The sequence below is a fragment of the Trichosurus vulpecula genome, chromosome 1 (genome assembly GCF_011100635.1).
Source record: "Trichosurus vulpecula isolate mTriVul1 chromosome 1, mTriVul1.pri, whole genome shotgun sequence".
Classification (NCBI taxonomy): Eukaryota; Metazoa; Chordata; class Mammalia; order Diprotodontia; family Phalangeridae; genus Trichosurus; species Trichosurus vulpecula.
In genome coordinates this window covers 286079093-286367450 of record NC_050573.1, presented here as the reverse complement: position 1 = coordinate 286367450, position 288358 = coordinate 286079093, and the positions used below count along the sequence as shown (strand labels likewise).

General features: G+C 38.4%; 2 protein-coding genes and 1 pseudogene across 2 annotated transcripts; all 3 read left to right on the top strand.

Moving 5' to 3' along the window:
* The first annotated feature begins 48296 nt into the window (after positions 1-48296).
* Positions 48297-50249, top strand: LOC118849133 (annotated as a pseudogene).
* Positions 50250-90901: 40652 nt separating this feature from the next.
* Positions 90902-275692, top strand: SLCO5A1 (solute carrier organic anion transporter family member 5A1). Its single transcript, XM_036758213.1, has 9 exons — positions 90902-91907; positions 155924-156056; positions 172454-172665; positions 194207-194371; positions 241398-241596; positions 260117-260276; positions 265678-265919; positions 271721-271785; positions 275062-275692. Exons 1-9 carry the CDS (start codon positions 90902-90904, stop codon positions 275517-275519), a joined length of 2640 nt encoding a protein of 879 aa, XP_036614108.1. The 3' UTR covers positions 275520-275692.
* Positions 176316-182800, top strand: LOC118856188 (ubiquitin-conjugating enzyme E2 N-like). Its single transcript, XM_036766328.1, has 2 exons — positions 176316-176740; positions 182758-182800. The coding sequence occupies exons 1-2, from the start codon at positions 176316-176318 to the stop codon at positions 182798-182800; spliced, it is 468 nt and encodes a 155-aa protein (XP_036622223.1).
* Positions 275693-288358: the final 12666 nt, after the last annotated feature.

Below are 288358 nucleotides of genomic sequence, written 5' to 3'. Positions count from 1 at the left end.
GTCTATGTCTAAGGTAGGATTTGAACTCAGGTCTTTCTAGATCCCAGTCTAACATTCTAGCTGCTGTACTCACCTAGCTACCTTAATAAAAACTTGTGGGATTGATTTGGATATAGGCATAGGAAAATATAACTAATTGTATAAGAAAATCAGGGGTAAATGCCAAATGAATGGCATAGATTAAGAGATTTCAGAGGAGGGATTTCAGAGGAGACTGTTCCTATACAGAATGATCAGAGACTGTTTTGGAAAGGAAGGAAGAAAACAAACATTTATTAAGTTACTACTATGTGCTAGGCACTAGACTAAGTGCTTTACGAATATTAACTCCTTTGATACTCACAACAACTGTGGGAGGTAGGTACTGTAATTAATCCTAATTTTACAATTGAGAAAACTAAGGCAAACAGAATGACTTATCCAGGGTCACAAGGCAATAAATGTCTGAGGCTTGATTTTTTTTCCTGATTATCATCATTTCTTTTTTTTAGGAGAGGTTGAGAAAGGATTCCTTTATTTTTTTTAGATAACCAAGTTCTTTAAATTTATGTTTAGTTTTCAACATTCACCAAATTTTCTCCCCATCTCTACCTCCCCCCCGACCCACATCTCAAGGTGGCATGTATTCTGATTGCCGCTTTCCCCAGTCTGTCCTCTCTTCTATCATCCCCTCCCCCCCATCCCCTTTCCCCTTACTTTCTTGTAGGGCAAGATAGATTTCTATACCCCATTGCCTGTATATTTTATTTCCCAATTGCATGTAAAAATAATTTTTTTTAACATTTGTTTTTAGAACTTTGAGTTCCAAATTTTCTCCCTTCTTCCTTCCCCACCCACCCTCCTTGAGAAGGCAAGCAATTCAATATAGGTTATACATATATTGGTATAAAAAACACTGCCATAATAATCATGTTGTAAAAGACTATATTTCCCTCCATCCTATCCTGTCCTCCTTTATTCAGTTTTCTCCTTTGACCCTGTCCCTTTTCAAGTGTTTGCTTTTGACTACCTCCTCCCCCAATCTGCCCTCTCTTCTATCATCTCCCCTCTCTTATTGCCTTCCCTTCTACTTTCCTGTAGGGTAAAATACCCAATTCAGTGTGTATGTTATTCCCTCGTTAAGCCAAATCTGAAGAGAGCAAGATTCACTCATTCCCTTTCATCTATTCCCTCTTCCCTTCCATTATTAACAAACAGCTTTTTCTATCCACTTTTATGTGAGATAATTTACCCCATTGAGGCTTGATTAGAGCTCAGATCTTCCTGACTCCGTGCCCAGTGCTCTATCCACTGTACCACCTAGCTACGCATGAGTAGGTAGGGTTCTAGCCAGGTCTTGAAGGAAAGGTAGGAATAGGTGCAGTGGGAGTGTTATTCCAGGTGCAGGTAAGCAGAGGTGTAGAGGTGGGATATCTTAAGGACTGTTTGGAGGGTGAGTTTGGCTGGAATTAAGAGCTCCTATGGGGAACAAGGGAATATGAGGCTGTAAAGTTAGGTTGGGGACAGATTGTACAGGGCCAATGAGCAGATCTGTTGTTTTCCATTTTTACATCCCAGCTATTCATAAATACATAAAAGCAATATAAAACCTCCAGCCACGCAGTTTCTCTACCTGAATTTCAGTCAATAAATTACAGCATGTCCTCCTCTGGAAAGTGTTTTGGGAAATTAAGATCTGTTGATCAAATAAATGTCTTTTAGGGTAGCATTTGGCCTCTTTAGTTTCCTGAACTGCTTTTCAGCACATTTCAAGTCTTCCAAGGGCACAATTTCTCTCAACTTGCTTTACCCACACCCACACAGTTTAGTGAGGGGGAGAAAGAGGAAGAATGAGTGGAAACAAGACCTCCCCCTGTCCTCCCCGCCCCGCACCAATGTCAGCAGCCACCTGCTGCAGCAGCCTCTCAGGAGGCTTGCCTGGCTCAGCCTTCCTTTCCTTGGATAGAGCACAGGGAGCTCTACTTCCATTACTTTGGTTAGGGACATCAAGCTGGCATTAGCAACAAACATTTCCCGTTAAACAGTAAAGCAAAACCAATATCCTTAATGGCCTAATTGGAAAGGGTTTATCCACTGTTTCCATGGCTGCCTGGCCATTAGATTGAAAAAGTCAGATTCTGATGACTGAGTGAACAACTGCACAGTGTATGAGATTATAATAAACGGGTAGGGGTGGGGGAGGGATGAAATCTAGAGATTTATCTTCTCCTTCTATGAAAAAAAGAGTTTGCCCAAAGTAACTATCTAAAAATCTAAATTTTCTGAAAGGGTATATGAGTTTTTTATTTGTCCTAACCATAAGCTTTTGTTTTATTCCAAGCTGTGGTGGTCCTCTACTGTCCTATTCTAAAAGCCCAACATGTGCAGGGCAGCTGAAAGTACGCATTTCCTTACGTGGCTGCGTGTCTCTTAGTTGAAACAGGCTCCACTCCTTAGGATTGTCTCAATAGAATTGCACTTGTAGTGATTCATTTCTTGATGGAAATAAAGAAGCCTTGATTCTCTTGGAGTATCAGTTCACTTCTTTTGGATTTGTTTTGGTTGAACAGTTTCATTGCTCATGTCAGTCATCTCCAAGAGCCACATTTTTCTCAGACATTTGAATTCCTTAATCATTTTTTCTAAGGTGGCTGATAATGCCAAAAATGTGACAGCTTCTTTGGGGGTCCACATAAAATCTGAAAAACAAAGGATATCAAATGGAATGTAAGCCCAGGATATGGCATGACCTTTTGAATATTCCTAAAATGACTGGAATTTTCAAAAGGGATCTGATTTTAGGTTTGTCAGAAAATAATAGGACAGAGTGTTAATTGAAATGTTTCAGTTCAGATTCTTATTGAGAATTGTAGGATTACTTTATTTTCTCCTGCACCATAGGATGGTACCTAAAAATCAACTAACAATTTTTTTAAAAAGATGTAGTTTGTATTTACAATGCCTTAATTTTCTTCTTTTTTGTTGTTGTTAATTTGTTTTTAGTTTTCAACATTCACTTCCACAAGATTTCTATTTCTAAATTTTCTCCCCGTCTCTCTCCTCTCCCCACTCCAAGACTACATGCATTCTGATTTCCCCTTCCCCCAATCTGCCTTTCCTTCTATCACCACCCCTCCTTCTCTTATTCCTTTCCCCTCTATTTTCCTGTAGGCAGTGCCTTCATTTTCAAATGTCTCTTCCCTCTCCTTTACCTAGTTTGCCATATTTTATATGAAATGGAGAAATAGAATATTAAGAAATGAAAGATCGAATAAGCATTTCATCAAAACTCACCAACACCTTAACTGCATTTAACAATATTTGCAGTGTTCCATACCCAGAGTCATCCACATCTGCAAGGAAGAGAGTGGGGCATCATGTTTATTTCATTGTGTATATTCTTGTTTCTCTTTCTGACATCTTGCTGCTCACCTAAATTTGCTTAAATATCTCAGTTATCCACCTAATGGCATTCCTAAAAGTGAAAATATTACTTTTCTCTCTTTTTCTTACCTATTTTGTTCATATTTTAAACTTTTCTTTTAAAAGGGAGACTGGAGTCTCTTAGGGTTGTTGTGAAGAAAACACTTTTCACACCTTTAAAATTTGCAACCCTATAAACACAAACTTTGTAAATATAAGCTAGTATTATACTGCTACTGAATAGAATAAAAAGCAATAATAATATTTGACATTTCTGCAGTGCTTAAAATTTGCCAAAGGCCTTTACATACATTACCTCCTTTGAGCCTAAGAGCCCTTATGAACAGCCAAGTAGTTATCTGAAACCAACATGCCCCCTCTGGAATGCAAATGTATTCCAAAAAAAGGATTTCCTTTTGGCTTCCAAATGTCAATATGTTAAATATGGATGCTTGGAAATTGATTTGAAACCCAGCTCTTAATCTTTCTGACCAGGGAGGAAAGAAAGGGCCACAGCTGTGACCTCCACCTCAACTTATTGTTTTAGACACAGGGGTCCATTAGCAGCCTCCATAGCTGCCTCTGCCCCATCCTCATGGAATCACTACAGCCTAACGTACAGTACTAAGTGCATTCCAAATGAAAAAAAAAACCAATTTCAGAACAGATCATTTTCCTTCTGCACCTCCTGAAAGAACATGGGTTAGTGAACTGTGGGAAAGATTCAACCAAAATAAGTCTTCAGTCTTTGTCAGCCTTTCAGGTGGTTGTTAACAGCCATCAAGATCAGAAACATCTGTGTGAGGTATCTTGACTGTGTCCATTGAAGAGGCTTATTGTGGGCTGTTTGCTGAGAGGACAGAACATGCAAAGATAATTATAGTCTCTTTCTTCATGCTTGTCATTATCTCTCCTCATTTGCTTGCCCACTTTAGCTATGGCCATAAATGCTTATTTACTTAACTTATCTCCAAGTCTCTCCAAAGCAAAAAAAAAAATCAAATTCTATTGTGAAAAAGGACAGAAAATCATAGATGATCCAAATAACTGGAATATAACAATGATAACAATACCATCAGCCTAAAGACTGGTCACCCATCCTGTGTGTTCAATAAGCCCTGCATGTTAATATTTAAAATAATACACTCTGCCTCCAGCCATATTTGCTGGAGAAAGGAATTCAGGTCCAGCTTCCCCTTGTTTTCTTAGTCATGCTGCCAGAAGCTTGGGGGATGGGGGCAGGGAATAGGGCAGAAGAGCTCCAGACAAATCAATTGAGGATATTGAATGTGAGAAACAATTTCACAGCCTTCCGTCGATAGACTAGGAAATGCCCAGTTCATCTGTCAAGATAAGTTGGTTGAAAATTTAAGGAACTGTTTTGTAAGTTCTTTTCTCTGTCTAAACATTTTTCTTATTTGTTGGTTGAAGGCCAAGTTGCATCATGATACTCATCTCACTGTTAGGAACACTGACAACACTGAGGAACAGAAATCATGTTGTTGATAATTGTTGGGACATATATTTTATGACTTTTATGAGCATTCACAATAATACACATATTAATGAAATAGTAATAAACATTATATAATTAAATAACAAAGAGATAATAAAATAAATAATATAATAAATGAACAAAATTAATTGTTGAATGTTAGAGTTGAAAGAGACCTTCGATGTAATCTAATCTAATCCCATTCTCAGTACACCAATCCCCTTCATCTCTTAATAGTAATTATACAGTTTCTGCTTGAACACTTTCAGGAATGAGAAACTCACTATCTCACAAGGCAGCCTACTCTGTTTTTGCATAACTCTAAATATCAGGAGGGAAGCTAGTTGGCACAGCGGATAGAGGGCTGGGCTTGGAGTCAAGAAAACTCATCTTCCTGAGTTCAGGTCTGACCTCAGACACTTCCTATCTGTGTGACCCTGGGTTGTCACTTAACCCCATTTGCCTCAGTTTCTTCATCTGTAAAATGAGCTGCAGAAGGAAATGGCAAACCATTCCAGTATCTTTGCTAGAAAACTCTAAAATGTGGTCATGAAGAGTAGGACATGACTGAAAATGACTAAACAACAACAAAAATTATCAATAAGTTCTTATGAAATAAAATCTCCCTCTTTGTAACTTGTGGGCATTGTTCCTAGATCATCTCTCTGGAATTAGATAGAATAAATGCATATTCTGCTTCTATAGGAGTACCTTATATAGAACCTCTGTTTAACAAAGGGGATCACCACAATCTTCTCCCCCATTTCTTGCCAGCTACCCTTCTTTGGACTTCTTTGGAACTCTCCCATCGTGTTCTCTTTAGCCAGATAGCTTTGACCCCTCACCCGTATTTCTACCCAGGCTTTTCAACTTTCTTTTGTATATTGTCTTTTCCTATTAGATAGTAAGCTCCTGGAAGGCAAGGGTAATTTTTTTTTAAAACTTGTATTTGTATCCCCAGGGCTATCCCTAACACCTAGCACAGTGCCTGGTACAGAGTAGGTCCTTAATAAATGCTGGTTGAATTGAATTATCTGAACATATTTAGAACTGATTTAGAACTTTAAAAAGATCTTCAGCAAATAGTGAAATAGTTTTATGAGTTCTTCCCTCCTTGAGAATAGTTAGCTGTACCTCCTTCTATTATTTGTCAATTCATTTTTGTATTTGTTTTCCTTTTGTTTTGTTGTAATAAACATATATTTATCTAGTTCTGCTTTTTAAATTTCATGTTATTATGTAAACTTTAATGTGTTTCTTTAGATTTCTCTTACTTTTTAATTGCATTGTAATGTTCCTTTACATTGATGTATCTGTTTGTTCAGCTGTTGCTCAATTGTTTGACATTTAGGTTGTTTCCAGTTTTTCAAAATTACAAACAAGGGTGATATAATTATCTTGGGCCAATAGTCTTTTTTTCCTAAATTTATTTTTTATATCTGGCTCATCAGGTTCATGACATCTTGCCTTTCTTTCCATAGGCTAAAATCTATCTAAGAGATGCCAACAGAGGCATACAGTCAAGAACATATTTTTCCTTTTATATAGTTTGTCATCTGCACACAGAATAGTTGTACTTTATAAATGAAAGTTAAGCTATTTATTTAAAAAAATCACTAAATATTTTGAAAAAAATGAAAAACTCAGGAAAGCAAATCAGAAAATGACATTAAGACTATTGCCTCATAATTATATAGTCTTTCTCTTTTATTTTAATTTATGAAAAATCAGTTAAAAAGCCACAACCTTGCTGGCCAGTACAATTCAGTTACTGATTCCTTGTCCCTTTTCACCTTTCTGATGGGCCACCGACAAAATTTAACAAATCAGTTAGGTTCGTTGATGCTTAACTTTCCTCTTAGCCAAGTTAAGGTTTTGTTGTTTTCGTTTTTAGCTTGGCTCAATTAAATATATCACTGAAGGTTTTTTTTAAAACTTAATTGATTTTTTTTTCAATCAGCAAAAATCTATTTTTTCTTCTTACCCTTACCCACTGGAGAAGGACAAAAAGAAAGGTAAAACCCTTGTAACAAATAAATATTCATAATCAAGAAAAGCAAATTCCTTCATTGGTTGTTTCCAAATATAGAAAATACATGTGTGTGTGTGTGTGTATGTATACATACACACACATACATGTATGTGTGTCTCAACCTGCATCCTAAATCTATCACTTCTCTGTCAGGAGGTGGGTAGCATGTTTCATCATATGTTCCCTGGAATTGTGGTTGGTCATTGTTTTGATTAGAATTCCCAAGTGTTTGAAAGTTGTTTGACTTTACAATATTGTTATTGTACAAATTGTCCTCCTACTTCTGCTTGTTTCACTTTGCATCACTTCATACAAGTCTTCCAAGATTTCTCTGGCACTATTCCTTTCATCATTTCTTATAGCACAATAGTATTCTTTCACATACCATAACTTATGGCATAATAGTATTCCATCATATACCATAACTTTTTCAGCTATTTCCTAATTGATGGATCCCCCCTCAGTTTCCAATTCTTTGCCAGCATGAAAAAAGCTGCTGTAAATATTTTCATACATATGGGTTTTTTCCTGTTTCTTTGAATTCTTTTGGAGGTATAAACCTAGTAGTGATATTACCTGTTCAAAGGGTATGCACAGCTTAATAGCTTTTTAGCCATAGTTCCAAATTGCTTTTCAGAAGGGCTGGACCAGTTCATAGCTCCACTGAACAGTAAATTAATGTACTTGTTTTCTCACAGTCCTGCCAGCATTTTCATTTTTCTTCTTTGTCAGCTTTGTTGATCTAAAGCGTATGGGATGAAACCTCAGAGTTGCCTTAAAAATTTGCATTTCTCCAATTATTAGCATTTAGAGCATTGTTTCATCTGGTTATTGATAATTTAGATTGCTTCCTCTGGGAACTGGCTGTCCCGGATAGCCCTGAAATTACAATTAACATTCATCCCAGCATTGCCTTGACCCTTCTGGATTTCCTGCAATCTTCCTCACAGACCCTTTGTCAAATTGCTCCCTTATTTGCCACATGGTCCTCAACAAACTCCAGTGGCTACTTGTTTTTTCTATAATTATGTATAAACACCTCTATTTGATATTTTAAAACTCTTTACAGTCTGGCTCTAACCTACCTTTTCAGCCTTATTACGTACCACTCCCCCTCATGCATGCTACAGTCTAAGCAAACTAGCCTGCTTTTTGTTCCTCCCACACCACATTCCATCTCCAATCTCCATGCATTTGCTTGAGTTGTCCCTCATGCCTAGAATGAACTCTTTCTTCATCTCTGTCTCTTAGAATCCTAATTTCCTTCAAAGCTTCACTAAAATGTTACCATCTACATAAGACCTTTATGGATCCCTAAGGTGCTAATGCCTTCCCCTGCCAAGATTACTGTGCATTTTGTATATCTTTATGTGTGTACTTGTATTTCCCAACAGAACACAAGCCCTTTGAGGGCAGGGATAACATTCATTTTCTCTTTGTGTCCCTAACTCTTAATACAGTTCCTGGCATGTAGTTATACATGCTTATTGACTAATTTAAAGAGTCTAAATGAACAGATTCTTTAGAAGTCCCTGACCATACATCTTCAACTGCTTTTCAGACATCTTGAAGTAGATATCTAGTAGACATCTTAAATACAGTATGTCCAAAACATAAGTTATTGCCTTTTCCCCTAAACATTCCCCCCACCCCACCCCACCTTCCCTGTCTCTTAGGTTTGCACCTAGGAGTCATCCTGGATTCCTTGTTATCTCACCCCCAAAATCCAGCCTGTTGCCAAGGCCTGCCAATTTCACTTTTGCAAAGATATCTTCTGACTACTTCTCCTTCTTTCCTCTGACACTGCCACCACTGTAGTACAGGCCCTCATCACCTCATACTGAATTATTGCAATAACCTGCTGGTGGGTCTGCCTGCTTCACATCTCTCCCAATTCCAATGCATTCTCCATTCGGCCACTAAAGTCATTTTCTTAAAGCCCAGTTCTGGTCATGTCACTTCTCTACTCAGTAAACTCCAGTGGCTTCCTATTGCCTCCTGGAGCAAATGCCAAATGTGCCCTTTGGCATTCAAAGCCTTTAATAACCTAGCCCTTTTCTAGCTTTCCAGTCTTCTTATATGTTGCTGCTTGGCAGTTACTCTTTGATCCAGTGACACTGGCCTCCTAGCTGTTCCATAGACACAACACTCCATCTCTCAGCTCCAGGCATTTTCTCTGGCTGTCCCTCATGTGTGAAAGGCTCTCACTCCTTTACCCTGACTACTGACCTCTGTGGCTTCCTGTAAGTTCCAACTAAAATCCCACCTTTTTCAGGAAGCCTTCCCTAACACCTCTTAATTCTAAAGCTTTTCTCTCTTAATTAAATGTCCTATTTATCCTGCATATAACTTGCTTTGTATATTGGTTTGCATGTTGTCTCCGACATTCAATTGTGAGCTCCTTGAGGGCAGGGACTGTCTTTTGCCTCTTTTTCTATCCCCAAATGCTTAGCACAGTACTTGGCATATGCTAGGTACTTAATAAATGTGTACTCAGAGGTGTGCTGGAGCCAGTGTGAACATTTACACCTCAGAAATCAGGGCTTGTTTATTATTTTGTTTATTGTCTAAGCTAAAGAAATTGACAATAATGCAGATTAAACGTAAAAAACTACGTGAATACATTCTTTTAGAGCCTGGTTGTTAACTATTTACCAGTATATCCCTGATGATACTCTTTAGTTCACATATACAACATACCTTAATATAAGATTATCGTAATACAATAACACAATATTAACTTTTTTCAATTAAAATTCACACAAAACCATGTTTATATAACAAGAGCAAAAATCCTGGAGAAGCTATTCACTAGCCATGAGTCATGAGAATCATGGAATCTTCGAGTTGGAACAGACCTGAGAACTCTACTAGACTATCCAATATCTGACCAAAAATTTCCTCTTTATTGGTCCAAATCTATCTAACAGTTCTATAAACTAGCCCATGATGCTTCTTTTCTCCCAGAACATCAGGAGAGGCTTTGTCAAAGGCTTTACCAATGACAGAGTAGACTATATCTTTGGTACTGTATGGGACAGCAACTTCACCCAAAATTAAACTCAGAGACTTCTCAAGTAGAAAGTAGAAATGAATTTTATTAAGATCCCGTGGGAAAGGGAGGTCTCCTAACCGATAGACAATCGGTAGGGAGAGGCGGTGCCCAGAGGGCAGAACTTTAGCTTTATCCCCTAACACAAACCATCCCCACCCCACCACTGGCCTTTTATTCTCATTGGTGGAGTTCAGGTTTACAATCTAAATGTGGAAATCTACTACCTTAGGTACAATTTAGCCAATGCCAAACTCTTAAAAACACTTTTATCTTTATTTGGCAATGTTTGTGCTGGGGGGGTTCAGCCTGCTCTAAGTTTTGGATTCCTATGGGTCAGGTGATTCAAAACTTAGGCCTAGCTGACAATCAGAAGCCCTGAGCCATGCTGAAAAGTCCCCACCCCCATTTATTCCACTCAACTCACAGAAAAGCCAAGATCCAGATTCCATGAGAGGGTTTCACCATCCCACTCAGTATTTTACCAATTTAGTCACCCTGATATAAAACCTAAATTCCACAATAGCAAAGGCAAGTTTAATATAAAATAAGACATCAGAGAGGGGAGGTACCAGGTTCTCATCTAGGTTTTCCTTGAAAGCCATAGGCAGAGACAGTCTTTTTGCAAAGGAATATTTTATTCTGAAATAGCTATATAGCAAGTGTCATGGGGTCATTATGGTAAGAGGAAATGATAAAAGCACTAGACTTGGAGGTCAAGGAAGACATTTTAAGGGGAAGGGGGGACACAATGGAGGAAAGAGCAAGCATGGCAGGTGTGTAAGAGAGGCAGGATATTATTCTGACTGGAATGGAGGCTTTGTGTTTATGAGTATTGGGAAATTACATTGGATAGAGTAGAGCTAGATTTTAGAGGATTATGAAAATCAGGCAGTGTTTATCTTGGATGTTGTAGGCAATTAGGGAGCCTGTGAGAGTTTTTGAATAGGGGAAATCAGTGTTTTAAGAAGATTAAGCTAGAAATGTATAAAAAAAATCATTTCAATAGAGGGCAGACTGGAATTCTGGAAGCTAGTTAAGAATTTCTTTTTTTAAAATTCTAATTTAGTATTTTATTTTCCCCAGTTGTGTGTAAAAACAATTTTAATATTCATTTTTAAAACTTTGAGTTCCAAATTCTCTCTCTTCCTCCCTCCCCATCCTTCCTCATAGAGAAGGCAAGCAATTCCATATAGGTTATACATGTGTAGTCATGCAAAATATATGCACAATAGTCATGTTGTGAAAGAAAACATTGACAAAAAAAACCTCAAGAAGAATGAAGAAAATAAAAAAAATAGTCTTCAATCTGTATTCGGACACCATCAGTTATTTCTCTGGGGATGGAAAGCATCCATCATCCTAAATCCTTCAGAATTGCCTCATATTGTTGTATTGCTGAAATAGCATTCTCAGCTGATCATCTTACAATATTGCTGTTACTTTGTGCACAGTACATTTCACTTTGTATCAGCCCATGTCAGTCTTTACAGGGTTCTATGAGAGCATCCTGCTCATCATTTCTTATAGTACAACAGTATTTCATCATACCACAACTTGTTCATCCATTCCACAATTGATAGGCCTCCCCTTATTTTCTAATTCTTTGCCCCAAGAAAAGAGATGTTATAAATATTTTTCCACATATAGGTCTGTTTCCTTTTTGCTTTTTATCTCTTTTGGGATACAGACTTAGCAGTAGTATTATTACTAGGGTTTTATAGTCCTTTGGGCATAGTTCCAAATTGCCCTACAGAATGGCTGAATCAGTTCACAACTCCACTAACAGTGCATTAAAGTTTCATTTTTCCCCTATCCCCTCCAACATTTGTCATCTACCCTTTTTGTCCTATTAGCCAATCTAATAGTGTAATATCAGTTCAGTTGGGACTTTCTTACTATTTTACAATGATTAATTAAGTGGCTTTGATTGAGTCTTACTAAGGTGCTAAGCCCCAAGCCCAAATCCCTATTAGGTGCTAAACCTATGTGGGTGTGAATTGGTAACTAAGGTAGGGCTTCAGGTGGGGCCAATGAAGGAAGGTCTGATTGTATCTTGGCTCCCAAGTAGGCCCAAAACCCCTAGCTATTAGGTGCTAAGTCGATGTGGGCTTGAAGCCTTCGAGGTCCTAGGGGGAGGGGCTAACTCCAGAGCCAATAGTAACAGCTTAAGTTCTGGTCACTCAGATGACTTGATGATGGCTAAAGAGTGCATAAAAAGGGAAGACAGAGCTATTTGCTTGGGGCTCTCACTCTTGGTGGTGTACTGATGTGGAGACTCTGGGAAGCTATAGTTAAGAGCCCTCCAGCTTGCCGGGATATTTGGACTTGGCTAAACTCTGGTAACTATGAATTGGGATTTGAATCAGACAAGGTCTCTTTGTTGATATTTGTAATTTGTTTGTATTTGCTCTGAAGTTCAGGGTGCTGATTTTTTCCCCTGAACTAAGTGAATGGTGTTTGTATGCTGGATTAAAGTAAGATTGTTAACCCGTTATCATTGCTTTTCTTAGTAAAGCAGATCACAAGAATCTGGGCTTGCATTGTTCTGTAAGCTGGTTGTTGTTGTTTTTACACCCCCACAGCAGCTGCTAGCCGAATTGTTAGAACAAATAGGTATGAGGCAGTACAAAAATATGGCTATAGATAGCTTTGATTACTTCACCTGATATATCTTTTGATCATTTGTCAATTGGGGAATGGCTCTTCTTTTCATAAATTTGATTCGGTTCTCAATATGTTTGAGAAATGAGGCCTTTATCGGAGAAACTTGCTTCGAATTTTTTTTCAGAGTTACTTGTGCTAACTATATTTTCCTCCATCCTCTTCCCCCCATTTATTCTATTCTCTTTCTCCTTTCACCCAGTCCCTCCTCAAAAGTGTTTTGCTTCTGACTACCCCCTCCCCCAATCTGCCCTCCCTTCTATCACTCCCCCTTCTCTTATCCCCTTTCCCTCCTACTTTCAAGAATTTCTCAAAATAATGTACAAGAAGGTGTGGGGTGTTCAGGGAGGACTAGCACCTCTGGTATGAAGGTTTGTGGAGCTCTTTTCAGGGCTGCTCATCTACCTGTGATATTCACCCATCACCTAGCTCTCACTCATGGCTCCAAGAAGCTGTAGCATGTACTTCAGTCACACCCTGATAAAACTATCTTGGCATACAGGCTAAACCATGTTTGAGGGTAACTGACAGACCTCAAACGAGTCAGTGAGTTAGGGGAATGTCTACCCCAAGCATGTGAAGACTTTCCCTGGTGGAATGGACAGGCTAGAATGATTTATTCTAAGGGCCATGAAGGGAGGTAGCTAAATTAGGCACTACGGAGCTCCTAGAGCTTGGTTACACATCAAAGAAGCCAAGGCCATCCACTGTATCTCAGGCCATCAATAGTTTTGGTTTTTGTCTTGCCACTGGACTTCAATAATTTAGGAAGAAAGGAGTCTGATGACTTTATGTGACTCTGCCTCACTTAAATCCAGTTCGTGTGCCATTCAAGATGTTCTTCTTGAAAAAGAAGGTAGAATCACAACAACAAAGTAAGTCCGAATCAGAGTAGTGACATTGGGATTGTAAAGAAGGGGCATTAAAAAAGAGTGGATAGAACATGAAGATTAAGGGATGAAAGAGGTACTTGAGTCATGTAAATGAGAGTCACTTAAGCCTGAAAGACTGGCTAGTTCCATGTTCCCAGCTCTTGAATCTACTCCTTTGTCTGAGGCAGTTATAGTGTAATGGAAAGACCTTGGAACCTGAGACCATGAGTTCTAATCTTGATTGTACCAACCATGGGCAAGTCACTTACCCTCTTTGGGCCTCAATTTCCTTATCTGTATAAAATTTTTTTGGCACTGAATGATCTCTAAGGTCCCTTACAACTCTAAATCTTTAATACAATGATCTCGAGCATTTGCCTAATATCATAGAGGAGCTAATTTGACCATTTTGTTGAAGCAAATCCATTGCATCTTCTGTATTATAAAAATACGGTTGTATTTGTCATTGGCCTCTATGAAATAATACAGCGTATTTGAAGATAGTCTATTAACTGTGAATTTCTTCCTTTAGGCCAAATAATCTCCTCCTAACCATTTTTCAAGCTCTTATTTCCAGCTTTTTAATCATGATTGTGTCTCTTTTGTGTCCTCTCCCAGTTTCAAATGGGGAAGTAAGAGTCTTAAGGATAGAATGAGTTCTTCATCTAGAGATTTCCAGGAAAGGAGCTAAATTTGTCCTCAAATGATCTGTTCCATATGATCTATTTATTGACTAGAAAGTGGTAAGAATAATATAATTTTCTCTGCCATTACCCTGTGGAGGTTCATTGCCCTGTCCCCCAAGCATTCTTCCTTCTCCTAAGCAGAAAGTCTTTCACCAAAAAGACTGGACCATGAATTTAGGATCTGCCAAGATGTAATTTAAAGCAAAAAACTTCAGGAAAGCAACTCTAAAACTGCAATTGTAGCAAAGAGACACCAGGAAATTGAAAATGCAAAAATTTTCCTCCCTAGATTGACTTACCCACATGACTTTTTTTTTTCAATATTGGATTTTAGTTGGGTGATTCTATGTCTTTGTTCATATAGCACATATATACACTATAAACTACAAATTCTAATTCTTAACAGAAGTAGAAGAGATTAAGAAGAGGTGGCAAGAATGCACAAAAGACTAAAAAAGGAAGATCTTAACTGACCATGATGATGTGGTTACTGATCAAGAACCAGACATCCTAGAGAATGAAGTCAAGTGGGTCTTAGAAAGCATTGCTAACAATAAGGCTAGTGCCGGTGACAGAATCCCAGCTGAGCTATTTAAAATCCTAAAAGATAGTGCTGTTAAAGTGCTATACTCAACGTGCCAACAAATTTGGGAAATTCAACGGTGGTCACTGGATTGGAAAAGACCAGTTTATGTCCCAATCCTAAAGAAGGGCAACGCCAAAGAACATTTAAATTACCAAACAATTGCTTTCATTACCCTCATTTCACACTCCAGCAAGGTTATGCTCAAGATTTTGCAAGCTAGGCATCAGCAATGTGTAGACCAAGAATTACCAGAGGAGCTGGCTGGGTTTTGGAGAGGCAGAGGAACTAGAGACCAAATTGCCAACATTTGCCGGATTATGGAGAAAGCAAGGGAGTTTCAGAAAAAATATCTACCGCTGCTTCGTTAACTACACTGAAGCCTTTGACTGTGTGGATCACAACAAAATGTGGCAAATCCCCAAAGAAATGGGAGTACCAGATCATCTTTCTTGTCTTCTGAGGAACCTGTGTTCAGGCCAAGAAGCAACAGTTAGAAATGAACATGGAAAAGCTGATTGGTTTAAAATTGGGAAAGGAGTAGGACAAGGCCATGTATTGTTACCTTATTTATTTAACTTACATGCAGGGTAGATCATGCAAAATGCCAGGCTGGATGAATCAAAAGCTGGGACTAGCGTTGCTGGGAGAAAGACCAACAATCTTAGATATGCAGAAGATACCACTCTAATAGCAGAAAGTGAAGAGGAATTAAGAAACCTCTTGATGAGGGTAAAAAGAGGAGAGTGTAAAAGGTGGCTTGACACTTAACATCAGAAAAAACTAATGTCTTGACAACTGGTTCCATCACTTCCTTGCAAGTAGAGGGAGAAGAAATGGAAGTAGTGTCAGATTTTATAGTCTTGGCCTCAAAGATCACTGCAGATGTTGACTGGAGCCGTGAAATTAAAAGATGTTTGCTCCTTGGAAGGAAAGCTATGGCAAATCTGGACAACACAATTAAAAGCAGAAACATCACCTTGCTGACAAAGGTCAGTATCATCAAAGCTATCGTGTTTCCAGTAGCAATTTATAACTGTGAAAGTTGGACCATAAGTTAAGCTGAGTGCTGTAGAATTGACACTTTCATATTGTGGCGCTGGAGAAGATTTTGGAGTGTCCCTTGGACAGCAAGGAGATCAAATCAGTCAATACTTAAAGAAATTAATTCAGCCTATTGACTGGAACATCAAATACTGAAGGCAAGTACTTTGGCCATATAATGAGAAGACAGGATTCGTTGGAAAAGACCCTGATGTTGGGAAAGATTGAAGGCAAAAGAGGAAGGGGACAACAGAGATTGGATGGATAGATATTGTCATGGAAACAATGAACGTGATCTTGGACAGACTTTGGGAGATAGTAGAGGAAAGAATGACCTGGGATGCTATGGTCCATGGGGTCACAAAGAGTCAGACATGACTGAATGACTAGTGAGCAACAACAAAAATGAATTCTAAGTAGACCTATTGCTTTTTAACTATTAGTTCAATTACCTTCATTCTACTTTTTCCTTTAGAGAACTATGAACTCACACCTACTAAACCAAGTCAAATGGGCATTTCCATCTACACTGTAGAGTAGAAGAAGATTGTAGATGAAACTGCACATTTCTATTCTGAAGAGCTTGCTTTTCTTTTTAAGTATATAATAAATTCATCATGTAGCCATTTTCAAAAGTTGGACCATTGTTTTAAGGAGGAGCACAAAGAAGAGAATCTCTAGGATTCATAGGTTCGTAGGATTCATACACTTCTGTCCTAACTGTGGGCTCCAATGCAAGGAACTGCATCTGGAAAATTCCTGCTGAAAAGCTGTTTGAATGGCATCTCAAGTCCAAGTTTCCAACAATTATCTGCCTGTGACTGTGAGGGTTTTTCTAGGATGTCGGCCAGCCCTGTCAGGGGTTAAACTAGGCAACCAGAAGCCCCACAGCTGCTGCCAGCTATTAGGGTTGTCAACATTCCTTCCAACTCTGGCTGTCTTATCTTTGCTAATTATAAGCTGAAATCAGATTTCTTCTGTGAGCAGGGATGGAATGTTAATTTGTATTTTGTGATTCTATGTTGCCTTTCGTCAAGGGATCTCAAAGCACTGTGGTAACTTTTTAAAAAGGTGTGAGTCCATGCTTGTGGTCTTATGAAAAGTCATTGGTTGAGTTGGGAAAAAGCTGTGCCTCCTGACTCACCACCTTTACATAATGATTTAGACTAATTAAGAATTTTAGTGATGGAGAGGGTTTTATAATCATTTGATCACATACCTCATTTTTTTTTTTTTTAGTATAAAGGAAACAGAAGACCAGAGAAGAATAAGTGACTTGCCCAATGTCACACAGTTAGTGGCAGAGGCCAGACACAAATACAGTTGTTCTGACAGTTAGTCTAGTGGTTTTATCATGGTGCCTCTAGACTGTAGCTTTCATTTATTCATTTGACAAATACTTATTAATTATCACCTATGTCCAAGGCACAGTGTTTGTTATGGGGATAGAAAGTCTTACAAGAGAAAGTTCCTGCCCTCATAGAGTTTGCAATTCTAGTAAGGAAGAGAAAAAAATACATCAAAAAATGAAACTCTTAACATATGTGTGGTAAGTGTCATACAAGTGCTACAAAATGTAAGAATTCAGAGGAAAAGAGATTGCTTTTAGCTGGAGTGATCTGGTGCAGGGAGAGGCAATGTGTTTTAGTGGAGAGAGCCCTAGATTTGGAGTCAGAGAAACTTAGCTTCCCAATCATCTTTTTGTTGTACTATGTTATGGAAATGCTTATTTTATTTTATAAATTAAAAATAAAACAAATTAAAAAAAAAAGAAACTAGCTTCTGAGTCCTGGCTCTGCCATTTACTTGCTATGTGACCTTGGACGAGTCATTTAACCTTTGTTTCTCTGTTGTTCTTGTTTCTTTAGCTGTGCATTGCCTCTCTCAAAGAGTTATTTGCAGCAAGCATGTTGTAAACATTAAAGTGTGATATAAATGTGAGTTGATGTGATTTTTGAGATGAACCTTGAAAGATGAGTAGGATTTTTATGAGCTGGAAGCTGAGATTGGGCTGAGAGGAGGGCATTACAGGTAAGGGAACAATATTTTTAAAAATGGTACAGGAGGGGAAAAGCATAAGGCATATTTCCACATATATGTAATATGCACATACATGTGTATGTACATGTGTGCATGTATATACATGTATATCTGAGCTGGAAAGGACCTAATTGTCCCCTACATATTTTAAAAGCCTATATGATAAGATTTCTTTTATAATAGAAAGGAGGAAAACTGAATGAAAATAGAATAGATTTGGCAGAATATATCCTAAGGCAAATGGAGTAGATTTCATGGCAAAGATTAACTGAAAAATATTGATAAAATTTAGTGCAGTTGGAGAAAAGAATTTGTATTTAAAGTCTAATTACAAGTCCTCTTGGATTGAGCTAAACACACGAATTGAACTGAACATTCATGATTTTTTTTTAAAAAAAGGTCAGTACATTTTATTCCAATGTACATAAATTCTATCCTTCCTCCAGAATATTTTAGTATTTTTTATTTTCTTAGTATTTTCTAGTAATATAACACATATGGATTTATTTAAAACATTTGAAATTAAGATATTTAAATAATTTGAAACAGATGACAAGAAAATAAAACATTTATCTCTATGTCTTTTCACATATATTTTGAACTGGTTTATAACTGCGCAGTAGCTAAGTTGTGAGAAATTCTAATCACATAGAAATACTGACTCACAGCCAGGTTGTTTAAGGCTGGCCAAATTGGCCTTTTCTTTATTTCTCACACATGGTACTTCTTCATTCTCCCCACTTACCCATCTCACGTCATTCAAACATCTTAATCTATGTTTCAGATGATGACGTATCCCTTCTTCTTGCCAAAGTGACCCCTCCACATGTACCCTGGAATCTCACCTCTTCCCATCTTCTTCAGTAGGTTGCCTACACTATCATTTCTACTTTCTCTCTTATTTTTAGTCTTCCCCAATTATTAATTCCTTCCCCTGCTGCCTATAACCATTCCCATATTTTCTTCATCCTTTAAAAAATCTTTACTTGATCTCACCATCCCTGCTTTTTGTTGTCATTTGGTTGTTTTTTAGTCATGTCCTATTCTTTGTGACCCCGTTTGGGGTTTTCTTGGCAGAGATACTGGAGTGGTTTGCCATTTCCTCCTTCAGCTCATTTTGTAGATGAAGAATTGAGGCAAACAAGGTTAAGTGACATGCCCACGGTCACACAGATAATAAGTGTCTGAGGCCATATTTGAACTCAGGAAGATGAATCTTCTTGACTCCAGCTCCAGGACTCTATTCATTGTGCCCCCTAGCTACCCATCATCCCTGCTAGCAATGACTTGAGAAAGCTAACACTCTGTGCCTCTATCCTTCTACAATCTGATTTCTGACTCATTATTCATTTGACACTGCTCTCTTCAAAGATATCAGAGATCTCTTTATTACCAAATTTAGTGGGCTTTTCTTTTCTTTTCTTTTTTTTTTTTGGAGGCAATGGGAGTTAAGTGACTTGTCCAAGATCACACAGCTAGTATCTGAAGCTGGATTTGAACTCAGGTCCTCCTGACTCCAGGGCCAGTACTCTATCTGTATAGCTGCCCCACCAGTGGCCTTTTCTCAATCCTGATCTGTCTTGACCTCTCTTAAATATCTTACATTATTGGACATCTCTACCTGGATAATCCATCTTTTCTCTCTTGGTTTTATCTTTTATGCCAGATCTTTATATGTGGTCCTAGTTTCTGCTGGGCTACAGTAATGTATCATCACCTGTCTTTAGGATACCTCATATAGGATATCCTATAGGTATGTCATATGTGACCTATACAAAACAGAACTTATCTTTCCCCCCCAAACCCTACTGTCTATTAGACTTTCTTATTACCATCAAGGGAGTTACAATCCTTTCAGTCACCCAGGCTTGAAAACTTACTGTTATAATCGACCCTTCACCGTCACCTCACATATCCAATCCATTGCCAGATCTTGTCGGTTTTTTTTTTACCTTTAACATCTCCTATATATGTCGCCTTTTCTCTATTTATGTAAATACCACCCTAGCTCAGGCCCTTATCACCTCTCACCTAGACTATTGCAATGGTCTTTTTTTAAAAATATTTTTTTTCCAATTACACAATAATTTTTAACATTTTTTAAAAAATCGGGTTCTAAATTCTTTTTCTCCCTTTTTCCCTCCCCCCTCCTTGAGATGGCAAATGATTTGATATATATTATACATATTTCCATTTTAGTCATGTTGTGAAAGAAAACACAGATTAAAAAAAACATGAAAAGAAATAAAGCAAGTAAAAAAAATAGTATGCTTTGATCTGCATTCAGACTCCATCAGTTGTTTCTATGCAAGTAAATAGCATTCTTCATCCTAAGTCTTTCGGAATTGTCTTGGATCTTTGTATGCAATAGTCTTCTAACTAGCCTTTGTTTCAAGTTATTCCCTATTCCGATCCATCTTCGTGTAAGCGGCTAACACAGTTTTTCTGAAGCATAGGTCTGATGGTGTCATCCCCTTCTTTAATAAGCTTCATTGTTACCCCCTGGATAAAAACCTAAACTCGCTGTTTGACGTTTAAAGCCTTTCATACCCTGGACCCTTCCTACTCTTTCAGCCTTCTTACATTCGTCTCCCCTCCATTCACTCTATGATCCATCAATGCCGACTATTTGCTGCTACTTACATATGAGATTCCATCTCCAGGCTTTTGCCCAGCCTGGTCCCCATACCTAGAATGCTCTGTCGCCTTACAAGTCCTTCCTATTTTTCCTGGTTTCTTTCAAGATTTAGCTCAAATCTCATCCTCTACAGGAGACTTTTCCTGGTGTCCCTCTTGGCAAGGTTCTTCCCTTCTCAGATTGACTCTCATATTATATTGTTATATTGTATGCAGGGGTGTACTCAAATCAGCTTGTACTAGTGAGGGAGAGCCAGTTGTTAAATTTTCAATGTGAGCATTAAACCTTAGCTATTAGAAAATGCTACAAAAAATTAGGTCTGATTTATTGTTCTGTGGTTACTAAACTTAAGAAAGTGATGGAGAAAATGTTAGTAATGTATATTAAACTTATTGTGTTAGGGATACATCCCCCCCCCCCAAAAGCCAGTTGTTAAACATTTACCAGTACATCCCTGCTTGTTTATACCTATTTATTAATGTTATCACCTCCATTTTAAAGCAGACTCCTTAACGTCATGTATTCTTTGACTTAACTTGTATCCCCAATGTTTAGCATAGTGCCAGGCACATAGTAGGTGCTTAATAAATTTTTGTTGGCTGACTGATTGTCCATGTGCCTTTGCACTGGCCATTCTCTATGCCTGTAATTCACTTCCTCATCACTTCCCCCTCATGGAATCCCTTTCTTCCTTCAGGACATAGCTCAAGCATTAGATTCTCAGTAGAGCCTTTCCTGATATCTCCCAACCATTAGCACTTGCTCTCCCTACCTACCTTGTATTTACTTATTGGACTTCATTCTCTTTTTATTTGTCCTATATATTCTTATATGAGTGCTTGTCATCTCTGTCAGAATGCAGTGATTACTTGAACATAGGGATTAATTCATTCTTTTTATTTGGGTCCTCAGTGCCTATCATAGTTTCTTGCACATAATAGGCATTTCATTTTACAGACGAGGAAAACAAGGTCAGGCTTACACGGAATATAGGGTTAATGTTGGGGAGTTGTGAGAGTTGAGGCCAATAGAATAATTTGGAGTCAGAATATAGGGGGCTTTGAATGCCGTGATGAAGAGTTTGGATGTTATTTGGCAGATTGTGAGAAATCATTGAAGATTTTAGAGCAGGAGAGGAACATGACCCAAGCTATGAATCAGGAAGGTTAATATAGCAATGTGCTGTAATTCCTATTTTGATACTTTAGTGTATCTTTGATCTCATCAGTGTATATATTCCTAGTAATGGCACAGATCAGAACACATAAACAGCTCCTCTTGTCTATGTCCTCCCATAAATCCACCATAGTGGATTACAAAATCACAGAATTTAACCCAACATTCTGGAAACTTCCTTTACATCACTTGACATTTCATGGAAACCAAGGAGTATATAGGCTGCTCATTGGTTAAAACCTTCTTTATTGTTTGTTTTAAAAATGTCACTAGCCCATCTCCTTTCTGATAATATCCTTTAAGCCACTTTTCCTGTGTAATTCTCCATTGGTAAAGTATTGAAGTCTTCTTACCCATGCCTATAAGTTCCTTTCCACTGACCTTTGGGTGACCTGCCTCTTTAATTCTTTGTAGTCTGTGCCTTTGGTAATCGGACTCACAGCATTGTGGGGGAGAATACTGATGTTAAAAGCTTGGGCCCTTTTTCTTAGGGGGAAGCTTGAGGTTATTAAAAGAATTGCAATTTCCCAAAGGCAATCTGGTATACTCTCTTCTATTATTCAATTCTCTGTCCAATTCATTGACCGCTTGCAGTCTTTGTCTAAGATATGTGTGCTCCTGGCCCAGCTCTATGGGCTATCCATCCACTTCACATGATAGTCAGGCAACAACTTCGCTTTCCAGCCTCACTGTACAACTCACTTTCTGGGCTCCAGCCAAACTGGCTTTCTCTGTTTCTCACCTATGATACTTCATGTCCCACCTTTCTCCAGACATTTGCACTGGCTATCCCCTGGGCCTGGAATATACTCTCATCTCTTTCACTTCATAGAATCCCTCTCTTCTTTTAAGGTTGTGAGAAACATGGTTTTGGGGATTGCTGGACTTCCTAGGCAGGCTCCAAAGTCCTGAGGAAGAACCCTGTGATAATCCCTAGGGAAGGCTGTACAGACTACAGGACTCCCAGAGGAAGACCAAATGGTAGCCATCCCTTAACCTGCGGGGATCACAGGGCCTCCTAGGGGTCAGACCCTAAGGAAAACCCAAGTGATGGCCCCTTAGGATGGCGATAAGATCACAAGGCTCCCGAGACAGGGCCGGAAGTCCCAAGTGATGTCCCCTTAAGAAGGCCATGCAGACCACAGGGTTCCCCAAGGGAATCCAGAGTGGTAGCCCTCTTAACACCGCAGTGGGGACCACAGGACACCCCAAGATAAGATCCAGGAGTAAGCCCAGCAAGCTTCCGCTGCCTGTTGCTTCCCGTCACTTGACCCTAGGAAAATCCATGTGATTTGCCCATTCACACCCAAAGAACTCGGGACTAGAGTGGGCAGAGGAAGGCATTTTACTACGCTACCCGAGAGAGCGGGTGTAGCGCTCACGGGAACACTCACACTGACACAGATGCAGGAGCAGGGGTAACCATTCCCTCCACTCCTGCTAGAGTCATGGTTAGTTTACAGTCTTTGTTTTTTACATAGTTTTTGTAGGTTATACAGTTTATATAAATAGGATAATAAGGATACAGAAGCAAAAGTGAAGTTAATTAGATTTTCCTTGTCTTAGTTTAGTTATTTAGTTATTCTTTTACTTCCCCTACTTTCCCTCTTTAACCTATGTAAATTATGCAAATCAGTAGGCCTGGATTCTTGACCAGAGACCAGACCCTAGATAAGCTTGAACTGGTTCAAGTGGGTTTGGCCTCTCTAATTCCCCAGACTGCCTTCTCAAAAAGCATGCACATGCTTACAAGGCCTCTGACCTCTCACCTGACCGACCTTGAGGCCTGGTCTCTGCTAAAGTTGGGGTGGGGGAGGATGGGGAAGCACACCTTTGGTTCTGTGGAAACAAAACTCCTCCTCCCATTTCTTACAAGGTGAAACTCAAGCACTGCATTCTACATGGAGCCCGTCCTGTTCCCTCCAGTTGCTAGTATGTCCATCCTCTCTTCCTAACTACCCCAAATTTTGTTCTTATTCAGTTGTGTCTGTTTCTTCATGATCCCATTTGGGGTTTTCTTGGCAAAGATACTAGCGTGGTTTGCCATTTCCTTCTCCAGTTCATTTTACAGATGAGGAAACTGAGGCAGACAGGGTTAAGTGACTTGCCTAAGGTCATGCAGTAAGTGTCTGAGGCTGAATTGGAACTAATGAAGATGAGTCTTCCTGACTGCGGGCCCAGAGCTTTATCCACTGCGCCACCTAGCTGCCCTATCTAAAATTTGTTTGTATTTAATTCTCTTTATGTTTAATTTATGTATACTTATATCTGTACTTGTAATTTTAGCTCGTAGGCAGATTCTTAGTATTAGATTCTTAGTTCCTTAAGAGTAGAGATTGTTTGAGTCTCTTTATTTGTGTTCTCAGTGCCTGGCACATATTAAGCACTTAACAAACACTGTTCATTGATTAAGAGGCAATCTTCTATTTGTTTTTTTTTCCTATGTGGATAGTTAGACTAAATTCTCTTGAGTGTTTATGGCTCTACAATGTTTTAGGACTTCATAAATATGCGTATGATGAGCACTATTCTATGAGATGATTAAGCATATCATGAAACAATGCTTTTTGCCTTCGGATGCATGATAAATCTTACTCCCCCAACTCCTTCAGCAGAACCTGTAAGGTCCCCTTTCAGCTCTTACTTCCTTTTGCCTTCTGGTTTAACGTACAGTCAGATTGATATCAATCCAGATTAATATGATTCAGATACTTTAGTAGTATGTACATTTGTTGGTGACTGGACAAGGATACACTACCCAAAGCTAAGTTAATGTTCATCGATGGTCTAAAAATGATTTAGCACCTTCTATGCCTTTTCCTCTACTTTGCCACTTGCTATAGAAGCAAAGAGGACCACATAGGACTAAGGATCACTTTATAATTTTCTTTTTTTCATGAGTTGCCTTGGTCAAGGAAAATATATCATCCACTGGGTAGCTTACTGGTGGTGAGCCAAGATTAGTCTCAAAAATTAATAAATGAAAATTGCAAGACATTCAACTGGACAAAGAAATCTATAAAGATGTGAAATGTAGAAAATCCATTTTGCAGTAATACCCAAGATAATTATAGTTTTTAATCAATGCCTATCTTAATTGAGGCCTAAATTCATTGCTAGTTCAGGAAGCTAGGTCCAGGTATTCATGATGTGACCAGTAGTATAAGCGAGGTATATGCGGTGTTCAGGGATGAGTGCCTCTGGTGCGAGGGCTTGCCAAGCCCCTTTCAGGGCTGCCTGAAAAGTGGTGTCTACCTGGCCCTCAACTCTTACCTGTGTGTAGCATGTGTATCAGCTACACCTGGTACACTGTCTCAGCAGCCAGGCTAAATCGTTTTGAGAGTGACTGATGGACCTCAGACCTGTCTGTGAGTTAGGGGGGGTGTTTACCCCCACCATATGAAGACTTCCCCAAGCAGAATGGGCAGATGAGAACAGTTTGTTTCAATGATCATGAAGGTGGTTGAAGCATGTGCTGTTGAGCTCTTAGAGATTGTTAGGCATTGAAGACACCAAGGTCATCCACTGTATCCCAGGCCATCGTCAGTTGTCTTCACTTTTGTCATTGGTCTTCAGTGACTCTGGAAAAAGAATGAGAGACTGATGACTTTGTACAACTCTGTCTCACTTAAATCCAATTCATGCACGAGTCAAGACATCACTCTTGTGATGCCATTGGTCCTCTTTGAAAACAAAGGATAACCAACAATAGTATATGCCATATGCCAATAGGCCAGTTGGCCAGTGCACCAAAAAGTAGAGAAGCTAGAGGGGAGAAAGCTTCACAGATTAACTCCTAGGGAAGGGGGAAGATCCCCTATCTCTCCCAACCAGGGCTGACACCAGAGTTCTACACAAAGAATGTGGGAAAGTTGAATGCCAGTTGAGGTATCACCGATTATACATCTCCCAGTTAGGACATCCCCTCCCATACAGCTATGATGAAATTAGACAGGGAATAAACAAAACCACTTATGATCTAGGAAAGCCATCCTTCCTGTGCAAGAGTGCTTTGCCAGAGGGACCATCAAGTATGCTGGTATGGAGAATACAAATGTATAGGCATAGGCACAGGACAGAAGAAGCTAAGCAGTGCTGCAGTCCTCTAATTGGGACAGGTCCTCATCAGCTTAGGTCTTCTTTTCCACTCTACTCTGCTTCATGCTATAAGGCAGCGAACATATTAGAACCAGTGGCAGGTCTGCTCTGATACTGTTGATCTGACCTGGCTATTGAATGTCCGTTTAATAGAGCATGTTATCATTGAGAGAAATGTCGTCATACTACACAGTTGTAGTGCTCTCAGGACTATATAAACCAGGAATCTCCACCCTCACTGTACTGGATGCCTGTGTTAGTACATAGCACTTAAAACTTGACCCTTCAAGTCCAGGTCCAGGGAACACTGTCTTATCTCTATGTTTCTAGGAAACATACAAACCCTGGGAAGGTGACTTGTGGGTCTGTGTCCCTTAGTGATCAATAAGGAAGGAACTAGAGAGTTATCTTGTTCCTGAGGTGGTCAGATTATCTCTGTTGCTTAGACAGGTGGCAGACTAGGTGATATCAACCTCCTGTTTGAGTGTCTAGCTCTGACATGACTATTTATACTCTTTGTACAGTACATAGGACAGCTAGGTGGTGCAAGGGATAGAGTACGTGGCGTGGAATCAAGAAGACTCATCTTCCTGAGTTGAAATTTGGCTTCAGACACTTACAAGCTGTGTGACTCTGGGCAAGTAACTTAACCCTGTTTGCCTCAGTTTTCCCATCTGTAAAATGAACCGGAGAAGGAAATGGCAAACCACTCCATTATTGTTGCCAAGAAAAGCCCAGATAGGGTCACAAAGAGTCAGACATGACTGAAAATGACTGAACAACAACTCATAGTACATAACATCTGGGGAAGATCCTTGTAACTAGTTCACCTACAACCTTGTTAAGAAAATAGCTTTGGGCGGGGGTGGGGAACGCATGGCCTTAAGGCCACATGTGGCTCTCTAGGTCCTCAAGTGCCACCCTTTGATTGAATCCAAACTTTACAGAACAAATCCCCTTAACAAAAGGATTTGTTCTGTAAAATGTGGACTCAGCCAAAAGGTCACACCCAAGGACCTAGAAGGCCACATGTGGCCTTGAGACCATAGATTCCACACCCCTGGCTTTAGGAATTAGGAATTTAGGAATTTTTCTAGAAGATATAAATGTTGGCTTCCCCTTCACTTTACATGTACTGCTCAAAATTGGGGTTTCCTATATTTTATTAAAAATTTCAGTGATCCTAGAAATAATTTTTAGATACAATAACTTTCTCTTTTTTTGTACCAATAGTATTTTATTGTCTCCAATTATGTGTAAATATAATTTCAACATTCATTTTTGTAGGATTTTGAGTTCCAAATTTTTCTCCCTCTTTTTCTTCCCTCTCCAAGACAGCAAGTAATCTGATATAGGTTATACATGTACAGTCATGTTAAACATATTTTCACATTAGTCGTATTGTGAGAAAAGAATCAGAACAAAAGGGAAAAACCACAAGAAATAAAAAACAGATAAAAAGTGAAAATAGTATGCTTTCGTCTGCATTCAGACTCCATATTTCTTTCTCTGCACCTGGATAGCATTTTCTATCATGATTCTTTTGGAATTGTCCTGGACCGTTGTATTGCTGAGGAGAGTTAAGTCTATCATAGCTGACCATTGCATAATGTTGCTGTTACTGTGGACAGTGTTCCGCTGGCTCTGTTCATGTAAGTCCAGGTTTTTCTGAAGTCTGCCTGTTTATCATTTCTTATGGAACAGTAATATTCCATCACATTTCGTATACCACAACTTGTTCAGCCATTCCCCAGCTGATGGGTATCCCCTCAGTTTTCCACTTCTTTGCCTCCACAAAAAGAGCTGCTATAAACATTTTTGTACATGTTGGTTCTTTCTCCTTTTTTATGATCTCTTTGGGATACAGCCTTAGTAGTGATATTGCTGGATCACAGGGCATGCACAGTTTTATAGCCCTTTGGACATAGTTCCAAATTGCTCTCCAGAATGGTTGGATCAGTTTACAACCCTACCAACAATGTATTAGTGTTCCAATTTTCCCACATCTTCTCCAATATTTATGATTTTCCTTTTTTGTCATATTAGCCAATCTGATAGGTGTGAGGTGGCATATCAGTTTTAATTTGCATTTCTCAAATCAATAATTATTTAGAACGTTTTTTCATATTGACTATAGATAGCTTTAATTTCTTCATCTAAAAACTGCCTGCTTATATTCTTTGACCATTTATCAATTGGAGGATGCTGTGTATTCTTTTAAATTTGATTCAGTTTTCTCTATATTTGAGAAATGAGGCCTTTATCAGAGATACTTGCTGCAATAAATTCCCCCTCTCCCATTTTCTGCTTTCCTTCTAATTTTGGTTGCATTGATTTTGTTTGTGCAAAAACTTTTTAATTTTTATGGTCAAAATTATCTATTTTCTATTTTGTAATGCTCTCTATATCTTAGTTGGTCCTAAATTCTTCCCTTATCCATAAATCTAACAGGTCAACTATTCTATGCTCTCCTCTTAATTTGCTTATGATATTATCTTTTATGTGTAAATTATGTACCCATTTTGACCTTATCTTGTTATATGGTGTGAAATGTTGGTCTATACCTAATTTCTGCCATGCTGTTTTCCAGTTTTTCCAGCAATTTTTATCAAACAATGAGTTTTTGTTCCCAAAGTTTGGATCTTTGGGTTTATCATATACTAGATTACTATGGTCATTTACTAAAATGTATTATATACCTAATCTATTCTCCTGATCTACCACTATATTTCAAGCATTAAATTTAAAACCTGGCCCTTATGCTTGCTTTCCTTCATGATAGTCCTGGGTAAGCCATCCCTTCTTTCTGAGCTCTAGATCCTCCCTTTGTCTCCTTGGGGATAATAATGCTTGTATGGAACATTGAAGGGCTGATCCAGAGATTTCACTTAACTGAATTGTACAAGATGAAAACCTCAGGCAGGATAGGAACTAGCCAGCATAAAATACCAAAACCTACTTTTTGTCTTTTGCTTTTCTTTGTATCCCCAGAGCTTAGCACAGTACCTGGCACATACCAGGCATTTAATAAATATTTATTGACTGAGTGTTTATTGACTGACCAATACTTTATGAGTCCATAAGGATTTTTTTTCCCTACTGAAAAGTTGAGAACAAAGATTTTGTTTTCAGATTCACAAAAATCATAGAATCTCAGGGTGGAAAAGGACCTCAGAGTCCATCTTGTTCCACCCATACCCCAGAAAGAATCCCTGCTAGATATATCTGACAAGTAAGTGGTCATCTAGTTTTTGCTTTAAGACTTCTAATGAGGTGACCTCTCACTGCAGCCCATCCATCCTATCGAGAGTTGTTAGGAAGTTTTCTCTATCAAACCTAAATTTAATTCTCTACAAATTCCACACATTACTACTGGTTCTGTCTTCTGGCTCAATAGACAAGTCTAATCTGTCTTCCATATGAGAGATCTTCAAATACTTCAAGGCATGGTGCTTTCCTCTGAGACTTCTCTTTTCCATGCTAAACATCCCAATGTATGTCCATGATGCATTTACACATCTTGGCACAGAGAAGGACAAACAAAACCCCAATATTGGTTTTACTTCTTTAATACTCTCCTCTGACACTTCCCTTTCCCTTTTTCTTCCTTAGAGCCACACCTCTTTTCTTCTCTCCTCTGCAATGACCTGCCCTTCTATGCCCCACCCCTCTGTCCCTGCTCCCTCCCCTTCTACACCCCGCCCCCCCCACCCATGCACACACTGCAGGTTTTATAGGAATTACACTACTGTATCTGAAACATGAGCTACAAGTGAATGATTAAAATCTAGTTGGAGATAGTGCTAGTACTTTTGTGATGCTCTGATCTCCTGGTGCTTCAGTAATATGGTAGCGCCCTTTTGGCCACTCTGAATGCTGATTGCACTGTTAAGTCTAAATGGTAGGTGCAAACTAAACATAATTCACTTGCACTAATATTGACTAATATTCTTGATGGTTCCTAATGACCTTCCTGGCTTCCAAGGTCCTTGATTTGGGGCAGAGAAATAATTTGGGTATAAATAAAGAAAAGCCTGCAAAGTTTTCTAATTGGTGTGCTTAGCCCCATCCAGCTTTGACAGCTGTCATTCTTGCAAGCATGTTGAATCCTTGACTCTCCCTCAGTAGCTGCCATAAATAGTTTCCAGGCAATGTGCGTGCAGTGCTGTGCACATATCCTGATATCCCCAGAGGGATTTATGTGTTATTTTCCATGTCTCATGCTGGAAATGCCTTTGAGGTTTCAACGGTAATATTGCAGTATGATGTTTCCTCCCCTCCCCCTCCCCCTAACCCCTCCCCAAGGCTTTGGTAGGATTAAATGGAGTCCTTTATTTTAAAATGGATACCCCTCTGGATTTAAACCAATATTCATTAAATGGATAAAGCTCGGCCTTCTCAGTGATCACCACATGCACTCATAAATGGGCTAATCTCTGTCAGCTGAATCATTTTCTGGGCATCCTTTGACAAAAGTGTTCAGGCCCAAATGTACAGTGGACCTAAGGTCCTTTATCCTCTAAGTTGGTTTGGAGTCTATAATATAAAATATAAAACTTTGATGACAATCAAGAATTTTTCAAGTATGCCATTTAAGGTGAACATGATTTTTTCTTTTGCCCTCAAGTACAGCACATCATCCCTCACCATATGATACCTCCCTTAGTTCAAATAAATCCAAGCCTTTTGCTAAATTCACCTTAAATCGATGTGTTTGGAGGGGAAATATTTGGGGCCATCATTTATTGTTTATTAGGTTTAGACCTACTTTCATTAAATGGAAAGACCTTTGTTCTACCACTTTGTGGCAAACACAGTGCATTCATAAATGACTAAAGTTCTTTGCCAGTAGAATATATGCCCTGGGAATTGTCTCTTTGTCTTTTTCTTGTTTTCAATTTTCATCAGCCTGTGTAAATCTTTGGCCATAAATCATGTCAGCTCCCAGGTTAAAGGTGTGGGAATTGGATAGAGAGAGTATATTCAGTTCCTATATGCTTATTCTATGTCAATGTCCCTGTTAGATTCAATCACAGTAGTACTATGCATTCTGCAAAATGGCTAATGCCTTTAGGAAGGCTGGTTTTCCAGTGCATTTAAAAAATACTAATCAAAAAGGGTGATTAGTCTTCATCTGCTTATAATTTTAAAAATGAGGGATGACTCATGAAAAATCAGCTATGTATAAAATTTCATTTTTAGAAATGCTATCTGTTTCTTTTTTTAAAGCAGGATTTATAGCTTAATGCAATGGATTCAAATGTTACCAGCCATCTGGACACCTCTTATTATGATTAAGCAGAAAAAGAATATTGAGTTAACCACAGCAATGGCTGTTTGATTTTTTCCAAGTCATAAAGATCAGCTTGTAAAACATTTTCCAATTTAGTTGACACAAGGGGCCAATTCCACAGACTCAATTTGAAATTACAATATGTACAACTGGGTCCCTCTAGCTGTTCTGGTTTTAATTGTTTCTAGCTCCTACAGTCTCTGCCAAGCTTTGGGGAGCCTTGGACTTAGGGCCTCAGAAAGTCTTCCAGGGTGTTGTTCAGGGGCATGAAGGGAAGGAAATTTTTATATGGCTTAGACCTACTAGAGGTACATCCGCAACCTGTTATAACTTTTCTGTATCTCAGGAAGGTCATGAGATGGAGGTGAGAATAGGAATCTTTTTGTTGTCTCCCTTCCTCAAATGAGGTTCATCATTTTTCTAGGGAGTCCTGTCATCAAAATATTTATAATTATTAACAATGTGAGAATAATTTAGCAGATATTAGTTACTCTTTTTTACTTTTTAATCTTACACCAAAGCTTTTTCTTTGACAAATGCAAAAGAGTAGGTATATCCCTAGTTCTAAGTAAATCAACTGATTAATTTTTAATTTTTTTCTCTTTAACTGAAAGTCTTTTTAGGATAATAATATAAACATCTTGGATGTCCAAATAATTAGTACAAAATACTCTGAACTTATTTTTAGAACGTGTTACATAACAATTCTAACATCTTTGTATGAATGTGTTTCTATTGACCTATTTTCTTCCTTATTGACTAGAAGCACTCTTTTTATAGGGTTTTTTTGAGGGAAAAAGTATTATTTACATTCTTTAAAGGTGACTCTAAAGGAAACACCTGTTTTTCCCCAGGTGATAAATCTCACCTGGATCCTTAATTGCCTGGATAATTTCTCTTTATCTGAAGAACAATGCGATTAAATAAAGATTATGCAACTCCAAAGACCCCTAGGATGTGTATCATCTTTGTTGTAAGGGAGGTGGGGATTTGATTTCCTGCCATCCCTGCCCCTTTCCCTCTATCTCAGTTCATGTAGTCATAGGATATAGTAACATACGATGAAGTGCATTGTGCAGAGAAGACAAAATTCTTGTGCAGGCCCATGGAACCTTGTAGCAGAATTCCTGTGCGTGTAACTGAGAGGAAGAGTTTTCTAGAGGGAGGAGACAGAAGGATTCAGTACCTATATGTGTGCATCATCCTCACAACTTTAGTCCTTTGCCTATTCAGTCAGTCAACAATGACTATTAAGCACCTACTGTGTGCCAGGTAGAGCTAGTAGGCACTAGGGGTACAAAGACCAAAGCAAAACAAAATGAAAAAAGAAGCAATCCTCAACCCCTGTACTCAAGGAGCTTATATTCTATAGGTGAGACAACACGTAGATTTAAAAGTATACGTAGGAAAAAAAATAAAAGTATACGTAGGATAAATATGTACAGGATAAATACATAGTAGAGGGAGAGGAAATGAACTGAGAAAGTCTTCCTATAAAAGGTGGTGCTTGAGCTGAGTCCTGAAGGAAGTAATGAATTCTGAAGCAGAGATGAGGTGGGAGTGTATTCTAGATGTGGTGGTGGGGGGGGCGGGGATGGCCAGAACAAAAACAGACACAGAAGATGGAGGGCTATGCATGAGGAACAGAGAGAAAACCAGTGGCTGAAGAGTCTAGTACAAAATATAGTGAGGTTGGAAAACTACATTGGGGCCAAGTTGGGAAGGTCTTTAAAAGTCAAACTGAGGGGGATATGATAGAAGGGAGGGCAGACGGGGGTGGGGGGGGTTGGGGGTGGTGGTGGTGGGGGAGGTAGTCAAAAACAAACACTTTTGAAAAGGGACAGGGTCAAGGGAGAAAATTCAATAAAGGGGGATAGGTTAGGAAGGAGCAAAACATAGTTAATCTTTCACAACATGAGTATTGTGGAAGGGTTTTACATAATGATACGCATGTGGTCTATGTTGAATTGCTTGCCTTCTTAGGGAGGGTGGGCAGGGAGGGAAGAGGGGAGAGAATTTGGAACTCAAAGTTTTAAAAAACAGATGTTCAAAAACAACAACAACAACAAAAGAGTTTTTGCATGCAACTAGGAAATAAGATACACAGGCAATGGGGCATAGAAATTTATCTTGCCCTACAAAAGAAGGGAAAGGGGAACGGGAGGGCCGACTGGGGAACGGGGCAACCAGAATATATGCCATCTTGGAGTGGGGGGAGGGTAGAAACGGGGAAAAAATTTGTAATTGAAACTTTTGTGAAAATCAATGCTGAAAACTAAATATATTAAATAAATTAAAAAAAAGTCAAACCGAGAAATATATATATTTGATTCTTGAGGCAACAGAGAGCAACTATTCTCTTATAATATAGAATGTGGTAGGATTAACATCCTAAAACCCTTCTTTGCAGGCTAGGTTAGTTTTTACTTTATAAAGGCATTGAGAATGTCCTTGAGAATTGATCCAGGGGACTAAGGCTTAAAATAAAACCAACAAGTATTTATTAATTAAATTAATCATTACCACCAAGTATCAATTAATTAATTCTAGGTGCCAATCACTGTGCAAAGCGTGAAGGATACAACAAAAGTTAAAAAAAAATTGTCCCTTCTCTTAAGAAGCTCAGATCTAATGGGGTAGACTAGATGCAAACAGCTATGTACATACAAGATATATACCAGGAGACAATTGGAGAATGTTGATGGCAATCTTAGAAGGAAGGTCCAAGCATTTAGGGAGATTGGCAAGGGCTTCTTGCATAAAATGGGACTTCAGCTGAGACTTGAAGAAAGCCAATGAAGTCAGGAGGTGGAGATGAAGAGGGACAGAGTTTAAGGCATGGGGGAAAGCTACTGAAAAGGCATGGATTTGGGATGACCCCAGGAAGATTGAGGGGCAGAACTAGGAGGAGGAAGAAGCTGCTTCTTGCTCTTCATCCTGGGGACCTAAGAACAATGGGATTCTATATAAGATTACTGCAAGCTTTTCAAGAATGTGGAGATTGAAGAGAAATCTGATTTAGAGAAGAAGGTATGAACTGATTATTCAAGTGGATGGAAAATATATGCTTTCATTGGGTGCTTTGGTGCTTGACATTGGAAATGGAAATATGATTTTTTTCATTAAATTGGCAAAATTGAATTCCTCTAATATTACTGTAGTCAATTGCTTTCCTTTGGCAATACAGCTTTTGGATGTATAAGAAAAAAAGGTTTATCCAACATTAAGCTACATGATTTGAAATTCCGGAGGAGGTGACAACATGCAGGTTTACTTTGGAGGGAAATCTGGAAAGAGCATAACAGTGTTAGTTTAAAAAAAAGTGGGCCTTTTTGGGGGGCAAATTAAATATTTTCTTTTAAAAAATCTTTTAAGATTATTATTTATTTTTAACATTCTTTTTTTAAATTTTGAGTTCTAAATTCTCTCCCTCCTTCTAACCACTCCCCAAACCATTTAGAAGGCAAGCAATATGATATCAATTATACATGTGAAATCATGCATGTTGCAAAACAGCAAGAAATAAAGAAAGTGAAAAAATTACATTTCAATTTGCACTCAGAGTTCATCAGTTCTCTCTCTGGAGGTAGATAGTATTTATCATCATGAGGTTTTTTAGAATTGACTTGCATCATTGTATTGATCAGAGTAGCTAAGTCTTTCACAGATGATTATCATTGAAATGTTGCTGTTACTATGTACAATGATCTCCTAGTTTTGCTCACTTCTCTCTGCATCAATTAATATGTGTCTTCGGAGCTTTTTGGAAACCATCCTGTGTTCATCATTTCTTATAGCACAGTAGTATTCCATCAGAGTCATATACCTCAACTTGTTCAGCCATTCCCCAATTGATGGGCATCCCTTCAGTTTCCAATTCTTTGTCAGCACACAAAGAGCTGCTATAAATATTTTTGTGCACATAGGTACTTTTCCTTCTTCTTCAATATCTTTGGGATACAGATCTAGTAGTGCTATTGCTGGGTCAAAGGGTATACACAGTTTTAGAACCCTTTGGGCATAATTCCAAATTGTTCTCCAGAATGGCTAGTCCAGTTTACAACTCCATCAACAATTCATTATTGTCCCTATTTTTCCACATCCCCTCCAACATTTGTCATTTTCCTTTTCTGTCATATTAGCCAATCTGATAAGTGTGAGGTGGTATCTCAGAGTTGTTTTAATTTGCATTTCTCAAATCAATAGTGATTTAGAGCATTTTTTTCATATGACTTCTTCATGTGAAAACTTCTTGTTCATATCCTTTGATCATTTAGCAATTGGAGAATGGGTCTTATTTGTATAGATTTGACACACTTCCTTATATATTTGAGAAATGAGGCCTTTTTCAGAGAAATGTGCTGCAAAAATTTTGGATGTTACTCCATTGTGTATTGTACCTTTTATCAAAATGTAGTTTCCCTGAATATCTCTTCTAATTAAATCTATTTTTGCTTTTGTTTTGTTTGAGATCATGATTGCTACCCCTGCCTTTTTTTTTTTAAACCTTAGCTGAAACATAATAGATTCAGCTTCAGCCCTTCATTTAACTCTGGATAACTTTCTGTTTCAAGTATGTCTCTAGTAAACAACATATTGTTGGATTTGGGTTTCTAACCATTCTGCAATCCCTTTCCATTTTATGGATGAGTTCATTCCTTTCCCATTCACAGTAATGATTACTAACTGTGTATTTACCTACATCCTATTTTCTTCTATTCATCCTCCTCTTTCTCGTTTTATTCTGTCCCTCCTCAAAAGTCTATTTTGCTTGTGACTACTACCGCTCTTAATCTGCCCTTCCTTTTATCATCCCTTCTTTTTTTAAAAAAATATTTTATTATTTATTTAATATTTTAGTTTTCAACATTGATTTTCACAAGATTTTGAGTTACAAATTTTCTCCCCCCCACTCCAAGATGGCATATATTCTGATTGCCCCATTCCCAGTCAGCCCTCTCTTCTGTCACCCCATCCCCCATACCAATCCCCTTTCCCCTTACTTTCTAGTAGGGCAGGACAGATTTCTATGCCCCATTCCCTATATATCTTATTTCTTAGTTGCATGCAAAAACAACTTTTTCTTTTGAGCATCTGATTTTAAAACTTTGAGTTCCAAATTCTCTTCCCTCTTCCCTTCCTACCCACCCTCCCTAAGAAGGCAAGCAATTCAACATAGGCCACACATGAATCATTATGTAAAACACTTCCACAATACTCATGTGGTGAAAGACTAATTATATTTCCCTCCATCCTATCCTGTCCCCCTTTATTCAGTTTTCTCCCTTGACCCTGTCCCTTTTCAAAAGTGTTTGCTTTTGATTACCTCCTCCCCCATCTGCCTTCCCTTCTATCATCCCCCCATTTTTTATCCCTTTTCCCCTACTTTCCTGTGGGGTAAGATGCCCAATTGAGTATGTATGTTATTCCCTCCTCAAGTCAAATCTGATGAGAGCAAGATTCACTCATTCCCCCTCACCTGCCCCTTCTTCCCATGCAACAGAACTGCTTTTCATTGCCACATTTATGTGAGATAATTTACCCCATTCTATTTCTCCCTTTCTCCCTCTCTCAATATATTCCTCTCTTATCCCTTAATTTGATTTTTTTAGATATCATCCCTTCATATTCAACTCACCCTATGCCCTCTATGTGTGTGTGTGTGTGTGTATATATATATATATATGTGTGTGTGTGTGTGTGTGTGTGTGTGTGTACATACATATGTATATGTTTCTATATTCCCTTCAGCTACCCTAATACTGAGGTCTCATGAATTACACATATCATCTTTCCATGTAGGAATGTAAACAAAACAGTTCAACTTTATCCCTTATGCTTTCTCTTTCTTGTTTACCTTTTCATGCTTCTCTTGATTCTTATGTTTGAAAGTCAAATTTTCTATTCAGCTCTGGTCTTTTCACTGGGAAAGCTTGAAAGTCCTCCATTTTATTGAAAATCCATATTTTTGCCTTGGAGCATTATACTCAGTTTTTCTGGGTAGGTGATTCTTGGTTTTAATCCTAGCTCCTTTGACCTCCAAAATATTATATTCCAAGCCCTTCAATCCCTTAATGTGGGAGCTGCTGGATCTTGTGTTATCCTGATTGTGTTTCCATAATACTCAAATTGTTTCTTTCTGGCTCCTTGCGGTATTTTCTCCTTGACCCGGGAACTCTGGAATTTGGTGACAATATTCCTAGGAGTTTTCTTTTTGGGATCTTTTTCAGGAGGCTATTGGTGGATTCTTTCAATTTCTATTTAACCCTCTGGTTCTAGAATATCAGGGCAGTTTTCCTTGATAATTTCTTGAAAGATGATATCTAGGCTCTTTTTTTGATCATGGCTTTCAGGTAGTCCAATAATTTTTAAATTATCTCTCCTGGATCTATTTTCCAGGTCAGTGGTTTTTCTAATGAGATATTTCACATTGTCTTCCATTTTTTCTTTCCTTTGGTTCTGTTTTTATAATATCTTGATTTCTCATCAAGTCACTAGCTTCCACTTGCTCCAATCTAATTTTTAAGGTAGTATTTTCTTCAGTGGTCTTTTGGACCTCCTTTTCCATTTGGCTAATTCTGCCTTCTAAGGCATTCTTCTCCCCATTGGCTTTCTGGAGTTCTTTTGCCATTGGGTTAGTCTATTTTTTTAAGGTGTTATTTTCTTCAGTATTTTTTTGGGTCTCCTTTAGCAAGTCATTGACTTGTTTTTCATGATTTTCTTGCATCTCTCTCATTTCTCTTCCCAATTTTCCCTCTACTTCTCTTACTTGCTTTTCCAAATCCTTTTTGAGCTCTTCCATGACCTGAGACCAATTCATATTTTCTTGGAGGCTTTTGACTTTGTTGATTTCTTCTGGCTGTATGTTTTGATCTTCTTCATCACCAAAAAAAAGATTCTAGAGTCTGAGTCTGAGTCTGCATCCTTTTTCACTGCCTGTTCATGTTCCCAGCCAATTACTTGACCTTTGAGCTTTTTGTCAGGGTATGACTGCTTGTAGAGTAGAGAGTACTTTGTTCCAAGCTTTAGGGGCTGTGCTGCTATTTTCAGAGCTACTTCTACTCCACTGGCACCACAAGGTCTGCCACAGCAGTGCTCCTCCTCCGCTAAGAACCACCAACCATGATTGCAACCCAGATCCAAGCAGGACAAAGTGCTCCTTACATTCCCACTCTGGTCTGCCACTTGATTCCTCCCATTGTGTGAGCTGCAGACTCCAGGAGCAGGTGATGCTGGAGCTGTGGAAGCAGCCACAGGAGTTTCCTGCTGTTGCTGGCTCCACCATGCACCATGTCTGCTGCCCCCAAGGTTGGGAATGGACCCCTTTCTAACCTGATCTAGCAGTTTTCCCACTAACCTGCTTCATGGTCTTTGGTGTTTGTGGGTTGAGAAGTCTGATAACTGCCACAAATCAATGATTCATGGCCCTAAGGCCTGCTCTGGGCCGACTCCCGGTCTGGTCTGTCCTGGCGTGGCCCATGCTGGGCTGAGCTCTGCTCCCAGCAGATAGACCCTTCCCAGTGACCATCCAGGCCGTTTTGGGCTGAAAACCTGCTTCCCTCTGCTATTTCGTGGGTTCTGCAGCTCTAGAATTTGTTCATAGCCATTTTTACAGGTGTTTGGAGGGATTTGGGGGAGAACTTAAGCAAGTCCCTGCTTTCCAGCTGCCATCTTGGCTCTGCCCTCCCACCCCTCTTATCCTCTTCTCCTCCTATTTCTCTGTTGGGTAAGATAGATTTCTATACCATCTGTGCATGTATATATGTTCTCCCCTCTTTGAACCAATTCTGTTGAGAGTGTCTTTCAAGAGTTGCCTGCCATCACCCATTTCCTCTCCATTTTAAAAGCTTTTTCTTGTGTGTCTCTTTTATATGAGATAATTTTTCCCATTCTTCTTCTCCCTTCCCTCTTCTCCCAGTGTATCCCTCTTTAGTGCTCCTTCATTTTTTTGAGGTCTTCCCAATATAACTGCACACCCATGCCCTCTGTCTATGTAGACTCCTTCTAACTGCCCTAATAATTTTAAAGTTCTTAGGAGTTATATATGTCATCTTCCTACATAGGAATGTAAACAGTTTAACCTTATTAAATTCCTTAAGATTTTTCTTGTTTACCTTTTCATGTTTCTCTTGAGTCTTGTGTTTGAATGTCAGATTTTCTATTCAGCTCTGGTCTTTTCATCAGGAATACTTGAAAGTCCTCTATTTAATTAAATGTCTATCCCCCATGCTGCCTCCCCATCCATGGATTAAATTCAGTTTTGCTTGGTAGATTTTCTTGATTGCAATTCCAGCCCCCTTGCCTTCTATAATATTATATTCTAAGCCTTCTATTCCTTTAATGTGTAAGCTGCTAAATCTTGTGTCATCCTGACTGTGGCTCCATGATATTTGAATGGTTTCTTTCTGGCTGCTTGCAATATTTTTTCCTTGACCCATGAGCTCTGGAATTTGGTTATAATATTTCTAGGAAATTTCATTTTGGGATCTCTTTCAGGAAGTGATTGGTAGATTCTTTCAGTTTTTATTTCAACCTCTGGATCTAAGATATCAAGGGCAGTTTCCCTTGATAATTTCTTGAAATATGATTTCTAAACTTTTTTTTGATTGTGGCTTTCACATAGTCCAAAGTTTCTTAAATCATCTCTCCTTGATCTATTTTTCACGTCCGTTGTATTTCTGACGAGATAGTTCACATTTTCTTCTATTTCTTTTATGTTCTTTTGAGTTTGTTTTATTGTTTCTTGGTGTCTCAGGGAGTCATTGATATTCATTTGCACTCCTGATTTGTTCTCTGGTCTTCATTCAGGAATGGCGCTTGTTTCCCTGCAGCTGCAAGCAATAGTGTTTTGTTTTTTTTTTTTGCACTGGAACTATGACCAGGGTCACTGCTCCCTTACAACTGACTGCAAGCACTCCCTGGCATTGTGACCTAAAACTATGTATGGGCCATGGAATGGCCATACAGCACCTGGTCTTGTACCCAGTATCAGCTCAGGGTCTCCTGTAATCTCTTTCTGACCAATCCCATTATTATCTCTGGGTTTAGAGCTCCTGAAGCTATTGTTCCCACTGGTGGTATTGCAACCACTTCTAAGGTCCACTGCTAGTGTTGCCAACACTTATATTCCACCTCTGTGTCACAGAATAACTCATTTCATTACAATTCTGAACCTAAAATACTAGATTGGCCTTAGTCAGGCCCAGCCTGTGATATAGGATATTGTGATAGACCTAAATATATTAGGTGATGGCGTGGGCACTCCCTTCATTGATGCATATTGTAAACCCATTGGAACTTAGTAAGAGACATAATTGCATAGTTGAGAGCCAGTGAAGTTGGAGTCAAGAAGACCTGAATTTGAACTTATCTCAGACATCTGCTAGCTGTGACCCTGAGCAAATCTTTTATTTTCTGTCAGCCTCATCTCAGTTTCCCCATTCATGAAATAGGAATATAATTGTAATAACCCCACAGATTGCTATGGAGATTAAATGAGATAATATATTGTATAACCCTTTATAGCTAGATGGTATAGTGGTTAGCATTTCAGGCCTGAAGTTAGGAAGCCCTGAGTTTAAATTTGGCCTCAGACACTTACCTGCTGTGTGGCCCTGGGCAAGTCACTTAACCCTGTCTGCCTCATTTTCCTCATCTGTAAAAATGAGCTGGAGAAGGAAAAGGCAAATTTCATTATCTTTGCCAAGAAAACCCCAAATGGAGTCAGGAAGAGTTGGACATGACTGAAGTGGTTTAACAAAAACAACAAAAAAGCACCTTGCAAATTTAAAAAAGCTAGATAAATGTTAATTATTATTATAATTATATAATTGTTATTGTTATTATTATTATGGGTGGATAGTATTTGAGAGTTGCTTTGGTTTAAAAATTAACCACCTTGAAATTAAGCAGATGATGACGTTCCTAGGCCAGATGACAGGTATGCAGCTCCAACTTTAGTATTTCATCACTATTTTAGTCATTATTTTATATTTAGGATTAATATTCAGTCACTATTTTAAAAATATTCATAAAATTGATTCCTTTTTAACATGGACTTTGGAAATTCCAGCATATTTTAGTTTTGCATTCCATTTTGTTAAAAAATTAATTGAGAAATTAACACTATACAAGAAGTATCTCTACTTCTAGAAAATCAGTTAATAACTTGCTAGTTTATTTTTTAAAAATATGTTTTTAAATAATTGTTGGATAAAATGATCCATAAAGTGTTTGTGGGATATTTCAATCCACATAAAGTTCCATTCTTGTGGTATCCTTAAAGAACTTTTTCTTTTGAAATTGGGAGGGTCTACTCTGATGATTTGTTAAGGTATAAGTTGACTTGTTTCTCCACAGTCTTAGCTTCTGAACTATTTTTATAATCTGACTTCATGAATTTTTTTGTCTTCAATGCTCTTACTTGAGCCATTCTTTTTGTTTGTTAGAGCCAACATTTCACCAATAGGCTATTTTCGTCCCTTGCAGAACAATTAATACTAATAAGAACAAGAAAGTGGGCTCTTTTTGTCTTGAGTAGTTCAGTTGTTCTCATGAGTGTATAACTTATGGAACTCAACAAAACAGGAGAACAATGGAGAACCTGGTGAGCTCTTGTTAAAGATTATTGGCCTTTAGAGTTGTTTTCTGACATGTTTCCCTCACCAAGTTCCATTTTATACTTCATGAACAGTCAATGACCAATTCTGTGTGAATTGTTGGATGAATAGGTAACTTTGAGGTCACTAATAATGCCATTGCTCAGTGGTATATTTTTAAAAATATCTTTTTCTGGGAAAAGGCTTGGTTATCATAATTATAGAGCACTCAGTTCTTTTTCTTTTTATGTTTCTTCCTTTTACAAAGTTAGGATCATTTTGCATATAATTTTTCTGGTTCTTTTTACTTCACTTTGCATACATTCATACATTTCCCCATGTTTCTCTGTGTTCATTATGTTCATCATTTTTTTTATAGCAGAGTAATACCTTTTTAAAGATTTTTTAAAATTCTGAACTTAACAAACAAAATAAAATAAGCATTTCCATGTATGCAAGTAGAACAGAAAAAACAGGATTGTACATAAGATTGCAAATGTTACATACAGATTGATTTTCTTTTAAAACATAATATATAACTTTAAAAACTGTCCAGCATGTTTCTGATTCTTTATGGCCTTCCTTCTGTTCTCTTCTATGTGTTAAAAATGCTTTAACGACATCCTTTTCTCAAGACAGTAATATTCCATCCCATTCCATTCGGTACACATCTATCCAGTTCTCAATCAATAAAGGGTCTACTTTGCTTCAAATTCTTTGTCAATAGTCAATAACCAACAAGCACTTATGAAGCATCCATTATGTACCAGGCACTGTGCCAAGAGCTAGGGATACAAATATGAAAAAGCCCCCTTGCCCTCAAGGATCTTCTGATCTAATGGAGTAAGTAACAAACAAAAGACTGAAAAACTCAGGTGGGAGGGTTAGAGGGAGAAGTATTTCATAAAGGGGGCAGGGTTGAAAAGTCAGAGAAATCCAGGAGTAATGCAACCAAGTGAGAAATGAGAAAAATGTCTGAGCTGAGGTCCCTTCTTAAATGGAAGCCTTGGAGTTCTTGGCTTCACTCTTCAGTCGGAGGGGTTGAGGGTAGCAATGAGGTGGGTCAGCAGGGCTGATGTGATCTTGCAGGGTGATGAGGTTTTTCCAAAAATGAACTTCCCTTTCTTCGCTATTAGAAAAAGTTTTGCTGTAAATATTTTGGTGCATATGGGAGCTTTCTTTCTGTTTGACCTCTTTGGGGCATATGCTTGGGCAATGAAATCCCTGGTCAAAAGATTACTATTTTAATAAAGCTACTAATAAGTAGCAATATTTAGTAATTTAAGTTTAGCTCCTTTTTCTTCCTCTACCCAACTTTCTGAAGAACATTGAAATGTACAGAAGATGAACAACATACAAATATGTCTAGATCCTTAAGAAGCCAATAATTTCATTTTCACGGTTTAGCATCACCTTTTTTTCTTTCTTCTCATTCTCATTTATTTGTTCATTTAACATGCTTTCTTTTTTGAACAGGCATGGCACTATGCCTTACTAAATTGGTTATTTCTTAATAGTCAACTTCTGTGCCCTACTCAGTCTAGGGTCCATACCCCCTTTCTCTCTGAATCCTTAATGACTATACTAAAATCACAAGAGATATACCTCATTGTCAAATTTAAAGGACACAAAATTTTATTGATGCATTTTCTTTGGATTGTGAGTTATTTCCCAATAAATACACCTTGGAGACAATGGAAATAGTGCTATGCCTAGAATTTGTTGTTCAGTCATTTCAGTTTTGTCCAACTTCGTGACTCCATTTAGAGTTTTCTTGGCCTTAGAGATACTGAAATAGTTTACCATTTTCTTCTCCAGCTCGTTTTACAGATGAGAAAACTGGGGCAAACAGGGTTAAGTGACTTGCCCAGGGTTAACACAACTAGTGTCTGAGGCCAAATTTGAACTTAAGTCTTCCTGACTCCAGGCCTGGCATTCTGTCTATTGCGCCACCTAGCTGCCCTAGAATCAGAGGACCTGCGTTCAAATTTCACCTCTGCCACTTGCCGTCTCTGTGATCATTTGACTTCCTTTGGCCTTTGATTCCTCCCCTATACAATGAAGATGTTGGAATAAATAATCTTTAAGGTTCCTACCGCATCTAAGTATACGATCCTATGATCTCTGCTCCTCCTACCACATTCTAATAAAAACAGTTAAAATCATCCCCAATAGCCATCCTGATTGGCGTTGTACATCACTTTCCACTCATATAGTCTGCCCTGTGTTTGTTAATAGTGTCATAAGAGAATTTTTCTGGCTTGGCATTATTAGCACCATTTGCTTAGGATAGCAAGTCACATAATTAGCCAGCATCTGCAAAATCAAGCTGAGACATCAAACTGTAGTTCTAGTGATTAACTGGTTAGTGATACAAGAATTTCTGGCTCAGCTCTATTACCTCTATTTACTTAAGATGGGCAAGTCAAATAACTGGCTACATCTCTTTTGTTAATAGTTAGTCTACAAATTCCAACTATATTCCCTGGTGTTTACTTACCAACTTTAACATGATAAACGTTGTCCCCTTGTATTTATTCCTTGATATGTAAATCTTTACCTTCCCCTTCTGCCTTCTGTAAAATTCCATTATATCCATCCTGCCTATATAACCCAAACCTGTGTAATGTAGCTTAAGACTGATGCTCAGGGCCCCACTAGTTTTTAGTAGACCATGGATCTATGCTCCAGGTATACAATAAACTGTTTTTTAAAATGTTTCTGCATGTTCACAAGTATGATTGGCAGTTGAACCTATCAATGAAAATTCATAGATAATTCTTATATTAATAGTTAACCTCAGTAACCTGAAACTAACATTGTCCATTGTATTTAATTTGAGTTCTATTGTCATATAGTGTTGTATTCCTTTAGAGTTTTGTAGTGATGGCATATATTCTTCTTTTAGTTCTGCTTTCTTCACTGTACCTTAGTTCTTGCAAATCTTCCTGTTGTTCAGCGAACTCTTGATATTTATTATTCCAAAAACTGGTTGCAGCTTTCTAGCTGTCTTTCCTTAGGAAAGTCACTTGACCTGACTAGTCTGAGAAACTGAGGAAACTGAGTTCCTCATCTGAAAAATGAGGCGATTGGACACAGGGGTGGGGAACCTGGGGTCTTGAGGCCACGTGTGGCCTTGTAGGTCCTCAATTGTGGTCCTTTGACTGAATCCAAACAAATCCACCCCTGGGCTGGAAGATTTCTAAGGTCTCTTTCAACTCCAAACCCATGATCCTATGATCCTCAGCTGTATCTTTGACTTAGAACCCTAGGAGGTATTTCTAAACTAATTTGCCTTTTACTTCTCTGTTGGTTCCAATGGTCTAACCCTGCAGTAACAGCCCTCCTTGATAGTTCAGTATTGCTCAATGTTCTGGGCAATGTGATCCCTTTCCATAAGTTTCATCATTGTCAGTCCAAAAAGAATAATGAAATCTGTGTAGTCACTTGTGTGTCTGTCCCACCACTGTGTCTTTCTGACTGAAGCAGCACGTCCTTCCTCTGAGCCCTCCCCATGGTCATTGTGCTGCCCCTTGGTTACCTCTTCCCTCTCCATGGCTCCCCATGTAGACATTCATTGTTCTTTTTCAGATCTTTACTTTCTCCTTAGGGTACATCAAACCTAATCTAAAATGGTCCCAATTCTATTAAGGCCTTGATCTCTGTTAGCAAATCTGATAAGTGATTTCATGTTAAGATGTTAATGGCCAATAATGGCTTTAATGAAGTACTCTATCTCAGGTGAGATTTTCCTTCAAGTATCAAAAGAGGGAACTTAATAATGCTCACTTCTGTAACTCAGGAAGGCTGATAGGGCCTGTGGCTATTACAGTCCATAGGTGACCGTTCTATTTTACTGGGGATTAGACTGGCCTTATTTTAAATGATGTAAATAGTGTATCTTATTTCTAGTTTGTATATGACATTGATTTTTTTTAATTTTTATTTTTTCCAGTTACATGTAAAAACAATTTTTAACATTTATTTAAAAAAATTTTGAGTTGCAAATTCTCTCCCTCTTTCCCTTCCTTGCTCCTTGAGAAGGCAAGCAATTTGATGTAGATTATACATGTGCAATGTGACATTGATTTTGGAATTTATTCTATTATTTATTTTCCTAAAGAATAGAGGTCTTACTTTACTTTCTACAGAAGTATGTTCTTAGAGTGTTGTGTATATAGAAGTTAATTTTTGTATGCTAAACGATTTGCCCCACTATTTGTTGTTAGTCATTTTCAGTTGTGTCTGAATCTTTGTGGCGCCATTTGGGGTTTTCTTGGCAAAGATACTGGAGTAGTTTGCCATTTCATTCTCCAGTCCATTTTACAGATGATGAAACTGAAGCAAACAGGGCTAAGTGACTTTCCCAGGGTCACACAGTAAATATCTGAGGTCAGATTTGAATTCAGGAAGAGGAGTCTTCCTGACTCAGCATTCTATCTACTGCACCACCCAGTTTGGTAGTTAAATTATAACTGCAGAAAAGTTTTAGTTGGAGCCAGGAGATATGATTAAATTCTACATTAAGAGGCTGTCAACATTCATTATTTTTAAAAATTTTTTTCTCTCTAAGCCACTATCTCTCTCTACCTCTCCTCACTAAAATGAGGCCATTGGATTCCATGACTTCTTCCAGTTCTAACATTTCAGGTTCTGAGGTTCATCACCCACATCCTTTCCCCAACTCTGTATTTTGTGTTCCAAGCTGTTCATTCTGTGTTCTAAGGACCCTCCCAGTTCTGACAGTCTCTCCAGTCAACATTCTGTAAAAAAAGACAGTGCAATTTTCTGATAACACTATTCACATTGTGTTAAATATGAATGTTGCAACTAAAGCAGTATGATGAAACCAATTCAACTGACTAAATATTTAGGATGCATGTACAGTGTGCTAGTGGGAAGCTAGGTGGCTCAGTGCTTAAAGCAGTGGGCTTGGAATCAGGAAGACTCATCTTCATGAGTTCAAATCTGGCCTCAGATACTTACTCACTGTGTGACCCTGGGTAAGTCCCTTAACCCTGTTTGTTCCTCATTAGCTAGAGAAGGAAGTGGCCAACCACTCCAGTGTCTTTGCCAAGAAAACCCCAGAATGGGGTCACAAAGGTTTGGACATAACTGAAATGATTTCAACAACAAAAAATGTGTTTGTAGATACTGTACTAGGCTCTGAAAATACAAAAACAAAATGATAATCAGTCCTTGTCCTCAAGAAACTTATATTCCATTGGGGAAGGGGGGGAAGAAACAACTTTTACATAAAAAGTTAAATACAAAATAAATACAAAGTAATTTCTGGGTAAGGACAGTAATAAACAGGGGCATCCCATCAATTGGGGTATGGTTGAACAAGTTACCATATATGAATGCAATGGAGTCCTATTGTACTGCAAGAAATGATTCAGGGGATGGTTTCAGAAAAGCTGAGAAGACTTGTATGAACTGATACAAAGTAAAGTGAGCAGAACCAAGAGAATAATTTATACAGTAACAGCAATATTGTAAATATAATCAACTGTGAAAGACATGGTAACTGATCAACACAGTGACCAACGATGAATCCAAAAGACTCATGATGAAACACGTTATCTACTTCCTGATGGTCTCAGAGTGCAGAATGCAGCATATATTCTTCTGTTTTTTTCTTTTTTGAGACAGCTAAGGGTGGGAATTTGTTTTACATAATCATATGTATTTGTAATGGGTTTGATTTTTCTTGACTTCTCAATTGGTAGAGTCAGGGAAGGGGGAGAAAATTAGAAACACTTACAAAAGAAAAAGCAATCCAGGGCCATGCCAAAAATATTCTTGTAGAAAGCTTTGAAACAACTTGAAAACTGCAAAGGAAGCTTTCAGGAAATTTTTGGGGGGGTGGGTGAGCAAAGAACAGGGGAAGATGGGAAAAGAAAGGTTGTTTATCTCTAGGCTTATTTTGCTTTCTTAGGCAAGAAATTTAAGTATTAACATACTACAATAGCTTCCAATAAAATACCCTACATTTTCCCATTGAGTAAGTTGCCACATACCTATACTTCCTACACATTCTGTCAGGACTATTCCGTGAACTCAGTTACAGATAAAACAATGAAGATTCTTTGGCAAGATCTTCCTAGTAGTAAATTTAAACATTAACTCTAGCTTTAAAAATAAACTATGTTTTTATTTTTTTCCAGTCTTGTTGAACAAATGAAAAGAAGCCTGTTTTCAACATGACTAATGACTCTAAAATCTTTGATCTTCATTAATTGGAGTTTTTATGTATTGGATTTTCATACACACATAATCATGTGTTTACATATATATTTATAAATTAGTGTGTCTAACACATTTATACATGTATTTCCATATCAGTGTCTTGTCATATTGTAAATTCCTGACAAGAGGGGGTCAGTACTCTCTGGTGTTCTTTATACAAAGCATACAGTGTAGTGGCAGGTACTTAATGTTTTTTGATGACATTAAAGAAGTCAGGACATAGCTAATTCAGGAATGGAATAATTGAGAATCAAATTTCATCTTAAAAAAATATAAATGTTTCATTTAGTCTTTAAAAAATCAGTTATGGCTACTCAGCGCAGCAGCAGCCCTTCTTTCTCCACAGTGGTCGCCTACAACCCCCAACTCCCCAGCAACCATGTCGAAGGGACCCGCAGTTGGCATTGATCTTGGTACCACTTACTCCTGTGTGGGAGTCTTCCAACATGGGAAAGTGGAGATCATTGCTAATGACCAAGGAAACAGGACCTCCCCAAGCTATGTCGCCTTCACCGACACTGAACGTCTAATCGGTGATGCTGCAAAGAATCGAGTTGCAATGAACCCCACCAACACAGTTTTTGATGCCAAACGTCTGATTGGTCACAGATTTGATGATGCAGTTGTACAGTCAGATATGAAGCATTGGCCTTTCACGGTGGTGAATGACGCAGGCAGGCCTAAGGTCCAAGTGGAGTACAAAGGGGAGACCGAAAGTTTCTATCCAGAAGAAGTATCTTCTATGGTCTTGACCAAGATGAAAGAAATTGCTGAAGCTTACCTTGGGAAGACTGTCACAAATGCCATGGTCACAGTACCAGCCTATTTCAACGATTCCCAATGCCAGGCCACCAAAGATGCTGGAACCATCACTGGTCTCAATGTGCTCCAAATCATCAATGAGCCAACTGCTGCTGCTATTGCTTACGGCTTGGACGAAAAGGTTGGTGCTGAGAGAAATGTGTTGATCTTTGACCTTGGAGGTGGTACTTTCGATGTCTCCATTCTTACCATTGAAGATGGCGTCTTTGAGGTCAAGTCCACAGCTGGGGACAGCCATTTGGGGGGAGAGGACTTTGACAACAGAATGGTCAACCATTTCATTGCCGAGTTCAAGCGAAAACACAAGAAGGACATCAGTGAGAACAAGAGGGCTGTTCGCTGACTTCGCACCGCTTATGAACGTGCTAAGCGTACCCTCTCTTCCAGTACTCAGGCCAGTATTGAGATTGACTCCCTCTATGAAGGTATCGACTTCTACACATCAATCACCCGAGCCCGTTTCGAAGAGCTGAATGCTGATCTCTTCTGTGGCACACTGGACCCTGTGGAAAAGGTCTTGAGAGATGCCAAGCTAGATAAATCTCAGATTCATGACATTGTCCTGGTGGTTGTTCTACTTGAATCCCCAAAATCCAGAAGCTTCTGCAAGATTTCTTCAATGGCAAACAACTCAACAAGAGTATCAATCCTGATGAGGCTGTTGCTTATGGTGCAGCTGTCCAGGCTGCCATTTTGTCTGGAGATAAATCTGAGAATGTGCGAGACTTGCTGCTGTTGGATGTCACTCCTCTTTCCCTTGGAATTGAAACTGCTGGTGGAGTTATGACCGTTCTGATCGAACATAGTACCACCATCCCCACCAAGCAGACACAGACCTTTACCACCTATTCAGACAACCAGCCTGGTGTGCTTATTCAGGTTTATGAAGGTGAGAGAGCAATGACAAAGGACAACAACCTGCTTGGCAAATTTGAGCTCACAGGAATTCCTCCAGCACCCAGGGGTGTTCCTCAGATTGAAGTAACATTTGACATTGATGCTAACGGCATCCTCAATGTTTCAGCTGTGGATAAGAGCACAGGCAAGGAGAACAAGATCACCTTCACCAATGACAAAGGACGTCTGAGCAAAGAAGACATTGAGCGCATGGTCCAGGAGGCTGAGAAATACAAGGCTGAGGATGAGAAGCAGAGAGACAAGGTGTCCTCTAAGAATTCTCTGGAATCTTATGCTTTCAACATGAAGGCCACCGTAGAGGATGAGAAACTGCAAGGCAAGATTGGGGATGAAGACAAACAGAAGATCCTTGACAAATGTAATAAAATAATCAATCAACTGGCTGGATAAGAACCAGACTGCTGAGAAGGAAGAATTTGAGCATCAGCAAAAAGAATTGGAGAAGGTCTGTAACCCCATCATTACTAAGCTGTACCAGAGTGCAGGGGGCATGCCAGGAGGCATGCCTGGTGGGTTCCCAGGGGGTGGAGCAGCCCCATCTGGAGGTGCTTCTTCTGGACCCACCATTGAAGAGGTCGACTAAACACACCAGAAGAAAGAGCATTCCACGCAGCTTTCCAAAAATTGAAGGACTCAAATTTGTAGCCAAGGCAGTAGCAGTTTAAAAGTAACATTGAAGCTACTGTGTAAATCTGGGCATTCTGAATACTTGAATGTGTGCAGAGGGAGAGAAGTGAACAACACTGCACTTTATCAGTACTGTAAACAAGTGGAAATGCAATTCTTGTCCTGGAGAATAAAATCTATTCAAATTGGCACCATAACAAAAAAAAATATCAGTTATGTCCTATTGACTCCCTTCCCTAAAGAATCCTTCCATGGCTGATGGTAGCCATCTCTCAGGGAGGGAAGAAAAAAAAGGGGAAAAATTTACATGATGATTTTGTTATGTATTTAAAAGGAATAGCAAGTTGTACCTAATAGATTTGCAGTTTCATGTGCATTCATCTTTTTTATTATATTATTTTATGGAAATGCTTGGAAGTTATGGAAATTCCATAATTTAAAAATAAAATAAAAAAGACAGATGTGAGATGTCTCCTAAAAAAAAATCCTAGACAGTCCACCAAAGTGTGCTGCCTTAGAGTATTAATAAATTCCTTTTGTCTTTAAAATATATATATATATATATATTTAAGTAAAACCAATATATTGACCCTGTCTGATATCACGTGCTTCATACCCCATCTATAGTCTACTATTTCTCTTGCTAAGAGGTAAGATAGGTGTGTTCTGCCATTAATATTTCCACCTGATTTTCCTGGTCACTTCGGTGTCTGCTTGAATTATTACACTGCACAGTTTTCTATGTCAATTTCATGTTGTGTTATATTCCATCAATTTATATTTATTTATCACCTACTTTGTGCTCAGTTCTGTAGGTGAAGGTGTTGTATCAAATATCTGTCAAGTATGACTCAATAGTCATCAAAGTCCTCAAAGAGATTTCAATCTTGCAGCAAACAAGGTGAGACACAATATAAAATAATTGCACGAAGAAGCATGGGCTTATTAATTACCAAAATGAGCTGTATGACAAGAAGTCCTAAAAGAGTTCAGAGAAAGGACAGATCAATACAAACTTTCATTTTCATGTTTAAATTAGTAGTAAAGATCTATGTGAATACTAGTGTCTTTTCCTTCACTTAAACAACAGCGCTTTAAGAGTACCAGACAGTAAAAATATACATCATTTGAGATGAAACTGTGGCAGCCAAATGAACTCAAAATAGACTATCCAGATTTAAGAGCTTTTAGTAAAAAAATGACCGTGCATTTAAGTTAGCATGGTAGCTGTGAGTCAGGTTAAAAAGCTTTTTCCCCCCCTCAACTCTTTGTCTCTAAATTAGATGATGAACTTAGCTTCTCTAATATAGTGTTCTGAAAAATAAAAATAGATTTCCCATGAATGGGTAGTCAAAATACCTTATTTAGTTCCTTTTTCCCAGTACCAGCCATATCAGATTGTATGTACTCCTGGTACTTTGCAGTGGTATCAGTAACAGTTATAATAACATATCCAGAAATTCTGCTACTCATTGAAGCATAGAGGTGGCCCTGTGTTCTTAGAGGTTGTGCCAGCAAAGCATGAGCTCTGGTAGATTCTACCATACTGGAAAATCTTTGAATATAGATCCAGTTATAGACTGAATCTTCTTTCTAAGGACCATGCCAATGTAGTGCAGAGAGCTTGGTTCATCACCAAATGAACTGGATGCTTGGTGACAACCTCTTTGTCCATATCAAGAAACCCAAGAAACAAAGAAAAATGCATGATAGTCCTGCTTCTGCAGCGATGGTGGCAGGATAGTGAACAAGCAGCCTTGAGAAAGAGGGCTGTCTTTCTTTTCTCTTTGTATCTCTAGTTCCTAGCACTGAGCTTTGTACATTATAAGTGCTCAATAAATGCTTCATTCATTCACTCATTCATGCAGGGGGATGGATGAAATTATAGCTTTTAGGCCATCTATGAACTTTGATTTTGATATTCTAAATGTTAGAAACTTGGCCAATGACAAGTACGTGGATAAACTTGGAAAACCTGGATCATATCAATCATCAGTCTCCTAAAATGTTTTATTGGTCTCCTATTTAAAAACCTGTCTATTCTTGTGGAATGATTTCCTCCCAAATCCTGCTTCCTTGTAACAAAGAATTTACATTCTCAATATAAATGAAAAAAGGTGCAAGATAAAAGAAATTATAGCTAATTGGTGGAATAATTATAGCTTAATGGTGGAATAGGTTCACTGTTGATCCTTGAAGAGTCATTTAAGGAAGTCAGCAGAGTTAGTTTTATCATGTTTTCAAAGGAACGTCATTTCATAAGACATTTACTTATCTCACAAGGCTGTACTCATAATGAACACAAGCAAGAAGATTACTGATATGAAGATAGTTGCGGCTGATACATCAACCTCTCTTGCAGAGGATGGAAGTAAAGAAATTCTTACAAGAATTCAGTAGACTTTCCAAAATAAATCTGTCTGTCTTTCTATCCATCTATCTATCCATACATACGCACACACACACACACACACACATATACTCAGAGGCTTCACTGCAAAAGTGGGAATATGGGAAGATGGCAAATAATATACTGGAAAATCTGGATTAGGATCAAAGTAAGAGGGAAGTAGTCTGTAGGCTACAAAGAAAACTCTATGAACTGATAAATGGAAGTATTTATAGAATGATTTTACATATAGGGTATATACACACATATACATATTTGTACCTAATGGTAACCATGTCTAGGTTGAGGGGAAGGAAAAAAATAGAAAAAAAGAAATTTATATGATAACTTTATTATATATTTAAAAGGAATAGCAAGTTGTACACAATAGATTTGCAGTTTCATGTGTAATCTATTTTTGTTATATTATGGAAATGCTTGTTTTATTCTATAAATTAAAGATAAAATAAATTTAATTTTTTTTTAAATTCAGAAGGTAGTATGAGATGAAAACATTAATCAAAAGGAAAGTCGGGTGGTGCTGAATGTCATTCCACTGAAACTGCTATCTCAATGTTACCCATGACCTCTGAATTACCAAATCTAATGGCCTTTCTTCTGTTTTCATTTTCCTTGATCTCTCTGCAGCCTTCAACATTGTTGATCACTCTCTTCTCTTTGATGCTGTCTTTTCTTTTTAGGACACCTCTCTGTCCGGGTTCTTCTCCTACCTATCAGACTGTTCCTTCTCTACCTCTTTTGCTGTGTGCTCATCTAGGTCATGCTCTCTAACCGTAAGTATTGCCACAAGGTTCTGTCATGGACCCTCTTTTCTTCTCCCTTTATTTCACTTTTTGATCTCATCAGCTCCTGTGGATTTAATTATCATCACTATGCTGAAGATTCTCAAATCTATCTGTCTGCTAACCTATCTAACTAACCTTTCTGCTGACCTTCATTCTCACATCTCCAATTGTCTCTCAAACTTCTCAAACTGAATGTCCAGAAGACATCTTAAACTTAACATGTCTAAAACTGAACTCATATTTTCCCCCAAACTCTCCCCACTTCCCAACTTCTCTATTATTGTGGAGGGCACCATCATCCTCTTGCAACCTTGCTGACATCCTAGAGCTAGGGGAACCTGTGGCCTTGAGGCCACATGTGTCCCTCTAGGTCCTTGGGTATGGCCTTTTGACTGAGTCCAAGTTTTACAGAACAAATCCTTTTATTAGGGTGTTTTGTTCTGTGAAGTCTGGATTCAGTGAAAGGGCTTCACTTGAGAACCTAGAGGGCTGCATGTGGACTCCAGGCCTAGGTTCCCCACCTCTCTTATCTAGACTCCTCACTATCTTCCCCCTCCCCATATCCAATCTGTTGCCAAGGCTTGTTGATTTCATCTTTGCAATATCTCTTGAGTAGTACCCTTTTTTCTCCTCTGACACTGCCACCACCCTAGTGAAGGCCCTCATTACATCACACTTGGACTATTGTAATAATAGCCTGCTGGTAGGTCTGCCTGCTTCAAATCTCATCTCCCTCCAATCCAATCTCCAACTACCTGCCAAAGTAATTTTCCTAAATCACAGATCAGATCAAGTCACCACTCTACCCAATAAATTCCAGTGGCTTATTATCACCTCTAGAATCAAATACAAGGTGTTTGATGTTCAAAGCCCTTTATAAGTTAACTCACCTACTACTTTCCTAGTCTTCTCATACCCTGCATCTCAGCATATACTCTTCAGTCCAGTGGCACTGGCTTCCTTGTTATGCCATGAACAAGATGTTTCATCTCCAGGCATTTTCTCTGGCTGTCTTCCACGACTGGACTGCTCTTTCTTCATATCTCCATCTCCTGATTTCTCTGGCTCCCAACTAAAATCCCATCTTCTACAGGAAACCTTTCCCAAGCTCTGTTAATTCCAAGGCCTTCCCTCTGTTAATCATTTCCTACTTATCCTATATAAAACTTGTTTGTACAAAATTGTTTGCCTCCCATTAGATTGTGAGCTATTTGAGGTCAGGAACTATCTAGTTTCTTTTTGTACCCCTAGCACTTAGCACAATGCCTGGCACATAGTAAGCGGTCCATAAATGCTTATTGACTAGCTAACATCATAAAATATGAAATAGATTCTACCTTACAAATAGAAAATTGGTTATTGAGGTGGGAACACATTAAGAATCTGTATGCAGTTGGACTATTCACTTGTTAAATAAAAATACCAAATTGGAAGAATAAAAGTGAGGAGACATGATACACAAACAAAATAGCCCCTACCTAACGTATTCTAATAACCTATTGATACTGAAAAATGGAATATGAATTAAGGAATTGATATCCATAGAGTATTACTACCACAAAAGCTTAACTGACACAAACAAAATAATGTAATACAGTTTTTTTCTTTGAATATAATATTTTATTTAATTTTTCTTTCAATTACATGTAAAATAATTTTTAACATTTGGTTTTAAGTTTCAAATTCTAGTTTCCTCCCTCCCTGAAATGGTAAGCAATTTAATATAGGTTATACATGTGCAATCATGTAAAATCATGTAAAACATATCTCCGTGTTAGTCATTTTGTGGAAGGAAACTTGAACCAAAAGAAAAAGGAAAGAAAGTGAAAAATAATATGCTTTTGTCTGTATTCAGATGCCATCAGTTCTTTCTCTGGAGGTGAATAGCATTTTTCATCATGAGGCCTTTGGGATTGTCTTGGATTATTGTATTGCTGGTAATAGTTAAGTCACTCACAGTTGTTCATCATACAACATTCCTGTTACTGTATACAGTGTTCTCCTGGTTCTGCTCACTTCATTTGGCATCAGTTCATGTAAGTTTTTCTGGGCTTTTCTGAAATCATTCTGTTTGTCATTTTTTGTAGCACAATAGAATTTTATTACAATCATATACCACCACTTGTTCAGCCATTCCTCAGTTGATGGACATCTCCTCAACTTCTAATTTTTTGCCAGCACAAAAGAGCTGCTGCAAATATTTTTGTACAAATAGGTCCTTTCTCTCTTTTATGGATCTCTTTGGGATACAGACCAGTGGTTATATATTTTCAAATCTTAAAGCATTATATAGATTCCAGCAATAGCGATAGTAATGATAATTATGATTATTATATGTCCAGAATGAGAAAACCAAAAGACACTAAGAGCTACCTTGGCCAGTAAATACTGATTTCCTTAACATGACTCAGGGAAGTATCGTTTTAAAACAAAATCTTATGGGGGAGGATAATGAAAGATTTTTAAAAAATTAGAAGCAGCAGGGGGATAAAACTACACAAAGCTTGGTAAAAGAACCAATTAAGCCAGATCATTTGAAGCTTATTAAGAATTAAATTGTTTTGCTTGGCTATATTTTATTACAAGTACTTTTTTTAGGGGATGGTGGTGACAGGGTTTGGAAGGGTAATACTAGTGATGTGGAAAAAAGAAAAGAAAGAAAAGAGCACCAAAGAGACCATTAAAAATTCAAAGAATGGAGCAGAAGTAGGTTCAGAAGGGAACATAGACACTGGCCTACATGCTGTTCCTCACACATGACACTGCCCCCCACTCTGGGAATTTTCACTGGCAGTCTCCCATGCCTAGAATATTCTCCCTCCTCATCTCTGCCCCTGGCTTCCCTGGCTTCCTTCAAGTCTCAGGTAATGTCCCACCTTCTGCAAAAAGGCCTTCTCAGTCCTCTCTAATCTTTGTGCCTTTCCTCTTAGACTACCCCTAGTTTAACCTGTATATGTCTTGTATGCACATAACTGTTTGCATATTATCTCTCCTGTTAGACTAAGCAATTTGAGTGCAAGAACTGTTTTTTGCCTTTCCTAGTATTCTCCATACTTAGCACAGTGCCTGGTACATCGTAAGTATTTAATGAATACTAGTTGACTGACTAGCAAGGCAATATCATATCACATTTAACATGCTCTTTAAATACCCAAACATTTCATAAAAGAACTTTGAAATTTTGCATGCAATCTTAATTATCTGTTTTTTTTGCATATTGAAATATTTATGTTTCTTTGTTTTTCAAGATCATAATAAAAATTTTAATTTAAAAATAATGAAACTAGAAGGCAACAAAGAAAAAAATGGATAAGATCTCTTAGAGAATTCTAAACAAAATTTTTCTCTGTCAGTGAAAGTGGAACAACTACATTTAAAGTCATATTCCTTGATGTGCTGTGTGAGGAAGTAGAATGTCACTAAAGAAAAAAATGGGAAAAACAGTTGGACCAAACCAAGTCTGTACAGAGGATATCCATGCTGAAAGGAGCAAAAATTTGACATTGTTGAGGAATTCTCAAGGTATCTGAAAGAGGACAAAGCTTCTGAGTAATGGGGGAGAAAAGGTTTCTAGGAAAATTTCAATGCCTATTAATCCATATGCCTATTTTCTGATCTCTGTAAAAATCTTATGGTAATAGTTTACAAATGTATCTAGGACATCCTTGAAAAATGTGTGATAAAAGAATAGGAAGGTTTTCACAAATCGTATTTGGAGCAAGCCACATTTTTACAATCACACATATAACGGAAAGGTGCAAAGAATAAAAGACCACTGTGCTAATTATATGTTGATCATTAAAAAAATTTTTTTAAAGTTGATTTGGAGGAACAAATGTCAATCTTAAAGACAATTCTCCAACACAGTGTCTCCCCACGTGTATATTAAAATCATATGAGAATCGTTGATAGAGGCAATAACAGCAATAATTTATTTAATGATCCTCTAGTATTAATATCAAGTGAGGCACAAGTCTACTGCCCTAGAGGATGTCCAGATGGAAGGACTACCTATAGATAATGAATTCTTCCAGATGTTCCTATTTGAGAATGGCATTATGCTGATTTCTTCCATCAGTCCATTGCAGAGCCTCTTCAGTGAGATCTATAATTATGCAAAAGAGTAGTTTAAGTATCCACACAGGAAAACAACAACAAAACCAAGTGACTAAAGAAAGTTTTTTGCCCAGGCTATGATGTACTGTAGAATGGATAATACACAGAGCTAATCCATCACCACATACAGACAGACGTGGCACATGGCCAAAGAACTGATTCAGAGTTGAATAGTTGGAGAGTGGATTGAACTGTATTTGAGAAGTTACACAAAACTTTAACTGGTCCCAAGTCCTCCCTGAAACCAAATCTTATCTTTTTAACATTAATGTTCTTTGGCTAATTACATATGCATGTAAATCATGGAGTACAATAATCTCTAAGGAATTAAGCTTGTGTATCACCTGAAGAACCTGTTGTGGATAGGCAGCCACTCAATTTAAATGAGTAAAAGGCATCAGTAAAGAAATATATAACTAGAAGGGGATGTGGGTTGGTTATATATTGATAATGAGGATTAAACGATGGAGACCACTTATGGAGAATATGGAAGACTGACAGGGTTACACAGAATTCTGAAGAGCGGATAGGTTATAACATCCATCAGATGGAGACAGTATCCACATTAAAGTATAATGGGAAAAAAATCCCATGGTCCTGGTATTTCTTCAGGTTTGTTATTACAAACTCTTCCTTTTATTTTATTTTGTTTTTATATTACAATCATTTCTGGAAAACACTTCCTTCCCCTAACCTTTCCCATCACAGAATTAAATCCTTCCTTGCAACAACAACAGAAATTCACTTGAGACAGTGGCACCATCTTACAGCATATGCATCATTTTGCCCTGGCAATCCTCTATTTCTTTGCTAAGCAGAAAGTAGCATGTTTTGTCACCTGTCCTTCAGGACCAATATTCAATCCCCTCATTTTACAGATATGAAAACTGTAGCCCAGCACACTTAAATGGCTTGATTAAGGTCACATAGGTACTTAAGTGGCAGAGCCAGGATTTACCATGGGTTAATGGGTCACTATTATCCTTTACAAATGACTTTAGAAAATCATTTGTAGTGCTGCATGTCCATTAAATAGTACTTTTATTTAAGATCCCAAAGAATCCTTTTAAAAAAAACTGTCAGTTTGAGTTGAGAAAATGAAGACAATATTCAGTGATCAAAGAATTTAGCATTGTAGTGAAAACTGGAATTCACTTATCAGTATGAGCAGAGAGAGGGCAGTTTACCTTTCTTTTGAAACTAATCAATCAACAAACATTTATTAAGAACCTACTGTGTGCCAAGCACTGTGTCAAGCACAAAAAATACAAAAAGATTCACATGACAGTCCTTAATCTCAAAAAGTTTACAATCTAAATAGAGGAGACAACATGCAAACAAATATATGTAAAGCAAGTTATATACAGGATAAATAAGAAATAATTAAAAGAGGGAAGGGACTTGAATTAAGAGGGATTAGGGAAGGCTTTCTGTAGATACCGGGATTTTAGTTAGGACTTAAAAAAAGCCTGGGAGTTCAGTAGTCAGAACAGAGGAGGGAGAGTATTCCAGACATGGGAGATAGCCAGAGAAAATGCCTAGAGCTGAGAGATGGAGTTAGTGAGGATGAGAGGAACAAAGGAGGGTTTTTTTCAGAATGGAGGAGACATGGTCATATTTGTAGACAGTAGGGAATGAGTCAGTAGATAGAGATTGAAAAAACCCTCCCTTGAAATTACGTGTTATGCCAACAGAGTCCTTAGCGGGACTAACTTGTTGGGAACTTAAAATTAGTTCTGAAAACAGTTCCTAAAGAGGAGATTAAAAATATTTTGAGCAATGACAGCTTTGCTGTGATATGGATATCCTAAGTTGAAGGAAAATATTCATGTGGTACTAGTATTAAAAATATCAGTCTTCCTACTCTGTAGTTAGACTTTTATATTAGAAGTTGCCTCCTGTTTTAGGAATATTGTTTGGTGAGATTTCACCAACTCTGTGTGTGTGTGTGTGTGTGTGTAAAGGAAATTTAGGAGAAATGGATCTCAAGGCTTTTTGAAGATTTGGCAATAGTAAGTAACTAAGGTGTAGTAATGGTAGTAGTAGTAGCAGAAATAATAGTAAAAATAATATCTTTGAGAACTCACTCAATAAACTTTAGGGGGACTAGAGCATATCAGAAACAAAATTGTTCCCCAGATTGCCTAGACATGGCATTACTTCAGTGGAAATATCTAGGCTTTGTTCATACTTCAGACTAATGACTGATTCAGTGTAGGGAAATTTGGGCTCTCTATAATTGAAGTAAGGATATAAGATACCACTCTTACAAAAGGATATTTGATCAAAGATTTAGGAACCTTCTCTTTGTTCTGGTCCAGTTGCTTTTATTCTTTTCAGTGATGTTTCTGCTTCTTCTACAAGAACATCAAGGACTGTTTTATTAAAGTCCAAATGTAGTGGCTTCATAGTCTTTGGTGGAGAAGAGAGTTTATTAGAAAGATCTCTGAAGATCTTTTCCATTTTATGTTTACTGTTCTCCTTATAGTTTCATTTTTTCACTCATTCCCCCTCACCTGCCCCTTCTTCCCTCCCAATGAACTGCTTTTTCTTGCTACATTTATGTGAGATAATTTACCCCATTCTATCTCTCCCTTTCTCCCTCTCTCAATATATTCCTCTCTCATCCCTTCATTTTATTTTTTTAGATATCATCCCTTCATATTCAACTCACCCTGTGCCCTCTGTCTATATATATGTATATTCCCTTCAACTACCCTAATACTGAGAAAGGTCTCATGAATTACACACATCATCTTTCCATGTAGGAATGTAAGCAAAACAGTTCCATTTTAGCACATTCCATATGATTTCTCTTTCTTGTTTACCTTTTCATGCTTCTCTTGATTCTTGTGTTTGAAAGTCAAATTTTCTATTCAGCTCTGGTCTTTTCACTGAAAAAGCTTGAAAGTCCTCTATTTTATTGAAAATCCATATTTTGCCTTGGAGCATTATACTCAGTTTTGCTGGGTTGGTGATTCTTGGTTTTAATCCTAGCTCCTTTGACCTCCAGAATATCATATTCCAAGCCCTTCAGTCCCTTAATGTAGAGGCTGCTAGATCTTGTGTTATCCTGATTGTGTTTCTACAATACTCAAATTGTTTCTTTCTGGCTGCTTGGAGTATTTTCTCCTTGACCTGGCAATTCAGTAATTTAGTTACAACATTCCTAGGAGATTTCTTTTTGGGATCTTTTTCAGGAAGTGATCAGTGGATTCTTTCATGTCTATTTTATCCTCCGGCTCTAGAATATCAGGGCAATTTTCCTTGATAATTTCTTGAAAGATGATATCTACACTCTTTTTTTGATCATGGCTTTCAGATAGTCCAATAATTCTTAAATTATCTCTCCTGGATTTATTTTCCAGGTCAGTGGTTTTTCAAATGAGATATTTCACATCTTTTCATTCCTTTGGTTCTGTTTTTATAATATCTTGATTTCTCATCAAGTCACTAGCTTCCACTTGCTCCAATCTAATTTTTAAGGTGGTATTTTCTTCAGTGGTCTTTTGGACCTCCTTTTCCATTTGGCTAATTCTGCCTTCCAAGCCATTCTTTTCCTCATTGGCTTTTTGGAACTCTTTTGCCATTTGAGTTAGTATATTTTTTAAAGTGTTATTTTCTTCAGTATTTTTTGGGTCCCCTTTAGCAAGTCATTGACTTGTTTTTCATTGTTTTCTTGCATCACTCTCATTTCTCTTCCCATTTTTTCCTCTACTTCTCTTACTTGCTTTTCCAAATCCTTTTTGAGCTCTTCCATGACCTGAGACCAATTCATATTTTTCTTGGAGGCTTTTGATGTAGGCTTTTTGACTTTGTTGACTTCTTCTGGCTATGTGTTTTGGTCTTCTTTGTCACCAAAAAAAGATTACGAAGTCTGAGTTTGAATCTGAGTGTGTTTTCGCTGCCTGTTCATGTTCCCACCCAACTACTTGACCCTTTAGCTTTTTGTCATGATATGACTGCTTGTAGAGTAGAGAGTACTTTGTTCCAAGCTTTAGGGGCTGTGCTGCTGTTTTCAGAGCTACATCTACACAGCAAATGCTGCCACACCAGTTCTCCTCCTCCCCCAACTCAGACCATTAACCAGATTCCAGCAGGCTCTGGACTCCTGCTCTGATCCTCCATTTAATTCCTCCCACAGGGTGGGTCTGGGGCCAGAAGCAACTGCAGTTAGAGCTCTGGAAGTAGCCCCAGAGCTGCACCACTTCCGAGCCCCCGGGGCTAGGGCCAACCATGCACTCCTTTCACTCTAGCAGTTTTTCCACTAACTTTCTCTGTTGTCTTTGGCGTTTGTGGGTTGAGAAGTCTGGTAACTGCCACAGCTCAATGGTTCAGGGCCCTACCACCTGTTCCACCCAGCTCCCAGTCTGGTTGGTCCTGGTGCAGCCCACACTGGGCTGTGCTCCTCTCTGCTCCCAGCTCCGTGCGATAGACCCTTCCCAGCAACCATCCAGGCTGTCCTGGGCTGGAGCCCTGCTTCCCTCTGCTATTTTGTGGGTTCTGCAGCTCTAGTATTTGTTCAGAGCCATTTTTTACAGGCGTTTGGAGGGACCTGGAGGAGAGCTTAAGAAAGTCCCTGCTTTCCGGCCACCATCTTGGCTGCACCCCTTGTAGTTTCATTTTTAAATGACCTGAATGGCTTGGTTTAGTTGGCTTTCTTACTAAGTTTTCTTTAAACTTTTGTTTTCTCTTCCTTTTGTTTCTTCTTGTTATCCTATGAGATAGTACTGCTCATAATATTTCACCTCTTTCTTTGTAAGATTTTACAAACAAATTTATAATCTGAACCCAGTGTTGATTGCCCTTGGCTGCTTTATTATGATAATAGTAAGGTCACAGATTTTTTTTCTACATAGGATAGGAAAAACATGTTTCCCCCCTTTTTTATAGCTCTCTTTATATCTTGTCATTTCTCCTCAGAGCTCATTTCCATATCTTCTTAAGGTTTAAGATTTATCTCTGGGTCACACATTTATGAATATTATCTGCTATGTTTGGACTCTGGGCAACAGTTTATTTGAAAATATTGCTCCTTCTGCCCCAACGTGAGGCTTCATGAGCAAATAAGACCAAGGGAAGGAAAAAAGTCTCAGTTTTCAGGTGCTGTTTTTCTAGGGAAACCTATCTATTAGTTCAGACTTACATCAGTTGAAGTAAGCTTGATTTAGACTACAACAACTATAATTTTCAAAAAGTAAATGGCAGCTCAAAGAAATTGGTTGTAATTTAAATTCCAGTCCTAGACAACAGGTTTTGCCTCTCTTCAAATGGAACATTAAACTCTTTTGAATCCTGACTCTGGCCAGTCTAAGGGGCTTACTCTCATGTTCAGTCATCTTGCATTCATTAATGACAACAAAGGAATGAGAACAATTGTCAGTGTATCACTGACAACCAAGGACTCTGTTAGAGTGGTCCAGTCCTCATGCCAAGAGCATTAGCGCCTGCGCACACATGTGGAAGGCAGCAGCAGTAATAATTTAAAACAGTACATCTTTTCATCTTGGATAGTTGGAGTTTTTCTAAAACCAGGTAATTATCAACCAGAAGAGATAATGTAGTGGAGAGAAAGAAGCTTTGAGTAAATTCAGTACAAAGTAACTTCTGTAAGTTAACTTTTTTATTTTTGAGTGAGTGAGCGAGACTGTGTGTATGTGAGCTATTTAGAAAATTTGCCAGCTTCTTTGAGTAATTGTGTTCATTTTTACCCTGAACTCTCCCATTCCTTTGCTTAAAAAAAAGAGTTTTTGTGTAGCATTTGTGAAATGATAGCTCGGGAAACTAGGATTGAATTTTGTTTTCCTCTGCTTTGAGGGCCTATTTGCATCTCAGAGAATGAGGCCATATTTTTGCTATCATGAAGGATTAGCTAATTTAATTTTAGGATGAAGGAGTGGTTATCCAGTCTGGTTGGCCAGCCTGGATGTCTATAGGAATGAGACAATTTCTGAAGAAAGGAATTGATGTGAATTTAGTAAGTATTTATGCAGATTTCTAGCACAGGAGAGATTATTGACAAAACAGAATTGAATCATGAAATAAATGCCAAGATGGCATCACAATGGGAAGGTAACATGACCTAACTAATTCTGTTCATTACAGTGGCAGTGGTTGCATTTTGGGGTGACATTTTTTAGTAATTTTGCTAATTGTTTCGTATCGCTCACAGACTGTTTCTTCATTTAAATATTGGTACTGTATAGGTTTATCTCACTTTACTCAGTGGAATAAACTTTAAAAATTGTATGTGAATTGAGTTTTTATAAATCAACTCATTTAACATTCCTATTTTAAAGGAACCCTGGAGTAAATCTTTTTTTTTTTTTTAAGCAAAGCCACTGTCATTACTTGTGTGACTTTGGAAAAATTATGTAACCCCTCTAGGCCTCAGACTTCTCATCTGTAAAATGAGGGGCTTGGACTAGAGGGACTTGGTGATATCTTCCAGCTCTAAGTCTGTGATCCTCTAATGCTAAGTAATTTGCCCGTTATTTATTTATAATATTATGGGTCAAGGTTTTCCTAGACCTTGGATCCCTAGGAAGGTGTAGGGTCAGAGACAAACCATACCGGGAAGACTTCATCTCACTGCCCCTCCAGGGCAGCCTTGAATGGGAATATAAAACACATAATGAAAGCATGTGGCTTGAAGAGTATGTGAAGTGAGGGAGGTTGTTTTAGGGTAACCAGCCCCAGTTCTTTAGTGCCAGTGGAATCGATGGGCTGATGGCCAGAGACACCATCTTTTCTCCTGGCCTGACTCCCTGAATCATTGCCCAGACTCTTGGCTCTGGCAGCAGTGTGAAATCCCCCGAAGCTCAGGGCCCAGGGTAATTCTCCTAATTTGCCAAAACGTAAGGATGACTCTGCCTACAGATTTTACCCAGTTTGAGGTTTTTGCACAAATCAAGGAGACACAAACAGTTAAATTGTGTCCAAGGATGCTATTTAAAAATGCAGTTCATTCACTGAACTCAAGGTCATAAGGCCTAGGCTCTGACCCCTCCTGAGTGTGTGCTTCTGGGTAAATCCCTTAACCTTTCTGAGGCTCAGTTTTTTTTAATCTATAAACAGCATTAAAACTACTTGCACTGTCTATTCTACGGGGGTATTGGGGAAAAAGTCTCTAAACTTTAAAGGGCCACATCAGTGTGAGATTATTGAACAAACTGAGAATCATTGGTAGCTGGGGCAAGAATGAGTAATATTTAAAGCTCAAAAAATCATCTTAATTAGTTGCCTAATTCTTCTCCTCTGTGTGCGTGGCCATCAACAACAGTCTCTCTTGGCTGGAGAGTTTTCAAAAGGCTCTCTCCCTTCCACCCCATTGTCTACCTCCCTCTTTTTTAGAACTGGGATTACGCCCAGATGCTTTCATCAGCCATGCTGCTGGCTGTATACCAGGGACAGAAGAAGCCTTCTATGCACATTTTAAGTCTGCTCAACTTAAAGACCCTGAATCAGCCTCACAAAGAAGTTAGATTTAAAGAGATTCTGCTCTACCCTGCCCCTTTCCCAACCATATGGGGCCCTCCTTTAAAAGAAATAAAGGGTAGAGGTATATTGCCCCCCATCATGTAAAACAAGCCTTGGGGATCCCCACAATGACATGATCTCATACCCATGTGAGTTTTCAAGTCTGGGAGGGTTGAGCTGCCGGTGTGATGGACAAATTGAGCACTTTCTGGAGTTCTAACAATGAAAGAGAAAGCAGAAGGGGCCTTCTTTGTAAAGGGCCTGCCCCTTTGATCCCTAGGTGGGTAACTAATTGAATCTGTTATTCTGTCTACAAATCATGGCCTTTCTCTTTGTGATAATAGAGAATATAAGTTCTTAGACTGGAACCTAATTAGATTATTGTAATTGTTCATGAATAAACACAGTGTTCTTAGGGAGCGATTATTTGCCTTTGGGCAGGGAAGCCCTCTGCTGGTATTTGATAGAATGGATTGAATTGGGGATAGCAGCTGATTCTCTGAATCACCAGCCTAAACAAAAGAGATTTGGGCAGGGAGCGTGAAAGGATGTGTCTTGAGATAGATGCCTCGAAATTAGAAGGGTTCAAAAGAGCGGAGCACAGCTCTTTGTGCGCATGAAAGACTACTTAGCCCTTGTCACTCTGGTCTAGAAGGTATCAGCAATAGGGAAAACGGAGTTTCGTAGCATGACAACTGGGGCCATGCTGGGGAGCAAGAGGGGTGCTGAAAAAAAAAGAATGGTGCTGATTGTGAGCCTAGAGTTGATGGGGTAGACAGTGGTGATTCACGCTTGAGGATGGACTGCATGTGTTAGCGCTTGTGATGAGGTTGTGCTGATGATATCCTTAGCTTAACTCTCAAGCCCACACTAATAATATTTAGGTATCAATTAAACTCTGTGTATGTGTGAGCATGTGTGTGCTCAAGGGGTAACTGCGGAATAACGATGGGAAATTATACTCTTAAGAGTTAAATTGCCTTACAAATGTAAAGTACTGACAATATTTGGGGGTATGAGAAACATGCTGGTTTTTTTTTCCTGTATCTGGGCCCAGGGATACCTTGCTGCCTTCTTTGTTGTCTGCGCTAGAAGGGAGATTGCCCTGATGATGCATGCTTGCCTTTTTTTTTTTTTTGTTTTGAGGAAGGAGGGCAGGGCAATTGGGGTTATGTGACTTGAGTCACACAGTAGTAAGTGTGTCAAGTATCTGAGGCCAGATTTGAACTTAGGTCCTCCTGACTCGAGGGCCCATGCTCTACTCACTGCACCACCTAGTTGCCCCAGAATGCTTGTCTTTTGAGTAGCCCTCATCATAGATAGCTGGATAGAAGTCGACACAAAGACAGTCAGGGATCCTATGGCCCAATAATTATGGATTAATTACATCTTCTTCACCTCTCCCCCAGCAAAGGGGATCCTATCATTTTTTATCTTTGTATCCTTAGTACCTAGAATAATACCTGGTATATAGTAGGCACTTGATAAATCTTGTTGAATTAAGGTCTGGCCCAACCATGCTTGTAGGGAATAACACTTAAGAGTTGGCAAAGTCACTCAGGGTGGTAGTATTAGCTCTAAACAGATTCTCCATGTCCCAGAAGCCTGCTGAAGAGACTTAATGTCCTTGTTAGTGTCACCACTAACAGCTCTGAAGTCTCTCTACACAGACTGGGTTTAGGTTCTTGTCATTCATGTGACCTGACTGGTCTGTACCAAAATAGGTATTTTGTTGATAACTTTACTGTCCTGTTAATCCCAGGACTGAAACTTCACAATCATATTTCTCAAGTCAGTTGTCAAGTCCTTTTAATTCTACTTCTAATTCTCCTGTCTCAATTCTCTTCCTCTTTCTATTCTTCCTTCTCTCCTCTTCTCTCTTTCCTCCCCTCCCCCATTCTCTTCTCTAATTATATTGCCGCCACCTCTTTAATTTAGGTTCTTATTATTTCTCACTTAGACTTTGTAACAACCTCCTAGTTGGACTCAATGCCTCCACCATCTTCTCTTTTCCATTTATCTTCCAGACCACTGCCAAAGCAGTTTTCTTAATACAAGTACAAATTCCCTAGCTCGCCATTTAGAGCAATCTAAGTATCCAATCTATCTTTTACCATTCAGTCAATTAATCAACAAGCATTTATTAAGTGGTTACTATGTGCTAGGCACTATGCTAGGAATGAAAAGGCTCTGCCTTCAGTGAGCTTACAGTCTAGGTAGGAGAGACAAGATGTTTACACCTAGGTATATGCAAAATTTCTATGAAATGAATCCAAAGTAATTTGTGGGGAGCAGACACTAGCAGAAAAGGCTTTGGTATAGAAAGTGGCACTTGAGCCTTGAAGGCAGATCTTAAGAGGCAGAGAAGAGAAGGGAGTACTCTTGATGTCATCTTTTTTCCATCATGTTCTACAATGCAACTTATTTATTTTGTCCATATCCTGCCACCATTTGATTGTAAGTTCCTTGTCAGAAGAGCAGAGAGTATGATAATTTTCATTTTTGTATCCCCAGATCCTAGGACAATGCCCCAGCCATTTTAGCTGCTTAGTAAATGTGTATTAAATTGAAATGAAGTGTTTCCTCCCTACAGGAAATATATCAATTATAAAAAGTTTTATGTTTGCTTTTGAACTTCCCTCCTGCCTCCCTCTTTCCCCCTTTCTCTCTCCTTCCATCCTTCCTTCCTGTCTCCTTCTCTCCAACCCTCACTCTCTTTCCCTCCCTTCCTTCCTTCCTTCCATCCATCCATCCTTCCTTCCTTCCCTCCTTTCTTCTCTACTTCTTCTCTCCCTCATTTTATGTATTTTTCCTAGTTCTGCTTATGTTACTCTATATTAGTTCATACAAATCTTCCCCTATTTCTCCGAATTCTTCACCTTTATAATTTGTTACAGCACAATAACATTCCATTATATTCATATACCACAGTTTGTGTAGCCATTCCCTAATCAACAGTCACCCATTTTGTTTCCAGTTCTTTGCTAACATAAAAAAAAAATGCTACTACAAATATATTGGTAACAAGAGAGACTTTTCTTTTTGCCTTTGACTTCTTTGGGGTCTGTGTATGAGTATGAATCGTTCAGCCACTTCTCTCACATAATTCCAGATTGCTTTCCACAATGACTAGACCCAATCACAGTTCTGTCACAGCATACTATGTGCCTGTCTTCGCCATAACCTCTCTAATAGTGATTATTTCTATTTATTTGTTGTCTTGGTCATCCTCATCACTTTTCCAGGTGTGCGGTAAAACCTCAAAGCTGTTTTAAGTTGTATTTCTCTTAATATTAGCAATTTTGATCTTAGCCTGATTTTTGAGTTGTTATCATACGTGGTTACTTAGTTGCCATTATTGTTAAATATTAACAATGTTTGTTGAGAATAAGAGGATTTAGATCTGGAAGAGACTCTAGACACCATCGAATCCAATCCCTTCACTCCCTTTTCTGTATGAGAAAACTGACACCTCAGAAGGAACCTGTATAATTTTGTTTAAAACGTGCTCTGTTTGTCTGGTTTAAAACGTCCAGGGGAAGAAGTATCTTGGCCTCTTTATGAAGCCAGCTTGCACAAGAGAGGAATCCTGACCAAGAGGGGCAATGAGCCTGCTGGGGGATGGTAACTAGCTCCATTTTGAGAAGAACAGTTTTAGAATGTCTAAAGATGGCAGGGAGAAATTAAGAGCAGTTAGTACTGACAGAATAACAGAGAAGTGTTAAGGAGGTAATTAACACCTTTATTCTGAAAAGCAGCTGGGCCTGGGCCAGATAGACAAGGCCGAACTGAAGTCCTAGCAGGTCTTGGGACAGTTCAGATGTGAAGGCCTTCCTTGAGGCATGGAGGAAACAAATGTTTAGATAAACAGAAATGGGAAATGACGAAAAGAATGTGCTCTATTCCTTTCAAAGAGGACTAGCTAGGTTCTGATCATGCAAGGACTTTGTCTCCATCTTTGTGCATGCTATTCCCCCAGATTCTCTGCTCTTCACTTTCCCTGTTAAAATCTTACTCATCTTTTAAGACTTAATTCAAATGCCTCCTCCATGAAACCTTTTCTGCTATCTTTTCCCACTTTATTTTGGGGGTGTGCCCAGAGTCACACAGCTTGTAAGTGTCAAGTGTCTGAGGCCAGATTTGAATTCAGGTCCTCCCGATTCTCGGGCCAGTGCTCTGTCTACTGTATCACCTAGCTGCCCCCTTTCCCACTTTTAAAAAAATATTGGACGTGATTTCCCCCTCGTTTGAACTCTGATACTACTTTGATGTAGATGCTATCAAATAATGATGTCCTTCTGTAACATAGGTTTGACATTTCACTTGATCTTATAGTGATTTATGTCCACAAATTCTCTGTCCCACTAGCCTATAAATCTAGGAAAGGACCTTGGGCTTATGGTCTCCTATAGCACGGTGCGCCTTGCACAATGTAGATGCTCAGTGGAGTGAATTTGTTGAATAAATTTGTGAATGAATGATGAGTAACTTAGGCAGTTATATACTCTCGTGCCAGTAGGGGTGTTATGGTGCTTATACATAGATGCTAATTAACACGTATGCTATCTCAACAAAAATTCCATTTATTCATTTATTCATCTATTCATTCAACCACCCATTCATTCATTCATTCATTTGTGTATTAATTTGTAGGCACCTAGCTTTTTAGAGTTTTGGACATGGAACCATGTAAATGTGAGTTCAAATTTGGCCTCAGATACTTACTAGGCCATATGACCCTGAGCAAGTCATTTAATCTTTTCCTCAGTTTCCTCAACTGTAAAGTGGAGATAATAATAGCACCCACTTCCCAGGACTGTTGTGATGAACAAATGAGATATCTGTAAAGTGCTTTGAAAACTTTAAAATGCCTGACACATGTTTATATGCTTGTTTCTTTACTTCTTACATGAGTAATAAATGCTTCCTGGATTAGATTGGATTGAACCCATTTATAGATCAGAAGAAAGGCTCTGCCAATGTACAGAGAAGAGTTTTATTCAGAGCTTCAATAAGGTGAAGTGAATTTGAACTTTTTATTGAATTGAAAAAGAGCAAGTTTAAAAATATAACCCTGGGTTCAAGCCTGGAACATTGCATACTCTCCTCTTTGGTGGAGAGAAGGATAACTCAAGGCTGTGTATTTGCCTGAGGTTTTTTCTTTGCTGCTTTGAAAAAGGATAAGTGGTTCCAGACCCAATTTGGGAAGAAATAAGGAAAGAAAGAGAACAGAGACTCCTGTTCTTCTCCATGCTCTCCAAAGTCTATTCTTTTTCTTTCTGAATTTCTTCCCAGGAGGGCTTGGAAGGAAGCACATGTGTCTTCTTTTGAACGAAGAAGGAAGAAGGAAGAAGGTCTTGCCTCTGCTAAGAAGGAAGAAGATCTCTCCTCTCCTGAGCTCTGACACCAACTTTGTTCCTCTGGAAGGCACAGAGTCTCTCCACCAATGAAGACAGTCTTTACACGAATATTCTAGCCTTGCTTTCAGTGTTACAAAAAAGTTCATAAATCAGTCTCACTAAGAAAAACATGAACTGAACCAAAACAAAAACTCATTTAAAAATTTTAAAATGATTTCCATTCCTGGGAGCTCATAGTTAACTCTAAAAGAGTGTTTGTTTATGATTTTTTACAAGGACACTGATTTTAAATTTTACAGAAATAGTTTTTAATTGACTTAAAAAAAACAACAACTCCAAATCAGACTTTTCCTTACTTGTTCAACCTGCAGAAAGGTCAGATTTTTTTCAGAGGGTTTAATTTTCAGCTGTGGGATGTGGTATGACCTATACAATTTACCTCCTTCCTGCCTTCTGCAGACTATATGGCATGAACAAGGATCAATGGCTAACACACTATGTTTTGATTGCGTCATCAGCGTTATTGAAGAGGAGAACAAGACTGAGTCAGCCTGATTATTTCTGACATGCAGGAAGATACCAGTAGTGTTCCTACTGAGGTCATCAGGTGCTTCTAACAACATGACTCCTTAGAACTCTCACCCCAAATCAGGCTTATGTCTAACTTGTAACTTGAATCCAGGTGACTAGGCAGCGATTAATGAGATGCTTGTGTGTGAATGAGTGGGGAGAGGGAAAATGACATATTGCAAGACAACAGTGGTTCAGAAGAGGGATTGCCACACCTCTAAATTGTCTGTCCCACCTCTCAAGCTCTTGAGCCTTTTAGGAACAAGATGTACAATACTTCCTTTTTCATTTCTTTGTCCTACGGGGAAAAAAACCTTTGGAGCAGTAATATTAAGTATATGTATATAATTTTTCTGTTGTTTGGCCAAGACCATGTGTAGGATATGTCCTCATGCTACAGGATATTATCAAGTTGAGTAGGTAAATCTATGTGGAATATATTACTTCAATGGGGCAAAATGGTGGTTCTCTTTTTTCATATGAAGTCAGGACATGTTTGTGCCTAATATCTTTTTTTCCAAGAAAAAATTGTCTCATTTGATATTTATACTCTTTTTGTTGTTTTTTCAATGCATGGATCGATACATTTACTGTTTTTAAGTGTACATGTTTGTTCTATTTTCTATTTTTGTTTGTGAAATCTTGCTGCTTGACCATTATCTTCAAATGGAGGTTGATTTGTTAAGAACTGCAGTAATCCCAAGGATTTTGAAATGTGTTTCATGCAGAATGTTGGTGCACACATATGCATGATTGAACTCTATTTTAAACATGAACAGAAATAAAGTCAAATGTCTTGTTCTTATCATTGAAATCTACAGTGACCATTACCATTTTGTCAGTAAAGTTCTGTGCCCCTTGTATGCCTGTTTCTTCTCTGGGGCATTTATGTCTATTGTTTATTAGTATGTTTATTACCTGAATCCAGAAGCATTTAAAAAAAGAATCCAGTAGGAGAAATAAAAAAATTCAAATACTCCTGGTTTTTCATGATAATGTATACCTATCAGTATTCCAGAGAGGTTGGATCACATATTTTAATAACTGTAATGATGGACTATTATGTCTGATTTTATTAGGAATGTTCGTGAAGAATTTAGTCACAAGGTATTTGAGCAGACTACAATAATTAACTACAGGTATTAAATAATAACCAGGAAGCAACTCAGATACAGTGATTGTATAGAACAAATTGTCCCCTGTGTACAGGGAAACAACAAAATCAGCTTTACCATTTTTTCAGGTTCTGATGAATGAGCTGCACACAAATTTTTTTGGGGGGGTGTGTCTTTGGACATAGTTCAAATTCTCTTACAACCCTGAATTAATTGGTACCTAATTATGATGATCCCTTTAAAACCCATTTCTAGAATTTATTGAACCATTAAGATTAGGGATTATCTGTTCTATTATAGTAATATTACATCATGACTAGAGTGTTTAAGATATTGTGTTTGAAAAAAAAAGCTGATTTAGAGTACGTATTCTTACATTTATTTTTAAATGACATTTTGTTCTTTTGGTTAATAAGTATTTATTTTCTCTTTAACACCCTCCCCCACTAAAAAGAAAAAGAAAAGCCTTATAACAAATGTGCATAGGCAATCAAAACAAATTCCCACATTGGCCACCTCAAAAATATGTCTCATTCTGTATATTTAGTCCATCATTCCCAGTGGTAAGCATTCTTTATCATCAATCCTTTGGAATCATGGTTGGTCATTGTGTTGGTTGGAGTTCTTAAGTCTATCAAAGTTGTTTTTGTTATAGTATAAATTGTTCTCCTGGTTCTTCTAACTTCACTTTGCATCAGTTCACATAAGTCTTCCTAGGTTTCTTTGAAACCATCTATTTTAATAGTATTCCATTTTTTTAGACATTCCCCAAGTGATTGGCACCACTTTAGTTTCTAGTATGTTGCTACCATAGCAAAGCTTCTATAAATATTTTTGTACATATAAATCCTTTTCCTCTTTCTGTGATCTTCTTATTTCAATTTAAAGCACAAAATAGATGTAAATTTGTGCTGAATAAATGCCACCTTTGAAAAACTGCTTCATTTTGTAAGAAAGGTGAAAAGAATTTGTCTACCAACTGAAGACTAATAATTTCCCCAGGAAACTCCAGAGTGAAGATATATGTTTCAGTCCTAGCCAAGTGGCTACAAAATGGGTGGATACTGGAATGATTTTATGTCAATCAGTGGTTGTTGCAAACCTACTTTATACATACATATATATAGTGTGTATATATATATAAATATATATATATATATATATAAATACACACACATATATATTTATATTTGGCTATATTGACAGTACATTTGTGGTTGGTGCTGATGGAGGTTTAGATCAGTGTTCCACAGAATAACATAGTTAGCACTAAGATGGAAAGGCCTATATTAGGGTGGAATAGAAGATTATCCACAGATGTATCAGGGAAACATGATTTTTATATGTAGTAGTCTTGGTTTAAATCCAACTATTGCTATATTACATGTAGAAGTAATATAGAATTTCCTACTGAGGTCGTTTATTTTTATTCTTACAGTAGAACTAATATTCAAGCTAATTTTCAAGCTCTCACTATCTACTGGCTATACTCTTGCTTCCTGCAAACATACCCAGATCTCTTTTATCCTTAAGAAACCCTCACTTGATCCTACCTTCCATATTAGCATAGTCAGAAAGCACTATACTATTTGTATGGCTTCGTTATTTTCCCATACCTTTCCTCTAATGAGTTGATAAAAAATAAATTAAACTTCATAGCTTGTCAAGAAGGATGTGAAAAAGCTAAATCTTATTTCTTACCCTATGACATATGCTAAATGTATTGTTGACATTAACCTATGTTTGGTTGTGGGTCAAAAGAGCATGACTCAAGACCCTTTTTTTCTGTTGGTACTCAAGACTTTCCATGTCTTGTCAATTAAACTCCGTGAAAAAATAGTTTTTACTTGGTGCCTCCACTTCATCTCTTCTCACTCTCTTCTAAAGCCTCTCCAATCTGGTTCCTGATCTCATAACTAGATTGAAATTAGCCTCTCCAAAGTGACCAGTGTTCTTTCACTTACCAGACATTATGATCTTTTCCCAGTGCTCATGCTTCTCAACACTCCTGACTGACTACCTCCTCCTTTTGTGTGTTTTAATATCACTATCCTCTCTCTCCTAGTTATCTTCCCACCTCTCTGACTGTTACATCTCAGTCTTCTTTGCTGGCTTATCATCCATGTCACGTCTCCAGCTGTGGATATTCTTCAGCCTTCTGCCTTGAGCTCTCCTCTCGATTCTCTTCTTTCTTCTCTCTCTCTCTCTCTCTCTCTCTCTCTCTCTCTCTCTCTCTCTCTCCCCCCCCTCTTCCCTCCCTCTCTCCCTTTCTCTTTCCCTCTCTCTTCTCAGTGACCTAATCAGCTCTCAAAGGCTTAATTATCATCTCTATGCAGATGATTTGTTGCCGGGAGTGAATATCTAGCCTCACTATCTTCACTGAGCTTCTGTTCCTCGTCATCAAATGCCTATTGAACATTTCAAACTGGATATCTGGGACATCTCAAACTCAACAGGTTCAAAACAGAACTTATTATCTCTCCTTTTCCCCAGATCCTCCCCTCTTCCAACCTTCCTCATTACTGTCAAAGATATCGACATCCTCCTAGTCAAACAGGTTCACAACTTCGGTGCTTTCTTCAAATTCCCATTCTTACTCATCCCACATATCCAATCAGATGCTAAATCTTGTTTTTACCTTTGTAAGATCTCTTAAATATGTCCTGTTTTCTCCACTCACATAGATACTACCACAGTTCCTTTAGTGCCTCTTTACCTCTTACCTGGATTATTGTAACAACCATTTAAAATTTTATTTTCCCCCAATTACATGTAAAAACAATTTTTAATATTCTTTTAAAAAAGTTTTGAGTTCCAAATTCTATCCGTCCTTCCTTCCCTGCTTCCCTCCCTAAGGTGGTCAGCAATCTGATATAGGCTATATGTATGCAATCATGTAAAATATTTCCATATTAGTCATTTTGTTCAAGAAAACTCAAATAGAAAGAAAGAAGGAAGGAAGGAAAGAAGGAAGTGAAAAATAGTATGCTTCCATCTGTATTCAGATACATCATTTCTTTTAATTGATCTCTCCCTCCAGGTTCTTCTCACTGCAATCCATCTTCCATGCAACTGCCAGTGATTTTCCTAAAGGGCATGTCTGTTTTTGTTACCCCTTCTCCACTCAGTAAACTTTCAGTGGCTCCCATTTACCTCCAGAATTACATAAAAAGTCCATTCACATTTAAAACTCTCCACAATCTGGTCTCTATGCTTCCAGTATTCTTATACTTTACCCCCTTCTACTCACAATCCAGCATACAGTTATCCTCTTTGCAACTTTCCCCATCATGGTTTCCATACAAAGGTCAGCTTAGGAAATTAAACGGGAATTTTGGGGGAGTGTTGTGGAAGCCGCAGATGACACTCAAAGGCCAGTAGACAACACAGAAAAAGCTTAAAAACTCAGAAATGCATAATATATGTGTATAGTATTGTATAATATCAACCCAAATTTTACTCTAAGGTACTGTGAATATCCCATAAAAGAAAAAGGAAAAAAAAATAGACTGCTACTCTGGTATGAAGGGAGAGCCAAAAAACTTTACTCGGATTTTTCAGATCTTAGGAGTGCCATCCACCTAACCCATGCGATGTGGAAGAGATAACTGTATCATCCCATTTGCCATTTGCTGTTCCTTGGGCATAGCTGACTATTTCCCATCGCCATGCATTACACTTTTTGTCTCCCAGGCCTCTCTTCTTACCTCTACCCAGCTTTCTTCATGACTCAGCTCAAACACCACCTTTTACAAGAGAACTTTCCTTTCCCTAGCAGCTAGTGCCCTCCCCTCTAAGTTAACCTTTCATCTGCTTTGCATGTTTCTTGTAGGTACCTAATTGTCTACATATTTTATCCCTCTAGCATATAAACTTCTTGAGCACAGGGGCTGTTTTTGCCTTTATTTGTATCTCCAGAGCTTAGCTCAAAGCCTGGTGTATAGCAAATGCTTAAAAAATACTTGTTGACTGGTTGATTAATCAAGTATTCACCATTCTGGTTTATGAAGATCATGTTGCCATGGGAGAAGACTTTCTGCAAATAGTTTTTTCCAATGTTTTTCAGTGTAAATCAAGTTGCTTCATGGATAAGATTTCAGTTTAGTGCCAAGAAATGTGCATCTTTACTGATAGTCAAAGAAAGAGAGTACACAATCCGACACATGATACATGATACAGGAAAACACCTATGTCTACTTGGGAATTCCCATAGGAAGCTGTATTCCTGAATCAGTCAATAAATTATGCCATAGCTAAAATGACAGCAGTATGACAGTTGATTAAATGGTTAGGACTAGCACCCTGACAAAAAAATTTGATGTAACCCAACTCCCCTCACTCTTCCAGGTGTAAAAGTTCCTTATTCTTCTGAGTATCACATTTCATTTAAAGAATAGCAAATTTTCCAAGAGCACTTTTGGCACCCTAGATAGAGCTATTAGAAATGCAGACAAGAAATGGTTAAATCTCCCTCCAGAGAGCAGCTATAGAACCTATACCTATATCAAGTCAATTTGTTTACTGTTGACTGAAGATTCCATCATCATCTGGAGTGAGATTAATGGTATCTCTGGATTAGGGTTTATTCTCCCATCTCCTTCTTTGGGAACAGAGGGAGGTACGATCCCACCAGGTGAGCTTGTTGAATAACTTAATGACTAAACGAATTGTGATTTTGCTACCCAGACAGATTTTATCTAATATTTGATGTGCTTTCATGTGGCTACTTCCATTTATGAACAAAAATTAACACTGAATGGCGATCAAGCAATGAGACTACTGCATTATGACTCAGTAGATGTCCATTGGCAACTGAAAGAGTAGAACATTCATTGAATCTAATGATTTACTAATGCTACAGGCAAAAACTGATTCTTAGTAAATCCAACCAAACAAAAATAAAAGCAGTATCTACTGCTACCTTGGCTTCAATTTCTTCTAATTTGAAGATATTTTTATTTGTTTTGCTAAATGACTATGTGTCATTTCGCAAGACTATTTTGTACTTCTTTAAGTGGTGTGTGACTCTTTGGTTCTGGAATAAATTGCTGTAGGTATGGACATCATGTACTATACCAATGTCATTACTGTTTAAATAATGCCATAATGCATAGACATAATTCATTATTGGACTGATGGAAGGCCATCAAAATGCCTGATATCCCTGAGATCCATGCCAATCAGATACTTTTCAGATTTAGAAAATGTCTTTGTTCAGACTTGATGATTTTAGACCAAGACACTGCCAACCATAATCATAGACACTAGTTTCCTTCAAAAACTTTTGAAAATACCAGAGCTGGCAAAATTCTAGATACCAATTAGTTGTCCAACATTTGGTTCAAGAATATTTCAGAGTATATTATGATGCACTGATTGGGGGTGTTGGTGGCTCCTGATTGATCTTGGTAATGAACCCAAGCTGTCAAGTTTGAAATTAGAGTTGAGATGCTATCAATTAATATACAAAAAGATGGTTCATGATGCTATTAGATGGAGACGTTTATGTTGGACATATTACTGGAGTAAGACAGTCTGATAACTTAGTAGATAGAAAATATAAGGAATCAGGGTATGACTACATTTTATTAAAGAGCTTTAGTGTGACTTTCTATTATCATTATATTTACTTTATTTGATACTTATAAGTTTTTATTTTAAGGTTTCACATAAATATTTTAAATATCAAGATATGCTCATATCAATTTTTTAAAAATGGTGATGTATTATTGCCCTAGTTATATTTTACTTGGACTTATTTGTAGTATATTCAAATTGTATTTACTTATATACATATGTTTTCACTGTTATTATGTGTTTTGCACATTATATTGGTTTAAATATTCACTGAACAGTCATTATATCTGTTCTCATTATTGAAATAGTATATTATACCTCCTCTATCCAAGGACAACAAACTAAGTGGCATTTTGGAATAGGTCTTTCACCGATGCCTGATTTCAATTCTTCCTCATGGTCTGGAGGCATTCCTGTATTCTCAAAATCTATAACAAGGGAAGTGAAAGAAGCTAGAAAGGTTTCAGATCCAAGTCTGCTAATCACAGAATCACATTATTTGATGGTTGGAAAAGACCTCAGTGCCCATCTAGTACAATCCATATGTGAAAAAAATCCATACATTAATATACTGGATAAGTGGTCAGCCTCTGCTTGAAGATCTCTTTCTAAGGAAGGGGATAGTGTGGGTGGGGGAAGGTCGTATTTCGGCTTTGGCCAGCTCTAATTGTTAGGAAGTCAAAAAAAATTTTTTTTCACTGATAAGAAGCCTAAATCAACTTCTTTGCAATTTCCACTCATTGACCCTAACTCAAAAAGAAAAGAAAAGCAATCTAAGTATCACTACCCTCTGAGACCAAAGAGAACAAGTCTAACCTTTCCTCTGTGTGATAGCCCTTCAAATATAAGAAGACTGCTATCATGACCCCTCAAGTCATCTCTTTTCAAGGTTAAACTTGCCCATTTTCTTCAACTGATCGTTATATGACTTGAACTCAATGTCCTTTGCCATCCTGGTTATCTTTCTCTGGACAGTCCCCAACTTATCAATGTCTTTCCTAAACCGTGGCTCCCAGAACTGAAGATAATACTATAAATGTGGTTTGAACAGGATAGAGTACAATTGGGACTATGTCCTCCTATTCATAGAAACTGTGCCTCTCAATGCAGTCCATGGTACATTAACTTTTTTGGCTATCACATCATGCTGTTGACTCATATTGTGTAGTCCACAAATCCCCCAGATCTTTTTCAGAATGACTATGTCTCCTTCATTTTATACTTATGAAGTTGATTATTTTTGTAGGCAGGTGTATGAATTTCAACTTATTAGATTCAGCTTAGTACTCTAGTTTGTCAAAATCTTTTTGCTCCTGATTTTATCATCTGGTGTGTCAGTGATACTTCCCAGCTTTGTCATCTCCAAATTTGATGAATGTGTGGTCTATAATTTAAATACTTATCCAAGTTTATCTTTACAGACTACTCCTAGATTTCCTTTATTAGTTGGAGGTAAAACTACCCCATCTGCATTCCACCTTACATGAAATATTTGTTGGTCACCGCTCCCTTCTAAGGTGGAGAAGTCAATTTTGAATTGAGATCTTCCAGATGTTTTAACAACTGAAAGTAGCCTTCTTAGTCCAGTTAGATGGCCTTTGCTGCCTTCTTTTCCAAAACCTATTGTTGTGCCTAAACTTGAGTAAGAGCAGTAGTGGTGTGCCATACTGATCTGGAAACTCTCCAGCAGCAGCCAATCCTTCTGAAACATGGAAATCTCATGTCCTGGGACATGCTTCTTCCTGGCAACTATGTTCCAGGTATGCTTCCCTTGCCACAGGCAGAAAAAAAATTCCCAGTTACTGCTCTGGTGGTATGTATGAGTATTATGATGTTTCCTTTCCAAATAGCTTGAAGGCAATGAGGTATATTATTAATAATAAAAAAAGTAAAGTAGGAACCTCTTAACTCCAGCATTCCAATTCTTTGACTTAACCTAGCCTGGAATGGATAGCAGGTGAGTCTATTCAGCCATTTAGCCCAAGGCAGATTTGGGTTGGATTCCCTGTGCTAGGTCTGGCAGAATTCTCAGTCTCTTCCAGAGCCTGCTTCCTAGTCCTATTGCTTGGCTGTGGAGTCCTGGCACATCGCCACTGATCTGAGGTATTGCTATACTTCCATTCCACTGCTCTCCTACCACTCTAGATCTTGTCCTATTTCCTAGCTCTTTGGTTGGGGAAATTCTTGCCATAGGGCCCTCAAAGATGCCTCCTCTGGGATTTAGGCTATTTTTTACTAACTTGTTAATTTTTTTTCTCCTCCCTGTGGTTTCTATGGCTTTTGAAGTTCTATCTTCCCACTTTAGTTAATCCTCTTTTTTCCCCCTTGGCATGCCTGAGGCATGTTTACTAGTCATTAAAGCCCACTCTAGGGTGAACCAAAGCTCACCTTCTTTACCCAGTGCTCTAAACTAGCATTTGGACTAAGTGTATGATGTCTCTACTGGATATATCTATTTGACCTCAAATGCTACCACCCCACTCCCCAGATCTTGTCTGCACCACATTAACATCTTTCAACAGCCAGCAGCATGTCTATTTCCTTCAAGAATCCCCAAGTTTACTAACCTTGGATTGTAAACATCATTTATCTAGTCCAACTGTCCTTCACTTGGCAGATGGATGAGAAGACTGAAACGTAGAGAGGGTATTTGACTTGCCTATGGTCACACAGGGAATTAAATTAGATCCTGTTTCAGGGTTCTCACCCCTGTGTTAGTCCACACACTAAGTTCCTGTTTCCTGCCTGAGGAAAACCTGCAGTGCTCTTAGCCTGTTCAGAGCTGTGTGAAGCACAATGAGACTGAACATTCCTTCCTTGGCTTAGATTACCAGCTGTGCTCACTTCCCTTGTTGTTTTTTGATGATTCCCCTCTTAGGTATCCCATCTCTTTCCCCACCCAAAACGCCCAAGGTAAATTGAAAAAAAATTATTTTATTTTTAATCTATGGAATAAAACAAGCATTTCTATAACATAATATAGTTTAAATAAAGGTGACTGCACATGAAACTTCTAATATACTATGTACAACTTGCTCTTCCTTTTAAATATATAAAATATATAACATGCAAATATTATATAATACATAATATAAACAATATATAACTATATAATAAATTTATCATATACATTTCTTTTTTTCCTTTTTTCCCCTTTCCTCTTTTCAAAATTATGTCTAGTGACACAGAAAAGTTATGATATCTATGGTAACATTAGAAGCCAGTTTTTACCTACATTAGGAATTCAAATCCTTTCTTTCTACCTTTGTTACTTTGGGTAGGTCACAACTTCCCTGGGTTTCAATTTCCTCATATTTAAAATGAGGGAGTTAAATCAGATGACCTCTGAAGTCCTTTTCAGTTTTAAACCTATGATCCTATGTAGGTAGTCATTCTGTCATGTAGCTGTTTCCTTCCAAGTCGTTTTTTCCTTTCATAGCATGCTGGAGGTTGGTAAGATCATAGAATTGAAAGCCAGAAGGGACCATAGAAGTCATCTAGTCTAACCTTTTACAGATGAGAAAACCAAGGGCTTAGTGAGGGCACATGATTTGTCCAAGATTATGCAGGTATTAAGTAGAAGAGGTGGAATTTGAACCCAATTTCTCTCACACTGAATTTGGTGCTTCTTCCACTATGCCAAAATGTGAATGAATATAATCAATAACAATGTTCTTTTCTTTTGTTATGCGGTATCTGTCCCTCTAACACAGTCACATTATAAGGTGAGACATTGCCCTTCTCTATTCCAATGGCATTCTCTTATCCTCAAAGGTCTTTCAAATAGCAATGATGATGGCTATGTAACCATATCTTCCAGTTCTTTCAGTACCATGGGATTTGATTTTTCTAGGAATGGTGACTTCATCAAAGGCAGTTAGGTGCATCTTGTGATTTATCTTGGGTTTCGACTCCTTACTGGCCACTTTTGTCCTGTCCTTTCAGTCCAAAGAACATTCTCCTTAGCCAAGAAAAAAGAAGTAAAATAAAAATTTGAACTTCTTCCTGTTAGTGGCTATCATTATCTTGAATTATCTGTCCCTCCCTGCTCCACCAGTGGTGGTCCTATCTCTTCTTTAATCTTTTGTTGTCCTTAGCTTTCCATACCGGTCTCAGCTCATGATGCACTTTAGCATTGCCAGCACTATTCTTCCAGGAGCATGCCCTGCTTTTGTATTTATCCTCCATCCAATCTAGTCAAATCCAACAAGCATTTATTAAACACATATGTGTAGGTACTGAGGATACAAATTCAAGAAGAAAAACTCATTTCATTAAGCATACATTTGACTGTAGCTGATATTCTTCTTTACTTGACCTTGTTTCCATCTTCTTTCTTTTTTCCATTTAATTTTTTTAATAAACAAAAATCTGTCTTCTCATACTCTTCCATTCCTCCCCCACCAAACTATGAAAGAAAAAAACATAACCCATGTTACAAATATGTAGAGTCAAGCAAAACAAATTTCTACATGGTCTGAGTCTAAGAATAATGTTTTATTCTGTACATTGAGCCACTCATCTCTCTATTAGGAGGTGGGTAGCATGCTTCATCATCAATCCTCTGGAATCATGATGGATCACTATACTGATCAGAATTCACAAGTCTTTCAAAGTTGTTTGTCTATTCATTATATAAATCCTAGTTCTGCTTGCTGCACTTTGTATCAGTTTACACAAATCTTCCCAAATTTCTCTGAAACCATCTCCTTCATAATTTCCTATAGTACAATAATATTCCATCAAATTTATTTACTGTAACTTGTTTATCCATTCCCCAATTGATGGGGACCCCTTCAGTTTCCAATTCTTTGCCACCAGAAAAGAACCATATATATTTTTGTATATCCTTGGTTTGTTTTGCTTAAGAAAGACTAATCCCTTAATCTACACTCCCTCTGTTTACCTCTTTTCCCTTCTTTCCTTTCCCTCTTATTTTCCTGTTGAGTGAAGTCCATTTCTGTACCCAATTGTGTGTGTATATGTGTGTATTCTTTCCTCCTTTTACCAGTTTAAATGAGAGTGGGGTTCAAATGCTGGCTCCTCCCCACCTTTGTCTTTATTTGTATAGACTTTTACTTGTGCACTCTAATTATGTGAAATAATTTTCCCAAACCTTCCTTTCCCTTCTGCCCTCCAATGTATTCTCCTTTCCCTACCTTTCAAATCTTCTTCTAAGATCCTCAGGATATAACAGAATCACTCCCAGGCCCTCCATTCAATTAGACTCCCTTTATACGAGCCCTGATGATCATAGAGTTTAGAGGGGACACATTTATTGTCTTACCAAATTAGAATGTAAGCAGTTTATCCTTGTTTAGTTCTTTATTCATTTAGTTCATTCATGTTTACCTTTTTGTGTTTCTCTTGATTTGTATGCTTGCACTTCAAAATTTTTATCAAGTTCTGGTCTTTTCATCAGGAGTAGTTAGAAGTTCTCTATTTCTTTAAGGGCCCATTTCCCGCCCCCGTAGGAGCATGCTCAATTGTTTGCTGGCTAAGTTATTTTTGGTTGTAAGCCTAGGTATAATCTTTGCCTCCTGCAATATCATTTTCTAAACTCTTAGCTTCTTCATAGTGGTAGCTGCTAAATCATGTGTGATCCTGACTGTGACTCCTCAGTACTTGACATCTTTCTTTCCGGCTGCATGCACTATTTTTTCTCTGACCTGCAAGCTCTGAATTTTGGATATAATGTGGGCTGGGAGTTTTCATTTCAGAGTTTCTTTCAGAAATTCTTCTAGTTTTAAGGGATTTGGGCAGTTTTCTTTTATGATTTCTTACATATGATGTTTAGGCTCTCTATTTGGATCATGGCTTTCAGAAATTTTTCTCCTTGATTTGTTTTCTAGATCAGTTTTTTTACTATGAGATACTTTATTTCTTCCCCCTTTTTTCAGTTCTACTTTGTTTTTTTAATATTTCTTGTTGTCTTATGGAGTCATTATCTTCTATCTGGTCAACTCCAATTTTCAGGGAGTTTGTTGCTTGGGCAAAGTTTTGCACTTCTTAGATCAAGCTGTTGATTTCCTTTCCAATCTTCCATATCTCTCATTTATTTTTCATTCCAACCCCCCATCTTCTTCCATTACATTTAAAAAAACCCTTCTTTTTCCATTTCTTACAGGAATTCTAGTTGAATTTGTGCCCAAATTCTGTTTTCCTTTTGTTTGTGGACATTTCAAGTCATGCCTGTTCTGGGTTTGTGTCTTGAGTGTCCCTTTCATCACAATTGTTTTTTATGGTGAAATTCTTTTCCTATTTGTTCATTCTTCCAGCCTACTTTCTACTTCCTGGCTTCCAATTTTATGATAGGTCTTTGCTCTGCACACTTCTGTCGTGAAGGTCCAGGCTGGTTCTGCTGCTGATTTCTTGGGGGTATTAAGTGTTACATTATTCTAGGATCTCTGCGACAGCTCAGGCAGGGGACTTGCAAACTTTCAGTTCTCCCAAAACAAATCTGATTGCTGCTTACCTGGTCTGAGTTCTGTATACTCCTGACCTGGATTTGAGTCTGAACAAAAGGCCTGTGGGATTACCCCATTTGGATTTCTAGTAGATTGCAACTGAACACAGGTACTCAGTTAGCCAGTTGGAAAGCTCTGCTGATTCAGAATAACAGACTGTAGTTTTCCCTTTGGTCTATGGTTCTTGCCATGGTTATACCTTTACAAACTTTCTAATTGGGCTGAAAGCTGGAAGTGAGATCCCCAGTCCCCTTCTGGAGTTTGAGGCTCAGAAATTCTGCTTGCTTCTGAACTTGCTTCTTGCTCTGTGAACTTTGTCTAGGACTACTCTCTCTTGAATGGATGCCACCCATAGGTGCAGGTTTCCTCCTCAGCCATCTGGAGTCTATGACCTGAAGGTGGGTAGTGAGTGATAGCTGTCAGTTGGCACCTGTTCCTGCACCCTACAAAAGTTTAGGTTCCTAAATGCTGAGTCTAGAACCACCTTTTGCTCTCCCATTTTTTCTCTTTAAAAGAAATAAATTTCTGTCGATACCTTTTTTTTTTTAATATCATCTATTTTTTCCAGTAAATTTTCCTCTTCCTCTCCAGAGAGCAATCCCTTATAGAATTCTATACCACAATATCTTACCTGTCTTTCTCAGGTTCTTAGAATGTGTGACTGGGGAAAACTGGACATTATCTTCTTACATGCTTTTTAGATTTTTAGAAAGCTGATTTTAAGGATGGAGTGGTCACTTTCCCTAGGTTCTGCCATCATTCCTACTTCAAACAGTTCTTTGGTGAGAATTAGATCCAGAATAACAATTTCCCTGATTGGTTCCTCTATCTTTAGAAAGATGAAATTTTAATTAAAGTAGGCCAAGAATTTAGCTGATGTGCTTTTGGCATACGGAGAATTCTAGCAGATGTCCATATAATTTAAGTCCACCCCCACCCCCCCCATCATTACTATAGAATGCCTTTGTGCCCAGATTGTAATTTGTTTCCCAAACTTCTCATTCATTCACTCCTTCTGTCAAGGTATTCTATGATAAACATTGACAATACACCTCTTTCTGCATCCAATAATCTTTATTTAAATGTTCTATTATACCATGCTTTCCCCCTCTGGAGTTCCTCACATGAATGTGTCATCTCCATATAGATGCTACTCTACCATCCCTTTAATCTATTTTCTTTGGAGATGATTCTGTTGAAGAGTCATTTTCCAGTCCAAAGTCTCATCTTACCAAGTCTTAGTGAAACCTCAGAGGTCATTTGCCTCCTTGGGTTATGATATTAGGTCACCTTATTCTCAATATTTTGTGCATTTCTAAATAAACACATGAGATCATATTTTTTATTCCTGGTTCCTTTTTGGATTTTTTCTTCTATGGATTTCTAGGCATCTATACTGTTATCTTTCTTACATTGTAGCTATCATCTTTTGTAAGTAGTTTTGTGTATTTATGGAGCTAGTTTTCTCCTACTCTGTTCTTTTTTATTTTTTTAAAACATATTTTGTTTAGATTTGCAAGAGTCCAGGCAAATATATATCAACACTTATAAGAGACTTCTACCATTCCTATATTTTAAGCTGGGTTCCAGGAATCCAAAACTAGCTTTCAGATACCATCATCTTAAGCAGCTGTTCACTTCTGAAATTGTCCTTTCTCTTCTGAAGCCTTTATCTTCCATCAGCAGCAGTGAGGAAAATACCACCTGTGCTCTTAATGTTTTGATTTTATTGCTCAAGTCTTCATAATCCTTAATAATGCTTTCTGGAGTCTTTCTAATAGTATCATTTGTGTCCACATAAATCATCAGAAGTTGGTAATAGTCATTAGGTTACCGTATAGATTCTAGTTATGTTATTTACTAAACTATGACTTTGTAAATATTGATTTATTGTAGCAAAATAGGGAGCCAGGAAAGGCCATGCTAGTAATATGTTATGACTTTGAAGAAGATTATTTTCAAATATATTTCCCTTATCCAGGTATAACAATATTTGAAATTCTAACATTGGAGGTTCATTCCTCTTGGCTCAATAATTGCCCTGTCTCTGTGGGCCTCAATTAAAATAAAATATCCCTGGGTAACATGAATTCATGTATAAATTAGTTTATAATATTTTTCTTCAAGAGATGGTATTAGGTGCTGAGGAGTAGGAGTAGGAAAGCAGTGTGGGGAATCAAAACTTCTCTGTGTGTCTCAGGGAAGACTTGAAAATCATCTCCACTATGTTATTTTTCCCTGGAATTTACTGGAAACTGTGTGACTTGATATCACACAATAAATATCTAAGTGATATGTATGGTGACATTTTCTGGCATTGAAAGTTTGTATTTTTTTTGAAGCAGTATTTTAAAATGTCCATCATTATACTCTCCTGAGTGTTATGCCCTCATGTTACTGTCCACCTTATCTGCTCTTATTCCAGGGTATTATTGGAAGAGAGTTGACTTGATGATTTTTTTTTTTGGCAGAACCAATAGAAACTAATGGAAGCAGTTTTCTTTTTTAAAAACTATATGGAGAAATATCTTCTTAGTAAAGATGGAAAAATTGATTGCGGGGAAGAAAGGCCACTGGAAAATGATTATAATTATGCAACAAAATCACTTTATTGATGAATGGGAACTTCATAGGTTAGACAAAAACTGGGCTTTGCAAATAGCTGTTGGAAAAGAGATTTCTCAAGGCTGTGCGACCAAAGTCCTGCTTCAGGTTTAGCATCTTTTCTCTTTTTCCCCTTGTTGATTGCTCTGGAGAACTTTTCTATCATGCCCATCTGCAGGTGACATGATAGTGTCACACATTGATTACTTTGAGAAGGTCAGAGCTGGGAAATCTAGATGCAGTGGATAGGACACTGGACTTGGAACCAAGAAGACTTGAGTGCAAATGCAGCTGCAGGTTTTTTTTTTAAGCTGTGTGACCCTGAACAAGGAACTTAACTTCTCTGGGCCTCAGTTTCCTTATCTTTAAAATGAAGGGGTTAGAATCCATGGCTTCTAGGCCCCTTTCTGTTCTAAATTTATGATCCTGTGAATACACGAAAAGCATCTATTCCTAAATGGAAGGAAGGACTTGGAAGCTGTTCACCTGTCGAATTATTGATGGTATAAAACCGAGAACAATTTGTTAATTTGGTTTATTTTCATACACAAATACTGCAAATGAAATACAGTCAAAGTACTCAATATGTTTTTATTTAACTAAATTATTTATTTAACTAAATGATTTTTTGATCTTTAATAGCACCTTTTGAAGTCTGAATCACTCTCTGCTCAATCCACTTTCATACTCAATTTTTACTACATTAAAAATTTTTTAAAAAGACAGTTAATTCTGTAAAGTTCCAAATTCTAAACAATGTCAGGAGTGTGTAAGTGAATGGGAACAGGTATACTTATATCTATATCTGTGTCACCGGGAATGAAAATTATCTTTAACATTCACTTTAAATTATGGCATATTTTCCTTAATGTCTCCACCAGGGCCATTCTAATGAAACTTTTTAAAAAAATTCTAATTAAACTTAAAAAGACCTTCCGCCTACATGTAATAATAACAACTTATCAATTACCCTCTATTCCTTTGTTCTCTTCCATTTTGTTTCCCCTAGGATTTTTCCCCCTCTGATTACAAATAATGGGTACATGCCATACAGCAGAAATACATCGTGGTTCAGTGGAAAGAGCAATGAATTTGGAGTAAGATCTGGGAATTAAATCTGGGCTCTGACTCTAAAATGCTAGCTCTGAAGTCTTAAGGACTTGGCTTCGAATTCTGACACTCTCTGTATGATCCTTAGACCTCACTTTCATCTGGAAAATTGAGGGTTTGGACTAGCTGACTTCTGAAGCCCCTTCCATCTTCTGATACATGATGCTATTAGTCATTTTACACCTCATCTGTAAAATGGGCATAAGAATACTCAGACTCCCAGACTCCCAAAGTTTATTATTGTGAGAAAAGTTTTTTTTAACATTTGTTTTTTCCCTTCTTGGTAGATGAGGGAGGATTATGGGGGGGGGAGGGGCCGTTCCTCTTCTCATGGTGGGCTGTTCCTGTTCTCGTGGTCGCCACATGCTTCAGACCAGGAGGAATTCATTCCTCCTACTAGCTATTTGGAGAGTTCGGATGGGGCTCCGGTGCACGCCTGCGCCCTCTGCTGCTGCTTTCTCTCTGTCTTTTTGTGTCTATGTGTTTAGAGGGGAGGAGTGTTAGGTGACAGGAGGTGGAGGAAGAGTTCAGCTGGAGTCATACATAGTCTCGTTCACTGATTTACCGGCGCCAGGACTGAAGCAAGAGGCAGCCTCCCTAAACAGCACGCATCTCCTCCGCCTCCACCTTTCCCTTCCCCATCCCGGTGCCCCACTCAGGCAGACAGACACACGAGTGAGTAGCTGTTGATTGTGTTCCTTAGCAGCATTATCTTTCTTTTTGCTGTTCTTTCTCTCCCTGGGCGGCTCTATCGAATAACACACCTGCTCACTAGCATCCTCACTCATAGGGCCTCCCCAGATCCCCTGTCCTATGAATGTAACTCTCTCAAGCCTGTGTTAACGATCCGCCTGTGTCATTCTTGTGGCTGACATTCACCCTGCCCTGGATGGGAGTTTGCTGGGATTCCCTGGATCTGTGCTTCTGTAGCCGGTGGGGTTCCCCGGGAACGCAGCTTCTGCAGGAGCACGGGTGGGGAAAACCCGGCTTTGTGAGGCTCTAGGACCCCTAAGCTGCAACCATGCTAGAGGAAGTGAACTAGAGTCCGACTGAGGAGCAAAGTGGCTGCTGCCAGACGGATCTAGGAGTTCCTCAGTCTCAGCCCCCTCTCCACAGGGTCATTTATTTATTTGAAATCCAGCAGCACAAAGGCAGACCTTGGACATCCACATCCAGATTAGAGTGGAGCCTAGCAAAGCGCTTCCCTCCCTAATCCCATCCCCCACTCCTACCCCCACCCCGGTGCTCTCCCTTTGACTGCACGTATTTCTGTGACCCGAGGACTAACATGGGGTTGGGAGTTGGTTGTGGGGATTTACAAAGACGGCACCTCCACTTAGTACAATCCTGCCGATTCCAAGCTAGTAATGTGTACGTTGTTTGTTTTGGAGCAGTTCATCCATCTGTATATGCTAAGTGTGTGTGTGTGTGTGTGTGTGTGTGTGTGTGTGTGTGTGTACGCATGCACACGCCACTGGCGTACACAGTCTGTACGTTCACTTTGTGTAATTATGAAGCTTCTTCCATACTTACTGTGCTAGCGCTCATCTTACATAGTTACGTGTATGTCGCAGATGTATGTCCGGAACTGTTCTAGGTAGACAGAGAGTCGTTCAGTCCACAACAGGCTTCCCCTACCGCTATTTCTTTGTTTCTTGACATTACCCTCCCTTTCTTCAGCATTGAGAGTTCCTGCTTTTAAGATGTTCAGTTTCTAGTGGCACCGTGCCCCCAGAGACAGGCTCAGTGTGGGATGCAGCCTTGAATGCCCTTGATATTTGTAATTGAATATTTCTTTCCGTGGGGTTTATTTTTAGTATTGGAAATAAAGGCGCAGGCATGCTGACCTTTTGCTATGGCTTTTGGCTTTAAATAAAAGGGTCTCTTAGTTGATGAATTAAACAGACATATATATATTCAGTAGCGCACACGTGGGTTTGCACAAGTATATATGTACATTCTTACACTCTCGTAAAGATTTTTTTTTTTAAAGAGAAGTACCAGAATGAATCCTCTCTCTGTGTTAACTTTCCTTTGTTCTTATGGATATTTTCTATTTTGGGAAATGCAGTAGGAGTAGAAAAGGTTACAATTAGTTCCCCCAAATAAAAGGAAGCTGCTTCTGAGTCATAGCGACAGATTAATAATTATTAACATGTTAAAACAGATGTGCTGCCCATTGCCAAGGGGGCGGGGCAGGGCCGGGGACGTCCGCCCCGTAGACAATGAGAGAGGATCTCTGCCGCCTGGCTCTTATTGTTCCGGAGTCTAAAGACTGAGCCCGACAGCACCCTCCCTCCCCCTCCTCCTGCAGGTTCTCGTCCCATAGCATCGTCCTATATCCCCTCTCTGTTCTCCGGGTGGTCCAGCAGATCCCCTGTGCTCCCCACCTGGGGAAGCCGGACCAAAGCTTCTGGCCTCTCTGACCTTTCATTTCTCTTTTTCTTTCTGTGCCTTTCAGGTTGGAAGTTTTTCCCCTCGGGGGTTTTAGAGAGAGGCAGCGAGGACAGAGCTCCCCTTCCACAGCTTCGCAGGAAAGGAAGGCGGACAAGGGATGCCGACTACCCGAGAGAGCCCTGTTCACCCGCAGCCTAGCCGCCGGTCCGTCCAGTGCCCCAGCACTGTCCTAGCACTTTGCGCCTCTGCATAACCAGCCCTGGGGGCCGGAGGGGTAGCGCTGGTTGTCTTTTGAGAGTGAGAGAGGGAGGGGATGCACCCGGGGCAGGCAAGGCGCCCCCTGCGAGCTGCTGACGAGAGGTGGTATTCAGTCAGGGCTCATTGGAGGACAGCTGGGGGCATGCGGCCCGGAGCCTGCGGGGCTCCCTCTGACCCTGGGATGCATTTGACTTCCGTCTGCTAGTTACTATGACCTGCCCCACTGCTCAGGGCCCCCAGTCCCGGTCCCACGGCGCTCCCGCATGGGCCCGGCTTTGGCGCCCTGTGCAGGGTGGCTGAAGAGCTTCAGCAGGGTCCTTGTGTGGGGTCAGTCACTAACTTAATCTGAATTAGACTTGCCATGGCTGCGCCCGAGGGCGAGGACGTAATGAAGCTTCAGGTGGGAGAGCGGAAGGAGGGAACAGCAGCCTCCGCTGCCCTGGAAGAGGGCAAGCATGAGACCCGTAGGTCCAAGAGTTTGCCAATTCTGAACTCCGCTGGCGGGCAGGACCCCAGCCCCCGGAGGGCAGATAAAAGGTATAGCTCCTTTAGGAGGCCCAAATCGGGCTTTTATGGTTCTTCAGGGGGCACCGAGGTGAGGCGATGCATAGACCAGGTTCAGGTTCATCTGGGGCCCAGCTGCTCTGCCTCTTCACGGACTGTGTTTTCCTGCACCCCTTCCATCTCTTCAGGGATGGTTGGGACTTTAGACTGTAACCACGTGGTTGCCATCGGCAAAAGCCTGTCAGTTTCCTCCACCCAAGGCCTGTCGGTTTCCTCCACTCTGGCAACCCTACAAGGTAGAAGATGCCTCCACGTGGTTTTGACGGATTCTCGTTGCTTTTTGGTTTGCATGTGCTTCCTGACCTTTATCCAGTCGTTGATGGTCTCAGGGTACCTCAGCAGTGTCATCACCACCATCGAGAGGCGCTACAGCTTGAAAAGCTCGGAGTCCGGGCTGCTGGTCAGCTGTTTTGACATTGGGAGCCTGGTTGTGGTTGTTTTCATCAGTTACTTTGGAGGCCGAGGCAGGCGGCCTCTGTGGCTCGCAGTGGGTGGACTCTTCATTGCACTGGGGGCTGCCCTCTTTTCTTTACCTCATTTCATCTCTCCACCATACCAGATTCAAGAACTGAACTCCTCAGTTTCCAACGAGGGTTTGTGCTTGAATGGCAACAGCAGTGCCAGGGACCTTTTGGAGTCATCTGCCTGTTGGAAGGACTCTGGCGGTAACGATCACTCGCTCTATGTAGCTTTATTCATTGGTGCACAGGTTCTCATTGGTATGGGCTCCACTCCTATTTACACCTTGGGACCAACCTACTTAGATGACAATGTCAAGAAAGAAAATGCATCATTGTACCTAGGTAAGGCATTCTTGTGGTCTTTAAAGGTATCCAACTTCAAAACCAATGACCAAAACGTGTTTCCTTTTAAGAAGCCACCTTTCCCCCTCACTACCACAAATTTTCAAACTACTTGACTTAGTTTGAGGGTGATGCTTCCCAGTCTTTTTGTGCAGCATTAGTGCTGTTTTCAGGGAGTTAATCTGGAATGAGAGTTGTCACCCAGGGTACAGTGAATAAGTTTTCCAACTAATTATTTCATTCCCAACCACAGATGACTATTGGTGTGAATGAAGATGATAATGAGGATGTTGATTTTTCTCTTCAAGTTATGCTCCTTGCTTCTTCTCCCCTTCTATTTTGCACTGTTTTTAGAGAAACTCAGATCAGTCAGTTGTGCTGCAAAACAACTGATCTAAGGGGCTGTGTGGGAGTGCAGCAGTGAGCTGAATTTTGCATTATTTGTTGCTTTTAGTTCATCCCTCCTCATAATAGCAGGGATAAGCAAAAATTAACTGCAATGAAATTAGCTTTATTGCAGCCATATATATGCTATACATACATATATATGCTATATTCACGTACATACATATATACATGTGTATGTGTGTATGTATGTGTATATATATATATATATAGAGAGAGAGAGAGAGAGTGTATATCACTTGTGCCTCTGGGAAAAAATCTTGAACAACCTCAAGTTTACTAACTTAATTGGATCAAAAATCATTAACTTTATGACTACTGAGTTATAATATATTTTTGCCAAGAAGTGGCTTTTAGATGTTAATATTCAGCTGTATAACTGCTGCAAAATTCACCCTTACTCCCCGCTTCCCCCTTTTGCTGAGAGCAGAAAGGAATATATAAGGTGATATTCCTTGAAGACTGGTGTGAACCCTGGCAGCCCGTGCAACTGGAAGCCCAATTCCTCTTTGACAGGGTAACTTTGAGTATCTGTACCAGCACTCCACTCCAGAACTCAGTCCTATATATGAAGATTTGGTTAAGAGTAGGTGAGGAGGTGAATATCCTGGAAGTTTTTCATTGAAGTCTTTTCTTCTTTTCACTATCCTTTGTGGAGTGACCAAACCAGGATATTATATTTAGAAGGTCAACAGGCCTAATACTCCAGAGTATTCATTAGATTTAGTTATTTATTTATATGTACAAAGAGGCCAGGGTTTTGGAAATTTCAAAGGCTACTAATAACCATGCAGATGCAATCGGATTATATAATCTTTTCCCCAGAGCAGAGATAATTATTGCCAGAATCTGCTATAGGTAAAGTGTGGCAGTTGTTTAATCATATCAAACACTCCTAGGTTTTATTTTCATTTTCAGAGAAAATATCTGGGGAATAGTAAGGGGGTGGTATAGAACCATTTCACTCATCCCCTTGCCTTAAACTGCTCTTAAAACACAGGGGAAACCCCTCCCCACCCACAGTCTTTCAAACATTCCATTGACATAAATTTAATTCCATTGGCAGCAATGAACCTCCCTTCTAACAACGGGGAAAATATATCACTATCAAAATGTAAAAGCCCTGTGAGGCAGAGACCTAACTTTTCCTCTCCCTAAATAGCAGAAAATGTAAATAACAACTCTCTAAAAATACAGACAGATAAGTATTTCCAGAATATGTTATGTACAAAGTCACAAACAACCTACCTTGAAGTTTTAACCTCTAGGGAGAAAGAAGTAGTGAAAAGAGTGCTAGACCTGAAATCAGGTGATTTGGGCTCAAATCACAGTTCCTTACTAGATGTATGACCACAGGCAAGTCACTCCATCTTTCTGAGTCTCGGTTCCTTGTCCTGTAAAATGGGAATAACAATAATATTAGTACCAACTATCTCACTGGCCTATTTTAATGAGGAAAAGTCTGTTATTGATAAACTGTAAATCTTAACATATGAATACTTATATTAACTTTCAGAGATTATCACCTAGTGCTGTTGACTGTGACAGACTCCATCCAGTGTGTAAAGAAAAAAAATCCTCCTTATGCCTTTTCAAAATTGGGGTCATGGAAGGTAATATACAAGGAGGGAAGTGTGCTATTTAGTGATGTTGCATTTGGTCTTGTGGTGGTGGGTTTTTTTTTTGAGACATTTAGGGAAATTTTGGACTGAGGCTTTTTATATCGTTTACCTTTGAGAAACCTATAAGAACTGAGATTCTTAGGCACACAAAGTACAAAGAAACTGAAACATGTTTGAACATACAGCAGATCTGTGAGGCCACATACAGAAGGGGGCAGAATTTTTAGAATGCTGTTTGAGGCCTTGATCAGAAATGCAACCATTCTCCAAGCCCTTTAAAGGCAATTTTAAGGGCTCCCTTTAGTGAAAAGTCAAAAAAAAGTAGATAGAGATTTTAGTAATTGGAGCAACCTGAATATCAATAAAGGTCCAGAGATTAATCTTGTTCTTTTGAAATATCCATGTTCATACGTGGAGGTCATTTTAGAAAAAATAGGTAATCACAGATAAGATACAGAGTTTTTATTACTAAATATGTAAAGCACTAACCAATTATGTTTTGGTATTAAAAAAGCAATCTGAAATTAGAAAGAACCATCTTGATTAGTATTAATTCTTATATTTTCAAATGGGGAAAGAGAAGGTGATGCTTTTGCAGAGGGAAAATGACTCCACAATTATAGGAAAACAGAGACCAAAAGAGAAAAAAGGGGCAAGACTAGGAAAGTATGTGGGGAAGCAGAGAAAAAGAAATAACAGAGAGGAGGTAAATTCCTAAACTAAACAGAAAAGTTGAAAGCAAATTTGGACCCAGTTTTTTTATTTGTAAATGGAAAAAATAGTAAATGTCACCTTAAAAATATTTCACAGGGGAACTTTTAGTGACAAGGTATTGTAGTGGTCTCACTGAGTTCTCTAACTGAGGGTTAATCTCAACTTCTTATGTTTTTCAATCCCTCTTTAAGTTTTGTCTAAAATATAATAGTCTACTTTCTTATCTTAGTATAATATAATGAACAAAATTTAATTATTTTTGATTACTAAAATTCTTACAATGCTTCAGAGTGGTTATTCTGAGTTAGTTCATTAGAATGGACTGGAGATGTACAAATTGGGATTATTTTTGCTGACCTCAGGGAATGGCCTCAAAGTTACTATTTGAATAAATTCCTGATATTAATTTATTAACATGTTTCTTTTCTAAAAATAAAATAAGTTTAAAAAACTATAATATATGAAACCTTGCAAAGTCTCAGTTTAGTCCCCACTGAGAATTAGTACGTGGTCTTCTCTAGTGAGCTGAAGTGAGGGCAGCCAAAGAGTGAGAAGACAGAAGAAATGTTTGGAAACAACTGGAAGAGCAGCATAAAGTGATACAGCTTGGTTTCTGTGCTTCTGTAAAACAACATTAGTAGCTGAGTCTGTATTAATAATCAGAGATAACTACTTTGAACCACGTTGTTGAGATGATTGTGAGTCTGGGACATACTTGGGACAAGAAATCTGCAAAAGGCCAAATCTGTTCCCTTCATCTCTCAACAGTAATCAGTGAAATTGATTCATTCTTACTGTGGTGCCTTATGACTATTAATATGGCCAAAATTAACATTGGCTACAGAGCTATAGCTAAGGATAGTGTCACTGGGGCTTTATACCCAGAGTACCAACATCTGGTAGGAGGGCATGCTTTCTCCCTGCTGTGGACTCAAGTACTTTGTTGTTGGTTCTCTACCCAGTTAGGCTTCTACCACCCCATGGTTCTCATTCATTTCTTCTTACTGCCTTCCCTTACTGTCAGGCCTCTTGTCGACCTTACCTCCCCCTTCTGCTTCCTTCCTGAGGTTTGTGGTCATCAGCCTTTCCACAGGGTCTGGGATTAGATTCCTTGAGAGATAGGCTGCCCCCTCCCCTGCTACAAACACACCTTACTAGAATGGATTGTCCTCTGTGTCATCCCTCAACCAATTGAATTACCCTCAGGTACCAGAATTTCTAGTTTTGGCTTGGGTTGAGTTGCCATCCATTCTCATAACAAAGTGAGTTACAGACTGTAAAACCTTCCCACACTTGGACAGGATAACCCCTCAATCATCTCTATAAGGGAGCAATTAGCAACAATATTGGTGGCACCAGAGACACAGTGTATAGTTTTCATGTATAACGTCATAAATAGAGTGATGATTAGTGGGGAGGTGTGACAGAATAGGAAAGATTCCTAGTAGCCCTTCCTTCCAGGTGTGGTTTGTGTTTGTACTACACGTAAAACTGTAACAGCCCTGTTTTATGTGGGGTGGAGGTGGCTTTTCTCACTAAATGAGCCATTTTATTTGTAGTGGCTGTTCTCTCAGTTGGTTTGTCAATTACTACTGGTTCCTGCAGTACCATAGTAGTACCACATTGTGACCTCTACAAAGTTCATTGACAGAAAGCAGCCATGGAGAGCGGTTTTTTTTTTTTTGAGCTTACCAATGGGTGCTGGGCAAGCAGAATTCCTTTTAGTATTAACTTGTTTCACCTTTAAATTGTCTTTGTTCCTCTCTGAGTAGTAGCTTTGCTACCTTGGAATCTCATTCAGCGTAGTTCTCCTCAGAGAGTCAGGTTGATGGGTTGAATAGAGAGCTGGCCTCAAACCCAGAAAGACCAGCCTCTGACATATAGTGGTTTTATGATTCTAGGGAAGTCATTTAATCCCTTACTACGCTAAGCAACTCTTAGATTTATAAGGTGCTGACCTGGGTTGATGGAAAGAGTCATTTCATTTAGGAGCTTTCTGTATAAATGAAAAATCACAGATCTAGTCCCTATCTTGGCTAGTGGAGCTTTTTCTATGTTAATATGTATTTGTCTTGGATAACCCATGAACTGTGGAAGTGTACATTAATTCACCTTCTCAATTGAAAGAAAAAAAATGGAAGGAATCAAATTTAATGGGGAAGGACCTGTTGATCACCTGATATACCCAGGAGTACTATTTAGGTCTACCTGTATTCTGGGAATGGGATGTGGAATAAAGCTAGAGCTGGAACCAGGCTTTGGTCTTCGGCATGGGAGGGGAAAAGAGGATTGACCTGGGAATAAGATCTCTTTTGAAGATTCGTATTCTGGCCTAATAAGATTCATTCATCCATTCATTGAACGATACTAAGCATGTTAGAAGATTGTTATAATTGTTTTAACAGTCAAACTGCTAAGAAATGAACTGTCTGCTAATTTTGTATGTATTGGATACACCATAGTTTTTCCTAGGAGCCTCAGCCTTTTATGTGATAGAACCTTACACACACACACACATACACACACACACACACACGTACGTGCACACACACGCACATGCCCCACTCTGGTAAAAGATAAGCTCTTTAAAGGTAGTAACTCATGCCACCTTTTTCTGTGTATTCCCAGCACCAAGCATAGTGCGTAACAGATACACACATATAGTTATTTTTAAAGAAATGTTCATTAATTGGTTGATGTAGTATTTTAAAGTTTGCAAAGTATATGTCCTCAGAACCTCATAGCAATCTTGTGTGATAGCTACCACAGGTATTAGGGGCAACTGGGTGGCACAGTGGATAAAGCACTGGGCCTGAGGTCAGGAAGATAAGCACCATACTGGCACATAGTAAGTACTTAATAAATGCTGACTGATTGATATTCCATATATTGGCTTAATGGCAGCCATTCATCCATTCATTCAGTAGTACTAAGAATATTAGAAAATTGTTATAATTTTTTTAAAAGTCAAAATTACCAAGAAACTAACTGTTGGCTCCTTCTGTATGTATTGAATGTACCACAGTTTTTCCTAGGAGCCCTAACCTTTTATGTGATAGAGCCTTACACATTTCTGAAAAATTGTAAAGTGTAAGTCCTGTGTAGGAATTAAGATTTTAAACTTTGGCTCTGGTTCTATGTCCTTTGCAAACATGACTTGTCATGCTTAATGTTAAATATCAAAAATAAAATATGGCAAATCCAACTGGTATGGCCTTGCAGTACCTATGCCACCTGTTCTCTCAGAGGACTTCTTACAGTGACTGACCAGATTTATGCTGCAGTGTAGCTCTGACATCAATATGAATGATCTTGTGATGTGACCTTTTACTTTGGAGCATTTGATGCCTTTCTTTGGTTCCTTTTTCATGTAGTTCTAAATCAGTTGATGGTAAAATCAGAAATCCTCAGAACTGGAGTCCTTTTTCTTCCTTTTTTTGTGAGGCAATCAAGGTTAAGTGACTTGCCCTGGGTCAAACAACTAGTAAATGTTAAGTGTTTGAGGACAGATTTGAACTCATGTCCTCCTGACTCCAGGGCTGGTGCTCTATCCACTGCACCACCTAGCTGCCCTAGAACTGGGTTTCTGATTGCAGAGGGAAACTTGTCACTGTGAAATTAATACTGTTGCCCAATTTTGTCTGCATGGACAGGTGCGGTATTTGTATTCATGATGTGTGAATAGGTGCTCAGAGCATGTATGATAAGTGAATAGATGAATTTGTATTTTCAGCAGGGCAGACCAACTGGATTCAGAGGTTCCTTCCAACTCCAAGAGGTTGTAATAGAATTACAGAAATTTCAAGTGTCTGAAACATCATTGCTCACGTTTGTAAAAACAAACAGCAAAACAAACCCATAGGGTGTTAAAACTGGAAGGGACTTTGCAGACAATTTGGTCCAACCCTTGACTTTCCATCATTCAGAATTGCTTGACTGTATCAATCTGTTAATGGTTTTGGTCTTGACATGCAATTCTGGCAGAGCCTTGAGATTTAAGATGTGCCTTTTCTTTTTAAATGAAAGGATGGAAAGAAGTATTGTTTAGCTGATTAGGGTAAGCCCTTGGGACTCATATATCTTAAACTTTTATTATTTCTTTTTCACACTTATTGAAGGATTTGTAAAATAGGAATAATGTTCCTTATTTGTGTAGTGTCTCCACATTTGCAGATGACAGATAATCACTGATATTTGTCTTAGAAACATACCTATGCACCAAACAGTTTTCTTCCTGCCTCTTAATTTCTGTTGCCAGGGGAACTGACCTGAATTGAACTGAATTACAATGACTTGCCTGTAGGTACAGGTGTAGTGCGAGACATCAGCACCTTTTAACAAGATACAAAATCTTCCTGATACCTTTTTTCTATGTAATTTTCTGTGAAGAAATTAATTTCATTTTTAACTACATAAAACTTTAAAATTGTGATTTCCAGTTTTGGTTTTATAAATCAACAAGACATCCTCATTATTTCAATGGGTGAAATAAAATCCTCAGAACATAGTTTATATCAATTTATTTTAGTTTTTCAAATATGCCATATAGCACTTCTTTTAGGAACACTGATTTGCTATTTATATGTACATGTATGCGCATTGACTCCCTTCTCCTACTGGATATTATTTCCTTTCTTGGTTCTCATGACACTGTTCTTGGTTTTTCGTTTTTGTTTTTGTATTTGTATTTTTTGCTTGTTTAACTGCTCCTTCTTAGTCTCCTTTGCTAGATCTTCATCCATGTCACACCCACTAATGGTGAGTGTGTTTCAAGGCTTTGTCCTGTGCCCTGCTCTCTTTTATCTCTATTCTTTTTGACTTGGCAAACTCACCAGTTGTCATGGGTTCAATTATAACCTCTATGCAGATGATTCCTAGAATGATAAATGCACCGTTGGTCTCTTCCCTGAGCTCAAGTCTTGGATCATTATTGTCTATTAGGTGTTTTGAAATGGGTGTCCTTTAGGCCTCTGAATCTCAGCATGTTCAAAACAGAAACCATTATCTTTATCCTAAAACCTCTCCTGAGCTTTCCCAGTTTTGTTGAGGACACCATCACCCTTACTCAGGTTTACAACCGTACTGTCATCTTCAACTTATAATTCTCGATCAACCCACATATCTAATCAGTCACCCTCCACCATAACTCTTATACTTCCTCCTTTCCTCCACTCACAGTTTCTGCCTTAGTTCAGGACTTCATCAACTTTCATCTAGACCATTGCAATAACCTTCTAATTAGTCTCCCTGCCTTAAGTTTGTCCTCACTCTAATCCATTGTCCATATAGCTGCAATAGTGATTATCCTAAAGACTAGGTCTTACAATGTCAGCCCCCTTTCTCAAAAATCTCCAGTGGCTCCCTATTCTAGGATCAAACATAAAATCCTAAATTTAGCATTTAAAGCTCTTTACAATCTGGCTCCTTCCTAATTTTCCAATGTTCTTTCCCATTACTCCCCTCCATGCATGCTATAATACAGCCATATTGGCCTTATTACTATTTTACAGGTGCAAATGCTCCATATTCCAGTTTCTGTGCCATGCTATTGGCTGTCCCCCAGGCCTGTGGTCTTCCCTCTGCTTTCCCCTGCTTTAGAATATATATCTTCCTTTAAGACTCAGCTCAAATCTACCTTCTGTAAGAAGTCTTTCCCCCCAGATGCCAGTATCTATCCCTCTCAGGTTACTTTTCATCAGCTCTGTATGTGAATATACACACATGTGTGATTTCACTGGTGTAGGGTGCTATTAGATGATAAAAACTTCCCCCTATCAATGCAGATAAGCACCTACACTGCAAATTAGAGTCTTAGAGCTGTCGGGGCCACTGAGAGGTTAAGTGATTTGTCCAGATTCACAGAAACATTATGTGTGTGTAACAGGCAGAACTTAGAACCTGGGCATCTGGACTCTGAAGCAAACTCTTTCTCTGCTATGCCACCCTGCCTCTCTGGTAGGATGTTACTATTTCTTTAAAAAGTTGGTAATAATCAATTATAAAACACCAGTCCCCTTCACCTTCCCCACCCTTTCCCAGAATTTCCCCTTCTGGATAGATTTTTTTTTTTTGCTTAAGTTCTATAGGTACTCTTTGAAGGCTGACCTCAAAAGTCTAGAAAAAGTTGGGGAACTTCCATATAAGAAAACAAATACTCCACAGGAATCTTTTTGTTTTCTTTTTCTTCTTGCTTTTCCCACCTCCATTTTGGCAAGCATTACATTAGATCTCAAATCTTTAGGATGTCCCTATTGTGTAATGATAGTATAGTATGTCTATTAAACCTTTGTAGACTGCCAATCTGTAATTCAACACACACTCGATCCTAAATTGCAGTATGATTTTAGATAAATTACTTAATTTCCTCTGGTCCTCATTCTTCTCATTTATAAAATAAAGGCATTGGATGAGGTGATTTGTAAGACCCCCTCTAGCTCTAGATCCTCCTTATGTTAATGGAGCAAGTTATTATTTATTTTGTAAATTAATATGGATCAGACCTGAAGTGCTAATGGCTTATGTCCTCAGTTTGAATTAAATAGCCTTTTCTTTTCTACCTGTCAGAGTGGTATATCTGTCTCAAAAACTTCATTTAATAACTCTTTCTTGACTGCTGACAGTGGTGACCATCTGTTGGGCAGGACCTGAGCCAGTCTGAAAACAGGACATATTAATTTCATGAAGTCAGAGATTGCAAACACTGATGTTCTTGGCTGAGCAGTGTGAGTAATGCTGAAACTCTGTTTTCTGTAGGGAGTTCCCTCTGGGTGATGTGAATCCTGAATTGATTTATTTCTTCATGCTCCTTTACGCTTACTAACATGTATTTATGTTTACCAGACAAAGTAAAGATTGTTTGCAGGGAGGAGAAAGACAAAGACTGTGGAGGCATAAATGGCTTCCAAATTATGTGGTTTTGCTACTGACTCTGGAGAACTATCTTAAAAGCTTCGGAGTATGGTCAAATGTAATTGCTAAGGAGCATGGGGAAAGAAGTTTATATAGAATCTATATGCTTATCTAAGGTAGGGGCAACTCATAGATTACTTTTTTTGTTTTTTGTTTTTAATTCTTTCTAGACTACAAACCTCCTGTAAGCCTCTGACAAGGTCTCCCTCTGTGAGTCTACTAGTTTGTAAGTAAAAATGGCAATTATAGAGACCTTTGTGACTCAGGGTGGGTGGATGGCTCTTGGGAGACAGTGTGGTATGCTATAAAGTACCCCTCAAATTAGAAGACTTGGTTTTGATTAGTTTTTGAAAAAAAAATTTAAAGACCAAATTGAAAAACATTATTCTTTCCCTAAAAAGGTTAAGATTAAAGATTAAAAAATTATTCTTTCCTAAAAAATATTACTTTCCCTACCCCCATCTCCATTGAATTTTCTTTTCTAAGAATTTCATACAGCTAAATTAAAATAAACCAACTTGTCGGTCATATTTGATGATGCATGCCTCGTTCTGCACCACTAGCCCACCACCTCCTGCCAAGAGGAGGAAGGGCTACTTTATCAACTTCTGGGGTTGAATCCCAGCTCTACCACTTAGTAGCCATGTCACTGAGGGCAAGTCACTCAACTTTCCTCAGGCTCAGTTTCTTCATTTGTAAAATGGGGACATTAATCCTTTCATTCTTGACTTAACAGATTTGTGAGGAAGGTACCATGCAAATTATAAAGGCCTAAACAAATAAGAATCATTATGATCTGGTGGTGGCCCACCCAGATACTGTTATTTTTCTTGGCTTTTGCACTACAAAGGAGAAGTAGATATAGATTGTTCATAGACAATGGGAACCTGATACCTCAAAAACACAGGTTTGTGCCTCACTGACAGCTTGTTGCTGGCTACTTGGCTCATTTTCCATTACTGGAAAATAGTGCATAGGTACCTTATGGGAGGCAAAGCAACTAGCAAAGGTGTCTGCTATATTTTTAGGAACCAATCATGTAATAGCCCACAGAAAACACAATAATTATCCTTGCCTAATAATAATGTTGATAATTATCACCTTATAACTGGCCTTGGTGAGGCATGGCAATGAAATGTTCTATTCAAACTAGGTTTAATTGAGTCAAGTGATTTGGTGACTTTTCCAGTTCCTTCCAGGAGACTTGTCTACATTCTGATAGATTACTTGTCTGTCCCTTCTTTATATAGCAACCACAATTTTCATACTTGTTTCATTAGCAATTGGATTTCAACCAAAATAATTATTTTCCCTCTGTGGGGTTAACAGCTTTTCGTATACTTAATGTTAAATGGTTATTACATGTCCTTTAGATGCCACTTATGATCATCAGAGCATAAATTTAGAGCTGCCCTGCCCCACATTTTAGAGATGATGAAATTAAGCCCAGAGAAGTTCAATGACATGCCTCAGTGGCAGGGCCAGAAGTCAGACTTAGATCCTTTGCCTCCAGATTCAACGATTTCTCTTTCCCCCAATAAACTTGTACTCAGTTATTACACATTTTCAAAATTAATCATTTTGGTAGCCCTTTTATATATACAGGTACTAGCACTCAGATGGGTGTGCAAGATGTGGCTTCAGGCTACACCAAAGGGAAGAGGGGATTGAGGAAGGAAGGAAATCTCAGGTAGAGTCATATAAAGGAGAGAGCAAAACTTATGACAACCAGCTGTGTAGAGTGACTGGCTACTCTGCAGGCTTAAGTATGGTGAGATACTTATTTTCCCCCTGCATATATATGTATATATGTATATGGATGTATATAGCTACCTGATATACATAAATCTAGAAAGGCAGGATAGAGTCAGTGCTCATGTTACAAAAGGATTCAGCAGAGAGTTTGCTCACATCGGAGAGTTTGCGCACAAATCATTCTCACCATACTTAAGCCTCATGCAGGTGTTTATGTTCTTTGTATAGAACAATCACTCTAAATAACAGGTTGCCATAAGTTTTGCTCCCTTCCCTTATGCCTCTATTTGAGATTTCCCTCCCCTCTTCCCTCCCCTCTTCCCTTTGCATATAACCTAAAGTCACTCCTTGTGCCCCTATCTGAGTGCTAGTCAACTTTTCTCATCTTGTCCCAGCGTCATTGCTGACCCAGCTGGCAATACTGGCTACGAGGGATGGGAAAAGGAATAAGGCACTTTGGTATTTTGTTCTTGTCATTTGAAAGGCACATGTTCCTTACTAGTTTTTCATGTCTTTAGTAATGTCATATATGATACTTCTCATGAAAAATTGTCATTTTTAATGTGCCACGATCTGTATACGCTTCTTGTAAATCTTTTATTGCCCTTTGAATTTTCTTTGTAATTTTAATTGTTCTGAGATTGTGGTTGAGAAAATATTATAAAGAGAGAGGCTTCTGTGACAGGAAACAGTATGGTATCATTGAAAGCATCGTAAAGTTACCGAAATACAATCAAACCTGATCTTCTCTTACTCAATCCTTGGTCCAAGTTACAACAGCACTTTTTACACTGTGACACTTGTTCAAGACTGACATTTTGATGGATCTCATTCAAAGGACTGGTGTCATAGCTCAGTGTCTTGGTATGGGCAATATGTGGTTTTCATGCACTTTGTTTTTTTAGTTTTAGTGGTTTGACTAGTTTCTTTCATATTGCCGTGGAATTCACTGAGGAGATTTTGTAATGTTCTGTGGCTATGTGCAATTAGCATGATATTAAGGTATAGAAATGTTTAGAAACCCTCACCACCTAAAGAGGTAGGCTTTCTTTTATTTGAATCATTATGTAGCATCTCATTACTACTAGTTTCCTAGCCTCTCCTTTTTTTTTTTTTTTTTTTTTTTTTTTTTTTTTTTTTACTGCTGGATAGTGCAGTGAATTGAGAGCTGGGCTTGGAACCAGGAAGACCTGAGTTCAAATCTGCACTCAGATACTTACTAATTATGTGACCCTGGGCAAGTCACTTAATTTGTATCTGCCTCAGCTTCCTTATCTGTAAGATGAAGATCAAATGAAATAAAATTTGTAAAGCATAATACCTGGCACATAGTAGGTACTTAATAAATGCTTATTCTCTTCCTCTGTCTAAGAGGTCTAGTCCTTATCTTAGGCACCAAGGAATTCCCAGAAAATAGATTTTTCCTATGAAATGTAAATATATTTTATTTTTTCTTTTTTGGTATTTATGTACGAATACCCACCATATGAGTAGAAAAAGATGGGATGTTGATGGGTGGAGAAAGGGGCATGGTAGGGAGTCCTTTTTACTATGTTTCCTATTTATTTACATTCTTCAAAAGGTTTATGATTTCATTGGTATAGGATAGGGACTTATCCTTACACCAGTCAACATATAATTTCTCCTCACATTATTCAGACCACTTTTATTAATTTCTCTGGCCAGAAAAATTCATCTCCTTGGGTGCCTTGCCCATAGTAGGCACCTGGTAAATGTTTTTGAGTGGAATTGAATTAGGTTGGTTGCCAAACTTCCTATTGAAATTAAGAATAACAAAAAAGAAAGACTTAGAAAATCATGAGAATTGTCTTCACCATTAGACAGGAGAGTAACCTAGATAAAAGGCAGTCACCTTGGTAAGGGAGGCAAGAGTGTCAGGAGTTACTGGTGACCCTTTTGAAACAACCACACCTATCCTCCAGGCATCCCTCATTCCCCATCACTGACTTGGAGTCCTTGGTCCACGCCACTGGAAAGGGAATAATGGGTTACTCTCTTGAAAGGCCTCAGCTCTCATTCTGTGACACCTCTGTCCTCATTCCCGCCTGCTGGAATCCCTGCTCTAGGCCAAAGACACCTATTTCCAGTAGGTGAGAGATAAATTCCTGTTCTTATTGTAAGGGCTGCAGGTTTTTTGTTTTGTTTTTGTTTTTGAGTTTCCCTATCTGATCCAGGCTGGAAACGCAGCAACCACTAATATGCTTAACTCCAAAACTGATTAGCACAAAAGTTTTAAACTGTTCGGTTTATCCTGTAGGGAGTTTGCCCCCATTTAAGCAGCCTGAAGGCCCTCTGCTCCTAGAGACTCCCCATATTGTTTGCAGATACTCAATTGGCTTTAGCTACTGCAGTTCATAACTTCTGAACTCAAGCAATAACCAGCCTTAGTCTGCTTAGACTCAGAGACTACAAATGTGCATCACCATTCCTTGGCTAGAGGTTGAAATTCTGAATGCATTTTCTCATAGAAACATTATTGCATGTTGTGGTTAGGTTCTGTGCTGTGCTGGACAGGTCACAGTTAAAAAAGGATTTTGTGGGCTGACTTGGGAACTTATTCTTTCCCTGAGTAAACTGGGGACTACTTCATACCTAACCCATTATTTGATCCACAAACATTTAATGTGCATGGAACTTTCTAGAAACATATCTATTACATCAAATGACACATCGTGCTATAATTTGAGGTCTTCCTCATTGGTTGAAGACTCAGACTTACTATTTTGCCATCCCTTTTAAATTTGTCTTCCCCTCCTTTATTTGGCATCATCTATGATTTTAATTTGATGGTTAATAATCTTTTCACGTTTGTCATTAGTAAAGCTTACTACCAGTCATGTGGTCTCCCACTGAGACCTTCCCTAACTCTTAAATGTTATTTGTTCATCATTACTCTGTCTTAATTTCCTCCTGTTTCTTTACAGGAGTCTTTTGCCCCTTCCATGGTGAGGCAATTTGAAATGACATCTAGCAGCTCTCAATCAGATACCCACTGAAGTAATTAAGTAGTTATGTCTGTTAATTTAGTAATTCAATAAAAAAAAGAATTTGTTGTATCATGGGGTTTGTGTTTTGGAAAAAAAATGACTAGCCTTTTTATTGTTTATCATTCTGTTGTCATCTAGTTATTTATACTTTTTCTTTTCCTTTTTGGAATTATTTCAGTCAATTAAGTTTATGCCAAGTGGAGAAATGTTTTATACACAAACATTTGAAAGAGAGCAAGATCCCTCAGGGCCTCCCCCTCCCCTGATCAATTAGGGGATAGCTAGGTGACACAGTGGATAGAATGTTGGGCCTGGAGTCAGGGAGACTCATCTTCTTGAGTTCAAATCTGGGCTCAGATACTTACTAGCCATGTGGCTATGGGCAAGTCACTTAACCCCGTTTGCCTTGGTTTCTTCATCTGTAAAATGAGCTAGAGAAGTAAATGGTAAACCATTACAGACAGTATCTTTGCCAAGAAAAGCCAAATGGGGCCAAGAAGAGTCAGACGTGACTGAAAAACTGAAAGATGACTGAACTACAACAAAAATTCGCAAATAATTACCACATGAATTTAAGTTTCTCTGGTAGAATATAAATACTTGCTGGCAGAGACCATATTGTTTTTGTGTTTGTACACACAATATTGCCTTATCTAGTGTAGGTACTTAATACATATTTTTGAACTGAGTGTTTTTATTTCAGATAAATACAGAGTATTATGGCAGGTCTGAGAAGGGAAAGATCACTTTCTCCAGGAAACCTTCTGCTGGCTTCCCCTCCCTCATCAACCTTCCCTGTTTGGCAACAAAGGACCACTTTGCTCTTTGTAACTCTAGTGTATCTATCTTGTAACAATTTGCGTCATAGCTCTCTGTGTTGGTTCCATATCCTCTTGTTAGACTATAGCTTCCTAGAAATAGGGACAGTATCTTATCTAAACTTTGTACCTGCCCCAGTGCCTTGTGTGTTACTTTGTACAAGCCAACATTAAATGCTGAATGAATGAATGAATGAATGCATGTATAAAATAGATTCATCGAACTTAATTATTTCTCTTCTCATTATGCTAGGGTGGTATTAAGTAGTTAAGACTGGACTCATCTTTCCAAGCTCCCTCCTCTTCATACACTCTTTGGTCCTGCCCAAATGGCCTTCTTGCTATTTTTCATACAGGATACTCTATCTCTCATCTCTGTGCCCAGTGCCACCTTGTAAGGCTGTAGGCTGCCCAGGATACACTCTATCCTCAGTACTCTTAGAATTTGTAGTTTCCTTCAAAGTTCAATTCAAACACTGTATTCTGTTAGTCCTTTCCAAATCTCTTAAGCAGTCAGTATCTACCTTCCCAAAATTATCTGATTTTTATGTTGTATGTACTAATTTTGTATAATTTTTAATTAGAATGTGTTGTGTCCCCATATTATATATAAACTATCTCAGGGCAGGACAATTTCATTTATGTCTTTGTAGCCCCAGAGCAGAGCATCTGGCACAAAATAAATGCTTAATAAATACTTGCTAAGTGATTGATTGGACTTAGAGTCATTAACTGTTCCCTATAGTAGCATCCTGACTGTGGATAAACCTCTTAATTTGCCTAAGCCTCTGTTTTTCCATCTGTAATATGGGGATTATGATGCTAATGCTAGGCTTTCTAAAAGATAAATAGTCCTTAGGGATTGCCTTAGCAGGCTCCTTCTCCCCCCCTTCCCCTTCCCCTGTCCCTTGTAAACATTCCCCATGGTGAGATATGTGGATGGTGCATATGTGGGAGAAGTTGTCCCAGGTAGCATTGTGTTCGAGGGGAAAGGATATAGCAAGGGGGGAGAAATCCAAAGCAGAGGTAGTGGGAGAAAATGTAAGTCCTCTCACAATTAATCTAGGACAGATGTTCATAAGATCATAAGGGACAATGAATGCACTGTTGGAATCAGAGTCAGAGGAATCTGAGTTGAAATCTTGCCTTAGAAACTACTAGATGTGTCACTCTGGTGAAGTCAGGTAACGTCTTTCTAAGTTTCTCCACCTATACAATATGGATTAAATCAGCAACTACATCACAGGAGTGTTGTGAGGATAAAATGAGGCAAAACATATAAAGTGCTTTGCAAACTTTAAAATGCTATATAAATGCTGGTTATTATTATTAACTAATACGTTTTAAAGAATGAGAAAGAATTCTACAAGTAAAGAGGGAGAATATTTCAAGCATAGGGAGGGAATGGTCTGAGCAAAGGCGTAGAAAATTGAGTGGTCCGGTTTAACTGGAACATGTGGTCTATAGATGAGTGTAATAGGAATTAGGGATGGAAAGTCAACAAGTCATTGACTCAAGCAGCATTTATTAACGGCCTACTCTGGGCCTGGAACAGATTTAGAACTCTACTTGGTAGACAAATAGGGAGCCATGAACAGTTTTAAGTGATGAAATAACAATAACATGGCCATATCTGTGCATAAGAAAAACAATCATTCCAGCATGTTATAGTAGTAAGACCAAGAAGGTGGCTACTGCAATACTGTGAGAGGGTGTTAATAAGGACCTGATGAGGATGCTGGCAGTGAGAATATAGAATATAGAGCTAGGATGGCTTGGTCTTGAGAGTTGTTACGGAAGTAGTATTGATAGGACTTGGAAAGAGAAGATAACCTCAGAGTTACAGGCATGGGAGAGAAGGTAAATGGTGGTACCAAAACCAGAAAAAAGAGGATGTTTAAGAGGAAAGATAATGAATGAATGGATAGATGAATTAAAAAAAGCACATTTATATAGTGGGTCTGTCCCAAGCACTATTGAGGCAAATACAAAAGGGAGACAGACCCTGTCCTCAAAGAGCTTATATCTTTCTTTTTTGGGAGAGGGGAGCTTCAAAAAGCATTTAATAAAAAGAATGTAGAGGTATTAATTCCACCCCCCCCCCTTGCCCCTGTGAACAATTTGGCATAAGTCAATTTACTAACCTCTTTTAGTTTCTTTAAAAAAATATTGTGAACTTGACAAATATCAAATGAGCATGAACATTTCCTTATACACAGAAGAATAGAAGAAGATTGTATATGATACTGTGAAACTCCAGCGTCTTCACCCATTGGATTGTAAGCTTCTTGAGGGCAGTGACTGGCTTTTTCATTTTTGTATCTCTAGTTCTTTGCACAGTGCTTGGCACGTAGTAGGCTCTTAATAAATATTTATTGACTGACCATTATGAACAACAAAGGTTTAAAAAAATTTATATATTTTATTTATTTAACATGGTTAGTTTCAACACTTCCCTGCTTTTCTTTGTCCTCTTCTGAACTTCTTTCTGCCCTCTTCTATGATCTTGATGTTTCACTAATCCACTTTTCTTTCTTTTTGGTTTAGTGATCTCTATCCTTCACCCCCAAACTATCTCCCTTCAAAACCCCCATCCTTGTAACAAGTGTAGTCAAACAACACAAATCCAAACATTGTGTCTGAAAATGTATGTCTCATTCTATACCTCTAGTCAATCACTTCTCTGTTAGCAGGCAGTGAATGATTCTTTATCAATCTTCTGGAGTTGTGATTTGTCCTTGCATTTATAGCAAGGACAAACCTGTCTTTCACAGGTTTCAAGGAGCTTGCAATGTAGAGCCAGAAGGGAGATTGATACACCCTTTCCTGGAAGAGTTGTAGTAAAGGTACCAAGCATGGGACAGGCAAGATGGCTTGTGTGTAAATTGGAGCATGGCTAGGGCTGGCTAGACATGCTAGACCATGTGAATCACTCACCAATCAGGACAAGTTAGTTCACAGGGCTGACTTAATATATTGGGTTTGAAGAGCCAGTGGGACATTCATTTGAGATGTCCCAAAAGCAGATGGAGATGGACATCTCAAACATAGAGGAAAAATTACAGAGTTAAAGGATTTAGAATAAGAAAGGACCTTAGGTAGCATGTATTCTAACCTCAATTCAATTCATTTAATTTCACTTCAATACAGTTGATCACGCATTGTGCTACATGATTCAGATAACTTTTACCTTCTCTGATGTCTTGTGCCTACTGGATTATTTATTAATTTACCATTGTCTCTAAAAATAAAATAACCTTACCCAAAACTCAGTTCTAATAAGGGAAACAAATGATAGGTACTGAATGAGAAGTCTGAGAATAGTGGCCTTGGGAGTTGGGAGGCACAGGTTAACAGAGTTTAGGGTACAAAGTAGGATGCCAAACTGAAGTTAGTTACAACTGACTGCCTTTGAAGCAATGAAAAACATAGTACTGCAATAGTCAGAGCTTGATGTCAATAGAGAAGAAGCAGCTTTGGGACAAAATCTCCTCTGAACAGACCTTGTTGTGCTCCGTACTCCCAAGAGTTACAGAGATGTTAGGGTCCTTGAGTGTGCCTCCCAGGTACCATTTTAATTGGTGATAAAAACCTTAACATTAACATAATAGTTTTAGGTGTACAGAATACAATTATTTATGACAACCCCTGAATTAGGTAAAAGTGTTGTTGTCCCTGTTTTAGAGATAAAGATACTGGAGTTCAGAGAGTAAAGCAACTTGCCAAATGTCACACAGCCAGTAAATGTCTGAGCTGGGATTAGCAACCCAGTTTCTTTTGACCCTAGGCCTAGAATTCTTTCCTCTTTACCCAATTACACAGGTAAGACCTTCTGTTAGGCAGATATAGGAAGTAAAAATCAAAGATATTGAACTCAAGTGTATGTTTCTGCTTGGAAAGAGAAGATATATAGACATAAAAAGGACACATAACATTATCATATCATACTTCGATGGATCTATGACCTCATCAGTGTGTGTACTCCCTCTACTAGTACAGAAAGCATTAACTCCTTGCCTGTTCATCCAGGTCAACTTTTGTAAGTCCTCTATAAATAATCCATCCAGCACTAGTCCTTTTGATATTTTGTGGACACAGGTGAAGCACTCATGCTCTCCCTCTCTTGTCCTTTACTCTTCTCACATCATAAATTACCTTCCTTTTGACACCCTCTTGTCATGCATGTTTTAGATGATATCTTCATGCCATTACTTGAGTTGTTGCTAATATGTTAACATACTTAGACCTAGCCTGTATACAGTGAAAGGCAGGGCATGTTAATGAGTACCAAGTAGGTGCTGCAGATAACAGTTATTGTAAGAGTTCAGAGAAAAAAAATTGCTCTGGTCTGTATTACTCAGAGAAAAAAGGCCTTAAAGAGAAGATGGAACATAATAGATGGATAGAATTCAGATAGGGGAAGAAAAGTATAGGCCTTCAAGGTATGCAAATAGAGCAAAGAAAGATTAATATACAGGGAGTAGATCAGCCAGATTAGAACAGAGAATTTGTATAGAATAGTGGCCAGCCAGCAAGCATTTATTAAGCACCTACTATGAGCCAGACACTGTGAAGCACTGGAGATACAAAGAAAGGCAAAAAACATTCTCTGCCTTAAAGGAGATTACAGTCTAATGAAAGAGACAACCAACAAACAATTATGTACAAACAAGATACACGCATGTGTGTATATATATATATATATATATATATATATATATATATATATATATACGCGCACACACACACACACACATACATATATACATATGATAAACTGGGGATAATCAATAGTGGGGAGGCAAAAGAAGGAAATACTAAGGGGGATTAGGAAAGGCTTCTTGTAGGAGGTTGGATTTTTGCTGAGTCCTGGAGGCAGGGAAGTCAGGAGGCAGAGATAAGGAAGGAGAGCATTCCAGGCATGGGGGTCAGCCAGTGAAAATGCTCATAGTTGGCGATTGAGTGTTTTGTTCCAGACACTACAAGGGGGTCAGTATCACTGTAGTACAGGGGAGTAAAATGTAAAATGACTAGAAAGATACAAGGGGGGCAGGTTAAAAAAGGCTTTGAATGCCAAAGAGAGGATCGTACATTTGTTCCTAGAGTTGATCAGGTGACTATAGCTGCACGTCAGGTGGAGATAGTAGCTTGATGTTAGATTGTGGAAGGCCTTGAATGCCTGAGGAGCAGGAAAGTGGGCAGGGAGTAATAAAAAATACACAATTTTTAGATAAATACTAATGCAACTCTTATTACTCTAAATGTGAGTTCTTTTTTCCTACTGGAGGAACTAAAGTATGGAAATATTTCATTCCCATTATGAATGAAATCAAGATACATAAAACAGTTGCTATTAAATGGTAGAACAGCTCACTGGTTCTCTTTAGACAGAATAAAGGAGTTAGAATTGGTTTCATGTGTACCTAAAGGCAATGAGAAACATCATGTCATGGGATGCTTGGTTATCTCCTGATAAGCTTAAGAAAAAAGATCATGAAAGTAATTGCAGCTGATGCACTGACTTCAAACGATGAAGTAGAAAAGAAATTTTAATTCTTACCCCTCTGATCTGTCTTGCACAGTGCTGCCAAATCAATATTCCTAAAGTTCTCTTTGGTGATGTCACTTCTCTACTTCAGAAACCTTCAAGAGTTTCCCATTTTGGATGGAGAATTTGACTTCTGTCTCTAGCCCTGCATAGCTGACTTGGCTCCAGTCTACCTTTCTGGCATTCTCTTTAACTACTTACCTTTCCAAACCCTCATCTCCAGCCAAATATGTCTAGAGCTTTCCTGGCTCTGGACTTTTTTTTTCTTTTCTTATTCCATCCTTTCTGCATGTAGTGCTTCCCTTCTTCTTGCTATATGTACAGATTCTTGGTTTTCAGGATTCCACTTAAATCCTTTCTGCTCTGTTCTGAAGGCTCCCCACAGCAATTTAGTGTTTGCTTTCTCCTCTGAATTCCTGTCCCATTCATTTCACAATCATATATGTCCTTGTGATAGTTGCACATCACTTTATCAAACTCTTATTGAAACTTCTTGATTGTCATTCAGCTCTTCATGTGATAGGATAATAAGAAATTAGTTCAACTGTCTCATTTTATAGGTAAGGAAAAAGAGAGAAACCACCATGCTACTCTGTCTTATGCAATTTTAATAATAGTACCAACAAAATGCCTTGCACTTAGTAGGCATTAAATAAATACAGTACTGGTTGATTAATTGGGAAATTTTACATTTGAGAGAGTATGTGAATAGGATAAAGAGCTTTTTTTTCCTAAGCAAAGTTACATTTCAGATGTAGGTATTTCCTTGCCAAATATATTTTTATGTCTTCTATTTATAGCAAAGCTTGGTCGTGGTAGACTGAGTTGCCTTCAATAGTCAGATCGATATCTCCTTGAACGTCTCTCAAAGCAAGCAGCAGCAAAGGGATCCCTTAATTCACTCATTAGTGGCTATCAGTAGATTGCTGAGTGAAGGGATTTCTTCAACAGTGACAACAACAACAATTCAAGTGCAGGTAAGTTTCAGTTGGGAGAATTGCTATACCCTGATGACTCCTTAGTTACCAGGGGCTCACCTGATCTGGATGCTAGTAGCATTAGTGTGTGGCTGTCAGAGCAGCATTGAAGATCTGGGCAAAGAGAGAGGAGAGTGACATTTCACAAATGAGAAGAGAAATTTAATGTTATTAAGTGTATTTAACTAATGTCTTTTATGAATTAGATTTTTTTGATGAATGAAATTTTTAAAAATGAGCACTCCCTAATAAAAATTGCATCCTTTTTGTTTTGTTTTGTTTTTTAATGATAAAAAACTTTTCCCCAAAACCAAACCAAAACAAAAAACTTCCACAACATACCATAGATCATCATATCACAATAGAGTTGGAAGGGGCCACAGAGAATACATTTTCTTCTTCAAAGTTGTCTTTTATACTACTTTCTTCATTTTGGGTGGATTCTGACCCCTCTAATGGAACAGGTATGGGAAATGGAGTTGAGGAAATAAATAATTCATGTCTTCAGTTTTATATCTTTTCAGCCTGCAGTTGTTGAGTGGCTTTAGTTATATCTGTCTCTCCATGACCCCATTTTGGGGTTTTATTGGCATTCCATTTCCTTCTCCAGCTCATTTTACATTAGAGGAACTGAGGCAACAAGGGTTAAGTGACTTGCCCAGGGTATCACAGCTATTAAGTGTCTGAGGTCAGATTGGAACTCAGGAAGATGGGTCTTCCTAACGCCAGGCCTGGTACTCTTTGCACTGTGGTGCCACCTAGCTACCCCTTAGTCTGCAGTAGCTACCATATATTACTTCATGAGGACTTAACTCTTCTTATACCAGTTTTTGATAATTGCATCAGTGATTCTTAAGTAATGTCAGAGTGTCAGTTTCATGTGCTTACAATTTTAACTGGAAGGTCTGGTGATAATTCATAAGAATGGAATTTCTTAAACATTTAAAGTTGAATGCTATGAGTCACTGGCTTTTGCAGTTCATAAGATAATAGCTCTTAATCTGGATGGGATTTCATGAGACACCTAGTGGTATGATTTTTGAATAATTACTCCATGAATGTTCAGGAAGAAAGTGATAGCTTCCTGGGTCTACATTGATGCAGATTTGTATCCCTGTAAATTCCCAACACAAGAGGCCCCCCCCCCCCCACTGAGGTCTCTATTAGAGAATGATGGTTTGTTTTTTCATCTGTGAAATGTGTGTGTGTGTGTGTGTGTGTGTGTGTGTGTGTGTGTGTGTATAGACTAGATGTCTAGGTGTTCTAGATGAACTAGACATTTTTGAAAGTAGCATTGTATTTTTTCCAATTATACGTAAAGACAAATTTTAACATTCATTTAAAAATCTTTTTGAGTTCCAAATTTTCTCTCTCCCCTCCCTAAGATGGTAAGCTATTTGATATAGGTTATTATGTGCAATCACGTAAAACATATTTCCATATTACTCATGTTGTGAAAGAAGAAATAGACCAAAAAATAAAAAAAAAGAAAATAGCAAGCTTTGGTCTGCATTCAGACTCCATCAGTTCTTTCTCTGGATGTGAATAGCATTTTTCCTCATGAGTCCTTTGGAATTGTCTTGGATTATTGTATTGCTGAGAAGAGCAAATTCATTCATAGCTGATTATTGTACAGTGTTGCTGTTACTGTGTACAATGTTCTCCTGGTTCTGCTCACTTCATTAGGCCTCAGTTCATATAAGTCTTTCCAGGTTTTTCTGAAATCCACCAGCTTATCATTTCTTATAGAGTGATAGCATTCTATTAGATTCACATACTGCAACCTGTTTAGCCATTCCCCAACTGATGGAGAATTTCTAATTCCTCCATTTTCAATTCTTTGCCACCACAAAAAGAGCTGCTATAAACACAAATTGATCCTTTTCCCTTTTTTTGGATCTCTTTGGGCTACAGACCTAGTAGTGGTATTGCTGGATCAAAGGCACAGTTTGATTGTCCTTTGTGATGAGATAGTTATGAACTAGACTTTCTAAAGTCTCTGCCATCTATGACTCTCTGATGCTACATCTAGCATTCTACTTTTCATATAGTATATCATATAGTTAGTATATCACAACTTAAAAACATTAGAAGAAACATCAGCAGGGAATTGGATATGAATCAATGGTTGTTCAGTCAAATGAACAAGCATTTATTAAGTGTTTACTATGTGTCAGGCATTGTGCTAATCCCAGAGGATACACATCATGAAGGCAGAAAAAATAGTCTTTGCCCTCAAGGAGCTTACATTTTAATGGGGAAGACAACATATAAATTATTAGGTACATATAAGAAACACATGGAATAGCTGGGAGGTAACCTTAGAGGGGAAGGCATTAGCAGCTGGGGGAATGGGGAAAGGCCTCATATAGAAGGTAGGATGCGAGCTAAGTCTTGAAAGAAGCCAAGGAAATTAAGCAGCAGAGATAAAGTGGTAGAGCATTTCAGGCATGGGGGCTAGCTAGGCACAGAGTTGGGAGAGAGAGTACTCTGTCTGAAGTAAGTGCAAAGAGGCCAGTATACATGGTTTGTAGAATGTGTGGAAGGGAAAGTACAAAAAGATCAGAGAAACAGGAAGGGGCCAGCTTGTATAGACCAGATAGAGGATTTTATATTTGATCCTAGAGATAAGAGGGCGCCACTAGGGTTTACTGAGCAGTAGGCTAATAAGGTCAGATCTAGACTTTCAGAAAATCACTTTGGCAATTGTGTGGATAATAAATTGGATCAGGAAGAAAATTGAGGGAAGGAGAATGATGAGAAAACAGTTGCAATACCATTTCACTGCATAATCATCATAGATTTTGTCAAATTTTTTTTTGTAAAAATAGTGGGGCATGATCATTATATGAAGATTTTAAAAACTGTGCCAGTATTACTTAAAAATCATTTATTACTAATCTGTCTTCGGTACAAGATTAGGATGCATGGAATACTCGTGAATATATATACACTAAAATTGGGAAGATGCAAGTCTTACCATATCACCTGACTTACTCATGGCAGCTTTGCTTGCTCGCCTGCTTACTTGGTGCCTACTGCTCTTCATTGGATTGAGTGACAATACCCTTAGGATTGCAGCATTCTAAATGAAACATCTAAGTCAGCTTTCAGAAATATACTGACAGCGTGCATGCGCCGAGAATTCTAGACTCAAGGCTTGTAATACGCAAGAGATGAATGCCTATCCATATGCCATCAGTGAATACTTTGCTGCTCTGTTTACCTTTTAAATGGCATCAAGAACAGAATTATACGAAGTGGCGATTACACAATGAACGGTTATAAACCACTTTTTGGACTGAAAAAACAGGGTGTGACAATTATGCAGTGGTGATGATTATGTAGCAGAACACAGTAGTCTAGGCTTGAGGTGCTGAGTGTCCACAACAATGTGGTTGTCTCTGGAGAGAAGGAGTTATATTTGGAAGATTTTGTGAAGGTAGACATGACAAGACTTGGTGACAGATTGGTTACGTAGGTGAGTGTGAGGAGCAGAGGGTGACACTGAGGTTACCCATCTGGGTACTTGGGAGGATGATGGTACCTTTAATGGTAATAGAGAAGTTTGGAAGAAAGATAATGAAATTAGAAAGCTATTGAAATAGGTAGTCCAGGTGAGAGGTGATAAGGAGGTTCATACTTCTTTTTCTTTTTCTCATCTTTCTATACAGTGTCAGGTTATTTGTTTGAAAGTATTAGTTTGGCTGGTGGTGTATACCTATAATCTCTGCTGTTGGGAGAGGCTGAAGTTGATGGAATGCTTGAGTTCTGGAGTTCTGAGCTGCAATTTGCCCAAGGCTAATTAGTGTCTCTTAAGCTGGCACCAACATGTGGAGCTTTTGAAAATTATGGGTTAATGAGATGCCTAGAGAGAGACAAATAAGTGTAGGTCAGAAACAGAACAAGTTAAAGCTTCCATGGTAATCAGAAGTGGGATTGGACCAGGGGTGGAGAAGCTGGGATCTTAAGGACACATGTGGCCCTCTAGGTCTTCGAGTGTGGCCACATGTGTGGCTCCATTCAAGACCCCAGGTTCCCCGCCCCTGGATTGGGTCATGCATGGCTGCTGTACTTTTATCATGAGTGATAGGGAGATCCAAAATCAAAAACAAAATAATAACAAAACTTTGGGTTAATGAACCTTCTCTCATGCCTCACTTACTACCAAAGAGTTTCTTAGGACTAGGAAAAATCTGGCTTGCAGAGCACTCAAAATGTGTTAAGAATTGGTCAGGACCTGAAAGATTTATCTCTGGTACAGGCTGTCATGTTTGGGGAATGCAGTTTTGAACAGATGGTATATTTTTTTTTTATACAAGGAGTCATTTGCATTATGCTTGAAAAATATCCTTCCCAAAGAGAAATGGGAAGTTCTTTGAGCTCTCATCCAGATGATTACCTTACGCATGCACCTATTTGCTGGCCCAGGTGCACAAATGTTTAGGACTTTAATCACTGTGGAAAAGCTGGCCCCTTATTATAGCCTAGGTTGTCATATTTGTGAAAGGATAATATTAGATTATACAAGGCCATGATTTTAGTCAAAATGCTCCTCCTGGCCTATAATTAAGATTAGGCAGCTGTGAAATATCTTGTTTAAGGAATAAAATATTCACATAGAATCTTTTACTCAGTCTGATGCATTGTTGGAAGTAAATGAATATTAAAGTAATTACATGTATAATCAGGTAATACTGGAGTTGTTAAAATGGATTGTTCGTCAAAACTGCAATGTGATGATTTGTCATTGCCACAGTTTTTTCATATATTACAATGTTTGTGATACTTGGAAATCCCTTGTAATGGCATATTTCCAAAAACACCACTGCACTTAACTTTGACCAACAGTTTTCCAGATGAAATGCCAGTGCGTTGAAGAGTACAGGGCCCCAAAGTACTAGGGATAAAGGGTATGGCAGACCGTAAAGATGGAGAGGTCTAATCTTCTTATGATTGATGTTCATGGATTAAGACAGATTATATGATTCTAAAGGGAGGCACAATTTGAGTGGAGTTTGCAAAAATGCCCACATCTAGTCACTATGGTCAATAAGTCACTATTTCAAATACTGAAATATTGAGCTGATCCTGGTGAAAACTTTCTTACTGAATTGTGCTTTAAGTAATTATGATTTAGGAACAATGAAAAACTTCAATCATTAAGTGAACCAAAAGGGGCAATTGTGATTGTACAAGTTGGTCCGTCCCAAGGTAGTTATGATGAAATAAAATAGGACTTGGAGAATCCTCTGTTACAGCTGCTGCCAAGAGTATTGACACTGTAAGAAATACTCTTAACACATCTTGTGTCCTCTAGGGCAGTAATACCAAACTCAAATAGAAACTGAACCTTGTGGGCCACACATCGATTTAGAAAACCACAAATTAACACTTTCTAGATTGTATTGTATTTGTGTTTATTTTGTTAAACATTTTCCAATTACATTTTAATCTGGTTTGGGCTGCACTTGGGTGTTATAGAGACCAGGAGTTTGAGACCTCTTCTCTAGGAGAGTCTCCAGGAATCTTTGATTTAACTGAATTTTGTGGTTAAGTAGGAGTGGAAATGAGTGGTGATGAGTTATTATTATTATTTTTTTGGTCTTTACCTGTGACTTCATTGGTATGGGAAATTTTTGGTGAAGAGACTCCTCTACCAGTTCAGATCAGTAGCTGCACAACATTGTATAATTTTAGAGAACTTCCTGGGGGTGACAAGAGAGGTTCTGGGACTACTCAGGTCACTCAGTCCAGTATCTTGTATTTCAGAGGTGCAACATGGATCCAGGTCTTCTGAATCTGAGACTGGCTCTCTCTTCCAGTATATTGTAATACCTTAGTTTTACTTATTAGGTATGGAGTCACTTGAATTAATAATAGATTGATAGTAACTATGTCTTATTCTGGAGTATGATTTTAGGAAAGCATTTTACACAAAAGGATCAGTTTGAACAAAATACTCTTTTAAACAGCAAATTTCTGTTCAGCAAATTCCTCTCCCCCCTCCTTCCCCCCCCCCCCCGCCATGGTTCAAGGGCTCGATACTATTCATCCATGAGAAGCAGAATCATTGTAACAGCTGGTAAGGTAGCATATGCCTGTAGACCCTGCTCTTGAAGAGGCTGAAGCTGGAGGATTCTTTGACCTCAGGAGTTCTGAGCTGTGGCTAGGACTGTGTTGCTCTCCTAGCAAGGAAGGGCCACTAGACTGTCTACCAGGGAATGAGATGGTCCAGGTTGGAAAAATAGAGCAGATTAAAGCTTTTGAGCAGATTACTATTGGAATCAGCCTCTGAGTGGCCTCTGACTTCCAGCCTAGAAGAGATAGGGAGACCCAGTCTCAAATTAAAAAAGAAATCATTGTAATAGTACTCTATGATGAGTAACTTTAGGGAGTTAAATGCTTTGTGAAGTTTGAAGGGAAATGTGATTATTGATAAGAGTGAGAGTAAGAGTAAGAGAAGTTATACAAGGTATCCTGGAACAGGTTTACTTCAGTTTGGCTTTAATGGATGGGTAGAAATTTTTTAGAAGAAGGTGGTCCAGCGTCTCCCACTGCATCCTGGGCCATCTCTAGTCATCCTGATGAATATCTGGTCGCTGGACCCAGACGGCTCTGGAGGAGAAAGTGAGGCTGGAGACTGTGCACAGCCCTCCCTCGCTCAAATCAAAGTCAAGGGCAAGTCATGTCATCATTTCCCTGATGCCATGGTCCTCTTTGAAAACAAAGGACAAACACAACAATAACAACAAGAAGGTGAGGTGGGAAAACATTTCAGGCATGGTGGGGAGAACACATTGAAATAGGAGAATACAGTGTTGTGGTATATGGAAGCTTAGATGTGTAAAGCGTCAGAGGAGGGCAGTAAGAATTAAGACTGGAAAAGCTGCTTGGTCTCAGATTGGGGGTAGTTTATGTTCAGCAAAGGGTTGAAACCATGAATGTCATCATGATGAAAGTGTTTTGTATGGTGTTTTACAAAGGTAAGTCCTCTCACATTAAGGCAGTTTTTGCAAATAACTTCAATAAATTTACCAAGCTACTAAAACCTTAAGCCAGAAGAATTCCCTCAATCAACCAGCCAATCAGCAAGCACCTATTATGTTCCAGGCACTGTCCAAGGCACTGGGGATACAAAGACAAAGATGAATGCTCTTGCCCTCAAGTAGCTTTTCTACTGGGGGGAATACCATGAACATATGTAAGTATATACAAAACATAGGCAAAATACATTCAAGATAGTTTTGAGGATGAGAGCACGAACATGTAGGGCAAGGGAATCAGGGAAGATCTACCAGAAAGGTCCTGCAAGAATCATATAATACACATTATTTTATATACCATATACATATAATATATAAAATCCACATGTATGATATAATACCTACATAAAATGAATGAATTCTTCATATTGGTCTTTTCTTGCCAGGGATGAGGGACTAAAATTGTTAAGTCTTTTTCTGGATCTCATTTAGGTGCCTTTATAAGAAATGAACAGAAGGATTTTTGGCAGTTTTTTAGATAGCTAGGGGAAAGATCTTTGCTCTATTTCCTGGATATTCAGGTGAAATATTTTTTGGTCTTTGATTATCCATTACTTCTACTTCAGCTTTATATTGTGTATCTCTATGGCCATTTGCTAGTTTCTATGTCAGTTTTAAGCCTGGTACATCAATTTTCTGGGGGGCAGCTAGATTGTGCAGTGAATAGAGTGCTGGGTTTAGAATCAGGAAGACCCAAGCTCAAATCAGGCCTTGGACACTTACTAGCTGTGTGATTCTGGGTAAGTCACTTAACCCTGTTTGCCTCAGCTTCCTTATCTAAAGTAAGCTGGAGAAGGAAATGGCAAACTACTCTACTGTCTTTGCCAAGAAAACCCCAAATGGGGTTCACAACTGAACAATAACAAAAATGTTAACTTCCTAAGTAGTACCGTCAGTTTTTCATAATAACTTGTATGTGATCACATCTTATTAGTATTCATGCTTATACTTGCTGTAGTTGCTAGACCCTGAGAATTTGCATTTAATCAGGTAGTAAACACTTAAAAATTTTTTATGATAATATTGCCATGGGTTCTAGAAGTATTGTGCAATGTAAAATACTAATATATTTCATATGAAACTTCTGTTTTTCTTCTTTTAAAAAACTGAAAGTTGCTATTGAAATCACAGGAAATACTGATCCAGTATGTTGTTCCTTAGATATAGTCTAAGAAATATGCCAGGGATTTTTCTTTTCAATATTAGAACTTTTGTGCTAATAGAATACTAATGGTAACAAGACTTATGGATCTGATACCTAGTGGGTCCAAACTCTGATTTATGTAATTGCTTTGTTTTTTTTGTCTTCTAAATTCCTATCCTATTTATAGTGCCGATTACTCATTTATATTTTGCCCCGTACTATTACTTTTGCTTTTATGTGTGTGCTGCTTATCTATTCAACTAGATCCTTGAATTCAGGGAAAATATTCTGAACTTCTTTGTATAACATCATACCTTCCTTTACTTGTCACTAAATAGCTATTTTCTGATAGACCATAAACTTCCATTAGTGTAATAGTAATAGCTAGCATTTGTATAGATCTTTAAGGTTTGTAAGTTGTTTCACAAATACCTTATCTGACCTTCACAAAAATTGTGGGATGTAAGTGCTGTTTAATCATCCACATTTTAGATGAAGAAACTGAGGCAGACAGAAGTTAAGTGATTTATCCAGTCACACAGCTAAATATCTGAGACAGGATATGAACTCAAATTTTCCTGACTCCAAGTCCAGAACTCTAACCATTGCATCACCTAGCTGCTGCTATAGCTACTTAATGACATGGAATGCTTGGGAATAACTGAATATCTCGGTTAACTGAAAACTGTTATAATGCCTACCAAGGACTTTGTTGTTTGGTCATTTCAGTCATGTCCAACTCTTCATGATCCCATTTGGGGTTTTGTTGGCAGAGATACTGGAGTGATTTGCCATTTCCTTCTCCAGCTCATTTTATAGATAAAGCACCTACTCTGTGCCAAATCCCATGCTCATTTCATTGGATACAAAGACAAGACTGAAACAGTCCCTGCCCTCAAAGATCATACATTCCATAATCTGAGCTCAGTGAATCAGAGGACACTTGTCCTGCTTCAGAGTCCCATTTTTTGGCCATTAATTAAGGGATGATTTGCCTCACTGGATTGTTTTAAGGAAAGTGCTTTGCAAAAGTCTTGAAACATTGTAGAAACAGAAGTTACTGTGTGGCCTTGGTGGCTGTAAAAAGTCTACAGCAATGGTTTGCACTGATGCTGACTTTTGAAATGACTTTTAAAAATAAATTCCAGATATTAGGCTTTATTTGTTGTTTATCTCTTTATTTTTAATAGAGTGTAAAATGTGCAAAGGTGAGTCTAGTCTTTATGATTCTAGATAAATGAGCTAGTAAGGGGACTAATCACTCCTCAGGGGCTGATTTCCCAGCTGCAAAGACAGGGTGCAACAGTTTCAAGTCCCTCTTCTGTTCCGGAACCATTTGATTAGGGGTGGTCAACAGGCCTGAGAGGAAGATACTAGCTGAGGTGGGAAAGGGTGTAGCAAACTGTGATCCAGGACCAGTTTATATTTATATAAATGGCTTTGTTTCTCTCTCCTGGAACCAGGACGTCACCATGCAGGCCCAGCCAAAAAGTTTATCAGTGCTTTCAAATTCAAGGGACTGGGGTAGGAGTTGTGAAATGGAGGTAGGAACAGTTATAAAATTTGGTGTGTGTGTGGGGAAGGTGTGAGTGAAGGCAAATAATACTACACAGGAAAGAATGTAAGTTATTGGCAAAGGAAGGAAGGAAACGAGCATTTATTAAGCACCTACTATGTGCCAGTCATTGTGCTAAGTGCTTTATAAATATTATCTCATTTAATCCTCACAATAACCTTTAGAGGTGGATGCTATTATTATCCCCATTTTACAGATGAAACAAATAGGTTAAGTGACTTGCCAAGGGTCACAAAGCTCGAAAATGTCTGAGATTAGATTTGAACTCAGATCTTCCAGATTCTAGGTCTATCACTCCATCCACTGTGCCATCTACTTGCCTACCAGTTTATATCATGCCAAGGCTCATTATGGTGGCAGTTAGCTTGCCTGCTGTACCCCTTCCTTTCTCAGTTGTGTTGGTGCTGATCTAAGTCCAACACAACCAAGGCTCTCTAGCAATAGATTTATTCTGTTGTCTCTCCTCTAACTGCCTTTGCTCCTTCAAACTCTCATGCTTGGAATGGATTTCTTATAATTTCCATTTTTTAAAATTTTATTTTTAAAAAACTATTTTTTTGGTTACAGTTTAAGTTATGAACTCTCCACCCCTCCCCCCAGCCACCCCTTGAAGTCCACCACTTCACACACGCACACACACATTTAATTATGCTTATTATTTTGTTTTTGGAGGCAATTGGGGTTAAATATCTGAGGCTGGATTTAAACTCAGATCTGCCTGAGTCCAGGGCTGGTGCTCTGTCCGTTGTGCCACCTAGCTGCCCCTGTACATATGCATGAGCACACACAAACACACACACGCACACACACTCACACTCATATACTCACACGCTTAGAATAACTGAGCTCTTTACAGTTATTCTTTGAAAAATAATTTCAATTTTTTGAAGTTTGTTTTCTTCAAATTAGTTGCCACCTCCTCCATGAAGCCTTCTGTCCTCAAATTTCTCATAGTATTTTGCCAGGATTTTCCCCTTGCATCAATCTCACTCTCTCTAAAAAGATGGCTATTTGTGTTTTATCTCCTCTTCCCTCTCTCCCCTCATATACTACAATTAGATCCTAAGGTCTTTAAAAGGAAACTCAGGGAGGCAGCTGGTGGCACAGTGGTTAGAGTGCTGGGCCTGGAGCCAGGAAGATCTAAGTTCAAATCCAGCCTCAGATGTTTCCTAGTCGTGTGACTTTTGACAAGTCACATTTCTGTTTCCCTCAGTTTCCTCCATGTAAAACAAGAATAGCAATCATACCTGTCTTGTACGTTTGTGAGGATCAAATGAGATATTCATTAAAAAAATGTATAGCAGACAGCCTGGCACATAGTAGACACAATATAAATCTTATTCATTTCCCTCTGTTGTGGCTATCTTTGAGTCTTCTGTGCTTTATCCATTTCTAGGTACTTAAATATTTGTTGAATGGAAAGTAATTTGGTACAGGGGAAAAACTACTGGGTTTGGACTCAGAGGACCTAGTATCAAATCCTAACTTTGCTACTTACTAGTTGGACCTGTTACTTTGTCTCTTTAGGCCTCAATTTTCTTCATCTGTAAAATGACTGTTGTATTCCAGATTGTCTCTAAGATCTCTTCTAATGCTCAATATTGTCTTTCTGTGAATAATCACAGTTTCTCCCCAGCCAATTACTCATTTTCTAGCCAATTATTATCTCCTCACACATTCCTCATAGATAAGCACAGACTAATATTTACAAAAGGCCTGCCTTGTACTAACTGGGCAAATGACCCAGACATTGGGCCAAGAGACCAGAAGTACTGGATTCATGTGATAATTACCTATCTGGAATAGCAAGAAGGGTCCCTAGGACTCTAGGATACCTGCAAATCCGTAATATTTCTTTAAGTTCTAGGCACCCATCAAAGTACATTGGGAAGGAGTTTTTGGTTAACTATACCATACAAATCTTTCTCACATTTAATTGTCCACATCATCCTCATTACTTTCCACAATCATCATCTCACTGTCTCTATCTGGAAGTCATAGTTTGTATGCTCTCTAGTCTCTGACTATATATATGTATATATACATACATATGTGTATGTATGTATATGTATATATATGTACACACTATCTATCTATCTATCTATCTATCTACACTACAAAAGGTCATTATGAGACATCAGCATGGTTAGCCTTTCCAAGTTGGTGCTCACTGAGTTTTCATTCTCTATAGTGGGGAGGAATGGTGAGCATAATGCTTACTTCTTATATGGCCCCCTATCTATCATTTACTTTGTGGAATGATTGGTTACAGGAAAGTATGTGTATTTCTGTCTGTGTATGTTTTACTTGTCTCTTACCGTTGAGGAATTTCCTTTAGTGTAGGAATTTGCTGAACATCCTGACAAATAAGCAAACAAAATTTTTTTGGTCACCTCATCTTATTGTTGCTATAATCTAAGAAGGGTTATACATGACTCTATAGAAGATCAGCTGTAGCAGAGATGTCACTCTCTCTGGTGCCTCATATTCTGTCACTTTGAGTGGTGTTTTATAAGAAATGATTCTATGATCTCACCAATTCAAGAGTTTCCTCCATTATTGCAAATTGAAATCCACCCACATCTCCCCGACCTGTGCTACTCTCATTCATGTCTTCCCAAAAGTTTGCCATTCACAAAATGACAAAAAGTGCTGAAGGCTTTTCTTGCTTTCTCTTGACATTTTAAGGGCACCAGTGAAACACTCTGGCTGGCCACCTGTCAGTCCACATGACCGACCCATATTTTCCTTCTGTCATAAAATTCCTTGGTGATATCTTTTACTCCTATACCTCTTCTGTGTTCTTCAGTGGCTATATATTACATCTTGCTAACACTCACCATTTGCCTTTCCATTGCCCTCTGTGTGATACATATCTTTAGTTCTTCTGAGGAAGGGGTGTTCCAAGTCTTGTTATCATAGAGCAACACTGGTAAAATATTTGTATTGAAAATATGAGCTTTTGCTTTTGTGGGAAGCTTGGGGTCAGTAGAAGTGTTTTACAATTCCCCACAAATAATCCTAGATTGGAACCATATCTGGAACCAGATCATTGTCCATCTGTCTGTCCCAGATATACAGGCTGTTGGATGAGCTCTATTGGATCTACATTAACATAGGTGTTGAAATCTTGGCAATAGATATTCATCCATTTGTTTTTTCTGTGTAGATAGATAAGCCAAACTCTTTTGACTGATCATAGCTCTCAGCAATGTTTTAGGACTTGATACAATCAACAGTTTCCTCCAGAAACAGGAGTATTTGCAGGACCTCATTATTCTTTGGGAGTGTCTGCTTGACCTTGACTCTATGAAGGATCTCCATCCCAGTGATGATCATTTTTGGTCATTGGTGTCAAACTCAAATAGAAATGGACCCCTGCACCCTTTTTTGGACTTGGAAAACTAGAAGTTAACATTGTCTATGTTACTTTGAATTTTTGTTTTGTTAAATAATTCCCAATTATATTTTAATCTGGCTCAGGCCCCACTCAGGAGTTGTACTGGGGATGAGTTTGATACTTCTGCTTTTGGCAAATATACAATCTCCCTGTTTTATACCTCTGTTGATGTTTATTATCAAAAGACCATTTATTAGAGTTATTTCTGTTGTTATATATCTTCCACGACATAATAATCTTGAATGATCTTGATATATAGATGGAAGATGCTTTGTTGTAAAAGATCCTGTAAGGCAGCAGGTTTTGGGTTTTTTTTTTTTTGGTGAGCAACAAACCATAAACACAATGGAATCTTATGTTCTCTAAATCTTTCAGGCTATCATGATATCTCATGATAAAAAGTTATGGACCATTGTTGAATGTTGTTTGTAAAAACCTGATTGTTCTTTACTAACATCCGTATTGAGGATTCCCTAAATTTATGTATAGATTAACTTTATAAAGATTTTGTATAGGTGAGACATTAGGCATAGAGAGTGGTAATTTTTGATGTTTTCTTGATCTCATTCCCCTCTACTCCCCTTTGTAAGTATCAGTAAGGTCAGAGATTTTTCCCACATTTTTGTTATCTTCCCCTTCTTTTGGTACCTCGTAGATAAGTCCCTCAATCCCTTTACCATTGAACCACCTCCATTATGAATCTTTTCTCTCTATTTGGTCCAAACAAGCTACTCTTCTTATCTTTGTCCTCTTTAGAGTCATTTCTACCTACTCTGCAGATACATCAATAGGGTCCAAATATGGTGGTTCTACTATCTTTGATGCAGAGAACAGTTTGTTGTAGTAAGTTTTGGAAATATTTTCCATTTTCCTTCTGTTTGTAGTCCTATTTTCAGTTTTATCCTTGAATGCCCTTGGGATGACTTTGCTTAGTTACATATCTTGTCAAGCTTTCTTTATATTAGCTTATTCTCCTTGCTTCTCTTTACTTTATCATACAATGCTGCTTATAATCATCCTTTGTAAGATTTTTACAGAGGAGAGTATATTCTAACCCAGTGTTGTCTTTGGCAGCCATCTGTCTACAGTTGGTGAGTAAGTCAATGTTTGCCGACTAAAACACTTTCCAGGCTTTTTTTGGTCTTCTGATTGTGGCAGTTAATTTATATTGGCTTAACTTCTCAATGGAATCATTATAGTCAGTGTCAATGTCATTCCTGTTTCCATTTCCCATTTTTGATTTTCAATAACTTGTTTAAATAATTCAGGTTAAATCTTAATTTTAAAAAAAGCATCATTATTGTTTCTTCTTGTTTATTGTAAACTCTAATCTTAGCTCTTAATAGTCTGACTGTGCATAGATAGGTGGTTCAATGACAATTCCTCTATCAATAATGATCCTTTTCTGGCCTATTAAATTTAGTAAATTTCATTTTTTGTGGTATTATTTGATGTTTGCTACATCCAACACTTAAAATTTCTTTTTTGGGAAGAAAGTGTTTATGATTGAGAGGTATGAAGCTTCTGTAAAATCAACCTGTTTTTAGCCCATTTCATTTCTTTCTTCTAAACCACACTTTAGCACATATTTCTTCTCATCTTCACCTTTTTTTATCTTAGCACTGAAGTATTAGAATATGTTAATTTAATTGGAAATTTCTTAATCAAATTCTTTGTAGAATTTCTCTATCATTTCATCTTCAGCAACAAGTGTTGGTATGTAAACTGCAATTATTTTTATGATGGCATTTTTGCAAAGATTTATCATTAGCAGTGCAGTATGTGATAGTCATATGTCCCATGAAATAATCTTTCTTGTTCTATAATGGGGACAATGGCATTCACTTTTACCAAACTTACAATAATGCTGCAAGACCAAAGGAGACATAATAAAAAAAAAATACAAAAATGGTATAGTTTTAACTTGCAAAGCAATTTTTATCCACGTATTCTGAGGGAAAATTCCATATTATTATAATAGAAACAGTAAAGTTGACTGTTACTGTAAAAAGTTACATGGTCACAGGGTAGAAGGATTTGGGAGCTGGGAATGGTAAAACACACTTTGACATCATGTTCTTTTGAATACAAAGGAAGAATTTAAATTCTAGTTCCTTTGTTAAGCACAGGCAAAAAAAATATACTTAAAAAGGCTTTTCTGACACTGAAGGAGACCTTATGATGAAAGATTTCAGGGGGGTTTGCTGAACACCCATATATGGGATCTCAACACCAACCCTTTGAGGAATGGGGAGCTCCGTGCCAATATTTACAAGTGGTACATTTTGTACTAGAAGGAAGTCGATTAAATCAAGTGGATGGCCAGCCCAGTGGAGTATGGGTGGGTTGGATCCAGATCTCGGTGCTTCCTTCCAGCATACATCTGACAATCTGGAAAAAGGTGGAAGTGGCTGGGCCTGATTCCACTGTTATAGGCGTTCAGAGGAAATAGAGTTGATGAGGCTGCCACATTCAAACCACAGCTACTATGAATAGGCTCTCTCTGCCACATGCTTCCTAGCATTGGATTAAACAATTGGGTTGCCTAGTTCATTTATTTGTGGAACATTCAAAGGTTCAATCACTCAATCAACAAGTTAACCTCTACACTTCTTCCCCCATTATTGGAAACTCTTTTTACTGTGACAGAGTGGTCTAAACAAAGAACAAAGTAAGAAGACTTTAGTTTTTCTCTAAGCTCTGTGCTAGGTGCAAGGTGAATAGACTTTACAAATTTATTTTTAGTACACTACTTTTTTTTTACCCAGAAACATAGAAAAAGGAAAATTAAGCTTTGAATATAATTTCTAAAATTACATACTGTGTGTAAAAATGTCTACAAATTTGAATTTGTATAACCCTCCTTTTTTACCCTAATAATTTACCAGTGCGATTAGGCAATTCACTTGACAATAGCAATGTGATAGGAATTGTAATGCCTCATTTTAACCATATAATAAAAGACTAGTTGACATTTATAAAGCCTTTTAAGGTTTGCAAAGTACTTTACCATATACCAGGTGTCTCAAAAGTTTCAGTGTAGTTTTAAGCTATTAAAGCTTCTTCAAGTCTTCCAATCTCTTATGGGGTGACTGCTATTGGAAGGAAGGAAGGGAGGAAGGAAGGATAGAAATATTTTTAAAGTGTCTACTAAGTGCTACAAATTGTGCTGAGTGCTTTACAAACATCATGTTAGGTATTGTCTCTATTTTACAGATAAGGAAACTAAGAGAGTGATTAAGTCACCTGGCAGTGGAGGCAGTTCACAGAGCCATTAAGTGTTACAGGTTGAATTTAGACTCTGCTCTTTTGAAATCCAAGTCCAGAGCTTTCTCGCTTATACCTCATTACTAATCCCTCAATCTGTGAAGCAATTAATATCACAACATCTTTTAAATTTAAGGAAATTAGGATCCCTAAATTTTCCTCTGTAGATGAGCAATATAATATAATAGGCATGTGGATCAAAGTTTTTGAACTTTCCTACTCTTTTTCCTCTTTAAGCTTAAATACTAGGTTTTTGTTATTCTCCATTTATGTTCCAGACAAAAGTACATTTGGATCTGCATTATTTTAAAATGAGATCATATACTTTGTTAGATTAGCTTTTTCTGTATCTGTAATTGAATAGTTCTTTACTATTATACTTTTATTGAATGGCTGTCAAAATAGGGAGAAGTGAATACTTTGTTTAAAATAATGAAAGCCTCCATTTGGAAATGGTCTTTATTAAAAATCATCTTCATTCTCTTTGCAGTCTGGTATATTGTACTAAATTGTGACTGTCAATTTTCAAGGGCTCAAGATAAGAAAAGTCACTGAGAAAAATGTCATTGAAGCAATTTCCAGTTCACTGTTGTTTGCTGAGACTTATTCATCATACAATAGATGTCACTGTAGCCTTATTAGCTTCACAAATGAAGCTATATACCATTTTTGTTTTTATGTTCCTGAGGGAGAAGCTAAACATAGTTTTGGGAAAGGATACATATTAAGTACTGAAACTTAAAGTTTTTTGGAAATCATTAATTTTTAAACAAAAATATTTGAAATCATAGCTGAAAAATATTAGAGATCATAAATTCAATTCCCTAATTTTCATTTGAGAATACTGAGGCCAAGAGTGGTTTACTTCATTAAAAGTTGTCTGAGATTTATCTCTATTGAATTGTTTCTATAGCCTATGACTTTATTATTGATGTAGCATCTGGAAGTGTATCCTTCCCCAGAGTATGGATCCCCCAGAGGAAGTTCTCCTAGGTTCCAGGTGCTCAGTCATATGAAACCATATATGGTTCATGAGCCCCCACCAATGGACTTACCTTTAATAATTGGTCAGAGAATACAAGGTAAAGGCATTTAATGCCTTACTATAATGTAAAGACATTATAGTAAGAAAACTAGGAATAAAACATTTTCCCCACAAACTTGGGGCATATCCTACCACAAATACATATGCCATCAATGAGAAAAGTGATTGTGTGTATGTATGTGTGTGTGTGTGTGTGTGTGTGTGTAACACATGCAAAGGCATGCACATAGGGAATGTGTGTGTAGTAACATCACAGGGTTGCTGATGTCTTTTGCTGATGACCTTGGTCTGTTCTTTATAAGGCTGCTCTCTACTGGTTTCACCTGGTTAGATGAAACGTCTGCCAACAGTTGTCAAGTATGGCCAGAAAGTTTCAGGCCTCAGCTGAATATTTAGCTATAATACTATTTCGTTTTCATGAGAAGAATGGGTATGTGGGTTCTCTGTGTTCTTTTAGGTCAAATCTAGACCCTCCCCTCCATTTAAAAAACACACCCCCTGAACCATGGACCTGCAGAAGTCTTGCCTTGGAAAAACTTTTTTGGCCTTTTTTCCTTATAAAATGATGTGTCTCATTCCCTTCAAAATTTTAGCTATGAGGCCTCTCATCTTCAATAGGAAATTCTTTTCCCTAGGTATCAAGTTCTTTAGAACAAAGAACACAAGATACTTAAAGGCATGCAGCTAGCACCCTCAGGTTCAAGTTTATCTTTCTAAACTAAACTTTCTTCTCTGATACTTGGGTCTCTGGAGGTGACTTCAGTTTTGCTTGTGATGAGCATTCTGTATGCAACCCAGTTTTAATCTCTGAAGGCTATTCTTTCCCTATTCATCATCCATTTAAGGACTAATTGCTCAATAATTACCCACCCCTTGGCTTCTTAGGTTTCCTCAGGTTCTCCACTCCAAAATCTCCTTTCTCCTTTTAGTTGTGTGAAGTGAGGAGATAAAGCACAGAGATAAAGCTAAGCATAGAATCATTGTCTTTCCTACCTGCCTAGTTATATTCCTGGGCTTTTATATGGAAATACAGCTCAGCTAAAGATTTCTAGGGCTTTAAGTTCAGTCTTCAACTGTTTGACACCTCTGGCCTAGAGCACCAAGAGGTATTCATCAGTTTAGCCAGTATTTGTCATCGGCAGAATTTGAACCTAGATCTTCCTAGCTTTGAGGACAGCTATACTGTCTCTACTTTACATAATCTGTTGTGACTTTGAGTAAATCATTTAATGTCTCCAGATTATAGTTTCCTCCTCTGTAAACTGAGAATGTTAGATTAAGTGATTTCTGTGATTCTTTCTGACTTTAACTCTCATGATAGTATGAATCTCAGAATTTTAGGTTTGGAGGAAATAGGTCTATTTATAGATGGGGAAACTGAGTCCCATTATGTCCTGTTAAATGACTTAATTTGGGTAATATAGAGCATTAAGATGCTGTATCAAAGGAAAGAGGGCACAAAAATGAGATGGCCCTAATGCTAGTACTGGCTTTCTTAGACAGGGCATATGTTCATGGGTTAGGGCCAGGTGGGTGTTTCAACAATCCAGCTAGCAGCTTCTGTGGGGATGTAAGATCCACCAACAACCAGCACCCAGAAAGCTGCCAACACAGGTCCTTTTGATCTGCTTTTCATAAGGAAAGCAACGTTAAGGGGTTAACAATCTTACTTTAATCCAGCATACAAATATCATTTGCTTAGTTCAGGGGAAAAAACCAGCACCCTGAATTACAGACCAAATACAATTCAACATCTTGGTTTACAGCCGGGGAGCTCATTATAACGACTGGCCCAGAGTCATGTGCCACTCCTGCTGTGGCTCAGAGCTCCAAGCCAGAATGCTAACCTCTGTGCTTATATATCCTGTTCAGGGCCCTGGAAGGGCCCTGACCTCACCCCGGCTGGGCGTGGAAAAGTTCCCCACCCCCAATATCACATCAGATACAAATCAATGGCTCCCAATTGTCTCAGTGCTGAGAAATACAAAAACCCACTTAATCTGCCCCGTTCAAACAAAGGCTATTAAATCATTAAAGGTCAACACCACCTTAATTACCATTACAGTAGGAGACAGCAGATACTTTTCCTTGACATGTTCAGGAGATAGCTTACCAGCTTTGTGCTCTGAAGCCAGAAAGAAGAGAGAGATTGAGGGGCAAGTCACCTCTTTAGTAGATCCACAGCATTTTGGCTTAGCAGCCAACTGGGGGACTCAACCTAGTAATGAGTCATGTTTGGCTAGAAGCTTGACCTGAAAGTTACCTTATGGTAGACAGAATGGTGGTAACCCATTCTTGGGGGTTCAAAATGGGGGAAGGACCCTTTCTACAGGGGGAAGGCACATATACAAATATGTGAACTACCAGATAGAAGAACTGGATTTGAATCCCAGATCTACCTGTGTGACCCTGGGTGTCACTTAACTCCTACCTCTATAGGTCTTAGGCAACTCCCAAGCATTGATCTTGGCTCTACCAATAACTTTGACTATAGGTTTTGAAGCAAGGCTCCCTTTCTGAATTTTATGATTTATTAGTTGGAAAGAAAATCTTTATAGACATTAGAACAGAGGCATTTTCTTTTTCTGGTTAAATCACAGCCCCTTCCCATAGTAAATATTTCCATCACATAGTACAGTGGCTCATTAGCATTAGGCGTGTAATAATATTTTGTTGAACTGAATTGAACTGGTTTGAAAAAGATTTGAACCAAAGGTTTTGTAGTGTTTATAATCAATAAAAAACCTAAAAATGAACAGATGGCAAAGAGCTCTAACACAGTTTTACCTTATGTTTTGCTATCTCATTTGCTTTGTTACTGAGAGTAGAGATTTTCAGGTTGTAGCAGAGCTTTGCATTAGCCTTGGATCTTTTCTATGGAAACTAGCTGGCCAATGTTTCAGTGTCTGGCAGTCAGCACTGTGGGCTTGCGGCAGAATCTATATTGCTTTACCTTTTGAAGGTGTTTCTTGGCAGAACTGTATGCTTTCCAGGGAACATATGTGCACCCAACAGCTGGTAGACATTTTTTGGTCTTCAGTATGACTGCTGAAGTAAATATTATAAAACATATTTGAAATCTGTCTTTTTCAGACAACAAACATTTTGCTGTCATTCTTAATTGTTTTATTATTTAATACCTTTTAGTTTTCAACACTAATTTCCACAAGATTTTCAGTTACAAATTTTCTCCCCACTTCTACCCTCCCCCCCACCCCAAGATGGCATATATTCTGATTGCCCCATTTCCCAGTCTGCTCTCCCTTCTGTCACCCCACTCCCCTCCCATCCCCCTTTCCCTTCTTCTCTTGTAGGGCAAGATAAATTTCTGTACCCCATTGCCTGTGTATCTTATTTCCTAGTTGCATGCAAAAACTTTTTTGTTGTTGTTGTTGTTTTCGAACGTCTGTTTTTAAAACTTTGAGTTCCAAATTCTCTCCCCTCTTCCTTCCCACCCACCCTCCCTAAGAAGGCAAGCAATTCAACATAGGCCACATGCATACCATTATGTAAAACCCTTCCACAATACTCATGTTGTGAAAGATTAACTGTCTTTTGCTCCTTCCTAACCTATCCCCCTTTATTGAATTTTCTCCCTTGACCCTATCCCTTTTCAAATGTGTTTGTTTTTGATTACCTCCCCCCCCCCGTCTGCCCTCCCTTCTATCATCCCCCCTTTTTTATCTTCTTCCTCCTTCTTTCCTGTGGGGTAAGATACCCAATTGAGTGTGTACGATATTCCCTCCTCAGATCAAATCCAATGAGAGCAAGATTTACTCATTCCCCCTCACCTGCCCCCTCTTCCCTTCCTACAGAACCACTTTTTCTTGCCACTTTTATGCAAGATAATTTACCCCGTTCTATCTCTCCCTTTCTTCCTCTCTCAATATATTCCTTTCTTATCCCTTAAATTGATTTTATTTTTTTAGATATCATCCCTTCATATTCAACTCACCCTCTCACCCTGTGCCCTTTGTGTGTGTGTGTGTGTGTGTGTATACCTATATATATACATACATAGACACACACATATGTATATATATATATGTATACACACACACACACACACACACACACACACACACACACATATATATGCATATTCCTTTCGGCTACTATGATATAGAGGTCTAATGAATCATACACATCATCTTTCTATGTAGGAATGTAAACAAAACAGTTCAACTTTAGTAAGTCCCTTATGATTTCTCTTTCTTGTTTACCTTTTCATGCTTCTCTTGATTGTTGTGTTTGAAAGTCAAATGTTCTATTCAGCTCTGGTCTTTTCACTGAGAAAGCTTGAAAGTCCTCTATTTTATTGAAAATCCATATTTTGCCTTGGAGCATGATACTCAGTTTTGATGGGTAGGTGATTCTTGGTTTTAATCCTAGCTCCATTGACCTTCGGAATATCGTATTCCAAGCCCTTCGGTCCCTTAATGTGGAAGCTGCCAGATCCTGTGTTATCCTGATTGTTTTTCCACAGTATTCAATTTGTTTTTTTTCTGGCTGCTTGCAGTATTTTCTTCTTAACCTGGGAGCTCTGGAATTTGGTGACAATGTTCCTAGGAGTTTTCTTTTTGGGATCTATTTGAGGAGGCGATCTGTGGATTCTTTCAATTTCTATTTTGCCCTGTGGCTCTAGAATATCAGGGCAATCTTCCTTGATACTTTCTTGAAAGATGATATCTAGGTTCTTTTTTTGATCATGGCTTTCAGGTAGTCCAATAATTTTTAAATTATCTCTCTTGGATCTATTTTCTAGGTCAGTGGTTTTTCCAATGAGATATTTGACATTGTCTTCCATTTTTTCATTCCTTTGGTTCTGTTTTATAATATCTTGATTTTTCATCAAGTCACTAGCTCCACTTGCGCCAGTCTCATTTTCAAGGTAGTATTTTCTTCAGTGGTCTTTTGGACCTCCTTTTCCATTTGGCTAATTCTGGCTTTCAAGGCATTCTTCTCCTCATTGGCTTTTTGGAGCTCTTTTGCCATTTGAGTTAGTCTATTTTTTAAGGTGTTGTTTTCTTCAATATTTTTTTCATTATTTTTTTGGGTCTCCTTTAGCAAGTCATTGACTTGTTTTTCATGGTTTTCTTGCATCATTCTCATTTCTCATCCCAATTTTTCCTCTACTTCTCTAATGTGCTTTTCCAACTCCTTTTCGAGCTCTTCCATGGCCTGAGACCAGTTCATGTTTTTCTTGGAGGCTTTTGATGTAGGCTCTTGCACTTTGTTGACTTCTTCAGGCCATATGTTTTGGTCTTCTTTGTCCCCAAAGAAAGATTCCAGAGTCTGAGACTGAATCTGGGTGCGTTTTCGCTGCCTGGCCATGTTCCCAGCCAACTTACTTGACGCTTGAGTTTTCTGTTGGGTATGACTGCTTGTAGAGCAAAGAGTACTTTGTTCCAAGCTTGAGGGGATGTGCTGTTGATTTCAGAGCTATTTCTATATAGCCAGCTCTGCCACCCCAGCACTCCTCCTTCTTCAAGAACCACCAACCCGGACCTGACACAAATCTTCAGCAGTCTCTTCACTCCTGCTCTGATCTGCCACTTAATTCCTCCCACCACATTGGCCTGGGGCTGGAAGCAACTGCAGCTGTAGTTCTGTAGCTCCACCTCCCCCGCTGCCCCTGGGGCAGTGGCCGAACTGCGAACTCTGTCCCCCGCAGCTTTTCCCAGTGACCTTCTCTTTTGTCTTTGGTGTTTGTGGGTTGAGAAATCTGGTAACTGCCACAGCTCACTGATTCAGGGTGCTAGGGCCTGTTCTGCCTGGCTCCTGGTCTGGCTGGTCCTGCTGCCTCCCATGCTGCGCGATAGACTTCATCCAGCGACCATCCAGGCTGTCCTGGGCTGGAACCCTGCTTCCCTCTGCTATTTTGTGGGTTCTATAGTTCCAGAATTTGTTCAGAGCCATTTTTATAGGTTTTTGGAGGGATGTGGTGAGAAGCTCACGCAAGTCCCTGCTTTCCAGCCACCATCTTCTAGTCTATTTTTTTAAGGTGTTATTTCCTTCAGTATTTTTTTGGGTCTCCTTTAGCAAGTCATTGACTTGTCTTTCATGGTTTTCTCACATCCTTCTCATTTCTCTTCCCAATTTTTCCTCTACTTCTCTTACTTGATTTTCCAAATCCTGTTTGAGCTCTTTCATGGCCTGAGACCAATTCATATTTTTCTTGGAGGTTTTTGGTGTGGGCTCTTTGACTTTGTTGAATTCTTCTGGCTGTATGTTTTGATCTTCTTTGTCACCAAAAAAGATTCTGTAGTCTGAGTCCTTTTACCCTTGTTCATGTTTCCAGCCAACTACTTGACCCTTTAGCTTTTTGTCGGGGTATGACTGCCTTCATAGTGGAGAGTGCTTTGTCCCAAGCTTCAGGGGTCTTGCACTGCTGTTTTCAGAGCTACTTCTACACAGCAAGTTCTGCCACACCAGCGCTCTTCCTTCCCCAAGAAACACCAGCCAGGACCATGGCCCAGATCCAAGCAGGGCAAAGCAAGAGAACTCTGCCTGTGTGCCAGCAAAGAGCTCCCTGCACTCCCGCTCTCATCTGCCACTTGATTCCTCCCACCATGTGGGCTAGGTACTCTGGAAGTAGCTGCAGCTGGAGCTCTGGAAGCAGCTGACGAAGCTTCCTTGTGCTGCTGCTGCTGCACCACCTCTGTCGCCCTGGGGCTGGGGCTGGACTGGGACTTCTCTCACACAGATCCAGCAGTTTTCCCACTGACCTGCTAAGTTGTCTTTCGCATTTGTGGGTTGAGAAGTCTGGTAACTGCTACAGCTCAGTGATTCATCTTTGCTGTCATTTTTACTGCAGCTAATCATTAGGTAATATGAGAATGGAACACTCACAAAGATTGTATTTTAAAACCTCATCATAGTGTGGAGGTGGCTCTTCAAGGATTTTGAAGGCCATGCAGTTTGGCCACAAGTGTTGGCAGGTTTTATCATGCAGGAAAAGCACACACACACAGGCTGGAAAGGAGGGACTAGTGTGAGCTCCCCACCAAGCCCCTCCAAAAACCTATAAAAAATGGCTCTGAACCAATTCTAGAACTGCAGAACCCAGAAAATAGCAGAGGGAAGCAGGGCTCCAGCCCAGGACAGCCTGGATGGTGTCTGGGTGAGGTCTATCCCTCACAGAGCTGGGAGCAGAGGGGAGCGGAGTGGAGCAGAGCCCAGTGTGCACTGCGCAGACCAACCAGACCAGGAGCCGGGCGGAGCATGCCCTAGCGCCCTGAATCAGTGAGCTGCAGCAGTTACCAGACTTCTCAACCCACAAACACTAAAAACAACAGAGAAGGTTAGTGGGAAAAGCTGCGGGAGTAGAAGGAGTTCCCGGGGGCATCGGAAGTGGGGCAGCTACAGAACTACAGCTGCAGTTACTTCCAGCCCCAAGCCCACCTGGTGGGAGGAATTAAGTGGCGGATCAGAGCAGGAGTGAAGAGCCTGATGAAGATCTAAGTCCAGTCCGGTTTGGGGGTTCTTGGGGAAGGAGGAGTGCTGGTGTGGCAGAGCTGGCGCATCCCCCCAGGCTTGGAACATAGTTCTCTTAACTCTACAAGCAGTCTTACCCCGCTGAAAAACTCAAGGGTCAAGTTAGTTGGCTGGGAATATGGCCAGGCAGCGAAAACGCACCCAGATTCAGTCTCAGACTCTGGAATCTTTCTTTGGGGACAAAGAAGACCAAAACATATGGCCTGAAGAAGTCAACAAAGTGCAAGGGCCTACATCAAAAGCCTCCAAGAAAAACATGAACTGGTCTCAGGCTATGGAAGAGCTCAAAAAGGATTTGGAAAAGCACATTAGAGAAGTAGAGGAAAAATTGGGAAGAGAAATGAGAAGGATGCGAGAAAACCATGAAAGATAAGTCAATGACTTGCTAAAGGAGACCCCCAAAAAATAATGAAAAATATACTGAAGAAAACAACACCTTAAAAAATAGACTAACTCAAATGGCAAAAGAGCTCCAAAAAGCCAATGAGGAGAAGAATGCCTTGAAAGGCAGAATTAGCCAAATGGAAAAGGAGGTCCAAAAGACCACTGAAGAAAATACTACCTTAAAAATTAGACTGGAGCAAGTGGAAGCTAGTGACTTGATGAGAAATCAAGATATTATAAAACAGAACCAAAGGAATGAAAAAATGGAAGACAATGTCAAATATCTCATTGGAAAAACCACTGACCTAGAAAATAGATCCAAGAGAGATAATTTAAAAATTATTGGACTACCTGAAAGCTATGATCAAAAAAAGAACTTAGATATCATCTTTCAAGAAATTATCAAGGAGAACTGCCCTGATATTCTAGAGCCAGAGGGTAAATTAGAAATTGAAAGAATCCACAGATTGCCTCCTCAAATAGATCCCAAAAAGAAATCTCCTAGGAATATTGTTGCTAAATTCCAGAGCTCCCAGATCAAGAAGAAAATACTGCAAGCAGTCAGAAAGAAACAATTTGAGTATTGTGGAAACACAATCAGAATAATCCAAGATCTAGAAGCTTCCACATTAAGGGATCGAAGGGCTTGGAATATGATATTCTGGAGGTCAATGGAGCTAGGATTAAAACCAAGAATCACCTACCCATCAAAACTGAGTATCATGCTCCAAGGCAAAATATGGATTTTTAATAAAATAGAGGACTTTCAAGCTTTCTCAGTGAAAAGACCAGAGCTGAATAGAACATTTGACTTTCAAACACAAGAATCAAGAGAAGCATGAAAAGGTAATCAAGAAAAAGAACAAGAAAAAGAAATTGTAACGGACTTACTAAAGTTGAACTGTTTTGTTTACATTCCTACATGGAAAGATGATGTGTATGATTCATGAAACCTCAGTATTAGGGTAGCTGAAGGGAATATGCATATATATATATATATGTATCTTTATGTGTATATATGTATATGTGAGTGCGTATGTATGTAACTATGTATGTGTATGTATATATATGTGTATATATATATATATATACATATATATAAAGAGAGAGAGAGAGAGGGCACAGGGTGAGTTGAAGATGAAGGGAAGATATCTAAAAGAAATAAAATAAAATTAAGGGATGAGAGAGGAATATATTGAGAGAGGGAGATAGGGAGAGATAGATAGAATTGGGTAAATTATCTCGCATAAAAGTGGCAAGAAAAAGCAGTTCTGTAGGAGGGGAGGAGAAGGTAGGTGAGGAGGAATGAGTGACTCTTGCTGTCATCAAATTTGACCTGAGGAGGGAATACCATACATACTCATTTGGGTGTCTTACCCCACAGGAAAAAAGGAGGAAGAAGATAAAAAAGGGGGATGATAGAAGGGAGGGCAGATGGGGGTGGAGGTGATCAAAAACAAACACTTTCTAAAGGGGACAGAGCCAAGGGAGAAAATTCAATAAAGGGGGATAGGTTAGGAAGGAGCAAAGTATAGTTAGTCTTACAACATGAGTATTGTGGAAGGATTATACATAACGATACGGATGTGGCCTATATTGAATTGCTTGACTTCTTAGGGAGGGTGGGTGAGAAGGGAAGAGGGGAGAGAATTTGGAACTTGAAGTTTTAAAAACGGATGTTCAAAAACAAAAAAAAAAGCTTTTGCATGCAACTAGAAAATAAGATACACAGGCAATGGGGCATAGAAATTTATCTTGCCCTACAAGAAAGGAAGGGAAAAGGGGATGGGAGGGGAGTGGAGTGACAGAAGGGAGGGCTGACTGGGGAACAGGGCAACCAGAATATACGCTATCTTGGAGTGGGGGGGAGGGTAGAAATGGGGAGAGAGTTTGTAATTCATACTCTTGTGGAAATCTATGCTGAGAACTAAATAAAAATATAAAAAAAGAAGTAGCTGAAAAATAATGAGGAGACAGTGTAGATAGAAGGGAGCTTTTGGAAAGAGCTAAAAATTAAAAATACATCATATTTCTATAGCAAAAAAAAGCACACACGTATAAACATACATACATAATATAACATACATATAAAGTATCAATGGATCACATTTGTACAGTGTTTTAAAATTTGTGAAGCTTTTTATATGTTTTATCTCATTGTATCTTCATGACAACCCTGTAAAGTAGGTGCTACTATTTCCCCCATTTTATAGTTGAGTAAACTGAGGCTGACAGAGGGTAAGTAACTGGTTCAGGGTCACACAGGCCACACTGGAACTCGGGTCTTTCTGACTCCAAGTCTAGCGCTTTATCTACTACTGCTCCACCTACCTGCCTTAAATACCAAATTAGCTAAATTGCAGAAGATTCATCAATGTAAGAATGGCCATGAGGCAAAACATTTTTTGGGGATGTAATACATATGAAACTGTTTATTAAAGCATTACAGAAAATGTCCCAGTCTTCACTGCCACCATTCCAGCCATGTTGGCCTGCTAACCATTTCCATACTTGATTTTCCATTTTTTGCCTTATTTCTGTACACAGACTTTCCCCACGGTCTGGGATGCACTCCTTCCTCACCTGTGTCTTATAGCATCTCTTGCCTCCCTAAAAGCATAGCTCAGGTGCCTGTCCTACGAGGTTTCTTCCTCTCCTCCAGCTGTTCTCTCCCTTTTGAAAATTATTTGATGTTATATTGTATTTACTTTTGGGGGACACATTATATATTCTTCTAGTAGAATGTGAGCTCCTTAAGGACAAGGACTGTTTTATTTTTGTCTTTGTAGCCCTGGTAGATATCACAGTGTCTCTCTCATAATAGGCATTTAGTATGTCTTTATTGAATTGAATGGATAGGGAGAGTGCCAACAGCAATAAAATCATGGATCCTTGAAAGACTCCACTAAGTAGAATGGAAGCTTGAATTCTAAGATGCTGGAACAACAACTTGAAGCTCATCCATTTATCATCCAGTTACTAGAATGACTGATTCTGCTTGTAACTGCAAAGACATTTTGATGCTTTTCAACATTTGCATTACTTCTTCAGGGTTTATAGGCTCATTTGTTACCATGAAAGATTTGGCTTTTCTTGTTCTATCCCCACTACCTTCATCCTTCCTCCTGTAAGTTAAAGACTTTGGCAAGACTCACATCCCCACCCCGCCACCGCCCTGCCTCGCCATGAATTTAATAGTTTAGTAACCATCAATAGCTCTAAAATATCTTTTGAAGCAAAGTCCAATTTTATGGTTTGACTGATTATTCTTTATGAAGAAGGATTTTTTAGAAGGTTTTTCAGACAATTTCACTGCCATGCCAAATCTGTATCCTAGAGCTTAGGTAAACTATGAGAGCTATGAACTGTTCATGTGGATTCTTGGGCAGATCAATCTTTTTTTTCTTTATTTTTAGCATTCATTTAAAAATTTTTTTTGAGTTATAAACTCTCTCCCTCCTGTCCTCCCAGAGAAAGGAAGCAATATGATAACAATTATACATATCATGCAAAACATTTCCATATTAGCCATGTTGCAAAGACAAAAACAAAAAAAGCAAGAAAAATAAAGTAAAAAATGTGTGCTTTACTCGGGCAGTTCAATCTTATGAATTAAATGAAGGCAACTTGATAGTTACTGTGTATCCCAAGATACCTATCAACTTACATTTCTCTTTATTTCCACCATTTTTACCAAGAGCATAATGATGCTAACAACTAATAGGAATAGCCAACATTTATACAGCACTTTAAGGTTTCTGAGTACTAACATTATCTTTTTATATTATCTCTTTTGATTCTCACAACAGCTTTGTGAGATATGTGCAATTATTATTTCCATTTTACAGATGAGGAAAGCAAGGTTTAGAGAGGTTAAGTAATTTGCCCAAGGTTATATAGCTAATATTACCTAAACCTGGATTTGAACTCAGGTCTTCTTCACTCCAAGTTTAATCCATTTTACCACTTAGACATCGTTTGGTATGCCTGGTATCTAGCCTAGCCTATTACCGTGTGTGTGTGTGTGTATACCTGGCAGGTATGTGTATGCATATACACATACACACATATACAGACATACCTCATATATATACCTATAGATATATGTATCTATAGATACAGATGTGTATATGTATATATATGTGTGTGTGTATATGTGTGTATATGTATATATATACACACACATATATATTTTACCTATTACTTGGTTTCTTTGAGGTATAGACCTAGCAGCAATATTACTGGGTCAGTGTATATATAATTAATCAGGTTTTTGGACATACTTCCAAATTGCTTTTCAGTATGATTAGACTAGTTCTCAGATCCAACAGTGTATTACTATACTTGTTTTCCCACCATATTCCTTTTTTGTCCTTTTATTTAGCCAATTTGATAGGTATGAAGTGGTACCTCATTGTTGTTTTAGTATGAATTTCTCTAATTATTAGTAATTTAGAGTAATTTTTCTTTCATATAGCTATAGATAGTTTGGATTTCTTCCTCTGAAAACTATCCATTCTTATCCTTTGATAATTTTCAATTGGGATATGTCTCATAGCCTGGTGAATTTGACCCAATTTCTCATCTTAAAAATGAAACTTTTATCAGATGTTTTTCACCCCCCAATCCCTGGTTTCCTTCTTTCCTTCTAATTTTAGCTGCATTGGTTTTGTTTGTGCAAAAATTTTGGTGATGATAAAGTTCTGAGGGGTTATTATCTTTAACCTTGTTTAGTGTCTTATGGTTTCTCACTCGTGTTTGCCCTTTTATGCTTCTTGAATTCTGTGTTTGAATGTCAAATTTTCTACTTAGCTCTGGTCTTTTCATCTAGAATGTTTGTTTGAAAATTCTTGATTTCACTAAAGGTCCATCTTCCCCTTGTAGGATTATACTCAATTTTGCTGGGTATTTTATTCTTGATTGTAATCCTAGATCCTTTACCTTCTGGAACATCATATTCTAAGATCACCATTTCTTTAGAGTGGTAACTGCTAAATCTTGTGTGATCCTCACTGTAGCTCCATGGTACTTGAATTCTTTATTTCTGGCTGTTTACAGTATTTTTTTCCTTGATCTGGAAGCTCTGGATTTTGACTATAATATTCCTGGGAGTTTACATTTTGGAGTTTCTTTCAGGAGGTGACCAGTGGATTCTTCAAATTTCTACTTTCCCCTCTAGTTCCAAGATATCTATGTAGTTTTCTTGTATTATTTCTTGAAGTATTATGTGTAGGCTCTTAAATTTTTTTCCCCATGGCTTCCAGGTAATGCATCAATTCTTAAATTATTTTTCCTCACCTATTTTCCAGGTCACTGGTTTTTCCTATGAGATATTTCAAATTATCTTTTATTTTTCTGTCTTTTAATTTGTTTTAATATTGCTTGATATTTTATGCATTCACTAGCTTCCATTTGTCCAATTCTAATTTTCAGTGATTTAAACTTTTTTTCTTTTCATTTGTTTTCTTCAGTCAGGTTTTATAGCTTTTTAAAACCAAGTTATTCTTTTTTTAGTATCTTTCTTGCATTTTTTTCTCCCATTTTTTCCTGTACTCTTTTCATTTGACTTAAATTGGTTTTTTGCTCTTTTTCTTAACTCTTTCTCTAAACTCTTCTAGGAATTCTTATTGGACTTGTGTCAAATCTGCATTTTTCTTTGAAGTTTTTCCTGTAAATATTGTTAAGTCATTGTCATCCCCTGTATTTGTATATTGAACTCCTCTTTCACCATACTATTTCTTTATGGTTTGGTTCTTTTTTAGGTAACGTTAGTGCTGGCTTCTTCACACTTTTGAAGGGGATGTCTTTGGTGAATTTCTGTTCTTTTAATCCCTTCTGTTGAATAGCTTAGGGTGGGAGTTTGCAAATTTTCATGATTCCTTAAGCAGTCTGATCCCTGGAAATATTTGTTCATTGCTCTCCTAGTCTGAGTTCTGCTGGTTCCTAACACGTGTTTGTGTTTGTTGTCTTGTGTGTGGGTGAGTTTCAGTAGACTGAGGCAGGAATCAGTCATTGTCAGCCCACTAGGAGTTTCTATAGGTTCAGAACAACTGAACTCCTAGCTCCCCTTTGGCTCAGGACCTTTGCCTGGTTATCCCACCGCAGCTTTACGTGATCAGCTAAAGGGTAGAACTGAATCATTGTGTGTCTGTGCTCAGAACTGTTTCTGCAACTTATTCCTTACTCAGTATTCATCCATGCCTCTCCTTCTTGTGACTGCTCCTCCCTGCCCCAAACTTATCTATCTCCCTAAGCTGTCCTAGACTGGAAAAATGAATCACAATGAATTAGAAGTCAACCTGGAGCATTGTGGAGGGGAAGTGTGCTGGATGAGATATACAAAATGCTTTCTTAAATTCTGCCATCTTGACTATGCTCCCAGGTGATGCTTCTCATGGCATGGACCATTAGTAATTTGAAAAAAACAAATACTGTGAAATCTATCTTTAACATTTATGAAAATATTAGTTTCTTTGCAAACTTGCTCTTTCTAAGATTGGCCTAACTTTTTCTTTTTCAATACCTTGGGCTTTTATACTTAGTAATTAATATGACAATTTACTAATTTTGAGATCCAAATGATCTTTCCCCAGTATTTTTCATGTAAGTTTGGGAAACATAAATGGAATTTCAGGATAATATTCTACAAATTTGAAAAAGTAGCAGTTACTATTCATCGGTGACCATGTTGTTTTCAGATAATTCACATTTTAAAGCAATTTTTCATTAGGGAAATTTTTCTTCATTCAGGTTAACCTGATTTCCATCCTTTACTTGAATATTTTCCCTTTAAAGTAAAACTGCTTTAAAATAGCTTTTAAAAAGATACCTAATTTCAGTCTTGTGATCCTGTTATGATCATATAGACATATGACTTTTAAGCTATATCAACTACCTCTAACGTTGTAGATAATGTGTTAATATTTACATAATCTGAATCTGTTTATAGTATGAATATGTGTCCTTGTCAATATTCAATTCAGTTTAACAAACATTTACTAGGTGTCTGTGATGTATTAAGCACTCTACTGGGTGCTGGGGATAGAGGAACAATAGTGACAGCAGTCCCTGCCCTCAAGAATTTTTGCTGTCTTTTGGGGAGTATGATCTATATACAGACACATAAACATATGGTAATTTGAGGTGGAGAAAGCAGTCACAACTGGGGCACAGAAGCCAGGAAAGACTTTGTATAGAAGGTGGCACCCCAGATTGAAGGAAGCTAAAGATTCTAAGGGGTGGAGGGAAGGAGGGAATGCATTCCAGGTATGATGGGACAGCCTATGTGCAGTCATGGAAGGGGAGATGGAATGATAAATTTAGAGAATATCACTTTACTGATAATAGTAAAAAAAGCTTATACAAAATGGGGGGCTTTGGAGTCACGGGGAATAGTCAGAAAAGACTTCTTGGGGACCTTTGTTTTGACTTATATGGAAGGGAGTAATGTATGGGATCAAGGTGGAATAGCCAGGATATTGTGGGTTTAGGAGGTAATGGTGACTTTCAAACACTGAGCTACTCGGTGGATTTTCTACTCTTATTTATAACTTCACTAATAACATTGTTGGAGGTGGGCTAATTTTGAACAAGAATAGTAGTTGGCATTGGGTTGAGCTTTACCACAGATACTTATGGTTACCCCCCATGGGAGGAATGTTAGACAAATGCTAAAGTCTAGAGATGTACTCTGCCCTGTTCTTTTTTTTAAAAAGTGCTGATATTACTTTCCCCCCATATTCAGTCATTTCGTATTTACTCTTAAAAAAGATTTGCTCTTAAATCAAATGAATGAATAAAATTAAAAGTATTTTTAATTGCTTAGTATATCCTAGGCATTGTGCTTAACACTGGGAAAACAAATACAAAAAGATAGACAGTCCTTGCCCCCACGGGGGAGACAATACCTATAGGGGAGTGATTTTGAGGCTGGGGAATCAGGGATGGGTTAGTATATTTGGGCGGTGAATTGGCACATTCTTCCCAGAAGCAGTGATACTATTGATTTGATTCCTGTGCCTGGAGCAAGAGGTGAAAAGAGAAAGAGAGCTCAGAAGGAACAGATGGCAAGATAGTCTGGTGGATGGCTGGATGGAGTGTGAGGCTGAAGCGTGGTCTGGAGGCTGGCTCCAACTAGTAGATATAGTAGGCTTGTGTTGTGTTTGTCCTTCATTTTCAAAAAGGACCATGATGTCAGGGAAATGATGGCGTGACTTGCAGTTGACTTTGATATGAGTGAGGGAGGGCTGTACAAGGTCACCAGCCTCACTTTCTCCTCCAGAGCCATCTGGATCCAGTTACCTGATATTCACCAGGACAACTGGAGATGGCCCAGGATGCATTGGCTCCAGCTAGTAGATATAGTAGGCCAGTTTGTACTTAGTCACTGATCAAGAGAGCAGGGCCCTTGAGAGATCAAGGGGCTGTGTAAATTTACATAAAAGTCTAGTTCATGGTTCCTGCTCTCTCCTTAAAAAAATAAACAAATACTTATTTTAATTACTAAAGCTAAATACATCATTTAGAACAAGATTTTCAAAAATATTTAAAAAGTACAATAGGTACCATTCTGTCTTATCTTTAGTCATTTTCTGATTTGTTGACCCTTGATTTCTCTTTTCTTTTCAAATTCAATTTTATTTTCAGTTCTGTATTCTCTCCCTTCCCTTTCTCTCTCCTGCACCCATTGAAAAGGCAAGAAAAACAAAACTCATATATATTATATGTATATAATATGTTATATATACATAATATATATGAACATGCAAAACAATTCCAACAATTCCTGTATTAGCCATGTAAAAATGTAGAAAAAGAAAGAAAAGAAAATGAAAAGAAAATATGCTTCATTTGTATTCTGAGTCCATCAGTTCTCTATCTGGAGGTGGGAAGCTTGTTACATCATGAGATTTTTGGCATTGTGGTTGCTTATTGTGTTAATCAGAGTTCCTAATGTTTTCGTTGGATAAATTGTTCTCCTGGTTCTGCTCAGTTCAGTTTGCATCAGTTAATACAAGTCTTTCCGGATATTTCTGAAATGGCTCTTGCTCTCAAGGAGTTTGTAATCTAGGTGACAGAGAAGGCATATAATTATATAATACTACTTCCTTAATGAATGAATGAAAAAGCATTTATTAAACCTTTACCATGCACAATGTACTACATTAAGCACAGAGGATGGAAAACAGATATGGTCGCTGTTTCTCAAGGAGCTAACATATATATATATGTGTGTGTGTGTGTGTGTGTGTGTGTGTATGTGTATATATGTATATATGTGTATGTGTATATATACATGTGTGTATATATACATATACACATATATATGTATATATATGTGTGTATGTGTGTATATATATATGTGTGTGTGTGTGTGTGTGTGTGTGTGTGTGTAGTTTGAGCTCCAACTCACATGGAAAGGTCCAGTGCTCTTTAGGGTTCAGAAGGTAATGAATCTTTTTAGTGTCAGTGTCATTTCTGTTAATAAAACCACATCTATTTCAGATATTGAATCATTTGACAGTGCCAAAGACTTTGGTGACAAGAACTTTCTTTTCTATGTCTTCTGAGTGGTACAGATAAAAGATGCTACTGAGTTCAGATAAGAAAGAAATCTCCTAGTTTTCAGGAAGAGGCTTCATGGAGGAGCCTTGAAGGATGGGTAAGATTCAGATACGGAGAGAGTTGAAATGCACACGGCATATTTATCAGTGAATGAAAAGACTAGTAGGACTGGAGTGTTTATGAAGGAGGTGATATTAGATAATGCTAGAAAGGTTTGAGTGCTTTGATAAAGCAAGGTTCTATTTGTAAGGGGCTTAGCACAGTGCTTGGCACATAGCAGGTGCTTGATAAATGCTTATTTCCTTCCTGTGAGTGGCAAGTTATGAAATTTAGCATTTATCATGTAGATAATGAGGAGGCATTGACAGTTTTTGAACGATGGAATATACAGATGATAATGGAGGCCAGATACATTAGGAGATTATTGCATTAATTTAGGTTATGGAGGATCATAGACTCATAGGAGTAGAATAGACATAGATTTGGAAGGGGAAGAGAACACGCATTTATGAAGTGCCTAATATGTACCAGGCTCTGTGCTAAGTGCTTTACAAATATTATCTTATTTGATTTTCTCAACAGTACCAGGTGGTAGGTACTATTATAATTCTCATTTTACAGTTCAGGAAATTGATGCAGATAGAGGTAAGTGACTTGTCCAAAGTCACAGAGCTAGTGTCTGAGAATGGTTTTGAACTCATGGTTCCAGATATTAGGCCCAGGACTCACACTTTGTCCCCTAACTGCCTCTAAGATTCCTTAGGGGTCATTTAGTTCTCCCTCTTCACTTTAGAGATTAGGAAGTAGAAGCCCAGAGAAGCAAAAGAGTCTTGCTCAAGGTCACACAGGTCAAAAGTGGTTAAGGCAGGATTTGAATTCATATTCCCTGATTTCAGATCTATACTATGCTTCCTCAGGAAAAGGAGAAATTACAAGTTAAAGTGATGGCAATGATGAGAATGAATAGGAGGGAATGGACATGGAACATTAAAAAGTACTAATGTAATTTACTCATTAATGAGAAGAAAGAAGACTAAGTCAAATAAAACGTTGAGGTTTCAAGCATGAATAACTGGTAGAATTAATAGTACTGTTAGCAATTGATAGTAAAATCAAGAGAAGGAACTGTTTTGTGTGTGTGTGTGTGTGTGTGTGTGTATGTTCAGAATATTAATTCTCTGGAGGACTTTTGTTAATGTTTTTTGTGCTGAAATTAATGCAAGATCAGAGATGACAGATGGATTAAGTGCACTGTGCTATTGCCAGGAGAGTAAAATGATTTGGAGATAATTTCCTCGGGATTCCAAAGTGTCAAATAAAAACTTTCATTTAATTTTTAAAAAATTTAGGGATTGTTAAAAGAACGGAATTATGAAAGCAGACAGGCCAGAGCTTTCTTGAATTATATTTTATTGTTTCCCATATTTTGTTTTGGAGAGGGGAAGGCAGGGCAATTGGGGTTAAGTGACTTGCCCAAGGTCACACAGCTATTAAGTGTGTCGAGTGTCTGAGGCCAGATTTCTATATAATTTTCTATAGAAAGTTTTGAATCAACTATAATATGAGCTTTTCCAGTCCTGGATTGTGCATTCTTATTTTTCTTGGTCTCCTTATCTTTGTCCCAGATAGATGGCTTAGCTTGAATTTTTGGACTTGTAATTTTAGGTAACAGATCTTAAACTGTACTGTTAGCAACCCCCCCCCCCCAACAATTTAATGTTGGGCTATATTAATAAAAGCTTAGTGGTCAGATGCCTTCCAGTGAATTGTTTTCAGTTTGGGGCACCAAATTTTAGGAAGGACATTGATAAGTTGCAGATCATACAGTCTGGTCAAGTGACTTGAATCCATGTCATATGAGAGGATCAGTTGAAGGAACTAAAGATGTTTAATTGGAAGAAAAGAAGATTGAAGTAGGACACGATAACTATGTGCAAGTGTTTGAAGGTTAAGTGAAGGTTGAGTTTGAAGGAAGAGCTATTTGATCTGTTCTTTCTGGCCAAGCTAGAAGAAATGTATGGAATTTGCAGAGGCAAATTTAGTTTAAAGGGAAGGAGAAATATCTTATCAATGAGAGCTATCTAAAAGTGAAGTGAGTTACTTCAGGAGGCTGTCAGTTCCCTTTCACTAGAGGTCTTCCAACAAAGGCTGGCTGATTACTTGTTGTAAAGGGAATTCTTTCTCATCTATTTGTTGGACTAGATCTCTTCTGAAGTCCTTTCCATCTCTTAGATTCTGTGATTCTGTGGGATCCCAGTTAGTAGCGATAATATAGTCATATATTTCATGTGAGTTTCCACTCTTTATGTAAATAGAACTCGTGTCTAGTACAGCTGACCTTCCAATTTCTGCTCACAGTTACCTTGTGTTAGACTCTCACTTGGAGGTATGTGATGTCTGGGTTGGGAAATCTGGACTAAAAATGCAGGAGACACTTATGATTTTAATAGATATTCATTACAGTCTGGTCGATTAGGATTTGTATATACAGAGTCAAGTCATATCCACCTACACAGTAAAAATTTCCTACAATAAAACTGATATAGGACTAAAAAGGTGGATATTATTCCTGACCTCCAAAATAGACTTTATACAAGGCTCCCCATTGTACTTTTATGTTCCTGTTAGCCAATCAATTGCTAGCTGTATACACTCAGAGTGAGGATTGCAGAAGTGTTTGATTTGTTTTTGAGTTTGGAATATAGCCCTGTGGAGTACTGAAAAACTTTCAGGTTTACTGTCAGGATCCTTTCTAGTCCTTGGAAGACTCTGGAAAATGAACAACAGGTAGTAATTTATGCCATTTTGCTTTATTTTTAGGTGCTATTCACAAATTTTATAGCTTACTTTTAATACTCTGTTCCTACCCCCTAGTTCCCTTCATATCAGGGACTGTTTCACAAGTGTATTTGTTTTTAACTTTTAGCAATTTGAACTTAAATATCCCAAAAAGATAATTTCCATATACACTGGAGAACAAGAAAGATGATTGTATCTGCAACAATGAATATCCATTTCATACTGTTTGCTTTAAAAAAAAAGTGAACAAAAAATCTTACACATTATTTTCAGTACAGTCCTGCTTATCTGTGCTTTGTTCTCAACTTCCTCCTTTTCTCTCTGTCTGCCTGTCTGTCTGTCTGTCTCTCTCTCTCTGTGTCTCTCTCTTTCTCTCTGCATTTTAAAAGATATGACAATGGTTCCATCTTTTTCTGTTACCATTATTAATTCTTCATCCCCCAAAATACCCCTCCCTCAATTAAAAACAGAGAAAAGGAAGGAAAAAAAACCAAACCTTGTAACAAATAAGCATAGTAAACCAAGATGAATCTACATAATGACACATCCAAAGATACATGTCTCTGCACCTTGACTCCATCAGCTCTCTGTCAAGGAGATGGACAACTTGTTTCTTCATATATCCTCTGAAGATATGAACAGTCATTGCATTGACCGGAGCTTTAAAGTCTTTCAAAGTTTTTTTTTTTTCTTTACAGTGTTGTCCATGTATAAATTGTTCTTCTGATTCTGTTTACTCTGCATCAGTTTATGAATCCAAGCTTTTTTGAAATCACCTGGTCATTTCTTATGGTATAATAATATTCCGTATAGTCATATATCACAGTTCGTTCAGCCTATCTCCAGCTGAAGTGTATGACCCCTCTTTCTCCCTGCATGCTGCTCCCTTTCCTGTCTCCCTTGCTAGTCCCTTTTCTTTGGCTTTTAATGCCCATCATTGTGAAGGGCTGAGCAAACTGAGGAAGTAGAACATTTAAGTATTTGGCCAGCTCTAGCTTGGGTTAAGGGCAACTAGGTGGTGCAGTGGATTCAGAGCTGGGCCTGGAATCAGGAACACTAACTACCAGCTATGTGACACTGGGCAAGTCACTTAAACTTAAAGTTTCTTCATCTATAAAGTAAGCTAGAGAAGAAAATGTCAAACCACTCCAGTATCTTTGCCAAGAAAACCCCAAATGGGGTTATAAAGAGCTGGACACAAGTGAAAAAATGAGTAGAAAAACTGCCCCAGATCTGGTTGTTCCAGTCATGTCCTTCTCTTGCTTCATGAACCCATTTGGGATTTTCTTGGCAAAGATACTGAAGTGGTTTGACGTTTCCTTTTCCATCTCATTTTATAGATGAGAATCTGAGGCAAGCAGGGATAAGTGGCTTGACCAGAGTCTCACAGCTAGTAAGTGTCTGCGGTCAAATTTGATTTCAGATCTTCCTGACTCCAGGCCAGGTGCTGTATCTACTGAGCCACCTAACTGTCCATACTCTAGTTCATACCAACTCCTTATTTTACATCCGTATAGTGCTTTTCATCTGACAATTTGTCATGTCATATACGTAATCCGATTTGATCTCCACAACTCTGGTAGGGAGACAGATTTTGGAGACGGAGAAACTGAAACTAACAGAGATTAGGTGATTTGCCCAAGGTTACACAGCAAAATAAAGAGCAGAACAAGGATCCAAATCCATGTCTTCTGATTCCTAGTGCAGTACTTTTCCTATACTCTCTGCTCCCTTAACAGTAGCTTATGTCCAAATTGTGGACCCTATTGAATGACTGATTAATTATTGTATAGCCATTGGGGAAGCTGTTGAAAAACTTTGAGTATTAGAGGGACTTGTATTTACTTTACTGAGTTATTGCTCTAATGTAATAAGTATTTTTTAGAGTACTGAATCAGAGCAGGGGAGCAGTGATTTTTCTAAATGTTAGCCAAGTGGGTTGGAAGACAACTTGATTCCTTGCTTCCTTCCTTCCTTCCTTCCTTCTTTCCTTCTTTCCTTCTTTCCTTCCTTCCTTCCTTCCTTCCTTCCTTCCTTCCTTCCTTCCTTCCTTCCTTCCTTCCTTCCTTCCTTTCTTCCTTGTATAGTGGATAGAATGCCAGTCTTGGGGCTAGAAAGACCTGGATTCAAGTCTTGCCCCTGACATGTGCTGTCTGTGGGACTCAGGGCAAGTCACTTAATCTCAGGTGCCCTAGGCCTATCTAAGACTTTCAGTTGCAGAGAATGTGGTAGCCTGAATTTTAGAGGGAGTTTCTTCACCAAGGAATTTCATATACTGGTGAAATAGCCTATTCAAGCCTCTATCCCTTGTAGGGAACAATTTCTGTAATTCAAAACAAAACAAACTTTCTGTTCTTGATTTGTAACAGGTAATAAAAAGAGATGGGAGAATTTATTCAACCATGCTTTGATATTTTATTTTTATAAAAATGCCTACAATGACTATCAAATGCTGCTTTGCTTCCACTGCGTAGCACTTAGGCATCTGATTAAAAATGGCAAGTGTCTAATGGCTCAGTCATGGTTGGTACATTCGGATGTTCCTTTAAGATTCTTTCTCTTTGGAAATAGTGCCAGAAGTGAGAACAGGTGCCATGGAGCTGTCTAGCCAACTGTAGGCATGTGTAACTAGAGATATAAGATTAGTCAACACTTATTTAGAAGCAGATGTTTAAGAAAATGCACAGTCACTCTGCTCATTTTCATTTGCCTCACTGTAAGAATAGCATTACTTACAGGAAAGAGGAAAAGTAATTTGTTTAGTCAGGGATTTAAAGGTATCTTTGGTCTAGCTTGTTAGCTTTTACATCTTTTTAAGTTATTTTTGTATCTTCCCTAGTATTTGCCAAAATGCTTTGACACAATAGATGCTTACAATGTTCATGAATGAATGAGTTCCTAATTAAGAAACACAATTCTGATCAGGCTCCAGACCATATTCTAAGTTAAGAATGTTCCTATATTGTAAAGGAGTTTTAAGAGGAAAAAAAACCATGGGGATGGTGGCGGAAGAATTGGTTATCTAGGTTTCTTTGTTATCTTCAAGGAATTTAATATTCTAAATCCATAAGTGAAAAAAGGTCAAACCTGAATATAATACTTTAAAAGTTTTCTAGGCTAATCAATCTTTAAAAAAAACTTTTTCATATAAAACCACTTCAATGTAAATGATGATTAAAAACATTCTTTACTTTCTAAAAGATAATACTGTTGTCCCTTTTTCAGTAGGGCAAGGGATCTTTCCAGTTGTTTTCATGTTGTGTTAATGGGTTAACACTGTTCCTGGTTCATTCTCCTTATTGTTGCCTCAAAACAAACTGAGACCTGAGAAAGACGTTAGCTTAAAAAGGCCAAGGTCTCCCACTGCATCTGGGACCTGACCTACATCCTGCCACTGGACCCTGATGACCCTGGAGAAGATAGTGAGGTTGATGACTTTGCACAGTTCTGCCTCACTTAAATCCAGTTCACTTGCAAGTCAAGACATCACCCCCTTGATATTATTGGTCCTCTTCAAGAAGGAAGGACAAACAACACCACCGCCACAGCCCCTTTAGGGATGTAATCCTTTCTAAGCATAACTTGATAAACAATTAACTGAATGTCTTATTGAAGACTTCTTTGATTTTGAAATAGTCCGTAAGGTACTGCGAGTTTTGAAGTGGAGAGAGATTTTAGGTTCTGTGTCTGATATCCTCTTCCCAACTCTCTCAACCTCTTTGTGTTTTCCATTTGTACAGGAGGCTGTGATCACAATATATCCTTCCTTTGTGACTTACTTTTCCTCCTTTCTGTCTCTGAATCTGTTTCTCTCTCTCTCTCTCTCTCTCTCTCTCTCTCTCTCTCTCTCTCTCTCTCTCTCTCTCTCTCTCTCTCTCTCTCTCTCCCCCCTCGTCTCTGTCTCCCTTCTTCCTTACACTTCATCTTTCATTCCTACCTGTTGCTTTTGAATGCTTAGCTGTTATCCAATAATCCTGGAGGGTTTAGGATTAAAGCCAGGCAACTAGCTTACTCTATGTCATACCACGTAGGAATTTGTAATAGTCATGTGCTCAGTATATGCTTACGTATGTGTCATATTAAAATCTGACTAATGCCCATGAGTGATCAGTAAGTTGTGCCTATGTTGGGACTTGGGTCCCTTAGCTATATACTGTACTCATTAAACTATTGGATAGTATCCTTAGAAATTTTCTAAAGGATATTTTTTGGGTTTGGCTAAGTAGTCAAATGCGCCTTGTTGACTTATTTTTTTTGGATTAATTGCTATCCCTCCCCCTCCCACCCCCACCTTGATATCCTAAGGATTTTAAGAGCACGACAGCCATTAGTTAGTTAAATAAATGGATAAGGTTTAGAACAGAAGTATTAACACTCCTGAAAGTCTTCCAGACTGCCAGTCATTGAAGGACCTTTGCTGGCTTATGGACTCTGATGGTGACATATGTGTGCTATAATTTTGGCTGACTTAGAGAAATAGCAAAACTTTCGCAAAATACATTGCTGTAGTTCATGATTTTCCCCTTCTATTTTCTCAGCCATCATGTATGTCATGGGAGCACTTGGTCCTGCAGCAGGATATTTATTAGGTGGAGTTCTTATTGGTTTTTATGTTGATCCCAGAATGCCTGTTCATCTTGACCAGAATGACCCTCGTTTCATTGGAAACTGGTAAGAAATAATTTTTTTCCCCCCAATTCACTGTTATGCTCATAGGAGGGATTGCATGTGCTCTTGCAGCACTGCACAGGAAAACCCTCCAAATGGACAGATTGATGATATCACTCATGCTGTGATATCTCACAAGTGATCTGGAGCATTGGGGGCTTGTCCTTAAACAGCAGCGTGGTGTGGGATCACTTGGCAGAGTTTGCACCTGCATGGCTCTCTCCACTTGAGTGCCCCTTCCCCTTTCACTATCTTCCTGTTGTGCCTCTTTATACTCTGTCCCTCCTCCCTTGAATATCTTCTGTTCCTCCTCTATTGCCTCCCCTCTGTTACTTTCTACCAAACCTTGACATTACCCACTTCTTTGTGACTGCTTTCCCCCAGTAACATTTTATTCCTTCCTCCATGCCAGAGGTTGGCAGCCTACAAGTAGGTAGTAGCTGTGTTAGGAGCAGCACTTTGCCCAAGCCCTGTGGGACCTAAGAGAGTCGAATATTTAAAACTTGACAGAGTCAAGTCTCTGGTGGAGGTGGTAGCTTTGCAAAGGCCTTCCAGAGGCCTTTGAGGTTTCATAGAAAGCTTAGAGCTGAGACACAATGGAGGGTTTCATTGGGGTTTGTAATGAGTAGCATCAGAGTTGACAACTTTAAATGAATTTCATAGAAGCCTCTTGGATTTGGACCAGAGCTCTGAACCTGCCTCTCCCACTCATTAAGTGTGTAATCACAGGCAGGCCACTTAACCTCTCCAAGGTTCAGCTTCCTCCTCTGTAAAACAGGGACGATAATATCTGCAGTACCTGTAGGATTGTCGGGAGGCTCAAGTGAGATAGTGTGAAGGACTTTGTAAACATTAAAGCTGATATGTGGCTATTATTAGAGGTCACGTGACAGGCATCCATTAGTTAAAAATTGTTTATGTTGAAAAGTAAGAACAAAATAGAAAAATCTATGATAAATACTATGTTAGAAACTGTGTAAAGGACAAATGCTTATTTTGCGTGGAAAAATAACCTGAATATTAACCTGACGCTTGTGAGGTTATTAGAATGGTAACATTTAACACTTTCTATCCTCAAAGTACTTTACAAGTATTAATTAATCTGCACAACACTTCTTATTTTCACTCCTTTTATAAGCTGTGTACTTTGAAGATGAAAGAGCCCAGTAACAAAAAGCCATGCTCATTATTAAAGTTCAAGAAATATTATCTCAGTGTTTACATATGGGGAAACTCTTAGAAGTCCAGCCGGTGACTTAGCTTAAACAGGAAGTTAGAGTTAGTCCAGAGATTAAGGCAGGAAGATGGCTTCTCTTTTAACTCACAGTAAAACTTTTGGTTTCAGTCTTCGTCCCCCATTCCCTTCTAAACTACCCAATTAGATTATTGCAAGAATTACATTGCTAAAGAATTAATCAATGAATAGGTACTTATTAAACACTTCCGATGTGCCAGCACTGTGCCAGATGCTAGAGACACAAATGTAATAAATAAAATAATCCCCGGTCACAAGTAATTTAGACTTTAGGAGATTTTACTTCGGGGAGGAGGGGAGTTACATTGGATTTCCCCTGCAGCTAAGATTTGGTAGGGAAGGGAATGGAGTTTCTTTGAGGACAGGGTAAAATGTAGGAAAAAAAGGCTGAAATTGGAAGAGTTGTGAGAAGAGAAGGCACAACCTTCCCCAGACCCTACAGTGGCAGGATTTAAGAATGGGGTCTGTAAAGGCAGTGTGCGAATTTCCAAGCCGACTGACTGCTCAGGCTGGTGATTCATTTGGAGGAGTGACTTCAGAGAAGGAAGTCCAGGTCTAAGCAGAGCCAGCCTGGATCAGGCAGGAAGATGAATCCTGAAATATTGAGCCCAAGCTATGGCTTGGGGTGTGGGTTGGATTTAGTGATAGAAAAGAGTTTTTCACATCAGAGTTTTAGAAGTAATGACAATGTCAGGGGCAGGAGGAGGAGGGACCTGGTCCCTCAACTGAGAACATCTTAGGCAGACCCCAAAGCCTAATATAGCTTTAGCTAATATAGGTCCATAGCATCATTGGAGTTTACTTGGGCTGTGTGGAATCACATTTGGATACATCTGCTGCTGCCCCAACTGTCATCAGGTCATTGATATCTTTTTTTAAAAATGTATTAAAAAATCTGTCATTTGCATTGCAAACAAAGTCATACATGCACATGTGACATGTCTAGGTGAACCTTCTCTCAGTCTCTGTCACGTGGTTTCTGGTCTTTGTGCCACATTGAATTCTATCGCTTTTTGTTGGGTCCTTCTTTAGATTTTGGATTCTAAGGTTTGTTTTGGTATTTTTGCGTGGGATAATGCCAGTTATAGTGATCTTGTACCTGAGTGGTGTTTTACAGATAGTAGTGCTGAGCTGTACAAGATATTGATGGATCTGACAGTTTTCTCATAGTAGAATTTTTTCAAAAGGAAAGTTTAAGATTTTATTTTTTTAAGAAAAAGAGGAAAACAAAGGAGGGCAATTGCTAGAGTGTTATATAGCCCTATTCATTTTAATGACAACTTTTTTCCAATCTTTACTTTTTAGTGTCTAAGGATTTGGGGAGACACTTGATATATTGCTTTAAGTTTCATTAGTTTTTCATCCTGTGTCTCTTTAGAGATTTGCTTTTGTGGATGTATTTTCCTTAGCTTACTTCCAGAAATCTTGTAGCTTTCCTGTAAAACTCCATTGTTTTCCTTCACCATCTACTAAGAGGTCATATTCCTTCCAAAACACAAATAAGTATTTGTTCAGTTATGCCAAGTTCTTTTTAATACTTGATTTAGGTGCACCAAATCTGCATTGAAGTGCAATAAGTTATTTAATTTGTCAATTAAACAAATTACGTAACTAAAATTGCAACATTTTGTTTGATTCTGTGTATATGCTATAACTAGAGAACTGACAGGTGAACAAGGAAAGAACTATTGTCATATTAATGAAATAATATTCTAATACGAAGGATGAAAAATATATTGATTTCAAGTGACAATGCAAAAATACTGACTGAAATTTTGTCTCAGAAATGAAGTGCAAGATGGTGAAATTCAATATGCTTTTGGAAATCCAATTGTATTGCCATTTAGTGAAGGCATTTATGCTTCTAACAAAGCCAGAACACTTTAGTTCAAATAACCAAAAGATTAGAGTTTGCAGTAGAACCCTCAATTCAATATGTTAAAAAAACCTCTGGATTTCATCAGGTAACAGTATTCCCTGTACTGATGTAGACAGCAGTCCCTTTATGCCTCACTAGAGTGTCTTCACGAACTACCATGGCTAAAAATAATTCATCAGGTGATGGCCAGCCTTCTGGTGATGAGGCTGTCTGAATTGAGCAAGGCTGCTTCTTGGGTGGCAGACACATATTCTGTAACTGGGCTGCAGTCACAGGCTTGCTGGCTTGTTAGGATCTGTTAGAGTTTGCATCGCATTGCCATAACCTTTGAGAACTCAGTCATCTTGACTGCACAATGAAGCATGAGAGATGGCTTTTAATAAAGGAACTAGTAGCCTAATAAATTCATTTTCTAATTGCCTGGCACCACTGGTAGTCTTCTTTTTTCTTTTTTTTAAATTTAGGACATATTCAGGAAAAACCATTATTTACCCGGTATTACCAGAGAATGAATTTTCCAGATGGTTGACACTGTTGTCCCCTGGTTTGACTTCTTTCTATTGTCTGATCCCTCCTCTGTCTTTGTTGTTGTCTCATTTTGTATATTAGCTCTTCTAACTGTGGATGTCCTCCAAGATTCTGTCCTCTTCTCCTTTGCATTCTTTCTCTTGGTAACCTCACCAACTCTCATGGGTCTAATTATCATTTCTATGGAGATGACTCACAGATATTACACACACACACACACATGCATGCACGCACGCATGCATGCACGCACACCCACACGCATACAATCCCAGGCTTTCCCTTGACTTTTGATCCCTAGCATTACCTATTTGCTATTGAACATCTCAAACTAGATGCCCTGGAGTCATATACTTATGTGAGTAAATTTTACATGAATACATAATTTAATTATTCTTTAAAATTCTGTGTACAATATAGTTACTTGTAAGGTGGCTGCCTTGGAAGGAGACATGGACTAGGAGTCCAATGGACCAGGCTTGGGTTGTATTTCTGGTTTTACCATTTGCTGTGACTTGGGTCAAGTTACTTATCATTCTTGAGTCTTAGTTTCCTCATATGTAAGTTAGGAAGAAGAACCACTCCTGCCTTGTTTACTTCATAGACTTGTTATGAAGGTCAAATGAGTTAAATAAAAAATACTTAAAATGTAGAGAGCTGTAAAATGTAAAATTTTAAATCATCGTCATCATCATTTAGTGAAAACCTTTGGGTAGAGGGGAGAATGAGGCATTTATCATGTTGCAGCTTCAAGGGCAGAAGATAGAATTCAGCGTGGTACCTGAGAGTCTGAAGGTGTAGAATGAAGAGAAATAAAAGCTTATTATAAGATGTAACTTTAGTTTGGAAAGAGATTGTGCTTAAGAAATAAAAAGTACTAGTCACAGAATCATAGCATGAAAATGGAGCTCAGCATTTTAGTCCTATTTCTTCCTGACCAGTAACATACAAGGAAGATCATTCAGTTTACTCTTTTACACACATCCCAGATCTTAGACTTCCTTCAAGGTCCATATCAAGATCAGTTCAAAGACTAGATCCAAAAAAGAGAAAATCCATAAAAATATTTTGGAGATGTAGTTACATCATTGGAATAAGTGTATAGTCTTCCAAAATGACTACTTTAAAGATGACAACACTCTTGTGGATGTGTATAAATTCTTTTATTTTAAAATCTGTTCCTTTACTGTATATAATATAAACCTTATATGATATATACCACACCATTACACCATTGCTTATACTGTACTGTTTGTTCCAAAAGTCTTAGTGCAGTTTAAAGCTACTACAACTTAAAATTAGATAACCTCTGTATTGCCCTGGAGTTGTTTTCAGGCAGTTTCATGTATTTATTCATTCTTTTTCCAGCTTGGAAAATTTATTTTCTTTGAGCTCTTCCTAGCATCTAGCAAAGGGATATAGACATAGGAGGTATTGTTTAGTCATTTCACTAGTGTCTGACTCTTTGTGACTCCATTTTCTTGGCAAAGATACTGGAGTGGTTTGCCATTTCCTTCTCCAGCTCATTTTACAGATGAGGAAACTGAGGCAAACAAGATTAAGTGACTTGCCTAGGGTCATGCAAGTCTGAGACTGGGTTTGAACTCATCAGGATGATGAGTCTTCCTGATGCCAAGCCCAGTGCTCTATCCACTTTACCACCTAGCTGCTCCATAGACATAGTTAGTACTTACTTAATAAAATGTTCTTGAATGAGTGACTACTTTACATATTTTTCAGATGAATACAATTAAATATTTTTTTGTGGAAAATGTAAAAAAAGGAACAATGATTATGAAATTGAGGATGAGAGAGTAGAATAAGTATATTTTGGAGTGTTTCTGGAATATTTTGAATAATTTGAAGTAGATTAGCCTTTTGTTTCTAGAATTTTAGGTCAGTCAGGTACTGTGTACATCTCAGTACACTTTTTTGAGTATCAGGAACTTATGTGCTAGGATTTGATCATAAACAATAACATTGTTTTGCCCATTTTCACAAAGGCCATTATGGACATTTTTCAAAGAAATGAAGAAAAGATTACATCCCCATGCCATGCTAATCTAAAATGGATAACACTGACCGGTCACCAATGAACAAAGGATATGAAGTATTTGGCAGAAACTAGATAGTGACATATTGGATTATCAAAATAGAAAGTTAAATACTTTTGGTATTTAAGTGTCTCATTGGCATGCAATATGAGATTGTGTTTGGAGGTGGGTGGGATGGATGTCCTTACATCAATTTAAGTGAGCCCTGGAAGAGGAGTTAGGGTTTTGAGGTTATGTAGGAGGCATCATTGAATGAATCTTTCTGAGGAAAAAAAATAAATCATGAAAAATGTCTGTTACAATGGCACCTGCATTTGCAAATTATTTGAAGTAAATCTGTAGTTGAAAAGGGGGAAGGAAATATTTAATTACCTTCAGATTTGTTTTTTGAAAAGCTGAGACCAGATTTGGAATTTTAGCAAATCCTCTTTTTGGGGGTGGGTGTAGGGAAAAATGAAAGAAGGAAAAATAGGCATAAAAATTCTAGAGAATATCTGCCCATTTTAAAAGTCACCTTATCTTTTTTTCCCCTACCACTCCACTCCCAGCTGGGAGGCAGCATGGTGCAGTGGGAGGAATACTAGCTTTGTTGTTGGAGGCCCTAGTTTTAAATCCACACTTTCATTCATTCTCTGTGTTACCTTAAACAAGTCACTTAACTACTCTAGGCTATAGTTTCCTTAACAATAAAATCAAAAGGTTGGAATAGATAACCTGGAATGTGCCTTCCATCTCTAAATCTATATGATTCTAGTTCCTTGGTACTATAGTTCCTCCTCCTCTCCCCTCACCTCATGCCTCAGTTGTTCCATGTAGAATCCAGGACCAAGGAAGCCAGTTGGAAGAAGACTCAACAGGCTTATTGGACTAAAGAACCTCCTTTGATGGCAAATTTGGCCTTATGGCTAACACAGTGCTTTTGTTGCTATATGGGTCAAGTGATCTCAGTTCTAGACTTCTTTCATCAATCATTTATTATTTGACTAGTCTGTGCAAAGCACTGTTTTGCATCTGGGGAGATGAAACTACAAATGGTTCTTGTCCTTATGGAACTGTGTATGGGACAGAGAACTGTGTAATGACTATAGAATATGCATGCGAATCACAGTCACAGTGCTTATTATACAATTTATAAGTTCACTAGAAAGGCACAAAACTCTGTGCAACATCTAAGGAAAGGAAGGCTATTTATGAGTGTGAGGACAATAGAGAAGGCTTCATGGAAGTTAGAGCTTTTGAGCTGGTCCTTGAAGAATGGTGTGTATTTCAACAGATTGGGGGATAGAGTATCCGGGTTTAGAAAACAATATAAGCAAAGGTTTAAAGATAGGAAAGTGTTGCACATATATGAGGGAGGTGATGGTTTGACTAGAGAACTGAAAGGATGGCTATCAGGTGATGCCATAAAGTAGGAAGGTAGCAGGTGGTAGAGAACTCAGAAAGAGAAAGTAGTATGACTGAGTAGTGTTGTAGGTTCCTGAGGCTAATTCTAAGAACTGGGGGTGAGGAGTGATCAAGTCCTCCTCTCCATTTCCTGACATTAGATAGCTCCTTGTTTTTAAATGTAGCTAATCAATAAAAATATTTCTTAGGCATTTACTTTGTGCTAAGCATGGAATAATAAAAGTTAAGATTTATAGAGCATTTTGAGGTATACAAAGCACTTTATATTATATCATATGAGTTATGTGGTAAATCTTACCTTGTGCCACTAAAAGGCGAAGGCAGAATTCAAGACAAAATTCACATATATTCCATTGAAATTTATTGAAGAAAATGATTTGTGATAGAGCTGAGTTATAGCTGGCTTGGGTCATGGATGTGTAGCTAGTGTTGGGGATATGAATGCTATTCATGACCTCTCTGGTACTCCCAGATGAAGGGCACACTCCTCTGGGTATATAGAGTTTCTTCTTGTTCAACACCAGCTTTTTCAGTGTCCTACAGTACAAGTACCAGTATGCATGTGAGGGTCGCATGGCAGAATGTGATTTGAGGCCAGATTACTTCTGCTTATATTGCAAAAAATGTTCTGATTCTGACATACCTCATTTTTGAGAAGGTTGCTGCTCTTCAAGTTTCTGAAGATTTAAGAACACTATTGGTTTGGGACCATATGCCTGAGCTTGTGGGCAGTCTTCTAGGTATCCAGGGTACGCAAACCTAGCACAATGGATTGCCTTTTCCACACTTACCATTAGCCTTCCACCTTGGCATATATTGCAGATTCTTAGCAGCCATAGACATAGGCATTTGTTGTCCAAGGGGAAACCGGTGGGTTAATTTGTTAAAGTTCATTGGATCACAGATTAAGAGCTAGAAAGGACCTTTGAAATCATCTAGTCCAATCTTCTCATTTTACGTATTGAGGAAAACTGAGACCCAGAGAGATTAAGTGATATATCCAAGATCACACAAGTGGTTGAGCTGGGATTTGAACCCAGGTCCTCTGGTTTCAGATTGAGTCCTATTTCTACCACCCCATGCTGCCTTCTTTGGTTAACCTAAAAACATTGTGTAGTCATTGACTTTGGGAAGTGATGGTTATCTCAGAATGGTCCATTTGTTCAGTGCGGATGCTAAGAAATATCCTGAGTATGACCTTGACTGAAACTTCTGTTACCTTAAAGAAAGAAAGCAAGACCAATGATAGAAATTAGAAGAAAAAAACCTGTTGCAATTTCAGGAAGTAGATTTACAAGGTTATCACCAACTATGCATCAAATGGAACTCAAACTCTCAACATGCAAATTAAATAAAATTCTTCTTCCTCCTCCTTCTTCACATCATTTTTGATAGGAAAATTTATTTTGCTTAGAAGTCTCCCAATATGGGAGATGCACTTGCAGTTTCAGCATAGAGTAATCATAATATAATAGTGATACAGGCTTGATCCACCTACTACTTAGCCTCATCTCTAGTACAATCAATCAAGCCTATCAAGACTTTTATTAAATGCCTACTATGCGTCAGATACTGTTATAGGCACAATACAAATACAAAGGATTAAACAATCTCTACTTTGAAAGAGCTTATCTTCTAATGTTAGACAAAAAGTGTGTTTGTGGGCATATTTACGTATATGAGTATATGCACACACACCAGCATATACACACATATTTGTACATATATGTATATGTAGGTATGTATATCTATATCTGTATTGATGATTATATTTATGTATATATGTATGTATTCTTCAGCTTTTTATACCCACATGTTTAGCTTCTGGAATATCCCCTTCCCAGTATTCTTTAGCTCAGAGCATCCCTCCTCTCTCATCTAGTCCTAGGTGATCTTTTTTCAACAACCAGTGTTTTGATTTGTTTTGACTACCATTGACCTCACAGGTCCAAATGCTACTGATATATGAATTTTAAAAATAGATTCTATTGACATCTTTTGTTTTTATATCATCCACATTCCCACCCCCTTCTAGAAAGCCATGACAAAGATCTTTCAAAAAAAAAAAAAAAGAAAAGAAAAAGAGGAATAAGAGAAAAAAAATACTTAGAAAAATTAGCATTATAGGCAATGCTCCCCACCTAAGAACTCTGCCACCTCTATAAAGATGAGGGAGATATGTTTTCTCCTATGTCTTCTTTGGAGTGATCCTATATAAGTATGTACATATAAAATAAAAATACAAAGAGTTAAATACAAGGTAGTTTGGGAAAGAAGGCACTAGTGTTTGGGGGTGGGGGTTAGGAAAAGCTTACTGGGTGAGCTAATATAATTTTAGAGGTTTGCATGATGGTGTATGCCTGTAGTCCCTTGCTACTAGGGGAGGCTGAGGCTGATGAATTGCTTGAATTTGAGTGCTCTTAAAATAAGAGAATGATTCTATGAGGTAGAGGTGAGGAGGGAGTGCATTTCAGGCATTTGTTGTTCAATCATGTTCAATTCTTTGTGACTCTATTTGGGATTTTCTTGGAAAAGATACTGGAGTGGTTTGCCATTTTCTTCTCCAGATCATTTTACAGATGAGGAAACTGAGGCAAACAGGGTTAAATGACTTGTCCAGGGTCACATAGCTACTAAGTGTCTGAAGCTGGATTTGAACTCCTGACTCCAGGCCCAGCACTCTATCCATTGTACCATCTAGCTGCCCATTTGCATTTGAGGTGTAAGGAATAGCTATTGTAAAGGCACAGAGAAAGGGGATGGAATGTGATATAAGGAATGGAGAGAAAGGCAGTTTGGCTCTATCAAAAATGCTGGAAGGGTAGTAACTTAAAATGAAGTGGTGATTAGGTAGTGAAGGGTTTTAAGAGCTAAATAGATCACATTTTATCCTAGAGCCAATAAGAAACCACTAGAGTCGACTGAGTAGAGGAATAATGTGGTTAGATGAACCCTTAAGGAAAAGCGCTTTGGCACCTGTGCAAAGGATGGACTAGCATGAGAAGAGACATGAGGCAAGGAGATTGGAAGGATGGTGGTGACTTCGGCAGAATGAGGACAGTTGAGAATAGGGAAGGATTTTTGTGGGGAGGAAGATAATGAGAACTCTTTGGAGGAGTAGGGGTGTTTTGAATTTGAGATGTCTCCAGGACATTCCTTTTGAGATGTTCAACAGCACGTAAATTGGGGATGCCAGGCACTGAAATTCAGAAGGGAATCTGGGGCTGGATATATAGATCTGTGAGTCATCTGCATAGAGATGATAAGCCCATGGGAGCTGATGAGGCCACCAAGTGAGAAAATGAAGACAGAAGGCTCAGACAGAGTCTTGGGGATCACAGTTAAAGAGCATGATTCTTGTTAAACCTGTAAAGGAAAGTAAGAAGTGGTTGGAAAAGTAGAAGGGTGGTCAACAGTGTCAAATGCAGGAGTGAAAGATCAGGAATGCCAAAGATCACCAACTTTGGCAGTTAGAGATTATTAGTAACTTTGAAGACAACAGTTTCAGATGATTGTTGAAGTCAGAAGCCAGATTGCAAAGTGTTGAAGAATGGGAAGAGAGGAAGTAGAGGCAATCAGTGCAGACAGCTTTTTTCAGGGAGCTAGGTTGGGAGGGACGAGAGATTTAGGATGATAACTTAAGGGTGTAGTGAAGTTTCTTTAAGGATGGGAGAGACTTGGGCCTGTTTGAAGGTAGTAGGGAGGGAAGGGAGAGAGAGAGAGAGGGAGAGAGAGAGAGAGGGAGAGAGAGAGAGAGAGAGAGAGATAGAGAGAGACAGAGAGAGAGAGAGACAGAGAGAGAGAGAGACAGAGAGAGAGAGAGAGACAGAGAGAGAGAGAGAGACAGAGAGACAGAGAGAGAGAGAGACAGAGAGACAGAGAGAGAGAGAGACAGACAGAGACAGAGAGACAGAGAGAAAGAGAGAGACAGAGAGACAGAGAGAATGACATTGTAAGAGACTGAAGGAAAGGAGAAGAGAATGGGGGATGATGTCAAGTTTTGAGGTGAAAAGAATGATAGATTATGTAGAATGTCCTCAATTTCCTGAGTAATGTAAAGAGGACTTGTTATAAGTAATTTCTATTGGTAGAAATTAATACATCACTCCAAAGAAAAAAAAAGAACACATTCTTTCCTACACCTTTGCATAGGTGACAGGGTCTATAGATAGGAAACATTGCATAGAAGGCTAGGTCCTTTTTTTGGATGTATTTTTTTCCCTCTTATTCCAACTTTCTTGAAAAATCATTGTTTTGGATCTCTAGGAAGAGGGAGGGGAGATTAGAGGAAATCTAGGTGATATAAAAACAAATGTCAATGAAATCTGTTAAAAATGAATTCATATATCAGTAGTATCTAGACCTGCAAGGTCAATCACAGTGAAAATGGAACACCTGGGACAAGTAGAGAGAAGGAAAGCTCAGGGAGATAGGAGGACCAGGAAAGTGGTGCTACAGAAACCAAACATAAAGGAATTATTGAAGACTATGCTTAATCCTTGAAGAATCTGGGGATAATGGAGGTTGGGGTGGACAGATAATTGTTCTTTGCTAGCTTTTGATGGTGGGAGGAGCAAAATATGAGAGAAAAGACCTGGGAAAGGCTCCATGAGAGAGCTAGAAGGAGAAGAAAATCCTGAGGGAGCAGCAGAGGTAAATGTTTCTTGCTTTTACTACTGCTATCATTATTAATACTGGACTCTATTGTAATAAGTATAAATGAATGGGATCAATTGCTTAGCAAATGTAGGTATCCTTGCTACGACTGCTCTATGATATATTGGGCAGGAAGGAAGTTGAATTGGCTCATTGTGATTTTGTTACTTTCTTTTCAAAATATAGTTGAACACATTGAGCTTCCAAATTGGAAAGCTGAGGATATTACTGTTAAAATTTTATAAGTAGCTTTCTTCTGCTTAGAAATGAGATTTTCCATTTGGAACCTCTATTTTCTTTTTCTTTTTTTTGTACTATGATTACATATATGCACACACACATTCCTATGGCAATATTGTAGATGTTTTATAGATGTCATATTTGAATCTTATTTCTTTTTTTTTTCCTGAGGTCTGTATCATCCCCATTTCTTATAAGTGTGTGACATTTTGAAAATTCAGTCTCATAATTCAGCTATGAAACTTCAAATATCAGCAACTTTTCTAGGAATATTTCTTTACAATTATACATTTTTTTCCCAAGATGCCTAAGTATGGTGTGCAAGGAACTCTATGTTCTTGAAGTTTATATAGAGACCATAAGCTTTAGCATGTTCTACCTTGTTGGAAAGACTTGAAGTATGGTCCTGGTGACTGATTGAGACAACTGAGAACCAATCTAGCTAAATAACAGGAGGCTTATTACTAATTTGCCACTAGGCCATGAATTCTTTGACATGATAACCCATAAAACAAAGAAAAACTTAAAAATATTCTTCATTCTATGTGACCTCCTTCTACTTCCAGTCACAGAGATACCAGAAGGAACATTGAAGGGAGCAGAAAGTAGTAAGAATCACACAGTTTTTAGACCATTCCAAAGACTGGGCAGCTCTTTCTATGGAGGATCATGGGAAAACATGGATGAGAATAATACAAGACAAGAAGACGTGGGTGGGTTATGATTTTCATCAGTGGAGGGAGTGCCCATAATAGATGAGACCACAGACTTACTGAAGCAGTTTTGAAGTGGCTGGTAGAATCCCAGAAACAAGAGTGACTGACAAAGAGGGAGTTTATGATAGACATAAGGTGAGAGGTGTTTAGGTTTCTAAATTTGCATAAGTGTTTTTTCTAGCTCATCCACACTCATAATTAGAATGTATCTTCAGATACATTAAAGCAAATTAAAGATAAAATGATCGATCCCAGTCTCTGGGATGACCCAAGACAGGTTTTTTTCCTTTTCTTTTGAGAGCAAGTGTGGCATCACTAATAGAATGTAAAAGACTTAGGTCTGAATGTTACAGATACTGGGTGTGTGCTAATGGCAAAGACACCTTTTCTGTTCTTCAGTTTCCTCATTTATATAGGGGAAAGGGGGTAGGGTTGGACCTGGGATTTCACTGGTATAGGGATCTTCCTGGATGATAAAACTCTCTCTACCAATGCAGGTTGGCACCTTCTATGAAATTTAAATTCTTAAGAAAGTTGCCTGGAGCATGAGTGGCTAAGTGATATACCCAGAGTCACACAGCTAGTATGTGTCAGAGGCACGACTTGAACCCAGGTCTTTCTGACTTCAAGGCTGGTTGTCTATCCACTGTGTCATGCTAATAGTATATTACTTACTTCACAGGGTTGTTGATAGTAAAGCACTTTTGGGAACTTTAAAGCACTATATAAATGAGAGTTATTTTATTGTTATGTGAAACAGGGAGGTACTGAGATATCAGTTAATGAACAAGCATTCTCCAAATGCCTGCCATATGCCAGGCATCATGCTAGAAGTTGGGGTATAGAAAAAAATGAAAGCGTCTCTCAAAGATCTTGTATTCTATCCGGGGAGAAAATGTGTACGCATGTACATATATGCAAAATAATTATATATGGAAGAAATTCAAAGCAAGTTTATTTTTTGTTTTTTTCAGTGTAGGGAAGGAAGTGATCACAACTGAGGGATAGAGATAAACACAGAAACTTGGAATTTCCTCTTTTCTTTCCTTTATAAAACTTCTGTCCCTATAAGAGACAGAGTTATATGGCAAAACAGAAGTTTGGATTTGAAGTTAGGACTTAAACATTCAAATCCAGGCTCTGACACTTGGCTTAGCAACCATGACCAGGTTTACCTCTCTGAGCTTCCATCTCCTCATCTTTGAAATGAGTCTAAGAATATTTGTGCTACTTCTCCCCAGGACTAGGGTGAGGATTAAAAGAGACAATATATGTAAAGTGCCTTGCAAACCTTAAATTTAGTCTATATAACTGTGAGTTGTGAGAACATCTATGTTCATGTTTGTCTTCCCTATACAGTCTACTGAAGGAAAGAAAGGGGGTTAGGGGATAGAACTTGGGGTGGAGGAATATGATCCAGGGGCACCAGCCCTATTAACAATTTTTATATATATATATATATATAATATATATATATATGTATATGAATAATAATTAATAGACAGGCTGAGAATGACTGGCTCTTGGGAGACATGAATGAGGAGATCATGAAGGAGCTGAGATCAGCCCTTATATATTTACACCCCAGTGAATACCTGAGATAACTTTTATTATGAAAGCTTTATAACCTTTTATAGCTGTGTAACTTCCTCAGGTTTGTTATTTTTAATCTCCTAAGTTTCTCTGTAGTTACTTACAGAAAAATCCCTTAGGAAATCTCAGAAGGGCTGCAGGGCTTGCGCAGGAGCAGGAGAATAGGGGAGAAGAATCATATTTCACTTCTGCAGTAGCAGACCAGGGAGGAGAAAAGCTTTAGTCAGAGGGAAGAGATGTAGTGATAATCAGAAGAGAGAAGGCAGGCCAGTTCTTAAGACCTGTAAGAGAGAAGCAGGCAGGGGTGGGGGTGGGGGAGGTGATGGTGATGAAAGAAATGTTGGCCCAGAGATGAGTCTGCTGGAGTAAAAGGAAGGTGATTGAGTTTCACTGGTAGGAACCCCCATTCCCACATATCATTGTGGCATTATATTTGCTTTTCAGGCTCCTGTAACCTTATTTATGATACCAGTAGTATATAAACTTCTTGAGGGCAAAGACTGACTCACTTTCATATTTGTATACAAATATGTATCTGTATAATTAGCACAGTGCCTGGCACATAGTAGGTGATAGGTGATTGATTGAAAGAGGAACCTAGTATGGGGGATTCTGTGCATTAAAAACACACACAACTACTTCTTAATAAGAAAAGAATTTGTGGCTGTAGCATGGTGATATTCAGTTTATATATAGACAGAATCTAAAACCTATCCAGTCTTTGAGGCCTAGCTCAGATCCCTTGCCATGAAGCTTTTCACTATACTTCAGTATGTGCTAATTCCCCTTTTGCTGAGGTTCATAAGCATGTTTAATCTCAGGTGGCGGAGTAGATAGAATATTGGACTTGAGGTCAGGAAGACCTGAGTTTAAATTCTGCCCCAGATTCTTGTAACCTTGTAAGCCTTGTTTTCCTCAACTGTAAAATGGGAATGACACCTCTGTTGGAAAGATCAGATTTTAAGATAATCATTATAGAAGTTTATTTTTGGAAACCTTAAAGCATTATAGGAATACTGGCTATGATTATTGTTTTTCCTCCCACATTCTAACACTTCATCGTAGACTATACTCTTCTTACTGTTTTAAGTGGATTTTTTTATCTATATGTTAAATTCCTTGAGGGAAGGGCCCACACCTCACACTTTTTTTTATGTTCTCCAAAGTACAGGGTACAGAAGAGATACTCAGCAGATTCCTTTTAGTCAAAATAAAAACGTAACCATCAGCAGGCAGGTTAAAAAATGCCTTTTGTTAATATCTGAAATGGTTTTGTTTCCCCCGTTTGATAGAAGACCCATGTCTTCAGTAGCACGTGTGTTGGGAGATAAAAAAAAATTTAAAAAATTTTCTTTGGTGGTTTCCCTACTATCTCCTAGTTCTTAAAAAGATACCAGCAATCGCATTGGTGGAAACATGCCTGCTGATGCAGCTTGCAACATTTCTATGCCTTCATAGGCCTGAGAATCTGAGCACCTTCAGGGGGAAAGATATGAGCTAAATTCTGATATTCCCAGAGGAAACCCTGAATGGAGGCACAAGTCAGACACTGATGTTCCTAAAGGAGACACTGGCTGTGGGGAAAATGAGTCAATGAGATTTTAGGGAAAAAAAACACAACCCCTCCCAAGAGCAATGGATACGGGTTACCTACATTGTTTTCACTCTGCTGGCATAGCTTTGAGAACCTGGAGTCACTGCCATGGCTTGTTGTGGAGCTGGAATAAGACTGGAGTGGAAGATTACTTTTGCTTGGTGACTTCCATTAAGGAGATGAAAACACAGTGAAAAACACATTAATTAGGTTCTTTGGAAATATTATTGAATAGAATAAAATTTTAATAGTGTTTAACTGTTGCCATTATGGGTGGGCTTGCCATTTACTATGCTGCAGAATAAGAGAAGCCTTTCACTTTAGTTATTTACTTTAGCTATTTTTTCCTTTTAGCTGTTGATCAACGAAGATAAAATATTTTGTATCTCTTTGAAGTTTGATCACTTCTGCTCTGTCTTCTTACTTGGTTTGCCCTTCATACCACCTAAGTCATAAATGGCTCTTCATGTTTCTTGATTTTTAGGTGGAGTGGATTCCTCCTTTGTGCCATTGCAATGCTTCTCGTGATATTCCCAATGTTTACTTTCCCAAAGAAGCTTCCTCCTCGACATAAGAAAAAGAAAAAGTCCTCTGATGATGCTTCCAATGAGGAAGATGAGATCATGAAGGAGAAATCAAACAGCAGAGAGCAAGAAGGAGTTGGCTCTTCTATGGCATTTGGAAAGAATGTAAAAGGTAAAGAGTTCTTTTCAGAGAAACAGAGACTTAGATATCGAAAGTATTTGAGCCTATGTGCATTCACATGTGCATTGGAAACCTCCGATTGTTTATTTTGACTACATCATACCTAACGTAAGAGAAATATATGGATTAAAATACACATTTGTCAGTGTGGCTTTTTGTCCATTCAAATGCAAAATTGGTTAAAAATTATATCTCCCTGTAATTACTATTAAAATGCTATAATCCTGCTCTAACATACAGAAATAGCAATTGTAGTTAGGCTTCAAACATAAGTATTTTTGAATATGAGTCGAGATTATTTCAGAGATCTTAAATAACTTATTTATTATATACCACTTCTTTTATATTTTTAAGATATATACTAAATAAGGATAATAAAATATTTAGGCATAGAAATTTTAAAAATTTAATGTGTCAGAAATCTGCTCTTAGTATCCAGTGCTTCGAGGTTAATAAAATATCTGTTAATCCAAGTGACTGGTAAATTAATCATTTGCTACCCTTCATGAGCCTTTGACCTACTCCATAATTAATTTTGTTTAAGAGAATCAGGCAACATTTGATTGATAGCTAATACATCAAATATTTACATGATATAGAAATATTAACTATGGTTGACTGAGTGATGACATTTAAAAACAGTTAAATGGCAAAATTTGTATCAAAGAAATAGAATTCAAAAGGTTATGGCAGTTAAAATGAATAAAACAAGTTTGCTAGTCACTATGGTTTTGATGTTCTTAATTTCCACTTTCCCCCCATCAGTCTAGAACAAAAGCTCTTTGGGTTTCCCTTTTCCGGTTTTTAATGAAGAGAACAAATTGTCCACCTCACAGCGGTATAAGGGGGATGGACATCAGAATATTTTGCTTTGTATTCCTGGGTCTTAGCACAGTACCATATACACTTTAAATTCAATTATTCTATGATATCAGTGGATGTGGGATATCAGTGATATGGGTACTAAGTTCTTGGTACAGATTATAATTTATCCATGGCTTCTCATCATATGCCATTCTTGTACATGTTCTTTCTTACATGTGACATGGGATCTCCCCAACAGGTCCTTTAACATTTTGGATAGTACTTGAGCTATACATTCTTTATTACCCATTCTGAGTACTTAACTAGCCTACCTCTTTTTCCATTTATACTTTTTTGGATAGTCTTTATATACCACTTGTATTCAAGTAATCATTGTTTGTATTATAATAAAATTGTTTATACCTACAATGAGTCTCTTTTAAAAAATATTTTATTTTTAACATTTAAAAAAATTTTTAGTTCTAAATTCTTTCCCTCCCACCAGCCTCTCTCCTACCCATTAAGAAGGCAAGCAATATGATGTCAGTAATACATGTGAAATAATGTAAAACATACTTCTACATTAGCCATGTCACAAAAAGGAAGAAAAATAGAGTGGAAAAAAATAGCTTCAATTTGCACTTAGAGTGCACCAGTTCTCTCTCTGGAGGTGGAGAGCTTTTTTCATCACAAGTATTCTGGAATTGTCTTGGATCATTGTATTGATCTAAGTAGCCAAGTCTTTCACAGTTGATCATTGTAACAAATATTGCTGTTGTTGTGTACAGTGATATCCTGGTTCTGCTCACTTCACTCTGCATCAATTCATATAGGTCTTCTGAGGTTTTTCTGAAACCATTCTGTTCATCATTTTTTATAGCACAATAGTATTCAATCACAATCATATACCACAACTTGTTTAGCCATTCCCCAATTGATGGGCATCCCCTGATTTCCAATTCTTTGTCACCACAAAAAGAGCTGCTATAGAGATTTTCATACATGTTGGTCTTTGCTTTTCCTTTGATATTTTTTGGGATAGAGACCTAATAGTGGTATTGCTGGGGCAAAGGTAGGTACAGTTTAATAGTCCTTTGAGCATAGTTCCAAATTGTTCTCCAGAATGGCTGGATCAGTTCACAATGCCACCAAAACAGTGCATTCATGTTGCTCTTTTTCCACATCTTCCCAACATTTATTGCTTTTTTTTATCTGTCAGGTTAGCCAATCTGATAGTTGTGAGGTGGTACTTCAGGGTTGTTTTAATTTGCATTCCTTTAATCAATAAGGATCTAGAACATTAAAAATATAACTATAGATAGGTTTGATTTCTCCTGAAAACTGCCTGTTCATATCCTTTAATCATTTATCAATTGGAGTATGATTCTTATTTTTATAAATTTGACTCAGTTTCCTATATATTTTCAGGATTAAGGCTTTTTATTAGAGACACTATAAAAATTTTTGATGCAACTTCATTTTCTATTGTATTTTTTGGCAAAATGTAGTTTCCTTGATTATGTCTTTTAATTAGGGCTATTTTTGCTTTTGCTGTATCCAAGATTATGATTGCTACACCTGACCTTTTTTTTAACCTCCACTGAAGCATAATAGATTCTTCTGCAGCTTCTTATCTTAACTGTGTGTTTTTTTCTTTCTGTTTCAAGTATATTTCTTTGTAACCAAATATTATCAAATTCTAGTTTCTAATCCATTCTGCCATCTGCTTCTATTTTATGGATGACTTCATCCCATTCACATTCTATTCATCAAAACTATGCTTAATGATTGTGTACTTCCCTCCATCCTATTTTCTTCTGTTTATCCTTCTCTGTCTTTCTTTTTACTCTGTCCCCTCTGAGAAGTCCATTTTGCTTCTGACCACTGCCTTCCTTAATCTACCCCACCTTTTATCACTTTCACTCTTTCTCTTGTCCTTTTGCCCTCCTCCTTCCCGGTTGGGCAAGATAGATTTCTAGACCCAACTGAGCATGTACATGTATTCTCCCCTTTTTGAACCAATTCCAGTGAGAGTAAGGTTAAAGCATTGCCTGTCACTCCCCCATTTCCCCTCCACTTAACAACTCTTCCTCATGTACTTCTTTTATGTGAGATAGTTTTCTCCATTCTTCCTCTCCTTTCCCTCTTCTCACAGTGCATTCTTCCTTGTCACCCCTTCATTTTTTTGAGATCATCCCCACATAATCAACTCACACCTATGCTTACTGCATGCTCTCTGTCTATGCAAACTGCCCTAATAATGATAAAGCTCTTAGTAGTTACATGTATCATCATGTACACAGTTTAACCATATTAGGTCCCTTATGATTTCTCCTTCATGTTTACCTTTTCACGTTTCTCTTGAATCCTGTGTTTGAATGTCAGATTTTCTATTCAGCTCTGGTCTTTTCACCAGGGATGCTTGAACATCCTTTCATTAAATGTCCATTTTCCCCCAGAAGAATTATACTTGGTTTTGCTAGGTAGACTCCTCTTGGTTATAATCCTAGCTCCTTTGCCTTCTGGTATCATATTCCAAGTCTTCTCTTCCTTTGATAGGGAAACTGCTAAATCCTGGTTTCTTTCTGACTGTTTGCAGTATTTTCTCCTTGAACTGGGAGCTCTGGAATTTGGCTATAATAATTCCTAGGAGTTTTCATTTGGGGATCTCTTTCAGAAGATGATTGGTAGATTCTTTCAATTCTTATTTTACCCCCTTGGATCTGAGACTTCAAGGCAGTTTTCCTTGATAATTTCTTGAAATATGATGTCTGGGCTCTTTTTGAAATTATGGTTTTAGGGACTTGACCCCAAGGCTGAATTCTGGATCAGACAAGATGGCCAGGCTGCCCTGCAGGATTATTAAGGAAACCCAGTGTTTTCTGGCAGAACCAATTCCTGGGATAAAATCAGAACCAGATGAAAGCAGCGCATGTTATTTTCATGTGGTCGTTGCAGGCCCACAGGATTCCCCCTTTGAGGGAGGGGCTTTTAAACTTGAACTATTTCTTCCAGAAGAATACCCAATGGCAGCTCCTAAAGTACATTTTATGACCAAAATTTATCACCCTAATGTAAACAAGTTGGGAAGAATGTGTTTAGATATTTTGAAAGATAAATGGTCTCCAGCACAGATCTGTACAGTGCTGCTCTCAATCCAAGCTTTGTTAAGTGCTCCCAATCCAGATGATCCATTAGCAAATGATGCAGCCAAACAATGGAAGACCAATGAAGCCCAAGCCATAGAAACAACCAGAGCATGCCATGAATAATATTTAAATTCAATTTCAACATCAAGTGTGCATCACTTCTCCTGTTCTGCGAAGACCTCTTCCTTTTTTGTTTGCATTTAATGGACACAGTCTTAGAAACATTACAGAATAAAAACCCAGACCATCTTCAGTCCTTTGGTGATTAAATGCACATTAGCAAATCTCTGTCTTGTCCTGATTCACTGTTGTAATGCATGAGCAGAGGCTAGAAGTATCGTCTGGATTGTGGTGAAATTGTTTAAAAGCAGTGGCCCAGCTCTGCTTTTATTCATTTCTCTCATCATGGTTTAAGTATCAGCACTGTGAATGAAAGTAGTTGTCAGTTAGCTGCAGGGGTATGTCTTTTTTCTTCTTCCAGTTTTGTGGGCTCCTTTTCCCTTTTTATGGTGATGCTAATTGCATTGGTTAAAGCAGCTAACCAGTTGTACTTTAGAATATGCCCTCTAGCCAAGTCTAACTCCTTAGATGCTGTAGATGGAAAAGCTTGGTTGTTTGAACAAAAATGGGAACATTGAACCTCACAGCCCTCACTAATATCGTGGTTCTGCTGTCAAGTGTAGAAATCTCCCTTCAAGAAAAGCTTGTGACCATTTTGTATGGCTTGTCTGGAAACTTCTGTAAATCTTATGTTTTAGTAAAATATTTTTTGTTATTCTAAAAACAATAAATTAGGGATTTAGGTAGTCCAAGAATTCATAAACTATCCTCAAATTATTTTCTAGTTGTTTTTTTCTGAGGAAATATTTCACATTTGCTTATATTTTTTAAGCCATTAATTTTGTTTTATTGTTTCTTAATGTCTTACAGAGTCATTAGTGTTTACTTGCCCAATTCTAATTTTTGTGGAATTATTTTCTTCAGTAAATTTTTGTGCCTCTTTTACTGTTTAGCCAATTCCAGTTTTTAAGGTGTATTTTCTTGTTAATTCTCTTTTCATGCTATTCTTGTATCACTCACATGTCGTTCCCCAGTTCTTCCTCTACCATTCTTAGCACTTTCTTTAACTCTTCCAGGAATTCTTGTTGTGCTTGTATCTAATTTATGTTTTTCCCCTCTTTGAAGCTTTGTAGTTGTTTTCATGTTGTTGTCTTCTTCTGAGTTTATATCTTGATCTTCCTTGTTACCATAGTAGTTTTTATCGCCAGGTTCTTTATTGTTGTTTACTCATTTTTCTAGCCTATTTCTTGACTTTGAACTTTATGCTAACGTTGTACTCTGCTCACCTTGTGGTGGGGAGGCACTGTTCTAAGCTTCAGGCTTTTTTATGCTGCTTTTTCAGAGCTAGTTCTGGGATTCTGCAAGTTTTTGGTGCTTCCAAGATGGTATGATCTGGGGACAGTCGTGGTCACTGCTTTTCTGGTTTGTGCTCTGATGGTCTTTACCCAGGAAGCGTCCCTGCTCTGCTGTAGCTGCAAGCACTGCTCTGCTGTAGCTGCAAACACTAGCGCATCTCTCTGCCCTGGAACTGTGACTAGGGCCCCACTTCCTTATAGCTAACCATAAGCTTTCCTCTCCTTCCTGGAAATGCAGCCCAGAGCTGCACATAGGCAATTGAGTTGCCAAACAGCGTCTGGTTCTATGCCTATTGTTGGCTGAGGGTCCACTGTAATCTCTTTCTGATCAATTGTCCAATACCCTTACCATCTCTGGCCTAAGAGCTCCCATGACTGCTCCTACTGCTACAGCCACCTCCAAGGCCCACCAGTGTTGTTGCTAATGCATCATGTGCTTTGTGGGCTGGTGTAGTAGCAATTTTGATTTGAAGATCTTTCCCACCCATTAATAGGCCATGTGACCTGCTTATGTCACAGGAAGCCTAAGGTACATGGTAGGAGGAGCTTCCTGAGAGGAAAAGGGAGTTATGTCACAGAAAATGCTGAGAGAGAGAAAGATGTTATGGCTGCTGGTGGCTGCTAATGGCTGCCCTCATGATTGTTATTGCTGAATAGGCTGACTTAGCTGTACTGCGAGTTTGTTTTGGGGAAGACCCCAGCAGGGGGTCAGAGAGATTTTGGGATGGCAAGTTTCCTGGCTATGATAATGGTGTTTTAAGTTCCTTGCTGTTATGATAAAGTGGGCTGACTGGCTGTGGGAGCTGAACATTTGGTTATGGGATATGCTTTTCTGGTGTCTGAATAAATATTATACTTCTTTTACCTTCTTTATGGAGAGTCTCTCATACATTGTGATACAGAACTACATAGATGTATATGCACAATTATTGTATATGTTGTGTTTATTGCCTTACTATTTCAGCTGGGGGCCAGCCCAGTGTTGTAGACCTCTCATACTGACCTCCCAAGTTGTCTTTGGCTGGAAAAATGTTTCATCCTGACCTTTTGTTAGTTGTGCTTCTCCAGAATTCAATTTAACACATTATTTTAAAGTTGTTCAGAAGATAATTTTGGGAGAGTTTGGCTGTGTTGCTGCCTCTCTTCTGCCGTCTTGGCTCTGCCCTCCACAGGGAATTTCTTCATTGCTCTTTTTATCACCCACACTTTCGACTTTTTGGAGAATGTGGTGTCTTGTGATTGATGTCATAAAAGTTTTTTCCCCCAGGGGCAGATTGAGATTGTTGTACAGTTTCCCAAATGTAATCTAACTTGTTTTCTTCCTTCTATTTAATTTTGAGCCTGTGTTTTGTCTAAGATATGTACTAATATACTGACCTAATGAGACGTCTATCCAACTGAATGCCATAGTCTGGGCAATAAACAGCTTTCATCTATTTAGTTTTTTTCATTGTGGATTGTTAGGCTGAACCTTTTTGTAATGGTATTAAAGGCTATGGATCTCATTGCTTTGGAATATCTTACATTGGGCCCTCTAGTATTTTGGTAGGTTAATGTAATCATCACAATATAATTTGCAAACACAAACATCTGGAGAATCTCACAATCTTTACAGAATCTTTCTTCTATTTCTACTCTATGCAAGACATCTTTTTTTATATTTGCACACACTTTTGGTGAGTATCTCCCTGTTTTATATCTCAGTAGACAATGATAATCAGAGGATCATTGAATAGTTTTCTCTTTGGTTGCATCTATCCAGGAATCTTCTATGGTCTTAAATCCAATTCACTTGCAAGTCAAGACACCACCTTTCGGATGTCATTGGTCCTCTTTGAAAACAAAAGATAAATGACAATCTGTGAATAGTAGTAGCTGCCCCACTGGGGATGCAACTGACCAGTTCCAGTTGGGAAATGCTCCTTCCATCCTGCCTTCCTGTCTTCCTGCCTTCCTCTCTCTCTGTCCGCATAGGGAATCATGTGGGTGCCCTGCCCAAAGGAATATAAATTTTGATCACTGAAGCCTCACAACATATCTTGGTGTTTATAGGCTAGATTCCTTTTTTTCTCTTCTCTACTTATTTGTTCTACCATTAAGAAAAAAACTCGGACAATTAAGTCTTTTGTCCCATGTACTTTCATTTGTGATTTCTTGAAATACAGCATTGGAAAACCTCACTGGGATTCAAATCAAGCTGCTTGACAATGCCTTAAACCCAAGTCACTCTGGCTCTCACTTATTGGCCAACAATAGGGCCCAGCCCAATCCTCATTTGGTCATTGTTTGGTCTTTGATGGCTCAGAGTGAGTATAAATAGCAATTGTTTCTGTTTTGGCCAGAAACTCTGAGGGTCTTCCCCTCCCAAATGATTTTTTTTTTTTGCCTAGATAAAAGGGGCCATTTTTGCCTCATTTCTTACCTGGCCTTAATTGCTGAATGATCTTTGCCTCAGGAAAACTGAGACCTGGGAAAGACTTTAGCTCAAAAAGGCCAAGGTCTTCCACTGCATCAGGGTCATTTCTAGTCATCTTGAACTGTATCTTGCCACTGGACCCAGATGGCCCTGGAGGAGAGAGTGAGGTTGGTGACTTTGCATATCCCTGCCTCACTTAAATCCAATTCACTTACTGTAGTCACAATCTTGCTAGCAGCTGCTGTGGGGGTGTAAGATCCACCAACAACCAGCATCCAGAAAGGTGCCAACACAGGTCCTTTTGATCTGCTTTACTAAGGAAAGTAGCATTAAGGGCTTAACAATCTTATTTCAAAACCAACACACAAATATCATTCACTTAGTTCAGGGGAAAAAGCCAGCACCCTGAACTTCACAGCAAACACAAACACATTACAAAGGTCAACAGACAGACCTTGTCTGATTCAAATCATAACACATAGTTACCAGAGAAGAACCAACATCTGAGTTGTAAAGCTGGGGCGGGGGCGGGGAGCAGTTGCAGCTTACCCAGAGTCTCAACACTCCTTCCATGAGTGTGCCCCCCAAAAGTAAAAAGCCAAACTGTCCTCAATTATATCCTGTTCATAGCCCTGAGGGCTCTGACCTCACCCAGGCTGGGTGTGGGATAGTTCCCCATCCCCAGTATGGCATCATATACAAATGACTCCCAATTGTCTCTGTGCTGAGAAATAACCAAGACAAAAAGATTCCACTTTATCTGCCCCATTCAAACAAAGGCCAGAATCATTAAAGGCACTGAAGAGAAGAAAAGCAAAAAGTCCCACCTTAATTACTATTACACTTACAAGTCAAGACATCACCTTTCTGATGTCATTGGTCCTCTTTGTGAATGAAGGACAAACGACAACAACAACAATGGTCTGAAATATATCTTATATGATCATAATATATTTATGGGATATATCTTCTTGTAGGAGAATCTTTAAGATTTCATTTGGTTTTTACTGAATCACTCATTTTCTTTACTTACAGTAAACACATTGGGACATTGTAATATCTGCAATTTTGATTCTTTTGAGTTTTCATTTATTTTATGATTCACACACACTTGGTGGGAGAGTATCGGTGTTAAAAAAATGTAAGCCTATTGGGATTCTTGAAAGTAATGTGCCATTTCCCAAATTCTCAAACATTTTTCAGTCAGTTATGTAACTCCTAAAGATGCAGTCTACTGTAGAAAATCATTTGCAAAAGTTGATTCCTTCTCATATTCTAATTAAGGAAGAATATCCTATGCATTTATATTCTTCTCATCAAGATTTTACACAGGTGAAAAGAAAAATGCAAGTCAGTTGCTGATTGCCTCTAAATCTCTTTTATTTTTTTAAGCAACTTTAGAATTTTTTTTAAAGCACATAGACTCCTTCCTTGCTTTGGAATATCTTACATTGGGCCCTTAATGCTTTCCTCTATTCTATTTCCTCTGGCATTGGTTTCCTCAGTGTGCACTTGCTTTAGCCCAGCTTCTATTCCCAATTTCATCTTTTTGAGTATCATTTCTATTTCCATTTATAGTCCTTCGAGTCTTGAAAGGTTAGAGCTCAAATGTGGAGTTTCCACTATCATCAATAATGAGAATAGACATCCATAGAAGCACTGAGAAATTAATTTCATTTTCCATCTGTTTGTTGTCCTCCCTCATGTTTCACCTGTGAATACTTTTAATATGACCAGCCTTAGCTGCATTTCATATCAGGCTTTATTCATACTTATTTCCCAGTTTTGGACTCTTTATTGTAGTATTTTTTAAGAAATGATGATATGACTAATGTGGAAATATGTTTAATATGATTATCCATGTATAGCCTATATCAGATTGCATGCCATCTTGGGGAGGGGGGGAAATCTAGAACTCAAAATCCTATAAAAGTGAATGTTGGAAACTAAAAAATAAGTAAATTAATTAATAAAAAAACTAGAATAAAAAAAAGTGATGATAGTCAGAATGACTGTCTTTACTATCCTTCCTTCTTTTATTCAAACAGTTTTTTTTGAATGGGTCAAGTTGGAGTTGTTGGAGATGCATAATAGTTTTCATTGTCACATTCTCATTGGATTTGGATTTTGACCTTTGATTGTAAAAGGCAACCAATTCTAAAATGAACCTCCACATTAGAAATCAGTTATTTCCTGTCTATTTAGAGTCAGTTTAATTTTATCGTTGTTGTTGTTGTTGTGTTCTTTGGGACTCACCACTTCTAGCACATTTTAACTTTCTTCTTTTAGAATTCATTATGTCCAAGATACATCTGCTAGGTAATGTAATTTTGGCTTTTTAAATTTCTTAATCCTAATTTTTTTCTCTCCTTATGGCCATCTTGTCATTAACGTCATTGAGTATCAAGGGATATTCAAACTTGTTTCAAGAATCTTGGTCAGTTCTTTGTAGAAGTTCTTTATGGTACAATAACACTGTAATACCTACATAGGTAATAGTTTGTTAGCCATTATTGGACATGTGTTTTGTTTCTAGGTTTTGTTGTCTCAAATAATGCTGCCAGGAATATTTTTGGACATGTGAGTCTTTTCTTTCTGTTAATAACCTCTTTGGGGTATAACAGTAATTGCAGTAGTAGAATTTGGTGACCAAAAATATGAACAATTCAGTAACTTTTATCGCAAAATTTCAAACTGTTTTCTTGAATGGTTGAACTAATTTACAGCTTCCTCAGCAGAGAATGTGTGTCTATATTTTTATAATCCTTCCTACAGTGAGTTTTCCCATGCTAACTTTAAAAATAAAACAATTTGACATAGATATATATATATAGTTGACATACATATTATATATATATATATATACATACATACATACGTTTGTATGTATATGGTACTGAATGTGCTATCTTAAAAAAGAGATCACAATTATCTTATCTAATATAGTTTAAATTCTATTCAGAGTTATTGATAAATATCAATGAATAAAAAATCAACTGCTGTTGAGTTTCATATTTACCTTTGAAAGCTGCAATGACTTTTTGGCCACTAGAGCTGACAAAGAGAGTGAGACACTTGTGATCAATTGATATGATCAATTTCTCTAGCTACACCTTGTAAATTATGCAACACATAAGCTGTTTTAAATGTGGTGGAAAAGAGAGGTGTGATTCTGAGTGTTCTTGTTTCAGCTACATGTAAGAAGGTTAAACCTTTCATAAAATGTTGATTGCTTTAATATCTTATGAACTAAAAGTACCACTTAAAACATTAAGGATGCCTGATCAATTTTCTGAGAGCTGAGCTCATATCTTTGCAGCCATTATATCTTGACAGTACAGTACCTAAAAATTCTCTAAGTTATTGCTTTTGATGTCTAGAAAACTTTAGAAATTTTCCTGTTTTTATCTGTTTGTGATCTTTTATGTTTACTTATATTGATAATTTGAACAATACTTTATAGGCTCTTTTCTCTGTTAGACCATCTCCATTTTGAATGTAGTGTAGTTTAAAATCCATAGAATCCATTAGTGCAGGAATTTTGGAGGTTGTGGATAAATTGAGTTAGCTGCACTGAATCCAGGAGCCACATATAAGGTGGCCATCAGAGACCCTGTGAATATGTTTGAGTAAAGCGTTCAACCACCATCCTCTGTATCTTCATCAGAAAGTATTACATGTAGCATGTGCTTGACAGGAAGAATTACATATACCTTTCCTTTACACATTTGCAACTTAAACAGCCTCACTGATGTAGAAAATATATCTTGTGAAGTAAGGAGGCACAGAGTGAATATTAACAGAGTCTACAAAATATGACTTGAATGAACACATAGAGGATGCTTCCCTTATGTTCTAAGTGTGGAAAGAACATTCAAGTTTGTATCCATATTTGTACAAATAAACAAGCTGGCTTTGCATCCAGGGATTGTGAAGGATCCATTTCATAACTGAGAATGTTCTGTTCACTGAAATGTGTGGGTGAATGGGTTAAGATTCTTTTGGGAAAAAAGGTGAATCTGTCCTTGTGGTGATTGTGGGACTAAAAATTGTCAATATGATTGTTGTCATTAGCATTTCACAAATTGAGAGGCAGTATGACCTTGTAAAGGACTGACCTTGGAGCCAGGAAGACCAGGGTTCTAGTCCTGTCTCTGACACATGCTAGCTGTGGGCAAATCACTTAATTTCTCAATGCAATTCTCTAATATTATGTAAATTGCAGAGAAGGTGCTGGCCTGCACTGGTAAATAAGTTCTCCACACTAATGAGATAACTGGTCCAGTCTCAATTCCTAAGATGTTATTATTAATAATAGTAATGATCTATAGAAAAACAGGGCATGCAATGTTGTCTGTATGCGTAGGAGGGTGAGTGAAGAGAAGGTTGGGAGCAGTGGTGGTATGGAGCTTATAATCAGTGATTCTACATAATTGTCATCTTCCAAGGAGAGGTGGATGGGGTCGTTAAGTGTTGGTGACCATTGGGTGGTCTTTTATAAGAATTTTCTTTTGTTTGTCTATAAAACACATATGGAACTAGACAAAGAGAGCTAAATTTGGTAAAAGGCAAAGAGATTAAATATTGACATGTTCAAGGAAATCCACATCTACACACCTATAAGGCTTTCTAGACTTAGACTATAGAATAAGTGATGCATATACCTAGGTAGCTAGGTGGCACAGTGGATGGAATACTGAATCTGAAGTCAGGATGTCCTGCATTCAAATCCAGAGTTAGCCATTTGCCAGCTTTGTGTCCCTGGACAAGTAACTCAACTACTCTCAGCCTCAGTATCCTCATCTGCAAAATGGGGATAATAATAACACCTACTTCACAGGATTGTTGTGAGGATCCACTGAGATAATATTTGTAAGGTGCTTTGCATACCTTTTAAAAAAATTTTTAATTTATTTAATATATTTATTTTTCAGCATTGATTTTCACAAAAATTTGAATTACAATTTTTTTCCCCGTTTCTACCCTCCCCCCACTCCAAGATGGCATATATTCTGGTTGCCCTGTTCCCCAGCCAGCCCTCCCATCTGTCACCCCACTCCCCTCCCATCCCCCTTTCCCTTCCTCTCTTGTAGGGCAAGATAAATTTCTATGCCCCATTGCCTGTGTATCTTATTTCCTAGTTGCATGAAAAAACTTTTTTTTGTTGTTGTTGTTTATGAATGTCTGTTTTTAAAACTCTGAGTTCCAAATTCTCTCCCCTCTTCTCTCCCCACCCACCCTCCCTAAGAAGGCAAGCAATTCAACATAGGCCACATGCGTATCATTATGTAAAACTCTTCCACAATACTCAGGTTGTGAAAGATTAACTGTGTTTTGCTCCTTCCTAACCTATCCCCCTTTATTGAATTTTCTCCCTTGACCCTGTCCCTTTTCAAAATGTTTGTTTTTTATTACCTCCTCCCCCCATCTGCCCTCCCTTCTATCATCCCCCCCTTTTTTATCTTCTTCCACCTTCTTTCCTGTGGGGTGAGATACTCAATTGAATGTGTATGGTATTCCCTACTCAGGTCAAATCCAATGAGAGCAAGATTTACTCTTTCCCCCTCACCTGCCCCCTCTTCCCTTCCTACAGAACTGCTTTTTCTTGCCACTTTTATGCGAGATAAATTACCCCGTTCTATCTCTCCCTTTCTCCCTCTCTCAATATATTCCTCTCTGATCCCTTAAATTGATTTTATTTTTTTAGATATCATCCCTTCATATTCAACTCACCCTGTGCCCTTTGTGTGTGTGTGTGTTTATATATATATATATATATATACACCTACATAGACACACACATATGTATATATATATGTATACATATATATATGCATATTCCTTTCAGCTACTATGATATTGAGGTCTCGTGAATCATATATATCATCTTTCTATGTAGGAATGTAAACAAAACGGTTCAACTTTAGTAAGTCCCTTATGATTTCTCTTTCTTGTTTACCTTTTCATGCTTTTCTTGATTCTTGTGTTTGAAAGTCAAATGTTCTATTCAGCTCTGGTCTTTTCACTGAGAAAGCTTGAAAGTTCTCTATTTTATTGAAAATCCATATTTTGCCTTGGAGCATGATACTCAGTTTTGATGGGTAGGTGATTCTTGGTTTTAATCCTAGCTCCATTGACCTCCAGAATATCATATTCCAAGCCCTTCGGTCCCTTAATGTGGAAGCTGCCAGATCCTGTGTTATCCTGATTGTTTTTCCACAATATTCAATTTTTTCCTTTCTGGCTGCTTGCAGTATTTTCTCCTTGACCTGGGAGCTCTGGAATTTGGCAACAATGTTCCTAGGAGTTTTCTTTTTGGGATCTATTTGAGGAGGCAATCTGTGGATTCTTTCAATGTCTATTTTTCCCTCTGGCTCTAGAATATCAGGGCAATTCTCCTTGATAATTTCTTGAAAGATGATATCTAGGCTCTTTTTTGATCATGGCTTTCAGGTAGTCCAATAATTTTTAAATTATCTCACCTGGATCTATTTTCTAGGTCAGTGGTTTTTCCAATGAGATATTTGACATTGTCTTCCATTTTTTCATTCCTTTGGTTCTGTTTTATAATATCTTGATTTCTCATCAAGTCACTAGCTTCCACCTGCTCCAATCTCATTTTTAAGGTAGTATTTTCTTCAGTAGTCTTTTGGACCTCCTTTTCCATTTGGCTAATTCTGCCTTTCAAGGCATTCTTCTCCTCATTGGCTTTTTGGAGCTGTTTTGCCATTTGAGTTAGTCTATTTTTTAAAGTGTTGTTTTCTTCAATATTTATTTCATTTTTTTGGGTCTCCTTTAGCAAGTCATTGACTTGTTTTTCATGATTTTCTTGCATCATTCTCATTTCTCATCCCAATTTTTCCTCTACTTCTCTAACTTGCTTTTCCAACTCCTTTTTGAGCTCTTCCATGGCCTGAGACCAGTTCATGTTTTTCTTGGAGGCTTTTGGTGTAGGCTCTTGGACTTTGTTGACTTCTTCAGGGCATATGTTTTGGTCTTCTTTGTCATCAAAGAAGGATTCCAAAGTCTGAGACTGAATCTGGGTGCATTTTCGCTGCCTGGCTATGTTCCCAGCCAACTTACTTGACCCTTGAATTTTTTGTTGGGGTATGACTGCTTGTAGAGCAAAGAATACTTTGTTCCAAGCTTGAGGGGATGTGCCATTGATTTCAGAACTATTTCTGTACTGCCTGCTCTGCCACACCAGCACTCCTCCTTCCTCAAGAACGACCAACCCAGACCTGATGCAAATCTTCAGCAGGTTCTGCACTCCTGCTCTGATCTGCCACTTAATTCCTCCCACCAGGTGGGCCTGGGGCCAGAAGTAACTGCAGCTGTAGTTCTGGAGCTGCACCTCCCCTGCTGCCCCTGCAGCTTTTCCCACTAACCTTCTCTGTTGTCTTTGGTGTTTGTGGGTTGAGAAGCCAGGTAACTGCCACAGCTCACTGATTCAGGGTGCTAGGGCCTGTCCTGCCCAGCTCCTGGTCTGGTTGGTCCTGCTGCCTCCCACGCTGAGCTCTGCTCCCCTCCACTCCGTACGCGATAGACCTCATCCAGCGACCATCCAGGCTGTCCTGGGCTGGATCCCTGCTTCCCTCTGCTATTTTGTGGGTTCTGCAGTTCTAGAATTTGTTCAGGGCAATTTTTTATAGGTTTTTGGAGGGACGTGGTGGGGAGCTCACACAAGTCCCTGCTTTCCAGCCGCCATCTTGGCTCCAGTGCTTTGCATACCTTAAAGTGTTATGTACTATTATTAGCATTATTATTATTATAAACACAGTTAGGATGTGCTTGCTTTCCCCATCTCTTTAAAGTATCAGAAGATTTTAAAGTTTAAAAATTGTTTAACCTTAAGAATCAGGTATGAGATAAATAAATAAATAAATGGATAAACCAACCAACCAACAAACAAACATTAAAATAGGAAGCCCAAGAACTTCTCTTACGCCATGTCAAATTCTGTCTTCATTCAGCTACAGTTTAGAAACAGGTATAATGCCATGTGACCAGTTTCATGTACTAAATATTTATGGTCTGTTATGAAATTATTGTATTATTAAAATAGTGTTTCCTTTTAACCCCAAATTGTTCTTAGGAATGGTTAGTTAGCAAAAGTCTAGATTTTTGTCACTTTGAAGCTACTGTTGCAGAGCAAATATGCTACCTTAAATTTTTTATAGCATTTGTTTTTACAACACCTTCATTTTAAAATACATCCCACCCTCTCCCCTCCCCAGAGAGCTTCCTTTCCAAAAAGAATAAAAAAGGAAGGAACAAAAGCAGCTCAGCAAAATTAACCAACAAAAATCAGCTGAATCTGACAATATATGCAATGTTCTACACTATAACCCCTTGAAAAGAAGAGAAGGAGGTACATTTTTTTTCCTCTCTTCTTTGTGGCCTGATTATGTTAATTTTTGCTGCTGTTGCTTCTGCTGTGACCTCCTCTTTCTTCTCATTTTCCCCTCTCCTCTTTTTCTCATTCTTTCTTTTTCCACTTCTCTCTTCCCCCAACTAGCAGGCTTGGTATGATTTAATAAGCTTAAATAATTATACAATGGCAGAAAACATCAGTACTTCAATAGATCCCTCATTTCCTTAGAGGGGAAATTGCCTCTACCAAAACCAATCATAACTGCACTGTGCCATACTATAGTGATATTTTATCTGAGTTTCTGTAACTAAAAAAATTTATTTTCCTGGTGGCCAATATTCTGGTGATGTCTCTTTCTACTTAGTTGGCCTGGTCCTTGGTCAGATGTATAGCCCAATGCTGGATTCATGTTCAGGGCCTTTCCAGCTTATCAGGACCTACCAGAGATTGAATTCCACTAGGATAGCCTTTAGAAACAAGGATCGCCTTCAAACCATCATGAATCATCAGAATAATAAGTTGATGAAAGCATGAAAGAATAAAGAGAGTTATTAGAAATTAGGAAAATATTTATGGCTAATAGAATTTCCATATAATCAAGAAAAAATGTGTGGGCAGAAAATGTGTATTCTATGTAGAGACACATATCTACAATTAATGCATGTTCCCATCTCTTGATTTGCTATTTCATTATTTTAAGTAGATAATAATAGAAGTAAGGTTATAAATAATGAAATTTCTCTCATTTCCCCACTAACAATCATCCATTCTTTTGTCAGATTTGCAGTTCCTAAAGCATAAATCTGTACTTCCCATCTCTCATCCTGTTGCTTGTCTTTAGTCTCATACTTGTTCCTTTGGTCTCCTTCTCCTTTTGCAGACTGCTTTTTTCCATCCATCAAAGCACTCTTCTCTGCTCATTCTACTGGCCCATTTCCAGTTTTATCTTCCCTGTGAAGCTTTTCCCCTCTGCTAGAAATGACTTTTCTGTCTTCTGATCTCTGATAAAACATTGTTCCTCTACTATGCATCCATTTCATTATATTTGTATTATAGTGTTTGTATACATGTCTTATCTTCCCTACCAGATTATAAATTTTTTGAGGGCAGGGGCCCTATTCTTTTCATCTTTCTATCTCTCAATACCCTGCACATGGTAGGGGCTTTAAAATATTTGTTGATTGAAGACTCTCCAAATCTCACTTCAAAGAAGAATCATCTTCTAGAAGGCTTAGGTAAGGCTTTTTCCTCTCTCTAAAACTTCTATTGATTACTATACAGATGCTTAAGATAATTCTCCTTAACTGGATACACTCAAGAATTTCCAACTAGGAAATAAAATAGAAGGCAAAAACAGAAAGCAAAAGCTAACCATAAGGAGCAAGCAGTGGGTTCCTATAATACCTGCTTGTGTGATGTGGTAGATATGCCTGAAATTAGAAAATGAGTACCTGAAAGGCCATGTCCTGTTACCATATATCCTATGTACAGTATCTTGTACATTGAGGACATTAGGGAAATATTAACAACTCTGACACAAGTATGGCTTTCTTTGGGATTGTTTCTTATTAAATGTCTGTTTGCAGCTACAGGAAACTTGTTTCTCACTATAGTAAACCTTGGCCACTCAGAGGTTCAACCAGACCACTTTGTAAAGGTAACTAGGGTGTGGTTTGTTTGTTTTTTTAAATCCTGAAGAGTTCCCTAGTTCCTTGGAGGAGTTCATTGCTAGAGCAAGAATTCCTACCTGTTTTTATGCCTTGGATACCTTTGGTAGTTTGGAATACAGACTCTTGTCTCAGAATCATGTTTTTAAGTGCATAAAATAAAATCCATAAGATGACCAAAGAAAGTAATTATATTGAAATATAGTTATCAAAATATGTCTATGTAAAACAAATTCTTGGACTCCTGGATAAGAACACCTATTAGAGCTTCCAAAGGTGACTGAAAAATGTCCTAGGAATAACTTGGGAGAATCTGGTTTGTTTTCAACACAACATATTCTTTTTGCTGTTGCCATGATCCTTTCCAGAGGAGGATTTATTCTGGGGTATTATATAGAACCATAACAAAATAGTCATCTTATTTTTTTCTAAGCACGTCAGGGCATATTTCAAGTGTATTTTTTTTTTGTAGCATAGTAGAGGCAACAAGGAGCAGCTAGATGGCACAGTGGATAGAGCACTGGCTTTGGAATCTGGAGGACCTGAGTTCAAATCTGTCCTCAGACCCTGGGCAAGTCACTTAACCATGTTTGCCTCAGTTTCCTCATCTGTAAAATGAGCTAGAGAAGCAAATGGCAAACCATTCCAGTATCTTTGCCAAGAAAACCCCAAATGGGGTCACAAAGAGTAGGACATGACTAATCGATGCCACCCCCCCAAAAAAAGAGACCATGAATTAGAAATGGGTTGGCACCAGCTGGGGAGATAAACATTAAGAAGAGAACACTGACAAATTGTAAGAGAGGAGATAGAAAGATTGTACCAAGTAGATAGATGACATAGTGGATGGGGTGTCAGGCCTAAAGTCAGAAAGACTCGTCTTCCCGAGTTCAAATCTGGCCTCACACACTAGCTGTGTGACTCTGGGCAAGTCACTTACCCCCATTTGCCCCAGTTCCTCATCTGTAAAATGAGTTGGAGAAGGAAATGGCAAACCACTCCAGTATCTTTGCCAAGAAAACCTCATACGGGGTCACAAAGAGGAGGACGTGACTGAAATGACTGAATAACGAAAGATATAGACTCAAAAAACAGCAGACTGGGGCCATTTAGTGGAGGGGAAAACAGCTCAGTGCAATTCAATGAGAGGAGCTTGGTGGAATAAAAAGAGGATTGATAGGGGGTCAGAGGACCTAGATTTGTATACTGGGACTACTAATAGTATTAGCACTGACTTGCATTTAGAGATAAAGCTGTAATGTTTGCAGAGAATTTTAAATATATGATTTCATTTGCCCCTCTTGAGGGCAATATCACTCCTATTTTATATGTGAAGAAATCGAGGCTCAGAGATTTGCCCAAGTCATATAACTAATTAGTATCAAAAGCAGTATTTGAATTCAGCTCTTCCTGACTCTACTATTCACTCAGTCATCATGCCTACCTATGTGATATTAGACAAATCATGTCTTTTCCCTGTGCCTCAGTTTCCCTTTCTGTGAAGTGAGAGGATTGGACCAGATGGTTTCTAAGGTTTCTTCCAGGTCCAAGTTCAGTTTGTTCTAATTCAAAACTTTACTACTTCAAAGGAAAACTTGAAGCTAAATGTAAATTTGTAGACATTAAAAATGACCTTTAGCCATTCTATTAGTGTTCTTTCCTGGACATGATTTGTAAAGGATTAAATGATCTTTTTTAGATACTGTTTAGATACTTGTTTAGATATTGTTTAGATACATTCAATGATCTTGTTTAGATACTACAGAAGTATCTGCAGTGATCGATAGCTACAATAAGTATTTTTTTTGTTTCCTCGAATTTTATTATATTGTTTTTGACACTATTCCTATTTTATCGTGCAGTAAAATTTGCCTTTGTGCAGTGAATTAGGTTTTAAGAATTTTCAGAAATCATGTACATTATTGCAAAACTGGATTTTAGCCCTTGAACTTAATATGAATAGCATTATATTTTGTGTTGTTTTGGTATGTTACTTCATCGTTGAGCTTTTGCTTCGTGTTCTAAGTGAGGCTAATATGCTTTATACCCCAATACAAAAAGCATATCTCTTTATAGTTCAAATACCCGTATTCCATAAATTTATACTTTAAAATATTTTTTTCTTTGAACTTGGCAAAAGAGGTTGAAATTTTAAGTAGCTATTAATCTTCTCCACTACCCCAAAAGTCTTAATTATAAACCAGATGGTCTCTTTATGGCCAAGAGAAAAGAGGAGGAATCATTTATCTTTTAGGCAACTTGGCCAGTTTTGACATGAGTAGAATTTCTTCTTAAACACTGTTTATTAATTTAGAAAGAAACTGACCAATTGTACCTATTGTCTGTATGGATATTTACATTGTAAATGTATTATCTTCTTTGAATTTTATAATAAAGCTTTTATTTTTATTGACTTCCTTTACTATACCCAATAATTTTAATATTAATTTTAAAATAATATGTAGAAGTGAAGGTCAGCATGATATAGTAGACAGAAGACCAGCACTGCAGCAGGTGGTCTGATGGCTGGGAAGACCAAGGATCCAGTCCAACCTCCCACAGACACGGGCCCTGTGACCTGTACAAGTCACAACCGCTCAGTACCTTAGTCACCTAATTATGTAAGACGCAAATTGCAGTGTAGTTGCTGATCTGAGTCAGAAAGGGAGTTTCTACACAAGGGAGTTCAAATTGTAAGTCTGGACTCCCCTAAAATATATGTCATCCTCCTGACTTTTTAATCCTGGTGTTCTGGGGAAGAAGTTTTAAATTATATACTTTCAAAGAGATTTATTTTTTTTATTAAGGACCTTGATTGCAGCTGTTGCATAAGACACCAAACCATCATTGAGATGATTGTATATATAAAAAATAATCCATCACAATGTCTTATCAGTGGAGGTATGAGAGACTTGAGAAAATCCATGGCTAGGAAAATAAAGACACAGGCATTATGCAGTTACCAGTGATCCAGATAGGTGAATAGACTATAGGGAGCCATCCACAAGCCCCGAACTCTTCCTCTCTTTCTCCAGTGGGGGAACCAATACCCCCTTAATTCAGAGCACTTCAGAGGTGATTGACTTAGAGTGATGCCTTCCCTTATGCAAACGCATAGTTGCTGATGCTCCAAGACCTTTCCTCAGGATACCACTGTTGAAGGAAGCTATATTCCCTAAGGAGGGGAAGCAAGAGAAGATGAAGGAAGGAGGTATGGTCTTGCTATCTGGAGTCAGGACTCAATGAATTTTCCAAATGATGGAATTATGTAGTTGGAGTAATAATACCATTAATATCCTACATTAGGCACATTGTCGGTTGATTAGCCTTTTGTGGGCTAGTCTGTGAACTAACCACCATTTATCACATTCTTTCTAAGGAAAAATATATTTTGAATTTAGAATAATTAACTTAGAAATACATTTTTGGAACATAACTTGTTTGTTCAGTGGGATCTTTTATGGTGCCTATGGATATATTTTTGAAACATTTTGTAACATTTTATTAGACTTCTTTATCCTATTTAAGAAAAAAATTCCATAAAGACATGCCTAAAAGAAACAGTTTCCAACAGGCATAATTTTTTCCCTATTTTTATAAAGACTCAGTTGTTATTGACAGTTCGTTTGGAAGACAATTCAAGTTGGATTTGATTTCCCATCCCTTCTTGATAACATTCATTTGTCATTTTTTTTGTCATTTTGTAGACCTACCAAGAGCAGCTGTCAGGATCTTAAGCAACATGACATTCCTTTTTGTGAGTTTGTCATACACAGCTGAGAGTGCCATTGTCACCGCCTTTATCACCTTCATTCCCAAGTTCATCGAATCACAGTTTGGCATCCCAGCTTCCAGTGCCAGCATCTACACTGGTAAGACATTGCCACTTGGGATACCTGAAAGCATTGTCACGTTTGGTCATCAGACAAGTGAGTTCAGAGGAAGTTAAGTCCAAATTTGAAGCAATAATCTTTATCAGCTTATCACCATTACACTAAGGAGGGAGAAAGTCTGGAAGCACCAGCTTTGTTTCAGAAAAAAAATTTGCTTCTATTATGATTTTAAATGATTTTTTTTCTGCTTGAATTGGAGAATTATCCATTCTTCTGTGTTTAAGGCTTTTGTTCTTTAAAAAAAAGAAGAGGGAGAGGTAGTGGAAGGGAGCAAAGGGTGCAGCTAGGTGGTCTTCTTGTTCCTGGAGTTAGGAATATTTGTGGTCTTACTTGCTAGCTGTGTGATCTTGGACAAGTCACTTAACTTCTGTTTGCCTCAGTTTCCTCATCTCTAGAATGGGAATAATCACAGCACTTGCCATACAGGGGTGTTTTAAGGATAAAATCAGATATTTGTAAAGTGCTTAGCCCAGGGCCTGGCACATAGTAGATCCTGTATAAATGTGAGCTATTATTATTTGTAGACAGCAGCTCTCAGTGTCCAAAAGACTTGGGTTCTAGTGCTGCCTCTGCCATATATTGGCTATGTGACCCAGAGCAACTTACTCAAACCTCTCAGTGTTCCAAGCAATTTTCTAAAATTATAAGTTGTAGATAATTTGCTTACCCACATTGTTGAGTTGTTTTAGTCATGTCCAACTCTTTGTCACCTCATTTGGGGGTTTCTTGGCAAAGAAAGGTTTGCCATTTCCTTTTTGAGCTCATTTTACAGATGAGGAAACTGAGACAAACAGGGTTAAGTGACTTGCCCAGGGTCACACAGCTAGTAAGTGTCTGAGGCGAGATTTGAACTCAGGAAGGTGAGTCTCCCTGACTCCAGGCCTAGCACTCTATCCACAATGGCGCCACCTAGCTGCCCACATTACTAAAAGAAATTTCTTATGGGGAGTTTCCTACCACAAATAAATCATAGATCCAGTCTAAATGAGGAGGAAAGGAGATGGAAATGAAATCTTATATAGACCTTTTATATAGGTTGGCATGAAACCTTAGTTTTCATGTTCAAAACAATGAATCAAAGTATTTGCTCTTTGTGATATTGGCTTTTTTCCTCATTTATTTATCATAGTATCATCGGATTAGTGTTGTCAGGGACTTCATCTAGGTCATAGAATCCCTCTCTTTATGTTGAAGAGGAGAAAACTGAACCATTTCTCGACATTAAATGACATGTCTAAAGCCATACAGTTAGTGTGTGAGGCCACATTTGAACTTGGGTCTTTCTGACTCCAGGCTCTATGGAGGTGAGGCACCCAGCTGCCACCTCTCTGATTATGTGACTTGTCTAAGGTCACACATGGGCAACAAGTAGCAGAAACAGGACTAGAACCCATTGCCTAGATGTCAAATCCAGGTCCCTTTCTGCTGAATCACTTTTACTCCCAGATCACTGTCCTTGATAAGATGAAAAAAGTTCCAACTGAATGATTAAAGTTAGCTAAAATGTGAAAAGACATGAACAGATTTCATTTTAGGCATTGTTTTAAGTCTCTGTTATCTATAAACGTACATGTTCTTTGGTTCCTAGAGATGTTTGATATCTAGGACAGTAGTATTTAATATTCAAGCTTCCCTCAGTAGTTTAGGCCTAGGAAAATGGTAGAATTAACTTTTTCAGACTTTGCAGGGGTGGGGAACTTGCAGCCTCAAGGCCACATCTAAGTCCTCAAGTGCAGCACTTGGACTGAATCCAAACTTTACCAAACAAATTGCACTTGAGGACCTAGAGGGCCACATGTGGCCTCGAGGCTGCAAGTTCATCACCCCTACTTTACGGTAATTTTTAGCAGTTCCTGAATCATCATAAATTACAATTTACCTTATTGGCCTGAAAGAGGAACACATCTCCCTAAGGGCCTCATTTATTACCAGGGACCTGGGCTTGTAAGTAGGGCTTTGGAATAATCACACTGTAGTGCATCACTACCCACATCTCTGTTTGACGTAGTAATGATGATGATGATGATGAGAAATAATGCATCTTTAAAGTTAGCAAGGTAGTATATAGATACACATATATTTATATATGTATATCTATTTATAAAATCTTATTTGATTCTTAAAATAGCCTGCTGTAAGGCAGCTAGGTGGGGCAGTGGATAGAGAGCTGAGCCTGGAGTCAGGAATCCAGCCTCAGACTTTTACTGGCCATGTGACCTTGGGCAAAACACTTATACTTCTGTTTGCCTCAGTTTCTCCAACTGTGAAATGGGGATAATAATAGCACCTACTTCAAATGGTTGTGGTGAGGGTCAAATGAGATAATAATTGTAAAGTTCCTGGCATGTAGTATGTGCTGTGTAAATGCTAGCTATTATTATTATTGTAATAAATTATAACATAATATATTATATATCTAATAATTATATATAAATATGTTATATATAATAAATAAATTATAATAAATAAAAATTAGCCTTGTGAAGTAGATGCTTCTGTTGTCCTCATTTTACAAATAAGGAAGCTATAACCAAAGGAGATTAAGTGAATTTTGCCTATGGTTACACAGCTAGAAAATGTCTAAGGGAAGATTCAAACTCAGATCTTCCTGACCCAGAAGTCCAGCTCTCTCTGTTCACTATACCTCCTAGCTGCCTAATTATCTAGCAGTTATTAGTCAAAAAATATTTTCTTGCTAATGATTGGCAGGAAGGGTAGCTGTTTTAAATCACCTGGATAATTACTTCCTCCTCTATTTTTATCTTGTTTATTTCTTATTATTTCTTGATTTAGATTTTAATGTTTTATTAATTCTTCTTAAATAGCACTTTTGCTTCCAGAAGAACATATAACAATGGAAAATAGATACTCAAAGCAAACACCAACCATGCCAGCATGTGTGTGCATTAGTTCCTACCCATAGTCTCACCACCCTTCTACCAAGAAGAGGGAAATATTGTTCATCCCCACCCCTCTGGAGTTAGTATTAGTTACTATATCATTGTGAACTGGCATGTCGTTTAGTACTATTTTAAGCTTACAGTGCTGTGGTGGTTGTTTCCACTTCATTTTGCAAGCTTGGTTATGACGGAAGGTGATAGGAAGCACTTTGTTAGATAATAGACTGGCGTGGTGTAGGTAACAGGTTCTGTCTGGGCTTCAGGGTATTCATTGGTTCTGGTTGTATCAATTGGGATTTCCCAGACAGATCTCTTGCCTGGCTGTCAGGGAGTCTGAGTGGCCTTTCTAAGCCCTTCTGTAATGCCATGTAGAACAGCTTCTCAAGCTGGGGATCTTGGGGAAGCAGTGGTTATCTTTTTCATAGAGTTATCCGGTTTTAGAGCTAGAAGGAGTATTTGAGATGATCCAGTTCAACTCCCATCTTTTGTTTTGAAGTCACTTTTTATTGACATCTTTTCTTTTTCGCATCACCCTTATTTCTGAATGGAGAGTAGTCATGTGGCACAGTAGATAGAGAGTCAGTCTCCCAGTCAGGAAGACCTTGGGTCAGGTCTTCCTTTTGACACATAGTAGTCAGGGGGAAGGGAAAAGGGATAAATATTTGTGTAGTACCTACTATGTGCCAGGCACTGTGCTAAGTGCTTTGTTTTAAACAAATACTGTCTCATTTGATCCTTACAACAACTCTGGGAGGCAGGTGCTATTATCATCCCCATTTTTAAGTTCAGGAAGTTGAGGCAAACAGAGGTTAAGTGACTTACTGAGAGTCACACACGTAATAAGTGTCTGAGATTAAATTTGAAATCATGTCTTTCTGATTCCAAAAGGCAGTTAGGTGGCACAGTGGATAGAGCCCCGGGCCTGGAGTCGAGAAGACCTGGGTTTAAATGTGGCCTCAGGCACTTATTGGCTGTGTGACCTTGGGCAAGTCACTTAACCCTGCTTGCCTCAGTTTCCTCATCTGTAAAATGAGCTGGAGAAGCAAATGGCAAACCACTCCAGTATCTTTGCCAAGAAAACCCCCTAAAGGGGGTTAGACATGACTGAAAACAACAAAACAACAGCAGCAGCAACTTCCTGACTCCAGGCCCAATGCTCCATTCACTGTGCCATTACTAAGTGCTCTAGCAAACTCTCTAACATTAAGTTTCACAGAAAAGTCCTCACTTGTATTAGTACAGGGAATTTTCTTAGAGATTTCCTATACCAATGAGAGTTATAAGACCAGTCCTTGTCCTAAATATAATAATAGCAGCAGCTTCCCAAAGTTATTTATGAGGATCAAATTATTCTATCCTCTCCTCCCCAGAAAGCCATCCCTTGTAACAAAAAATAAAGAGAAGAAAAAAAGCAGTTAGGTAAAACTAATGAACATATCAGCCAACTCTGATGGTAGGTGAAATATTTTCCACCTTAGACTCTCACCTTTAGGAAGAAGGAAGATGCTTGCCAGATTGTTTCTTTTCTAAGCATTGCCACCCGGGGCCTCCCATGCCCTCTGGTGCTTGTCCCTTTCCTCTCACAGTGATTCTGGGTTTGCTTCTCTCTGGCCCCAGGCTCACTGTGGAGCTGAGGCTGAATTTACATCATCCAGCTCTATGTCATCACAGCAGTCTGCAGAGACAGTGGTTGGAGAGAGACCTCAGTGTGGGGGAAAATAGAAATGAAAGTTTCTACTAGGTTGGGCTTTTTTGTTGGGCATAACTGTAATGGTGACATGTGATATGTAGTGACAGGAGGTCCGTGTAGTGAGATCTGGGATACAAGGGTCGAATGATATCTTGCCTGTTGAGTGCATGTATCTGGTTTGTCAGTGCCATGATTAGGAAAGCAACAATATGCCATTCTCCAGAAATAGCTGTCTGCCTTTAATTCTTGCCATGAGCTTTTCCATGGCTTCCCCTTCTTTGCATTCTTGGTATCTCCATTGCAATCTCAACCGTATATGATCTTCTCCTGGTACTAGGATGCTCTAATAAGACTGTATTTCCTTTTCCATCCCGTTTACAATTTCCTTCCACAACAAAGTACAAGTAGTAATCATCAGCGGTTATGTAGTGCAGTGGAAGGGGCACAGATCTGGAGCCAGAGGACATGAGTTCAAATCTCTATGCCATCACTTACTGCCTGTGTGACTTCAGATAAGTGTTTAGTCTCACTGAGCTGGCTTTCCTCCTCTGGCACATGCAGAAAGTGGTGCTAGGTGATCCATAAGGACCCTGACAGCTCTGTGTCATTGACCTAGTAATGGACTGATCTGTCTGCTTTGTATATAAAGTCAAGCTGGTTCTTTCTGTCTTAGAAAGGCTACAGTAACATGGTGGAATAAGTGCTGGAAGCGGATTGGGGGACCTGGGTTTGAATCCTGTTGACCTTTGGGCAAACCATTTACTGTGACCTCTCTGAACCGCAACTTCCTTATCTATAAAATGGAGATAATTAGATCTACAATATCTAGTTCACAGGGTTATATCAGGATTAAAAATAGTTATTGAGCGTAAAAGTACTTCTAAATTGTAAAGTATTATATAAATGTCATCTATTATTATTAGGTGGTACATTGGTGTTTCCACAATCCGGCTAGCAGCTTCTGTGGCGTGTAAGATCCACCCACAGCCAGCACCCAGAAAGCTGCCAACAGCACAGGTTCTTTTGATCTGCTTAACTAAGGAAAGCAAGGTGAAGGCGTTGACAAGCTTACTTTAATTCAGCATACAGATATCATTCACTTAGTTCAGGGGAAAAAGCCAGCACCCTGAACTTCAGAGCAAATTACAAACAAATTACAAACATCAGCAGACAGACCAAATAGTTACCAACATCTAGGTTCAGCCCGGGAGCTCAGAACAAGGGCTGGCCCAGAGTCACTCGCGCCACCACGGTTGTGGGTGAGAGCTCCAAAGAAGAAGGCCAACCCCTGGTTTTATATCTTTTCAGAGTCAAGGGTGAGTCACACACCCACGTGACCTAAAATCGTCACAAAGAGGCGACTAAAACCCACGTGGTCTAAGAGCCTCTGATGTCCCAAACCTATCACTCAAACTCATTTGTAAACTAGGCCCTCCCCTGAGTTAGCCCCACCTTGGGCCCCACCTTATTTACCAATCCACACCCACATAGGTTTTACACCTAATAGGGGTTTGGGCCTGGGGCTTAGCACTTAGTAAGATTCAATGGAATATACTGAATTACTCAAAGCAAACAAAAGCCAAACTCTTCAAGGGCACTTGTTGAACTAAGTGCTAAGGAGCCCATTTTGCTTACCAACACAATTGGGTAATATAGGGCAACTAGGGGGCACAACGGATAGAGAGCTGGGCCTGGAGTCAGGAGGACCTAAGTTCAAATCCAGCCCCAGACACTTAGTAGCTGTGTGATTCTGGGCAAGTCACTTAACCTTGTTTGCCTCAGTTTCCTCATCTGTGAAATCAGCCACAGAAGGGAATGGCAAACTACTTTAGTACCTTTGCCAAGAAAACCCCAAATGGGGTCACAAAGAGTCGTACATGACTGAAACGACTGAATAACAGCATTGGGTAAGAACAGAGGATTAGAATCAGGAAGACTGAAATTCAAATATCAACTCAGTCACTTACTAACTGTGTGACCCTGGGCTGACTGTCATTAATTTCCTCATCTATAAAATGGGAATAAATAATAGTACCTACTTCACAGAGTTTTTGAGGATCAAAAGATGTACCATACGTACAGCGCTTGGCAAACTCTAAAGTGCTATTTAATGCTACTATTATTTGAAATTGCCCTGGTTTTAAAATTTTGATGTACTATATTCTAAATAATTATACAATTCATTTTGCTTTAGTTGTCTAACTCAAACCTCCATTTGTATTTTCTCTAGTAAATACAGACAAAAGAAGCTTGTAGAATGTTATCTGATTAATTGAAAGACCTTTAAAGTCCTTAACAATAGACTTAAACTACATTCATATGTTCCCATTCCAACACTTTTCTCATTTGTTCCATTCCATTATGTTTACTTTGGCTTAGACGTACAATATAATTAGATGATACTTGTTCTCTTTTTTGAATAGAATTGATGACTGCAATTAGTAGGTGAGCAGGCTTTCTGTCTGGGGTGGCCTGTAAATCCACGGGGATTTACTAGGGCAGCCCTTACTTAAACAAGTTAGTAAAAGAGGCCGGAATATCCCCAATTTCATTGCTGCATAACCCGTGTATATTTACCTGTCCTGATTTGTATTCCTATCAGACTCTGTATGGATGGGACTGTCTGTCTTTCTGCTATTTCAGATGTGACCACATTTATTAAATGAAAATAAATGTTAGGTATTTTATGCCATTCCCATAATAAATATTTCAAAATACTTAAACGGATCTGTGATCGCATTAACTAGGATGCTCCCTCAAATGGTGCAGGTCATAAACCTTGCCATTGCCATTAGATCTTTAATCTATGCTTTTCCAGAAATGCCCCTCAAGGGCTTCAGTTATTGTTCTGAAGACCTTCTTTACTTTTTTTTTCACATCCTAAGGACACAAGTAGAGTATTTAGGCTATTCTTCTGTCATCCCTGGCCCTCAGGATGTTACTGCCCCATATTCTCTTCCTAGCATACATTTCCCTGCTGATATCCTGTTCTTCCTCAAAGTTCTTCATTGGTTGTATGTTAGAGCCTGCTTATACCTACCATATTTATCTTTATTGCCCTCTGTGTGATAATCATTTTGAATTCTTTGAAAATTATGGTGTTCCATGTCTAACAACCATACAACAGTCATGGTAGAGTATTAATATTAAAGAGATGAATGGGGGGCGGAGCCAAGATGGTGACTGGAAAGCAGGGACTTGCTTAAGCTCTCCCCCAGGTCCCTCCAAAAACCTATAAAAATGGCTCTGAACAAATTCTAGAGCTGCAAAACCCACAAAATAGCAGAGAGAAGCAGGGCTCCAGCCCAGGACAGCCTGGATGGTCACTGGGAAGGGTCTATTGCACAGAACTGGGAGCAGAGTGAAGTAGAGCCCAGCATGGGCTGTGTCAGGACCAACCAGACCAGGAGCCAGGCAGAACAGGCCGTAGGGCCCTGAATCATTGAGCTGTGGCAGTTACCAGACTTCTCAACCCCAAAACGCCAAAGACAACAGAGCAGGTTAGTGGGAAAAGCTGCTGGGACAGAGTGAAAGGAGTTCATGGTGGGCTACCACCCCGGGGACAGCAGAGGTGGTGCAGCTCTGAGGCTGCTTCCAGAGCTACAGCTGCAGTTGCTTCTGGCTCTATGCCCACCCTGTTTGAGGAATTACATGGCAGAATAGAGCAGGAGTGCAGAGCCTGCTTTGCCCTGCCTGGATCTGGGCCACAATCCTGGTTGACGGTTCTTAGGGGAGAAGGAGCACTGGTGTGGCAGAGCTTGCTGTGTAGAAGTAGCTCAGAAAACAGCAGCGCAGCCCCTCAAGCTTGGGACAAAGTACACTGTACTCTACAAGCAGTCATACCCTGACAAAAAGCTCAAGGGTCAAGTAGTTGTCTGGGAACATGAACAGGCAGTGAAAATGGTCTCAGATTCAGACTCAGACTTTGGAATCTTTCTTTGGTGACAAAGAAGACCAAAACACACAGCCAGAAGAAGTCAACAAAGTCAAAGAGCCTACATCAAAAGCTTCCAAGAAAAATATGAATTGGTCTCAGGCCATGGAAGAACTCAAAAAGGATTTGGAAAAGCAAGTAAGAGAAGTAGAGGAAAAATTGGGAAGAGAAATGAGAGTGATACAAGAAAACCATGAAAAACAAGTCAATGACTTGCTAAAGGAGACCCCCAAAAATACTGAAGAAAATAACACTTTAAAAAATAGACTAACTCAAATGGCAAAACAGCTCCAAAAAGCCAATGAGGAGAATGCCTTGAAAGGCAGAATTAGCCGAATGGAAAAGGAGGTCCAAAAGACCACTGAAGAAAATACTCCCTTAAAAATTAGATTGGAGCAAGTGGAAGCTAGTGACTTTGAGAAATCAAGATATTATAAAACAGAACCAAAGGAATGAAAAAATGGAAGACAATGTGAAATATCTCATTGGAAAAACCACTGACCTGGAGAATAGATCCAGGAGAGATAATTTAAAAATTATTGGACTACCTGAAAGCCATGATCAGAAAAAGAGCCTAGACATCATCTTTCAAGAAATTATCAAGGAAAACTGCCCTGATATTCTAGAGCTAGAGGGTAAAGTAGAAACTGGCAGAATCTATCAATCTCTTCCTAAAAAAGATCCCAAAAAGAAAACTCCTAGGAATATTGTCGCCAAATTCCAGAGTTCCCAGGTCAAGGAGAAAATAATGCAAGCAGCCAGAAAGACACAATTTGAGTATTGTGGAAACACAATCAGGATAATACAAGATCTCGCAGCTTCTACAATAAAGGATCACAGGGCTTGGAATATGATATTCTGGACGTCAAAGGAGCTAGGATTAAAACCAAGAATCACCTACCCAGCAAAACTGAGCATATTGCTCCAAAGCAAAATATGGAGTTTCAATAAAATAGAGGACTTTCAAGCTTTCTCAGTGAATAGACCAGAGCTGAATAGAAAATTTGACTTTCAAACACAAGAATCAAGAGAAGCATGAAAAGAACCCTGGAATTAGAAGAAAAGAAGATATCATCTCTGGGTATTACTGCAAATTTACTAATTACTGAACCAAAAGAATTTTCTCAACATTTTTGTTGTCCTCTAACAAACTGTCTATGCGATCTTATCTACTTAGTTAAGATGGAGTTTTGACATTGTTCATCTGACTTTGAATGTAAGTGACTGAACTGAGTTGCTAAGGCCCCTTTTCAATGCTTTCTCCCCTGTTCCAAGTTGTTTTCATCTGCTGGATAAAAGGATTGGTTTACTTAAATAAATGTCAAGGAAGCTAAAGAGATGAACCTTTGTTTCTGGGAGAAGCTTGGAGTTAATAAAGGGACTTTTAAATTTTCTTAAGGTACTTTAACCAGTTCTCCTATTTAATTCTGGGCCCAGTTTGTGGTTCATTTGTACTGTCTGTTCCTGATACACATTCTCATGGACAAACTCGATTGTTTATTTAATTGTTTGTCATAATTACATAAACGTAATATGCATTTTTTCATCCACTTGTCTTTTCCTGTGTGGCTCGTCAGGGCAAATTCTTTTGAGTGATTATATATTTCTTCTAGAAGACTCTATGATATTCTGGGACAGTTGGCATAATATCATTTTCAAGTATATTATCTGGAAGATCTCACAATCCATGAATAATCCCTCTTTAACTTGGAACTCTGGGCTAGATATCTTCCACCACAGTGGCAAACACTTTTGGCAAACGCACATCTCTCTGTTTTATAGTTCATATGATGTTGATGAACAGAGGGTCATTGGACAGAATTAATTCCATTATATCTTTTAAGGAATTTGAATTTGATTAATGGATGGGAGATAATTTGTTGGAAGACAGCTCTTTTTTTTAGGTTTTGTGGTAACTTTTATTTTATCTCTCAAATTCTGATTCTTTTTTATGTAAAATTTATTTATTTTCAGTTTTCAACATTCACTTCCACAAGATTCTGAATTCCAAATTTTTCCCCATCTCTCCCCTCCCCGACCCCCAGGACAGCTTGCATTTTGATTGCTCCTTCAAATCTGCACTCCCTTCTATTACCCCCACACCCACCCCCTTCTCTTATCTTCTTCTCTTCTATTTTCCTGTGGGGCAAGATAGATTTCTATATCACATTGCCTGTATATCTTATTTCCCAGTTGCATGTAAAAACAATTTTTAACATTCATTTTTAAAGCCTTGTGTTCCACATTCTCTCCCTTCCTCCCTCCCCACCCACCCTCACTGAGAAGGGAAGCAATTCAATATAGGTTATACATGTGTAGTCATGCAAAACACTTCCATAACAGTCATGTTGTGAAAGACTAACTATATTACTCTCTATCCTGTCCCATCCTCCATTATTCTATTCTCTCCTTTGATCTGTCCCTGACAAAAGTGTTTGCTTCTGATTGCCCCTTCCCCCAATCTGCTATCTCTTCTATTATCTCCCCTCTCTTCCCTCCTGCTTTCCTGTAAGGTAAGATATATTTCCATATCCAATTGTTCACTCTATATGTTGACTGACATTTGGAAACATGTTTTTTCCTTAATGAACTCACAAGTGAATTGAAACTTTTTTTTAAAAAAAACATTTGAGTTTAGAATGTTGAGTTCCAAATTCTCTGCCTTCTTCCCTCTCCACCCACCCTCCTTGAGAAGGCAAGCAATTAAGCATAGGCCACACATGTATCATTATGCAAAACATTTCCATAATAGTCATGTTGTGAAAGACTAACTTTTCCCCTCCATCCTATCTTGTCTCCCTTTATTCACTTTTCTCCCTTCACCCTGTCCCTTTTGAAATGTGTTTGCTTTTGATTACCTCCTCTCCTGATCTGCCCTCTCTTCTATCATCCCCCCTCTCTTATCCCCTTCCCCCCTACTTTCCTGTAGGGTAAGATACCCAATTGAGTATTCCCTCCTTTAGTCAAATCCAATGAGAGCAAGATTCACTCATTCCTTTTCACCTGCCCCCTCTTCCCTTCCAATAGAACTGCTTTTTCTTGCCACTTTAATGTGAGATAATTTACCCCATTCTGTCTCTGCCTTTTTCCTCCCAATATATTTCTCTCTCACTCCTTAATTTTTTTTAGATATAATCCCTTCATATTCAACTCACCCTGTGCCCTCTATATATATGTATATTCCCTTCAACTATCTTAATACTGAGAAAGGTCTCATGAGTTACAAATATTATCTTTTCATGTAGGAATGTAAACAAAATGGTTCAACTTTAGTAAGTCCCTTATGATTTCTCTTTCCTGTTTACCTTTTCATGCTTCTCTTGATTCTTGTGTTTGAAAGTCAAATTTTCTATTCAGCTTTGGCCTTTTCATTGAGAATGCTTGAAAGTCCTCTATTTTATTGAAATTTCATGTTTTTCCCTGCAGTATTATACTCAGTTTTGCTGGGTAGGTGATTCTTGGTTTTAATCCTAGCTCCTTTGACCTCCAGAATATCATATTCCAAGCCCTTTGATACCTTAAGGTAGAAGCTGATGGATCTTGTGTTATACTGATTGTGTTTCCACAATACTTGAATTGTTTCTTTCTGGCTGCTTGAAATAGTTTCTCCTTGACCTGGGAACTCTGAAATTTGGCTACAATATTCCTAGGAGTTTTCTTTTTGGGATCTTTTTCAAGGGACAATCAGTGGATTCTTTCAATTTCTATTTTATACTCTGGTTCTAGAATATCAGGGCAGTTCTCCTTGATAATTTCTTGAAAGATGATATCTAGGCTCTTTTTTTGATCATGGCTTTCAGGTAGGTTCAATAATTTTTACATTACCTCTCCTTGTTCTGTTCTCCAGGTCAGTGGTTTTTCCAGTGAGATATTTTACATTGTCTTCCATTTTTTCATTCTTTTAGTTCTGTTTTATAATTTCTTGATTTCTCAAAAAGTTACTACCTTCCACTTGCTCCAATCTAATTTTTAAGGGAGTATTTTCTTCAGTGGTCTTTTGGACCTCCTTTTCCATTTAGCTAATTCTGTATTTTAAGGCTTTCTTCTCCTCATTGGCTATTTGGAGCTCTTTTGCCGCTTGAGTTAGTCTATTTTTTAAAGTGTTATTTTCTTCAGTATTTTGGGGTCTCCTTTAGCAAGTCATTGACTTGTTTTTCATGATTTTCTTGCATCCTTCTCATTTCTCTTCCCAATTTTTCCTCTGCTGCTCTTACTTGCTTTTCCAAATCCTTTTTGAGCTCTTCCATGGCCTGAGACCAATTCATATTTTTCTTGGAAGCTTTTGATGTAGGCTCTTTGACTTTGTTGACTTCTTCTGCCTATATATTGTGATCTTCTTAGTCACCAAGGAAAGATTCTATAGTCTGAGTCCTTTTATGCTGCTTGCTCATTTTCCCAGCCAATTCCTTGACTTTTGATCTTTTTGTGAGGGTATGATTGCTTTCAGAGTGGTGAGTGCTTAGTCCCAAGCTTCAGGGGTCTTGCACTGCTGTTTTCAGAGCTGCTTCTATTCTGAGGTGGTATGATGCTCCTCTCCTGGTCTGTACTCTCGTCTGTGAGTGCAGACACTCCTTTCTGCCATGCAAGTGCCAGGAGGACTCCCTCTTCACAGCCACCACAAAGCTCTTGCCACACCAGTGCTCCTCCTTCCCTAAGAACTGCCAACCAGGACCACGATCCAGATCCAAGCAGGGCAAAGCAAGAGAACCTTGCCTCAGCACCAGCAAGGGGATCTCTGCACTCCTGTTCTGATCAGCTTCTTGATTCCCCCCTTTATGTGGTCCTGGAGCCACAAGCAACTGCTACCACTGCTGCTGCCACTACCACCACTGCAGCCACCTCTGCTACCTCAGAGCTGTGGCCAGACTTCGCATTTCCCTCACCTAGATCCAGCAGCTTTCCCACTGGCCTGCTCCATTGTCTTTGGCGTTTTTGGGTTGAGAAGTCTAGTAACTGCCACAGTTCAGCGATTCAGGGCCCTAAGACCTGCTCTGCCTAGTCTACTACACTGGCCAGGTCTGTCCCAGTATTCTGGGCTGCGCTCTGATACCAGCACGGTGTGATAGATCCTTCCCAGCAACCATCCAGGCTGTCTTGGGATGGAGACTTGTTTCCCTCTATTATTTCATGGGTTCTATAGCTCTAGAATTTGTTTAGAGTCATTTTTTACAAGTGTTTGGAGGGATTTGGGGGAGAGCTTAAGCGAGTCACGGTTCCCAATCCACCATCTTGACTCCACCTCCTGGAAGACAGCTCTTAAAGCAGCATTTTGCTCTATCAAATCAAATACTTTTTAATGTTCAACAGCAGCAAAAACACAATGGAATGTTATATTCTCTACATTTTTTAGTCAATTAACAAATTTTAAAAATGTACCTCTTTTTAGAATATCTGCAAAAACTTGCTTGTTCCCTTCCAATGACTGGATCAGTGATGCCCTTACTTTGTGTGCAAATGAGTCTCAAAGATTTTTGTGTAGATAGGAAAGTATTCTTGATGTTTCTTGGTTACTTTTTTTTGCCTATTAAAAAGCACCCCCCCCCACCCTTGGCATCTTTCCCACCTTTAGATACCTTGTGAAACAATCCCTCAATATTGTCACAGTTTTGTTACCTCTAAGACAGAGGTCTATGTTCATCCTGGGTGCTTTTACTCCATTGTTCTTTCTAGTACCATTTCTACCTTCAGCATAAGCACATTCTAGATGGCAATGTTAAAGTCCAAGTGTGGTGGCTTTATTGTCCTTGATGATAAAAAGTTTGTCAGGAAAATCTTTGTTGATCTTTCAACTTTTTCTTTTCTTTGTTTTCTCCTATTTTTCTTCTTAAATGCCCTCAGGATGAATTTTAGTACATGTGAATATAAATCAATTAATGTTTTATTTTTAAATTTCATTATCTGTTTGGAGTTAGGGACTTTTGAATACAAAATGTATTCAATGATGATAAATGTATTAATGAATAAATGTATTAATGATGATATATGGAAAGTAGTGATTTAATTTTGAGCGAACAGCATGTTTTTTTAAATTATTTTATTTTTTATTTATGGAATAAAACAAACATGTTTTTCAAAAAGATTATGCCAGTGGAACTTCCTTTTGGGGGGAGGTGGGCCAACTCCCTCCAAAAACTTTCCCAGTCACCTCAGAGTAATCTTTGACAGTTCCTGTATATCTAATTAGTTGTTTAGCATCATCAATTCTATTTCCCCAGCATTGCTCCCATCAGTTCTATTCTCCTTTCTCCTCCTTTGGCCATCCTAGATCAGGCTTCCTTACCTCTTACCTGGATAATTGTTATTGCCTCTGAAGTGGTCTCCTTACTTCTAGTTTCTCCTTTCCTCCAGTCCTCTCTCTCACAGTTGCCAAAATAATTTTCTGAACATGTGGATCTAACTACATCATTTCCTTGCTCAAAAACCTCTCTGTTTTCTTTAGGTTAAATACAATTAAAGCCTTCCAAGATATGGGTTATTTCTTCATTTACATATTGATTTTATTTTATTTTCTGTCCTGCCCTGTCAGGCCTAGCTATTTCCTTGCACTGGATAGATCATCTCTGGCCTTTGTGCTTTTGCACAAGAAGCCCCTATGCCTATAATGCACTTTCTATTCATCTCTATCTTTCAGAGTCCTTATTTTCCTTTTTCTCCCATTATTTTCTTTCAATGCTGGGCTCACAAGCCCCGCTTTTTGTTAATACCTCTTGATGTTCCTGTTTCCTGCTCCTCTAATATGCCTAGACCTATTCTCTTCTTTGCCTCCTTCACTCTCTATCTTGTGCTAAATGTGTCTGTATACATGCCGTATATTCTAGGAACTCCTTGAGAACAGTAATTATTTTGCTTCGTTTTTTTGTATTTCCAGTGCCTAGCTTAGAGTCTTGACTAAAAGAAGGTACTTAACTTTTTATTGAATTTAATTGAATAAGAACCCTGTCAGTCAATAAAAAATTATTAAGCACCTGTTACGGGCTAATCACTCTGCTAATTGCTGCGGATAGAAAAAGACCATCCCTGCCCTCAATAAACTCATAATCTAATGGGAGAGACAACATATAAGCAAACACATACAAAAGCAAGCTATATACTGGATAGATAGGAAAGTTAACAGAAAGAAGGCACTAGAAATAAAGAGGATTAGGAAAGGCTTCCTGGAGAAGGTGGGATTTTAGTTGGGACTTGAAAGAAGCCAGGGAAGCTAGTAGGCAGAGATGAGGAGGGAGAGCTTTCCAAGATGGCAAATAGCCAGAGAAAATGCCCAGAGGTGAGAGATAGATTGTCTTATTTAGGAACAGAAAGGAGGCCAGTGTCACTGAATTGAGAAGTATGTGTGGTGAGGGTGGGGGGGAGGTATAAATTGAGTTTAGAAGCATGGCCCCAAGAATAGACTTTACTAGCTGAAGAGACTCAGAATTACTTAATTCAGAGTATTTCATTCATGTGAATACATCCCCTACTTTGACATATCAGAAAATCTTTCACCCTAAGTAGATTATTGTGTGATTTGCTGTGTCTTCTCCTCTCCAAAGAAATCATCACTTAGTGACCAGATTATCCCAGCCACTTAGGCTGGGTCCAAAGATGGTGGCTCCAGTTCATGCTTGAATCCTTTCCTACTTGTAAGGACTTCCTGGAGCTTGCATTCCATAGGGGGTATACTTCCTTCCACTTCTTAGGATATCTAGTTTTCTTCCAAGGGCAGCTCAAGTACCACTTTCCACTTGAGACTTTTCCTTATCTCCCTCCCTGCTGGTGATCCTCCACCAAATTATCTTCCATTTATTGTATATATATTTTGTGTAAACTTTCATGTGTACATGTCCCCCTTGATAGAATGTTAGCTCCTTAAATGCACTGCTTGTTTTAGTTTTGATTTGAATCACTAGCATGAGAGAGTAGGGAGGGCATAGTGGATAAAGAGCTGGCCTCAGAGTCCAGAAGACTTGTGTTCAAATCTCATTTCTGACACAGACTTATTATATTGACCTGTACAAATCACTTAATCTCACTCAGGGGCCCCGGGAAACTCAACTGTAATTTGCACAAGAGGTGCTGATCTGCTTGGATGAGGGAAATTCCCCAGTGGGAGTTACCTGTGAAATCACACGGACTGGTCCCCTGAAAATTCCCAGCATAGGTAGGGATTTAGTAAATGCCTTTTGAAATTAACAAATGCTTATTCATTGGAGTAGTAAGAACCCAAGGTCACCTCCATGCATGCCATGAGTCACTGGAGTAGGACTTTAGTGGAGAATTTGAGGCAATGGCATTTATATTATTTATCCTTCATTCCCACTTCCTTTGGCAGCCTAGGAAATGCTTGAGGCCATTCCTCTGAGCATTTTAGCTATTCACCACCTCAGGTCATTAAAGCTCTGTCTGTGCTAACCACAAAACCCTCTGTGATTTGGGGACTGTGACTCAGTATTCTCTCATTAAGAGTAGTATACCATAATGCCAACGTTGAGCAAAAACTGTCCTGTTATGTAAATAGGACAGGAAGCAATTTTTAACACACAGAGTAAGAAGGAATTCAGGTATAGTTTGGGCAAAATAAATGCGGGTGTGGAAAGAAACAATTTATACCTTACATTTGGTATATATGGATAAGCCCAAGGAACCCTAGAAATCAAAGCCCCAGTGCCCCTGGGCCGTACTAACCTACCTGTTACTGTCTAGCATAGGTAGTCCAGAGGTGCAACATTCTGCAGAGAACACTGATTACTGAGGCTACTTTGAGTTGCAAATTTGAGGGTGTCAGTTTAGCTCCACACAAGGATTTGAGATTTCATGGGGATGGGTTCTCATCATCCGCTTTGCTTGCTCAGGATTTACCTTCAGTAGGCAGAGTTATTCTCAAGGTGTCAGTTAGCATTGCAGGAGAAATAATCTCTGAAAACTTTTTTTTGTGTGTGTGTCTTCACTGGGATGTGCTAAAGAGTGATAAGCTTATTTAGAGTTCTGTTCTTGGTATCTACCTTCCCAGGCTCTGCTCAGATGCCTTTGACTTTGGTCTTGAACTCATTGTAAGACTTAGGCAGGCTGAATGCCAAGTGAAAAGAATAGTTTTGTAAAATGATCAAAAAATTTTTTTTAAGTTGCAGGGGTATCAGGTTGATGCCTGCGACATTATATTTCATAAGTCAAGGTCAGGTTATTAACCAAGCATTTGGGATCCATCTGTTCAGCCAATGATTGGCGTTTAACTGAACAGCATCAAAGCAAGGCTGCTTATTAAATACCAATGAGCTAAACTTGTGAACTATTCAAGTTACTGCATCTTTAGGTCCAAAAGAGAATGCAAATAGGATAGTACTTTTCTTTTTATAATTTATTTTGCATGTAGCAAGGGCTAAAATTATTTAGATATTTTGTTTTTTTCTGTTTCGGTTAATCTCAGGATTTTAAAAATCAATTTTTCTATTACTTAAAACAGTATTTAAAAATGGAAAATTAATAAATAGAAATGAGTTTTACAAGTAGTAGGGATCATAAAAGTCAAATAGTATTAATTTCTCTTTATTACGAAGTCTCGAGCTGAGGTTCCAGTAGGGGACTTATCTAAAGTCCCACTGCTAGTTAGTGGCAGTCAGAACTAGAACTAGAGAACTAGAACCCAGACCTCATGACTCCCACTCTAACACTCTGCCCTATCCTGCCTGAGCAGCTATGGTGAGCAGCTAGATGGCACAATAGATAGAATGCTGGGTCTGGTGTCAGGAAGACCTGAGTTCAAATTCATCCTCACACTTAACTAGCTGTGTGACTCTGGGGAAATCATTTAACCCTAGTTTGCCTCAGTTTCCTTGACTGTAAAATGGTTATAATAAAAGCACCTACCTCTTAAGGTTGTCCTGGAGATCAAATGAGATGATACTGATAAAGCACTTAGCATAGTGCCTGGCACATAGTAGGTACTTAATAAAAGTTTACTGCCTTTCCTTCTCTCTTCATAAGTAAATACAAAAATAAGTTGTTTCTTTAAAACTTATTTATGCTCGGTGGACAAAAGTGGACAAAATTGAGAATGGGTAGTGTGGTTTTCTTTAGAATCATTTGAAAATTGTACATGTATGAATTTCCAAAGAGGACAGCTAGATTTATCTCTCAACTTCATGAAGCAGCATTAATATCAGTACAGGAATTCTAGATTTCTGTAGTTGTGTGCTTTGACCTTTTCAGCTTTCCAAGGAGATCAGGAAAATGTTTATAAATCAGCTTCTTTTCTCCCACCAGCTGCTATAGACTCAAACACATAGGCATGGCTTCATCTTTTTCATTTTTAAGAGGGTGTTGACAAAGAGCATATCCAGAAGCTAGATGCCTCTGGGTGGCAAGTGGCCTTGAAACTATGTCATGTGAGGAACAGTTAAAGGAGCTGGGGAGGTTTAATATAAAGAAGGGGAAGGAGAATGAATGGGGGAGGGGAGATATAGAGTTACATCAAATATCTACAGCCTGCTATGAAAGAAATAGACTTAGTCTGGATGACTCTAGGACCAGTAAGTAGGTGCTTAGTAAATCTTAAGGTACTATATAAATGCTAGCTATTATTAGCACATCAGCAAGGTTGCTCAGTGAATAGAGTGCTGGACCCAGAGTGAGAAAGACCCGAGTTTAAAACTTGCCTCAGACACTTATGACCTTCATGACCCTGGGCGAGTCAATTAAGTTCTTTCTGCCTCGATTTTCTCATCTGTAAAATGAAGTTAATAATATAATAATAGTACTTATCTTCCAGGGTTGCTGTGAAGAAAAAATAAGATAATATTTGTTAAGTGCTTTGCAAAGCTTATAGGACTATACAGAGTGTCCCTAAAGTCTAGACACATAGGAAAAATGCATATTTTGAAACATTTGGAATATTAACAGACCTTAGCCCCCTTGACTTCTTTTTCTGGGGTATGCTAAAGAAGAAGGTATACTCAATGAAAATCACAGCTGCAACACACTTGATTGAACACATAGAGTGAATGTGCTAAAACTGATGGCGATGTGGAGTTATTGCATTGAGTTCACGTGAATCTCGCAGAGCATTTTTTGCTTTACATCACAAATGATGGAAATTATATTGAAGATGTTATTTGTTAACATTCCAATTAAATAAAATGTTGAAAATTTCATTCATTTCATTTCTTGAAAATTATGGATTTTTGCCTGTGTGTCCACTTTAGGAACACCCTGTATAAGCAACCTTCTCCTCTTCTTCCTCTTCCTCTTCCTCCTCTTCCTCCTCCTCCTCCTTCTCCTCCTCCTCTTTCTTTTTCTTCTTCTTCTTCTCATCCTCTTCCTTCTCTTCCTCCTCTTCTTCCTCCTCCTCCTCTTTTTTTCTACCTCCTTCACCTCTTCTTTGTTTTTCTCCTCCTTCCCCTCCTCCCATTTTCCTTCTCTTCCTTTTTTCTTCTCCTCCTCCTCCTCCATCATTTCAAGTAAAGATAAAGGCTGGATGACCACTTATTATTAATACTGTTAAGGGGATTCATGAATTCAATAGAGTTGCATGACACGATTCTGCGTTAAAATAGATAGAACATGTATTAGAACCTAACATGGAAAAAAGCACTCTGCATTGGAGCAGAAAGGTAGAGAGCCTTATAAAAATAAACTCTATTTGACTTTCTTCAAGGCTCATGAACATTTCTGTAAATGATGTCATTAAAAAAAGAGACAATAGGCTATTACAGATTTTGCTTTGCCATCTGCAAGGTTTTCATATATGAATGAAGCTTGCATAATTGTTAACATTTGTGAACTTCACTAAGAATGTAAATCTTATACTTCGCTTAAAAAAATCATCCTTGGAAATGAAATATGGGGAAGTTCCAATGGTTAAATAGAAATCTATTGGAAAAAGATCTTTAGTTTTTGTTTGTTTTTTTGGGGGGAGGTTTGAGCGGGGAAGGTAGGGCAATTGGGCTTAAGTGACTTGCCCAAGGTCACACAGCTAGTAAGTGTGTCAAGTGTCTGAGGCCAGATTTGAACTCAGGTACTCCTGACTCCAGGGCCAGTGCTCTACTCACTGTGCCATCTAGCTGCCCTGGATCTTTGGTTTTTAATAAATCATAAGTATGCTATGAGTCAACAGTGTGATTTTTGTTGTTGTGGGTCTGTGATTTCACTGGTATAGATAGCTCATAGAATCATTGATGTGGATCTCAAAGCAAAAGTGTGCTGGTAAATGTTTAACAACTGTTTCTCTGGGAAAAATGTATCTGTGGCACTTAGATTTAATCTGTATTGATGACAATTAACAAAATGGTTAATGATGCCCTAATTGTATCCTCTGCTGACTTCTCAATCAATAAACATTTATTAAGTACCTACCAAGTGCTGAGGACAAAAATAGAGGGAAAAGACAGTCTCTGATTTCTTTTTTTTATGTTATATGGTATTTTTATTTATTTTGTTAAACACTTTCCAACCACATTTTAAATCTGGTTCTGACTGCACTGAGGAGTTTGGATTGTGAGTTTGACGCCTCTGACCTAGAGCACTGAGGACCTAAGTGAGTTGCCCAGGGTAAGAGAGCATATATATATCAGAGGTGAAATGTGAATACAGGTTTTCATGACTTTGAGGCCAGCTCTCTCTCTACTATATCATGCTGTCTATTGTGAGAACAGTTGGCACAAAATATTTGCTCCCAAATCCTGGGGTATATCCTTCCCTAAATACTCATATAGGAAGAGTGGAATCACACTTAAAGTACAGTGTAATGAGGCACATATGTAGGTAACACTGTGGCAAAGGGATAATTCACACTGCCTGGTACTGGAAGTCCTTTCTCCTTTTGTAGAGTACTCATTCTGCCCACTTCTGTGTGAGCCACTCAGTTGGGCTCTTTAAAATAGCTTCCTTCTTTGGGTGACCATCTATCCACATTCATTTGTCATCTATATATCTCCTAGCTATTGACTGGATATACTGTTGACTATGTAGTCTCTCCAGTGGTCATAGTTCTTAAGTTTTTCAAAGCTGTTTTTAAAAATTTTTTTTTAAATTTATTTATGTAATTTACTTAATATATTTAGTTTTCAGCATTGATTTTCACAAGAGTTTGAATTAAGAATTTTCTTCCCATTTCGACCCTCCCACCCACTCCAAGATGGCGTATATTCTGGTTGCCCCATTCCCCAGTCAGCCCTTTCTTCTGTCACCCCACTCCCCTTCCATCCCCTTTTCCCTTCCTTTCTTGTAAGGCAAGATAAATTTCTATGCCCCATTGTCTGTGTATCTTATTTCCCAGTTGCATGAAAAAACTTTTTTTTTGTTTTTGAACATCTGTTTTTAAAACTTTGATTGCCAAATTCTTTCCCCTCTTCCCTTCTCACCCACCCTCCCTAAGAGGGCAATAATTCAACATAGGCCACATGCATATCATTATGTAAAACCCTTCCACAATACTCATGTTGTGAAAGACTAACTATATTTTGCTCCTTCCTAACCTATCCCCCTTTATTGAATTTTCTCCCTTGACCCTGTCCCTTTTCGAGAGTGTTTGTTTTTGATTACCTCCTCCCCCTATCTGCCCTCTCTTCTATTGTCTCCCCTTTTTTGTCTTCTTCCTCCTTCTTTCCTGTGGGGTAAGATACCCAATTGAGTGTGTATGGTATTCACTCCTCAGGTCAAATCCGATGAGAGCAAGATTCACTCATTCCCCCTCACCTGCCCCCTCTTCCCTTCCTACAGAACTGCTTTTTCTTGCCACTTTTATGCGAGATAAATTACCCCATTCTATCTCTCCCTTTCTCCCTCTCTCAATATATTCCTCTCTCATCCCTTAATTTGATTTTATTTTTTTAGATAGCATCCCTTCATATTCAACTCACCATGTGCCCACCCTCTATATACATACATACACATATACATACACACACACATATATTTGTATATACATACATACACACACACACACATACATATATATATATATATATGCATATTCCCTTCAGCTACCCTAATACTGAGGTCTCATGAATCATACACACCATCTTTCCATGTAGGAATGTAAACAAAGCAGTTCAACTTTAGTAAGTCCCTTGTGATTTCTCTTTCTTCTTTACCTTTTCATGCTTTTCTTGATTCTTGTGTTTGAAAGTCAAATTTTCTATTCAGCTCTGGTCTTTTCACTGAGAAAGCTCGAAAGTCCTCTATTTTATTAGAAGTCCATATTTTGCCTTGGAGCATGATACTCAGTTTTGCTGGGTAGGTGATTCTTGGTTTTAATCCTAGTTCCATTGACCTCTGGAATATTGTATTCCAAGCCCTTTGATCCCTTAATGTAGAAGCTGCTAGATGTTGTATTATTCTGATTGTGTTTCCACAGTACTCAAATTGTTTCTTTCTGGCTGCTTGCAGTATTTTCTCCTTGATCTGGGAGCTCTGGAATTTGGCGACAATATTCCTAGGAGTTTTCCTTTAGGGATCTTTTTGAGGAGGCGATCTGTGGAAACAGTCTCTGATTTCAAGGCACTCACAATCTAATCTTGATTTTTGAGGTATAAATTGCTTATACTGAAAATTTAATAATCATAGCCTATTTGATCTGTCTTATCTAATCCACCCCTAGAAGTGACCTCAAAAGCCATCTAGTCCATCTCCTTATTTTATAGATAAGGAAACTGAGACCCAATGAAGTTATAAGTGCTTGTCTAAGGTCACACAAGTAGCAAGTCCAAAGTTGAGATTTGAAACTAGGTCTTTCTGACTCAGAGACCAGGCACACTGGTCAGTTTTGCACAATTTTGCACACTGCCTATTTTAAAAATTGTAACAAAGCAGTCAAAATAGTTTATTCAATTTTAGGCTGCATTAAGATGGGCATAGTGTCCAGAACTAGGGAACCTGGCCTCTGCCATTGTCTGACTACATCTGAAGAATAGTTCTGTTTGGCCCCAGAGATCAGAAATAATAGTGATAGGTAGAAGACGGAAAGAGGAAAATTTAAGTGTGTCTTTAGCAAGAAATTGAAACTCTCTGGGCTAATTTCTTCTGTAAAATAAACTTAATCTCTAAGATCCTTGTTCCAATCTGATCTAAAAGAAGGCAGCTTATATGTAATGTGACATTTCTAAGAGGTGCTGTACTTAAATGACATCATAGCCTATGAGCTAAAGAAACCAATAGCAAAAGAAGGGGACTATTTTTAAAATAATAAGGCATTATGTTGGGAAGGCAGAAGATTCCTGCAATCTCTGCTACTGGGGAGGCTGAGGCTGGTGGATCTTTTGAACTGGGAGTTCTGAGCTACATGGGAGGATATGATTAGGTATCCCCTTCCTCCCCAAGTATGGTACAAATATGGTGAGCCCCTGGTGGGAGGGTGGAGTGCAAGTAGGGGGACCAGATGTTCAAGGAGTGGAGAACTGACCCAAGTCCAAAATAGAGCAGGTCAAGGCTCTTATGTTGATTATAATTTGGATCTGGCCCATGTGTATGTCTATTGAATTTCTAGTCTAGTCAACATAGGAAGACCTAGCCTCAATCACAAAACAAAACAACACATTAGAAACCATCTATGAGTGGGGATGACCATCTGTGGGGGTAGAAGAAGGTTGATATTGGCCATGGTTCTTGGCTGTGCTTTTCTCCTTCTGCTTTAGGTGTGCCAGAGGGATCAGAGGAAAAGTTTCTCATTTGGAGGGCTTGAAAGGCAAACTAAGGCTTTTCTTAGAATAGCTATCTATCAATAGCCTAAGCAAGGTGAAGAGAAGGAAAAAACCACTGCTGGCAGTTAGTGTTTCCTTTGACTCAGCTACACTAACAATATGAGAACATAGTCATGAAGCACCCTTTGCTATTTGTTGTACATAATTGCAAGTAAACAGACATGGCCTTCAGCAAAATTGCGAAGCTTTCTGGATACTGTCCTCTGCCCAGAATCCTCCTCTGAGTCACCCTCCTTTCTAAACCTTAGTTTATTTCTGGTTTCTAAGCTCCTATACTTTTAAATTTTGACTGAAATTCATTCCCACTAATAAATTCCTTCTCCCAAGCAGAAGGAATTCATTAGATCATATTTCAAATTGTGTTATCAAAGGATTTCAAAGGTGGATGCTTTAATGGAAAGAGAATAGGATTTGAGATCAGAAGATCTGGGTTCAAATCCATATTTCCTATTTATTTGTAATGTTGTCTTAGGCAAGACATTCAACTTCTCTGGTCTCTGTTGCTTCATCTATAAAGCTGAGGGCAATGACTCCTAAACCTTTAGGATACTTACTTAGACTAATAGAATCCTGTCTTGGAAAGGACCTCAGAAGTCATTGAATGCAACCTATTCCTGAAGCAGTGGACTGGTGGAGAAATGACCATGTCCTTGACTAGTGACTACCTGTCATTTTCTTTGAAGGCCTCTGGTGATGTCTCACTGCTTCCTGATGCAATCCAGTCCATTTCCAGTTAGTGGTAGTTTCAGCTAGGTCCTGATTAGTGTGAACAATGAATCTGGTGAAGTGGTCATATTATTTGGATTTCTATCACCCTATTTCCTTGGGGCTGGAACAAGTTACCATGTTTTACATAATTATAACTTTGAATAGCACAGATTCAGATATATGCGACCATTTCAAGTGATCCTTTATTCACACTAATTTGGATAAGATAAACAAATTGGAGAAAATCAACAGAGGGAAGGCACTAGCATTAAGGGGATAGTGAAAGACTTCTTGTATATAGAAGGTGAGTTTTTGGTTGGGACTGGAAGGAAGCCAGGGAAACCAGGAGTAAGAGAAAAAGAGACAGGGAGAGAAGGGAGGTGAAGAGAGGAAGGAAAGAGAGAGGGTGAGTTAGTTCTTTCCAGACATGTGGCCAGAGCCTGGAGATGGAGTGCCTTATGTGAAGAACAGCAAGGAGGTTGGTGTCACTGGATCTCAGAGTATGTAGGGGTAAGTAAGGTATAAGAAGACCAGAAAGGTAGGAGGAGGCCAGGTTGTGAAAAGCTTTGAATGTCAATTAGAGGATTTTCTATTTGATCCTGGAGGTGATAAGGAGCCACTGCAGCTTAATTTGACAGCCAAATGGAGGACAGACTAAAGTGGGAAGCATCTTGAGGCAGAAAGACCAGCCAGTAGGCAATAGTCCAGGCATGTGGTGATGAGGACATGTTTCAGGCTCGTGTCAGTGTCCAGGAAGAAGAGAAGGGAGTACTTAGGAGAGATGCCACTAAGGCAGAAATGATAGGACTTGGCAACTGATTGGATATGAGAGGGGGTATGAAAGAAAATGAGGAAGTAAGGATTATATCTAGTAGCCTCTGTGACTGAGAAGATGGTGTTTTCAACTAGTAGTGAAGTTAGGCAGAGAGGAAGCTTTTTTTAGAGAAAGATGAGTTCAGTTTTGGACATGTTTAGTTTAATATGTCTACTGGACATCAATTTTGAAATTTCTGAAAGGCTAGGTTCTTTATCAATCCTTGACTGATTTGAATCAAAATAGATTCAATGATGGCACACATCACAGACAGTGTACAAAGCTCCCCAAACAAGAAGTTATTACTATGATTCCTTAACCCTCAATTAACCAGAATTCCATTCACCAGAACACCCCCATTCCACAAACAATTCTAATTAATTAAAATTTTACTGTGTTATTTTGGATAACTAGCTCAGAATTCTTCTTATCTATTGAGTGCTAGCCTTCCTTTATTCCTTTGGATTTCTTCTCTGCTGCCTCACATGGGCATAGAGGTGGCATTGGGTTCAAAGGCTGTACCAATCAACCTCAAGCTCTACATACCTGCACTGATGAAACCATAAATCTGTAAATTACTGAAGTATTCTCTCTTGAGTTCTGAGAGAGACAGTGACTGTCTTTTGGGGGGAGGGGTGGGAAGGGGACTCTCTAGGAATGGAGCAGGTAGAATCACTGCTTTTGAGCCCTCAGGGATCTTTTCCTAGCCAGGTTTTCTTCTTAGCAGATGTTTTCTGTTTGTGTAGAGGATGAGAGGTGATATTTGATCCCTTTGCTAGGACACTTTAGGTTTCCTTGCATCCTGATGACAGTTTCACCCAGAGATGGAAAATTAAATAAACTTGGCAGGCAAAGTGGTGCAGGGGAAAGAATAAAGTTTTTGGAGTCAGAAGACCTAGGTTAAAAGCCACTTAACTACCTGTGTGACCTCAGGAAGTCACTTAGTCTTTCTAGGTCTTAGTTTCCTCATTTCTAAAAGGAGTAGATTGGACTAGATGGTCTTTTAGGTCCTTCAAGCTCTAATTCTATGTTTCTATGTTTCATCAGTCAACCAGTCAACAAACTGTTCCAATGGTGTACAAGTCACTGAGGAAGACTTACAGTTTAGATAAGAAATAGTTCCTACCCTCAAAGAACTTATAGTCTCCTAAGGGAATAAGATACAAAGAAAGATCAACTATAACAAACAATATTACATCATAATCTTTTTTAAAAAACATTTTTATTTAAAGTTTTCAGTTTCAAATTCTATCTCTTTCCCTTCCTCCTCTCCCCTCTCCCTGATATGGTAAGCAATTGGATATAGGTTACACATGTGCAATTATGTAAAACATTTCCACGTTAGTCATTTTGTATAAGAGGACAAGAACAAAAGAAGAAGAAAGAAAGAGTGAAAAATAGTGTGCTTCAGTCTGTATTCAGTCAATATCAGTTCCTTCTCTGGAGGTGGATTGTATGCTTCATCATTAGTCCTTTGGGATTGTCTTGGATCATTGTATTGCTGAGAATAGTTAAATCATTCATGCTTATTTCATCAAACAATATTGATGGTACTGTGTACAACTTTTCCCTGGTTCTGTTTACTTCACTTTGCATCAGTTCATCTAAGTCTTTACAGGTTTTTCTGAAATCATCCTCATTTCTTACAGCACAATAGTATTCCATTACAATCATATACCACAGCTTGTTTAGCTATTCCCCGGTTGATGGGCATCCCTTCGATTTCCAGTTCTTTGCCATCACAAAAAGAGCTGCTATAAATATTTTTGTACAAATAGGCCATTTTCCCTTATTTTTGGATGTCTTTAGGATATAGACCTGGCAGTGGTGTTGCTGGACATGATATTTTATTATGAAGATTCATAACAAACTTCTCTATGAAGTCTAAGTCAAAAGATCATAGCCAATCTCTGGGGTTCAGGGAAGGCTTCATGGGAGAAAGTGACATTGGATTTGTATGTGAGGGAATAGGTAGAAATCCAACATGTGAAGAGGCAGGGGAGGGCATTGTAAGCATAAGTAACAGCATGAGCAAAAACATGGAGAAGGAATAGCATAGGATATCTTAGGGGTCAGAGAGCTATATAGTTTGGTTGAAACATAGACTACATGGAGGGTAGTAATATGAGAAAAGGTAGAAAAGAAATGGTGATTCCATATTGTGAAAGGCCTTGATGCCAGTCAGAGTTTTAACTCTATTTAGGATGCAGTAATGATCCATTGAAGTTTTTTTTTTTGAGTGGAGAAGTGACATGAACAGATTTATACATAAGAAAGTTGATGGTAGGGGGTCAGAGCCAAGATGGCAGCTGGAAAGCAGGAACTTGCTTAAGCTGTCCCCCGAATCCCTCCAAACACCTGTAAAAATGTCTCTGAACAAATTCTAGAGCTGCAGAACCCACAAAATAGCAGAGGGAAACAGGTCCCCAGCTCAGCAGAGCCTGGATGGTCATTGGGAAGGGTCTATTACATGGTGCTGAGAGCAGAGGGCAACCCAGTGTGGGCCATGCTGGGACTGGGCCATGCCGGGACAGACCAGACCCAGAATTAGCCAGCTGGAACAGGCCTTGAGACCATGAAACAGTGAGCTGTGGCAGTTACCAGACTTCTCAACCCATAAATGCCAAAGAGCAGGTTAGGGGGAAACTATGGGAATCGAGTTCAGAGTGGTCCAGCCACCAGCTCTGGGGGTGGAGGAGGTGGTGCAGCAGTAGTGGTTGCAGCAGCAGGAAACTCCTGAGGCTGCTTCCAGAACTCCAGTGTCAGCTGCTTCCCGAGTCCCTGGCCCACACGGTGGGAGGAATCTAGCAGGGGATCAGAGTGGGAGTGCAAGGAGCACTTTGTGGGCACAAAGGCAGATTCTCTTGCTGTGCCCTGCTTGGATCTGTATTGTGGTCCTGGTTGGCAGTTCTTGGGGGAGCAGGAGCACTGCTGGGACAGAGCCTGGGGTGATGGTGGAGTAGAAGTAGCTCTGAAAGCAGCAGTGCTTGGACCCTAAAGCTTGGGACAAAGTACTCTCTACAAGCAGTCATAACCTGACAAAAAGCTCAAGGGTCAAGTAGTTGTCTGGGAACATGAACAGGCAGAGAAAATGAACTCAGACTCAAACTCAAACTCTAGATTCCTTTTTTGGTGACAAAGAAGATCAAAACATATAGCCAGAAGAAGTCAACAAAGTCAAAGAGCCTACATCAAAAGCCTCCAAGAAAAATATGAATTGGTCTTAGGCCGTGGAAGAGCTCAAAAAGGATTTGAAAAAGCAAGTAAGAGAAGTAGAGGAAAAATTGGAATGAGAAATGAGAGTGATGCAAGAAAACCATGAAAAACTAGTCAATGAGTTGCTAAAGGAGACCCCAAAAATACTGAAGAAAATAACACCTTAAAAATAGACTAACCTAAATGGTAAAAGAGCTCCAAAAAGCCAATGAGGAGAAGAATACCTTGAAAGGCAGAATTAGCCAAATGTAAAAGGAGGTCCAAAAGACCACTGAAGGAAATACCATCTTAAAAATGAGATTGGAGTGAGTGGAAGCTAGTGACTTTATGAGAAATCAAGATATTATAAAACAGAATCAAAGGAATGAAAAAATGGAAGACAATGTGAAATATCTCATTGGAAAAACCACTGACCTGGAGAATAGATCCAGAAGAGATAATTTAAAAAATTATTGGATTAGCTGAAAGCCATGATCAGAAAAAGAGCCTAGACATCATCTTTCAAGAAATTATCAAGGAAAACTGCCCAGATATTTTAGAATCAGAGGGTAAAATAGAAATTGAAGGAATCCATCAATTATCTCTTGAAAAAGATCCCAAAAAGAAAACTCCTAGGAATATTGTCACCAAATTCCAGAGTTTCCAGGTCAAAGAGAAAATATCGCAAGCAGCCAGAAAGAAACAATTTGAATATTGTGGAAACATGATCAGGATAACACAAGATCTAGCAGTTTCTACATTAAGGGATCGAAGGGCTTGGAATATGATATTCTGGAGGTCAAAGGAGCTAGCATTAAAACCAAGAATCACCTACCCAGCAAAACTGAGTTTCACGCTCCAAGGCAAAATATGGATTTTTAATGAAATAGAGGACTTTCAAGCTTTCTCAATGAAAAGACCAGAGCTGAATAGAAAATTTGACTTTCAAATACAAGAATCAAGAGAAGCATGAAAAGGTAAACAAGAAAGAGAATTCATAAGGGACTTACTAAAGTTGAACTGTTATGTTTACATTCCTACATGGAAAGATGATGTGTATAATTCCTGAGAACTTTCCCAGTATTAGGGGAGTTGAAGGGAATATAGACAGAGGGCACAGGATGAGTTGAATATGAAAGGATGATATCTAAAAAAATGAAATAAATTTAAGGGGTGAGAGAGGAATATATTGAGAGAGGGAGAAAGGAGAGTTAGAATGGTGTAAATTATCTCACATAAAAGTGGCAAGAAAAAGCAGGTGAGGGGCAATGAGTGAATCATACTCTCATCAGATCCAACTTGAGGAGGGAATAACATACACACTCAATTGGGTATCTTACTCCACAGGAAAGTAAGGGGAAGGGGAAAAAAGCGGGGTGATAGAAGGGAGGGCAGATTGGGGAGGAGGTAATCAAAAGCAAACACCTTTGAAAAGGGACAGAGTCAAGGGAGAAAATTGAATAAAGGGGACAGGATAGGATGGAAGGAAATATAGTTAGCCTTTCACAACATGAGCATTGTGGAAGTGTTTTACATAATGATACATGTGTGATCTATGTTTAATTTCTTGCCTTCCTAGGGAGGGTGGGTGGGAAGGGAAGAGGGGAGAAAATCTGGAACTCAAAGTTTTAAAAGCAGATGCCTAAAAAACAAAAAAAGTTGTTTTTTGCATGCAGCTAGGAAACAAGATGTATAGGGAATGGGGCATAGAAATCTATCATGCCCTACAAAAAAATAAGGGGAAAGGGGATGTTGGGGGAGTGGGGTGAAAGAGGGGAGGGCTGACTGGGGAATGAGGCAATCATAATATATGCCATCTTGGAATTGGGGGAGGGTAGAAATGGGGAGGAAATTTGTAACTCAAAATCTTGTGTAAATCAATGTTGAAAACTAAAACTAAAATATCAAACATTAAAAAAAGTTGGCGGTGAAATTTAAAAGATGTATGTCTTTTACTGTGGTGGAAAGACTTGTTAGGAATCTAACACTAAAATTATCCATTTATTTTCATAAAATTCTTTTTTGAAGGGGTTGAAAGAGGAGGTCTGGTATCATTCTCATTATACAACTGGCAAAACTGAGGAAAAGGAAAGTTGATTTTTTTTTATTTAGTGTTATACCCTAGCCTAGAAATACAACATTCTTTTTCCCAGCCCAGTCCAAAAGAGTAGCTTGAATTCCCTGAGAGCACAAGAGAATTTCCCTTTAATGTGTAGGAATCCCATTCTGGACTAATGAGTTTCTTGGCCTTTGAGTGTCTCCAGGATATCATCATTACCATGCAGACAGGAAGTACACTTCTCTTTTCATCTAAATAATGAAACATGTGCTTGGGCATTATCAGAAGTTGAAGTCATAGTCTTTCTGTAATTTGAACCAGCCCAGGAAGGGCCACAGATAATTTGTTCAGCTGCCAGTGTATCAGCTGTCTGTCGTGGCATCTCTCCATTGGTTGGGAAGGGAGGGCATGTAGTTTCTCTGGAGTTGTTCCTAGAAATAGATGGACCACGATTTCAAATGGTTACTTTTCTTCAGCTCACTGACTCTAGACTCAGACTTAAACTGTACTAGAGAAACTGAATATAATTTTCTCATGTCTCTATTTACAGCAGATAATTATAGCATCTTAATGTTGGAAAGGACCTTAACTCTACCCAGAGAAGAGAACATTGTTGGCACTACATGTCATTAAAACAAGTTATTTAGAAAGAGTATAAGTGCACAGTCGCCTTATTCACAGGAGAATATTTTTAAAATAAAATATAATAGATGTTAATTTTATGTAATAGTTCATTTCATCTCAGAAACTGCTTCTATGAATTTTTCCAGCATAATTTCCATGCCAAATTCCAAGCCCTGACACCTTTTTTGCAAATGTAACTGAACACAGTAGACCTTGTGAGAGATACTATACATAAGTTCAGTCTATGAAGGCAGGTAAGTTTTTTTTTCTCTGACTAGACTTAATCTAGCCCTTTGAGCATCTTCTCTGAACTAAAATGGTTTTTAAAAATGATTTTTAATGTTAGCAAATTATCTACTATGGGCTCTTAAGGGCAGACTATTTGATTTTTTTTTAAACACAGATCTCATTCATTGTGATGTTAGATTGATGATAATTTGGAAAAGGTTGGATTAAGTTTACCTTTGTTTAACAAACTGCTTTAGATAGAGGTCAGATAAGTACTGTAATCACATTTAAAAATTTGTTATGGGGTAGCTCTTCCCAGCAATGCAAGTATCTAAGACAACTCCAAAAGACTCATGATGGAAAACGCCATTCACATCCAGAGAAAGAACTTTGGAGTCTTAATGCAGATGGAAGTATATTATTTGCTCTCCTTTTCTTTTGTTGTTTAGTTTTGTTTCTTCTTTCTTGTGGTTCCTCCCATTGATTCTAATTCTTCTTTACATCATGCCTAGTGTGAAAACATGTTTAATATGAATGTATGAGTAGCACCTTTATCAGATTGCATGCCATCTTGGGAAGGCAGGAGAGGGAGAGGGAGAAAACTTAAAACTCAAAATCTTATGGAAGTGAATGTTGAAAACTAAAAATAAATTAATTATAAAAAATTTTGTTATGGGGATGTTTAAAATACTTGAGGGAACAAACTTCTCAAGCAGCCTCAAGAACTTCTCTTAGAAATACAATTTTTATTCCAATAATTGATATGTTAATTTAAATAGTCTTATTTGTTCACTAGATCTCAATAACTGTGAACTTTCATAGCTTAATTTGAGTTATTTTATATATTTGTCTTGGAATTCCTTATAGTAGATCTGGAAAAGATTTTAGAGATCATCTAGTCCAATTCTTACTTTTTAAAAAATTATGTTTAGTCACATACAATTATTGACTTCACTGTCACACCCTGCAGTTGTTCCTGTTGAACCTCAATCTCCCCTCTCCCCGCCCCGCTCCATTTATGCTTCAGCTTTTAAAGGTCAGGATGAATACCTGCCTAGTTCTCTAAGATGTTAGCCTTGGTTTGTGGCTTAAACAGTGCTCATGTTTCTCATTTTGTCATTGGGATTTCTGAGCATAAAACTATCAATTTCACTAGGCTGAGTTTGCCCACCCACAAAACGCCACCTGTAGGATAACTTGAGGACAGCTCTGAAGCACTGCTCTTTGACTATGACTTTCTGACCAGCGGGCTTGCCTAACACGGTTATCAGGTTACATTTTCTCCCGTTTGTGTTACTTAGTTGGAAAGAGTGAAGGATGACTGTTGGGTGGCCCTGTACCCAGTTGGGGCATAGTGTTGTGAAGAGGAAGAGAATAAAGCCCTCCAGCATGCTGGGCGGACCCTCTGGTGAAAATACTTAAGGCAGGACATGGACAAGAGTTTCACAGGATAAATAGGCAAGGACATGTTGCCATCTCTATCGTTAGAAGGAATACCTTTGTTGAAAACATCCATTTGAGTATCTTAATATTTGTAGTAGTATATTTGACTTTTAAAATTTGTCATACAAAATTGAAACGAATTGTTTTATTATAATTCAGTTTACTTCAGTTTTTCCAAGACACATTAGAATCATAAAAGGAAAAGGGATTCATCTGAGAATTTATTTTTATATTCCAAATTCAACATGTGAAATATACCCTCATGCAGAGCCTGGATGATATCATGTAGGAGGCAGCTAGCTGGTGCAATGGATAGAGTGCTGGTCCTGGAGTCAGGAAAACCTGAGTTCAGAGTTGTCCTCAGACACTTTTACTTGCTGTGAAATCTGGTAAGCCACTTAACCACTTTCTGCCTCAGTTTCCTCAACTGTAAAGTGAGGATAATAAGAGCACCTGCCTCTGAGGATTGTTATGAGGATCAAATGAGATATTTGTAAAGCACTTAGCACAGTGCCTGGTACATAGTAGGCACTTAATAAATCCATCCATCCTTCCTTCCTCCCTCCCTCCCTCCCTCCTTCCCTCTCTCCCTTCTTTCTTTCCTTCCTTTCTTCTTTGGGGTAGGGGTGTACCCTGACAAGCACAGTGTGTTGGATTTCCTCTCTGGCCTGTGGTCCCATTGCCATTATTGTGAACTGGACGGTCATCCAGGGCCACTGACCCAGAACAGTCTCAGGGCTTCAGCTGGGGGAGAATACAGGAGTTATATAAAGTTTTCCAAAGGGAGACCAAATGTCTTCCACCAGGGCCCCTCATGGAATTAGGTGGACTGTCACCTTCCTGGCCTCTCATGCAAGAGCCTGCCCATTATGTGCCAACACCACTCTTGAGCCTGCTTCACTCTAACCCCTTGCTCTTTCATTGCTGTTCTGGAAAAATACCTGGAAAAATATTTGTAGATAATAATATTTGTAAAGATAATATTAGTAAAGTACTTAGCATAGTGCCTAGCACATAGCAGAGACTTAATAAGTCCCTTCCTTCCTTCCTTCCTTCTTTCCTTCCTTCCTTCCTTCCTTCCTTCCTTCCTTCCTTCCTTCCTTCCTTCCTTCCTTCCTTCCTTCCTTCCTTCCTTCCTTCCTTCCTTCCTTCCTTCCTTTCTTCCATCTGCTAACTTCATCAACTAGATAGCATCCCTAAAAAATTTAAATACACGAAAGTTTTAAAAAATCATATTTGTTTCAAAGAAAAGACATATGAAGGAAGATACTATCTGTATCCAGAGAAAGAACTGACAAATAGAAGTATGTATAGAATGATTTTACATATATACATATTTGTGTTTAATGTTAGCCATCTCTAGGGCATGGGGTGGGGAGGAAGAAAAAAAGAAGTTCATATGATAACTTTATTATATATTCAAAAGGAATAGCAAGTTGTACATAATAGATTTGTAGTTTCATTTACAATAATTTTTATATTAGGTTATAGAAGTGCTTATTCTATTTCAGAAATTAAAAAGTAAAATAAATAAAAAATTAAAAATAATCATACAATTTTGGATGCCACATTTGAGGAAGAATAGTGGAGGTCATGTCTTGAAAGGATCAATGGAAAGAGTGGGGACTGTTTAGCCTGGAGAACAGAAGACTTGGGAAGGGGGCATAATAGCTGTATTCAATTAAGAATTGTTATGTAGAAGAGGAATATTGACTTGTTTTGTTTGACTCCAGGGAGTAAAACCAGGATAATGGATGTAAGTTGCAGAGAGACAGTTTTAGGCTTGATGACAGGACAAACTTCTAACACTTAGAGCTATCCAAAAGGAGAGCTTGCTATCTAGGGAGATAGGAAGATTTTTCAAGTACTCGAAGTCTTATGTAAAGGCTAGGTGATGGTTTATTTGTTAGGTACATGGTGGAGTGAATTCTTATTCAGGCATAATCCCTCCCAACACACTGAGATGTGAAACTGACAACTCCACTTTTGACAATTTGTTCTTAAGAAGGGTACACTGATTTTAATAAGATAATAACAAAAATGCCCTTGACTTCTGTGTCTTTCTGAACCTTTTTTTCTGCTCTATATTATTTTCCAGATTACATAATTGTCTTCATTGTTTACATTGGTTTTGAGTCTTCATTAAGAATCATTTCATATCTTCCCATATGTTGTTGCATTACTCCTAATTATAATAGTAATAGTATAGTATGTAATACTAATTGCATAACTCAATATTCCATTATGTTCAAATGCCACAATTTGTTTAATCATCTTAATCTTTAGATACAGAAGTTGTTTTTAGTTTTTTCATTGTGAATAAAATAATGCTATTATGAATCTCTTTGTACATATAAATCTTTTTTTGACCTCCTGTAAGCATTCTTAAAGTATTGTTCTAGTAGTGAGATCACTGGGTCAAATGTTATGAATGTGACTGAAAGGTGACACCTATTTACAATTCCACCATAAGAAACTCTGTCAATTGATGGGGGAAACAAACTCTGAGTTTGGCAAAACTGTATAATTTTGTACTAGTAGGGGAGAAGGTTGATGTCAATTAGAGAAAAGTCTGAATATATTAAAAATAGAATAGCTTAAAGTAAATCTGGTTTCATTACTTGACTGGGTGTCTGGAGATCTAAATTCTAATACTGATTCTGCCAATGTGACTTTAAGCAAATTAATTACTTCTCCAGGCCTCAGTTTCCATATCTGTAAAATAAATGTTCAGGATCAAATTCTATGACTCACAAAAATAGAGAGTCATTAAAGCAAGGGCATTTCCCTCATATTAGCCAGTGACTTTTCATAAGAGCAAAAATATACACATAACTCTTTGCTCCCAAGTTTCTCTATCAAATTGGGGAAATAGGTTTTGCCCAATAAAATAAATTAATGAGGTTAAAAGAATTTTTTTTGAAACCTTTGGTAGCATCATGCCCCCGTTAGCTCTGGAGATATTTCTTGTCCCAGCCTGGCTTCCTGGGCTCTTAATATTTTCTTCTTCTTGGTAACATTTCTGCTGACCATTGTTCTCTCCTGGATTTTTCTCATTTAGATCTCTTGCTGAGGAGGTTACATTTCTCCAACTTCTCCCTATATTAATGATATAAATGCAATTTTCTTTTTCAGATTTCCTAAAGAATGTATTTTTTTTTAAAACCGCTAATAATGGTAGGGAAACATGCAGGATTTTAAAACAACAAAGGAAAAATTACAAAGTTATCAAATATCTTACAACTTACAGGAATAGTTTTTCAATGAAAAAATATGAAGACAGGAGGCTTTGCTGTTTTTTAGCTGTTCGCTGCTCCCTGATTTCATTTCCTTTTATGTGCCGCTAAAGACATTCTCCCTCAAAGTGTCTCTGGTTAGGATGCTACCTCAAGTGCCCAGGCTTTTAAACCCAAGTGTATTCAAAGTCAGCAAGTTAGGTCTTGGGATTTTTAGTCCCCATGTAGGGTTTTTTTTAAAACTATTTTTATCTCCAGATGTGAGGCCTCTCCCTGAGGAGGTACTTTCAAAGGTGGTCCAAGAGATTTTTTCCAAGGGTTTTGGGCCTCCCTACACTAACATTGTAGATGCCACTCTCTTCCACCCTGAACCTCTCAATGGTCTTGGCCCCTGGAAATTCCACTTCACCCTTGATCTTTTATTCTATAGGGTCTTCTATCTCTTCTCCCCAATTCAATAAATTGCTATGGTTCCCTATTACTTCCAGAATCAAATATAAATAAATCATCTGGCTTGCAGAGACCTTCCTAACCTGCCCACTCCTCCAACCTTTCCAGTATTCTTATACCTTACTTCTCTCCACATCTCCACATATTCTCTGATTCAGTGACTCTGGCCTCCTTGTTCTTCCTCATACAAGAAGGGTGGGGGGGGAGGGGAAGGGGAAGGGAATAAACATTTATATAGCACCTACTGTGTGCCAGGTATTGTACTAAATGCTTTTAAATAAATATCTAATCTGATCCTTGCTACAATCCTGCAAGGTACCTGTAAGGTAGGTGCTATAATTATGCCTGTTTTACAGTTGAAGAGCCTCAGAAAACAGGTTAATTTGCTCAGGGTCACACAGTAAGTATCTGAGGCTGCATTTGAACTCGGGTCTTTCTGGCTCCAAACCTAGCTCCCCCTCCACTGCACCACCAGCTGCCTCTGATGCTGTGGACACTCCATTTCCTGACTCTGGACATTTTTACTGGCTGCTCTTCGTTCCTAGAATACTCTTCCCCTCCATCTCCATCTTTTGGCTTCTCTGGTTTCCTTCAGGTTTCAGTTAAAACCTTACCTTCTGCAAGAAGTCTTTCCTGGTTCTCCTTCACGTTAATGCCCTCCCTCTGAGATTACCCTCAGTTTATTCTGTACACCTTTTGTGTGTAGTCAGTTGTTTGCACGTTGTATATTGTTCCCACCCCCCTAAGATCCACGACTGTTTTTTGTTTTTGTTTTTAGCATTTAGCAGTGCCTGGCACATAATAGGTTACTTAATAAATAGATAGTAATTAACTGATCAGCTATGTTTGATTTTCCTGATGATTATGGTAGATTTTGCCCTTAGCTGAAGCTTGACTTCTTCAACTGTTGTTTTAGGCTACGGGCCTAGTTACCTCAAGAGGCCTGGAGACCACCACCCTTGAAGTCCCTCCAGTTTATTTCAAGGGAAACAAACAGGCTGTGATCTGTACCCATTTTAGAGCTCATACTCCCTATTGTATCTCCCCCTAAATTCTCATTTCTGGTCTGAGTCATAGACTCTCAAAGCAGGAATGAGCCATGCAAATTATGTACTCTAACTCTCTCACCTTATAGACTGGGAATGTGCTAAAGGTCACATAGTAAATTAGTGATCTGAGGCTCAGGACTCTTGATTTCAAGTTCTAGGCCTCACTATGAGATGAGTCAGCTAGGTGGTGCAGTGGAGAGAGAGCACTGAGCTTGGAGTCAGGAAGACCTGAATTCAAATGTGGACTCAGACACCTATTGGCTGTGTAACTTTGGACAAACCATTAATCTCTGCCTCAGTTTCCTCATCTGTAAAGTGGGGATAGCAGTAGCATCTACCTTAAATGTTGTGAAGATCAAATGTGATGGTATTTATAAAGCACTTAGCACCATAGTAGTGTTCAGTTGTTTCAATCTTGTCTAACTATTCTTGACTCCATTTGGGGTTTTCTTGGTGAGGATACTGGAGTGGTGCTATATAAATGCTAGCTGTTTTCATCATCATCAGAGTCTCATCTGTTTGATAACTGTGATAATATTTGCTACCTCACAGGTATATATATGTATATAACTTTATAACATATATATGTGTATATAACTAAAGTTATAACTTTATGAATCTTAAAGTGCAATAGAAAAGGACAATGATGCATTTTTATTTCATTTAAGTCTTACTGGATCTGCTTTAATGTTTGGGTGAGAATTAAAGATATTTATCATATCAATGTTTGCATTTAAATGAGTGCTTGAAAATGATTTGCTCTTTTAAGCAGTTTAAACATTCCCCTTATAGCCTCGTTGGAACTCCCAATTTGCCTCCTCTTTCTTAGGAGGCACAAAGTTGAACTTCTGGCCCAACCTATGTAGATTGTTAATAAACTCAAAATTAGCACATTAATGAATTAATTGAGTAGTTACTGTTTCAGTACACTCTAGTGGCCTATCAGAGTTAATACAGCTTACTAAGTAGTCTAATCTTCAGCCAGGGAGTAGCCTAGGTATGGGGACAACTTGGCTCAGTATTTTTCTCACACAGAATTGATTTGATTTTTAATGTCCTTGCCCTACTCCCTGTGGATGTGGAGCTTGCCTGGGTTTCTGTAACTAGGCTATTAGTGAATGTTAAGATCATCATCTGTCTCCATGGGAAAGCTCTGAGTGCTGCAGCATTTGGACAACAACAGAAAGGTCAGAATTGGAAAAAGTGCTGACTGAAAGCTGATCTGGCTGTGGGGCCCTGGGTCCAGCTGTACATTTGGCACTGACACAATAGTTCCTGTAGGCCACACCCAGCTGTGTGAACTGGAACTGAGGACAATCACTTGATTATCAGCTCTCAGTTGAGTTCTTGATTTTGCTCAATGAAAAATTAATGCTCTAACGATGAGCTAAACTTTTCCTTTGGAATTGCCTGTAAAAGAGGCCCTAGGTGTGTAAGGGCGGGGGGCAGGCCTAATTTTTTGCTGTTTCACCTTTGGTTTCTTGGAGCTAGGGAATTGGAAGTAAATACTCTGATTTTGCATTTCATCTTTTAAAATCAGCGCTGTCCTTCGGTTTTTATTGCTTCACTGTGGAAAAGCCTTTTAGGTTTGTAAGCCATAAAGGATAAAATATTAATTTAGTTTGATTTTTTTTGAATCACATTCAGCATTTGCTATGAGAGCACCTCAAGGCTTTTTGTTAGTTGCATTTTTGTAGGAGCCTGAAGTGAAATACATTACTTTTGTGGAATCTACCTTTTTCTTGGATTGTAATACCAGCAGACTTTAAAAGGGCACGTGATTCCCCAAGTAAAAGGGCTCAAGTTTCTCTCCGGCTGCTCTATGTCTCCCTAACTTTTTCTCACTGATAGCAGAGGAGAACCTTGTAAGTTACTACTGTAGAATTGGATTGTTTGGGCCTAATGTGAGTTAAATATGTATCAAGTTATTGCAGCTGGTTCTTACATCTGTATCTCAATTAATTGATTTAGAGGTATCCAAAAATACTTCTTAATGGTTTATATTAGAACCCCTTTGAACCCCTTATTGACCTTGGGAAGGGAAGATCATTATATAATCAACAGAAACACAGAGAATTTGTTATACTCTAAAAGAGGCTCTTTTATACAGGACATTCTAAGGACAAAGCAGACTAGTTTTGTCTCTTGAAAGTGCTCCCATAAAATGCTTCATTCAGTATACACTTGAAAAAACACAAGATTTCCAGGTAAAAGACCTGGATTCAAATCCTGTCTCTAATACTTGCTAGCTGCATCGCTGGGGGCAAATCATTAAGTCAGTCAATAAGTATTTATTAAATGTTTGCTAGCAAGTATTGTTACTTCCATTTTTATGGAGTCAGAGGTGTTAAGTGATTTTCCAGGGTCTTACTGCTAATAAGTGGCAAGGCCAGGCTTAGCATATCTAGATCCTTTAATTCCAAGTCCACTGCCCTTTGTAATACAGTTTCTGAGTTTCATTTTCCTTATATATACAGTGGAGATAATACTCCATAAAGTTCTATTCCAGTGCCTTATTGTGTCATGGAGGTAGCACTTAAGTTTTTGAAGGCTATACCAGTGAAGTTCAACCTCTGTTAGGTCCCAACATGATGGAAAGGTTTTGATTAATACCCTACTGATGAAATCTTCCTTTCTGAGGACCAGTACAGTGAGGCTTATCTCCAGTAGACCAAGAGGGCACTTGGTGATAAATTCTTTGGCTGTGGCAACCCAAGAAACAAAGAAAAAGACAAAATTATCCTTAGGCTTGGGAGGCTCCCTTTTGCTTGAACAATGGTATTAGTAGTGTTGGAAAAGGGAGTAGAAGGTATTAAGAATCACTGGGTTGTTTTTTTTTTTGCCATCTGTAACCTTAACTTAATTGTTGGCATGCTAAATGTGAGATCTTTGTCCAGTGACCAATGAATACACATACTATTGGAGGAACTGAATTGTATCAGACATAACATTCTTGTTCTAAACAAAACCAGAAGAAGGAAGTTATATTTTGATGAAGGGCAGCTCACAAATTCTTCTTGGAGAGGCAAATAAAGAAATTGATAATTGGTTCTATTCTGTATCCCCAAAGAAAAAGAAACATAATTTCCTAAGACATTTGGTCATCTCATTTTTGAGTACTCACTATAATTATTTGCAAAAAGACCATTGCAAAAATAATTGCAGCTTATATACCAACAGTTGTTTCAAAGGATGAAGAGATAGAGAAATTCTGTGAAGAATTGAGTAAGATCCTCTAAATGCACAGATGCTTTGGTACTAGGTGACTTCAATGCAAAGTTGGGTAATAGGTAAGGATGGGGAGAAATTTGCTGAAAAATACAGAGCAATAATAAGGAATAAGACAGGCCAAAGACTTTTGGACTACAGTGACCTCTTATTTATGTATCATGAACACTTCGTTTAAAAAATGTTTTATTGGTCTTCCTTACTCCTCCTCAGCACCAGCTAGCTGCCCCAAAGAAGATGCTACATGCAAACTACTACATACTTACATACAAACAAGATTTTTATAGGACAAATTGGCAATCATCCCAGGGGAATTAAGGGGGATTGGGAAAGGCTTCTTTCATAAGTCACTGATGTGCTCCCTGAGGAAGAAGCTCTTCGTGAGAGGAAGGGGGCCAAGCAGTTGGACCAGGCCAGGATTGTGCACAAGAAATATGGGATGAGAATGACCCAGTTTTGGAAGAGCCAAGGGATCGATTTTCAGGTCAATTGTGTGAATCATTTCTGCAGCGGACCACAGCTACACCATCATTCAATTGACCAACAATGGTGAAGATAGAAGATTCTGTAGAGTTTATAGCTTGTTATTGGTAAAAACTCAACTGCCCACCGGAGCAAAATACAGCCTGGAAAGCCTTCTCCAGCGTCGGTTCTCATGCATTTGTTAATGATCAGACCGGATTCCTCCATATATGCAACTACAAAGAAAATGTCATTAGACAATGGCTGGGTCATCCTCCCATTGGCATCTAGACCACAAGAGGAAGCACCCCAGCATCCAGCCCGTTCTCTTTAGACCAGTTCTCTACCTTGCCTCTCCCCTGGCTTTATGTCTCCCTCACTAGAATGTGAGCTCCTGGAAGGCAGTGACTATCATTCTGTATTCCTAGCACTTTGCACTGTGCCTGGCACATAGTGATTAATAAAGGTTCTATCCATCTGTCTGTCTGTCTGTCCATCTATCTGTCGAATCTACCTGTCTATCCATTCATCCCTGTATCATCTATCTATCCATCATTTACCCATCTGTCATCTATCTATCCATCTATCTATCCATCTATCTGAACATCTATCTATCTGAACATCTATCCATCCATCCATCCATCCTTCCTTCCTTCCTTCTATCCATCTATCTATCTATCTATCTATCTATCTATCTATCTATCTATCTATCTATATCTATATCAAAGGAAGGCTACAACAGGAAGGGAATTATTGTTACTAAGGTGTTCTTCACTGTCATGGTGGATGTCCAACACCGAGTCTCGCTGGAACACGGATTCTGCCTACATGGACATATCTTCCAGATGTTCCTGTTTGGAGATAATGTGTCAAGTGCACCAAGCCTGAAAGCTTGCCTGCCCTTACTATCTATCTGGTCTTTCTGCTTTGGAGGTTTGGCCATCAAATGAACCATGGTGCTGCTCCAGCAGCGAGAGAAAGTTCGATGTCCCCACCCCAAGTCCATCGGACTCCCCGACAGCCCAGCTCTGGGCTCTGGATGGCATCAGAATGGAGCCTGATCCTGCCTGAGGGGGCACAGGCAGGGTTCTGGCCCAGACCAGAGGAAGCTGCTGAGGGGAAAGGGCCATCAAGGGTGTCTGCTATTCTTGGGCCAGTGGCTGAGCTGGGTCATGCTTCATGCCGCATCAGGGTTTCTCAGACATTTTATAAGGGGCGAAATTGGAAGAATGTTGATTTTAATTAACCCGAGTGCACAGATATGGGCTGAAAGACCAAGGGAGGAGGAGATCTGTTTGCCGGTCTTGGGATCCCCTGTAGATTACCTGCCTGAGTGCTACCATATGTTTGGGTCAGAGGGACATGGCCACCTGCCTGGGGGAGGAGGCCAGAGCTGGGATCTAAAACGACCCGCTCCCTTCAGTGCTCTGGTCAGACTCCCCTCTGTGGAATTCATCCGCAAATGCTCCCTTAGGGAACCTGGGAGAGACAAGTTTCCCACATAGGGGGAATATACTCAAGCATGTTGGTGTGTCCTTGAAGCCAGTGGCATTGGCCAACTTGTTCTTCCTTCCATTCAATACCAGCATCTCCCATGCCATAGCTTGCCCTGACTGTCCCTCCTGCCTGACAACCTTCTTGTCCTCCCCCCTCTTGGGTTTCCTTCCAGATTCACCTCAGATCCCACCTCCCAAAGGAGGTCTTTCCCAGTGCCTCCCCCACCCCCACCTCCCCAGCACCTTCCCTCTGGGATGATCTTCTACCAGGCTTGTAGCTGTCTGCTATGGACCTGGCTGTTGTCTCCCCGTTAGGAGGTGAGCTCCTAGAGGTAGGGGCTTTTGCCAGTCAATGCCTGACACATAGTAGGTGCTTCATGCATCTCCTTGTTGTATCTCTGTCTGTTGGGTTTCTTTTATATTTGTGTCTTTGCAAATTCTGTTATAAGACAACAGGCCACCCCCAATCAGTGCCCCTGAGGAGATGACTTTGCACTTAAAATTGTAAACATTTTGTGTTTACTCATCTCTGTACCCAGCATTTCCCCCAAGGAGGGTGGGGGCCCTTTGAAAATAGGGACTGTTTCCTTTTTCATCTTTGCATTTAACATAATGCCTGGCACATAGTAGGACATAAATATAAGTGCTTGTTGAATGAGTGAATGTATGGTTATGGTCCATGATCAATCAACAAACATGTATTAAGTGCCTACAATGTGCTAGGTGCTGATGACACAAAAGTGAACTATTTCCTGTTCTCAAAGAACTTATATTCATTCATTGAATCAATAATCATTTATTAAGCACCTCATGTATGCTAGGCACTGTGTTAGGTGCTGGGCTTGGAGTCAGGAAGACTCACTTTCCTGAGTTCTAATGTGGCCTCAGACACTTACTAGCTGTGTGACCTTGGGCAAGTCACTTAACCCTGTTTGCCTTGCTTTCCTCATCTACAAAATGAGCTGGAGAAAGAAATGGCAAGTCACTCCAGTATCTTTACCAAGAAAACCCCAAATGGCGTCATGAAGAGTTGGCCATGACTGGAATGACCAAACAACATCAACAAATGTATTTTGTATGTATTTGGTACACACCTAATTATTTGCATGGTGTCTCCCTCTGTAAAAAAAAAAATTATTGAAACCATTTGTCTTTCAACCACTAACCAGATTGAACCATCTCTTATGACAAAGAAAATAATCAAGCAGAAAAATCCTTTACATTTACTGAATGCTACAATCCAAATAATATGTTGTTGTAGTGCTCCTCTACCTCCCCATTGTGAGATGTGAGAAATGTGTTTAATCATATCTGCTTTAGGATCTTGTCTGTGTTTTCCATTCCATTATAGAGCTTGATTTCTGTAGACAGTCTTTTCCTTTACATTATCAACATCATTATATGTTATTTTCTTAGTTCTGATTATTTTGCTCAGCAACAAATAGTATCTTTAGATCTTGTCACATTTCCCTGAATTTTTCTCATATTTTATTATTATACAGTACTATCTGGTTACCTTCATATACCACAATTTAAAAGTCATTTATTGATCAAGGGGCACTCACTTTGTTTCCCATTCTTCGCTACCACGAGGTGCCACTATGAATATTTTGCTATATATTGAGCCTCTGTGTTTGTCTCCCCTTATGTCCTACACTGAAAAGGGAAGAAAAGAAAATGCTTCAATCTGTGCTTTGAGTCCATCAGCTTTCTATGTGGAGATAGCATGTTTTATCACGAGTCCTTTGCTATTGTGGTTGGTTGCTGTGTTGGTCAGAATTCCTAAGTCTTTCAAAGTTGATTTCTTTATAATATTGTTATTATATAAATTGTTCTTCACATTCTGCTTTTTTCACTTTGTATCAATTCATAAAAATATTTCCAGGTTTTTTTTCTTTTTGAAACTATCACCATCATTTATCTTTGACTTCTTTGGAATATATGCCCAGTGGCGGGCTTGCTGAGTAGGTAGGAACAATTTAGTCATTTTTCTTGACTAATTCCAAAGGGAAATACAAAACAGCTGGAACACTTCATTGCTATGCCAACATTGACTGCTCCCACTGGGTTAGCTCCATTGTATCCCAATTTTATTCCAGGTGTACATTATCATTATAATCTTTTTTCCCCCAGTAGACATTTCTTTGAAGGGAGAGGAATGAATAAAGCTGGGACTAAATAGCATAATGACTCCAAATGATATTTCTTATACATCTGTGATCTCTTCTATGGAACATGTTCATTTTCAAATAAAGGTAGGGGAATTTTAGATTTAAAGTATACAAGAAGAAGTAATGAATGTCGAGAAAGACCCTCTTGATTGACCAGGATTAATGGGAACATTACTCTTAGTTAAAAAAAAAAAATCATACTATCATGAAATGAGAGAGCTGCAGGCTTTGTGTGTAATGCTACTGACACCACATCCTACAAGTTTTGAAAAATTTTCATCCCGAAGATCTCTAAACACTTAAAGGCACTATGTCTCATGGCACCACTCCTACAGAAGGATTAATATCCTCCCTTTTTCTCAGGGGGCTTCAGAGATTCTCCCAGACCTCAGGAGGGTTCCACAGTGCAGAAAATGAAGTTAGCTCAGCAAAGGTATTAGGGACAGAGACGGGAAGAGAACCCACACTTCCTCACTAGCAGTCTCATGCTCCTTAACCACATCTCTAACCACACCTCTCCTTTAAAAAATATTCCCTGCATGTTCAGCAGCTGGAGGTTAATGCCTAGGAGTCCTAGAAAGCAGATCAGGAACCCTGGGGAAAGGGACTGGATCTTTTTTAAACTGTTACAATACTTTGCATACAGTATACTTTTGATAAAAGCTTATTGAATGAATGAATCCAGGGCGAGAATAAAAGCCTTTATCTAATCTTACAGTTTGAGGGAAAAGGCAAAGCCTTCAGAGAGTTAGCGCATTGCTGTATTCGATTTCATTTGAAGGAGAAATAACTGATGACTTCAGATCCTACTTCGGGATGTAAGGGATTAAATTGTGGGAGGCACTGGGACAGGATGCCTCTGACAGAGAACCTCTCCAGCTGCATGGTTTTGGTCAATCAAATAATGCTGTTTGCACACATGCTAATGACTGTAATGAAGACTGAATACTTTAATTCAAGTAAATGAATTATTAGCTTTATAATAGAAATGTAAACAGGATCTTAATGAATTTTCTAATGTATTTTGCTTCTGATCTTGTCCATTATTTACTGAAAGCTAATCTGTAGCTAAAGAAAACCCAAGACTACTTTGTTCTTATGATTTCTCCTCCCTCATCAACATAAAGGTTATAGAATTAGTAGTCCTGCCAGTGTTCTTCTATGAGAAGGTTGTTTTTTGTTTTTTTAGTTATTTGATACTATTCCTGGACTCTTGGTATTTAAATCAAATGATTTTATTACAGGTTTATCTTCAGGTTCAGCCTTGAAGTACAGTATACTTTCAAGGAGAGGCAGAAGACCCTCGCACAGCCCATCCCAAAAGCCTCCCTCTGGGCTCAGTGATGAATGATACTAATTTAACAGGACTCTCTTATTAAAGCATGCAGATTCAGGTTTCTGATAGCAGGAAAATATCCTATCTAATTTTTTTCTAGAATTTAATACCAGTGCACACAGTAGGCACTTAGTGTTTGTTGATTAAATGAATCAGGATTCTATTATATACCCATGAGTTTGTTGATTATGAATATTCTGTTGATTATTTGCCATATTACAAAAAAATCATAAAAATATAATTAATTGAAAAGGCCAATGTAAGTATTCATTCATTTTGAGTTAATCTTCTGCTTCCTTTCTTTTCCCTAGGTGTGATTATCGTGCCCAGTGCTGGTGTTGGTATTGTCTTAGGAGGTTACATTATAAAAAAGTTGAAACTTGGTGCCAGAGAATCTGCAAAACTAGCAATGATCTGCAGTGGTGTGTCTTTACTGTGTTTTTCAACACTCTTCATTGTTGGATGTGAAAGTATTAACCTGGGTGGCATAAATATTCCGTATACAACAGGGTAAGTATCTGCGAGTGACTGAACAATGAATATTATTACAATCATGGCAAACTCTCTAAACACTTATGTATTCAACTGTGTTGTAGAACCCTAGGATCCTATGTGCTTTTCTAATTGTTCTCAGGTGAATGTTTTATCTCTGCCTAGATTGCAATTTCTTTCAAGGGCAGTGATCGTGCTTCCTTACTTCTTTCATGTCTTTGTCCCCGCAAATTGCTTTCTACAATGCTTTCACCCAGATGATTTCTGCTGATGGTGAATGAATAAAATTAATAACAACTCTCATTTATGTAGCACTTTACAGCTCACAAAGCATTTTCCCCAACAATAATCCCTTGAGACAGATAGTAAAAGTATGACTATCTTCTTCAAATCCAATTCACACATGAGTCAAGACATCACCCCATGATGTCATTGATCTTCTTTGAAAAATAAAATTAAGGACAAATAACAACAATCCTTTTAAAATGAGAAAACTGAGAATCAGTTTGAGTAACCAGGTTGACCAGTCATTGAGATAGCAAATGTTAGAGGCAAGGCTGGAATCTCAGCTTTCCAGACTGAAGTCTAGGGCTTTCTGCATGAATAGAAATGTTTCTTTTCAGAACCCATAAAAATGCAAACATTCCATCACTCAGGCATATCAGAGGTGTTTCAGTATGCATTCATTACATAGGAGGAGTTCCGTGTTTATTTTTAAACATAAGGTTTTAGTTTATGAAGAAAATGCTCAGTTATTTTACGATTTTTTTACTTCATAGTAGAGATCCATGTTGCAGTAGATTCCATTTGAAATTGGAGTTGGGGCATTGGGGCAATTTAGAATGATGGGCAAATAACATTGATCAAATCATAAGAGTATGTTATGTTATTAAACCTCATTTTACCCTGAATATTATTTTTCACATAAGGAAATTTATTTTTCTTAATGCTTTGCAAACAGAAATCATGTCTGAGTTGTTCTTTGCTATGTCCTAGTATTAGACTGTGGACAAAGATAATCTTTTTTTAATTAGATTTTTTATTTTTAGTTTATAACAGACAAAGATAATCTTAAACATGCTTTTTATGATGAAGGATATCATTAAAAGTAAGATAAAAGGATTAGTCACAACTTTTCCTTGAATAAAGCCCATAGCCAAGATAACTTGGCATAACTGGATAGAATTTGATCTTGATGTTGGGAAGACTTAGGTTAAAATCCTGCCTCTGGTATTCACTAGCCATGTAACCAAGGGCGGTCAGTCAATAAATAATTATTGAGAACCTACTCTGTGCCAGAAACTGTGCTAAACACTGGGGATACAAAAAAAGGCAAAAGACCACCCTTTCCTTCAAGGAGCTCACAATCTAATGGGAGATGATTCTGCTCATTTCTCCGAGCCTCCATTTTTTGTGTTAAGTGGCCTCCAAGGTTCTTTCCAGCTTTCATTGTGCTTTAGATTTGGGCTTATTTAGGCAGAATGTACAATAAAATGCTTCCTAGAGAGATGATCTGCAAAGTAAATACTATATGCTTTCTAGAACCGGAGTATTGGCTATTTTGGATATACTTCTATTTTGGACAAAACTGAAGCATATTACACATTGGAGAAACTGTCTAAAACTTGTCAGATATGAGATAAAAGTCATTTACTTGATGTGGATTTCCCAGAGAAGTAATTTTCTAAAGCTCAGGAACAGGACAGCTCAAGCTGCTTTCATTTGAATGGTTTACCCATTTGGATGTGTTGGCAAAACAACCAAGGGAAACAAAGCCCTAAATGATGAGCCACTGATGAGATGCCTGGTTTCTGACTTTAAATACAGCTTTGATTTTCTTGTAGATGTAAATTGAGTTTCATGTATGTATTGCCAAGTCACTTAGGTTGGAAAAAAAAGAAACAAAATGAAAAAGACCTATCAGAATTGCAAGTAAAAGACATAGTTTCTTCCTGTGCTGCTTTACATGGTGAGATCATTCAAGGTGTTTGGCAATCAGATAAACTGTTGCTTATAGAACATGGGATAGACACCTAGGGCTAACATTCATGGGATACTCATAAATATATATGATCTTTTGGGTTAAACTGACTCAGAGTCTTAAAAAATCCTAAATGAAATGTCAGATTTGTTTCTGAAAAAAAAAATTATTTTAAACGTTCTTTTAAAATTTTGAGTTTTAAATTCTCTCCCTCCCCCCTTTCCCACCTGCTGAGAAGGCAAGCAATATGTCAATTATATATATGAAATCATGTAAAGCATACTTATATATTAGTCATATTTAAAAAAGAGAAATGAAGACATAAAATAAATTGTACTTTAATGTGCACGCAGAGTTCATCAGTTCTCTCCCTGGAGGTGCATAGTATTTTTTCCTCTTGAGTCCTTTGGAGTTGATCATTGTATTGATCAAAGTATTGATCATGAGTCTTTCACAGTTGATCATCATTACAATATTGATTCTTCTCAGTTCACTTTGCATCAGTTCATATAATTCTTTCCCTGTTTTTCTGAAGCCATCCCTCCATCAGTTGTTTCTTATAGCATAGTAGTATTACATAAAATCATGTGCCACAACTTTTTCAGCCATTTGCCGAGTGATAAGCCAATTGATTTCCAATTCTTTGCCACCACAAAAAAGCTGCTATAAATATTTTTGTACATATAGGTCTTCCCCCCCCCCCCTTTTTTTTAATCTCTTTAAGATACAGACCTAGTAGTAGGGGTATTGCTGAGTCAAGGGGTATGCACAGGTTTTGGTTTTTTTTTTTTTAGTAGAGACTTTATTTACAGAAACAATAATAACAGCTTAGCTTAGGTGAGTTATTTTTTAGAATGAATCTTCATTTCTAGGTTGACATAAATTGTGCTAAGCCACACATTCAACTGGACTGTTTGAGCACAGTTCCAAATTGTTCTCCAGAATGGTCAGACAGTTCACTACTCCACCCACACTTCATTAGTATACCTATCTTCCCACATCCCCTCCAGCAGTTGTCATTTCTGATAGGTGTGAAGTAGTACTTCAGAGTTGTTTAAATGTATATTTCTCTAATCAATAATGACTTAGAGCATTTTTTTTCGTGTGGCTATAGAGAGCTTTAATTTCTTCTTATGAACTCTGCCTGTTTATATCCTTCTAACAATTTATCAATTGGGGAATGGCTCTTTTTTTTTTTTTATAAATTTGACTCAGTTCTATACTCAGTATATATTTGAGAAATGAGACCTTTATCAGAGAAAATTACTCTCTAATTTTTTCTTATTATTTTATTGTCTGTGGTACCTTTTAACAAAATATCATTTCCCTGATTATTTCTTTTTCTTTTCTTTTTTTTTCTTTTTGCAAGGGGGAAGGCAGGGCAATTGGGGTTAAGTGACTTGCCCAAGGTCACACAGCTAGTAAGTGTGTCAAGTGTCTGAGGCTGGATTTGAACTCAGGTCCTCCTGACTCCAGGGCTGGTGCTCTACTCACTTCACCACCTAGCTGCGCCCTTTTAAAAATTTTTTGTTTATTTTCCCTGATTATTTCTTTTAATTAGGTCTATTTTTACTCCTGTTTTGTCTGATAGTTACACCTGCCTTTTTTTTTGTTTACTTCAACTGAAGCATATTAGATTCTGCTCCAGGCCTTTATATTAACTCTGTGTATGTCTTTCTGTTTCAAGTGTGTCTCTTATAAAGAACTTTGTTGGATTCCGCTACTCACTTCTGTTTTATGGGTGGGCTCATTCCATTCACATTCGCTGTCAGAAAATACTAGTTGTATATTTCTCTTCATCTCATTTTCTTCTGTTTATCCTTTTCTCTCTTTTTATACTGTCCCCCCCAAAAAAGTTTATTTTGATTCAGCCACTGCCTCCCTTAATTCTCCCTCCCTTTATTATATGCCCCTTTCTCTTATCCCTTTCTCCTCCTATTTCCCTATTCATTAAGATAGATTTCTGTAAACAGCTGGGTGTGTATATACATTCTTCCCTCTTTGAACCAATTCTGATGAGAGTGGGATTCAAGCAGAGCAGTATAGACTGTTCCCAGTCAAAAGAAATAACAGAAGCTGAGCTTTGGCAGAAAAGAGAAAATTCCAGGATGGCTATTGGGCCATCTCAGAGGGTGGTGTGAGACAAGGGCTGTACATAACTTTTTAAGTACCAAGGAATGTTCCAGATAAGGATTTGCTCTTTCCAGAAATTCCATTCAAATGTGCCTATTCAATAACAGATGCTGTAATACAATATACTCTTTTATTTCTCTTACCTAACTACTTCCTGTATCCTGATTTTTGCCTTGAGCAAAAAGAGGCCAGGGGTTAGTTTTTATTGCTGTTTAGTTGTTTTTCAGCCCCATCCTCTTCGTGATCTTATTTGGGATTTTCTTGGCAGAGATACTGGAGTAGTTTGGCATTTCCCTCTCCAGCTCATTTTACAGATGAGGAAAATGAGACAAACACGGTTAAGTGACTTGCCCCGGGTCATACTGCTAGTGTGTGTCTGAGGCTAGATTTGAACTCAGGAAGATGAGTCTTCTTGATTCCAGGCCCGGCACTGTATCCATTGTACCACCCAGCTGCTCCAGGGGTTAGTTAGAGGTGGATATAAATTAAATTTAGAGCAGAATCAAATTTCTGCCTGAATGTTAGGAATTTTCCTAACTTGAGGCTCTGAGCTATCATGATCATACTACTAACATTTGGTTTGACATAAACTCCATATAAAACCACTGAGGAGGGGACCACCTGAATGAGAGGGCCTATATTGCCCCCAGGCTACAAAGTAAGCTAATTCTTGTAACAGCATGTGGCTGATTAAATCTCCCCAGAGAAAGGAGAACAGAAAGGACAGGACCTGATTAGAGAAAAGTTCACACCCTAAACAGCTCCCTAGGGAAGAGACTGGAAAGGTCTCAGAACATTCAGTTCTGTCCCTATCTAGTGGGGAAGATGGAGTAGAAAGTGTAACTTGGTACCTGCAGCCAATGTTATGCTCTACAGCTATACCCACTGGTCACATTTACACTAAAGACACACACATACTCTCACACACAGAAATAAATACTGCATTAAATTAATTTTTGCTAAGAAGGTTTGCCCCCACTTCATGAGAATGGTTATTTTCTATTTAAACAACCTAGTGGCAACACTGACCTCTCTCTGCTAGATCAATGCCCTTATCAAAAAAGATTTCATCCCTTTTCCCCTTTGCCCTTTCAGTTTAAGTTTGAAACCTAATATAATAAACAAAGACATCATCTCTGCTGAAACAGGTGGTTTGCTTTCAGGCATTTTTGCCACTGTATTACAAGCAGAAGCCTGACATGTAGCCTTCTGTGATTCAGGCTAGAAATAAATGGAATGTTTATAGTTTTCTGGAATAGAAAACTCAACTAGCACATCTGATTGAAACATTTCTGTTTGCTGTGTACTATATTCAGAAATTTGAATTATTTTACATTTTATTTAACTTTTGTATGTGCCTTAAGGATCCTAATCAGAACCCCCTCCCCACCACTCTCTACCACATATCTGTGTTACAAACTGTTAAGTGGCATAGTAAGGGCAGCTAGGTGGCATGGTGGGTAAGATGCCAGGCCTGGAGTAAGAAAGATTCATCTTCCTGAATTCAGACCTGGCCTCAGACACTTACGAGCTGTGTGACCCTGAGAAAATCACCTAAACTTGTTTCCCTCAGTTTATTCATCTGTAAAATGAGCTGGTGAAGGAAATGGCAAAACATTCCAGTATCTTTGCCAAGAAAACCCCAAGTGGGGTCACAGAGAATAAGACACAACTGAAAAATGACCTAACAACAACAAAAGGAGGTGGCATAGTAGATAGGCTGCTTCACCTAGAGTTAGGAAGGTCTGAGTTCACACTAGCTGTTTGACCCTGGACAAGTCATTATCGACCTCAGTTTCCTCATCTGTATATTTCCTCAAATTTTGGTCCAGGACCCCCCAAATAAAAATGTTACATATTTCTATAATAATAATCTATAAAACTTTTATAGATTTCAAAGAAATCTATAGAATAGAATAACACTGCGATCCCTAGCCTACGATAATAATAAAGCTTAACCCTAGTTGAAGTTTTGCTTTTTGTTCCTGTATTTTTTAGGACTTTTACCTTAAGTTTATTGAACAAGTTTCTCCAGTAGAATGTAATCTCTTTGATGGTGGGGACTATTTTTCATTTTTGACTCATAATAATAGCTAACATTTTTATAGTGCTTACTACATGCCAGGCACTGTGCTAAGTGATTTATAATTATTATTTCATTTAATCCTCACAACAGTTCTGGGAGGTAGGTGTTATTACTGTTCCCATTTTAAAGAAGAGGAAACTGAGGCAAAGAGGGCTTAAATGATTTGTCCAGTGTCATATAGCTCTTAAGTGCCTAAGGCCACATTCGAACTCAGGTTTTCTTGATTCCAGGCCCAGCATTCCATCTAGTGCCTTCTATTCAGTAAGTGTTTAATAAATATTTGTTCAGTTAAACTGAACTTTTTACATTGAAGAAGCCACAGTAAAGCATTTGTTTTACCTCCAGAGCCAATTGCTTACAGAAGAGCATAGAGTTGAAGGAAATGGATAGTGAAATGTCAGCCAAATGTATAGCAGGGATTCTTTTTTTTTTGGAGGTGGGGAGGCAAGGCAATTGGGGTTAAGTGACTTGCCCAACACCACACAGCTAGTAAGTGTCAAGTGTCTGAGGCTGGATTTGAACTCAGGTCCTCCTGACTCCTGGGCCGGTGCTCTATTCACTGTGTCACCTATCTGCCCCCATATAGTGGGGATTCTTAACCTGGTGTCCATTGAACTTTTTTTTTTTTTGAGGCAGTGGGGTTAAATGACTTTCCCAGGGTCACACAACTAGTGTGTTGTGTCTGAGGCTGGATTTGAACTTAGGTCCTCCTGACTGTCATTCCATGGAACTTTTAAAACATTTTTAAAAATTGTATTTCAACATAATTGGTTTCCTTTGCAATTCTATATATTTTATTTTATATATTTAAAAAGCATTATTCTGAGAACAGGTCAGGAAGTTTCCCCAGACTGACAAAGGGATCCAGAAACAAACAAACAAAAAGGTTAAGAAGCCCAAATATCCCAGACCACTTTTTAAGTGGTTATACAAACCCCCTAGAGTTCATCTCTTCTCACATCAAAACCCAGCAACCTTTGCAGGTGCTCCCCTACTGCTGGCTGAATTGAAACAGTTGTTTTTGTGTTTTAAGATGTCCAGGATGTTGGAGTTTATAGTCAGCGGATGCAGACAGAAGGTGAATCAAACTTCCTAATTAAAACTACAGGGGAAACTCTAGGTGCTGAGAATATAATTACTTGAATTGGAAATGAGTCAGTATATCAGCTGGAGCCTGAATAATGAAAAATCATCAAAAGCTCAGGTCTGAATCCTCCAAGTGTCTTAGATGGTAATGACAGTAAAATCACAAAAGGATACTATTTCCATATCGGTGCCAAAGAAATAAGTCTGATTATTGAATCATCTAAACTACTTTCCCCAAAATTTTGTTACCTTACCTCAGCACTGGTTTCTGATTATGGAATATGATCAGCTATTACTTTTTTGGTAATGCTGCAGTAGATAGTCTGTTGGAGACCACATGCTTCTCACTGAAGAAGATAAATGGAGTTGGCTTAAATATACTTAAGTTTTAATAGCTTTTTTCCTAAATACTTAAGAAACTTTTTTGCAAGGCAAAAAAACAAAATGTTGACCTTGTTAGATAATTATATTTTGGTAGGGAAAACTGGATTTATACTCCGTAGATTTGGCAAATGAGAAGATGGTATCCTCCATCTGCCTATCTCTCTGTCTTTCTGTCTGTCTCTGTCTCTTTCTCTGTGTCACTATCTCTCTGTCTCTCTTTTTCCCTTGATAACAAATGTAAGGACTTTATTTTACTAATATCTTCACGCTAGATTTGATCTCATGGATTTAGTTTGACTCTCTTTTTAAAGATGAGGTAATAATGTAGTGGCAGAGTCCATATGGACTAAAAATTAGGACTCCTGACATTTAGTTCTATTACATCGCACTGACTCTTTGTAGTTGGGCAGTACAGCTTCTATAATCCTATGTGCTAGTCCTCATAGTTGGACAGCTTTTCCTTCCTGATCTCTTTTAAATTCACTCAGTTCAAGGCATTCTACTAGTTAGGAAGACCTCAGTTCAAATCTGGCCTCAGACATTTACTAGCTGTGTGACCCTGGGCAAGTCACTTAACTCTGCTTGCATTGAAACAGCTGAACAACAGTAGTCTTCTCTATCAATGTGCATCCCGTTGTACCAATCCCATTTCTCTTTTCCACTGTTCAAATCAAGCTGATATGATATAACCATTCAATGGCTTGCACATGATGCTTCATTTTAAGGCAAATCTGTATAGTGACAAAAAAAGTTTTTTTTTTTTTTGGTCTTACAGTTGTTAATTTATGCTTTAGGATTATCTGTGCTGTTGTTAGTCATATTTTTGGATTAGATTAGCTAGCTATATATTTAGTCACCTGTAGCAATTGCCAGATATATTTGGAAATAAAAGCAAAAGCCTTTTATTCATGAGGAAAATTAGACTTATAATGGATTATGGAGGGTCTCAAGATCATACCATATTAGGATTAGTTAAAGAAATTGGGAATATTTAGCCTGGCAAAAAAGAAAGGAAATATGGCAGTTTAAATGTTTTAAAAGCTATTATGGGGAAGAAGGATTAGCTTTTGTTCTGCTTGGTCCTAGAGAACAGAACTAGGAGTGATGGACAGAAGTGACAGAGACAAATTTAAACTTGATAAAAGGAAATTTTTTTCTAACACTTGGAGCTATCCCAAAGTGCAATGGGCTTTCTTTGGAGGTGGTAGATTCCCCATCATGGTAGATCTTAGTATAGTTTCATTTCCTCTATATGTGGGTATATATATCCTTTAAATACCTGAACATAGCTATCCTAGTTCTCCCTACACTCCCATCTCCCTCCCTCTCCCCAGTCTTCTTTTCTTCAAGCTCCACAAGCCCAGTTCTGTAAACTAATATTCTCATGGCATGTTCTCCAAGCAAAAACAAGGCATGTTGGAGAGGGGATTTTTGCTTAGCTAACAGTTGGATCAGATGGCTTCCTACTAAGGTACTTCCAATTTGGAGATTCTGTGAAAGTCAAACATAGTAGATGCTCCAGAAATGGATGTTGAATTGAATTCCATTTTATTTTCAGAGTTCCAAGAGAGGCATGAGGTTTGAGTCATCTCCTGTTCCACTTGACATCTTTCCTGGGCATTAAAATGATTTAACTATGGCCTCATCATTTACTTGTGTCAAAGTTAAGAAACCATGTGTACCCTCCATAAAGACAGATCCAAGTCAGACCTAAAGATAACAATCTAATCTTACATAGTCAGCTTTGTTTAAGAACAAAAGCAGAAAATGCTGTTGTGTATCATTGCAGCATCTTGTTGGCTAGGCAAATTGCAGGCATTTTTTTTTTCTTTCTGAGCTTTGCTGACTGAAAAGGGAAAGATCGCTTGATATTTCTATAGCTTTAGGGTTAGTTAACTGTTTTGAATTCCATGAAAGAAATGCGAAAGCTTTTCCTCTTCAGACTCAGTGGAAAGCTTGTGATTTTAATTAAGTCCCTTGTAGTGTTAAGCAGATATGTACCAGGAATCCAGATGTTGTAGAGAATTCTAGCTTCTAGTAAGTTAATAACATGGTTCACAAAATTCCTACTGTAATTGGAAGTGTGTAAAATTTTGAGGTCCTTATTTTTCAGTATGAGCAAGATTTTCTCAGATGTTTTTAACTATTTTCATAAAACTATTTAAAATCCATGTTTAAAGCCCATATTTAAATTTTGTTCATATGTTTTATAAGAAATATACATTTTGGGGTTTGCATCACAGATTACTAATGAATATCATCGGTATTAAATATTCTGAGTCTGCTAATTGAAGTCCTAATGTATATAAATTTCAAATCACTGCCACCTTTGTAGTTGCCAGTCAGAAAATCACTGGGAGGGGGAATTGGAAAAAGACCACCTTCTTTTTGTAGAGAAAGTAAGAATAGAACTCTTAAACTCAGCACAACTTCATATGGCTATTTCTATGTCTCATTTTTCTCTGTGTGCAGAGGAACAGAAAGAAACTCTGACATTAGAAAAGGCAAAGTAAGACCTCTATGATTAATAAGGAGCAGTAACAGAAAAAGATATTCATTCATACTAGAGAAAGCAAAATTCCTGGTAAATGGAGCAAGCTGGATGGGAGAAGTCTTTGACTACAAATTTACCTTTTATAGTGGTGGCAAGGTATCTTGAAAAGAGTACTGGGTTTAGATTTGCATATACAAACTATATACAATATACATATATATGTATATGTACATACGATCTCACTCCAGTGATTTCTGCCTAAGCTGGTATAGTTCCATCAGTCAGTCAATTGGCATTTATTAAGCAGCTACTATGTGTTGGGCACTGTGCTGAGTGGTGAAGACACAAACCAGGAAATAATTAACAGAAGTAAAGGTGTTGGAATTAAGATGGATTTGGAAAGGCTTCCTGTAGAATATGGGGTTTTAGCTGGTACTTAAATGTGGCCAAGGAAGTCTGTAGGTGGAGCGTTCCAGACATGGGGGAAAGCCAGAGAAAACGCCCAGAGGTGGAGTGTCATGTTCATGCAACAGCCAGAAGGCCAATGTTACTGGATCAGAGAGTATTTGTGTGTGGGTGTGTGGATGGGGGGAGTAACGACAGGGCTGGAAAGATAGGCGAAGGGTAGATTATTGAGGACTTTGAATGACAGCATTTTGTACTTGATTCTGTAGGTGACAGGCAGTCAATGGAATTTGTTGAATTGGGGGGTGGGGGGATTGTCACATGGTCAGAACTGTGGTTTCTAGAACTTAAGGAAAAGAAGTAGAGACCTGAACTCCTAAAATCAAACCATGGGGTTTATTAATAATCCACAAACCATCTGTGGTCATGTGTATAAAAAGGATGTGGTGCTAATCAGCTTTGATGGCCACCTAATTTTTCAGCGTTCTGTTCTGGTCTTTGAGAGGGAAAGCAGCCTTGAGGTAAATTCTAGGTAAACTGGGTAAACTAGCCCTGTCCAGACATATAGCTGGGTCCAGGTGGCAGTGACAGTGTGTGAGGGTAGTGTTACCCTGCTAAGCAGGACAAAGGGAACTGTAATCTTTTGCAAATGCACAAAACTAAAGTAAACAGACCTCAGGCAACTTTTGAACACAGTAGTCATGAATAAGCTGGATAAGAATGCACACTAGGCTTGGTACAATTTCTTTGGTGTCAGAGGATACCATTTGCCTACACATCGGTTATTCTACCTGTTTCTTTCTACCTATTCTTCTCCCCTTCCCCACACTCCACTATCCTAGAGAAGGGACTCAGGATGGCCTTTTTATTTCATTATGTGTTCAGGTCCTGATCACTTCATGCCTGTTCCAATAGCCTGCTGGTTGGTCACCCTGCCTCAAGTCTCTTCCTACTCCAGTCCATCCATCACTCAGCTATCAAATTGATTTTCCTCTCTATGTCACCTCTTCCTTTCACCTCCCCCTGCCCCCACTCAGTTAATTCTAGTTGCTTCCTATCACCTCCAGCTTAAAATACAAAATCCTGTTTGGCTTTTAAAGGCCTTCAAAACTCATGCCCTTCCTACTTTCTAGTCTTACTTTCCTCCATGTACTCTGTGGCCCAGGGACACTGACCTCTTTATTGTTCCTTCTTCCTGATTCTGTGCATTTCACTGGCCATTCCCTTTGCCCCTCTCCCTCCTGTCTTCTATCCTTGGCTTTCTTCAAACCCCAGCTAAAATCCTACTTTATGCACGAAGCCTTTTCCGTTCCCCATAATCCTAGTGCCTTCCCTCAGAGATTATTTCCAGTACACACACAGATACATAAATGTATATATACACAGATATACGTAATGCATAGTTGTTTGCATAATGTCTCTGGCATTAGACTACGAACTCTTTGAAAGCAAAGATTTAAAAAAAAAATCATTCTTTTTATCCCCAGGACTTAGCACAGTGCCTGGCACTAAGAAGGTACCTAATAAATGCTTGTTGAATGGATTTGTTGACTGTGTACCTCCTAATGGGACAGTGATCCTCCCCAATGGAATACAAGCTCCAGAACCTATGACCTGAGAGTTGACATTTTATAATTGAATGGCTTTTTGATTCCAAGTCAAAAATTTAGGCTGAGGTAGAAAATAACATTCTAATCAAAGTGTTTGTATAAGATTAATACTATAATGCATTGAGGCAGGAATTGGATTAGAAAGATGACCTTTCTTGTCAAATTCTACTCTCCAGTGCTCTATTTTTACCATTCTGGTTAGAGATTAGTCAGAAAGGTACGGATTAATGGGAAGTGAGGTGGAATGAAAGTCCTCAGGACTAGAAATGAAAAGTTAGCATTTCTGTAATGCTTTAAGGCTTACAATGTGCTTCACCTGTGCTAGATTGTTTGATCCTCACTAACAACTTCTGGAAGTCGGTGCTGTGATTATCTTCATTTTACAGAGGCTGAGAAAAGTTAAGTGATTTTCCAGGGTCACAGCCTGGTTAGAGTCCAAGGCAGTATTTGAACCCAGGTCTTCCTTTCTTCAAGTACAATACTTTCTCTATGCATTGGATGTTTAGTTGCTTTGTTTAGGGGATTTGGGGGCTGGCTTTACTACTAACAGTCAATGTATGATGTTAATCACTTAATCTCTCAGTCTTAGTTTCTTTCTTTATAAAATAAGAGTGTTGGACTTTCAATAATCTCTACAAGGTCCTTTTTATTCTAATGCTCTATGAGTCTATGAAGTTGGAAGTATTTATTTCTTTGAGAAACTTTATTTTGTACATCATATTAAGTTATTTTAGTATTTATAGATACTGATTTTAGTTTTTCTATTTTTTTATATTTTTTAAATTTTTTAAAAATTTATTTATTTATTTTTAGTTTACCGCGCACGGTTCTACATGATTTTGAGTTCCAGATTTTCTCCCCTCCCTCCCCCCTCCCTCCCCAAAACGGCATGGAATCTCATATAACTACCATGTATAACTTCGCATTGAATTAATTTGTACACTAGTCAAGTTGTGGAGAAGAATTATGACCAATGGAATGAGTCATGAGAAAGAAGAAACAGAACCAAAAAAAAACCCAAAAAACCCAAAAACAAAAACAAAAGAGAAGCAAAAAAGGCAAGCATGTAGTGCACCTCAATCTGTATTCAAACTTCACAATTCTTTCTCTGGATGAAGATAGCTTTCTCCATCGTGAGTCCCCTGGAGTTGTCCTTGCACCTTAGGTTGCTGAGAAGAGCGAAGTATGTCAGGGTTGGTCCTCACGGAATCCATATATCTGTGGCTGTGCACAATGTTCTCCTGGCTCTGCTCTGCTCACTCGGCATTATGTCGTGTAGGTTTTTCCAAGTTGTTATGAAGTCCGCATCATCCCCATTTCTTATGGCACAATAGTATTCCTGATTTTAGTTTTTAGTATTATTTTACAATTTAGGTTTGCCTCATTTAATGAAGATCTATTTTTAAAAAATTGTTGTAAATAAGGACTGGAAAATTCATGGCTGTCATCTGGATCTCGGTTCAGATGCTGTAACAACAATATTGCTAGCAGATGTTGTGGGTATGAAAGACCAACAAGAGCACACAGAAAGGCTGCTAACACAGGTTCTTTGATTTGCTTTTCTAAGGAAAGCAACTTTAAGGGGGGGGTTAATAATCTCACTTTAATTAAACATACATATACCATTCACTTAGTTCAGGGGAAAAGCCAGCACCCTGAACTTCAGAGAGAATACAAACAGAAATTACAAGCATACATTATATAAAGAGAGCAAATAAACACAAATCATTCTATCCATAGCAATACATAGCTACCAGAGAGAAGCACCAACATCTGGGTTTTCAAAGCTGGGGTGGGGGGGAACTCTTTCAATGGCTACCCAGAGTCTTGTCACTAACACTCTTTCAATGAGTGTGCCCCCAAAGGCAAAACGCTAACCTCTGAGTTTATATACACTTCTTCAGGGTCAAAGGGCGTCACAACCATGCGACTCACACCCACGTGACTTAGGCCTTCCCTTGATGTAAGCAGGTCATCAAAGACTCCCCATTCAAAGGTTCCTTAGTATTGAGAAGCACTCCAAAACAAAGACAATGAAAAGTCCACTTTGTTTGCCATTACATTTGAGAAGCAAAATTCATGGAAGGTACTTGATTACCCCAGCATTCCAAAAGAGAAAACAGTAAAAAAGTCCCACCCTAATTACCAAAACAGATACAGCATGTGTTGAGTGAATGGAAGGCCTGCTTCTGAGGAAGGAAGACCTACGTTCATGTCTGGCATCTGACACATGATGGCTGTGTCAACCTGGACAAGTCACTTAACCCATTAGTTCTTCAGGCAACTCTCTAAAACTCCATGTTATGGGATTCTTTTCTGGTTCGTTTATTTTTCTGTATTTAAAGCTCTTCAAAAACTAGCCCCATTCTACCTTTCCAGGCTGTCCATTACTTTTCTTCCATCCATTTTCTGGATTAGCCACACTGTCCTTGTTCTTCACATGCAAAACACTTCATCTCCCCATCTTTGCATCAGTTTAAGAGGGTGGCTAGTGGAGAGATCCCAGGCCTGAAGTCAGGAAGACCTGAGTTTAAATCTGGCCTCAGATGCCTACTAGCTGTATGACCCTGGGAACTTCGCTTAACTTCTGTCTGCTTCAGTTTCTGCAACTATAAAATGGGGATCATAATAGCACCTAGTTCCCAGGGTCATTGTGAGGATCAGATAATATAAAAGTTGTAAAGTGGTTAGCACAGTACTTAGCACACAGTAGGCTTGCATTTCCTTCCCAATAACCTCAGTAATACTCACTAAGGACTTAGCAATAGCAAATTTGTTTCATGACATTTGCCCTGTGGTTTGTGGGACAATATTTCGAGGGACTGTTGTGAGTAGCAGGAACCTGCCATTTTGGGGAACTACATATTAAACCGATATCATGTCAGTTTCATTAGTCAGCTGGGTGAATATAATATGGCCCTGCTCTGTTCTCACTAAAAATACAATAAGACAGGAATAAAACACAGCAATCTTTCATAGACCCCATTTTTATTATGTGACAATCAACTACAAAGCATTGATTTATGAGAGTCTCAGTGACTCTTTCACTGCAACTTGCAGATTTTCATGGCTCAAGGCTCTCATTTCATGGCTCTCATTTAAAGAAATCTACTTAGGGAAGGATATTTTGTCAAAAACTTTTTTTTATCAAATGGATGTGTCTGTTTATTAGTGAAATGCCTATGTAATCTTTTCCCAAAGGAGCATCATGGCTTTCTAGCAGATCTTACTGTATCACATACCCCAAAACACATTCACTTTAGGGTAACAAGCAGTATTTGGCTGCTCCTGTTTTCAGTTTAGAATGCAAGCAAAAAAAATCCTATTCCACTGTGCTTTCTGGACCGAGAAACTTTCAAATAAGTCACTATTATCCTTAGGCATGACTTCTGTCAACTCTACTCAGGGATCAACCGTAAAAGTCAGTTCTCTTTTGGGGGTTGGATCGTATCCCCCCCTCGGATCTCTCGCCTTCCTTTCTCCCTCCCACTGCTCAGTTCTTTTGATCACAAGCCTCCTACTTCCCTTTCATTACTATTTATATTTACTATTTGGCTCTCCTACATTGATTTTCTTTGAGTGTTTCTTATTTTATAATTTCCATCAGACATCATGACCTCATCTTGTCCAGAATCAAACACATTCTGGGCTAGCCTGGAGCTGGTTTCACTTCCTGTGTGCCAGAAGGCTTTTGCCTTTCTAGAATCAGTGTGTTATATGTTTGTTCATTATTTCTCTTTCAGGTCTTCTCTCTTGACTGGATACTCATCTAGGTGCATAAATTAGAGGTGTTTAATAATTGCCTCAGAAATTAAAAATCTTAATCATTTTGCAGATGGATGAAATCATTGTAAAATAATTGTAAATCCTTATGTAAACCATAAATAAGAAAACTGTAAATCATTTTGCTGTATACATTCTAAATGGCAGTGGCAATAAATATCTTTGGAAGCTGTTAAAATTTTCCATTTTATAGGATGAATTTTTTTATTGAATAGACTTTTCATTGATCATTATTTTTACTATCAGTTTTTAAAGTGCTTGTCAGGGAGAATGGATACGTAGAAAAGAATTGTTCTGATAAAGTGCTAATATGAATTAATTCATGTAGTTATGTGGATCTTTGACAAGTTTTTCCACCCATGTAAGTAAGGGAGATGAATTAAAATAATTTATTCTTTCTTGCTTGATTTAGAAGTTTCTCTTGGTCAGATTTTGGTTTTTTTTTTTTTTTTAACTTAAGGGACTCATTTCTCAAAATGGAAAAAAGGCAAGAGCAGAAAAGCCCTTAGGAAAAAGTAATGTTTTGAGATTTCCAGTTTGATGCTTAGTTTGCTTTCTTCTTTGTTGTCAGGTCACTTAACTAAAGACATGGCCTTGCACATAACAATTCCTCAATAAGTATTTGCTGAATGAATGAATAACTTTTCTGTAAATATAACTTCTAGCTAAGAGATGGTGGGTGAAGAATTAAAAGGAAAGAAAATAATTGTGTGAGAAGAGCTATGCTGTCAGTTGAATACAAATATGAAACATCTATTAAGTGGAAGACATGGTTCGGAGTGCTCAGCCTAGCACTTCATGTGATCCCCTTTGGAATCTGCCTGATTTGTTATTTTGCCAAATCCCCCATTCTCTCCCAGGAGTGATGCTCTGAGCTTAGACATTCTTGAGGGAGGGTAGACCTAGCTCACTGCTTTCTTTATTGAATCACTGAATAGCTCTACCACTATATTGATTCCAGAGTTTTTTGAAAAAATTTTCTTCTGGTTTTTTAAAAAAAATGGGAAGAGGCTGAGGCTTTGCTGAATTCCTCTTGAGCAGTGAGAATAGTTATACAAAGGTAATTCCAAACATCGAAATGAATCCCCACCCGCTGCACAGGGGGATTATAAAGATAAACGTGAAGATTTGTGAGGGGGATTTGTGTTATTTGTGACCCTTTCATTTACACTGTTGTAGCCATTGTGTATTTTATTGGTACTGTTTATTTTGTGTTCCATCAGTTCACACAAATCTGCTCACATTTTCTGGATTCCTTACATCTGTCATTCCTGTTGTACTGGACTATTCCATTCCATTAATATGCTGTAGTTTATTTAGTCATTCCCCGAACAATGGGCGCCCACTTTGTTTTGAACTCTCTGGTCTCACAAAGAATGTTTGTGAGAATACTCATATTGGCCCCTTGTTTCTGTTTTTGACTTACTTGGTGGTGGTATTGGTGATGATAGAGGCAGATTCTTGCATCATAGGGTATGGGGAGTTTTGGTCACTTTTTTGTGCAGTTTCAAATGGGGAATCCAGAGTGATTGCACCCCTTCACAGCTTCCCAACAGAGTATCAGTGTGCTTGTCTTCTCAGGGTTCTTTCAACATAACTGCTCTCATCTTTTGTCCCTTTTTAAATTTGCATTCGTGGGGTGATCCCGCAGAGTTGTTCTTATTGACATTTCTCTAACTATTAGTGATTTGAAAGTTATTTTCATGTGGTTGCATCTAGTTGGCAATTTTTTTTTGAAAGAGGAAGAGAAGGGAATAAGCATGTATTAAGCACTTACTGTGTGTTGGGCACTGTGCTAAACGCTTTAGAAAGATTATAAACCTTATGTATTGGGAAATGGTGCTTGAGTCTGTTCTCTGATTGGAAGTATAGAGGCTTCCACTGAATTGAAAACTAGAATAAGAAAAAATTATTAGACTTGAATGTTAGAATATTAAGGCGAATATTTTTCTTGCTTCAATTCTGTGAATAAAGGCTTTGATTTAATTCAACACACATTTATTAAGCATTTACTATGAGGAATTTTATAAACACTTACTATACTATATATAGCACTTACTGTGAGGAAGATATTGTACTAGGTATGCAAACACAAAAAGGAAAAACAATTCCTGCTTTCAAGAAGCTTCCTACTTTCTACTTCAGGATACAACATAGTCAGAGATAAGTAACCACAAGATAATTTTGAAAAAAAGGAAGGACACTTAAAACTTGGGGGATCAGGAAAGACTTAGGGCAGGAGTGGCACTTGACTTGTTAGCCTTCAAAGACAACTAAAGATTGTAGGATGGAAGTGAGGAGGCATCCCTGGGCATTCTAAATGTGGGCAAAGCCATGGTTGCAGGAGATGTAATGCTGAGTTTAGGGAATGGTCCCTAGTCCAATTTGATTGAAATGTAGAGTGAAAGGGAATAGTGTAAAAGAAGTCTGGCAATATGGTGCCACATATCCCAATGGTAATAAAGACCTGAAAAAACATTTCTTTCCTAAAATCTATAATTGTAATGATCAACTATCTCAAAATTAAGTTTTATGTACATGTTGTTTCTAACCTTCCTCCTTCTTTTTGCTTTTAGGCCTTCTCTCACCATGGCCCACAGGAACCTGACAGGAAGCTGCAATGTTAACTGTGGTTGTAAAATCCATGAGTATGAACCAGTCTGTGGATCAGATGGAATTACATACTTTAACCCTTGTCTGGCTGGCTGCGCCAATAGTGGTAATCATAGTATAGGGGTAAGTGTTTGGGGTAAATTCATAGACTGTTTTAATACACCTTTCCATGACAGAGGACCTGTAGGTATTCATTTGCTGTTGTGATACAGTTATTTTCATTCATTAGAGGCTTACCCTAACCATCAAAATGCCTTCTGTCCCAAAGTAGAAGAAAGACAATGAAGCAATATTATATTTCTCCAGAGGTGAGCTCAGCTTTGAGGAGGCAATTCACTTCCACACCAGCACTTTGGCTATTTGCATTTCTGGCTCAGTGCAACATGATAATGTGAAGCTTCTGGTTCACCCCTCTCCATCATCCCCCTCTTTTTTCCTTTTGACATCTCTTGTGTGCAGATGTGTAGTTCAGGATGCCCACTGCATTTGATGATCATGAAATAGAACAGTAAAGTAAATGGTATTTGATTTCTTATCCATTATTTCATGGACTAGATCTAATGTGTGCGTAAGCTGTACTTACAAAATTGGGGTCTTTAAAATCTCCTCATAAGCTGTTTTTAGGAGCTAAAGAGATATTACACCTTTTTTAAAACTTTGAGTTAAAGATAATTCTGTTGGTTCAGCTTTCAAAGTTTATTTTGAGAATTCACTTCCCCATGAGTTGTGAATAACACATCTAGCCCAAAGAACATTGGATTCAGAGTTGGAGGACTTGGTTTCTAATCCTAGTTCTGTTACTGACTAGGTCATTTCTTTTTTTACCTTTAAGTCAGTTGAACTCCCTGGAATTTAGTGTCTTCCTTTATAAAATGAGTGTTGGATAAGCTTATTTCAAAGTTCTCCTCTAGCTCTAAAGCTTCTGATCCTGAGAATCTGGGATTCTATTAGCTATAGAAAAGTTTCCTATGATTAATAAGGATAATATTACTTGGAACATTTATGTAGCACTTAAGGTTTGTAAAGTACTTATGTGCATGTAATGTCCTCCTTTTTGTATCCCTACCTTTCCTCAAGGCTCAGTTTGAGTTGATTTCCACAGTTAGTGCCATCGAGAATAGCTTTACATTTATCTTGTGGTTACTTTTCTGAGTGGGTGCTGTGTCTCCCAAGTAGAATGTAAGCTACTTGAAGGGAGAGGCTATGTAGTATTTATCCCTTTATTATTAGGGCCTAGCACAATGCCTGGCACATAATTAGAACTGAATAAATGCCAGTTGAATCGAATTAAACCTCGCAGTTCCCTTTGTGAAGTTAATACTACAAAAATGGAGTCTCAGAGAGGTTACTGGGTTAAGACTTGCCCAGAGCACACACAGATATTAAGTGTCAGAGGTAAGATTTAAGCCCATGTCTTCCTTAATTCAAGGCCAGTGCTGTTATCCACTAGGCCAATGGTGTCATACTCTAATAGAAACAGATTCCTGGGCTGCAGTGTATGTAGAAAACCACAAAATAGCGTTATCTGTGGTATATTGCATTTTTATTTATTTTGTTAAATCTTTCCCAATTAGATTTTAATCTGGTTTTGGGGGTCACATTTGGGAGTTTTGTGAATTGTTAGCTATGAGTTTGACAGCTCTCTCCTAGGCCAAGTTTTAATAATCCCATGAATCTATGAGCTCATTTATTTAGGTATCCATCCCACCATATACATACATTACAGTCCATTCCCATCTTCTCACTCTGACTTTAATCCATGTCTACCTAAAAGTCCTCCAGAGAGGTCCACCCAGTGTCCTAAAGGGCTTCCCCTGTCAGATGACATTACCTGAATATGAATTCAGCATAAAGACTGTTCCACTGATCATCCCGGGCTCTTGAAACATGACTAGCCCAGGTCCTTTTCCAGTCATTCACCTCTTTGATGACATCATTCCAGCTACTTTTTGAATGCAACTCAGCGTTGGGCAGCCTATTTTTCTATAGTAAAATATATTATCGCTATGAATAATTTCACACTCATATAGCACTTAATTTTTTTTCTTTTTTTCTGCTTCAAATTTCATATTTTATTGTTTAATATTTTTTAGTTTATAGCACTTAAAATTTACTAAGCATTTTTCTCATAGCAACCCTATGGAGTAGGTAGTGCAAATTCCCATTTGGTAGATGAAGATGTTGAATCTCAGAAAAATTTAACATGCTCCTCAGGGAACTTGAACACCCTCTACACAGTTATTTAATGTGGGTGAGGCAGGGTAGCACAATCACTAAAGGATGAGTTTCAGAACCTGGAAGTTGTTGTTCAGTCATTTTCAGTTGTGTCCAATTCTTCCTAACCCCATTAGGGGTTTTCTTGGCAAAGATATTACAGTGGTTTGCCATTTCCTTCTCCCGCTCATTTTACAGATGAGGAAACTGAGGCAAACAGGGTTAAGTGACATACCTAGGATCACCCAGCTAATAAGTGTCTGAGGCCAGATTTGAACTCTGGAAGATGAGTCTTCCTGACTCCAGGCCCGACATTGTCCACTGTGCCACTTAGCTGCCGAAAGCATGGAAAACTTAGGTTCAATTCCTGCTTTAGCAAAACCTAGCTATGTAACCATGGGAAAGATATTTAATTTCTCAATGCTCCAGATCACATCCTGTTTTTTTTTTAAATGGGTTGTTAGAAAGTCTTTATTTTAACCCGCAGAAAATGTATAAGATGGAGACTCAAAGATATACATAAACAAATATAAGAAATATAAAACAATGATCAAATAGCCCATTATGCTTTTGCCCATTCTTGTAAGGCAAGGACAACTTTGGTGCCCTATTGAACAGATGTTTCACCTATTCTGTCCAAGGAATTTATAGGTCTAGATCTCCTGGTCCTCTAGGGGGATGGATTTCTCTAATCCATCAGCTGCTGTCTAGCTATCCTGGTTGTCTTCTCCTCTGAGATGCATTCTATTAAGGAAACCCTTTCTCTCTGGCCAAATGATGCCCAACTTCTGAATTCAAGAACTCTCAGACTATAAGCTAGAGATAGATTTCTGAGCTCAGTTGAAATGGGGAGTTTTCACATGGGTATTTTGACATCAATTAAATAATATGTGTACCCCCTGCCAAAAATAATGTGTTGCTTCTTTGTATAAGAACACTATTCTGCATCTAAAAATAACCTACTTTGGTGACAACATTGAAATACTTTTGACATTCTTGGATGGGTGATGTGAAGCTACTCTACTAAACAAAAAAAGTTTTTTTTTTTTTTAAAGATCGTTCTATTTTAAAACATCAAAATACAATGACAAGTTGTGAAATAGATTAGAGATGATTTATTTTCTTTATTTAATGGACCAAATTCAGTGTGTGAGTCACCATAGGCTTTAAGTCCAGTACAAAAATATTTCTTTGTTATTAAGTTAGTTCTTTAGTGTAGGTACATTAACTCTTTCAGGGCATCTGTTTACTGAATGGCAAGCAGATGGCCAAACAGCCTTCCTTAGTCACACTTCTTACCACTATGCTGGATAATGAAAATGTCAAAATAGTTTTCTAATTCATTGTATTCAGAGGGGTGTTTTTTAAAGAGAAACAAAAAAATCAGTCCAATGAGGGAATTTGGTTGATATAATTTTTTAAATTTTAATTGGTTATAAATGCAAAAATTGTATTTGTCTGATATTAATTTTCACTTGCATTGGCCTTGCATTAAAAGTGGCAGTAAAAATAGGGGGAGATTTTGGCTGACCAGTGTTTCTAGAGAACTATTCCCTTGCTCAGTTTATTATGCCGGGATAGATAGTAGTGACTTTCATGAGTTACCCATTTCCCATAGCACTTAATTTACCTGATAAACTAGTTTATTTACTCATAGGGTCTCACTTGTTATGACTTAAAAGGAGAAAATTCTGTGATGATAATGGTTATTAATAGATATTAATAGATAATGAATAGATTCTATAGCAAAATAGCAAAGTGGATAGAGAATTGGCCTTGGTGTCTGCAAGACCTGAATTCAAGTGCCGCCTCTGATATCCATTGGCTGTGAGACCCAGGGTGAATCATTTCTAAGCCACTCTCTTAAGGGAAGTTGCAGAAAAGGGATTGACCTGCATTGGCAGAGGGAATTCCTTTATCCAGGAACTTTCTGTATCAATGAAATCACAGGCCAAGTTACTATCTCTTTCCCCAGGGATGTGCTGGAGCTATTTCTAACTGACTTGCAAGAGCAGATTGTTAAATTTTCAGCGTGGGCATTTAAACCTCCAAAATAACATTTGCTACAAATCTGGACTTAATTTATTGTTTTGTTGATTTTCTAGACTTAAGAAAGTCTTAATGATGCAGGTTAAACTTAAAAGTGTGTGTGTATGTACTTTTCTACCCTTCCCTCCCAGCCCATCATTAAACATTTATCAGCTACCCAGCTGGTAAGGAGCTTCCAATTCAAGTATGGTTTGGACTAAGAGCTACTGAGGTTCCCTTCTAACCTTGAAACTGTGATTTTGTGATGCTGTGTGCTCAGTAGTATGCTTAGTACTATGTATATGTGTGTTAGAGGGTAAGGTTTGATTGTCACAAAGAAATATAACACACAATACCTCAACAGAGCCATAGACATAAGACCTATACATAAGCAGGCATTCTAGACCTCTGACTTCATTGATACAGAGAGCTATGAGGTGAGCAAAACTCCCTTCTACTAATACAGGTCAGCACCTTCTCTTTAACTTACAGTTTTAGAGAGCTAGTTGCCTGGGGCACTAAGAGGCTAGACTTGCCCAGAATCTCAAAGCCAGTATGTATCAGAGGTGAGTCTTGAGTCCAGGTCTTTTGGGCTTCAAGGATAGCCCTCTATATGCTATACCAGTTAAACAACCAAATAAGACAGTGTGGTCAGAGCTAAATGAATAATATAGATGGCAAGTATTTCAGGAATCAAGAAAATGTATAGATCAACATTGGAGTGGACAGGGAAGGTTCATGGACGAAGCCTTGATGTTTCACATTCTTTACTGGTCTAAAAAGAGTTTACTGACAAGATATATGTCCTTTGGATCTTCATTGTTCCCCATAGCATCGTACATTTGAGGCTGGAAGGGATGTTAGAGGTCATCTTGTTCATCCTTTCACTTTACAGATTTTGAAACTGAAGTCCCAAGAGGTGAAGTGACTTGCCTGTGGTCCGACAGATAGTAATTAGCAAGATTAGAATCTGAACCCAGGTTCTGTGCCTCCAAGTTCTGTGCTTTTGCTTTTGCACCAATTTATCTCTCTCTATAATTTTCTACTTAGATTCATCCTAACATGTTGAGATCTTTTGTGGAGGCTGATTGTTATTGTTGGTGAGCACATAATATAACTTTGTGAACATATTGCACGTATTTACAAATCAGGGCTCATCCGAAAGCCATTCATTCGGAAAGTTTTCTTTTCAGTCTTATTTTTCCCTGCTGGTATTTTGTTGTTGTTGCTGCTGATCACAGTGTTTAGCTTGAATGCTATTTTATCTATTTTCTTTCCTCAGGTACGTAATTACACAGAGTGTGCCTGTGTTCAGAGCCGACAGGTCATCACTGCACCAACGGTGGGGCAGCGTAGTCAGCTCCGGATGGTTATTGTCAAAACCTATCTCAATGAGAATGGCTACGCGGTGTCTGGGAAGTGCAATCGGACCTGTAATACCCTTATTCCATTCCTTGTTTTTCTTTTCATTGTTACTCTCATAACAGCATGCGCCCAGCCATCAGCCATCATAGTCACACTCAGGTGAGCCCTGGCTTGTGCTTACAGGGAGGCCTTCGTTATCCTGCTGGGAGCTATTGGAAAGTATCAGGGTTTGAAAGGTCATTATATTTATGAGCTGGAAGAGGCATTAAAGGTCACCTTGGTCATACAAGCCTAGCCCTTTGTTGGGAACTGAACAGGATAAGGCAGAGAATGAGTTTGGATGGAGTGAGATGAAGGCCATTTAGGTACTTGCCCAGCTTCTATGCTCTTTTTCAGATGTGGAAGGGGTTGGTGTGTGGCTGGCTAGAAGCAAGGACCACAGCAGAGTGCTAACTTTTTCTAATCCCTAACCCTACCCCTGAGACAGGTTCTTTAGGATGTCCCCACTTCCTCAAAACACCAACCCTGAAAAGTCCTACTTTGTTACCTGTTTCCATGAGAATAATGCATAACCTGTGAGCAAAATCAAGTCTGAAACTGTTGGGGAGCAACAAGGAGCCTACTGAACTTGGAAAATGATTTATACTGAAAACACAAGGTTGCCCTAGACTCCAAGCAGATGGTAGGAGGACAGTGACTGGATGTTATAGAATGTATTCATGTTTTTTTCAGTTGCTAAACCTTTCCAATCCTACTTCCCCAATGGCTAACATCTCTGCACTCACACAGTCACTGTGCTAGTTCAGGCCCTCTTAACATCTCATCTGAACTATTGCCAAAGCCTTCTAATGGGTCTCCCTGCCTCAAAGTCCTTCCCCTCAGTAATCCAGTCTCCACACGGTGGACTCAGTCAACAAACACTTATTTAATGCTTACTACACTCTAGGCACTTGTTAAGCATTCAAGATGCAAAGCTGTCAAAGTGGCGATGTCTGCCAAAGCAGAGATCTAACCATGTTGTTCCTCTGCTTCAGAGTTCTATTGGCTCCTCATAACCTCGAGGTTAAAATAAAAATTCTTCAGTTTGACATTTAGAGTCCTTCATAGTATGACTGTCTAGACTGAGCAGACATACCTCCCTTCCCCCACTCTGTGGTCAAGCCAAACTGTCCCATTTCCTCATACATGCTATTATAACTCCTGTCTCTTTGTGTTTGCATATTCCCCACGTCTGGAATGCCTTCCCTCCTTTATGACGCCTCTTGGAATCCCAAGGTTCCTTCCAAACTCATCTCAAGTGCCAGATCTCCCCAGCTCATAGTACCTTCCCCTCTTCAGCCCTATGGAACTTACCTTATATTTATTTTGTATTTACTAATATGTGCATGTTTTTGTCTCCTTAAATTCAGGGCTTCTTTAGTTTTTGTCTTTCTATTGCCAATGCTTTGTGCCATGCCTGGCACACAGTTGGCACTTAATAAATGCTTGTGATGGATTGGTTGATTGTTGGAACTTTGGGATGTATTAGTTAGCTTTTCAAGTCCTTTTTGGCTCCAAGATTCTGAGATTCTGTGTTGGCTGGCAAACGTAGTTTATTCTGTGCAAGCAATTACTAATGTTGATTAAACTATCTTTGTCCTTCCTGATCTGGAATCAAGGAGAAAATATATTAACAAAGAGATAAATTTTTTTCACTGGCTATGCATGCATTCTGTGTGCTCTTTCTGTCTCTGTCATACCCCTGGTTGGTTTCTTTCAGGGAGAGGAACTAGACTCATGATTTCATTAGCATAGAGAGCTCCCAGGTGAGGAATTTACCTCTACCAAAGTCAGTGAGCATTTTTTCTGCGACTTCTAGTTGTAGAGAGCTGCCTAGGACATTAGAAGGTCAATGACTTGCCCAGGGTCACACAGCCAGTATGTTGCAGAAGCAGGACCCATAACTTCTTGGCTCTGTGCTTTTTAAAGAATTGGAAAAGAGACATTTTGCCTTTTTCCTACTAAACACTTTGACACCAGCATCTCCAGGATCAGTATTGTGGTTTTCTTCAGTAATTAGGAGCAATAGAAAGGACAATTTGGGGTTACGCAGGAACTCATGGCCGCATTGCTGACTGATGTACTTAAGGGTAGTAGAAGAGAATTATTTCTCAAAGATGTTATTGAGAGTAGAAACATGCTGCATGTAGAGGTTGTAAAGGAAAGGATCAGCTTTGTCTGCTCAGCATCCAGTAGCCGGTTGATCAGAGAGACTAAAAGTGAGATAATTGTTTATTTGGAACAGCAGTGAAATATTCTCACTCTGCTTGCAACACTTAGAGGCCCTAATTTTGGCTCCATTGACATACTCATCCCATTGCTAAGTAACCCCGGGCAGTACAGTAACTCTTCAGATCATGAAAACCCATGCCATCCACTATCAGTCAATCAATTAATAAATATTTACTAAGTGCCTACTATGTACTAAGTGCCCACTATGCACCAGGCACCATACTAAGACAAAAAGTGGCAAAAGACAGTCAATACCCTCAATGAGCTTATACTCTAATGGGGAGGACAACATGCAGATAGATATTTACAGAGCAAACTATACACAGGATAAATGGGAAATGATTAACCAAGGAAAGGCACTGGGATTAGAAAGGTTGGGAAGGGCTTCTTATAGAAGGAGGGATTTTAGTTGGAACTTAAAGGAAGACAAGGAGGTCAGTAGTTAGTGTGGAGGAGGGAGAGCATTCCAGGCAGTGGGGACAGTCAGAGAGAATACCCAGAGTCAAGAGATGGAATGTCATAGTCATGGAACAGCCAGGAGGTCAGTGTCAACGGATCAAAAAGTATGTGTTGGAGAGTAAGGTATGACTGGAAAATTAGGAGGGGGCTAGGTTATGAAGGGCTTTTGAAACAGAGCATTTCGTATTTGCTTCTGGAGGCAACAGGAAGCATGGGAGTTTATTGAGCTGGGGGTGGGGGTGAGTTGATCAGACCTACATTTTAGGAAAATCACCTTGGTGACTGAATGGAGGATGCATTAGAGTGGAGAGAGACTTGAGGCAGGCCAACACACCAGCAGGCTATTGCAGTAATCCAGGTATGAGGTGATGGGGGCCTGCACTTAAGTGGTGCCGATGCCAGGGTAGAGAAAGGGATGTATTCAAGAGCTGTTGCAAAGTTGAAAATGATAGGCCTTAGCAACAGCTTGGATGTGGGGAAGGGGGGGTGGTGGTGAGAGATAGTGAGGAATCTAGGATGATTCCTAGGTTGTGAGCCTGAGGGACTAGGAGGATGTTGTGTTCTCTTTGGTAACAGGGGAGCTAGGAAGGGGGAGGATTTGGGGGGAAAGGTAACGAATTGTGTTTTGGCCATGTTAATTTAAGATATCTATTGAATGTCTAGTTTGAAACGTCTGGAAGGCAGTTGGAGGGGCAGCTAGGTGGCACAATGGATAGAACATTGGTCCTGGAGTCAGGAGGACCCAAGTTCAAGTCTGGCCTTGGACATTTGACATTTATTAGCCATATGACCCTGGGCAAGTCACTTAACCCTGATTGCCTTGTCCCCCCAAAAAAGACAGAGATGTAAGATTGGAGGTTAGCAGAAAAATTGAGGCAGGAAACATTAGTGTAGAGATGGTAATTAAATCCTTAGGAGCTGATGAGATCACCAAGTGAAGTAATACAGGGGGAGAAGACAAGAGGTCCCAGGACAGAACCCTGAGGGACACCTATGATTAGAGGGTATGATTTGGAGGAAGATCCAGCAAAGGAGACAGAAATGGAGTGGTTAGATAGGCAGGAGGAAACCCAGGAGAGAGTAGTGTCCTCAAAACCTAGAGAGAAGAGTATCACAGAGGAGAGAGGCATCAAAAGTGTCAAAAGGTCTCAGAAAGGTCAAGGAGAATGAGGAAAGAGAAAAAACCATCAAATTTTTGGCAGCTGAAAGATCATGAATAACTTTGGAGAGAGCTGTTTCAGTGGAATAATAAGGTCAGAAGTCACATTGTAAGTAACAAGAGAGTGAAAGGAGAGAAAGTGGATCCATCTGTTAAAGATGACTTTTTGAGTTCAGCTACAAAGGGCAGAAGAGATATAGGACAATAGTAGAGATGTGAGGAACAAGTGTGAGTTTTTTGAGAGTAAGGGAAACATGGATATGTTTGTAGGCAGTAGAAAAATTAGCTTGTAGAGAGGGAGAGATTGAAAATAAGTGAAAGAGTGGGGATGACAGAGGAGGCAGTGTGTTGGAGAAGATGGGATGGAATAGGATCACTTTAACATTCAGAGAGGATAGCTTTGTCAAGGAGTAAGGCCCCCTCATCGTGGGAAATAGGGGTGAAGGAGGAGAGTGGAAGAAGGCATCTAAGTGATAGGAGATGAGGAAGAGTGGTGAAGAGGGAGTTCATGGTGAATGGCTTCAGTTTTTCTAATATTTGCTAAAAACCTGTTATTAGCCAGTTTTCATTTTTTTGTCTTTATATCTCCAGCATCCATCTAAGTGTCTTGCACATAATAGTTGTTTAATAATTGTTGAATGAATGAATGAATATATGATTTCTGGCAAAATTCTGTGATTCATTATTAAAGGGATCATTAATGAACAGGTAGAAAAGGAAGTGGTGATTACCAAGGGCTGGCATGGCTTCATTAAGAAGAGATCACGCTAAATTAGTCTTATTCTGTCTTTTAAGACATTTATTAAGACTGGGCACATCAGGGGAATTCTGTAGATTGAGCTTACCTAGATTTCAGTAGAGCATTTGGCAATCTTTTCCTGTTCTTCTAGAAAAGATACAGAGTGATGAGATAGAGAATAGTACCATTAAGTTGACCTAGAATTTGGTTGACTGTCCCAAACCAAAGAATAGTCATTATTAGTTTGATGACAACTTAAAAAAGACGTGGCTGATGGAGGAATAATTCGGTGATTTGTACTTGGCTATATGCTGTTTAATATTTTTTATTAATGACTCAAAGGCAATAGATAATGTGTTTATCAAATTTGGAAATGATGCTGTGGAAGTAAAATAAGGTTACTTCCCTCCTGGCCCCTCTTGACTCTCTTAGAAATATATGAAATATTGTAAAGCTGAATAAAAATAATAGCTAACATTTATGTAGCATTATATGGACTGCTAAGGACTTTACATATATTACATCATTTTATCCTCTCAATGCTGTGAAGTAGGTACTATTTTTATCTGCATTTTACAGGTGAGGGAACTGAGATTGAGAGAAGTTAAGTCATTTACTTGGAGTCACACAGCTGGTAAATGTTTGAGATAGGACTCCAAGTTTAGCACACTATCTGTTACGCCACATAATTGAAGGACATATAAAAAAGGCTGACCCACCTGGGTCGTGTCATCAATAAGTTAAAAGAATTGGGGATGTTTAGGTTTGAGAAGAGAAGATTTAGGGGAACGTAAGTGCTATCTTTAAGTGTCTAAAGCACTTTCATTTAAAAAGGGAGAACGATTTGATGTGCCTTGCCCCAGAGAGTATCATCAGGATCAATAGGTGGATTTTTCAAAGACAAAAGGCTAGGTTCCTTTCAAGGATAAACTCCTTCACAGTTACAGCTGTTCAAAGCTTACAGTGGGCTGCCTGAAGAGATGTCTGGGCTCCCCTCATTAGATTCCTTTAAGAAAAAGTTTTGTTGAGTGTGTTGTTGAGAGGATTCTTATGCAGTTTTAGGGTGAACTAGATGCATTCTGGGAATCCCTTCCAATTCATTCTATTTGGCATAGAAACAATCAACATTAAACAGATTTTTATCACTATATTTTAAGGGAATTTTATTCCTTATCTTTGTTTAGATTCAGTAATAGCTTTTCTCTTAGCCACTAGACTTTTCAGACTTAAGGAATACACCTAGATAGAGTGGTTCTGTAGGCTTTCATTTAAGCAGAATTAATTTGAAATTGTTAAAGGATTCTCCTTTCTTTTTTTCCCCTCCTGGGCCAGGTCTGTGGAAGAAGGCGAGAGACCTTTTGCACTAGGAATGCAGTTTGTTTTATTACGAACACTTGGTAAGTCTCCGAATTTCCTCTTTGCACGTGGCATCAGGGACTGAGATTTTACAACTTGACGTGTTCTGATCTGAACAAATAAAAGGTGAATGATTTAAGGTCATAGATTTAGAATTGGAAAGAACCTCAAAGGCTATCCAGCCTGATTCCCACTTTTTACAGGTGAGGAAGATGAGTCCCAAAGAGGTGAAATATTTGCCCAGTGCCACATAAATGCCAGAGATGGCTTTTGAAACTGGGTGCTCTAACTCCAAATCCATTGCTTTCCTCCCTGTACTACATTATCTAAAGCATCTAATTTCATTTTTCACTTATGTTGAAAGAAAAGCCATATCGAATTTATGTTGTTTAAGGTGCAAATCAAAATTTAGGCTCCATTCCCAAAACAGTTTAAAAATTTAAGTATCATAGGCCACAGCAGTATGTAATAAACTTATTAAAAGGCTTATGTAATATTTCTAATTCTGTCCTGTTGTGTATTTTTAATAATTAAAATGATGGCATTAATTCTTCTCTTGAGAGTGAATTTTTCAGTTTCCTAATTCTTTGGGGGATGGTCATCTTTGTTGTTGAGTCACTTCAGTTGTGTCTGACTCTTCATGACCCTATTTGGGGTTTTCTTGGCAAAGATACTGGAGTGGTTTGTCATTCCTTTCTCTGTCTCATTTTACAGAAGAGGAAACCAAGGCAAACAGGGTTAAGTGACTTGCCCAGGGTCACAAAGCTTAGTAAGTGTCTGAGGTCAGATTTGAATTCAGGTCTTCCTAACTCTGGGCTCAGAGTTCTACCCACTGTGTCACCTTGTTGCCCTTTGTATTTGGTTGTATAGAACTGCATAAAAGAATCATATACTCATAGACTCAATAAGTTTTTTTTTCCAATAAGTTTTAAAAGAACCATGGAGATGCTTCATTCAACTGACTCGTATTAATGATGATGATGAAGAAACTGACATGTCCAGAGCTAGAAAATGATTTACTTAAGTTTACATGATAATTTTTCCTATTTGGAAATGAAAATGAATTAAATATACTGAAAAATTAGCCCAGACTTCCAGACTTTTTTTTTAAGAGCCAGGATCATTAACACAACTGAAAACAATGTAGTAGATGGTAACAACAGTCTTCATTGGTGGCCTAACACCATTATTTTGGTTTTATAAATACTCTTCCCATCATTCACTGAGCAGATACTTCAGGTAAATATAGAGAAAATAAGTTTAGCTAAAGCATTTCTAAACTGACAGCTCTGAGCCTGTTTGCTCCACCAATTTCAATGCATTTTTAAAAAGACTTCCTCATTTGATAGATGCTCAGTCTTAAATTGCAGCCTCTCATTTCCCTCAGCTGCTGTTATTCTTCCCAGCAATCAGTAGTTTTGTCCACAGGACAAAAGAATGTGGTTCCATGCCTTGAATTTCCAAGTATGAACCACATTTCTACATTAAAGGAGGAAGAATCTTTTACCAGGATTTCGAAGCATTCAGTTTTACTGAAATCCTCCAATGACTGTCAGGAGCCCAGGTTTCACATGCTGGCTTTCTAGAAATAACCAGAAGGTGAAAGCTTCCTTTTCTTGTAAAATTTGGTAACAGTTTTGCACCCATAGAAGTTGTTGGGGTTTTTTTCTTCTGAGAAGGTGCTTTATAAACTATTTTGTCTGCAAAGTAAATCTGGAGGACTTTGAGAGAACTAAATGGGGGCCAACTCAGCATAGAAGAAAAAAATTGTTTCCCCAAAGATAGTATAACAGAAGGGGTAGGGAAGTGTAGAGAAGAAGTCTTTCTTCTTTTTGTGTTCTCTCTCCTGAGCCTTCATCTTGTGGAGTTTATTGTACTGAATGTGGTCAACAGTTCTTGATTTACCTGATTTAATTGTCAGGCACTATTGCTTTTTAGAAAGCTTAGCTATGCACAAAGGTCAAAACCCATTGCCAAAGGAAAAGGAGATTTCCAAGTTCTCTGCACCTATCTACCATCTCCTAAAAGAATTTTGAGAAGTAGTTTGGAGTAGTCACTAGAGGGCTAGTCTCTGGGTTTAAGTTCTGCCTCTGACATATTATGACTTGTGATCCTGGACAAGTACCTTGACCTTCTAGTGGCCTGGGCAATTCTCATAGACTGTAAATTACAGAACAGTTGCAAGTTTTCATTGGTGGAGGGCGTTTTCTCCCTGGGAATTCCCTATAGGATAAAATCACAAGGCAAGAAAAAAATAAAAATGTCATTGTAATAAAACAAACAAAACAAATCTACTTCTAATCCTCAAAGGGCCTAAAGTTTCTCTTTCCTCATTCCATGTCAGGACCTCTCATGTGCATGACATAGAGGAGGTGACTCACTGTAGACTTTCTGTCTGAGAGAGAGCTCAGGAGGTGTTATCTACACAACCACCATAGTGTTCTCTGTGTTTATGGAACTAGAGATATTTAGCTTGGAGAAGAGAAGACTTAGGAGTAACATGAAAAGCCTAAGTATTTGAAGGGCTGAGATGTATGGGTAGGAATAGATCTGATTTACTTTGCCCAGAGGGTAGGTATTGGCTCAGTGGGTGGATGTTCCAAAGAGGTAAAGCCTAATCAGAAAATACCCAACTATCAATAAAAGCTGTCTCCCATGATGCAGTATCTGACACTTCTGAATGAACCTTCTTTGACATTTCAGCAATGTAGTCCACAGGTCCAAGATAGGCCTGTGCTGGTCAGAGTTCTGTGTCATAGCAAAGTATTGGCACATGATTCCAGAGCTTCTTAACAATTTTCCTTCTAAGTTTGGGGGTTGGAAGAAAAAAAAGCAAACTAATGAATTGAACTGTTGATAATTTCTAGTGCTATGAGCTTCTGAGTATTTTTTCATTATAGTGAACATTTTATGGCAATGGACCTTTTGCAATAAAGTTTGAGGTAAAGTGTTATAGTAGAGTGCTGACTGTAAGCGAAGCCAGACAAATCTGGGTTCAAGTATTACCTCAGATACTTACTAGCTGTGTGACCCTGGGAAAATCTACCTTTCTGGGCCTCAATATCCTCACATGTAAAATGAGGGGCAAGGGTGGACTCAATGACCATGAAGGTCCCCTTTCTCTCTCAATCTATGATCCTATTATCTGTCATGAAAATAAATAAGTAAAGCAACCCAAAAGAAAATTACATGCATCAGAAACACCAAACCTTATTTATTTAGCCTGTTTTAGTGGACACACCCATATTTTCAAAACTTGTAAATTGCATTTCTCTTTGTAATATATACTAAATATGAATTCTTTTTTTAACTTCTAGCATACATTCCTACTCCAATTTATTTTGGAGCAGTTATTGACACCACCTGCATGCTTTGGCAACAAGACTGTGGTGTGCAAGGCTCTTGTTGGGAATATGATGTGACATCATTTCGTTTTGTCTATTTCGGTTTGGCGGCTGGCCTCAAATTTGTTGGATTTATTTTTATTTTCTTGGCCTGGTATTCTATAAAATACAAAGAGAAACAGCTGCAGAGGCAAAGGTGGAGGGCATCCCCTCTGAATACTGTCAGCGAGATGGTTTGCCACACAGATCCCTGTGAAAATTATTCTCGCACTATATCATGTCCAACTTTCAATAACAGAGGGGAGCTCCAGGAAGAAATGGGTCTTGGAAGAGGAATCTATTATACAGCACAGACATACCCTGGACCCTTTCCAGAAGCAATAACTTCCTCAGCAGACCCCGATTTGGAAGAAGCCACTGCTGCCATGTAGCCCCCTTCCCTGAAGATTCATAATGGAAGACTTTGGTTTTGTTGGTGGGATCAAAAATGGCGCCTTGTGAAACACCCGTGCCTTCTTCTTTTCTTTCTTTTTTAAACTCTAAAGACATAATCTATGAACCAACAAAACTCAATGCAAACAGCCATTACTGATTGCGAGCTGGATACCTCAACGTGACTTAAAAGTCTTCTTTATCCCCCTCTCCAGAAAATGGAATTTTACAATAGGTTGTAACTTCAGCTATATTAATTTAATGTTCATGCTCCAATCTAGTATAAGTCAAAGGCTGAGATATTCTAAATTGTTAAGTAGAATTACGAGAAGAGTAATAGAGATGCGTATCATTAATATAGACTTCAAACAAATAAAGGTGAGATGTATCATCAGGTTTGCATTTACAAATCATAGTTTTTAGATGATAACTACTGTGAGTTCTGCTACAAAGCACAAGCGAATTTGCCTAAACTATGCAATTTGGTCAGAAATTCGTATGAGCAGCATGTTCGTTTTGTTTTTTTAGAGATTTTGATCCAGCTCAGTCTGGAAAGGAAGCTAAAAAATTTGTCCTCTTTTTTTTAAAGTACTATTGATAACTGTAAGCCATAGAAGAGTTAGATATCAGGGAAAGTTTTCAGCAGCTTCAAAGACACCATAGGCAGCACCCAGTATAGCAGACACTTGAATTCATAGCACATTTTCTATTTCAGCCTCCTCCATTCTAAGGCTGGGAAAGAAGCTGCTGAATCATAAATGCAGGGGCTTGGAAATAAACTAAAACATTATTGATATTGTAAAAAAGGGCATGGTGAGAAACTTCAACTCTGAGAAGGCTCCTGGCTGACTTCCTTTCTAGGATAGTTGCTGGACAAATTCATTGGCTAAGATCACAGTCAAGGCAGCTAAATTTGTGACTTTTAAAATGAAAATAGTGAGTCCCCCCTCTTCATCTTTCCTACCACCTGCCCCTAACCTACTTGGCAACCATTTCAACACTGTGGTTATAAGTGCTTGGATGGAATTATAGCTACGTGGAGTTTCCTTTAAAGAAAATTGCTTTGAATTCTCCCTAAATTAGGGTATTAAATCAGGAGAGCTATACTTGGGAGTAAGAAATGCAATTGAAGTCAGTAGAAATGAGGTGTGAGAATTGGTACCAGTCACTCAACAAGGATTTAATTGAAAATGATTAAAATAAATGAATCTATTTTCTTGAATTCCATCTCGTGAGATCCTCCTGCCATCTTGATTTCTTTCCTCTTTACTGTCTTGAGCATCCTGAGGTAGCCCTAAAAGGGAGAGTTCTCTCCTTTTACATCCACTTTATGTTCATGATTAAAGAATATTTATCGAGTCCATCTGGGCATGGCTTTGTCATTAGGCATTAAATACAATTCCATCTTGATTGATATTAAAATACCTCCTAGTACCCAATATCTAAAATATCTCTACATGCTATAAATGATTAGCAAGCAAATTTGTAGGGCATGGTCACTTGGAGGGGGGTGGTGTTATTCAGTCTTCAGGGCTGGTGTGAGAGATGGTTTCGCTGCCAGATAACTATCTCCTATAGATGGAAATGTGAGTCTGACAGTTTTGACTCATGATTTGGGGATGAGATTTACCACCATTCAGTCCTAATTTAGTCCTGATGGAGTAATATGAATACCAGACTTGCATGTTCTTTGATAGGGTGGTTTCTTTTTACTTTTTAGTCATATTAGTTATCTTTTTATAGTGATTGCTTATGGTTTGTAGAGAGATGGTTATTGCTAAAAATGGAAGAGTGTTTCTAAAGGAGAAAGCAAGTCACTGAACAGGTTGTCTCAGAAGGAAGATTTTATCCATTGACACCCACATATGGCTGATGGTAAGATAAACCTGGTTTTAGCTATTTCATAGGATCATCTGCCTATGGCTGGTAGGGACCTCAGAAGCCATCCAGTCCAATCCCCTTACTTTAGAGACAAGAGAACTGAAGCCCAGAGGTGTTAAGTGATTTATACCAAGTTCACCAAGACAGTAAGTTTCAGAGGCAGGATCTGAATCCATGGCCTCTGACTCAATAGTCAGTGTTCTTTCAACTATACCACAATGAATAGAAGTTATGAGTACCTCCCTAATTTTATGGTCTCTCTGCCACACAGTTCTTGTAGTGCTATTCACCCTATAGGAGAATACTTACTAACAAGATAGGCACTAATAAAGAAGTTGCTTGTTTCCCCACTCCCTGTTAGGGCTTTGGATTGGGCAGGAACCCTCACACCTTTTTTCGTTTTAACAGAGGCTACTTCTGGTGAGGTTCAGGGGCATGACCACACCAGGGCACTTGGGATCATTCAGGCCCTTGCTATGAGACATTTTTGCACCAAGCGTTTATTTCTAAGGGGATAAAGGAGATTCTGAGCAGCACACTGAAGATTTGATCATGCCCACTGTCAGATTACTGCCTGGGACTTTCTAATATTTAACCTGCAGAGGGGAGAAGGTAGAGCTGAACTGTTCAGCATTTCCTACATTATCCCACCTTTCCTTCTCCTGGCCCCACACTTAATGATGTTAATTGACTTGTTCATCAACCCAATGACCTTGTTGGAAAGAGGAAGAAGGAATGTCTTCCTTTTCTACCATTTGATGTATCCCATATTGATTTCTGGGACTTCATTAATAATACACTTCTTGCATACGGATGGTTGTCGTAATGGCAATGGTGGATGTCCTCTAAACCTCTTGCTATCTTTAAGAAAGTTGGTATTAGCACTTCCCAGTAGGTCAGATCACCAAGTGTCCAACTCTTGCATTTCCAGGCATCAGCAAGTAATGAAACAACTAGGTGTCCATTAATAAGAAGCCTCTATGAACACATGAGTTTCTGTTCATTACCTCTTAAATAGTGTCTCAAGGAGACTGTTTTCAAGGACTATACCCATGTGTTTGTCTATCTGGGATATTTATATAAGAAGCAATTGCATAGGTTTATAATCATATTTCATATATACTTCCCTTACTACTTTGTATAGAACATCCAAGAAAAACTCTACGTGTAGGAAAATGATTATTAAAATTTTAATGATATATTTAACTAGATTTTAATGCTGAATCTCTCTTAATGGTCATTTAGGTAAGCATCCTGCTAGAATAAGTTTGTAGTGATATACCTCAAATCTGTTTATATTCCGTATTGAGTATGCAAACATCCATTTTAGGCATTAAAATGCATTCTAAATAAAACTCCTGATATTAATTAAGCACATTAATTAAGCCTTGCTTTGATAATTAGCTTTGGAATTGCAGAAAATGGTTTAGGCAATTTTGTGTGTGACCATTTTTCCCAGAACATTTTTGTTCCTATGAGGTGTTAGTATTTCCATTAGTTCTTCGGTGGATATAAACTTAAAGAAAATTCTTAATGAAGCTTTCCTGAAGATTTGTCAAAAATACACACCAAAGCACCTGCTCTCATTGGCTACTAATAATATTCCTACCCGTACATAATAAACTCAAGAGGCCATGAGCATGTCCTGTGACTAATGAAACCTGAAAAGCATTCAAGTGCCTCCTTCGACAACAGGGCAGATTGGCGATTGTCAACATGGGCCGAATTCTGCTTTTCAGGACCACCCTGGATGAACTGAGGAATTGGGTATTTTACTGAGTTAAATTCAGAGATGTTTAATGACATTTGTTATAGAATATTACACATTTCCTTGGATATACAAACCAGTTTAGGATAGGAGGTAGCAAAGTGTGGTAGAAAGAATGCTAGATCCTGTGTTCTCTCTCTGGCTTTACTAGTGAGTACCTGTGGGTGATCTTGGACAAGTCATTTAACCTGTCTAGGCCTCAGTTTCCATTTCTGTAAAATGAGGGTGTTGCACTAAATGACCTCTAATGTCCTTTCCAACTTTGAAGATATTATATGATCCTATGCAATTTTTATTTTACATTTTTTGCTATTGATATTGGGATAGATATTTTTGATTAAACTCTCTAATGTAAAGCCTTACATTTGTAAAGAGCATTTACATTGTGCGAAGTGTTTTTCCATTCATTCTTATTTGCTCCTTAGAACAAAACTGGGAAGACGATGGAAGACAGGCAGTCAGTCTTATTTTACAGATGAGGAAGCTGAGTCTTAGTGATTCGTTACTTGCCTGAAGTCACAGTGTTAATTAATGGCAAAACCAGACCTAGAACTCAGGTCTTCTTGTGACTCTTAGTTAGAGGCTTCTCCCCATTATACCATGTTACCCTTCTAAGACAGTCAACATCTATCATATTTGTTTTAGTGAATCATGTTCATATTTTAGAAATATAATTTCTTTAATGTATTTAGTTTTATTTTATTAATGCATAATGTATGAATTAGATAACATATGTAAAGTGCTTTCCAAACCTTGAAGAATTATATAAATTCTACCTCTGGTTATTGCTATAATTAATTGAGGCAGTAGGGTTGTGTATTAGAGTAGAGGAAGCTGATTTAGTAAGATCTCAGTTCACATCCCACATTTACCACTTTTTATCATGGACAAGTTATTTAACTTCTATGAGCCTCAAGAAACTCCCTAAGATTAATCTATCAGGTTGTCCACCACATTACTAGATGGAGTGTTTACACCAATCGCAAGCAAAATTAGAGACGCTTGACCCATTGTTATGAAAGTAGAGAGTATTGTGAACTAACATTTCTAGTCATTGAATGGAAGACAGTCAACATTCAATTTTTTAATTGTCAGGAAATGAGCATGCTGACTATGGGAATTTCATTTCTATTTACTACCATACAAAGCACGGGAGCATCATAATAGCACAACTGCTCTGCAGTGATAATAATACAGTAGAACTCTTTATAACATAACTTCATAATATAGTATCTCAAGCTAGAAGGGACTGGAATCTATTCCAATTCCTTGGTTTTACAGATGAGGAAACCGAGGCTCAGTGGTTAAGTGATTTTCCTTAAGAACACATGAGATGTAAATAGCAGAGCTTAGAGTCAAGAGCAAATCTTTTGATTTTAAACCTAGGACTCCTTTGATTATTCAGATTTGTATATGTTATAGTTCAAATCATAGCCCTCCCAAATATGACAAACTCCATACAAAACAAAGTTGATTTGACCTGGTTGCCATATCAGTGGGTATTAACCCTGTCTCTTAATATCAAAATTCTCTATTTGTTAGAGCAATGAATACAGAAAAATTAATACCAATTTTATTTCCCCTTTTCTGTTTCTTAGTTGGTTGTTTATTTCAATGGTTCTCAAACCTCATTGGTCCAAAAGTCACACTGGTGGGGAAAGACCCCATGCTCTACTTAATACTTTTATTAGTCATCATGAAAAAACTTCCCCCAGAACAAAGGGATAAAATGGCATTGTGGAGAAGTGAGGTTTTAATATTAAACCAGGTATCATAAGTAAATTGTTCACTTATGCCTCATTTCATTTTAAAGACGAGAATATTACAGGAGAGCAAAGACCACCTAGAGGAACTTCAAGGACCACAATTTGAGAGCCACTTCTCTAGGACCAAATTTTGTGCTTGTCTGTGCTGAGGCAGGGCTAGTCTTGGGAGGCAGTCCAGGACCTACACTTCTGCTGACTACAAAGGGAATTTTTACGTGTTCTGTTTGGCAGAGCACAAAGCAAGACAAAAAGAAAAAAAAAGAACAGAGTCTCTTGATTTCAGCTTGCATTCTTCAGAGGAATCAGGATAGCTTTTCTCCATTCCTCCTCCTCATTTGGCGTCTAAGAAACGGTTAATTCTTACTGTGTCACAAACTATCCAGAACTCAAGGTATTTCAAAGTTCAGACTTTATCATTTCTGGTGTCCCTTTCTGGGGATGGGGAAGCTTTGACAATTATGCTTTGGTGTGTATTTTCAACAACGTACAGAGTGCAGACACACTTATGACCATCAGTAACATGTATAATTGCATCCCAAATCATTAAGCCCCTAATAGATAGGTTTCACAATGCTATTTAAACCTAGGTTTGCCTCAGACTTCATTCTTCATTATCCAGACCAGTAGGGAGTCTTACACATATTTCCATTATGCATTTCATAATAACAGACTCTGCAGAATGGCTGCTGGGCTAAGTGAATAGGTTTTCAGAATAGAAATCATCTGTAATAACCTTTCTCATTTTTTTGTGTCTCAAACAAGGTCACTAGATATACCACTGGTTTGTTCTCAAGTTGGGGAAAATTTTATATGTATCTGATGATCTTTCAAAACAGGGCTTGCTTTACCCAGCTCTAGGAAGGATCAATATTCACTCCAGCCTTGCCTACAGTGTCCTTCCTCTGTCGCTTCTGGAACATATGAACTGCGTTGGTGCTACTGGTGTCCAAGGATGCATTGTTCACCATTAGCTAATTCCATGGTATTATTCCCAGTATTCCAGTGCGATGTGACTGCATGTGCTTTACTTTTGGAAAGCTGGAGCATTTCCAGGGAAATAAGTACTTCTGTTGCTCATTACTATGACTTATAGAACATCTAAACTATGGAGAATTTCTGCTGCGGAAATGAACAATGTGATAGAACATACTTTTTCTACAGAAAACTCAGTGCTTTTTATATTTACTTTAGCAACACTAACCAGATATTAAGAGTAGTTTCAGAAAAAGGTAAATAGTGACATGGTTCAGATTACCTTTTGTTATTTCTTCTTGAAAAGGATTACACCCATAAGGTGTTTTTAATGAAGGGGTTTTGAAGGGTGATGTTTTTTGTGGTGACCCATTGTTGTTATTGGGTAGAAATGGAAGCAGAAAACATCCCTGAAAACTAAAATAATTATTGGGGCACATTAAGCCAAAAAGTTGTACAAAAGAAAGTCATTTGGACTTGGTATCCAAGAATGAAACATTAAAAAAAAAACTTGAGATTTTATAGTGGGCATTCTTCATCCAAAGAATACCTCTACCACAAACCCCAAATGATAGGTTAGGGATCATGACACAGGAACACTGGCCTCTAATTAATTTTTGAAAAATGTTATATAGTGTCAAATAATTTGGCATTAGGTCCCTAGTGGTTGGTGTGTGTGTGTGTGTGTGTGTATGTGTGTGTGTGTGTGTGTGTGTGTGTAGGTCTGTGTGTGCGCGTCCTTTATAGAAGTATATTTGTGATGAGAGGCTGTTTTGAATTGTTGCATACAGAAGGCTCATTTTGTGGTTTTTAAAATTACTATTTATTTGGAGAGCCCTTAGGATCATTTAATATATTTATCACCTTGTGTTTAATGAAAGCTACTGTCAATGTGCTTGTAAACATTTGTTTACAATTTCTTGAATACTTGATGATTGAAAATAAAAATTTTAAAAAGGAATAAATGAATAAATTGCTTTCTTGGATTGAAACCAGAGTTCGCCTGTTAGGATTTTTGCTGTGTCAGGAGATGAAGCAACAGTGACCCTTTGAGCATTTCCTTTTCATAAAGTGATAAAAGGAATTGATTGCCAGGATACTTTCTATCATGCTTGAATCCTTTGCTGACTTGTTTTTCCACTGCTACAAACTAAAATATAACTTCTGTAAAACTTGGTCAATTGAAGATCTTCCTCAATTGGCCCCAACCTACATTTTTCAGCACTATTTCATACATTTATATGTTCCTGTCAAATGAAACTATTTGCTTTTCTCTTCTCTTGTACTGACTCCCTTCCCTTCATCCCCCTCTCCCTACCCCCTGTGTTTTGTACTCTCCCCACATTCGCACCTACTATAATTCTTTCCCCTTACCCTGAGATAAGTCTATCCATCTCAGGTTCCATCTCTTTCACGAAGCTTCCCTTAGAAGATCATTCCCTTTCAAAATCTATTTTCCTACAATTTGGCCTCTATCGCACACTATTCTGACTTCGATTATAGTTATTTGTGCATGTCTTATCCCTCCATAAAAAATTTACTAGGAATTCACAAAGAGACAAAGGGTTCATTAATTGAAATAAGCTTTTCCTAATTGAACATCATGACTCCAATCTCATAATCTCCCCAGTAGATATGAGGGGTCAGAGGAATTCAAGGGAATAGCAAAGGACAATGAAAAAAAAGGGAGGGGAGTATTTTGGTGTTAGGCCCCCCGTCTTATTTTCAGTTGAAAGCCCAGTGTATCATCCAGTTGTAAGGATTAGAATAGGAGCTTTTGGGTTGAATAGGAAAGGATATCCTCAAAATTTTGATGAAACATCCATAAGACATCATTGTCATTGGCATTAAGAACAGACTGGTTCTCTCTGGGCATTGATACCTCTCAGTATCCTCAAGCTTTTCAGTCAATGTGGAATTGGAATGTCATAGTTCTAGTCAGATACATCCATGTACATCTTATTGTAAACTCTGACACCTGGAAGTTTTCTTATTTATATATCTCTAGTACCAAATATTAAAGAGGACCCTACTATTTATTGAATTGGTTAAATGCTCCTTTATATACTATTAGGCATGGAAGGGATTTAGATCATCTATGTGCCACTTATGCCTTGAAGAATTATACTGTGTATTCTAGAACATGAAGAATCAACTTTTTTTAAAGATCCTTCAGAAAAGTGATCTGAGTCTTCCTGGAATCATGTGTGATATATTTAATAAGACCACCTTATAGCTATTTAGGATTAAAACAGGATTACAGATATTAGAACCAATTGCCTTTTGGTATATCAAGTAGTGTAATCTCGTCAAGTTTTCGTTGAGCAGGAGTTCTTAACCTTTGGAATCCATGGACCTACCATGGAGAAATTTTGGGGGATCCATGAACTTATTTATTTTCACTGTTTTTTAAACAAATTTTGCATTTCTTTTAATATTTAAAAACATTCTGAGAAGGAATCCATAGGCTTCACCTGACTGCCAAATGGTCCATGACCAAAAAAAAAAAGTTAAGGACCTCTGTCATTGTTTGGATCTCTCTTTTCTTCCTATCATTTCTTGACTAATATTACACTTATATGTGTATACATATCCCCCTGTTAGAACATAGGGTTCTTGAGGACAGGGACTGTCATGTATTCTCAGAACCTAGAACAGTTCCTGGCAAAAAGATGTTTAGTATGGGGGCAGCTAGGTGGTGCAGTGAGTAGAGCACCAGTCCTGGAGTCAGGAGGACCTGAGTTCAAATACGGCCTCAGACACTTGACACACTTACTAGCTGTGTGACCTTGGGCAAGTCACTTAACTCCAATTGCCCTGCCTGCCCCCCCCCCCAAAAGATGTTTAGTAAATGGTGAAAATGAATTGCATGAAATGTAGATTTAAACTGACTCCTGAGGAGGAAATATGCTTAAATTTGATGTTATGTACCCACTGAGATATTAAAGCTTGATGCTAATGAGAATCACATAGTGATTTACTTTATTTAGAGCTGGTTAGCTGGGGTTTGCTAATGTGAGGGAACCCCTGAGCTCAGAATCTATAACCTAAGTGACAAAAGATAAAGAGCATCAGAAATGACCAGAGTCATTAATTGATTCTTAATTGAAATGAGAAGGAAAGCTGAAGGTTTAAATGCGGTACCCCCTAAAACTTGAGGGCAAGGGCAGGTGACCTAGGAAGCACTTAAAAAAAAGAAAGAAAAGAAAAAAGAAAAAAAAAACACTTCCAAAGTTGAGAAATGATCCAGGTTGGAGCATTCAGCCTAAGTCACCATAAAGGTCAGGGTATTAATTTCCATTCTTCACTCCCCTGTCCCAATTTGCCACCTAAATAGAACAGTGCCAAAGCCTCACAAATTAAATATACTTGTTCATATATGGGAGACAGGCAAAGTGTTTCTTCAAGGTGATCCATCATTTGCATAAAGTCTTCTGTCCACGTATGTTCATGGAGAGCAATACATACTAAAAACATTCTTTCTCTTTTAAACCCATGACTTTTCCCTCAATTATGAGGACATTTTGCACAAAAGGGATTTCTTTCTCTTTCCTACACAAATAATTGTTTCAATTGTTTGCTTTGCTTCAGAGACTATTATGAAAATCAACATTTGCTATTTATTTCCTACATGAAATCTTTCCTTATTCTGGGCCCAGCACACAGTAACTCCCTAAATTACCATATATTTGTTATTATTATGTGTACATGTTGTATGTCAGCTCTTTGAGGGCAGAGGCTGTTTCATTTTTTGTCTTTTATATCTCCCAGAATTTAGTACAGTGTCTTGTATGGAGTAGGAGTTTAATGTATTCTTGTTGTTTGATTAGATAAAAACTCCAGGACACTTTTGGAATAAATCCCTCCAGTCAAAGTGGGAGGTAAGGGAGACAGCTTCTTCCTATTAGCTCTTTTCAGGTAGGATTGGTGCAACATCAATCATGGGAGCTGGCCAAAACTATCTTCCCGAGTGGCTACCTTTCTTCCTCTCCAGAACAGCTAACAGTGCAGCCCACCTCTCTTAACTGCGGTACTTCCCAAGCCAAAAAATATTTTAAATTCTTCCAGACCATTGGCCAGTTAGGGGATCAATATTTAGTGTTTATTTTTACATTTAATTTCAGAGGCAGATTGCAGTTCCAACTCTTGAAGCCAATATAAATCATTCCAAAGTGAACAGAAATATTCTGTGGCTTTCTAGAATGATGAAGATGTTATGTGAAGGAGAAATAGAGAAATCACCGTGGATCACGTTCTTCCAGATACATTTCTGGTTTATGGCAGCATCAAGAGAAGGGCTGTTACTTTAAAAAATCAATGATCAGAGACAGCTCTTATAGGAGAACTGAGCCTCCCTGGCAGGCCGAATTAAGTGTGCTTTCCCGTTGCACTATAGTGACACCTCGTGCCTGAGATGGGAAATAGTTGCTACTTGGGTGGAAAACAGCCTCAGAGAACCCAGCCTTATGGAGATGTAGGGAAAGCGGACCAGGGTGTAACCATTCAGACACAAGTGGCCTTTTATCCCTTTATCTTGTGCCCAACCACATTTTGCTGGGTTTATTGCCAGCCCAGCCATGCTTCGTCTGCTCTGATCAGAAGGATAAACACCTTGGACTGAGCCAGGACAGACTTCATTCCACAAATATTTATTAAATGCCTACCTATTCTTGACTTGGACCCTACAGTGTGCTTGTGGGTGTTTGTTAACAATTTTGTTATAGTTTTTATTTGTTGAGGCCTAGATGTAGATAAACAGGGACAGGCCACTTAAATTCCTTCCTTTTGCTCTGGTCCTCCCCTGACCAGTGGCAGCCTCTGCTAGCCCCTCAATGCCTTCCTGTTTTCAAGCCCTGGAACAATGAAGACTACGGATGTAGTTGGAAACATGGAACTCTTAAAAGTATTTGAAACCAGGAAGATTTCCTGGCCATTACATCTGTTCCTAGCTGAAATGGGTTGCTTAAAGAGGCAGTGAATCCCCCACCTATGGAGATTTTTTAGCCAAGGCTGAATGATCATACATCTAAAAAAAGGTAGAATGGATCTCAGGTATGTGTTACAAGACTCAATGATTCCATAACTATATGAAGTGGAATAAAAGATGTCATGTCTTTGTAAATAAATTTCAGGCAATAGCAAACAAGTGGGAAATTTTTTTTTAAAAGGAGGTAAGCTGATTGACCCTATACTTACATCTAGAAAATATATATATACAAATGAACTTTGGAGGTAAGTCTGCCTTAGTCTTTTATGAGTTTGATGAGAGAATATCTGAGTGAAATCTTTTGTTTCCTCTATTGTCCAAATTCCTTTAATCCTAATTCACAAATTCTTTGAGTTAGAGCCATATGGGGTCTTAAAGACCATTGAGTACAACTCCCTCATATTATAGTTCAGGAAACTGAGGTATAGGGTAAATGCCTTGTCAGGGGACACAGAGTAAGTTTCTGAGATGGGATTTGCACCTGGGGCTTCCTAATTCCTTGTCCGCTGCCCTATTCACTATGCCAGGCTGTTCTCAAATTGTATCGAACTCCATCCCACTTAGGGGACTTCAGTTGCAAGTACTCCAGACTGGTTCTTATGTCTGAAGCAGGATGGGACATACTAATTAAAGGCTCTTGAGAAACAGCAGTTTCCACCACTACTTCAGTGTTTTCAGAGAAGCAGTGAAGTGCAAGTTTAGGCTGCTCTCTGAGACCTCCTCAGTACTGAATCAGCAAAAGGAAAGGGAAGAAGGAAGAAGATGTAACCGGCTTTCATTATTCTCTCAGGGTTCCCTGCTTCTGGGTGGCCAGTCTGCCCTTACATCCGCCAATGATGTTATAGAAAGAGGAAAAGGGCATGGCCTCTTCCCCATGCAGTAAATCCATTTCTATGTGCCCTATTAACTATTTCTGGGGTGTCTTTAGTGCATAATTCTTATATACAGTGATGCCCCCTTTCATAGTGTACCTCTTCTGCAAGACCCTCAGATGCCAGCCACCTTGGGCCTCTTTTCACTATAGCCTCTTCTCCGAGTTACTAACCTTGGCTCCAGTTTCTCCTTCCCACTCTAAAAATGTTATGACATCTTCAGAAGCAACATTAGGCTCAAACAATGGGGTGGCTACATTATAAAATCAAGGTGCTAGGAAGAAAGTTGACCACTTTTCTCTGGGGAAATGTTTATCCTGAATACTGTACCTGCAGGGAAACTAGAATCTCCCCTTAATTATGCAAGAAATAACCATCCAAGTCCTTTTCTTTCCTCTCATATAAATGACTTTTGGATAATTTACAGTTCCTTAGTACCTTAACCAGAGAGTGAGGCAAAAAGGGCAAAGCTTCTAAGGAAGACTTGTCTTGGTAAATGCAGAATGCAATCAATCACTAACGTTTGCAAGTTCTTCCTAAACCTGGCTCCCAACAGAGTCAAATGTATTTGTTATTCTGACTTCTGTTCATT

Coding starts and splice junctions, on each gene's coding strand:
- SLCO5A1 (XM_036758213.1), top strand. CDS start 90,902: ATGGCTGCGCCCGAGGGCGAGGACGTAATGAAGCTTCAGGTGGGAGAG. Junction 194,372..241,397: donor CAGTGCCAGCATCTACACTG/GTAAGACATTGC, acceptor TCTTTTCCCTAG/GTGTGATTATCGTGCCCAGT. Junction 265,920..271,720: donor GCCATCATAGTCACACTCAG/GTGAGCCCTGGC, acceptor CTCCTGGGCCAG/GTCTGTGGAAGAAGGCGAGA.
- LOC118856188 (XM_036766328.1), top strand. CDS start 176,316: ATGGCCAGGCTGCCCTGCAGGATTATTAAGGAAACCCAGTGTTTTCTG. Junction 176,741..182,757: donor ATAGAAACAACCAGAGCATG/CCATGAATAATA, acceptor AGAATTCATTAT/GTCCAAGATACATCTGCTAG.